The 267,741-nt window shown below is 44.3% G+C and overlaps 4 protein-coding genes, 4 long non-coding RNA genes and 1 pseudogene across 13 annotated transcripts; 6 read left to right on the forward strand and 3 right to left on the reverse strand.

Annotated features, from left to right (window-relative positions):
* Window positions 1–1,783: 1,783 nt before the first annotated feature.
* Window positions 1,784–21,490, reverse strand: LOC121562449 (annotated as a pseudogene).
* Window positions 21,491–42,252: 20,762 nt separating this feature from the next.
* On the forward strand, window positions 42,253–43,180 carry LOC123481695. Its single transcript, XR_006657234.1, has 3 exons — window positions 42,253–42,379; window positions 42,797–42,840; window positions 43,080–43,180. It is a non-coding gene; the product is annotated as an uncharacterized LOC123481695 (long non-coding RNA).
* Window positions 43,181–43,341: 161 nt separating this feature from the next.
* LOC121532091 lies at window positions 43,342–46,036 on the forward strand. Its single transcript, XM_045206454.1, has 12 exons — window positions 43,342–43,379; window positions 43,500–43,598; window positions 43,766–43,843; window positions 43,962–44,042; window positions 44,156–44,242; window positions 44,441–44,518; window positions 44,636–44,722; window positions 44,804–44,902; window positions 45,037–45,141; window positions 45,392–45,495; window positions 45,799–45,868; window positions 45,983–46,036. The coding sequence occupies exons 1-12, from the start codon at window positions 43,344–43,346 to the stop codon at window positions 46,034–46,036; spliced, it is 978 nt and encodes a 325-aa protein (XP_045062389.1). The 5' UTR covers window positions 43,342–43,343.
* On the forward strand, window positions 45,433–46,026 carry LOC123481696. The gene is made up of 4 exons (XR_006657235.1): window positions 45,433–45,495; window positions 45,618–45,665; window positions 45,788–45,868; window positions 45,983–46,026. It is a non-coding gene; the product is annotated as an uncharacterized LOC123481696 (long non-coding RNA).
* Window positions 46,037–66,571: 20,535 nt separating the features above from the next.
* Window positions 66,572–231,257, forward strand: LOC121563190 (nectin-3-like). 6 transcript variants are annotated; one of them, XM_045206639.1, is made up of 10 exons: window positions 66,572–66,691; window positions 66,988–67,069; window positions 68,195–68,542; window positions 73,762–74,067; window positions 74,461–74,563; window positions 74,785–74,933; window positions 75,452–75,554; window positions 75,681–75,723; window positions 75,824–75,901; window positions 230,248–231,257. In XM_045206639.1, exons 2-9 carry the CDS (start codon window positions 67,015–67,017, stop codon window positions 75,857–75,859), a joined length of 1,143 nt encoding a protein of 380 aa, XP_045062574.1. In that variant the 5' UTR covers window positions 66,572–66,691; window positions 66,988–67,014; the 3' UTR covers window positions 75,860–75,901; window positions 230,248–231,257. The 6 variants fall into 6 exon arrangements, with proteins under 6 accessions (XP_045062574.1, XP_045062573.1, XP_041731114.2 ...); XM_045206638.1 differs by lacking the exons at window positions 74,785–74,933; window positions 75,452–75,554; window positions 75,681–75,723; window positions 75,824–75,901 and adding exons at window positions 228,959–229,113; window positions 229,700–229,802; window positions 229,917–229,959; window positions 230,060–230,137; XM_041875180.2 differs by lacking the exon at window positions 230,248–231,257 and adding an exon at window positions 76,029–76,379.
* On the reverse strand, window positions 134,254–142,573 carry LOC121537070 (nectin-3). Its single transcript, XM_045206643.1, has 10 exons — window positions 142,241–142,573; window positions 140,981–141,053; window positions 139,756–140,103; window positions 137,681–137,986; window positions 136,400–136,502; window positions 135,690–135,844; window positions 135,023–135,125; window positions 134,866–134,908; window positions 134,688–134,765; window positions 134,254–134,574 (listed from the first exon to the last, which is right to left on the reverse strand). Exons 2-9 carry the CDS (start codon window positions 141,033–141,035, stop codon window positions 134,730–134,732), a joined length of 1,149 nt encoding a protein of 382 aa, XP_045062578.1. The 5' UTR covers window positions 141,036–141,053; window positions 142,241–142,573; the 3' UTR covers window positions 134,254–134,574; window positions 134,688–134,729.
* Window positions 141,475–147,469, forward strand: LOC123481747. Its single transcript, XR_006657254.1, has 3 exons — window positions 141,475–141,854; window positions 144,962–145,095; window positions 146,814–147,469. It is a non-coding gene; the product is annotated as an uncharacterized LOC123481747 (long non-coding RNA).
* On the reverse strand, window positions 175,482–199,994 carry LOC123481746 (nectin-3-like). The gene is made up of 10 exons (XM_045206644.1): window positions 199,740–199,994; window positions 199,365–199,437; window positions 194,950–195,297; window positions 194,348–194,653; window positions 180,653–180,752; window positions 176,864–177,018; window positions 176,641–176,743; window positions 176,501–176,529; window positions 176,230–176,288; window positions 175,482–175,917 (listed from the first exon to the last, which is right to left on the reverse strand). Exons 2-9 carry the CDS (start codon window positions 199,417–199,419, stop codon window positions 176,263–176,265), a joined length of 1,122 nt encoding a protein of 373 aa, XP_045062579.1. The 5' UTR covers window positions 199,420–199,437; window positions 199,740–199,994; the 3' UTR covers window positions 175,482–175,917; window positions 176,230–176,262.
* A 5,926-nt stretch (window positions 231,258–237,183) lies between the features above and the next one.
* LOC123481748 lies at window positions 237,184–240,067 on the forward strand. Its single transcript, XR_006657255.1, has 2 exons — window positions 237,184–237,472; window positions 239,163–240,067. It is a non-coding gene; the product is annotated as an uncharacterized LOC123481748 (long non-coding RNA).
* Window positions 240,068–267,741: the final 27,674 nt, after the last annotated feature.

A 267,741-nucleotide genomic window follows, 5' to 3' on the forward strand; every position in this document is an offset into this window, starting at 1 on the left:
AGTGCTTATGGTTTTGCCAAAAGAGTGATTGATTCAATCAGTGGGTTCAGGCAACTGAGCATTTGGTTCAGACAATAGGGTTTAGTGTTTTAGCAATTGAGAAAAACTGTAAACATTATCTGTCAATCGTAAACAAATGTTACATCATGTGTAGGGGAGAGTGGGGTAAGTTGAGCCATTTTTTACATTCAGCATTACTCTGTCCAGGGAAATATAGTATTCTTTCAAAAATATACAGTATCTGTCACGACTTCCTCCGAGGCTGCCCCTCTCCTTGTTCGGGCAGGCTTCGGCGTTTGTCGTCACCGGCCTTCTAGCCACTGCCGCTCCTCATCTCATCATTCCATTTGTTTTGTCTTGTTTATTACACACACCTGGTTCATATCCCCTCATTAGTACCTGTATAAGTGTTCCCTCTGCCCCCTTGTCTTTGTGTGTGATTGTTTATTGTGGAGGAGAGAGAAGCTCGGTGGAGCTCCATATATTTTGTATCGCCGGGAATATTCCCTGTGTGCCTTGTATTTTCCACTGCCCCTGTTTTGCGCACTGGAGTGTTTTTACTAGGGGTGTAACGATCCATCTACTACATCGATGTATCGATTTATATTCCTATGATCCAACTACATCGATCTGTGCTCGGCGAGTTGGCCTTTTGGACAACATATATCGATCTAACATCGTTTTAAAATGTAATACATCGATTGTATCGATACTAGGAAATAACCCATTGGATTTAAGCACGTCAGACTTTATATGGATGTTTTTTCTTAGCACTTTTAATGATAAAGGCTTTAAACATTACTCGATTCACTCTGCCTATCCGTGACGTCATCGCGCCAGCAGCAGCGCAAAGGCGCCAAGACAACAAAGCATAGCATGGCGGATGACAGAGGAGAAGCCGACGAGCGAGAAATTATCAAGCCACCATTGCGGTCCTTACAAGAAACAGGAATCTAGGAAACTTCACCTGCACTGTCCAGTATCCAGGTATTTATTTCAGTCACACTGGTTGAATTTTTGGCTAAAAGGTTACTGAATCGATTTCAAGTCACTGAATCGTTTCGGATCGTATCGTTCTAAATGAACCAATATCGTCCTTGAATCGTATCGACAACCACGAATCGTGATACAAATCGAATCGTTGTTAAAACGAATCGTTACACCCCTAGTAGTAGGTGCCAGGCACATGCGGTTTGAGTGTGTCAAGGACTGCAACGCTGCTGGGTTGTTCACCCTCAACTGTTTCCCCGTGTGTATCAAGAATGGCCCAAGGACATCCAGCCAACTTGAGACAACTGTGGGACGCATTGGAGTCAACATGGGCCAGCATCCCTGTGGAACGCTCGACACCTTGTAGAGTCCATGCCCAGACAAAGTAGCTATAACCCTAGCATTAGAAGTTATTGGCTGCATTCACACAGGCAGCCCAATTCTGATATTTTTTCACTAATTGGTCTTTTGACCAATCACATCAGAGCTGATCAGTCAAAAGACCAACTAGTGAAAATACTAGAATTGGGCTGCCCGTCTCAACACAGCCATAGTGGCATCAGCGCTGCAAATTATTAGTATTCATAATATTTATTAAAAATCGCCAGTTGATTACAATAGCCCATAGCACGTTGAGCGTCATTCCATATTAAACTGCTGAACTAACAATAGTCGAGGCTAGTCTATCCTTTATGGGAAACTGTATAAATCTACTGCAACACAAACTACTAGTCTGAATGAATGTCTATATATGTAATATTTATCAAAATGTTAAAAACCAAGAAAAGTTAAAAACTAAACAATTTCTGATTTATTGAATGAGTCATGCATTTAGTCTCGACATGATAAAAGGTCAGTCTCTGTACCACGTGAATGAAAAGTGAAACAGAATTAGAACGCTTCTTAAGTGTTAGTGTTTTGATACAATGTAAAGTGGACAATATTTCTTCCCCTGTACATTCTAAATGTCTTTAGTATCAAGGTCAAGGCACTCCATATCAACCATAGTTAATTTACTGGAATAAATGCTTTGCTTGGTGTGAACCAATTCCGTCTAAAACCATGTCTCTTTCAGGAAGGCACAATGTTCAGAACTTTGAAGGCAAAAATCATACATATAGAGCAGACATCACTTTCGATTTGAAACAAGTGTGATCTATACAATACATTTCTATCTGGAGCAGTCTGAACATTGTTCTGCACTGAATATACCCCTTGGCCTCAGGGCCATCTGAATGGACAAGCATTTATCTGGTGTGACACTGGACGAAGACAAAAATTCTGCTTCTCCATGGTTCTGAATGGGGAGACATCAAAATCAACACCCAGGTTTGACTGACAGAACCCGCTCCAGCAAAGATAAATGCACTTTAGTTATTTATATAATCTTACAGAATAATGTTTGGGTTGGAATGAATGAAGGGAAAGGCAATGAAGTAGTATTTAGAGAAAAGTAAGCAGGAGTGTTAAACTGATAAAAGCACTTCCTGGGTACATGACCTGTACACCCTTGTCCCAACTGTTGCATTGATAAAAGTTGTACCTCCCGTACACCAAGGCATCTGTTTGCTCACAGGAATGACTGCATTTTGGAGAGACAAGTTGTCCGTTTTTCTACACACAAAAGCCCCCCACCAACGACTTAGCTTTCAAACATAAGACATGAGCAGATAATAAGTTATTCAAGCATGTAGCTCTTGAAACCGCTCTCTTCAATACTGAATACATGCTTGTGTTTGAGACTGCAAAAAAAAAGAAGTAATATTTTAAAAATTCACATAAATCAAGGAAGTTGACTTGTGATAGCGAGCTCATACTGTTCAAAACAAGGAGAAATAAAACAGTCCAACAGACAGAGGAATGAGAGAAACACTCCCATTATTTACATAATCTGCTCAAGGACAACCCTCTCTCTGGATTGGCCCGAGTTATTCACAGGAATGCATCCGAGAGCCAACCAGAGGAACGTCTGAGCATTCTTTAAATATGCAACCTAAGTTAACATAACATACAATAATAATGTGTTAATATACACATTTCGTTAGAGATTAAAGACTAACATTAGTGGAACAGCAATGTTGAGTTTTTGCATAAATCCATTGTAATGGTTTTGTAAATTTAACCACAGGTAGCCATTTTGGTTCAACATAACTGTCATCAAGTGCATGAGGCTCATTACTACATTAATGTTCCTTCAAGTATGGTGGTTTACAGAGTGAAACTAGAAAATATCTACATGATGCATGTTGGTATGACACAGTCGGCATATTCAAATGGTAAAATGTCCTGCCCTTTCCTGATGGTTTCACATACTAGACAGACTGTTGCATGGTGCTTATTCAGTAAGGACAAGAGTCCCTAGAGAATTGAACTGTGACGATAGAGAACAGTCTCTTTTCTATTCATTGCATTTCTATCTATAACACTAAGTGCGTTACAGATGTGCTCTACTGAATGAGCCCCAGTTGTCCAAAACCCAGATTGAAATGAAACTGCACCTGCTATTAAGGATGGGAACAAAAACACATACAACCAGCAGCTTTGCTGCATGCTTGGACCCCTAATAAGAGATTAGTTGGTCCTAGTTCAATTTTCCAGTTCAAGTTTAAACATCGTTCAAAACACATAAAAACCTTGGATTAAGGAGTTGTTTTCCAGACAGATAACACTCATACACCAATGGTTGTTATAGTCCTTTTTCCCCTCTCTTCGGGTTGGCTCATTCTTGATAACCACAGAACTTTCAGAGAACAAAGAAAATGTCCATTAGAAACCCTCAGCAATTGATATGTCTTGTGCTTTCGTTGTCGTTACATAGTGGTTTCTCAACTTCTCAAAGTCAATTTTGCTCTAAGAACAAAAATAAGTACATATATTCTATATGTACTGCTTTGTGATGCTCTTGCACAATTGATCTACAGTTATTCATTTTTCATCCATTCTGAGAAAAGTCTTCTTGGCTCCTCTGAATATAGACCACTACCACATTGCCCCTCCCCCTTTTACCTTCTCCGATATTGATACTTATCCTTTTCGTGTGTGATTTGAACTGTGCGTTATGCCTCGTTTTAGAACAGTCAATGCGGTAAATGTCATATGGATAGGAGGACAAGAGGGAGAGGAGGTGCGGACTCCCCCTCCACAAGGCCAAAACAAGGAGGGGGTAAACAGTGGTCCGTCTAAGACAAAGAACATACCGAGTTTGCAAACAGGTCCTGTAGCACTAGTCTATACACAAGTCCATTTTCCTAAATGTGCTGCTATGGCAAGCACACATGCGTGAGTCCATATGCACATGTTCACCACCATCTTTATATGTATGTTTGCTTGCTCTCCCATGTGGTTGTCCCATGTAGTAGAGTTTGGTGTCGAACTGTTCACATGATGCCGTTGGTGAAGTACTGGAAGCCGTCGTAAAGCTTGGTGGTGATGGAGCGCATGGAGCCATCCACCATCTGCTCCACCAGCACCTGTAGCTGCTCCTCCGTCAGGCTCATGTGGAAACGTTCCTTCAGGTAGCGGATGGTGCTGGAGCCATGGAAGCAGGGTAGGTGAGAGCCTGGTGGGGGAGGAGAGAGGGGAGACCCAGGGAGAGGGAGTCAGAGGAGTTGCAATCCCAAGACCACAGAGAAACCGGGCAGATAGATAATGTTTATGGAAAAACACCACAACACACTGGTCATGCTAATATACCGTTTTAGCTAACAGTACCTTGCTGCATGATCTCCACTATTTGGACCACCTTCTCCATGTGTTTGCGAGCAGCTATCAGGCCCTGGAGCATCAGCATCTTGTAGTAGTTGAACATGTCTCCATCCAGGCCTCCCATCACCTGAGAGAACCACAGACAACAGAGGTTAGTCTTTACACATAAAAAACCAACAGGTTATGCAGGCTACTTCAGCTAACCAGCAAACTCGCTAATAGCATCTTTGAACACTAACAAATGTATGCATTTATGCAGTGAACATTTTGTGAGGTTTCTAGCTAGATTGTATGATCAATTCCACAGTGTTCTCCAGTTTACACTTATATGACAATGCAAATTCGCATGCAGTATAATTCATTTGACTCACATCCACAAATTCGCTGGTGAGCTTAAAAGCGGAGGTCTCAAAGCCCAGGTTCCTGGGCGAGCTGGACAGGATGAAGCCAAAGTCAATGTGGATTATGTGGCCCTCCGAGTCCAGGAGGATGTTTCCATTGTGTCTGGAGAAAGACAGAAAGGAGATGAGGGATAGGGGAACTGAGTAAAGGGTATAGGAATAGAGGAGAGGGTGGGATGTGGTAGTTGATATCAGACCACAAAAACTGTGTTTACACAGGCAGCCCAATTCTGACCTTCTGCCCAATTATTGGCAAAAGATCAGAATTGTGCAGCCTGTGTAAATGTAGCCAAACAGGCTCAAAGACAAAGGAAGCTAAGAGGGGAAATGGAACATGTGAGTAATGTAACGAGTGAAACTGAAGAGGGGTGAAAAGGGAGGGCTGCCCACCTGTCTTTAACCTGCAGCAGGTAGCAGATGAGACTGTAGCCGGCGCAGCTCTCCACAAAGTTGCACTGGGCGGTGAGGAAGGCCTCGGTGGTGTAGCTGCCGTGCTCCTGCAGGAAGTAGTCCAGCAGAGACAGCTGGCTCTGCTTCCTCACCTGGAGCACAGAAACAGCATTTTGTATGAAATAGCAACAGACACAGTATTCCATTAGAAAAAGCTACAGACACGGCATTCCATTAGAATTAGCAACTGACACGAAATTACTTAGATTATCAAAATCTTTCATCCCAAGAGGTACTGGATTACATAGCTAAACAACTCGGCTTGAAGTTATTGTTAGGCAACTTTGTCATGAGATTTCAAGTGCACAATTGGGTCCATCTCATTTTCTCTGCTCACCTGGTGCAGAGAGACAGCGTTCAGCACGGGCTCGATCATCCCGCTGTCCGATGACATCACCAGGATCTTATAGGGCTTGATCCACAGGGGGACGTGCTCCTGCTCCCAGATGGACTGGAGAGGAAAGGGGAGTAGTGGAGCGAATTAGTGATTGAATGAATGCTAATAAGAATAAATAATTCAGAGCATTTCTGTGGAATGGGACTCTACTGTGGAGAGTCAAGTACCTGTAGCTGGCTGAGCACCTGGAAGGCCAGTAGCTCTTGCCTCAGGTCGTCCCCACACTTCACGATGACCGACAGCAGCCGCCAGTTTGGCAGGTGACCGTAAGGGGAGCCCTCCCTTATCCGCCTGAGGGATGGAGAGAGCGGAAAGAAATAGTGAGACACAGCAAATGACTTTACAATGCCACAATGTGTTGTCTTCGCTGCACTAAGTGGGACAGACATGTATCCTCGGGTGGGGGATTGTGTATGCCCATCCATTTTGTCTCTTCTAGTAATTACACTGCTCAAAAAAATAAAGGGAACACTTAAACAACACAATGTAACTCCAAGTCAATCACACTTCTGTGAAATCAAACTGTCCACTTAGGAAGCAACACTGATCGACAATATATTTCACATGCTGTTGTGCAAATGGAATAGACAACAGGTGGAAATTATAGGCAATTAGCAAGACACCCCCAATAAAGGAGTGGTTCTGCAGGTGGTGACCACAGACCACTTCTCAGTTCCTATGCTTCCTGGCTGATGTTTTGGTAGTATGAGACGGAGTCTACAACCCACACAAGTGGCTCAGGTAGTGCAGCTCATCCAGGATGGCACATCAATGCGAGCTGCGGCAAGAAGGTTTGCTGTGTCTGTCAGCGTAGTGTCCAGAGCATGGAGGCGCTACCAGGAGACAGGCCAGTACATCAGGAGACGTGGAGGAGGCCGTAGGAGGGCAACAACCCAGCAGCAGGACCGCTACCTCCGCCTTTGTGCAAGGAGGAGCCGGAGGAGCACTGCCAGAGCCCTGCAAAATGACCTCCAGCAGGCCACAAATGTGCATGTGTCTGCTCAAACGGTCAGAAACAGACTCCATGAGGGTGGTATGAGGGCCCGACGTCCACAGGTGGGGGTTGTGCTTACAGCCCAACACCGTGCAGGACGTTTGGCATTTGCCAGAGAACACCAAGATTGGCAAATTCGCCACTGGCGCCCTGTGCTCTTCACAGATGAAAGCAGGTTCACACTGAGCACGTGACAGAGTCTGGAGACGCCGTGGAGAACGTTCTGCTGCCTGCAACATCCTCCAGCATGACCGGTTTGGCGGTGGGTCAGTCATGGTGTGGGGTGGCATTTCTTTGGGGGCCGCACAGCCCTCCATGTGCTCGCCAGAGGTAGCCTGACTGCCATTAGGTACCGAGATGAGATCCTCAGACCCCTTGTGAGACCATATGCTGGCCCTGGGTTCCTCCTAATGCAAGACAATGCTAGACCTCATGTGGCTGGAGTGTGTCAGCAGTTCCTGCAAGAGGAAGGCATTAATGCTATGGACTGGCCCGCCCGTTCCCCAGACCTGAATCCAATTGAGCACATCTGGGACATCATGTCTCGCTCCATCCACCAACGCCACGTTGCACCACAGACTGTCCAGGAGTTGGCGGATGCTTTAGTCCAGGTCTGGGAGGAGATCCCTCAGGAGACCATCCGCCACCTCATCAGGAGCATGCCCAGGCGTTGTAGGGAGGGCATACAGGCACGTGGAGGCCACACACACACACACACACTACTGAGCCTCATTTTGACTTGTTTTAAGGACATTACATCAAAGATGGATCAGCCTGTAGTGTGGTTTTCCACTTTAATTTTGAGGGTGACTCCAAATCCAGACCTCCATGGGTTGATACATTTGATTTCCATTGATAATTTTTGTGTGATTTTGTTGTCAGCACATTCAACTATGTAAAGAAAAAAGTATTTAATAAGATTATTTCATTCATTCAGATCTAGGATGTGTTATTTTAGTGTTCCCTTTATTTTTTTGAGCAGTGTATATTTCTATGTACCAATCACCCACCTGACTTTCTCCTGCCAGGGCTCCTTGAGCGCCACAGCGGACGGGTCCTCCGGATCTTTCCGGAACGTTGTGGGGGTGTGGGCCAGGTTCTCTGATAGACGTCGCCTAAGACAAAAGAAACACGCGGTTGTAAAACAGCTATCCAGACCAAAACTCTATAACAAGAAAGTCTTAAAGACAAACTACAAGCTAGCAGGGCAATTCTGTCAGGCAGTGACCCTGTACCTGATGTCGCCAGCGGCGATGAAGACAGGCTCCTTGCTCTCCATGCTGGTGATGCTGTCCACAGAGAACTGGGAGATGTTGTCACTGCTACTGGTGTGGCCTTCTGGGAGCTGGAACCATAGAAGGACCCCAGAGTTAAAAGTACATTCAAATCTGATTCACCTCCTCCTTCCCCAACAACCTAGTCATCAAAATGTGACTTAAAGTCAGACGGTGCCACCATGTTGTCACACTCTGGCTCCGGGACTTGTATTTTGAGTCAGGGTGTGTTCGTTTTGTTGGGTTTTGGGTAGGTTATGTTGTGTTATTGGGTGTGTTTGGTTTTGTTGGTTTTGATTAGTCATGTGACTCCCAATCGGAGGTAACGAGTGTCAGCTGTCGGCTCGTTATCTCTGATTGGGAGCCATATTTAAACTGTGTGTTTTCACCTTGTGTTTGTGGGTTTTTGTTCCGTGTTCAGTCTTTGTACTGTTGGACTTCACGTTTCGTCGTTGTTTATTGTTTTTCGTGTTGCACTTTATTAATAAAGTCATGTTCACTTCAAACGCTGCGCTTTGGTCTACTCCCTTTGAAGACGGCCGTGACAGAAAAACCCACCATAAAAGGACCAAGCAGCGTGTCAAGCGGCAACAGGATCCACCTACACAGGATTTATATCCACCCATAAAGGATTAATGGACATGGGAGGAGATTCTGGATGGTAAGGGGCCTTGGGCACAACCGGGAGAATATCGCCGTCCTCGTGAAGAGCTGGAGGCAGCTAAAGCCGAGAGGCGGCGATATGAGGAGGCAGCACGGAGGCAAGGCTGGAAGCCCGAGAGTACTACCCAAGAATTTCTTGGGGAGGAAGCGCCGGGTAAGGAGAGAACGCTGGTGGATGTCCTCCTCGGCTGGGGACATATTACGCAGGAGGAGGCCGTCCGGTACCGGAGGGCGATGAAGGGGGAGAACCTGGCAGGAGAGGAGCAACGGCATCAGCAGGGCCATCGTCGGAAGGACGAGAGGCAACCCCAAAAAAATTTGGGGGGCACATGGCTTGGCGCCTGGGCAGCAGGAGGCTGCCACAGGGAGATGTGGAGAGAAGGCTATCGGATTACGGGAGCCATTGGCGAGTAGAGGGAGGGAAGTTGTTGTGGCACGGCGTGAGAGACTGAGGTGTGTTACCAGTCCGGTCCGGCCCGTTCCTGATCCCCAGTTAAGGCCAGTGGTGTGTGTTCCCGGTACGGACCGGCCTGTTCTTACTCCACGCACCAGGTCCACGATGTGCGTCACCAGCCCAGCCCGGCCTGTTCCTGCTCCACGCACGAATCCTACGGGGTGCGTCACCAGTCCAGCCCGGCCTGTTCCTGCTCCACGCACGAAGCCTACGGGGTGCGTCGCCAGCCCAGCCCGGCCTGTTGCTGCTCCCCGCACTAGCCCTGAGATGCGTGTCCTCAGCCCGGGACCACCAGTTCCGGCCCCACGCATCAGGCCTACAGTGCGTCTCAGCCGGCCAGAGTCTGCCGTCTGCCCAACGGGCGCCTGAACTGCCCGTCTGCCCAACGGCGCCTGAACTGCCCGTCTGCCCAACGGGCGCCTGAACTGCCCGTCTGCCCAACGGCGCCTGAACTGCCCGTCTGCCCAACGGGCGCCTGAACTGCCCGTCTGCCCAACGGCGCCTGAACTGCCCGTCTGCCCAACGGCGCTTGAACTGCCCGTCTGCCCAACGGCGCTAAAGCCGCCCGTCTGTACTGAGCCTGCAAAGCCGCCCGTCTGCCATGAGCCTTCAGAGCCGTCCGCCAGACCGGAGCCGCTAGAGCCTTCCGCCAGACAGGAGCCGCTAGAGCCTTCCGCCAGACAGGATCAGCCAGAGCCTTCCGCCAGACAGGATCAGCCAGAGCCTTCCGCCAGACAGGATCAGCCAGAGCCTTCCGCCAGACAGGATCAGCCAGAGCCTTCCGCCAGACAGGATCAGCCAGAGCCTTCCGCCAGACAGGATCAGCCAGAGCCTTCCGCCAGCCATGAGCAGCCAGATCCGTCAGCCAGCCATGAGCAGCCAGATCCGTCAGCCAGCCATGAGCAGCCAGATCCGTCAGCCAGCCATGAGCAGCCAGATCCGTCAGCCAGCCATGAGCAGCCAGATCCGTCAGCCAGCCATGAGCAGCCAGATCCGTCAGCCAGCCACGAGCAGCCAGATCCGTCAGCCAGCCATGAGCAGCCAGATCCGTCAGCCAGCCATGAGCAGCCAGATCCGCCAGAGCCGTCCAGCCAGGATCCGCCAGAGCCGTCCAGCCAGGATCCGCCAGAGCCGTCCAGCCAGGATCCGCCAGAGCCGTCCAGCCAGGATCCGCCAGAGCCGTCCAGCCAGGATCCGCCAGAGCCGTCCAGCCAGGATCCGCCAGAGCCGTCCAGCCAGGATCCGCCAGAGCCGTCCAGCCAGGATCCGCCAGAGCCGTCTAGCCAGGATCCGCCAGAGCCGTCCAGCCAGGATCCGCCAGAGCCGTCCAGCCAGGATCCGCCAGAGCCGTCCAGCAAGGATCCGCCAGAGCCGTCCAGCCAGGATCCGCCAGAGCCGTCTAGCCAGGATCTGCCAGGAGCCGTCCAGCCAGGATCCGCCAGCCAGCCAGGATCCGCCAGAGCCAGCCAGCCAGGATCCGCCATTCAGTCCGGTGCTGCCCCTTAGCCTGGTGCTGCCTCTTATCCTGGTGCTGCCCCTTAGTCCGGTGCTACCCCTTAGTCCGGTGCTGCCCCTTAATCCAGGTGGGTTAAATTGGAGGGTGGTCATTTGGAGGAGGCTACGAGAGTGGGTAGTGACTATAGTGGGGTGGTGGTCAAGCCCGAGCCGGAGCCGCCTCCGAGGAGCAACACCCACCCAGCCCTCCCCTATTGTGGGGTTGTGAGGCGCGGTCGCAGTCCGCGCCTTTAGGGGGTACTGTCACACTCTGGCTCCGGGACTTGTATTTTGAGTCAGGGTGTGTTCGTTTTGTTGGGTTTTGGGTAGGTTATGTTGTGTTATTGGGTGTGTTTGGTTTTGTTGGTTTTGATTAGTCATGTGACTCCCAATCGGAGGTAACGAGTGTCAGCTGTCGGCTCGTTATCTCTGATTGGGAGCCATATTTAAACTGTGTGTTTTCACCTTGTGTTTGTGGGTTTTTGTTCCGTGTTCAGTCTTTGTACTGTTGGACTTCACGTTTCGTCGTTGTTTATTGTTTTTCGTGTTGCACTTTATTAATAAAGTCATGTTCACTTCAAACGCTGCGCTTTGGTCTACTCCCTTTGAAGACGGCCGTGACACATGTGGTTGCCATGGGTACCCACCTCCACTCCCAACTTGCCGATGTCATCCACGGCCCAGGCCTCGTCGTCGTTGTCGTAGTTGGGCACGGTGGAGAAACTGCCGGCGCGTTGCTCGGCTGTGATGCCAACGCACTCCGGGAGGAGGTTGTCCACAGAGCGGGCGCTGCGGATGCATGTCTCCGGGATGCGCAGGGGAATGCCGGACGTCTCGACCTCTCGCACTCCAGCACCTCCACGTAGATGATGTATGGGGCCTGAGAGGAAGGGGAGAATGAAGAGGTCACTGGAGTTCTAGACCTATTTTTGTAAGGTACATTTATGCAGGAAGTCCCATTGACAAAGAGCATTGGGGCCCACTCCATCTAAACTCCAGGCTCCTCAGGAAATAAATAAACTAACAAATGAGTTAACTAATTAATCGTGTCAAACTACTAGGCATTCTGGTCACCTTGTTTTTGGAGCCTGTTGTGTGTGTGTACCTCCTTATACATGTGTTTTACAACAAGTTGCCTCACCTTATCTTTGGAGTTGAGCACCACGGCCTGTGTGTGGGGAATGCGCACCACGTGGTGGTCGAAGGCTGCAGTGGGCAGCCAGACGCGGGCTGGCAGCTTGTGGTTGAGCTGTGACAGCTCTGAGATGAGCTGCCAGGTCTTCTGCTCCTTGGTGGGCAGCGTGGCCAGCCGCTTTCCGATGCCCATCAGAGACTTGATGAACTCCCTCTGCAGCGTCAGGCGCAACGGCTACAGAGAGGAGGAGCGAGGTTAGGAGGAGGAGAGCTGGTTAGAATCTAGATCAAGACAGATGTCTTTTTGTGTTCTGAAGACATTTACAACAAGCTACAGCAAATAACAAGTTGCACATCTTTTTTTTAGGGTCCTTCCTTGAATGACTGCACACACAAAAAAAAAAGAGCCTGAGAAAGGAGGGAGGAAGATGGGTATGATGGGAATTGAAAGAAGGATGTTTTAGGAGCGGAATCTGAAGAGAAAACCAAGGGGAGGTATAAGACTAAGAATGCATGGGCACAGGGAGAAAGAAGCAAATAAATTAAATTCTGTCAACCCATTGCAGTACCACATACTAGCACCAGAGATCAGTACCACAATGGTTAAAATGAGAGACTTGAGCGAAACCCAGATACCAGACAAGCTCTTGGGCCTTGGAGATGTTTAGTCAACTTATGGTGTCCAATATCTTCATATTTAAAGTATGAGCAATATTCAATACCATTATAGTAGGTCAAAGTACAAATCTAGGAAGTCCTTTGTTCTACAGTCCACCATTAAGGCTACTTTGAAATTAGATAACATCTCAATCATAAGGTTACTATATAAAAAAAGTACTTACATTTTGTTTTGTTATGGAAACAAGTTCCAATTAAGTAGGCTAACATATGGGACAGTTAACATTTTTGTTAAAATACTTATCACACAAGAAAAAAAGGTTAATTTGTTAGTTCTTAGTTAAAGGTAGACTCAGTGAAATGTATGTTGCCACGAGCAGCACAGGAGATATTGAGATGAGCGAGATAAAATACTTTGCTCACACAGTCGCACTGTTACAGCATGGTAGCCAAGGGACCAAAACAGCGGAGAAGTTGAGCCTCACACTTCAATGCTCTTAGTTGTTGTGGAAATTGACCCACTATGCTGTTTACTTTCTGCATCTACGTCATCCCACTGAGTCTACCTTTAATACCAGGTAGGCCAATTCTTGCCACATGAACTACTGCCAGTGGCGTATTTGTTGCTTAGGACTACCATGTAAAATGTGTAAACGTGTGTAATTATGACTGACTTTGACTGACTCTCCTTCAGTAAAGGTTACTCCAGGTGTCTTTACATTTAGCTGAGTCTCCCCATTCCAAAACTCCCAGAAGCATTTTTCAAAAACATGAAGCAAGTTATCCGATTACAGAGAGAAAAACAACCCAAGGGGTTGAGACCATTGCACTACATGCCAATGTCCATACTTTTATACCACAAAGAAATCATGCCCAATGCATACATGTGCTAGTTGGTGTGGACATTGAAACAGAGCCTAGAGGTGGCGTTGACACACAGATTAGGGCTAGGGCTGTTGCGGTGACCTTATTACCGCCAGTCACGAGTCGTGACCGCAGTTAAATTCCTGTTGGTAAAGGTACTCCCAATCCAAAACTGCGCAAATGAACGGTGCTGATGGATAGCCTACCAAACTTGCTAATGGCCTGGAACTCAGTGCTCTATTGTCCCTCTAATTACATCATGATTTAATTTGAATAATCTGAATGATGAGGACAAATAATTATGGGAGTTACAGTTCCTGTTCCGAAATGGACACGGGAAAGCCCCGGACCCAATATGCATACATTTTTTAAAACTCTCCCGAAAGGACAACTGGTCTGATCCGAGTGAGGGAAGCAGCAGAAAAGCCAATTGTTTTGCTACTTTATTCAACCGGACCCATGGGAGGGGAGAGAGCGAGAGCGAGGCTGTTAGGGAGTGGAGGCCGTTCGGTGTGTGTGTGAATGTATGAGTAAGCACCATGAGCCTGAGAGAGAGACCGCAACCACTGTTAACTTCTTGCTAGTTATTTATCATCCAATCCGATTATTCAGTACCTGTCTTGACTGTATCAAACTGAGAGAAGCTAGCTAACTCGGCTAATTGAGCCTAGCCATAACATTACTGCGCTTTTCACCGTCCTACCGTTAGCCTACACATAACTCCACTCAGACTATAGCGTAAATAGCAATTACTTCCAGAGTGGACAGGACGTTCTGTTGAGGAAGGGTCCCCGAGTGTTACTGGGACTGATTTCCCTATTCAAAACAACTGATTCTGGACCCATGCTTAACGAGGCAAAATAATTGGTGTTCCAAGCGGCTGGGTAACACTTCCCAAAATGTAATTCATAGATTTGAAAAGGTAGAGTGGATATCTGCTCTATCATATAGAGTCGAGTCCTGTTAGGGCTGGCACAATTACCGTATATATTTTTTTACCTTTATTTAACTAGGCAAGTCAGTTAAGAACATATTCTTATTTACAATGACGGCCTACACCAGCCAAACCCAGACGACGCTGGGCCAATTCTGCGCCGCCCTATGGGACTCCCAATCACGGCAAGTTGTGATACAGCCTGGAATCGAACCAGGGGGTCTGTAGTGACGCCTCAAGCACTGAGATGCAGTGCCTTAGACCACTGCGCCACTCGGTTATGGATGAAGCCGGCACGAAAATAAAATAACCCGTCTTTTTTTGTGGAACAACTGTTCATGGACTCAACAACATGATGAAACTTTGCTCCTTGCTGAAACAAGCAAGGTGTTGTAGCAAACAAGTCTTCTGCTCTATTGCACTCCATTGTAAAGTGCAAGGGTGACAATATACACTACATTACCAAAAGTATGTAGACACCTGCTTGTCAAATATCTCATTACAAAATCGTGGGCATGTTGGAAGATGTTGGAACATTGCTGCGGGTACTTGCTTCTACTCAACCACAAGAGCATTCGTGAGGTCGGGCACTGATGTTGGGCGATTAGGCCTGGCTCGCAGTCAGCGTGCCAATTCATCCCAAAGGTGTTCGATGGGGTTGAGGACAGGGCTCTGTGCAGGCCAGTCAAGTTCTTCCACACCGATCTCAACAAACCATTTCTGTACGGACCTCGCTTTGTGCACAGGGGCATTGTCATGCTGAAACAGGAAAGGGCCTTCCCCAAACTGTTGCCACAAAGTTGGAAGCACAGAATCGTCTAGAATGTCATTGTATGCTGTAGCGTTAAGCTTTCCCTTCACTGGAACTAAAGGGCTTAGCCCGAACCATGAAAAACAGCCCCAGACCATTATTCATCCTCCACCAAACTTTACAGTTGGCACTATGCATTTGGGCAGGTAGCGTTCTCCTGGCATCCGCCAAACCTAGATTAGTCCATCGGACTGCCAAATGGTGAAGCATGATTCATCACTCCAGAGAACGCGTTTCCACTGCTCCAGAGTCCAATGGCGGTGAGCTTTACACCACTCCAGCCGACACTTGGCATTGCGTATGGTGATCTTAGGCATGTGTGCAGCTGCTCGGCCATGGAAACCCACTTCACGTTGCTTCCAGAGGCAGTTTGGAACCCGAAGACAGACGATTTTTATGCGCCATGCGCTTCAGCACTCGCCGGTCTCGTTCGGTGAGCTTGTGTGGCCTACCACTTTGCGGCTGAGCCGTTGTTGCTCCTAGACGTTTCCACTTCACAATAACAGTACTTACAGTTTACCGGGGAAGCTCTAGCAGGGCAGGAATTTGACAAACTGACTTGTTGGAAAGGTGGCATCCTATGACGGTGCCACGTTGAAAGTCACGGAGCTCTTCAGTAAGGTCATTCTACTGCCATGGTTTGTCTATGGAGATCACATGGCTGTGCTCGATTTTATACACCTGTCAGCAACAGGTGTGGCTGAAATAGCCAAATCCACTAATTTGAAGGGGTGTCCACATACTTTTGTCTATATTGTGTATTTGACCGCAACTGGATCCAAATAACTGAAAATGTAATTCTCATGCTGATTAGATTTTCAAATATGTAATGCATTTCAGGAGTCTAGCCTAAAATGAGCAATTAGCTGTAGGATACTTTCCGGAATGTACCTGTATAGACAGTAACTGCTCACCCAATAGACATGTAACCAAAGTACACGTTGCTGATGACAACTGCCTTGGGGATGGAGTCGACAGGGAGACAGAGCCGGAGGCTTGGGTTACCTGCAGAACACAACAAGGTGTGGCAGAAATGCATTTTCTCTGTGTGCATGTACGTCAGCAGTAGAGCAGACTTCCTTTGCACTTGTTGTCCAGGTGATTGTTGAACACAGGGCGACGTGTTAGAATACCATTTTGTAAGGGCGGAGCTAAAATCGGGTGACAACGCATAGCTCCTCTGTACTAGCCTATCTGATAAGGAAGTCAGTCTAAAGACCTACAACTGATTTTACAGCAGTCAAATCAATGTTGAGGCATTTGCCTGCCACCGAACGTCTTTATGTTCAAGTGAATAATGCTGGGCCCGACATTGATGCTTGACCGAACGGATAAGTAAAAAATAATAATAAATCACGCCAAAAATCACAAAAATCAAACAATTATGCTACCCCAATCAGAATTTTATCAAAGTGTCCTCTGTTATTGTAGGCCTACAGGCACGAGTGGTCTTTCAATCATGCAGTCGCAAGATGTGTTTTTGAGATCAAAGCGAGACTAGCTCCATGTGAACATGTTGATATTGATTGCTAGTTAGTGAGCTATTTACCCAGTTATAGCCAATTTTTGGTCAGCAATGAAAATCTTGGAAAAGTCATGGTGTGTCCATCACCTGCATGTGTTCAAGTGGGCAGTTGCCAGAGGAGAGAGAGGGTGAGAGACATTGCGCAGCAGGTAAAATAATGATTTCGCCTATAGACTAACTATATAGCCATTTCAAAACATAGTGAGTGGCTGGTTCTCGCTAGTTAACTATTAGCATGTATTAATGTCATTGTCATGTCAGATGTCCTATATCCAGATAAACTTTCCACCGGCACTCACGTATAACCGCAAATGGCCGACATGCAGTTGATACAGGTGTGTTGATGAAACCAATATTGCATACTCCGGTTGTAAAACAGTCTCTCAAACGCTCAGAATTTGCTAGGATTCTCCTCTATTCAATACTGGCCATGTAATTCTGACATATATATACACACATATATATACACACACACACACACACACACACACACTACTGTTCAAAAGTTTGGGGTCACTTAGAAATGTCCTTGTTTTCAAAAGAAAAGCAATTTTTTTGTCCATTAAAATAACATCAAATTGATCAGAAATACAGTGTAATACACGCTTTCTATTCTGGTTAGAGCGCTGTTCTGTGAAGGGAGTAGTACACAGCGTTGTACAAGATCTTCAGTTTCTTGGCATTTCTCGCATGGAATAGCCTTCATTTCTCAGAACAAGAATAGACTGACGAGTTTCAGAAGAAAGTTGTTTGTTTATGGCCATTTTGAGCCTGTAATCGAACCCACAATTGCTGATGCTCCAGATACTCAACTAGTCTCAAGAAGGCCAGTTTTATTGCTCCTTTAACCCTCCCGTTGTCCTAGGGTCAAAATGACCCGCCACTGTGTTGAACCAACTTTATTTAATTTTTATATTTTTGGGATCATTTGTGAGAAGGAGGCAGTGAGACTTTAAAGAAAGTATCACTGCCTCCTTCTAACAAATGATCCAAAAAATATAAAAATTAAATAAAGTTTGTTCAACACAGTGGCGGGTCATTTTGACCCTAGGACAACGGGAGGGTTAAAATCAGCACAACAGTTTTCAGCTGTGCTAACATAATTGCAAAAGGGTTTTCTAATGATCAATTAGCCTTTTAAAATGATAAACTTGGATTAGCAAACACAACGTGCCATTGGAACACAGGACAGATGGATGCTGATAATTGGCCTCTGTACGCCTATGTAGATATTCCATTAAAAATCTGCCGTTTCCAGCTACAACATTAACAATGTCTACACTGTATTTCTGATCAATTTGATGTTATTTTAAAAATGGACAAAGAAAATGCTTTTCTTTCAAAAACAAGGACATTTCTAAGTGACCCCAAACTTTTGAACGGTAGTGTATATAGAAACAGAAATAATTTGTGTAAAGCGACAGCTGCATCTGTAGTTAAACCCCTCATGTATGTTTACATTGAATCCCACTCTGGGGGGAAAATGGTGCTATCTGAATCCACCACAGTGCCCCAGCCCGGCGGCTATGTTGCCAAGACGACGCGAGGTGGGCAGGAAGAGGGAAGTAGTGAGGCGGAGAGGGCATACCTGGGCACTGACAGCTGAGCCCAGACTGTAAACAAAAAGGGCTGTAATGCAACACCCACCCAATCTGCACTGCGGGGGTGATCCCACTCACATTACAGCGCGGCTCAAAATTGTGGACATATTTCACAGCATTCTTCTTCCTCTTCACTGTGATTGGTGCCTCTTGGTTTTTCCCTCACTGTTGCAATCCAGCCAGAGGCCAAGTAAAAAGATCAAAACAAAATTAGTCAGGTCAGTCCTTAGGCCAATAACCAGGACTAACAAGATGGCGTGTGAAGCCTTATCAATAAGGACTATCAGTACAGTATTTATTATCAAAGCTAAATGGACTGCTTGGCATCCAACTAGTGATCACTGTGTACTAATACCACAGAGTTTCTAAACCCAGAGGCGCAACACGCGAGACTTCCCATAATGCTTGCGAAGCAGACTCAGCAGACCAGACCAGGGTTTGGTAAGTCAATGGGAGAAGTGAAAAATCTATTCTTAGTTGTTAAGTTTCTCGAAATCTAAATGCAACACATAGATTCAAGCTAGGCTTAAGTAGCGGAAACTGTCATTACTACAACCTCATGAAAGTGACAGGTTTTTATTTTCAACAAAAACAACTTTATATCAAAGTTTTTGTCAAATAAAAACCTGTCACTTTCATGAGGTTGTAGTAATGACAGTTTCCGCTACTTAAGCCTAGCTTGAATCTATGTGCCTTTGATTTGACGGCCTGCACGACCGTTAAACCCGACAATGTGTTTCTGCACATGAGCTTAGCTAGCTAACGTTGCCAAAACATCACCTACAAGCGTGATCGGGGATTTCTATTGGAGAAGCAGTTTCTGCCCATCTTTGCTAATACATCCTAAAGAGCAAAGTCAATAAAGCGAAGTGCCCTTGAACTCCTTTGGGCTGTTGGTTGCGTTCTGTGGATTGTTAATGTGCTCCACCTGCCCTACAGGATTCTTCACAGCACAGACACAGATTAAACAGGGATCACTGGCCACAACAACATCAGCAGGGAGGTTTGATGCAGGCATACGTGGGGAAGGGAGGGGAGGAAAACAGAGTGAGGGAGAGCGAAAGAGAAGGAGAGGAGATTAGCTGAGAGAGGGATGGGTAGAGGATTTTTAAAAAGGATGACAAAAACAGGCACAAAAAACAGAATAGAGAGAGGTGAGAGAGAGACTAGAGGTGAGAGGAAACATTGGTAGTAGGGAGAAAATGCATAACACAGCAAGATGCCTGGGAGAGTCCAAGAAAGCGTTGAACGAGGGGAGAGGGACCATCTTTCTGCTATAGTTCAGGACCTTGTCCCATCTAAAACTACCCAATTTGATTTCTCATAAAATAACTGATCCCCTGATGAGAGAGAGAGAGGACTGACAGAAGGTTGCAAGCCAGACAATCAGTGAGACCGAGAGAAAGGCCAGACAAGAGGAAGCAGAAAACTTCCACAAGAACCATATCGCTCGTCAACACTGACACAAATCCTGCCCCAACACAAACATGCTCACAATAGCATCTGCTAAACAATCCAATGTCTGCAATGATAGAAAGTGACCAATTTTTTCACCAAGCTCTCCATTCGAGAGGGACCCACCCTCAACCTCACTCTGACACCAGCTGCAGAGCAATCTGGCTGAGAAGTCCAGCCAAAAAGGAGAGGGAGGAGACTGCACGCCCAAAACAATAGGGAGGGAACTCTGGAGATGTGGGACAGATGCTACCTAACCCCACCCCCTTCTTTATTAGTTAGACTGAGGGTAGTCTGGCTAGACCATAGAAAGAGCTGGAATAACGCTCCTCAATGTCCAAAACTCGTACTCCTGGGCTCCCAAAGAATGTTCAATTTTGACAGAACAGTTTTTGCACAAGTAATATTATTGTGAGACATGGAAGACGAGCCTGCAAGTCGCAAGCAAACGCTGCACCTGCGAATAATAAAAAGTATTGCTGACTCAGCACACTCCAGCATGGCTGATCCAAGTTTCCCTTGCTGAATCCCACAGTGTTATGTAGGACAACCATTTACTACTGACACACAGATGGAGAAAAACTTGGTATTCAGCTTACTCAGGGTTTACTGTGCTTTATCATCCATAGGGACTATAAAAGAGAACATGTATGCAACAGGCCTACTATTAAAGATTAAAAACATACAAAGACATTCTATACTCTACAACTCTGATACCACTCTCCCTTCCCTCTTTTTGTATATTTACATTTACATTTTAGTCATTTAGCAGACGCTCTTATCCAGAGCGACTTACAGTTAGCGCATACATTATTTTATCGAACCCACAACCCTGGCGTTGCAAACGCCATGCTCTACCAACTGAGCTACATCCCCTGCTGGCCATTCCCTCCCCTACCCTGGACCAATTGTGCGCCGCCCCATGGGTCTCCCGGTCGCGGCCAGCTACGACAGAGCCTGGATTTGAACCAGGATCTCTAGTGGCACAGCTAGCACTGCGATGCAGTGCCTTAGACCACTGCGCCACTCGGGAGAATTTGTATTTGTATGACAAAATATGTTAAAGGTACTCACCTCATCGTAGCCGCTTTCCACCTTGGGGTTGCTGGCTGTTCTCCTGAGGCTACTCCCCAGGCTTGTGCAATGCGTGGCGTCCGACTTGGATCGCTGATGTGTACGCTTGGAAGGCGAGAGGTAGGCATCGGCAGGGATGATTTGGCTGTCGGGGGCCGGGGGCGGCTCCACGGTGTGCCGCTGGTGGTGTCGAATGTGGGCAACGTCCCGCAGCCCAGGGCTGGCGTCCGCAGCACCGGCGGGACCCACACCTTTAGAAGCTGAGTGGGGCTTTAGTTCGTCTGAGAGGATTAGCTTGCGCAGCTTGGTGCCGCGCGAGTGGCGCTGGGTAGAGATGTGCATGTCGGAGGAGTAGGCGCCGAGCAGCCATGCCGTCTGCAGGGAGAAGGCAATGCTCTGGCGGCAGCGGTGCACCACGTAGGGCCGGATGGCGTCGCCCATATCCTCGTCCATATAGGAGATGCAAAAAAGTTTGGTTAAAATTAGAGCTAAAGTTAAAGATGACTATATGGGAGTAAGAGAAGAAGAGTCCCATTTAAAGGTGCAATGCAGCTGTTTTATCTCAATTTAAAATCGTTTCTGGGTAACAATTAAGTACCTTACTGTGATTTATTTTAAATTAAAATGGTCAAAAAGAAACTAATAGCTTCTTAGCAAAGAGACATTTCTCAAGCAAGAATGTTGATAGGACTGTCTGGGAGTGGTGTGAGTGGGGAGGGGAAAACTAGCTGTTATTGACAGCGGTTTGGAGGTGTGATGTCACCAGGCAGGCCAACATTTCGTCTCACCACCATAGAATGACATTTCAGGCGTCTTTTAAAATGGCTCTTACACTAAAAACGGCATTGTAATCTTTCAGAATTTCACTGTTATTCCAACCTCAGTGTGGAATATATATAAAACACAGGAAAATCATGTTGACTACACTAAGGTTTTTAAGCAAACCTGGGACTTGAACCAACTATGAGAAGTCGGCATTTGATTTACAGTACTTACGAACAAAGGTCAGTTCAGGCGGTTACTGCAGTTTTGCGAAGGTCGGATATACAGGCCCTTTTGAAGTAGCTTCAGGGGGAGGGAATTTCAGCAACACACTACAGTACTAGACCACACCTTGAAGTCTTAATCGTCGCCACTTCTTGCTTTGTATTTAATTTGTCATGTCAGTAAAGGAAAATCTAAACAAACTCATGGTGTCCAATGACTAATTTGTCTGGTGAATGTCATTCATTATTTCACAATTGACTCATTCAACCAATATGTAATGATACTGTACACAGCTGGTTTTATATCTGTTGTTTTTACCTGCCAAGCTCCATTTTCTAATTCTTGTGGAAACGTTTTTGAATGTTCTTAAAGGGTTACAGTGGAACCGGACACTAAAATGGAAGTTACTCACGCATACAAACACACATATTTATTTTCCACTTGTTGCAGGACCATTGCAGTTTTTCCAAAACCAATCATAGGTTTTTTCTTCCCTTGCAGCCTCTTCTCTTCTGGCTGCCTTTGTGTTCTTTGGTTTCCACCTTTCTCATATCTTCCTTTGTCTTGAGGTCCTCCTGTTTCTTCTAGTCAGCTTTAATCCGTTTCTGTGTAAGTTTGTCCCACTCGTTCTCACTCTTAAAAGCAGACAGATACTTGTTTCTGACTACCTTGACCCATTTCTCCTTTTTTTTTTTTTTTTTTTTTTTTCCGGGGGGATGGATCAGCTTAATATTGCAGATAGATTGTATCTTCTATCAATGTAATTGTCTGCATCACTTCCAATCCCCCATGTTTTTATTTTATTTTTTATATATATATTCCCCTTTATTACTTTTCAACCCCACCATCCTTTCCCTACTTGGAGTAAATTAGTGAACAACAACGCCCAGGCCTCTACTTCCGGTCTATACTTACTATCTACACCTTATGGACAGAGTTAATTTTACAATAATTCTATATCTATATATATATATATATATATATATATATATTTATTTTTTTGCTCCTGAACTTCTTCTACTCTCAACCTCTCCGATCATTTTCATGATGTCCATCCGGTTTGCTTCTAAATGCCATATCTTTCTAACTGTGCTCTTTCCCAAAAGCTCCCAACATACAACCTATATACTTATTATGGACACAGTATGCTTACATTATTAGCTATCTTTGTTATTATTTGTTGTTATTTGTTATTAGTCCCATCCTTCAACTCTATTCAATACCTCCCATCTATCTCTTAACACCATCCATATAGGATTTCTATTTGCCATATATATTTCAACCATACTGTGATGTTTTACAAAAGTTCTGAACCTTTCTATTCTCATTGCTTCTACAGATTGTGAATTAAAAATAAACATTTTTGCTAAAAGTATTATTATATTATTGATTGATTGACTATGACTTTTCAGATCACCCAGTAATGCTATCTGCAAGGTTAGTTCCAGGTAAATATTGCAATCCTTTAGCCATTCCTGGACCTGTGTCCAAAAACAAGCTACAAATGGACAGAACCAAAACAAATGATCTAATGATTCTATCTCTTCACAGCAAAATCTGCAGAGCTGGGAAGATTGTATCCCCCATATAAATAACATTCTATTGGTAGCAAGAATTTTATATAATAATTTAAATTGAAAGATTCTAATTTTTGAATCCGGTGTCGTTTTGCGTGTCAGTTCATAAACACTATGCCATGGGATCGGTACGTCAAAGATCTCTTCCCAACTATTTTGCAATCTATATGGGACTGCTGTCAATCCTTTGGTCCTTAAGTGAAACTGATATACTTTTTTATTTATCACAGTTTTCCTTAACCAATTATGTTCTTTAATGCAAGGCCGACAGACAAGTTCCTTACTTTCTCCCCCTTCAACTTTCCTCTTCCACTTTTGCGGTAAGGCTGCAATTATTTGGTTGTAATTTTGGGTAGAGCAGACATTTCCATATGTTTTTGTTAGCTGCATGTGCGACATAACTCCACCAGTCCTACCGATGATATCATTTACGAAGATTATACCTTTTTTAAACATTCTGTCAAAAAATAAAGGTTTTTTGTCAATTAGTATATTTGAATTTAACCACAATATTTGTTGCATTATTTGTTCTGTCGTTTCTGGAGGATTAAATTGAAATTGCAACCAACTTTCTATGGCTTGTTTTAGAAATAGTGACATTTGGGAGATCTTTTATGAAATCCTTCTGGGCCTTCTTAAACTTCATATCTTTGTGATGCCTCTTTTGTCCCAACTTCTTGTTCTTCTCCTACTTCTGTCTCTCATTTTCCATCTTTTTCTGCTCCATCTTTGATGGCTCTTTCCATGACAGACCAGGGGAAAGCTATTATCCTATTGATGTCACTTGTTAAATCCACTTCAAATCAGCGTAGATGAAGGGGAGGAGAGGTTAAAGCCTGGAGACATGGATTGTGTATGTGTGCCATTCAGAGGGTCAATGGGCAAGACAAAATATTTAAGTGCCTTTGAACGGGGTATGGTACAATGATACGTTCTCATACTTACAGCTATACATACTCACACTTTCATACTCACATTCACACACGAACCCCACCTTCAACAGGTCTGATCACATACAAGGCCCCTGGATAGGCAATCGAGTAGGCTACTTCCTTACATCAAACTAGATGTAGCTCCGGCGCTGATGATGTGCTCTGGCATTTGCAGGACAGAGCGTACTCACCAATTCTTTCCCTCTCACTGTTTATTCTCTTCCCCTGTCCCCCTTGCGCCTTATCGCTCTATATTTGTATCTGTTTATGCAACCTATCTTCCTTGGCCATGCATGTATGTGATAGAGACAGAGATACTAATACTTTATGGGAATTAACCCTGTTCTTAGAATCAGCACTGTAGAACATAGCGTGTATAATAAGTATAGTGTTAATTGCAGTGTAGCCTAGGTTGCCTCTGGCTATGAATGTTTCTGTACTTGTATCAGTACATTTTTGGCTAATAACATAGACCTAACAATTATTGTAAATGTGTGTTTACCTTGTGTTATAATAACCTATTTTCAATTTAAATGATAGGACTGACTGAAAAGCTGACTTCCTCCATTATAGGCTCCTGGTTGTAATTATTACATGTGTAAGCCCACAACAGCATTGCTGTTAGATAGCTTCATTTATTTAGTTAGCTATACGAAATTAATAATAGCCTAAAACTTATATTAGCTGTATGGCTAGCTTTATTCAAAATAGCAGAACATACCTGCCAGGCGACAAGTCAGCTCTCCCGCGCTGCCTCTCTTTACGCGAAAATCGTCATGCAGACTTGTGCCCTCATGGAGATTCCGTGCAGTGGATAATTAATACTGAGGTATTAATTTGTGATACTTCACTAGGCTAAAACAAGGTTTACTCGTTCATTCGTGTCGGTCAACCACTGAAAACATAAATGTGTCAAACTTTGTCTGCCTCTTCTTATCCATTTGGTGGAATTTCAACCATGCTCCGTCTTCTCTGCTTCCCACCCCTCCTCGTGCACTTCTCCAATCCTTCCTCTCAGTCTCACAACAAGAGGATAATGCTAGTGTCTCGTTTCCCCTAGCAACCAGTTGCTATAGGAATATTCCTTAGTAATTCAAAGTGTTGATGATGATGATGAAGAGTCCAGATGTATGACCACGATAGTTAGATTAGGCTAGTTATTCAATCAAACACATTTATTTTACAATTATAGACCCCTAACCTAGGAAGAAATGTGTCTATTATAAACGTCTGTGTGCAGTTACAGGTAGCATACTCCAAAAACTAGAGAAAATTCGACAAAAATATATTAAATCCACCTTTTGCACAGTCCTCGGCATTTTAGCTGTGCACATCTCACATTTCCCAACACCGTTGCAGTAACTAGTCGTTTCTATGCGAAGCGGCTGCGGCCGCTTGTAGAAGTAGCCTTAATGACAGCACTTCCCACAGTGCGACCAAAAGAAAGATCTACACATATGCAAGAGGTATTTATCGCTCAATACAAAAAGTGGATTTAATATTTTTCTGAATATTCTCTGTTTTTTGGAGTTCCACCTGCAACTGCACACAGATGTTCATAAGAGACACGTTTCTTCCGAATCGAGAACAAAGAAAGTATCGCCAAGGTTTGTAAAAAAAATATCCTGATTATGGTAAACAGCAGCCTATGCAAGATCTCAGATGAGCTTTAGCTCTGCCACTGAGGTTCGTGTTTACATGGCTATCTAGCAGTAATGTTAGAGGCTTTGATTCAGTTAGTGTGACGATCCCGGCTGTCTGAGTCGGGTCCTGTCTGGTGACTAGTGTTCCTGCTCGTAATCTCCAGTTTCCCGAGGGTTCGGGAACGCTCCGGGGAGCGCTCTGGTTTTCCGCACCTGCATCCCATCAGCAATCTGCACACCTGGTCCTGATCATCACCCTTCTTAGGCTCTGGCCCAACATCCAGTTCCTGCCGGATCGTTAGCCATGAACAGTATGTTTGTCAGCGTATCAGTCTCTGAGCCAGTAGTGTTAGTTTTGTTGTTTTGCACCTTTTTGACTTGCTGTGTACTGACCTCCGTTTTGTTCTGTCTGCAGTCTCTCACCCGGAACCTTCACCCAACCTCTGCCTGATGGTCGGCGGCTGCCGAGCCAGTACCGGACCAACCACTGCACCCTCAACAACCCATCCACGCCACCCGCTCTGTTCCCTGGATTATTCAGCCTCACTCGGAATCTATTAATAAACACTCACCTTTGTCTCAACGTACCTTGTCCTGGTCTGCTTCTGGGTTCTGGCTTAGTTAACCGTGACAGAACGATCCGGCCAGTAATGAACCCAGCGGACCTGGACTCTGTTCGCCATGCTATTACCCAGCAGGAGAAGATGTTGGGCCATCATAGCACGGTACTACAGGAGATCGCGTTGTCAGTTCGGAACCTTTCTACCGGTCTGACGGAGGTCCAGAACCAACGCAAGTGTCCGGTGGAGGATCCACTACCGGTTTCACCCATCTCGCCTGCCGCTTCTGAAGCTGTGTCCATCCGTGAGCCCAAGGTTCCGACGCCGGATAAGTATGAGGGAGAGCTGGGAAGATGCCGTTCCTTCCTTATGCAGTGTGGACTAGTGTTCGATCTACAGCCCTACTCTTATGCCACAGACAAGGCTAGGATAGCCTTTGTGATTGAGTTGCTGCGTGGTCGAGCGCTGGAGTGGGCTTCAGCCGTTTGGGAACGACAGGATCCCTGCATGGCTTCATACCAGGGGTTCACGGCCGAGATGAGGAAGCTCTTCGACCATTCCGTCCGAGGGAGGGACGCAGCTAGGCGCCTGTTTTCGCTTCGCCAAGGAACTCGCAGCGTGGCCGACTTCGTGATCGAGTTCAAGACGTTGGCTGTGGAGAGTGGGTGGAACGAGGAGTCTCTGCAAGTGGCCTTTTACCAGGGTCTGTCGGAGCAGCTCAAGGATGAGTTGATCTCCTATCCGGAGCCTAGTGACCTGGACAGCTTGGTAGCTTTGTCTATTCGGGTGGATAATCGAGTCCGAGAGCGAAGGAGGGAGAAGCAATGGGGTCCGTCCAATCGATCAGCTTCTCAGTTCCCAGTCGGGTCGGGTGGTGGACCAGAACACGTCGATCATTCTCCACCACAATGGATTAGTGGAGAGGTCCTCTCTCCCGATTCTGAACCCATGCAAGTGGGGCGGCACGGGTTAACCAAGGAGGAGCGTCAACATAGACGTAAGACCAACTGCTGCCTCTACTGTGGTAGCTCGGGACATTACATCTCCACTTGTTCCCGGCGGTCGTCAAACTGCCCGGCTCGCTAAAGTTGGGAGGACTTTTAGCGAGCCAGTTTCAACCTCTCAGTACCTCTGTCAGACCCCGTTTCCCGGCTACCCTTGTGAACAGGAATCAGAGCTTAGCGCTTAACGCTTTTATCGATTCAGGTGCCGATGGAAGCTTTCTTGATGCCGAAGTTGGTGGAACAGCTGGGGCTTTCCAAGGAGCAATTGCCGGAAGCCATTGAAGCGACCACTCTGAACGGCAGTAGTCTGGCACGTATCACGATGAGGACTGAACCGGTTAAGATGCGGTTGTCGGGGAATCATTCTGAGATGATTTCATTCTTCATTCTGCCGTCTTCCCATGTTCCTCTGGTCCTTGGATACCCCTGGCTGAAGGAACACAACCCCACGTTCGATTGGGTGACGGGCAAGGTAACGAGTTGGAGCCTTGATTGTCATGCTAACTGTCTCAAGACTGCCTGCCCCCATTCGGTTCCCAGTCAGGTGATTGAGGCTAAACCCCCAGATTTGTCCCTGGTTCCCGAGACATATCACGATTTGGGGGAAGTTTTCAGTAAGCAGAAGGCTCTGTCACTCCCTCCCCACCGACCATATGATTGTGCCATCAACCTGGTCCCTGGAGCTGTCTACCCCAAGGGAAGGTTATACAGTATCTCCCGACCTGAACGTGAGGCGTTGGAGACCTACATCAAGGAGTCCCTAGCTGCTGGTCTCGTTCGTCCCTCGTCATCACCCCCTGGGGGCAGGATTCTTCTTTGTGGGTAAGAAGGATGGCTCTCTTCGACCGTGTATTGATTATCGGGGGTTGAATGACATCACGGTCAAGAACAAGTATCCCCTGCCCTTGATGAGTTCTGCCTTCGACTCCTTACAGGGTGCTACGGTGTTCACCAAGCTAGACCTACGCAATGCGTATCACCTGGTCCGGATCAGAGAGGGGGACGAGTGGTTGACGGGTTTCAATACACCGATGGGTCACTTGAGTATCAGGTGATGCCGTTTGGACTGACCAATGCTCCAGCGGTATTCCAGAGTATGGTGAACGACGTCCTGAGAGATATGATCGGTCTCTTTGTGTTTGTTTACCTGGATGACATTCTGATCTTCTCGAAGGAACCTTCCGACCACGTCCAGCATGTCCGGCAGGTTCTGCAGCGATTGTTGGAGAATCGCCTGTTTGTGAAGGCCGAGAAGTGCGAGTTTCACGCCCACACGACATCCTTTCTCGGGTACATCATCTCCAGGGGAGAGATTAGGATGGACCAGGAGAAGGTTAGAGCGGTTCTGGAATGGGCCCAGCCCGGTACGAGATTGCAGCTCCAGAGATTTTTGGGGTTTGCGAATTTCTACCGCAGATTCATCCGGGATTACAGCCGTGTGGCCGCTCCGTTAACTGCCTTGACTTCCAGCATCAGGACCTTCAAGTGGAATCCGGAGGCGGATCGAGCGTTTCTGGATTTGAAGAGGCGATTCACCAACGCACCGATTCTCTCTCAACCGGACACGGCCCGTCAGTTCGTCGTTGAAGTGGACGCGTCTGATGTGGGAGTTGGCGCCATCCTGTCGCAGCGATGCTCCACGGACAGTAAACTCCATCCCTGCGCCTACTACTCTGTCGCCTTTCGCCTGCGGAGAGGAATTACGATGTGGGTAACCGGGAGCTTCTCGCGGTGAAACTTGCCTTGGAGGAGTGGCGCCACTGGTTGGAGGGCGGAGCAACCGTTTATTGTCTGGACTGACCACAAGAATCTTGCTTACGTGCAATCGGCTAAACGTCTCAACTCCCGTCAGGCCAGGTGGGCGTTGTTTTTCGGACGATTCAAGTTTGCCCTGACGTTCCGACCTGGATCTAAGAACGGCAAGGCGGACGCCTTGTCCCGGATGTTCTCCAAGACGGAGGAGAGTGGGTCCAAGACCGAGACAATCCTCCCCCGGAACTGCGTCGTGGGAGCAGTTATGTGGAAGATTGAGGAGGAGGTGCTGGCGGCCCTTCGGACTCAGCCCGGTCCCGGTAACGGTCCACCCGGTCGGTTGTTTGTGCCTGAGTCGGTTCGTCCTGCTGTCCTCAAATGGTCCCACGCCAGCAAGATGGCTTGTCACCCTGGCGTGGCTCGGACAATGGCGTTTCTTCGCAGACGTTTTGGTGGCCTGCCATGGCCGAGGATACTCGGGGTTTTGTTGCTGCCTGTCCAGTGTGTGCGCAGAATAAGAGTACCAATCGGCCCAGCTCTGGACTACTTCACCCCCTTCCTATTCCCCCGCGACCATGGTCGCATCTGGCCCTGGACTTCGTCACGGGGTTGCCCGCTTCTGAGGGGAACACGGTCGTTCTGACTATCGTGGACAGATTCAGCAAGTTCGCCCACTTTGTGCCAATTGCCAAGCTTCCCTCTGCCTCGGAGACGTCCGAGATCCTGGTTAGGGAGGTTTTCAGGGTCCACGGTTTGCCCAGTGATATCGTTTCCGACCGTGGCCCTCAGTTTACCTCTGCTGTCTGGAAGTCCTTCTGTTTGGCCATTGGAGCTACTGTCAGTCTCACATCTGGTTTTCACCCCCAATCCAATGGTCAGGCGGAGAGAGCCAACCAGAAGATGGAATCAACGCTACGCTGTCTGGTCTCTTCCAACCCCACCTCCTGGGTCTCTCAGTTGCCTTGGGTTGAGTATGCCCACAATACTCTTCCTACATCTGCCACTGGGATGTCTCCCTTCCAGTGCCTGTATGGCTACCAACCTCCCCCTGTTTCCTTCTCAGGAGAAGGAGCTCTCAGTGCCTTCTGTTCAGGCCCATATTCGGGCGTTGCCACCGGACCTGGCATCGGGCCAGAAAGGCACTCCTTAGAGTTTCGGACCGGTATCAGCTCCAGGCGAATCGTCGCCGGATTCCCGCTCCCACCTATACCATCGGAGATAGGGTTTGGTTGGCCACACGGGATCTTCCGTTACGGACTGAGTCTAGGAAGTTGTTACCGAAGTTCATTGGTCCGTTTGTGGTGGAGAAGGTGATCAATCCAGTGGCAGTTCGACTCAAACTACCGAGGACGCTCAGAGTCCATCCCACCTTTCATGTCTCCTGCCTCAAGCCTGTCTTCCTCAGTCCTCTGTTGCCTCCTCCGCCTTCTCCTCCTCCTCCTCGGATGATCGGAGGTGGTCCTGCCTACACGGTGCGTCGCATCATGGATTCCAGACGGCGGGGCCGGGGTTTCCAGTATCTCGTGGACTGGGAGGGGTATGGCCCTGAAGAGAGGAGTTGGATTCCGCGGCGACAGGTCCTAGATGCAGACCTCATCAGTGACTTCTACCGCCTCCATCCTGGCGCTCCGGGGAGTCCGCCCGGTGGCGTTCGTCGGAGGGGGGGTACTGTGACGATCCCGGCTGTCTGAGTCGGGTCCTGTCTGGTGACTAGTGTTCCTGCTCGTAATCTCCAGTTTCCCGAGGGTTCGGGAACGCTCCGGGGAGCGCTCTGGTTTTCCGCACCTGCATCCCATCAGCAATCTGCACACCTGGTCCTGATCATCACCCTTCTTAGGCTCTGGCCCAACATCCAGTTCCTGCCGGATCGTTAGCCATGAACAGTATGTTTGTCAGCGTATCAGTCTCTGAGCCAGTAGTGTTAGTTTTGTTGTTTTGCACCTTTTTGACTTGCTGTGTACTGACCTCCGTTTTGTTCTGTCTGCAGTCTCTCACCCGGAACCTTCACCCAACCTCTGCCTGATGGTCGGCGGCTGCCGAGCCAGTACCGGACCAACCACTGCACCCTCAACAACCCATCCACGCCACCCGCTCTGTTCCCTGGATTATTCAGCCTCACTCGGAATCTATTAATAAACACTCACCTTTGTCTCAACGTACCTTGTCCTGGTCTGCTTCTGGGTTCTGGCTTAGTTAACCGTGACAGTTAGTCTACTGGGAGGAGAAGATTTGTCTTTCCCCAGGATACCCTTGCTTGTGGAGATAATGCTAGCAACCGAATGCTTTAATAAAGGATGAAGGTATAGTAGACCCAAGTAGCCTATTGTAAACTGTAACACATCTCACAATTAGAGTAACATGCAATTTTATCATTGGGGACATCACACTTTGTGCTATAGAGTATAGACTGTTGGGTTTAACAACATTTCCAAAACTCCATACCTGATCATAGGCTTTTGTTTTGAAATGTGTATGCCAGTAATGTTAATTTTATCACCAGCACTTTTGGAACCATAGCACCACTGTAGCTATATAATCCAACCACCTTGACTGATGACTGTCAATTCCTGCTGGAAGTTTCTAACTTTCACAGACTAACCAACCTTTTCTAACTTTCACAGACTGACCAAACATTTTTCACAAACATTTTTAGAGTAAGATTGTTGGTCATGAAGATGTCCCTTTCCTAAAATATTGTAGCAAACAAGGGGCGGGGAAGCGAACCCAGGTTACATGCGTGAAAGGCACACACCCTACGCATCGCTCCAACAGATTTAACCCACTTGGTCAGAATTGTAATGTGGCTCACTGTATTAGCGAGGATCACTACACCGTTTCGACCACTTTGACCACCAATATGCAGCCTACAGTTTTTTAGAGAGACAATAGATTTGTGGGAGTCCTTCGTAATTAAAACACTAACCAGCCGTAACATACGCATTCGATTTCTATTGTCTGCCATTTTCTTTTAGCCTCTGATTACTTTTATCTCCTAATGAAGATTTGTGTTGGTGTACTGGTTTTCCTCAACAGCCACCCTCTTTGGATGTATTATTGTTGCCGGCTGTACAGCCAGAGCTTGTGTGCTCGCCCAGGGTTTCAGTTTTAGTCTATTTTAGGATTAGGGTTATGTCATGAAACGTGGGCTACTAGGCCTACATTATAAATATGACACAATCAGCATTTCACTTTGGATATGAATAATCCAAATTATCAATCAGTTATCAAAACGCTCAGATATAACCACCAGGGCAGGAGGGCGAAGAGATGAGAAGAGTAGGCTATCTCAGCTGATTTATGCAGGAGATTTAAAATAATAATGTAAAACATATCTGTAGGCTTTTGTCGTAGTAAATATATATAATGTTATAGCTTGGTCTGACTAAAATCTTGTGCATGACCCATCTTGTGTTGGGCCTTTGTATTTAATACAATGCACAAAGACTTCTATCTTGTCGGCCTTATCAGCAGGTGGCTATGGACAACACCCACGCCATAGGTCTCTCAGTTCTCCCAACTCACGACTTCTTGCTCTGAGGACATACACACACACACCCCCACACACACACACATATACACACACACACACACACACACACACACATCATCATTGTTAAACATACACACACATACACACACACACACACACACACACACATACACACACGCACACACACACACACATCATCATTGTTAAGCACACACACACACAAAAACCCCCTTCTCTTAGGCTGAACATCTGAAGACAGAGAACCCGACTCAGAGCCAATGCAATGGAGGTGACCTCGACCAACTCATCAGGACCAATCAGAAGATCAGAACTACTAGAATCAACCTACTTTATTTTATTGTATAAAATGTCAGCACACAATGTTTAGGGGCTCGCTCTCAGATATCTCCCTACGAGGTTGACGAACGGGTCCGTGCACGCGATTTACAGATATCTTTACCTCTGAATAAACTGCCTTATATTATACAATTATCCACCTTGTCCGAAAGTCTCTACTTGGTCTCCGTTCTCCAGTAAACTTGTGATCATCAACAAAATTGGTAGCAGAGGATGGTTTTCTAACTCTGAATTCGGTCCATAAAAGTTGATAGAGACAGGAGACAAGTAAGAGACGGATCTGAAAGGACGGGTGACCTGTCCGCAGGAGCAGCCGGGAATCCAGCTCGCCTCAGGAAACTGATCTAAACCGACGTCAATACAAAGGTAAGCAGAACCTGTTAAAACAAAATCTGCATATTGTATTGTAGGATAAACCAAATTATATGATCAGTAGTACTGGGCGTGAGTATGGATTACTGTAAAATTTATAACATATCTATTATGACTCAAAAGGCACATATGTAAAGATATCTGAATTCTTTAGGTTTTTACTGTTGAAATGTGACTCTCTAGGGGAGGAGTCTAGTTACAGAGGTTGTGGTTCACGAGAGACGGACCCTTTTATTTTTTACTGTTGATATCTGAAATCTTAGGTTTTTACTGTTGAAATGTGACTCTAAGAGAAGAAGTCTAGTTACAGTGGTTTTATTTTCTGTTGAAATGCGGCTTTCTAGTGAGGAGCCTATTACAGAGGTTTTGGTCCACAAGCGATGGACCCCTTTTATTTGATCCACAAGAGAAGGATCTGGTGACTTGATAAAAAGATTCAGATAGTCGGGTTGAGTTAATTCCGTGAGAATCCAAGTCCAGAAAAGGTTCTCCCGACTAGACGCCAGTTGAATGGTTTAAACGACTGGGAGTCTCCTTGAGGAGAATCAAAAAAAATAAAAATAAAAATACAAGTTCAGATAGTCGGGCAATTGGTTGACGTGGCACTCAACTATATGTACTGTGAGGAACTTAAACTGAATTCGTGTGTTGATGCTGATATGTAATGAAAATGTAATTGTTGAAATGATAACCTGAATGTTGTGTAAGATTGGCCGTTTCATGAGACTAACTAGTGGATAACTTTTAAGAGGACCACCGAGTCCTATTTTGCCTGTTATGTAGCCAGCTGCGTAAAAGCTGACTTGAACTTTTTCCCTCTTGTGGTGTTGGTATTTTCATAATTCCTAAAATTAAATTGATAATTATTTTGGAAGCGCTCGAGTTTGTTAATATATTGTTCCAAAAGGGCGATTCTGATACCTTTTGGGAAAATATATAATAACTCGAATAACTGAAAAACAATAATAACTTTTGCTAAATAATTCCTAAAATTAAATTGATAATTATTTTGGGAGCGCTTGAGTTTGTTAATATATTGTTCCAAAAGGGCGGTTCTGATACCTTTTGGGAAAATATATAATAATTCGAATAATTGAAAAACAATAATACCTTTTGCAAAATAATTCCTAATAATAAAGTATTGAACATTTTTTGTGTACGAGGGTGGGACATCAGAGATAAATCTCAGTCAGCGCCAAGAATACATTGCTGGATTCGGCCAGTGACGGGCTAAGAGCACCAAGATAGTAAAAAAAACTGTATAACCATGGCAACCACTACCGTCCCAAAACTCAAGTTTAATGAATATCTAGATCAAAAAATACAGGATAGAGCGGGAGTGGTGCCGAATGGTTTTTAATTCGATCTAAAAGTTGGTGCGAGAGGAAAAGGCAAATCATCGATCTAAAAACAGACGGAAGAGTGACCTGAAAATCCTGGAGAAATCAACTATTCGTCTTGGCTCAGGAAACCTGATCAGAGCGCGCTCTTCTAAAAAGGTATGCAGAGCCTGTTAAAACGAAATCTTGCATATTGTATTATAGACCAATACCAAATTATGATCAGTAGTACTGAGCGTGAGTATGAATACTTGTTAAATAATTTTCCATCCTAATGAATTAAGGCATACATGAGATATCTGGTACTGTGTTTTATACTAAGGAATTAAGGAATAAGGAATAAGGAATAAGGAATAAAGATAAACGTATCCAGAATGTGTCGAACTACGGATTGACGCATTGGTGGATAAGATTTGACCCACAACTAGATTCCTAAAGGGACCCAGTTTGAACTGAGACCTTTTGCATAAATCCTATTAGGGGAGGTCCTACCCTATAGGTTGCGAGGAGGTAGAAGTTTAACTGTGGCAGAGTTCTAGACATTAGGTGGAGGGAGAGGTATGGTTTTGAGGGACGTCTGGACGCAGATAAACTCGAATCCATGCTTAAAACAGATACATAAGGTGTGTAAAGGAGAAATGAGCAGTGAGAGAGAAAGAGAGAGTTGCGAGGGGAGGGGCTGGAGAGAGCGAAAGTGTGGCTTTTGGAGCGAGGGAAAGACTGGAGTTGGCTGGGAACACCACGGGGTGATTATTTGAGAGGTGCCTGTGGGTTTCTGACGAGGGATGAGATGGGTGAGAAAGTAGAGAATATTTACATTTGCATTTTTGGTGATTTGGCAGACGCTCTTGTCCAGAGCGACTTGCAGGAGCGATTGGGGTTGAGTGCCTTGCTCGAGGGCACATCGGCAGATTTTTCGCCTGGTCGGCTCGGGGATTGGAACCGGCGACCTCTCGGTTCTTGGCGCGGCGCTACTGATCACTAAGCTGCCTGCCGCCCCATATGAGTTTAAGGTTGTGGCGTTGTTTGATCATGTGATAAGGTTTAATTTGTAATCGGACCATAACTAAAGTGGTTGTAGAAGTAATGTATAGGTAGGGGAGAGCCAATAGGGGGCTCCATTGAACTATTATGGTTTATTTGGCATTTCAATGGCATAAGGTGAAATCTGTATGCATGAGGGGAATTCGATTATGTATTATTATAGTATTATGGACACTCCGTAATAAATAAACTGAACCAAACAAGACGTTACTACAGCAATAGAGAATAGTTAATGTTGTTACGTTAGTTCTTAAACCCGATGATAGAGGAAAATGCAGAACGCTGTTAGAGTGTGTTTTATTTAGGCTACTAGGGTGTTTGAGACGGAAGGGCTGGCTAGACGGGGGTGATGACGTGGCTGGATGTGCGACGTGAAAGTATTTACTTTGTGAGAATCGTAGATGGTGTGGAGTGACTGGCGATGTCCCTGGTTCGAACACAGGTAGGGACAGTAGACAAAGCTTTCGCAGTGGGGCTATATACCTAGATTACTATGTGGATGTGAAAGGTTGAATTAGATAGCTTAAATAGAAGTATTCTAGAAAAGTCTATGAAAATATGTTATAAGGTTACCATGCGCTCTCCCCGAAGGAGCAAGGGGAGGGTGAGAGACAGTACAGTTCAGATGGTAGGAACATTATTAAATGTATGCTAATCAACGATAGCAAGTATTTGTTTTATTAATTAGGGCATAATCAGAGAGAACAGTTAAATAAATTGAATAGCGAACTGAAATGGTTTAGCGGGAAAATATAAATGTTTGGTACATGTAGCAGAGTTAGGGTAATCAATTAAATAATAATTGTATACTCGAGGAATTTTGAGTGGTTTTATAGATTAGTTATGAGGAATTAGATTGATACAAACAATTATTGATGGGTTAAGACTGGGGATAACCAGGAGAAAGAGATTAGCTCATCTCGTTGGAATGTTGCCAAGGGCTAGGGGAGCAGTAGTGAAGTTAGGCCGTATTTAGGTCATAAAAGTGAGCTACCAAATTAAGGCCTGGCTATTTGTGGTTGTTTTTCAAATTGGGTTTTCAAATAAAAAACAACACACCTAGTATGATGTTTATAAAGCCTTGTTTCAATTTTGGGGGGTTTTCAGCAGGTCAAGGGTTATAGGTCTTAAAGGTGCACACAGTGAATTTTATGGATTTTTTAGGTTTTGGCTGAGTTTGGGGTATATATGATTTCTTATGAGAATGAATGTCATGAGGACTTAATGAACACTTGGGATAACTAACATTTATGAAATATTTAGAATAATGGTAATTGTTTAGTATACTATGGGATTAAACAGTTCGTTAAATGATTTCAATGGCCTCTGAACTCTGTTTTAACATTCTGGTGTTAATTAATCATCCACACTAGTACATTCTAAAGGCATGAGAGGAAGACTTTAAGATAGTTTATTTTACTAAGTTGAGGGTAATTTATAGTACTGTGAAAATTGTGAAGAAGATTATAATTTGGTAATAATATATTTGATTTGAACCATAAATAACAGAAGAGAGAGTGGAGGAATGGCAATTGGATAATGAAATACCAATATTAACTAAAGTGATTGTTTAGGTAGGTGGTAATATTGACACATGGCCAAATCATGTGTCAAAGAGGGGGATGGTTGGATTAAATATTAAATATATACGAAGGAGAGGACAAAATACTTTATTAAATATATACGAAGGAGAGGACAAAATACTTTAAAAAAAAACAAACATGTATGATAGTTTATTAACCACACCTGTATGTCAGAGGTTTTGTGCCCCACAGGTGAACTAAAGGAGAAGGTGACCCACTCTATCTAACCAGGAGACTGAATCAGGCCTGGCGGGAAGGGCCCTACCAAGTACTGCCTTTGCCAGCAGAATAGCTGAGAGATCCATCTGGGTGCATGTCACACACTGTACAAAACCAGCTACACCTGACGAACAAACACAGAGTTAGGAGAAAGATCCGATCACCACTATGGTTCGGGGGTTGCCTCCTTAACGAAGATTCCCTTACCCTGTCTGATCATCCCTGTGTGAGTTCGATAGAAGGTAAAGCAATGGGTTGGCCTCTGGCATCTGACATGTTCTCAGGGCAAGGGTGGGGATTCACAGGTCTCCCGACCGGTAGGTAGCTGTCTGATTGTGGGGGCCATATTCCTAACACACACGGACCCTCCTGTTTCAGCCAGAAGTGGTAGTTAACCTAACACAAGTTGAAAAGGCATAGGAGACAGCTAGACGTAGGGAAAGGGGAAATTCTAGAGTAAACCTCTCTGAGGGAGGTAGTGAGACCGGGGCTGTGATAAAGATAGTGCAAAACTATGGACCTGGAGGAAGTAGTACAGGTGGAAACGGGGTATAGAAATCTTAACCTGTGGTTGGAATGGATTCAGTATACGGGAAAAAAACTATGTCTAAAGAGGACTGTTTTGCCTGTAGGACAGCCAAACCAGGGATAACAACTACTCCGTTCCCCTTGACAGGCTTTAACTCTCTGTCAGGTTTTTCCTCCATGCAAGCCACCTGGGAATGTGGTGAAAGAGTCTTATGGTAACTTGCACTATCTGTTTCCCCCGATAACAAAGTCATCCCGACCTGGGTTGCCTCAGTTTGAAGTCACAGGGGATTCTTATTATTGTTTTTCTAGGACTAGTAAGGATAGGATACAGGGTAGGGCATCTTAGCTCCTGCTCCCACACAGAGAATGTCACACCTAAAGAGACCATGACTAAATCTCTCCTCTTTGTTGCAGCAAGAGGATTATAGGAGCCAAAACCAGGCCCGTGCTGACATCTGATGGATGTGTGGTGATAACTGATTGTGAACTCACCTACATACGCAAACAATCAAACGTGTCAGAGATTGGTGAGTTGTCACATAGAAAGTAGGACCTCCTCCCGGGATCCTTTGATGAAAGGATATATATTGATGGGATCCACAATCAGATCGCAGCTGGGTTTGAATCAAGTATTTTCTGGTGGTCAAACAATTAATAAAAATGTAGATTGGATAAATTATATTTAATATAACCAGCAAAAGATGTATTAACCACACTCGTGATGCAATAAAGGGATTAGCTGAGCAGACAGCGGCAACTAGCTTAATGACATGGCAGAATAGAATAGCTTTAGATATGCTTTTGGCTGAGCGGGACGGGGTTTGTGTTCTGTTTGGATATATGTGCTGTACTTTCATCTCCAACAATATAGCACCGGACGGGCCCGTGACCAAAGCGCTTGAGTGACCATCACCACGCTGGCGAACGAACTGGTTGAGAACTCTGGTATTGATAGCTCCATAAACGGTTGGTTTGATAACGTATTTGGTAAATGGAAAACTATTGTTGTGACTATTCTGGGTGAAGTTATGGCCTCTATGGGTATACTTGTTCTTTGTGGATGTTGCCTTATTTCCTGGCTGAGTGACTGGTTTGGTGAGTACTCTTCTATGGTGGTTACTGGATTTCTGACCCTAGTAATTGTGTTTTTGCTGTTAATGTGTTGTGCTGCTTGCATCGTCCCTTGTCTCAGGAGGTCAGTGGTAGGAGTGGTGCAGGCGTCAGGTATGATGCTGTTGTTACCGGCCCAGGATGATGCAGGTGACTCTGCTACTGACTCTGAGACCAAGCTGGATGATCCATGTTTTGCCTAGTAAAATACATACACGCATTTATTTTCAGTTCTTGCTCATTTATTACCTTACGTTTTTACTAACCACTGTGATTGTTTATTCTTCCTGATGTGAAGGTAAAGGATTCCTGGGTGGCTGGTAGCCAACTCAGTACATGTTAGGTGTAGGGGAGGAATAGAGGGTTAAAATTATTATTTTTATTTTCTATTAACATTAAATGTTGTGATTTAATTTCCATATCCTGTTATTCTTAAGGGTGATTATACTCTGTTTAGAGTGACACCATAAAATTGTTGGGTTTTATTTTTTTGGATCTGTATGTGATGAATAGCTTGGAAGGAATGCATTAATGAGGAGCACTGTACTGATATGGATTGTTTCACATAACAGGCTGATAAGAACACTCTCTCTTTGTTGTCTGTGAAACTGTCCTTGAACATGGGTACATGGAGTACAGTTTTTGGGGGCTCGTCCTTTTGGGTGCTGACTGTTGTACTATTAATAAAAACGTCGATAGAATTAACTGCATACATTAATGTTAAAATTAGGCAATTGGACACAACAAGGTTTTGAGGCGGTGCATGGCCAGTTGGCTGCAACCTCTCTCATGGCTTTCCAAAATCGTATTGCTGTCGACATGCTCCTGGCTGAAAAAGGAGGAGTATGTGCTATGTTTGGTGAACAATGTTGTACCTTTATTCCCAACAATACAGCCACAGATGGCAGTTTGATAATTGCCCTGGAAGGGTTACGAACTCTTAATGGTAAGATGAAGAGCCACTCAGGGGTGGACACTTCAATGTGGGACTCTTGGATGGATGCGTTTGGTAAATATAAAACGCTTGTTTCTTCTATACTTGTATCCATCTCAATTTTGCTGCAATTCTAGTGCTTTGTGGATGCTGTTGCATTCCATGCATACGGACGCTGACAACCAGGATTATAACCACCGCTATTGATCCACATCCTGCAGATAACGGTCAGATGTTTCCTTTGCTTGCTATTGACGATGCTGACCAAGGATATCTGGATGATGAATAGCATTTAAGCCTTTGTCACGTCTCTTGTGAGACGTGAAGAGGGGGAATTAAAACTTTATCTTCTGATAAAGTTTTCCCTATTTTGCCAATTGCAGCATTTAAGCTTTTTGTCACGTCTCTTGTGAGACGTGAAGAGGGGGAATGTAAAACTTTATCTTCTGATAAAGTTTTCCCTATTTTGCCAATTACACTGTTAGCTTGTGTCACGTCTTAAGTTTTCCTTCTTTACTGTTACTTGGTCACGTCTCTGGGGAGACGTGAAGAGAGGGATTTGTCGTAGTAAATATATATAATGTTATAGCTTGGTCTGACTAAAATCTTGTGCATGACCCATCTTGTGTTGGGCCTTTGTATTTAATACAATGCACAAAGACTTCTATCTTGTCGGCCTTATCAGCAGGTGGCTATGGACAACACCCACGCCATAGGTCTCTCAGTTCTCCCAACTCACGACTTCTTGCTCTGAGGACATACACACACACACCCCCACACACACACACATATACACACACACACACACACACACATCATCATTGTTAAACATACACACACATACACACACACACACACACACACACATACACACACGCACACACACACACACACATCATCATTGTTAAACATACACACACATACACACACACACACACACACACACACACATATACACACACACACACACACACATCATCATTGTTAAACATACACACACATACACACACACACACACACACACACACACACACATACACACACGCACACACACACACACATCATCATTGTTAAGCACACACACACAAAAACCCCCTTCTCTTAGGGCTGAACATCTGAAGACAGAGAACCCGACTCAGAGCCAATGCAATGGAGGTGACCTCGACCAACTCATCAGGACCAATCAGAAGATCAGAACTACTAGAATCAACCTACTTTATTTTATTGTATAAAATGTCAGCACACAATGTTTAGGGGCTCGCTCTCAGATATCTCCCTACGAGGTTGACGAACGGGTCCGTGCACGCGATTTACAGATATCTTTACCTCTGAATAAACTGCCTTATATTATACAATTATCCACCTTGTCCGAAAGTCTCTACTTGGTCTCCGTTCTCCAGTAAACTTGTGATCATCAACACTTTTTAGTAACTATTTGAATGATGTTTTAGTCCAATGCATGTTGGTTGAACGCTTTGACACCTTGAACGTGAAAGTGAGTGGTTCAGTGAGTGTCTCCGCCTAGAACATCACAGAGCTGATGAACGCAGCAACGTTCTTTTTCAGAACCATGGCGAGCGCATTGTGACGCTGTCCCTTCTACTCCTACTCAGAGCCATAGATACAGTATTTTCTAAATGGTTATACTCCTACTGTTCTCTAAACAATGGTTTCATAGTTTACAATTGTATAAACTCCCAAATCATGCTCAAAATTCAATTTAATTGATGTCACTGTTGAGTGTTTTTTAATCTGTTTGATAAACATGTTTGTCCCATTGTGACATAGCCAACCATGACTTATGGAAGAATTTGACGTATTAATGGTCCCTATAAAACCCTGTAATTCTAAGAAATAATTGTCAGATGGTTTTGAACTCAGTCAAAATCACTGCAGTATGTAGAGCGATAATGAGTAGGTCTATGTTCAGTCGTTTGTTGACAGCGACCCCGCTGAGATTCCTACGCGAGAGGCCGCTTCTGAGTGCAGCTGGCCTGTTGTTTGCGACCGGTTCGGCAGTCTACTTTTATAGCAAATATTACGGTATCGGTGAGGATGCACTGGCCACCGTGGAGAGCGTGGACCGTGTTGTCACGGTTGAGGAGGGTAAGTTTACATATTTGACAATGTCTAAATAGTAATAGTCCCAAATGCCACCCAATACCCTATTTCTTATTTTGACCAGGACCCATAGTTCTATGGTTAAAAGGCGCTGGTCAAAAGTAGTGCACTAAATAGGGAATAGGGTGTCATTTAGGTAGCAATCATGGTGATTACATTTTTTACAGTGTAGCCCTAGATTAACAACAACAAACAAACTTGCTCCTTTGAAACCAAACCTTTGCTTTAGGTTTAATTGAACATGTTGGTACATTATGCAGACACATAAATACATTTGATGTCATACAATATAAAACACAAGTAAATATATGATCAGCCTAACTACATGGACAGCTGTCTGGTGTCTTGTAGCTAGTATTTCTTAAACTTAGAGAAAACAATCCTTTATTGTTTTTCATAAAGATAATGAGCCCACCCTGGACCAGGAGGACCCAGTCCTTGTTCAGGTAAGAATGCTGCAGGCCTATCAATAGCTTGGGTGCCAGTCTTTCTGCTCTCTTGCCAATTCCATCGTGGCAATATGATATTGGCATCACAATCCCATAAGGAGTGGACAGAGAGCTGAAACAGACTGGCACCCAGGCTATAACAATACTGCTTCATTAGCAGGATTGGTTCAATAACAATCTGTCATTCAAACTGTCATTTTACTGACTCATAAATTGATCCTGATTTTCTTCCTTAGTATGTGGTTGAGGAGGTTGGGCACCGGCCCTGTCTGGCTTTAATCCCTTGGTCTGGACCTCTGTGGGTTCCCAGCTCTGTAAGTCCATCCATTCTGATACTCTTTGGTCTTCTCTCTGGTCTTAAAACTGGTTTATGTACTTTAAACATAAACATGATGTTTTCTGAAGAACAATATGGAAATACATTTCTGTAAACATATTCCCTATTTTTGTAATAGTCTGTAACACTGCAGCCAACTTATTACCTTACCCATGCTGGACGGATGCTGGTGAGAGAGCTGGCAGTGTTAAACACACAGGTAACAATGCAGATTATTGGACAAAGCTCATTTTATCTAATTGGCAGGATTACCTTCAGTATCTACTATGGTAGTGGGATACTTTGATGCCCTTAAAACTGTTCCCTCATTTTCTTACAGATTTGCAAGATTGAGCAGCACATTTTCATCTCTCGTGCTGGCATGATGGTATTGGATGAACTGTCCTCTCAGCTTGAAGAGGTAGCCATTCATCTGCAGGTACTTCAGACATGTTCTTAACATTTATATCTCAGACCTGTGTATTTCAACTATTATCATTGCAGTGGCCTCCTCTTGCAATCTTCCCTATGCCAATATTTTACTCCTATACAGTACCAGTCTATCATTCAAACTGACTCTTAAATTGATCCTGTCTTGTTCCTTAGTACGTGGATGAGGAGGTTCGACAGCAGCCCTGTCTGGCTTTAATCCCTTGGTCTGGACCTCTGTGGGTTTCAAACGCTGTAAGTCCATCCATTCTGATACTCTCTGGTCTTTAGGGGGGCTTAAACATAAACATAACTTTTTCTAAAAGAAACTTCTGGAAATACATTTCTGTAAACATATTCCCTTTTTTTATAGCCTGTCAAACTGCAGCCAATTTATTATCTTACACACGCTGGGAGGATGCTGGTGAGAGAGATGGCAATGTTAAACACACAGGTAACCATTCAGATTATTAACCATTACTCATCTGATCTAATAGGGATAATTACCTTCAGTATCCACTAGTAGAATAGTTTGATATCTTTAAAGCTGTTCCCTCATTTTCTCAGATTTTCACAATGGAGCAGCCCATTATCATCAGTTTCACTCCTGCTAGGAGGATGGTATGGGAGGAACTGTCCTCTCAAAATGAACAGGTAACCATTCATAGGCAGGTACCTCAGATGTTTCCTTAACCTTTGAACACAGACATGTGTATTTCAACTGCCAATTGTCTTAGAATCTATCATGCAGTGGCCTCTCTTGCGATCCTCCCTATTCCAGTCTGTCAGTCCTATAGGCTACCTGTCTATCATTCAAACTGACTCTTAATTTAATCCTGTCTTGTTCCTTAGTATGTGGATGAGGAGGTTGGGCACCGGTCCTGTCTGGCTTTAATCCCTTGGTCTGGACCCTTGTGTGTTCCTATCTTTGTGAGTCTATCCATTCTGATACTCTCTGGTCTTTAGAGGATATTAAAGATTAACATCAAGTCACTAGTTTTCTATAAAACCACATAATGAAAAAAACATATTCCCTTGTCTTCATAGCCTGTCTTCTCCAAGGCCAAACCAGTCTACTACCTCACTCGTGCTGGGAGAATGCTGGTAACAGAGCTTGCAGTGTTAAACACACAGGTAACCAAACACATTATTAACCAAAGCTCATCTGATCTTATAGGGAGAATTTACTTTACCCTGTTCCCTTTTTTTTCACAGACTTCCAAATTGGTTATTGAGGAGCCTACCATTCACCTCACTGAAGCTGGGAGGCTAGTGCTTGACGAACTGTCAGCACCTTCAGATAGCCATTCACAGGTAGTCAATCACATTATTAGACAGTCATAGCTGATTAGTAATAGTACACATTACCATGTCCTCTATCTCCACAATTGTGTGTCTTATTAATCACAGAGCAATCTCTATAATTAGGGGATGTCTTTGTTTTTCAGCCAAATAGGGAAGACTCTGGTTTTCCCTATGAGAAGTTGCAGCTGGTTGGGAACTGGGGTTCGTTTCATTTCCATTACTGGAAGATCCATTATGGACGAATGCAGGTACTTCAGACATATTCTTAACATTTATGAACACACCTGTGTATTTGAACTCCCAATTGTCTCTGGGTTTTCTTTTGTATGTCTGTCCCTAATTGAAACCTAGGGGAAACTTGTCGTACGAACATCATGTGGGCTCTATATCACTGCCAGGGATTATACTCAGAACTGAAATCGCCTGCCAAATGTTATAGACATCTACAGCTAACATATAGAGAGAGGTCTGGAGACTGAAGGAGTTTTTTCTTTATAGCAAAATGAAGAGGACATGCATCACCTGTGCATTGTGAGGGGAGTGGAGAGGAGAAGCAGCTGTGGTGGAGCAGAGTCATCCAGGAAAAAATCCTGGACCCATGGGTGAGAGATTCTCAACTGGTCTTTCGTCTCAAATGCACCTGATTTGTGTCAAATGACGCACATGCTATAGGTCTACTTATATTTCCTGGATGAAATGTAATGTTTCTCTGTCTCTTTTAAAGGGTCTCGTCCAGGTGGTCCTCACCAACAAGAAGCTGATTGGTATTAAGGTACAGTCAGGCAATTTTTCACAGAAAAAATGTAAAGTGGCAAATGTCCATTTACCTATTTGAATAAATACATGTTGACAGAAAATGAAATTACACGTTCTAATCTCTTGCCTCATTTTTAGTTCCTTGGTAGAAGGATCCATGGACTCATGTCCGGCCTTGTCAAGAGGAGGTCTGAGTTCACCTATTATGAGGATGCCCAGGTACACCCCGTTGTTTCTCTGTGTTATGATTTATTTCAGTGTTTGGTTGAGGGGTTTTCAATATGGTGGTTTTCAGTGTTGGGCTGACAGTGTCACATGTTGTGTGTTAAACAGCAGGTGGATATCTCCACCACAGTGGAGGGGTACCAGGAGAGGGGGATGAGATGATGGCATATCAGTTCTCCACCTCTGACATCATCACCACCCCTCATGAGCCGTCCTCTGGCTCCTCTCACCAGTTCCCCCAGAATTCTCCGCCTCCCCCTTTCCCTTCCGATTCCCCTCCCAGTCCCCCTCCACCTTACCACTCCACCCAGGACCAGGACCAGGACCAGACCCCTGACAGCACTCCTCAGGTAAAACTCTTTCTACAGTCAATAATTCTTATTTCATTTGTACTTGTGTGTACAGGTGTGTGTCATTGTTTTGGTATCGATAGGTTTGTGTTGTCTGTCAAGGGTCAAGTTGTTAGGTCAAGATGAAAGTATTGTTATGATGTCACTGAATGTTTTGTCTGCTTCAGTTGATGTTGCAGGTGAAATGCAGTTTAGCAGAGTTTAAGTTAATGTGATGTCTGTTTTAGGAGTTTGAGGAGGAGTTTGTGGAGGAGCAAAATAATGCTGCAGATGTGCCCCAGTTGCGGTGGGTTCGCTTTCATGTGTTCATCTATAGTAAAAACCTTTGCTTTGAAATAATCTGCCCAATATTGTAGTTATACAGATGTAGGATCTTAAAGGAAAATAATCCTGCAGCAACAGGATACATTTTTCGTTAGGGCAAATCGAGTCTAAAATTTCAAAGTGGAAATTACAAACTTGAAAATTCCAAATACGCTACAAGTTTGCATTTCCTGCCGTGCAGGAAAATTCTCAGCAACAAAAGAGTGATCAAATTAAGATCCTACATTGGTATGGACTTTCTGAATCCTGCAGTTATAATATAGGCTAACATAAAATTATTTCTTAATTTCATGGCACTGATGTTTTAGCTTCTTAGGTTGAACATTTGTTATTGAACATTTCTATTTACAGGCGTTACTTTGAAAACCAAGGGACAACCAACTTCTCTCTGAGGCTGGCCGCTATCAGACGTGCTATGGAGGTGAGAAAATGTGAATTTAGCACCTTTTGTATTTCACTTCATGAACATTTCTGGACTATTTGTAAATGTACTGTCTTGTTCTCACAGGCTCTGACATCCTCAGACAGTACCTCCCTCAATTACCTCACCCACGCTGGGAGGATGGTGTTGAGTGGACTATCCGAGCTCAACCAGCAGGTAACCAATTACATAATTGTGCAACGTTCATCAGACCAGATATATAGTTCCCACTGGGCACAGATGTCATTTCAACGTCTCGTTTTGATTTACATTTGGTTGAGTTGTCAACTAATGTGAATTCAATGTGAAAAAAACAAAAAAATTAACGTAATTGGATTTAGGTTAAAAGACGAAATTCCCTTACGTTGATGACTTCTTTCAAATCCAATCAGTTTCCCACTTTGATTCAACATCATCACATTGACATTTTTTATTGATACAACATTGATTCAACCAGTTCTTGCACAGTGGGTTACCTTTAGGCAACAGTGATTCATAGGGTTTAGTTGAAAAGTTTCAACGTCATACTAGCCAAACAATCGGAGGCCCTTTGAATTACAGACCTGAATCTTTGAGTTTATGATCTAAGTTTTAAGGAATTTTATGATTGTTTTGTTTTGAGGATGTGAGGCAGTTTCAGCAGGCCTACGACCTACTGGTGAACTTCATTAATGAGCCAGCAAACAGGGGAGCGACTAGAGCAGGAGATGGCTCTCGTAGGAGTAGGTCTACATGCAAGCTTGAGCGTTAGCTGCAGGCACCGTCTTCTCATCTAACATCTACTCAATGAGACTTTCTAAAGTGCTTATCAATGAAGATTATGTAATTATCCTATTTGTTTGACTTCAGATCGACCGCATCAACTTCGCAGATGTTTTTTATGAATTCGTTCTACTAAGCCTTCTAGAAGGAAAGACATCTCTTCCTATATCTGTAAGTGGCCCTAAGAATGGAACATCCTGTTGTTTATCTATGCTATACACACTGTTGTCATATCAGATCTGTAGACACTCACTCATGTCCCCTGTTCCTTCTCCAGGAGCCTGGTAACTTCCTTTATCTGCTCCTGCAAGTCATAATGAGGATTGACCCTCCTGGAGGAGTCTGGACAGAGGCTGCTGAGAACTTCTACCTCCTCGTTAAGGTACATTTGTGTGTGTCTTCTCTCTCTCTCTCTCTCTCTCTCTCTCTCTCTCTCTCTCTCTCTCTCTCTCAATAATAGTTGATGATTTGTCTGTTGTCAACAGGGCCAGATGAAGGCATGGCTACAATCCATCTTCAACCTCAATGAGTCAATCTATGAAAGCCCAGAGAGGCTCTCGGGGGAGGTGATGCGGAATCTAGAAATACAGGTTGAGTTCCTGCTGTCCAGCCTGGATTAAGGTTCCCAAACTGAGCTGAGGGCCCCATCACAAAATAAAGTGTTTTGCATTTACAGTTTTTCTCGATTGCTAAGACACATTTCTTGAAAGCTGATCTCCTTTTCTCTTAACTGTGAACACAAAACCCAATTTTCAAGCTACATTCACAAAACCTCAGACTCTTCTTGCAAAACCAAACTTTCACCTCAAAACAGTTCAATCTGTGCTCAAAACTGAACTATGTTGTCAAATCGTGCCCCGAGTCAATCAAAATAAAAAACACTACTGAACAGTCACTAAACACTACGTAGAAAAATAGAAAACACAATGCGCAGGACATGAAGCTGGAGAAATAAATGTTTATTGTTCACTGTAGGCTAAATGTATGTTGCAAAACAAAAAAAAACTTGTACAAAAAGACAAAACAGAAATCTTGTGCATTTACATGTAGCACTTGTAAAAACAAACAGAAATATTATGTGTTTGCCACTTGTGTACAGTACAGTTTTTTCCAACTGCTTACACACAAAATCTTTTCATGTCACACGATTTTTGAAACCTCTCACTCAAAGTGCAAAACTTCACACAAAATCTCCAAAACCATAAGCTATTTCTCAGCCTTTGACTCAGTTGTCAATTGCATAAAACACTTTTTTCAAAACACTACACACAATTCTCTACCTAAAACACAAAAATCTAACAGGAAGTGACTTGCTTTCCTTTTCCAAACACAACCAATCAAAATGCTACACTTATTCACCAGGTCAAACACACTCTCCTCACATGTTCAAACACTAATTGCTTAACTGATCACTAACCAATCACTGCTTTACTGTAGTATAGGACTGTTTTGAACAATGGATGCCAACAATGGACAGAGAGCAAGAGGAGTAGGAGGGAGAGGCAGGGGACAACAACGAGGACAAATTCAAAGACGAATAGTTGGAAGAGGAGGAGGAGGAGGAAGAGGAAGAGGAAGAGGAAGAGGAAGAGGAAGAGGAAGAGGAAGAGGAAGAAGAGGACGAGGACGAGGGCAAAGAAGAGAAGGAAGGAGAGCCATCTCTGATGATATTAGGGCAACACTTGTTGATTATGTGATCAACCACGGTTTGACCATGAGAGAGGCTGGACTGAGAGTCCAGCCCAACTTGAGTCGATTTACAGTGGCGTCCATAATTCGAACCTTCAGAAATGAGAACAGGTATGCAACTATCTAATGACTATTTTAGCATTAAAGTAATGTACTGTAAAATACGTATGACTGCAGAGGGCATAAACATTTGTAACTCTAAGCCATCCATTTACTGCACTGCATTGAATGAATGAGGTTGGTTATCATGCTGTACTACATTTTTGTGTACATTGTTTACAGTTCCTATGCTGAACACATACTGTGTTTGAATTTTGTACAGAGTGGAAAGGCAAAGACATTATGAAGGACGAGGAAGCTTGTTTACAGATGTACAGGAGACTGCAATTATAAATATGGTTTTGGCCAACAATGCAATTAGGATTTGAGAGATAAGAGAACATATCTTGAATAATGACACCATATTTAACAACATCAATGCTGTAAGCCTGTCGACCATACAACACATCCTCCAACGGCACCAAGTGACGATGAAACAACTTTACAAGGTGCCATTTGAGAGAAACTCTGACAGAGTCAAGAATCTGCGAAAAACGGGGTCCTCCATCACAATGCCATACTGGGTCCGTACAACACCGGCCATATGCTCACTTTTCTGGACGCAATTTACACAATGCTTGTCCCTGATCCAGATCAGGAGCCTGCTAGATTTGTGGTTATATGGGACAATGTTAGTTTTCACCGGGCTGTTCTGGTCCAAAACTGGTTTGCCACCCATCCACAATTTGTAGTTTTGTACCCCCCCCCCCATATTCACCTTTTCTAAATCCCATAGAGGAATTCTTCTCAGCCTGGCGCTGGAAAGTGTATGATCGCCAACCCCTATGCCCGCATGCCGCTTCTCCAGGCAATGGAGGACGCATGTGGGGACATAGAGGTTGCCTCTGTCCAAGGTTGGATACGCCGTGCTAGGAGATACTTCCCTCGATGTTTGGCAAGAGAAAACGTATCTTGTGATGTGGACGAAGTATTGTGGCCAGACCCAGCCCGGAGAAGAGATGAAGCGTAGCTTAGCACTGGTGACTGCCCCCCCCTACCAATTCCTGGACTGCCCCCCCGGGACCCCACACACACAATTGTGTTCTTTACTGTATTGTAAAGAATATACTTTTGGTTTACATATGTTTATGGTTTTGTTGTATGCTACTGTATACAACAGTAATGTTTGGCCTAATAAATATTTTCTGTTTCTACATTGCATTGGTGTTTACAGTGTACTTGTTACCCCTCTCAGTAGATTACTTTCACTGTAGAACATTGTATTGAAATGTAGATATAAGCCTATGAAAGACCAAAGAGCTTTAGATTTAGAACAACAGTGTTTACATGGTATATCCAAAAATTTACTATTATGAAAGAAGTGTATGCCATTTAATGCAAATGCTTCATTCTGACATGTGTTTATGGCATTTTGAATGCAGTGTTACATTTTGAAGGACATGTGAGGCATTTTGCATTTTGTGTGTGCAGTTTTGGGAATTGTGTGTAGAGTTTTGAAAAAAGGAGACATCGTTTTGAAAACGTGTGTAAGCAGTTGGAAAAAACTGTAAGCCCATGTAAAAATAAAGTACAAAAATATACAAATAAGTGCATTACTCAGCCACAGCATCATGTCTCCGTACTGGGTCAGGCCACAGGACTTCATCCACATCACAGGCCACATTTTGTCTGGCCAGGCAATGGGGGAAAAAACCCCTGGCATGCCGTATCCAGGCTTGGCATGCCTCCACACCTATGTCACCACAGGCAAGTCCCATGGCTTGCAGGAGATTTACCCTGGTGTAAGGTTGGCGTTCATATACCTTCCACCGCCATGAGGAGAAGAATTCCTCAATGGGGTTTAGGAAAGGGGAGTACGGTGGAAGGCAAAGATTGATAAAACCTTGGTTCATATTGTACCACTCTCTAACCTGGAGGGCTCTGTGAAAACTCACATTGTCCCAAACAACAACATAGATGGGATGCTCATCCTGCTGCCCTAACAAAGCATCTCGCCTGTGATTGAGGAAAATGAGGAGCGGGTGAGTGTTGTAGGGCCCCAGGTTGGCATGATGGTGGACAACCCCATGATTGCTGATGGCAGCACATAATGTGACATTGCCACCACGCTGCCCAGGAACACCAACAATGGCCCGATGGCCAATCACATTACGGCCTCTCCTTCTCCTTTTGGTGAGATTAAACCCAGCTTCATCCATGTAGATGTATTGATGGGGTCTTTCCATTGCATCCAGTTGAAAAACCCTCTGTAGAAATAGATATAGTTTTGTAAGTGATACGGAAAAAGTGATTTAGGCAACTACAGTAAATCACTACTTAGAGTAATCAACATTGAATGTGTCTGGATATATGCCAACCTGTACATACTGGAATCTTTGCTCTTTGACTCTGTCTGAGTTGCGATCAAAGGGCACTCTGTATAGCTGTTTCATGCGCAGTCTGTTGCGCTTGAGGACACGATCAACAGTAGAGAGGCTGACACTGTTGATACCCTCAAAATGTAAATGGTCCTCAATGATCTTCTGCTGAATTTCGCTCAGTTTAATGGCATTGTTCTCACGGACCATATCAACAATTAGGGTCTCTTGGTGTGGGGAGAACATACCTGTCCTCCCACCCCCATGTGGCAGTCTTTCAATTCTACAAAAAGAGAACATGGAGTTACAAAAAATATACATGGAATACTAGGCCTACAAACAGTTAGACCAACCCTCCATTACAATACTACAGTACATTGGTACAGTGAAGTACTGAAACATATATTTACTTACAGGATACTTTGGTACTGTATATAGTATGTCATACAGTAATTGCTGTTAACATTTACATACTGTACTATAATGTCAAAAAAAGGTAATTACCTGTTCTCTTCTCTAAATCTTCGGATTATGGTGGACACAGTGAATCTACTGATGTTTGGTTGTACCCTTTGTCCAGCCTCCCTCATGCTCATACCATGGACAAGAACATGGTCAATCACAGTAGCTCTGATTTCATCAGATATTACTGTTCTTTGTCTTCGCTGACCACCTCGACCACCTCGACCTCCTCTCACACGAACTCTTCCTCTCAGATTTCTATCCATTGTAGGGCCTCACAAACCAGTGCTCTCTGAACTGGCTTACTGTATATGTTCCCTCACATCATTAGCCACAAGTGTGATCAATTTTGAGTTGTTGTGTTCAAGTGGTGACACCTGTGCTTTAATTGTGTTTGACTTTTGTCACCTGTGCTCACCATTATGCAGCACGGGTGCATCACAATGAAAATGTGTTGGCAAGTTATGTCTAAACAGGTGAAAAGTGCTTATGGTTTTGCCAAAAGAGTGATTGATTCAATCAGTGGGTTCAGGCAACTGAGCATTTGGTTCAGACAATAGGGTTTAGTGTTTTAGCAATTGAGAAAAACTGTAATTTAACTCTTGTTTGCTAAAATGCCTGCAAAAACCTGTTGTGAACAGTGCACATATTTCTTTGTAGGCTACTTTATAATTACAACGGTGTGTGAGTGTGAGAGAGTGAGAGTGAGAGTGAGAGTGAGAGAGAGAGAGAGAGAGAGAGAGAGAGAGAGAGAGAGAGAGAGAGAGAGAGAGAGAGAGAGAGAGAGAGAGAGAGAGAGAGAGAGAGAGAGAGAGAGAGAGAGAGAGAGAGAGAGAGAGAGAGACGAAAATGAAAGCAAGCTTGAAAAAGCACTGGCAAATTCTCTTCAAGGAACCCCTATTGGTGGTCTAAAAGCGTGGCCGAACATTGGGGACAGCTCCGTGAGATCTGAGCTCACTCAGACACTCTTGGCATTCCAAATGGGAATTTCATGTGCACAGGGAAACAGCACCATGAAAACATCCTTCTTCAGATACCCACACACAGGTTGAAAAATCCCTGTTAGGGCTGTCATCTCATGCAAGACAAAGTAATCTATCTCATCACCTGTCCATGTGAGAAAGCCTACGTAGGACAAATGAAAAGACAATTAAAACAACGCATAGCTGAATACTGCAGCTCAATCAGGTGTAAGAACACTGACTACACAGTAGCAGCCAGTGGTGGAAAAAGTACTAAATTGTCATACTTAAGTAAAAGTAAATACTACACATCAAATTCCTTATATTACGCAAACCTGACGGCACAATTTGTTTGGGGATTTTTTTTCAGACAGATGGGGCACACTCCAACACTGACATAATTTACAAATGCAGTATTTGTATTTAGTGATTCCGCCAGATCAGTGGCAGTAGTGATGACAACGTGTTATATTGATAGGTGTGAATTGGACCATATTGCTGTCCTGCCTGACCATTCAAAATGTAATGAGTACTTTTGCGTGTCAGGGAAAATGTATGGGAGTAAAAAGTGCATATTTTCTTTAGGAATGTAGTGGAATAAAAGTAAAAGTTGTCAAAAATATAAATAGTACAGGTATCCCCAAAAAATGACTTAAGTAGTACTTTAAAGTATTTTTTTTACTTTGACCTCAGGCCTTTTTATGAACACGTCCCCTTTTTTTATGAACAAGTCTGCTAAATGAGCATATTCTTTCAGCAGCTTATCAGCGTGCACCCAATGTGTTCCCTTTGTTTATGATGCTTGTTATGCATTATGTTTGAACCAAAAGATTGCATGTAACAAATATGAAATGAAAAGGAAACAATGAAATATGTACAGTTGAAGTCGGAAGTTTACATACACTTAGGTTGGAGTCATTAAAACTCGTTTTTCAACCACTCCACAAATTTATTTTTAACAAACTATAGTTTTGGCAAGTCGCTTTAGAAGCTTCTGATAGGCTAATTGACATCATTTGAGTCAATTGGAGGTGTACCTGTGGATGTATTTCAAGGCCTACCTTCAAACTCAGTGTCGCTTTGCTTGATATCATGGGAAAATCAAAATAAATCAGCCAAGACCTCAGAAAAAAATTTGTAGACCTCCACAAGTCTGGTTCATCCCTGTGAGCAATTTCCAAACGCCTGAAGGTACCACGTTCATCTGTACAACCAATAGTACGCAAGTATAAACACCATGGGACCACGCAGCCGTCATACCGCTCAGGAAGGAGACACGTTCTGTCTCCTAGAGATGAATGTACTTTGGTGCGAAAAGTGCAAATCAATCCCAGAACAACAGCAAAGGACCTTGTGAAGATGCTGGAGGAAAAGGTTACAAAAGTATTTATATCCACAATAAAACAAGTCCTATATCGACATAACCTGAAAGGCCACTCAGCAAGGAAGAAGCCACTGCTCCAAAACCACCATAAAAAAGCCAGACTACGGTTTGCAACTGCACATGGGGACAAAGATCGTACTTTTTGGAGAAATGTCCTCTGGTCTGATGAAACAAAAATAGAGCTGTTTGGCCATAATAACCATCGTTATGTTTGGAGGAAAAAGGGGGTGGCTTGCAAGCCGAAGAACACCATCCCAACCGTGAAGCACGGGGGTGGCAGCATCATGCTGGGGGGGTGCTTTGCTGCAGGAGGAACTGGTGTACTTCACAAAATAGATGGCATCATGAGGAAGGAAAATGATGTGGATATATTGAAGCAACATTTTTACATTTACAGTCATTTAGCAGACGCTCTTATCCAGAGCGACTTACAAGAGCAATCAGGGTTAAGTGCCTTGCTCAAGGGCACATCGACAGATTTTTCACCTAGTCAGCTCGGGGATTAGAACCAGCAACCTTTCGGTTACGGGCACAACGCTCTTACCCACTAAGCTACCTGCCGCCAACATCTCAAGACATCAGTCAGGAAGTTCCAGCTTGGTTGCAAATGGGACTTCCAAATGGACAATGACCCCAAGCATACTTCCACAGTTGTGGCAAAATGGCTTAAGGACAACAAATTCAATGTATTGGAGTGGCCATCACAAAGCCCTGACCTCAATCCTGTAGAAAATGTGTGGGCAGAACTGAAAAAGCATGTGCGAGCAAGGAGGCCTACAAACCTGACTCAGTTACACCAGCTCTGTCAGGAGGAATGGGCCAAAATTCACCCAACTTATTGTGGGAAGCTTGTGGAAGGCTACCCGAAACATTTGTCCCAAGTTAAACAATTTAAAGGCAATGCTACCAAATACTAATTGAGTGTATGTAAACTTCTGACCCACTGGGAATGTGATGAAAGAAATAAAAGCTGAAATAAATCATTTTCTCTACTATTATTCTGACATTTCACATTCTTAAAATAAAGTGGTGATCCTAACTGACCTAAGACAGGGAATTTTTACTAGGATTAAATGTCAGGAATTGTGAAAAACTGAGTATAAATGTATTTGGCTAAGGTGTATGTAAACTTCCAACTTCAACTGAATATGAAATGAAATAATAATGAATGTTGATGTTAATACAATCTATACAATATCTAATTATGTTGCAATATGATAGTGAAAACAATAACCTAATATATTCAACATGCTGTAAACGATTGTCTTTTAACAGTTTAACTTTTCATCCTCATCACCCTAATTACTATTACACACCCCTCACTATTGTCATTGGTTGCACTAATTGCATTGTTTGTCTATATAACCTGGTTCAAGCATTCATGACATTACCCTGAAGAAGGCACAGTGATGCCGAAACGTTGGTGGTTTACCCAATAAATTACTGGGAGCTTATCTATAACCTATAGTTTACTTGCCGTTAGTCAGCACCTCTAACAACTTTTTGCAGTGTGCGCCAGATCATGCTTTTCACTACCTTAATATGTGTGTAAAATAATACTGTTTTCAGATTTTTAATTAATAGATTTTAGGTATGAAAATTAGTTTTTTAGCAAAAAGCTATATATCCATTGTTAAGCTGGAATGGAATGTTTGTATCCTGTATATTGATGATCACAACTGTGATATGTGGTTGTCTCATCTAGCTATCTTAAGATGAATGCATTTCCTGTAAGTCGCTCTGGATAAGAGCATCTGCTATGACACGTCATTTGTACCAGAGCATGAGAGACAGATACACCTCTGTACTATATAGCCAGAAGGTGGTGCTCAGGGTTAAGGGCTGGTGAGCCTGTTGTGGGAAAGGATTTTCATAGTGTCTGGAAAGCATAGGGCCTAACGCTTGTTAACAGCAAAACAACACAGCCACGTGATGAAGTCTAGGGATTAGGCTTTTATCTAGGAATTAAATGAAATATACAGTATCTCAAGTCACAAGTTGTTCCTAGATGGCGGTGGCATCCCTGCGGGCTTGGCTGAACTCCTTACGCTGCGTGCACACAGGTGCTCAAACACAGGTGGAAACAGTGAGAGGCAGAAACACGCAAGTGCGATTTTCTCAGTTTTGTCAGTGGAAGTAATGTGGCTAGCTACTTTCCTTGAGAAAACAGGGGAGTTTAATATGGTACGATCATGGATATTGTGGGCACGGTCGAGTGGAAAAAGGCTACAGAGACAAGTGGGAACCACAGGAACTTCTGTTATGAGTATGGGAACTTCCTTCCTCTACCTAAGCTGCAGAAAACCGTATTCCGTTCACGCTGTGAGGAATGGAAGAGGAAAGAGAGGAAGGCATTTTTCATTTTCATTTCCTGGTCTTTCTGGGGTAGCGTTAAGTGTGGAGGTGGAGCAATTGAAGGGGAAGATTCCCGGTGTTTGTGACGCCCGCCGTTTGGTGCTACGCAAACCTGGTGGTGAGCATGGGGAAGCAGAATAGTCACTGTCTGTCCTTTTGAGTTTTGACAAAGTCATGTTAGGACATATCAGTTATCCTGTTAGAGATTTTGTGCCGAACCCACTGCGGTGTTTCAGGTGCCACGTGTATGGTCATTTTGCAGCAGTGTGTAGGAGGGCGATTCCAAGATGTGTTAAGTGTGAAGGAGGGCATGGGACAGAGGAATATGTATTTTCGGAGGAAAAAGTTGTGTGTGTCAACTGTAGGGGTGCCCATGTTGCTAGGGATCAGGAGTGTCCGGTGCGAGAGAGGCAGGTTTAGGTGGCCAGGGTCAGAGTAGTACAGAAGGTGTCTTATACTGAGGCGGTGAAAAATGTAGAGGAGGATGGATCAAGGGTGAGGAATCCTGAGAGGATCTCTGTGAGTAATATATCTGTTTTTGAGCGGCAGGGACTGGGAGACTAGTCAGGATCGAGGCAAAGATGAACGGAGCAAAGTACAGAGAGATCCTTGATGAAAATCTGCTCCAGAGCACTCAGGACCACAGACTGGGGCAAAGGTTCACCTTCCAACAGGACAATGACCCTAAGCACAGAGCCAAGACAACGCAGGAGTGGCTTCGGGACAAGTCTCTGAATGTCCTTGAGTGGCCCAGCCAGAGCTCGGACTTGAACCCGATCTAACATCTCTGGAGAGACCTGAAAATAGCTGTGCAGCAACGCTCCCCATCCAACCTGACAGAGCTTGAGAGGATCTGCAGAGAAGAAGGGGAGAAACTCCCCAAATATAGGTGTGCCAAGCTTGTAGCGTCATACCCAAGAAGACTCGAGGCTGTAATTGTTCCCAAAGGTGCTTCAACAAAGTACTGAGTAAAGGGTCTGAATAATTATGTAAATGTGATATTTCCATTTTTTTCTTTGTATTAAATTAGCATTAAGATGACAGGTTGTTAATAGGCTACATTGAGGGAAAAAAGTATTTGATCCCCTGCTGATTTTGTATGTTTGCCCAATACTTTCAGGTATTTGAAAAGGAAATAATCTCCCAAATATCACTATTTCTAAAACAAGCCATAGAAATTGGTTGCAATTTCAATTTAATCCTCCAGAAATGACAGAACAAATATTGCAATAAATATTGTGGTTAAACTCAAATATACTAATTGATAAAAAAACGTTCTTTTTTTAGAAAATTAAAAAAAAAGGTATAATCTTCGTAAATGTTATTATCGGTAGGAATGGTGGAGTGACATGCAGCTAACCAAAACATATAGAAATGTCTGCTCTACCCAAAATTACAACCAAATAATTGCAGCATTACCGCAAAAATGGAAGAGGAAAGTGGAAGGTGGAAAACCTAAGGAACTTGTCTTTCGGCCTTGCATTAAAGAACATAATTGGTTAAAGAAAATTGTGATAAATAAAAAAGTTTACCAGTTTCATATAAGGACCAAAAGATTAAAGGGAAATATATAGTGGGGGAAAAAAGTATTTAGTCAGCCACCAATTGTGCAAGTTCTCCCACTTAAAAAGATGAGAGAGGACTGTAATTTTCATCATAGGTACACGTCAACTATGACAGACAAAGACACCTGTCCACAACCTCAAACAGTCACACTCCAAACTCCACTATGCCAATACCAAAGAGCTGTCAAAGGACACCAGAAACAAAATTGTAGACATGCACCAGGCTGGGAAGACTGAATCTGCAATAGGTAAGCAGCTTGGTTTGAAGAAATCAACTGTGGGAGCAATTATTAGGAAATGGAAGACATACAAGACCACTGATAATCTCCCTCGATCTGGGGCTCCACGCAAGATCTCACCCCGTGGGGTCAAAATGATCACAAGAACGGTGGGCAAAAATCCCAGAACCACACGGGGGGACCTAGTGAATGACCTGCAGAGAGCTGGGACCAAAGTAACAAAGCCTACCATCAGTAACACACTACGCCGCCAGGGACTCAAATCCTGCAGTGCCAGACGTGTCCCCCTGCTTAAGCCAGTACATGTCCAGGCCCGTCTGAAGTTTGCTAGAGTGCATTTGGATGATCCAGAAGAGGATTGGGAGAATGTCATATGGTCAGATGAAACCAAAATATAACTTTTTTGGTAAAAACGCAACTCGTCGTGTTTGGAGGACAAAGAATGCTGAGTTGCATCCAAAGAACACCATACCTACTGTGAAGCATGGGGGTGGAAACATCATGCTTTGGGGCTGTTTTTCTGCAAAGGGACCAGGACGACTGATCCGTGTAAAGGAAAGAATGAATGGGGCCATGTATCGTGAGATTGTGAGTGAAAACCTCCTTCCATCAGCAAGGGCATTGAAGATGAAACGTGGCTGGGTCTTTCAGCATGACAATGATCCCAAACACACCGCCCGGGCAATGAATGAGTGGCTTCGTAAGAAGCATTTCAAGGTCCTGGAGTGGCCTAGCCAGTCTCCAGATCTCAACCCCATAGAAAATCTTTGGAGGGAGTTGAAAGTCCGTGTTGCCCAGCGACAGCCCCAAAACATCACTGCTCTAGAGGAGATCTGCATGGAGGAATGGGCCAAAATACCAGCAACAGTGTGTGAAAACCTTGTGAAGACTTACAGAAAACGTTTGACCTGTGTCATTGCCAACAAAGGGTATATAACAAAGTATTGAGAAACTTTTGTTATTGATACTTATTTTCCACCTTAATTTGCAAATAAATTCATTCAAAATCCTACAATGTGACTTTCTGGATTTTTTTTCTTCTCATTTTGTCTGTCATAGTTGACGTGTACCTATGATGAAAATTACAGGCCTCTCTCATCTTTTTAAGTGGGAGAACTTGCACAATTGGTGGCTGACTAAATACTTTTTTCCCCACTGTATATTTTTAAAGGATATGTATGTATGTATATGTGTATGTATGTGTATATGTATGTATATATATATATGAATATATGCGAGAAAAAAACAACATATTGGGGATTGGAAGTGATGCAGACAATTACATTGATGGAAGTTACAATCTATCAGCAATATTAAAGCTGATCTACCCCCTAAAAAAAAAAAAAATGAAATGATCAGTCTATCATTTTAATGGTAGGTTTATTTGAACAGTGAGAGACAGAATAACAACAAAAAAATCCAGAAAAACGCATGACAAAAATGTTATAAATTGCATTTTAATGAGGGAAATAAGTATTTGACCCCCTCTCAATCAGAAAGATTTCTGGCTCCCAGGTATCTTTTATACAGGTAACAAGCTGAGATTAGGAGCACACTCTTAAAGGGAGTGCTCCTAATCTCAGCTTGTTACCTGTATAAAAGACACCTGTCCACAGAAGCAATCAATCAATCAGATTCCAAACTCTCCACCATGGCCAAGACCAAAGAGCTCTTCAATGATGTCAGGGACAAGATTGTAGACCTACACAAGGCTGGAATGGGCTACAAGACCATCGCCAAGCAGCTTGGTGAGAAGGTGACAACAGTTGGTGCGATTATTCGCAAATGGAAGAAACACAAAAGCACTGTCAATCTCCCTCAGCCTGGGGCTCCATGCAAGATCTCACCTCGTGGAGTTGCAATGATCATGAGAATGGTGAGGAATCAGCCCAGAACTACACGGGAGGATCTTGTCAATGATCTCAAGGCAGCTGGGACCATAGTCACCAAGAAAACTATTGGAAACACACTACGCCGTGAAGGACTGAAATCCTGCAGTGCCCGCAAGGTCCCCCTGCTCAAGAAAGCACATATACAGGCCCGTCTGAAGTTTGCCAATGAGCATCTGAATGATTCAGAGGAGAACTGGGTGAAAGTGTTGTGGTCAGATGAGACCAAAATCGAGGTCTTTGGCATCAACTCAACTCGCCGTGTTTGGAGGAGGAGGAATGCTGCCTATGACCCCAAGAACACCATCCCCACCGTCAAACATGGAGGTGGAAACATTATGCTTTGGGGGTGTTTTTCTGCTAAGGGGACAGGACAACTTCACCGCATCAAAGGGACGATGGACGGGGCCATGTACCGTCAAATCTTGGGTGAGAACCTCCTTCCCTCAGCCAGGGCATTGAAAATGGGTCGTGGATGGGTATTCCAGCATGACAATGACCCAAAACACACAGACAAGGCAACAAAGGAGTGGCTCAAGAAGAAGCACATTAAAGGTCCTGGAGTGGCATAGCCAGTCTCCAGACCTTAATCCCATAGAAAATCTGTGGAGGGAGCTGAAGGTTCGAGTTGCCAAACGTCAGCCTGGAAACCTTAATGACTTGGAGAAGATCTGCAAAGAGGAGTGGGACAAAATCCCTCCTGAGATGTGTGCAAACCTGGTGGCCAACTACAAGAAACGTCTGACCTCTGTGATTGCCAACAAGGGTTTTGCCACCAAGTACCAAGTCATGTTTTGCAGAGGGGTCAAATACTTATTTCCCTCATTAAAATGCAAATCAATTTATAACATTTTTGACATGCGTTTTTTGTTGTTATTCTGTCTCTCACTGTTCAAATAAACCTACCATTAAAATTATAGATTTATCATGTCTTTGTCAGTGGACAAACGTACAAAATCAGCAGGGGATCAAATACTTTTTTCCCTCACTGTATATATACTTTACTTTTATCTTGTATTCTCACTGAACTGGTGGAGCAGCAGGGAATTCAAGTAGTTACCAATCAATAGGATGTGAGTTCAAATACTACGTGAGGTATTGTCCCAATAAATTAGCACTCAACATTATACTGTCCTTTTACAGCAAAAACACCTTAATTTAGCAGTAAAAACATATTTTATATCTACTGTATTTTCACAGGAACCAGTACCCGGGAGTGTACCTAACAGTGCAGTTACCTTAAAACAACGGTATCAAAGATTACAGTAAGAGTAGTTGTTATAGTAAAATGAGTACAGTAGCATTATTGGTACCGTAATCAATTACAGTAACACTACTGGATAACAATTACAATTACAGTAACATACTGTACCTTTTTTTACAGTACCTTTTCTTTGTACAGGTAACTGGTAAGTCCCCGTAAAAACAACAGGCAATGTTTACAGTGAAGGAACATTGTCTTCTCTTAATCAGCACTCTCTCCTCTCTTCACTCTCTCCTCTCTTCACTCTCTCCTCTCTTCACTCTCTCCTCTCTTCACTCTCTTCTCTCTTCTACTCTTCTTTTGTCTCACATATTTTTTACGCCCCCTTTCCTCTCCTCTTTTCACCTCTCCTCTCATCTATATCTTATATACTGTATTTTCTCTTCACTCCTCTCTTCTCTCCCCTACAGGAGAGCAATGCCCAGTCTGATGGTCACACTGCCCGAAGAGCACAACGCCAGCAGAGTCAATACTTCAAAAGACTCAACTCAGTCTATGGACAGGACTAATTACACAACGTAATCCAAAATAGTTAGTTAACATGCCAAAAAAGAGCCAGGTATCATAGTGAAAGAAAGCAACAGAACACCACATTTGATGCTTTACAGTTTACAAGACTCAACTTCTTAGTAAACGTGTTACAACAATACCACAACATTTACAGTTCATTGTATTTGCCTTCACTGTAGTTCTGCAGTTAATAACTAGTGGGTTTCCTGATAGCGGTTTAAGAACTTTTATATTGAATATTAGGTTTCCTCTCATCAATAGCTATTGAAACAAGTACAGTACCAGTCAAATGTTTGGACACTGTCACGCCCTGGCCTATAGAACTCTAGCTAGTTTGGTCAGGGTGTGAATTTCTAGGTTTGTATTTCTATGTTTGGCCGGGTGTGGTTCCCAATCAGAGGCAGCTGTCGCTCGTTGTCTCTGATTGGGGATCATACTTAGGCAGCCAGTTTTCCTGCCTGTGTTGTGGGTTTTTGTTGTGTTCCTGTTTTAGGCTTGTGTGTTAGCCTTTGGACCGTCACGGTTAAGTTTTGTTATTTTGGTTACTGTGTCGTGTGTTTATTCTTTAATAAACATGTACGCCTTTCACGCTGCACCTTGGTCCTGTTATGTGGGCAGCTTGTCTCTCCCTTTTCTGTTTCCCTTCCTCCTTGTTTTGTCCCCTCTTTTTCTGTTGTATCTGTATGTGTGTTTGTCCCCTTTATGTGGGTGTGTCTGGAGTGGATCAGGGGGCGTGCTCAGGATCTGCCTCTCCTGTGCAGCTGCGGGTTGTTTCCAGTGATTCCTGCCTACGCAGCTGCATCCTATTCTCTCATCAACCTGCACTACTTATTCCTGGGCATGGCTCTCCACCGGCGCCAGATCGTTGTTCTTACCAGAGCGGTAACTTGGCTCACCAGTAAAGTTATTTTGTCTTTGTCTTCAGCCTGGCTCTCCACTCTCCTTAACCTGTCGTTTGTTTTGTCTTTAGTTTCGGACATATCTCCCAACCTGCCTGCCTTCCTGCCTGTCGGTCTGCCTGCCTGCCTGCCTGCCTGCCTGCCTGCCTGCCTCAGCCTCTCCTTCCTCCGGAGCCGACTAGCCCACTCTGTTCCTTTACTTCAGTTGTTTTTGGACTAAGACAATTTTAACTTTGATTAAATATTTTTGTTTCTTCCACTCCCTTTGTCGTGTTGTTTCTCTGAGTGCTGGGTTGAACCATAGCCTAACAGGTCCGTCCCGTTCCTTAACGTACGTGACAGAAAAACCCACCACCAATGGACCAAGCAGCGTGCCCAGGAGGAGCAGAGAGGATGGACCTGGCGGGAGAAAAGAGAGGAATCTGGCAAGGCAGATGGAGGCCCTGAAAGGGATCAGGGTGGAGAGAGCCCCAATAAAAAAAATGTGGGGGGCTAAAAGGGTGGTCGGGGAGCGACAGAGAGGAGCCTCAACCACTGCACTCGTGGCGGCTCAAGGAGGTCCTCACTGGAGGAGGACGGGGCGCGGAGTGTAAAGGACGGAGACACTCATAGACCTCCAGCGCCGGTTCCCAGTCCGGTACGCCCCGTACCTGCTCTCCGCACCAAGCCAGTGGTGCGTGTTCCCAGTCTGGCCCGGCCTGTTCCTGCTCCTCGCACCAAGCCAGTGGTGCCCGTCGCCAGTCCGGCCCGGCCTGTTCCTGCTCCTCGCACCAAGCCAGTGGTGCGCGTCGCCAGTCTGGCCCGGCCTGTTCCTGCTCCTCGCACCAAGCCAGTGGTGCGTGTCGCCAGTCCGGCCCGGTCTGTTCCTGCTCCTCGCACCAAGCCAGTGGTGCGCGTCGCCAGTCCGGCCCGGCCTGTTCCTGCTCCTCGTACCAAGCCAGTGGGGTGCGTCGCCAGTCCGGCACGGCCCGTGCCCGTTCCACCGGTGCCTGGTTCGGCACCAGTCAGCGGCTCCTCTCCAGAGCCAGAGCAGTCCGCTCCACCGGTGCCTGATACAGCTCCGGTCAGCGGCTCCAAGCTGGAGCCAGAGCAGTCCGCTCCACCGGTGCCCAGTCCAGCTCCGGTCAGCGGCTCCACTCCGGAGCCGCCACTGAGGCTGGAAGCCCACCCGGACCCTCCCCTATTCAGTCAGGTTTGTGCGGTCGGAGTCCACACCTTTGGGGGGGTACTGTCACGCCCTGGCTTATAGAACTCTAGCTAGTTTGGTCAGGGTGTGAATTTCTAGGTTTGTATTTCTATGTTTGGCCGGGTGTGGTTCCCAATCAGAGGCAGCGGTCGCTCGTTGTCTCTGATTGGGGATCATACTTAGGCAGTCAGTTTTCCTGCCTGTGTTGTGGGTTTTTGTTGTGTTCCTGTTTTAGGCTTGTGTGTTAGCCTTTGGACCGTCACGGTTATGTTTTGTTATTTTGGTTACTGTGTTGTGTGTTTATTCTTTAATAAACATGTACGCCTTTCACGCTGCACCTTGGTCCGTCCCGTTCCTTAATGCACGTGACAGACACACCTACTCATTCAAAGGTTTTTCTTTATTTTTACTATTTTCTACATTTTAGAATAATAGTGAAGAGATCAAAACTATGAAATAACACATATGGAATCATGTAGTAACCAAAAAAGTGTTAAACAAATCAAAATGTATTTTATATTCTTCAAATTAGCCACCCTTTGCCTTGATGACAGCTTTGCACACTCTTGGCATTCTCTCAACCAATTTGAATGAAAACGAGTCGTCTCTCGTTGATTGCCAACAAATACTTTATTGACGAATCCCTACTGTTGACCAATCACCGATGAAGTAGTGTAGACTTCGGCTACCGACTCCGGCTTGCCTCCCCAAAAAAATGTGTGTGCTCAAACAGACGAATAAACGCTTAGCGAAGTCCAAAACGAACAAAAACGTCCAAAATGTCCTCATAATATATGCACAAACTCTTCCGAACTGTTTTGGCTGGTGGTTGGAAGAGCGCACTTGTTTGAAATGTAAAAGCATCGCGGTAGCTATTGATATAGAAGAACATCAAGATGAAGCAGCTGCTTTACAAGTGGGATGCACTGTTGAGTGCTACATCCCGAGGGGTTTGTGCGGATTGTACGGAGATTGTGACAACTGGTTAAATGGCGTCGAATGGGGGCAAGAGATGTGAGTTGTTTTGCTCACAAGAAAAGGGAGTGATTACTGTGTTAGCGGTAAATGTGAAAGTTGACCAACTGAAGGGGAAGATTGTGATTGTGATTGTGAAGCTCGTCGTTTGGTGCGACGCAGAGTGGTGAAACAGAAGAGTCATTATCTGTTCATTTGAGTTTTGATGTTGAGTCTTTGCTCGACAAAGTGATGTTAGGATATACTGTATAAGTTATCCTGTAGGAGCTTTTGTGCTGAATACATTACGTTGTTAGTGTCAAACTTATGCGCATGTGGCAGCAGTTTGTAAGAGGGAGGTTCCTAGGTCTGAGAAGTGTGCAGAAGGGCATGAGACAAAGGAATGTGTAGCATTGGGGAAAGTAGTGGTATGTGTTAATTTTAGGGGTGCCCATGGGGCTGGTGATCAGAAATGTCTGGTGCGAGAGATGCAGGTTGAGGTTTCCAGGGTTAGAGTAGTGCAGAAGTTGTCATATGCTGAGGCAGTGAAAAAATAGGAAGATGGGTCAAGGGGTAGGGATCCTGAAAGTAGTGGTGTGAGTAGTAGATCCGTACTAGTACAGAGGGATAGGCCAACAAGTGATATATGTTTCAGTAAGATTGGATTTATAGCAATGGTTATCATCTGTACTGCAGGGATGGAATGTAGGTCGCAGAAAATGGATGTTGTAGTGGCAGCTGCAGAGAGGTATTTGGGTGTTCGAGACTTGACGTCAGAAGAGCTACAGGGTGTGTTAAGTGGTAGTGTCCCATCCTTTCAGGCTATTGGCCTGATGTAGGACTAAATATATTTTAATAGTGCAGTAGGATAGTGTTTTTATTTTTTATTTAAGTGAGTGTAGGGTTAGATGGTAGGGTATTTGTCTATTTTTCAAACAAAGTATAAAGGAGTTATACTCCAGTCTAGTAGGTGGCGGTAATGCAACATTTATTGAATAACAACTGCTGTAAAACTAATCGAAGAAGAATAACTGTTTTTTTTATTTTTTTGGGCTGGAAAGCAGCCTGACATCTTTATTGAAAATGCGTTTTTCTGCAGGAGCAGCAGGACATTATTCTGGCAGCACAAACGGCAAAATAATAATGTTTTGGCTACTTCAGCAGAGGAACTTACATTCATCACAGGTTAGTGGCCTATTACATTTACAGATTCATCTGTTTTATTCCATTATTACTGACCAATGTAGGACTGTTTGTTTATTTTTGTTATAAGGTGTAGGCTACTGCAAGATGTGCGTTGTCTCTATCTGAGTAATGATTGCAGACCAGTGCTTGAATAATTTGCATTGCATTCAACATATTTTTACATTTGAAATAACTTAGCCTACATAACTGTCGTACATAAACAATGAATAGGTCCTCATTATTACAAAACGTCAAACTGAAAATGTAATATAATGCTATAATTACATTTCCCCTAGTGATCTTAGCAATGAGAAGAGCAAAGCATGTTACCGAAGCTGTGCTGTGTGATTCTACTCATCATCCAGAGGGACACAGAAAGTAGGTTTTCAATTGATGTTATAAAATGTCATACTTTCGAGTGCATTTTTTTTCCTTTTTATTTTTCTTATTGACACAAGGCAAGGCAATAACAACCACCAAACACACAATCCCACTGTTAAATTGTCGTCCTTGTCCTAGGGTACAGTAAGGCACACATATCAGCTCAGTATGTTTACTACGTTTTTAACTCAGTATGTTTACTATGTTTTTAACTCAGTATGTTTACTATGTGTTTAACTCAGTATGTTTACTATGTTTTTAACTCAGTATGTTTACTATGTTTTTAACTCAGTATGTTTTGAGACATGCTGAGCATGCGCAAGTATCTGGGAATGTATTGATTATCTTACTCTTGAATAAGTGTAGGGATAGATTCAAGGCTTTTGGCTTATTATTCTAAGAACATATTCTAATAACATAGCTTCAGCCTAGACTGGACCCAGATCATGTGCTTTAGCGATCTCCTCTGACTATGTCACGGTTTCGGCCGAGGCTGCCTCTCTCCCTTGTTCGGGCAGGCTTCGGCGTTCGTTGTCTCCGGAATACTAGCTGCCACCGTTGTATGTTTCATGTTCGTTTGCTTTTGTCTGTTTGTTGTCACACCTGTTCTCGTTTAGCCTAATTAGTGTTCTATAAGTTTCTCGTTGTGTTTGTCTAGTGTTGTGTGTTATTGATTTTGGTCTGTCGTGTGTAGGGCTTCATTCTTGTATTTCGCTCGGTTGAGCTTCCCTCCACTGCGTTGGAGTATTACGCACCTGTTTTGTGCGCTTTTGTTTTGTGCGCCTTCGTGCGTATTTCGCCTTCGGGCAAGAGTTGTCCTATTTCCGTGTTTGGCGATTACTAAAGTCTGTTGGACTATCCGTCGGTGTCCTGCGTTTGATTCCACCACTGCACCCACCTACAGCACGCGTTGACAGACTATGGCTGCACAAATGGGTTTTGGGTCAAATATTGAGCAATTGGCACATTTTTGTTGTTGTTGCAATATCCACATTTCAGCATCAATTGGATGTCATATTTCATAATATGTGTTTAGGTAACATCTCTGTTTATTAGAGTTCATAAGCATCTATTCTACAGGTATCTTTTGGACTGTTTTTTTGGCTTGTGTTTTCTCTTCAGGTACACAGGTGATTGGTGGAAGCAGGACTGTGGTACAGGGGGAGGATGTGGACTTATCCTGCAGACTGATAGAGTCAACCGAGGACCTCGAACAGATAACATGGCAGAAAAGTACTTTGGAAGAAACACAGAACCATAATTTTATGCTGATTTATCCGAATGGGGTTACTAAGTTTATTGCACTGAATGGATTGACAGGTAGAGTCCAGTTTATTGGGAACCCATCAGAAAACCTTGGATCTATTCGAATAACAGCTGCTAGACTGTTGGATGAAGGCACCTTCACATGTATATTCAGTGTTTTCCCCAGTGGAGCATACTATACAGAGATACCTCTGACTGTGATTGGTAAGAACTCTTTCTTCACTCTTTGTATCACTGTTTCTACATTTGACAGTGTAGAAAGACTGTTTGTGATAATCAACACTAGACAGCAAAAAAGTTGGTAGGTTATTATTATTTTTAAAGATTTTATTTTATATTTTATAAACAATACAAAACATACACATACAAATGACTACATCATACAAACATCAACTATATCACACCCGCCCAGACCCACTAGCCCCCACCCCAATCTCCAGCGGCCGCAACGCTTTCTGCCACATGGCCTCAAACGGCACAATTTTGTTTCTCTCCGTCGCACACTGTCTTTCAATTTTTTAATATTAAAGCATTTGACCTTTCCATTGTGTGAAAGACGGAGGATTGGCTTATCTCCAGCTTTTGAGTATATGTTTTGTTTAAAGATTATTGATGAGAAGAGTATTGTCCAACCCATCAGGTATCTCATTGCACCCTCATATGTCATGTCTTGAAATATACAGACAGACAAATTAATAGTACATTTACATTGCAATACTTCTGACATCCATCTTTCCAACTCCGCCCATAACTTTTGAATTGTGTAACATTCCCAGAAGGCATGAATGATTGAGTCATTAGTAGTTTGACACTTCAGACATGACTGCCGTTGTGCGGTAGAATTTGTGAATTTTGTGTCTTGTATGTAAATTCTAAACATTAATTTATTCTGGATTAAGCGTACATTTTCGTTAACTGTAATCTCGTTAGTTATGTTCCAACATTCCCTCCATCTTGTGCCAATATCAGTTCTTTTTAAATCTGTGATGTGGTGATGTTGAAGGAGTCAGGCACAGGATGGTCAATCACAGAATAACAGGCTTTATTCCGCAAATACAGAGTTACGCAGAAATGCGTCAAAAACACTCCAGTGCGCAAAACAGGCACACTGGAAAATACAAGGCACACAGGGACATATCCCAGCAATACAAAATACACGGAGCTCCACCGAGCTTCACTATCCTCCACAATAAACAATCACACACAAAGACAAGGGGGCAGAGGGAACACCACAGTGGGGGAAAAAAGTATTTAGTCAGCCACCAATTGTGCAAGTTCTCCCACTTAAAAAGATGAGAGAGGCCTGTAATTTTCATCATAGGTACACGTCAACTATGACAGACAAATTGAGAGAAAAAATCCAGAAAATCACATTGTAGGATTTTTAATGAATTTATTTGCAAATTATGGTGGAAAATAAGTATTTGGTCACCTACAAACAAGCAAGATTTCTGGCTCTCACAGACCTGTAACTTCTTCTTTAAGAGGCTCCTCTGTCCTCCACTCGTTACCTGTATTAATGGCACCTGTTTGAACTTGTTATCAGTATAAAAGACACCTGTCCACAACCTCAAACAGTCACACTCCAAACTCCACTATGGCCAAGACCAAAGAGCTGTCAAAGGACACCAGAAACAAAATTGTAGACCTGCACCAGGCTGGGAAGACTGAATCTGCAATAGGTAAGCAGCATGGTTTGAAGAAATCAACTGTGGGAGCAATTATTAGGAAATGGAAGACATACAAGACCACTGATAATCTGTCTCGATCTGGGGCTCCACGCAAGATCTCACCCCGTGGGGTCAAAATGATCACAAGAACGGTGAGCAAAAATCCCAGAACCACACGGGGGGACCTAGTGAATGACCTGCAGAGAGCTGGGACCAAAGTAACAAAGCCTACCATCAGTAACACACTACGCCGCCAGGGACTCAAATCCTGCAGTGCCAGACGTGTCCCCCTGCTTAAGCCAGTACATGTCCAGGCCCGTCTGAAGTTTGCTAGAGTGCATTTGGATGATCCAGAAGAGGATTGGGAGAATGTCATATGGTCAGATGAAACCAAAATATAACTTTTTGGTAAAAACTCAACTCGTCGTGTTTGGAGGACAAAGAATGCTGAGTTGTATCCAAAGAACACCATACCTACTGTGAAGCATGGGGGTGGAAACATCATGCTTTGGGGCTGTTTTTCTGCAAAGGGACCAGGACGACTGATCCGTGTAAAGGAAAGAATGAATGGGGCCATGTATCGTGAGATTTTGAGTGAAAACCTCCTTCCATCAGCAAGGGCATTGAAGATGAAACGTGGCTGGGTCTTTCAGCATGACAATGATCCCAAACACACCGCCCGGGCAACGAAGGAGTGGCTTCGTAAGAAGCATGTCAAGGTCCTGGAGTGGCCTAGCCAGTCTCCAGAGCTCAACCCCATAGAAAATCTTTGGAGGGAGTTGAAAGTCCGTGTTGCCCAGCGACAGCCCCAAAACATCACTGCTCTAGAGGAGATCTGCATGGAGGAATGGGCCAAAATACCAGCAACAGTGTGTGAAAACCTTGTGAAGACTTACAGAAAACGTTTGACCTGTGTCATTGCCAACAAAGGGTATATAACAAAGTATTGAGAAACTTTTGTTATTGACCAAATACTTATTTTCCACCATAATTTGCAAATAAATTCATTAAAAATCCTACAATGTGATTTTCTGGAATTTTTCTCATTTTGTCTGTCATAGTTGACGTGTACCTATGATGAAAATTACAGGCCTCTCTCATCTTTTTAAGTGGGAGAACTTGCACAATTGGTGGCTGACTAAATAATTTTTTTCCCCACTGTATGCAGGTACTGATGAGGGGATATGAACCAGGTGTGTGTAATAAGCAAGACAAAACCAATGGAATGATGAGATGAGGAGCGGCAGTGGCTAGAAGGCCGGTGACGACGACCGCCAAAGCCTGCCCGAACAAGGAGAAGAGGCAGCTTCGGAGGAAGTTGTGACAAAATCTTCCAATAGTTTATATTGTCAGTTGTATAGGCTCTCTGCACGTTTCGTAAAGCTTACCTATCATATGAATATCCTTTTCTGACTCATAGGATTCCCTCAAAATTGCTCTGATGTCCAAAAGATTTCTAACTGAAATGTTGTGATATATAGCTTTTAAGTTGCATGTATTTGAAAATATCTACATTGGTCAACACAAAATTGCTTTTTAAAGCTGTCATGGAAATAAATGTATTTCCTATTACCAAGTCATTTACGGTTTCTATGCCTTTAGTTTTCCATGTGGGGCAATTTATCGATGAATTCTGAAAAGTTATCGAAGGATTGTTCCATAAGTTTGTGTTTCTGAAAAGCTATCCAAGCATTGTTCCATAAGGTTGTGTTTCTAGGGAGAGATATTGGTTCTTGTAAAATACATCTCATTTTCTTCCATATCGTTATAGTATTCTTAACTATGAAGTTGTTAATGTTCTTAGCTTTATCCTTTGCAAATAGACATGTAAAAAGTTTCTGGGGATGAACATGAACGTCTTCAATATGTACCCATTGTTTCTCTTAAGTGCATTTAACTATATGTTGCAAGTAAAAGCCTTGGGTAGTGAGCTGATACAATTCCATGTCTGGAAGGTTGAAACCACCCTCAGATTTAGGAAGATGTAAAACGTTCCTTTTTTATTCTATGAATAGTATTTGCCCATATATAGTCTGTTATTCCATTATTATTCTTTTAAAAAGTTATAACACATTCATAAATGGCAAAAAAGACAGTCAAATAATTAATTATAAGGAATAAGGTTTTGAAGTGTTTGTCCTATATCTAGGAGATATAAGAAAGCTCAGTAAATATATTTGTATTTGTTAATACTTTCTGAAGGAACTGTATATATATTTGTTCTGGTGTAGAGTAAAACACTCAAAACCACTCCCATCATTATCATATTTCTCAGCATGCTTTATTGGAGGTAGATTTAAAAAAATAGTTTGTTTCAATATCTGTGTTTTTGCATGTCCAGTGATTAGTATATTTATGCTACACAAAGATAAATAACATACATGTATTTCCCCAAACTAATCCAATCTGTTACTAGTTGAATTTATTGCACCCATTACTGAGAAAGTTGTTCCAGTTTAGATGATTTAGGTAGTCTAATTTATCAGTCTTACCTACCCTGGCTGTCATTCTGAATGCAGGTTGCGGGTGACTAAAAGTTCAAATTGTTTTATATCCTCAGTGGCTGGATTCCAATAGCAATTACACATCACTTACCAAGCCAGCATAATGTGAATTGCAGGCCTGATGTGGCCTGTAAACCAGGAGTTTCATTTTTAGGGTAGAACTAGGCCCTCAAATAAAGGCCTTATGATATATACTGTATGTAATGCATTGTCATAAAGAGTTTAATTTTAAAGGCTAATAAGGTTGGTCGAACCGTTCATAGAGGGTTCTAGGAAGATTCCTTCAAAGATATAAGGGTTCTCGGGCGGCAGGTAGCCTAACGGTTAGAGCATTGGGCCATAACCGAAAAGGTCACTGGTTCGAATACCTGAGCCGACAAGGTGAAAAATCTGTTGATTTGCGCTTGAGCAAGACACTTAACCCTAATTTGCTCCAGTGGTGCTGTACTACTATGGATGACCCTGTAAAACTGCACCTATCTGGTGTCTGTGACAGTACATGGAAGCAGCCTTCTATTGAAGCAGTTTGAGGGTTTGAAGAGGGTTCTACCTAGCACCAAAAAGGATTCCACTATGGGGACAACCCAAAGAAACCTATATGGTTCTATTTAGCTCCTTTTTTTTTCTAAGAGTGTATCCTGTTACTCAAGCTGTAACCAGGAGAGCACAGGCATCAATAGTTTCCCTAATGGTGGAACATATGTTGGAATATATACAGCATCCCTTAACGGCATAATCACTGGGCTGTGAAGGCTTTTCAATGGAACTGCTGAAAATGAAAAACAGCTTTTGTGATGTGTGAAACCTAATACCTCAGGTGCAGGTACCGATCATCAGGGTGAGCTAAAACCTGTTAAAACCGGATTTGCCCAAACCTCCAATACAGTAAATGTGTAGCTACTAATTATGTATATTGCAATTGGCCAGATAGAAAACATGGTAGGGTTTGTTGGTCATGTAACATGAGCATTTGGATAAGTTTCACATGACAGGCTGTGTGTGTTTTGGTTGTTTTTCACATATAGTTCCACGTTTGTAATTACATTGTAGTTATTTAGCAGACACACTTATCCAGAACGACTTACAGTTAGTGAGTGCATACATTTTTATACTGGTCCCCCGTGGGAATCAAACCCACAACCCTGGCGTTGCAAGCGCCATGCTCTACCACCTGAGCTACATGGGAAACACAATAATGAGTGACTTGTTCATGTTTTCTGTTCTCTGTTTGTTTGTTTTCTGGTCATAGTTCCTCCAGTAGTGAGTGTGACAGTTGATGTTCCTCCTGTCATTGGGGAGAATGAGGTTGTCTTGGCAACCTGCGTGGCTGCTGGTGCCAAGCCACAGGCAGAAGTGAAGTGGAAGACAGGTACATTCGGCAGTTTGTTGAGGACGGTGACTAACTCCACCAAGCATGCCAACGGAACCACCACTGTACTCAGCCACCTGCTCGGGGTGCCAACCAGAGCAGCCAATCAGCAGCAGGTCCAGTGTGTGGTCAACCAGTCTGCCCTGACAACAGAAAGTAGCTACAACTACACCATAAACATCCACTGTAAGTATATACTCCACTACCACTGTCCTACACTATAGACAGACACTGTAAATATATTCTACTACTACTGTCCTACACTATAGACAGACACTGTAAATATATTCTACTACTACTGTCCTACACTATAGACAGACACTGTAAATATATTCTACTACTACTGTCCTACACTATAGACAGACACTGTAAATATATTCTACTACTACTGTCCTACACTATAGACATCCACTGTAAATATACAGTCTCTCTCTCTCTCTCTCTCTCTCTCTCTCTCTCTCTCTCTCTCTCTCTCTCTCTCTCTCTCTCTCTCTCTCTCTCTCTCTCTCTCTCTCTCTCTCTCTCTCTCTCTCTCTCTCTCTCTCTCTCTCTCTATCTCTATCTCTCTATCTCTCATAGATCCACCTCAGTCAGTGAACATCACCCTTAGTGAGGCCTCTAAAGCCACAGTCTTACTATGTGTAGCAGACGGCAACCCACAACCCAACTACACCTGGAGCAGGTACTCACTCCTATGTAAACTAGTTCAAAGCAGTTTAAATGCAAATGTTAGGTACACTTGTTTAAACATATGAGACATATATTAGCTTGAAGCTTCAGTATGTTCATAAATAATGTTGGTAGTCAAGTCATGCTTTTGCCTATCTCTCTCTCACACACACACACACACACACACATACACACACACACACACACTCAGCCCTTCTCTTCTCTCTCCCCCAGAGTGGGCCGGCCTGGGTCTTCAGTGAGAGCAGAGGGAGACATACTGCACCTCCTCAGTCTCAGCTCTGAGCTGAATGGTCTCTATGTCTGTGAGGCCTCCAACCCCTACGGACGAGCAACTGGCTCCCTCTATGTACACACATCCTCTGGTGAGAAGCACCTGAGAGAGACACACACACACACACTATTCATGCTGGTTGCTTAACTGGTTGCTTATACTGTTTTATAAGTTGCTTATAATTGTTATATGATTGATTGATTTATTGAATACTTTATTGTTCCATAGGGAAATTTGTCTGGCAACAATACAGGCATTCCTGGCATACACATAAAACACATATATGAGGTTATGAGAAATGTGATGTAGCATGGATAACAAAGTTGAGCCAGATGCTCACTTATCTTTCACTGCATGTGTTAGTATCAGACTTATGTCCTCATTCCTCTTTCTACAGGAAGGTACTGTATAACAACTAACTAAAATGGTAATGATACACACTTATCTCTTACTGCATATGTACATGTTTTATTACTTAGTTTTATCTCTTTGCTTTCTGCAGGAAAGTGTTTGCATCAGAGCCATGATGCTTGTTAGGTCAACACAATTATATGTAATTGTAAATACAGACTGTTTCCTATATTAACTGTATCCCCTCTCTCCTCATAGAGACCTCTGCTGCCTGTTGGGTTCTACTCATTGTCATTCTATGTCTGATTGTTACTGCGGCTGCACTCGTATGGTACTGGAGGAAATACGGACAGTTTCCTTGGTAATATCATCCACTGTGATATCATGAACTGAATTTTGTTTTGTGAAAAAAATGCATTTGCATTAGATGATCATATATTGATTTGGCTCAATTTCATATTATATTTTGTTCTGGACGATATCTCAGGAATTCAATCATGGCCAATCACCAGTTCCAGGCACCCCCACAGGTATGTGACTATGTAAAAGTCCACCATTGTTGCGTGATTAACCTATCGCATCAGCCACTTTTTGCTATGTAATAATACTGTTATAATGTCTGATGACAAGGTTGAGGAAGATGAACCTGGGACGTCTGGGTTCTAACACTCCAAACCAGGAAGGCGGATCAGGAAGAAGTATCGTGATGTAAGGAAAACCATTTTTTTGTTGTTCTTGAAATATTTGTTTTAAATTATTCAAAAAAATATTGTTTGTGCTATTGTCTATTCATGAGGTATATTTATTGTGCTATTTTAATGAAATCGCCGGACAGGCTGAGAACGGATGCCAGAAGAATCTCAGACATGCACTGGGTGTGGGAAGAATTCCAGTCTGCACATTCTCCAATGTTCTAATCATTTGCAAAGAACAGCACATTCTCCGACCATCTAATGAACAGAGAGCCTCCGCATTATTCTCTGTGACATTAGAAACCTCGGCTCCTCCTCCACCACAGCTTTACACAGTTCTGGTCCTCGTTTCAGTTTTCTGTTCCCCTCTCGTGGACTCCGCCTTGTCATTGTGTAGGGGCTTTGTTGCTTCAGTGGGAACAACAACTCTCCTGTATGTATACAGTACCAGTCAAAAGTTTGGACACACCTACTCATTCAAAGATTTTTCTTAATTTTTACTATTTTGTACATTGTAGAATAGTAGTGAAGACATCAAAACCCATGAAACATATGGAACATATGTAGTAACCAAAAAAGTACTAAAAAAATCTAATTGTATTTTAAATTTTAGATTCTTCAAAGTAGCCACCCTTTGCCTTGATGACAGCTTTGCACACTCTTGGCATTCTCTCATCCATCCTCACCTGGAATGCTTTTCCAACAGTCTTGAAGGAGTTCCCACATATGCTGAGCACTTGTTGGCTGCTTTTCCTTCACTCTGAGGTCCAACTCATCCCAAACCATCTCAATTGGTTAGAGGTCGGGTGATTATGGAGGCCAGGTCATCTGATGCAGCACTCCATCACTCTCCTTCTTGGTAAAATAGCCCTTACACATCCTGGAGGTCCTGTTGAAAAACAAATGATAGTCCCACTAAGCCCAAACCAGATGGGATGGCATATCGCTGCAGAATGCTGTGGTAGCCATGCTGGTTAAGTGTGACTTGAATTCCAAATAAATCACGGACAGTTTCACCAGCAAAGCACCCCCGCACATTTGACTGGTACTGTATATCTGTCCAAATTATGAAAGACAAGAACTGTACTTTTGAATTCCGTAAAGTCAGTGTGGAAGAGGTGAAAAAATGATTGTTGTCTGTCAACAATGACAAGCCACCGGTGTCTGACAATCTGTATGGAAATGTACTGAGGATAATAGCGGATCATATTGCCACTACTAATTGCCACATCTTCAATTTAAGCATACTAGAATCTGTGTGCCCTCAGGCCTGGAGGGAAGCTAAAGTCATTTCGCTATCCAATAATAGTAAAGCCCACTTTACTGGCTCAAATAGCCGACCAATCAGCCTGTTACCAACCCTTAGTAAACTTCTGGGAAAATTTTGTTTTTTCACAGTAAACAAATTGACAACAGACTTTCAGCACGCTTATAGGGAAGGACATTCAACAAGCACAGCACTTACACTAATGACTGATGATTGGCTGAGAGAAATTGATGATACAATTATTGTGGGGGCTGTCTTGTTAAACTTCAGTGCAGCTTTTGACATTATCGATCACAGTCTGCGGCTGGATAAACTGAGGTGTTTGGCTTTACACCCCCTGCTATAATGTGGATAAATAGTTACTTGTCTAACAGAACACAGAGGGTGTTCTTTAATAGAAGCCTCTTAAACATAATCAAGGTAGAATCAGGAATTCCCCAGGATAGCTGTTTAGGCCCCTTACTTTTTTCAATCTTTACTAACGACATGCCACTGGCTTTAAGTGTGTCTATGTATGCGGATGACTCAACACTATACACGTCTGCTACTACAGCAACTGAAATTACTGTAACACTCAACAAAGAGCTGCAGTTAGTTTCGGAATGGGTTGGAAGTAATAAGTTAGTCCTAAATATTCCTAAACTAAAAGCATTGTTTTTGTGACAAATCATTCACTAAACCCTAAACCTCAACTACATCTCGTAATGAATAATGTGGAAATTGAGCAAGTTGAGGTGACTAAACTGCTTGGATAACCCTGGATTGCAATCTGTCATGGTCAAAACATATTGATACAACAGTAGCTAAGATGGGGAGAAGTCTGTCCAAAATAAAGTGCAGCTCAGCCTTCTTAACTACACGATCAACAAGGCAGGCTCTAGTTTTGTTGCACCTAGACTACTGTTCAGTCGTGTGGTCAGGTGCCACAAAGAGGGACTTAGGAAAATTGCAGTTGGCTCAGAACAGGGCAGCACGGCTGGCCCTTAAAAGTACATGGAGAGCTAACATTAATGACATGCATATCAATCAATCAACAGGAATAATTTTCACAGAGCGAGAGTTGTAGCTAAAATGGCGGCGCGGTGGGGAGCAGGCGAGGAGATTTTAGCTGCCTGCAACATGGAATTTTTCTCTACAAATACACTAGACAAGGTAAAGTACAGTGATTTGATACTGTGTTGTATATTTGGTATCATGCGTGTATTCGTGCTGTATGTGAATGTCTCGTGTGCTGGGAATGATGCGCTGGAAAAGTGACACGTGGTTACAGCCACACAGCACAGAACAATCATGGCATGACTGATTATTAGCAGCCGGTTGGCGAATAGCTATTACACCTAGTCCCTTGATAAGTAGAGCGAATATTTGTGTTTTCATGGGTGTTTATGTTATAACCGCTGTAGTAACTAGGTAGCATCCAAACAGTATGTGAAGTAGCCGGCTGGCTAACTAACGCATTGCTAGCCCGGATGTGTAGCTAGCAAGGTAGACAACGTGTTTCTTGGCTTTTAAATGTGTTGAACTGAGTCTTTTGGATTTCATTGTTTACTAACTACTTCGGTCAAACGAAAGTTAATTATTGTATAGTGTAGTAATCCAATGGCCATTCTTGAATGTACAAATATAGCACACGTAAAACCACTTGGACGAGTAAGTAACTAGTTACTGTAGCAATAAGTAGGGAGTTGTCCAGTTTGTTTGGCCGAGATGACAGCTAGTTGGATGTCTGTAAAACATTGTGAAAAGTCAATGTCAGTTATAACATCATATAACCAAATGTGTTGATTTTAATGAACGTTTAATATCCATCTATATGCGTCATGTTGACGGATGTTTGGGCCTGTGCCTCTTCAAATTCAGTCTCGAGTTGGAGTCATTCACACGTGGTTCTAAATGCATGACGTCGTAAACCTTTCAATTAAACTGCATTATCGTTATTGCCAGTATTATTACTAGCTAGTAATAATGTGTCATATACAAAATTGCCACTACCGGTAATGTTATTTTACAGTTGGCTGCGGGTAACTCGAGCTTCATGTGTTGAAATGAGAAAAAAAAGTAAAGTGTAAAGTGGTTATAAGGTGAATGCACCAATTTGTAAGTCGCTCTGGATAAGAACGTCTGCTAAATGACGTAAATGTAATGTAAATGTAATCTCAAATGGCTCAAATTGGAAGAGAGATTGACTTCATCACTAGTTGCTTTTGTAAGAGGTGTTGACAAGCTGAATGTCTCTTTAAAATACTAGCACACAGCTCGGACACCCATGCATACCCCACAAGACATGCCACCAGAGGTCTCTTCACAGTCCCCAAGTCCAGACCAGACTATAAGAGGCGCACAGTACTACATAGAGGCGTGACTAAAATGGAATTCTATTCCACATTAGGTAACTTATGCAAGCAGTAGAATCAGATTTTAAAAACAGGTAAGAATACACCTTATGGAACAACGGCGACTGTGAAGAGAAACACACAAAGGTACAGACACATGCATATTCATACATTGTGATATTGTTCTATGGTGGTGTTAAACATTTTGTATTGTAGACACGTAGTGGTGTAATAATCTTATATGATGTACTGTTTTATATTTTGTTTTATATGTAATGTAAGTGTTTTTATATGTTTGGACCCCAGGAAGAGTGCAGCAGCTAATGGGGATCCCTAATAAATACAAATACAAATACTATACTGATTGGGGCATGCATTTCATTCTTCAGTGAAATGAAAAATATTTCAATATCTGTAGTGACCAGGCACTGTAGTTACCAGTAGCTGTTAGATCTCTCTAGTGGAAGTCAAGGAAAAACATATTTTGGTTACAATAACCAAACTGGCATTAAAGAAAAATAATTGTGGATTCATATTGAGAATTTATGAAGTTTTGAATGCTTTTATTTGTGGTATGATTGCTAGTTAGCCTATTGCAGATTTGGACAAATTATCCACCTACTACTATTGTCACTATGAATGGTGGATAGAGGGCAGGATAAACAGTTAGACTGGTAGACTATATTGACCTGTGGTATAGTAAAAGTTTGTACAAGGAAAAGTGTAGTGCATAAGGGAAGTGCAAAAACACCTTGATATAGGGGAGGCGCATGCAAGGAGATTAGGAAATGTGTCTAGAATGGATGAAATTATCTAGTAAAACCTTCAAAAGAGTGAATGTAAACCAGGGAAAAAACGCACTACCCTCCCCTGTGCCCAATAAAAAACCACACAACCCTCCCCAAAGATTTATTTTCCATTTTTGACAACCCTCCACCCCAGTAAATTTCGATCTGTCCCTACGTTTCTAACGTAGATGTTCATCTATGTTATATGAAATGGCTCACATCAGGTGTGTCTTTTTGAATTTTTTGACAAATGTTTATAAAAGGTGTATAACATTATAATAATAATAATATGCCATTTAGCAGACGCTTTTATCCAAAGCGACTTACAGTCATGCGTGCATACATTTTTGTGTATGGGTGGTCCCGGGGATCGAACCCACTACCTTGGCGTTACAAGCGCCGTGCGCTACCAGCTGAGCTACAGAGGACCACATTGTCTGCTTCATGACAGTAGTTGCATGTTCAATAATATGACACAAAGGGCTTGCTATTGTCGCATGTTTTTATGTTGGTCATGTAATTGTACTGTTTAAAAACGAATTTAACAATTTATTAACCAGTTAATGGGGGTTGGTTAGTTAGCAGCAAAATGTACCGAGATGTGTAGCCTAGTTACTCCCCAACCCTGTAAAAACATCAGTTGTTATCTATATTTCCAGTCGTACAACTACTTTTCCTTCTTTCTCCTTCTCTAAAAATAAAATGATTAACTGAGGAATGATACAGCTGAATAGCTTCACAGCCATAGAGCCGTGTGGGTTGGGTTAAAGCACTCAATTTTCAGCCATTCCCATAAGGATCATGCTTTGGTACTTTTCAGTGTAATAGGATAGCAATCAAGTTAGGAGTCTGGGCAGAGGCAAGATTCTGAATTTGATGTAGAGGACGTAAACAGTAACTCCTCTTTTTATTATTACAATGTCTGATGTACTGTGTTTTTCTTCTGATATTTTGTAAAAAAAATACTGAACTGAGGAATGACACAGATGAATGCTTCACAGCCATAAAGCCATGTGGGTTGGGTTGAAGCACTCCAATTTCACCCATTCCCATAAGGATCATGCCTGGGTACTTTTCAGTGTAATAGGATAGCAATCAAGTTAGGAGTCTGGGCAGAGGCAGTGTTCTGAATCTGATGTAGATGGCGGAGGATGTAAACAGTAACTTCTTTGAGGGGAGGAATAATTTTTTTGTTATTACAATGTCTGATGTACTGTATTTTTCTTGTGACATTTTGTAAAAGCTTCCTCAGCCTCTCAGTTTCACGCCTCTGTCACTGGTTGCACATCCCATAGAGGGAAACCCCCCATCTCCATGAAACAGAGCCAAATGGGTGGTCAAACGTCTTGGCTAGGGCTGTGGTGGTCATGAAATTTTGTCAGCCCATGATTGTCATGCAAATAACTGCCGTTCTCACTGTAATTGACCGTAATTAACATAAACACGTTTAGCATCTCCTGGCTTCCACGCATAGCCTACAAGCCACTGATGCAGACCCTTGGAACATCTACATATTCAAAGTCTAATAAATCAATTTAATATAGCCTACACCATCACAATAAATCCATTATTTAATTTACACAGGTCTAAAGAAACATTATATGAAGTAAATGTAGCCTATTTCAGAAGAACAGAATAGCATATTCTGAGTTGTCCTTATGTTACGCCCTGATCTGGCTATGCCATATGACTGTGGGCTACACTAGTTCATTTAGCAGACAAGATTTGCTTAGCATTCCGTGGTATTATTTTATATTATTTTAAAATATGAAGAACACAATTGAACATAAAATATAAAGGATATTTTCCCCAAATGATTTCTGAGGGAGTGTGTACATTTTTTTTCTCGTCATTTAGCAGACGTTCTTATCCAGAGCGACATACAGGAGCAATTAGGGTTAAGTGCCTTGCTCAAGGGCACATCGACAGATTTTTCACCTAGTCGGCTCGGGGATTAGAACCAGCGACCTTTCGGTTACTGGCACAATGCTCTTAACCACTAAGCTCACCCATCTAGACACAACACCCCATAATGACAAAGTGAAAATATGTTACATTTTTTGTGTGAAATGTGTTGAAAATGAAATACAGAAATATCTAATTGACATAAGTCAATACATGTTAAGATGTTTAATTTTGGAATCAATTACCACTGTGAGTCTTTCTGGGTAAGTATCTAAGAACTTTGCAAACCTGGATTGTACAATATTTATTATTGTTAAAACTCTTCAAGCTTGGTCAAGTTGTTTGTTGATCATTGCTAGACAACATTTTTTAAGTCTTGCCATAGATTTTCAAGCCGATTTAAGTCAAAACTGTAACTAGGCCATTCAGGAATATTCAATGTTGTCTTGGTAAGCAACTCCAGTGAATAATTGGCCTTGTGTTTTAGGTTATTGTCCTGCTGCAAGGGGAATTTGTCTACCACTGTCTGTTGGAAAGCAGACTGAACCAGGTTTTCCTCTAGGATTTTGCCTGTGCTTAGCTCTATTCCATATCTTTTTATCCCAAAAGATTCCATAGTCCTTGTCGAAGAGAAGCATACCCATAACATAATGCAGCCACCAGCATACTTGAAAATATGAAGAGTGGTACTCAGTAATGTGTTGTGTTGGATTTTGCAACATTTATTTTGCAACATTTCTTGCAAACAGGATGCATGTTTTGGAATATTTTTTATTCTGTACAGGCTTCCTTCTTTTCACTATGTTATTTAGGTTGGTATTGTGGAGTAACTACAATGTTGTTGATCCATCCTCAGTTTTCTCCTATCACAGCCATTAAACTCTGTAACTGTATTAAAGTCACCATTGGCCTCATGGTGAAATCCCTGAGCAGTTTCCTTCCTCTCCGGCAACTGAGTTAGGAAGGATGCCTGTATCTTTTTAGTAACTGAGTGTATTGATACACCATCCAAAGTGTAATAACTTCACCATGCACAATGTCTGCTTTTTAAAATGTTTACCCATCTACCAATAGGTGCCCTTCTTTGCGAGGCATTGGAAAACCTCCCTTATCTTTGTGGTGGAATCTGTATTTGAAATTCACTGCTTGACTGAGAGACTTAAGACTTCACAGATAATTGTATGTATGGGGTACAGAGATGAGGTAGTCATTCAAAAATAATGTTAACCACTATTAATGCACACAGAGTGAGTCTGTGCAACCTATTGTTAAACTTGTTAAACAGATTTTCACTCCTGAACTTCTTGAGGCTAGACATAACAAAGGGGTTGAATACTTATTGACTCAAGACACTTTAGCTTTTCATTTTTAATGAAATTGTAAAATTTTCTAAAAACATTATTCCACTTTGACAATATGGAGTATTGTGTGTAGGCCAGTGACACAACATCTCAATTTAATCAATTTTAAATTCAGGCTGTAACACAACTAAATGTGGATGAAGTCAACAAAAATCTTGCTAATACAGGACTAGCACAGTGCACTAATTCTGTGAGAAAAATATTTTTATTGTTTTGTTTGTTTTGTTTTATTAATATATTTTGATTATTTTTCAGGGGGTGCTGCAGCACCCTCAGCACCCCTACTTTCCGTGGCTATGATAGTAGGCCTAGTGTCACGGATTCGGCCGAGGCTGCTCCTCCTCCTTGCTCGGGCAGGCTTTGGCGTTCGTCGTCCCCGGAGTACTAGCTGCCACCGTTGAATGTTATCGATGTTTGTTTGGTTTTGTCTTCCTTGTACACCTGTTTCCATTTAGTGTTCATTATGTCCCCTATAAGTTTCTCGTTTTGTTTGTAGTTAGTTGTGTGTAATTGTACGCCTGTCTGTTGGGGTTTGTTGTTTTTTTGCATTCTCGTGTTCAAGAGTAGTTTCGCACTGTTTGCGCATCTCTTGTATTTAGTGTTTTACGCACGGTCTGCGACCAGGCCATTAGCGACTGGCAGTTAGCAAGTTTGGTAGGCTACTAATGACCATCAGCGGCATCAGAGCGCAGTTTTGGAGAAGCCTAGTTACCGTTACTAAACGGTCACGTGGAATGTGACTGCGCTCATGACTCGTGACCACCGGTGTGGTGGTAATACGGTGACAATAACAGCCCTAATCATGGCTCTATCTCAACTTGTCTGTCCCTGATTCCTTACATCCTCTCTCCTCGCCTCCTTCTCAACAGTATTGGAAGAGAAGGTACATGGTCCCTCCCCTCTGACCTTCTAGTCCAAAGGGTTATGAGAAGGAGGCGAGGAGAGTATATGTCAGTAATGGTTATACATAAAGTTAGCCTTGTGGGATATGTTTCCTTCTGATGCTCATGTGATCTTGTTGTTCCAATCACACCAGAAATAACAGAAAAAAATAGACCCGTGAGAAAGAGAACCTTAAATGAATGACAATGAGTGATGAATACAGGTTGAATAAAACAATTACAAAAAAATAGCTATTATTTACATACTACACACTTAACACGTTAAATAGTCACTACAGATAATTAATTATTTATTTTCACTGAAGAATTAAATGCATGCCCCGCTTAGTATAGTACAGGTTTAATTAGCCTCTAGCCAATCAGCATGTGTCAGCAGTGTGAACAGTTGGTGGTTCTGGAGGTAATTAATCTACCCGTCTACAGAAGCCCATAACTTCCATCAGGCAGACAGAGCTGAGCCTCAAAGGCCTCACATCAAACAGCATATCCCTGTGTGTTCCTAATTCCAAAGTTGAAATGCAAGGTTACAGTGCACTAACCAAAGCACGGCCTTGAATAAACTTTGAACAATGCATGACATGATGCAAAAAGCATCTTTCTAAGCTGCATTCTAACTACTAATGTATTGAAAAGACCTGCATTCTACTAACTATCTACAGTACACTAATGCTAGGCTAAAACCCAAATAAATATAGGGTTCAAAAGGGATAGGGTTAAGGTGTGGATCATAAGGCAGCTGTTAGTGGAGCTTCTGTTCCCAGTTGATCACTAGCCACACCCTTGGTTTCATGGTTCCTCTTGTAACTGCTCCCTGTACCAAGACTGCATTGACTTCATAATATGAAGGAATGCATTATGGAGCAGCTGCAAGAAGTGCCATCAGCCAGGGATATGTCTAGTTATTACTGACAAGCTTCTCCATGTAGTACATATTATTTAGCTTATACCTGGGTTCCCTTTACAACACATACATACTTACATACATACATTTACATTTTAGTCATTTAGCAGACGCTCTTATCCAGAGCGACTTACAGGAGCAATTAGGGTTAAGTGCCTTGCTCAAGGGCACATTTACGTCATTTAGCAGACGCTCTTATCCAGAGCGACTCACCAATTGGTGCGTTCACCCTATAGCCAGTGGGATAACCACTTTACAATATTTTTTGGGGGGGTAGAAGGATTACTTTATCCTATCCCAGGTATTCCTTACAGAGGTGGGGTTTCAAATGTCTCCGGAAGGTGGTGAGTGACTCCGCTGTCCTGGCGTCGTGAGGGAGCTTGTTCCACCATTGGGGTGCCAGAGCAGCGAACAGTTTTGACTGGGCTGAGCGGGAACTATGCTTCCGCAGAGGAAGGGGAGCCAGCAGGCCAGAGGTGGATGAACGCAATGCCCTCGTTTGGGTGTAGGGACTGATCAGAGCCCGAAGGTACAGAGGTGCCGTTCCCCTCACTGCTCCATAGGCAAGCACCATGGTCTTGTAGCGGATGCGGGCTTCAACTGGAAGCCAGTGGAGTGTGCGGAGGAGGGGGGTGACGTGAGAGAACTTGGGAAGGTTGAACACCAGACGGGCTGCGGCATTCTGGATGAGTTGTAGGGGTTTAATGGCACAGGCAGGGAGGCCAGCCAACAGCGAGTTGCAGTAGTCCAGACGGGAGATGACAAGTGCCTGGATTAGGACCTGTGCCGCTTCCTGTGTAAGGCAGGGTCGTACTCTCCGAATGTTGTAGAGCATGAACCGCAGGAGCGGGTCACCGCCTTGATGTTGGCGGAGAACGACAGGGTGTTGTCCAGGGTCACGCCTAGGCTCTTCGCACTCTGGGAGGAGGACACAGCGGAGTTGTCAACCGTGATGGCGAGATCATGGAACGGGCAGTCCTTCCCCGGGAGGAAGAGCAGCTCCGTCTTGCCAGGGTTCAGCTTGAGGTGGTGATCCGTCATCCATACTGATATGTCTGCCAGACATGCAGAGATGCGATTCGCCACCTGGTTATCAGAAGGGGGAAAGGAGAAGATTAGTTGTGTATCGTCAGCGTACAGAAGGGGAGCAACTCTCGCTCTCTTGAAGACGGAAGGGACATGGCCAGCTGTCAAGGATGAGTTGATCAGCGAGGTGAGTTAGGGGAGAAGGTCACCGGAGATGGTCTGGAGAAGAGAGGAGGGGATGGGGTCAAGCGGGCAGGTTGTTGGGCGGCCTGCAGTCACAAGTCGCAGGATTTTATCTGGAGAGAGAGGGGAGAAAGAAGTCAAAGCATAGGGTAGGGCAGTGTGAGTAGGACCAGCAGTGTCATTAGACTTAACAAACGAGGATCGAATGTCGTCAACCTTCTTTTCAAAGTGGTTGACGAAGGGGGGATTCAGCAGGGAGGATAATGTGGCAAAGAGCTTCCTAGGGTTAGAGGCAGATGCTTGGAATTTAGAGTGGTAGAAAGTGGCCTTAGCAGCAGAAACAGATGAAGAAAATGTATAGAGGAGGGAGTGAAAAGATTCCAGATCGGCAGGGAGTTTAGTTTTCTTCCATTTCCGCTCCGCTGCCCGGAGCTCTGTTCTGTGAGCTCGCAATGAGTCATCAAGCCACGGAGCTGGAGGGGAGGACCGAGCCGGCCGGGAGGATAGGGGACACAGAGAGTCAAAGGATGCAGAAAGGGAGGAGAGGAGGGTTGAGGAGGCAGAATCAGGAGATTGGAGGGAGAAGGATTGAGCAGAGGGAAGAGATGATAGGATGGAAGAGGAGAGAGTAGTGGGAGAGAGAGAGCGAAGGTTGCGGCGGCGCATTACCATCTGTGTAGGGGCAGAGTGAGTAGTGTGGGAGGAGAGCGAGAGAGAAAAGGAAACAGAGTAGTGGTCGGAGACATGGAGGGGAGTTGCAGTGAGATTAGTAGAAGAGCAGCATCTAGTAAAGATGAGGTCAAGCGTATTGCCTGCCTTGTGAGTAGGAGGGGACGGTGAGAGGGTGAGGTCAAAAGAGGAGAGGAGTAGAAAGAAGGAGGCAGAGAGAAATGAGTCAAATGTGGACATAGGGAGGTTGAAATCCCCCAAAACTGTGAGGGGTGAGCCATCCTCAGGAAAGGAACTTATCAAGGCGTCAAGCTCATTGATGAACTCTCCAAGGGAACCTGGAGGGCGATAGATGACAAGGATATTAAGCTTAAATGGGCTAGTGACTGTGACAGCATGGAATTCAAATGAGGAGATAGACAGATGGGTTAGGGGAAAAATTGAGAATGTCCACTTGGGAGAGATGAGGATTCCTGTGCCACCACCCCTCTGACCAGATGCTCTCGGGGTATGCGAGAACACATGGTCAGACGAGGAGAGAGCAGTAGGAGTAGCAGTGTTTTCAGTGGTAATCCATGTTTCCGTCAGCGCCAGGAAGTCGAGGGACTGGAGATTAGCATAGGCTGGGATGAAGTCAGCTTTGTTGGCAGCAGAACGGCAGTTCCAGAGGCTGCCTGAGACCTGGAACTCCAGGTGTGGGGTGCGTGCAGGGACCACCAGGTTAGAGAGGCAGCAGCCACGCGGTGTGGGGCGTTTGTGTAGCCTGTGCAGAGAGGAGAGAACAGGGATAGGCAGAGGCATAGTTGACAGGCTGTAGCAAATGGCTACAATAATGCAGAGGAGATCGGAATGAAATGAACTAAACATCTGGGAGAGTAGAGAGCAGGGCCTCCCTCACCAAAAACTTCTACCTCAGAAACTATAATTGTTTCACTGAACCACCCGAACAAAAACTCTACCAACTTCCACCTTTAGAAATCAGAATTGTTGTGAACCACAGCGGTTCAATGTTTAAAGGAATAGACTCAACCCACTTTATTCAGCTAGCTAACTATGACACCATAGCTAACTAGCATGCTAGCATCCAAAAACACACAGTTTAGCACCAACACTTGGTCACAACAAACCACCAATAGTGTGTTAACACACTAAGCAGATAATTCGTGTCCGTGTCTGTTGGCTAGCTAGCAATGGCCACTGTGTTGACCTTGTTTGAAGAACGGCTAGCTAGCTAGCTTCGTGCTACCCCCGGCACCGCCGAACAACAATGCCAACCCACAGTAACTACCCACAACAGCCCACGATGCCTAGCTATGACGCCATAGCTAACTAGCATGCTAGCATCATATAACACACAGTTTAGCACCAATACTTGGTTACAACAAACTACCAAGAGTGTGTTAACACACTAAACAGATAATTCATGTCCGTGTCTAGTTCCTTTCGTAACGCAGCAAAAATTAAACGTTGGCTAGCTAGCACATTAACATTGGAAACAACTCTCCACCGTTGCACTAAACAGATAATTACCAACAAACGTTACCAGTAGCTACCCGCTAGCTAGCTAGCATACCAAGAGTGTGTTAACACACAAAACAGATAATTCATGTCCGTGTCTAGTTCCTTTCATAACGCAGCAAAAAAATTAAACGTTGGCTAGCTAGCACATTAGCTAGCACATTAACATTGGAAACCACTCTCCACCATTGCACTAAACAGATAATAACCAATAAACGTTACCAGTAGCTACCCGCTAGCTAGCTAGCCTCGTGCTTCGCCGGGCTCCGCCGTAACAATACTTAAACAATACGTAGACAATACTTACCTACAATAATTGCCAACGGAAACCTACAATAACTACCTAAATAAACTACCTACCTACGATCTAAATACATGGTTTAAGATTTACTCAACACCATATGAGAAGCCAAGCTTACCTCCTGCTAGAGAAAACACAACCTCTCCCGACGAAGTCAGCTCCAGAATATGTACATACATACATACATACATACATACATACATACATACATACATACATACATACATACATACATACATACATACATACATACATACAGTGCATTCGGAAAGAATTCAGAACCCTTGACTTTTTACAGCTTTATTCTAAAATGGCTAAAAAAAATTATTTCCTTATCAATCTACATTTAACATTTAGTCATTTAGCAGACACTCTTATCCAGAGCGACTTACAGTTAGTGAGTGCACACAATACCCCATAATGACAAAGCAAAAACAGGTTTTTAGAAATATTTGCAAATGTATTAAAAATAAAAAACATGAATACCTTATTTATAGAAGTATTCAGACCCTTTGCTATGAGACTCGAAATTGATCTCAGGTGCATCCTGTTTCCATTGATCATACTTGAGATGTTTCTACAACTTGATTGGAGTCCACGTGTGGTAAATTTAATTGATTGGACATGAGTTGGAAAGGCACACACCTGTCTATATAAGGTCCCACAGTTAATAGTGTATGTCAGAGCAAAAACCAAGTAATGATGTCGAAGGAATTGTCCGTAGAGCTCCGAGACAGGATTGTGTCGAGGCACAGCCCTGGGGAAGGGTACCAAAAAATGTCTGCATCATTGAAGCAGTGGCGACCCATCATTCAGGGAAGGTGGGGTAAAGCCCCACATTTGTAGCAATTTTTTTGGGCTTGCCTGTTTTGCATGTTATTTTGGCATTACTACGTGTCACATATCAGTTTGTAAACAATGTAAAAAAATAATAATAATCATTGAGTTAATAAAGCCTCATACAAACATGGTCTCTTTTTTGCTTTCTTGAGTAAGGCAGCTCCAACATGGATGTGTTTCAGCCTAGCTCAGTGCTTTCTGTGGTGGTGGGGCAGCCAGGGGTTGGTAATGTTCTCTAGTTGAGCCGTGATTGGCTCAGAGTTCTGTCACTCATGGGGACACTACATCACCGCCAAGTCTAAGGGTAGAGCTCGAAAATTCAAGCCCCTTGGGTGCTGCCATAGAGTTCCATTAGAAGTGCCTATCCAAGAAGGCTTAAGGTCATTTGCCACAGATAAAATGACGTCAAATCACGTTATATCTACAGTAGCTTTGATTGGACTGATCATGTCAACATCATACTTTCAAAATCTTAGCTTGTAGTCATCATCACGAATCAACTCCACAATCTACTGGCAAAACCTTGTTAATCCTTGTCATGTGAATATAAATAATTAAGATAAATTATAAATAAAACGTATCGGTGCTAATCGGCCATTGGACATATACATTACACAACAAGTTGGAAATCTGACTTCAGTGAGTTCAAGATAACTGGGAACTCGGGAAAAAACGAGCTCCGACTGGGAAAATACATTTTGAACGGTCATCCAACTCGGAATTGTAAATCGGGAACTCTGGCCTCTTTCTAGAGCTATGACCTGAAGATCACTGACGTCATCATGATTCAACCTTGTTTTTTCAGAGTTCCCAGTTGTCTTGAAAGCACCATAAATCCAGAGAATGCCAGACTTTGATGACAAAGTTTAATGACAACATTTGCCCACGAAGGACAGCCACGCCACCTTCCTGTTCAAGTGAGCACAGCACAACAAGGTGAGTCCAAAAGTATATTGTATGCTGCTGCATAAATTATGTAATATGCCAGGGAGATATGTATACTGTAGCTAAGAAAGTAATACTAAGTATATGTTGTGTAGTAAGCTGTTAGTAGCACATTTGCCTCACCCTAATAATTTGGTATATTTTCCCCTCTTAATTTTGCCTACTGTTCTGACTTGGTGGTGCACATGTAGCCTATAGCCTATTTTAGAGAAATGTAATCATCGAATATTGTAAGAGCTTTCATTGTCAGCTTATATGCCCCCTTTATTTATCCTACGGTTCTGACTTGGTAAACAGGGAGAACACTGTAAGACGGCCCATGTTCTGAATTCTGTCGCTGTACATTTAAAAAGTGCTAAACAAATAGTTATATTGACTACGTCCTTCCTAGTTGGCTCATTAATGTCTTTATCGAAGTTATGGATTGTCTCTTATCCGCTTGTCGTCCCCTTATGCCATAGTTTGTACATCTCAATTGTCAGTAGAAACCACATTTGTTTAAGCAAGTTAGCCATGTTTTTTTTTAAGGCAGTAAATGAGACTGAATGATCTGTTTCGCTGCCAGACAAGGCTCCACTGATAGCGAGGTGTAGCGGTGGTAAGGTGTTGGGACTGCTGTTGGGACTCTGCTGTTGGGACAGCTTTATGTATGCCCTAACAGTTTGTGGGCATCGTTTGTCACCATTATAGTGCAATGAATGTATTGTTTACTGTTGTGTTGTGTTGTGTTGTGTAGTGGCTTTGCTGGAATGCATCCCTCATTATTATTTTTCTTTGCCACACCAAGATTTATAAGCTAAAATCGCCACTGCATTGAAGATCCCCAAGAACACAGTGGCCTCCATCATTCTTAAGTGGAAGAAGTTTGGAACCACCAACACGCTTCCTAGAGCTGGCCGCCCGGTCAAACTGAGCAATCGGGGGAGAAGGGCCTTGGTCAGGGAGGTGACCAAGAACCCGATATTTATTCTTACAGAGTTCCAGATTTTCTCATTGGATGTGGTTGAGAAGCTTCCAGAAGAACAACCATCTCTGCAGAACTCCACCAATCAGGCCTTTATGGTAGAGTGGCCAGACAGAAACAAGTCCACAGTAAAAGGCACATTTTTAAAATCTGATTTTAAATATATATATATATTTTAAGTAGAATAGAGTTCCCTGTAGCCATGGCTTTATGTAGTACTGTGTGCCTCCCATAGTCTGTTCTTGACGTGGGGATTGTGAAGAGACCTTGGTGGCATGTCTTGTGAGGTATGCAAGGGTGTCCGAGCTGTGTGCTAGTAGTTTAAACAGACACCTCAGTGCATTCAGCATGCCAACACTTCTTACAAAAACAAGTAGTGATGAAGTCAATCTCTCCTCCACTTTGAGCCATGAGAGATTTACATGCATATTATAAATGTTAGCTCTCTGTGTACATTTAATGGCCAGCTGTGCTGCCCTGTTCTGAGCCAATTGTATTTGTCCAAGGTCCCTCTTCGTGGCAGCTGACCACACGACTAAACAGTAGTCCAGGTGTGAGAAAAGTAGGGCCTGTAGGACCTGCCTTGTTGATAGTGTTAAAAAGGCAGAGCAGCACTTTATTATAGACATACTTCTCCCCATCCTAGCTACTGCTGTATCAATATGTTTTGACCACGACAGTTTACAATCCAGGGTTACTCCAAGCAATTTAGTCTCCTCAACTTGCTCAATTTCCACATTATTCATTACAAGATTTAGTTGAGGTTTAGGGTTTAGTAAATGATTTGTCCCAAATACAGTGCTTTAATTTTTTGAAATATTTAGGACTAACTTATTCCTTGCCACCCATTCTGAAACTAACTGCAGCTCTTTGTTGTTCCGTAGCCTCCAACTGCTCTTAAACACAAGTAAAACTAAATGCATGCTCTTCAATCGAACGCTGCTGGCACCCGCCCACCTGACTAGAATCACTGCTCTCGACGGGTCTGACCTAGAGTATGTGGACAACTACAAATACCTATGTGTCTGGTTAAACTTTATTTTGCTAATTTGCACCCCACTATCTCTATTTTCACATTCACTATTCTCTTGTACATCTATCATTCCAGTGTTAATACTAATTGTAATTATTTTGCACTATGGCCTATTTATTGCCTTACCTCCATAACTTGCTACATTTGCACACACTGTATATATATTTTCTGTTGTATTTTTTGCCTTTATGTTTTGTTTTACCCCATATGTAACTCTGTGTTGTTGTTTTTATCGCACTGCTTTGCTTTATCTTGGCCAGGTCGCAGTTGTAAATGAGAACTTGTTCTCAACTGGCTTACCTGGTTAAATAAAGGTTAAATAAAATAAAATAAATAAATAAAAAGTGTTGCTATCATTTCAGTCACTGTGGTAGCTGACGTGTATAGTGTTGTCATCCACATACATAAACACACTGGCTTGACTCAAAGCCAGTGGCATGTCATTAGTAAAGATTGGAAAAAGTAAGCGGCCTAGACAGTTGCCCTGGGGAATTCCTGATTCTACCTGGATTATGTTGGAGAGGCTTCCATTAAAGAACACCCTCTGTGTTCTGTTAGACAGGTACTCTGTATCCACAATATAGCAGGGGGTGTAAAGCCATAACACATATGTTTTTCCAGCAACAGACTATGATCGATAATGTCAAAAGCCGCACTGAAGTTTAACAAAACAGCCCCCACAATAATTGTATCATCAATTTCTCTGTATAAGTGCTGTGCTTGTTGAATGTCCTTACCTATAAGCGTGCTGAAAGTCTGTTGTCAATTTGTTTACTGTGAAATAGCATTTTATCTGGTCAAACACCATTTTTCCCAAAAGTTTACTAAGGGTTGGGAACAGGCTGATTGGTCGGCTATTTGAGCCAGTTAAGGAGGCTTTACTATTCTTAGGTATGGGAATAACTTTTGCTTCCCTCCAGGCCTGAGGGCACACACTTTCTAGTAGGCTTAAATTGAAGATATGGCAAATAGGAGTGGCAAATCGTCCGCTATTATCCTCAGTAATTTTCCATCCAAGTTGTCAGACCCCGTCGGCTTGTCATTGTTGATCGACAATAATAATTATTTCACCACTTCCACACTTACTTTACGGAATACAAAAGTACAATGCTTGTCTTTCATAATTTGGTCAGATATACTTGGATGTGTAGTGTCAGTGTTTGTTGCCGGCATGTCATGCCTAAATTTGCTAATCTTGCCAATGAAAAATTATTTAAAGTAATTGGCAATATCAGTGGGTTTTGTGATGAATGAGCCATCTGATTCAATGAATGATGGAGCGGAGTTTACCTTTTTGTCCAAAATTTCATTTAAGGTGCTCCAAAGCTTTTTACTATAATTCTTTATGTCATTTAACTTTGTTTCATAGTGTAGTTTCTTCTTCTTTTTATTCAGTTCAGTCCCATGATTTCTCAATTTGCAGTACGTTTGCCAATCGGTTGTACAGCCAGACCTATTTGCCATCTCTTTTGCCTCATCCCTCTCAACCATCCAATTTTTCAATTCCTCATCAATCCACAACGAACGTAACAGTTTTTACAGTCATTTTCTTAATGGGTGCATGCTTATTAGTAACTGGAATAAGCAATTTCATAAATGTGTCAAGTGCAGCGTCTGGTTGCTCATCATTACACACCACAGACCAACAAATATTCTTCACATCAACAGCATAGGAATCACTACAGAACTTAATGTATGACCTCTTATACACAATATTAGGCCCAGCCTTTGGAACTTTGGTTTGATTCAGGTTTAATGTGATTGAGCAAAAATAATAGCTAACTGTTAGGACTTTTGGCCTCAGCACTGTTGTTATCACCTCCACCCCGCGCCTCCCCTCTCTCTCTCACCCACACCTCCACCCCGCGCCTCCCCTCTCTCTCTCACCCACACCTCCACCCCGCGCCTCCCCTCTCTCTCTCATCCCCACCTCCTCCCCGCGCCTCCCCTCTCTCTCACCCCCCACCTCCACCCCGTGCCTCCCTCTCTCTCTCACCCCCACCTCCACCCCGCACCTCCCCTCTCTCTCTCTCAACCCCACCTCCACCCCGCGCCTCCTCTCTCTCATCCCCACCTCCACCCCTCCCCTCTCTCTCTCTCTCTCTCTCACCCCCACCTCCACTCCGCGCCTCCCTCTCTCTCTCTCTCTCTCTCTCACCCCCACCTCCACCCCGTGCCTCCCCGCTCTCTCTCACCCCTACCTCTACCCCGTGCCTCCCCTCTCTCTCTCACCCCCACCTCCACCCCGTGCCTCCCTTCGCTCCCTCTCTCACTGCTGTCCTCTTTCTGTTTACTCTGCCTCATTTTCTCTCAGTCTTGTGGGTTCATGTTCACAGTGTTGTGCAACTTCAGTTGCTAGGCAATTTTCATAAATCACCTCCTCAATGCATTCTAGCTGCACCTGAGAAAACAACAAAAGTGAATGACACTATGGAAAGATGGAACATAAAGATAGCCTGGTAATTGACCTTTAGTTTCAGTTGGCCCCAGGCTAATAAAATACCACACCTGACGAACGGAGACCTACGGACAAACAGATCACCGACCATTTCGAATAACACCGTACCTTCTCCGCTATGCAATCCGGTTTCCGAGCTGGTCATGGGTGCACTTCAGCCACGCTCAAGGTCCTAAACGATATTATAACCGCGATTGATAATAGACAGTACTGTGCAGCCGTCTTCATCGACCTGGCCAAGGCTTTCGACTCTGTCAATCACTGCATTCTTATTGGCAGACTAAATAGCCTTGGTTTCTCAAATGACTGCCTCGCCTGGTTCACCAACTACTTCTCAGATAGAGTTCAGCGTGTCAAATCGGAGGGCCTGTTGTCTGGACCTATGGCAGTCTCTATGGGGGTGCCACAGGGTTCAATTCTTGGGCCGACACTTTTCTCCGTGTATATCAATGATGTCGCTCTTGCTGCTGGTGACTCTCAGATCCACCTCTACGCAGACGACACCATTTTGTATACATCTGGCCCTTCATTGGACACTGTGTTAACAAACCTCCAAACGAGCTTCAATGCCATACAACACTCCTTCAGTAGCCTCCAACTGCTCTTAAACACTAGTAAAACTAAATGCATGCTTTTCAATCGAACGCTGCTGGCACCCGCCCACCCAACTAGAATCACCACTCTCGACGGGTCTGACCTAGAGTATGTGGACAACTACAAATACCTAGATGTCTGGTTAGACTCTAAACTCAAAATCCAGACTCACATAAAGAATCTCCAATCCAAAGTTAAATCTAGAATCCGCTTCCTATTTCGCAACAAAGCATCCTTCACTCATGCTGCCAAACATGCCCTCGTAAAACTGACTATCCTACCGATCCTTGACTTCGGCGATGTCATTTACAAAATAGCCTCCAACACTCTACTCAGCAAATTGGATGTAGTCTATCATAGTGCCATCCGTTTTGTCTCCAAAGCCCCATAGACTACCCACCACTGTGACCTGTACGCTCTTGTTGGCTGGTCCTCACTACATGTCCGTCGTCAAACCCACTGGCTCCAGGCCATCTATAAATCACTGCTAGGCAAATCCCCGCCTTATCTTAGCTCATTGGTCACCATAGCAGCACCCACCCGTAGTCTGCGCTCCAGCAGGTATATCTCACTGGTCATTCCCAAAGCCAACACCTCCTTTGGCCGCCATTCCTTCCGGTTCTCTGCTGCCAATGACTGGAACGAATTGCAAAAATCTCTGAAGCTGGAGACTCTTATCTCCCTCAATAACTTTAAGCATCAGTTGTCAGAGCACCTTACCGATCACTGCACCTGTACACAGCCCATCTGAAATTAGCCCACCCAACTACCTCATCCCTATATTGTTATTTATTTTGCTCTTTTGCACCCCAGTATCTCTATTTGCACATAATCTCTTGCACATCTAGCATTCCAGTGTTAATACTATTGTAATTATTTTGCACTATAGCCTATTTATTGCCTTACCTCCATAACTTGCTACATTTGCACACACTGTATATATATTTTCTGTTGTATTTTTGACTTTATGTTTTTTACCCCATATGTAACTCTGTGTTGTTTTTATTGCACTGCTTTGCTTTATCTTGGCCAGGTCGCAGTTGTAAATGAGAACCTGTTCTCAACTGGCTTACCTGGTTAAATAAAGGTGAAATAAATAAATAAAAATAAACGGACGCCTTTCCCAACCCATTTCACAGTCAAAGGCCAATTATGTAAAAGCTCATGTAATTTGTAATTTTAGTAACATTATATTGACCTACCATTTTTATAGTCAGTGTGTGACCTCTGCCATATTGTCACGCCCTGACATTGAGATCTCTAGTTGGGTTGGTCAGGGTGTGAAATCTAATACTGCTGGGCCGGGACCAGATGTCAGCCCCTCTCCAGGGTCGAAGGCTCCCACACCAGGGTCCAGACAGGGCTTGGTGCATTGTGGGAGGACTGAGAGGGGGAGCATCGTGCCGGGGTCCAGACTGGACCGGGCGTGCAAAGGGGAGGCAGGGTGGGAGAAGAGTTTACTGCCTACGTCACGTCCGAAGCCGGAGCCGCCACCGAGGCTAGATGCCCACCCGGACCCTCTCCTAATGAGTCAGGGGGGGGGTACTGTCACGCCCTGACATTGAGATCTCTAGTTGGGTTGGTCAGGGTGTGAAATGTAATTTATGTATTTCTATGTTGGCCGGGTGTGGTTCCCAATCAGAGGCAGCTGTTGGTCATTGTCTCTGATTGGGGATCATACTTAAGCAGCCATGTTGCCTACCTTAGGTGTGGGATCTTGTTTCTGTTTGGCTTGTTTGATGTTTAGCCTCTTGAACTTCACGTTCTGTTGGATTTTGTTATTTTGTCTGTGTTTATTAAAATAAACGACTATGTACGCATACCACGCTGCACCTTAGTCCGATCCTTTACACAACGAACGTGACACATATTCAGTATGTAAAGAGCGGGAAAAACAAACAGGGAGAGAAGAATGTTATTTCACTCTCAAGTACAGTAGGCTAATTTAATCTTAGGTCTTTTTAATGTAGAAGAATATAACACATTAGATCTGGTAAAAGATAATACAAACAAAAAAATATGCTTTTTCTATAAACAAATGTGTTCCATCATATTTGAAATGCAAGAGTGCAAGTATGTATGTACAAAAATGTATGCACTCACTAACTGTAAGTCACTCTGGATAAGAGCGTCTGCTAAATGACTAAAATGTAAATGTAAGAGAAAGGCCACAATATAATATTGCAGCAGTGTGTGTACAAAGTTTCACATTGATCCAGTGAAGCATTCCAATACTGGACTATTTTGTATAAAGTCTGCCCAAATGTGCTGAATTTGTCAATTGATACATTTTCAAGTACATAACTATAGAGAACATACAAAAATGACATGGTAATTCAAAATGTAAGTTTACACACTCCCAGGAATGTCATATATGATGGATATTTAGCTTATACACTAACTTTCACACATCTAGATGGCCAGGTGGGGTGGGTGTGGAGCCAGAGACAGCAGGAGTTCAAACTGTAGAACCCAGTTCCTACATGTGAATATAAAAATTGATTTTAGCAAACAAAACTATGCTACATTTTATCTCTGGGACCCTTAGGATGACAAATCAGAGCAATATTACTGAATGTAAGTACATTTTTTACCTTCAGAGGTGAATGTATCAAACCAGTTGCCTTAAATGTTTTGTTGTTATGCACTCTCCTCAAACAATAGCATGGTCTTTTTTTTAGCTGTAATAGCTACTGTAAATTGGACAGTGCAGTTAGATTAACAAGAATGTAAGCTTTCTGCCCATATAAGATATATCTATGTCCTGTTACTTACAACAGTCATGTTAATCACATTAGCACACGTTAGCATTTTTTAGGGGGTAGATCAGCTTTAATATGGCAGATAGATTGCTACTTCCATCAATGTAATTGTCTGCATCACTTCCAATCCTCCATATGTTTTTTTGCTTTTGCATATATATATATATGTTTCCACCCCCATGCTTCACAGTAGGTATGGTGTTCTTTGGATGCAACTCAGCATTCTTTGTCCTCCAAACATGACGAGTTGAGTTTTTACCAAAAAGTTCTATTTTGGTTTCATCTGACCATATGACATTCTCCCAATCCTCTTCTGGATCATCCAAATGCACTCTAGCAATCTTCAGACGGGCGTGGACATGTACTGGCTTAAGCAGGGGGACACGTCTGGCACTGCATGATTTGAGTCCCTGGCGGCGTAGTGTGTTACTGATGGTAGGCTTTGTTACTTTGGTCCCAGCTCTCTGCAGGTCATTCACTAGGTCCCCCCGTGTGGTTCTGGGATTTTTGCTCACTGTTCTTGTGATCATTTTGACCCCACAGGGTGAGATCTTGCGTGGAGCCCCAGATCGAGGGAGATTATCAGTGGTCTTGTATGTCTTCCATTTCCTAATAATTGCTCCCACAGTTGATTTCTTCAAACCAAGCTGCTTACCTATTGCAGATTCAGTCTTCCCAGCCTGGTGCAGGTCTACAATTTTGTTTCTGGTGTCCTTTGACAGCTCTTTGGTCTTGGCCATAGTGGAGTTTGGAGTGTGACTGTTTGAGGTTGTGGACAGGTGTCTTTTATACTGATAAGAAGTTCAAACAGGTGCCATTAATACAGGTAACGAGTGGAGGACAGAGGAGCCTCTTAAAGAAGAAGTTACAGGTCTGTGAGAGCCAGAAATCTTGCTTGTTTGTAGGTGACCAAATACTTATTTTCCACCATAATTTGCAAATAAATTCATTAAATATCCTACAATGTGATTTTCTGGATTTTTCTTCTCTCAATTTGTCTGTCATAGTTGACGTGTACCTATGATGAAAATTACAGGCCTCTCTCATCTTTTTAAGTGGGAGAACTTGCACAATTGGTGGCTGACTAAATACTTTTTTCCCCCACTGTATATATATACAGTGGGGAGAACAAGTATTTGATACACTGCCGATTTTGCAGGTTTTCCTACTTACAAAGCATGTAGAGGTCTGTCATTTTTATCATAGGTACACTTCAACTGTGAGAGACGGAATCTAAAACAAAAATCCAGAAAATCACATTGTATGATTTTTAAGTAATTAATTTGCATTTTATTGCATGACATAAGTATTTGATACATCAGAAAAGCAGAACTTAATATTTGGTACAGATACCTTTGTTTGCAATTACAGAGATCAACTCGTAGGTCTTGACCAGGTTTGCACACACTGCAGCAGGAATTTTGGCCCACTCCTCCATACAGACCTTCCCCAGATCCATCAGGTTTCGGGGCTGTCGCTGGGCAATACGGACTTTCAGCTCCCTCCAAAGATTTTCTATTGGGTTCAGGTCTGGAGACTGGCTAGGCCATTCCAGGACCTTGAGATGCTTCTTACGGAGCCACTCCTTAGTTGCCCTGGCTGTGTGTTTCGGGTCGTTGTCATGCTGGAAGACCCAGCCACGACCCATCTTCAATGCTCTTACTGAGGGAAGGAGGTTGTTGGCCAAGATCTCGCGATACATGGCCCCATCCATCCTCCCCTCAATACGGTGCAGTCGTCCTTTCCCCTTTGCAGAAAAGCATCCCCAAAGAATGATGTTTCCACCTCCATGCTTCACGGTTGGGATGGTGTTCTTGGGGTTGTACTCATCCTTCTTCTTCCTCCAAACACGGCGAGTGGAGTTTAGACCAAAAAGCTCTATTTTTGTCTCATCAGACCACATGACCTTCTCCCATTCCTCCTCTGGATCATCCAGATGGTCAATGGCAAACTTCAGACGGGCCTGGACATGCGCTGGCTTGAGCAGGGGGACCTTGCGTGCGCTGCAGGATTTTAATCCATGACGGCGTAGTGTGTTACTAATGGTTTTCTTTGAGACTGTGGTCCCAGCTCTCTTCAGGTCATTGACTAGGTCCTGCCGTGTAGTTCTGGGCTGATCCCTCACCTTCCTCATGATCATTGATGCCCCACGAGGTGAGATAAAAAAAAGAAAAGAAAAAAGAGAGTGAGATCTTGCATGGAGCCCCAGACCGAGGGTGATTGACCGTCATCTTGAACTTCTTCCATTTTCTAATAATTGCGCCAACAGTTGTTGCCTTCTCACCAAGCTGCTTGCCTATTGCCCTGTAGCCCATCCCAGCCTTGTGCAGGTCTACAATTGTATCCCTGATGTCCTTACACAGCTCTCTGGTCTTGGCCATTGTGGAGAAGTTGGAGTCTGTTTGATTGAGTGTGTGGACAGGTGTCTTTTATACAGGTAACGAGTTCAAACAGGTGCAGTTAATACAGGTAATGAGTGTAGAAAAGGAGGGCTTCTTAAAGAAAAACTAACAGGTCTGTGAGAGCCGGAATTCTTACTGGTTGGTAGGTGATCAAATACTTATGTCATGCAATAAAATGCAAATTAATTACTTAAAAATCATACAATGTGATATTCTGCATTTTTGTTTTAGATTCCGTCTCTCACAGTTTAAGTGTACCTATGATAAAAATTACAGACCTCTACATGCTTTGTAAGTAGGAAAACCTGCAAAATCGGCAGTGTATCAAATACTTGTTCTCCCCACTGTATATATATATATGTACATATACATATACATCTCTGGAAAAAATTAAGAGACCAATGCAAAATTATCAGTTTTTCTGGTTTTACGATTTATAGGTTTGTGTTTGGGTAAAAATAACATTTTTGTTTTATTCTATAAACTACTGACAACATTTCTCCCAAATTCCAAATTAAAATATTGTCATTTAGAGCATTTATTTGCAGAAAATGACAACTGGTCAAAATAACAAAAAAGATGCAATGTTGTCAGAACTCGAATAATGCAAAGAAAAGAAGTTTGTTTTGGTTCTGTCCATTTGTAGCTTGTTTTTGGACACAGGTCCAGAAATGACTAAAGGATTGCAATATTTACCTGGAGCTAACCTTGCAGATAGCATTACTGGGTGATCTGAAAAGTCATAGTCAATCAATCAATAATATATTAATACTTTTAGCAAAAATGTTTATTTTTAATTCACAATCTGTAGAAGCAATGAGAATAGAAAGGTTCAGAACTTTTGTAAAACATCACAGTACGGTTGAAATATATATGGCAAATAGAAATCCTATATGGATGGTGTTAAGAGATAGATGGGAATTATTGAATAGAGTTGAAGGATGGGACTAATAACAAATAACAACAAATAATAACAAAGATAGCTAATAATGTAAGCATACTGTGTCCATAATAAATATATAGGTTGTATGTTGGGAGCTTTTGGGAAATAGCACAGTTAGAAAGATATGGCATATAGAAGCAAACCGGATGGACATCATGAAAATGATCGGAGAGGTTGAGAGTAGAAGTAGTTCAGGAGCAAAAATAAATAAATAAAAATAAATAAAAAATTATATATATATATATATATATATATATATATATATATATATATATATTAGAATTCTTGTAAAACTAACTCAGTCCATAAGGTGTAGATAGTAAGTATAGACCGGAAGTAGAGGCCTGGGCATTGTTGTTCACTAATTTACTCCAAGTAGGGAAAGGATGGTGGGGTTGAAAAGTATATATATATATATATATATAAAAAAACATGGGGGATTGGAAGTGATGCAGACAATTACATTGATAGAAGATACAATCTATCTGCAATATTAAGCTGATCCATCCCCCCCAAAAAAAAAGAAAAAAAGAAAAGGAAAAAAAGAAAGAAAAAATAAGTTCATGTTCATTTTTCAACAACACAATACTAATGTTTTAACTTAGGAAGAGTTCAGAAATCAATATTTGATGGAATAACCCTGATTTTCAATCACAGCTTTCGTGCGTCTTGGCATGCTCTCCACCAGTCTTTCACATTGATGTTGGGTGACTTTATGCCACTCCTGGCACAAAAATTCAAGCAGCTCTGCTTTGTTTGATGGCTTGTGACCATCCATCTTCCTCTTGATCACATTCCAGAACTTTTGAATGGGGTTCAGGTCTGGAGATTGGGCTGGCCATGACAGGGTCTTGATCTGGTGGTCTTCCATCCACACCTTGATTGACCTGGCTGTGTGGCATGGCGCATTGTCCTGCTGAAAAAAACCAATCCTCAGAGTTGGGGAACAATGTCAGAGCAAAAGGAAGCAAGTTTTCTTCCAGGACAACCTTGAACATGGCTTGATTCATGCGTCCTTCACAAAGACAAATCTGCCCGATTCCAGCCTTGCTGAAGCACCCCCAGATCATCACCGATCCTCCACCAAATTTCACAGTGGGTGCGAGACACTGTGGCTTGTAGGCCTCTCCAGATCTCTGTCTAACCATTAGACGACCAGGTGTTGGGCAAAGCTGAAAATTGGACTTATCAGAGAAGATGACCTTACTCCAGTCCTCAACGGTCCAATCCTTATGGTATTTTGCAAACCTCAGCCTGGCTCTTCTTTGCTTCTCATTGATGAAGGTCTTTTTTCTAGCTTTGCACAACTTCAGCCCTGCCCCTAGGAGCCTGTTCCGAACCGTCCTTGCCGTGCACTTCACCCCAGCTGCCGTTTGCCATTCTTTTTGTAGGTCACTTGATTTACATTTACATTTACGTCATTTAGCAGACGCTCTTATCCAGAGCAACTTACAAATTCGTGCATTCAACTTATGATAGCCAGTGGGACAACCACCCCATTTTTTTTTAAATAACTTTTTTTAATGGGGGAGTGGGGGAGGGGGGGTAGAAGGATTACTTGTATACTATTCCAGGTATTCCTTAAAGAGGTAGGGTTTCAAGTGTCTCCAGAAGGTGGTCAGTGACTCCGCTGTCCTTGATGTCATTCTACGGTTGTTGAGTGATATTCGAATGAGTTGGCGGTCATCCTGGTCAGTAGAGAGTTGTTTTTGCCCTCTGCCGGTCTATAGCTTTGTTGTCCCCAATGTCTGCTGCTTGAACTTGTTCTTATGAACTGCCATCATTGAAATTTTAAGGATAGAAGCAGCCTGACGCTCACTGTATCCCTCTGCCAGTAAAGCCAGAATTTAACCCTTCTTTTCCTCACTCAAAACATTACTTTTCAACTCTTTTGGCATGGTCAACAAAAAAAATGTCAGTAGTTATTTTTTGATTAATATTACTTTTGAGGTACTATTAGCACTGTTTTTGCCATCCAGCTGGTCCTATTGCAAGAGGATAGTGATGACCACAGCAGTGTTTTTTATACTTTTCCTCGTTAAATAAGGTTTGGTTCAGGTGATCACCTAATCAGTACCTAATTCAGTAGAATGAGGTGTGCCTGTGTTGGAATTCAACAGACACTGGAATGGAATGGCTGTCATACATGTAGAGATGATGATTTAAGAAAAATTTGCAGTGGTCTCTTAATTTTTTCCAGAGCTTTATATATATATATATATATATATATATATATATATATATATATACAGTGGGGAAAAAAAGTATTTAGTCAGCCACCAATTGTGCAAGTTCTCCCACTTAAAAATATGAGAGAGGCCTGTAATTTTCATCATAGGTACACGTCAACTATGACAGAGAAAATGAGGAAAAAAAATCCAGAAAATCACATTGTAGGATTTTTAATGAATTTATTTGCAAATTATGGTGGAAAATAAGTATTTGGTCAATAACAAAAGTTTCTTAATACTTTGTTATATACCCTTTGTTGGCAATGGCACAGGTCAAACGTTTTCTGTAAGTCTTCACAAGGTTTTCACACACTGTTGCTGGTATTTTGGCCCATTCCTCCATGCAGATCTCCTCTAGAGCAGTGATGTTTTGGGGCTGTCGCTGGGCAATACGGACTTTCAACTCCCGCCAAAGATTTTCTATGGGGTTGAGATCTGGAGACTGGCTAGGCCACTCCAGGACCTTGAAATGCTTCTTACGAAGCCACTCCTTCGTTGCCCGGGCGGTGTGTTTGGGATCATTGTCATGCTGAAAGACCCAGCCACGTTTCATCTTCAATGCCCTTGCTGATGGAAGGAGGTTTTCACTCAAAATCTCATGATACATGGCCCCATTCATTCTTTCCTTTACACGGATCAGTCGTCCTGGTCCCTTTGCAGAAAAACAGCCCCAAAGCATGATGTTTCCACCCCCATGCTTCACAGTAGGTATGGTGTTCTTTGGATGCAATTCAGCATTCTTTGTCCTCCAAACACGACGAGTTGAGTTTTTACCAAAAAGTTATATTTTGGTTTCATCTGACATTCTCCCAATCCTCTTCTGGATCATCCAAATGCACTCTAGCAAACTTCAGACGGGCCTGGACATGTACTGGCTTAAGCAGGGGGACACGTCTGTACTGCAGGATTTGAGTCCCTGGCAGCGTAGTGTGTTACTGATGGTAGGCTTTGTTACTTTGGTCCCAGCTCTCTGCAGGTCATTCACTAGGTCCCCCCCGTGTGGTTCTGGGATTTTTGCTCACCGTTCTTGTGATCATTTTGACCCCACAGGGTGAGATCTTCCGTGGAGCCCCAGATCGAGGGAGATTATCAGTGGTCTTGTATGTCTTCCATTTCCTAATAATTGCTCCCACAGTTGATTTCTTCAAACCAAGCTGCTTACCTATTGCAGATTCAGTCTTCCCAGCCTGGTGCAGGTCTACAATTTTGTTTCTGGTGTCCTTTGACAGCTCTTTGGTCTTGGCCATAGTGGAGTTTGGAGTGTGACTGTTTGAGGTTGTGGACAGGTGTCTTTTATACTGATAAGAAGTTCAAACAGGTGCCATTAATACAGGTAACGAGTGGAGGACAGAGGAGCCTCTTAAAGAAGAAGTTACAGGTCTGTGAGAGCCAGAAATCTTGCTTGTTTGTAGGTGACCAAATACTTATTTTCCACCATAATTTGCAAATAAATTCATTAAAAATCCTACAATGTGATTTTCTGGATTTTTTTTCCTCATTTTGTCTGTCATAGTTGACGTGTACCTATGATGAAAATTACAGGCCTCTCTCATCTTTTTAAGTGGGAGAACTTGCACAATTGGTGGCTGACTAAATACTTTTTTTCCCCACTGTATACAGTTGAAGTCGGAGGTTTACATACACCTTAGTCAAATACATTTCAACTCAGTTTTTCACAATTCCTGACATTTAATCCTAATAAAGATTCCCGGTCTTAGGTCAGATAGGATCACCACTTTATTTTAAGAATGTGAAATGTCAGAATAATAGTAGAGAGAATGATTTATTTCAGCTTTTATTGATTTCATCACATTCCCAGTGGGTCAGAAGTTTTCATACACTCAATTAGTATTTGGTAGCATTGCCTTTAAATTGTTTAACTTGGGTCAAACGTTTTGGGTAGCCTTCCACAAGCTTCCCACAATAAGTTGGGTGAATTTTGGCCCATTCCTCCTGACAGAGCTGGTGTAAATGAGTTTTGTGGGCCTCCTTGCTCGCACACGCTTTTTCAGTTCTGCCCACAAATGTTCTATTGGATTGAGGTCAGGGCTTTGTGATGGCCACTCCAATACCTTGACTTTGTTGTCCTTAAGCCGTTTTGCCACAACTTTGGAAGTATACTTGGGGTCATTGTCCATTTGGAAGACCATTTGCGACCAAGCTTTAACTTCCTGACTGATGTCTTGAGATGTTGCTTCAATATATCCACATAATTTCCCTTCCTCATGATGCCATCTATTTTGTGAAGTGCATCAGTCCCTCCTGCAGCAAAGCACCCCCACAGCATGATGCTGCCACCCCCGTGCTTCACGGTTGGGATGGTGTTCTTCGGCTTGCAAGCAACACCCTTTTTCCTCCAAACATAACGATGGTCATTATGGCCAAACAGTTCTATTTTTGTTTCATCAGACCAGAGGACATTTATCCAAAAAGTACGATCTTTGTCCCCATGTGCAGTTGCAAACCGTAGTCTGTCTTTTTTATGGCGGTTTTGGAGCAGTGGGTTCTTCCTTGCTGAGCGGCCTTTCAGGTTATGTTGATATAGGACTCGTTTTACTGTGGCTATAGATACTTTTGTACCTGTTTCCTCCAGCATCTTCACAAGGTCCTTTGCTGTTGTTCTGGGATTGATTTGCACTTTTCACACCAAAGTATGTTCATCTCTAGGTGTAACGAGTGTCAGTGTAATGCGGTGGATCGGAGTCAGGCGCAGGACACAGAACTCGAAGAAACGTACTTTACTGAAAATGAGTAAAGAAAACAACACAGAAATACCTCCACACAGGAAGGAAATAACCCGCTCACCAACGACACATGAAATGAAAAACAACCACGCACAAAACACATTGGGAGCCACTGGGTTAAATAGGGAAGGCGTGATACAATAATGGGCAACAGGTGTATGACAACATTAGACAACAGGTGCAACATAAAAACATAGAACATAGATCGGCAGTAGCTAGTATTCCGGTGACGACGAATGCCGCAGCCTGCCCGAGCAAGGAAGTGGGGCAGCCTCGGCAGAATCCGTGACAGTACTGGCAATACGACCTCAGAAACCTACCCACCTCCTGGTTGACTCTCTCCACCTGCCCGTTACTTTCGGGGTGAAACCCTGAGGTCAGGCTGACTGAGACTCCCAGACGTTCCATGAATGCCCTCCAAACCCTCGAGGTGAACTGGGAACCCCGATCAGACACTATATCCTCAGGTATCCCATAGTGCCGGAAGACGTGTGTAAATAGGGCCTCAGCAGTCTGTAGGGCCGTAGGGAGACCGGCCAGAGGAATGAGGCAGCAGGACTTAGAAAACCGATCCACAACGACCAGGATCGTGGTATTCCCTTGTGGGGGAGGAAGATCCGTCACGAAATCCACCGATAGGTGGGACCACGGTCGTTGTGGAACGGGTAGGGGTTGCAATTTCCCTCTGGGCAGGTGTCTAGGAGCCTTACACTGGGCGCACACCGAGCAAGAGGAAACATAAACCCTCACGTCCTTAGCTAAGGTGGGCCACCAGTACTTCCCACTAAGACAATGCACTGTCCGACCGATACCAGGATGACCAGAGGAGGGTGATGTGTGAGCCCAATAGATCAACCGATCGCGGACCTCCAGCGGGACGTACACACTGGGGAGGAGTGGGTTCGTTACGCAACGCTCGCTCGATGTCCGTGTCCACCTCCCACACCACCGGTGCCACCAGACACAACGCCGGAAGTATGGGAGTGGGCTCCACGGAACTCTCCTTCGTGTCATACAGTCGGGACAGAGCATCTGCCTTAGCGTTCTGGGAACCTGGCCTGTACAAAATGGTGAAACAAAAACGGGTGAGAAACATTGACCACCTTGCCTGACGAGGGTTTAATCTCTTCACCGCCCGGATGTACTCCAGATTGCGGTGGTCAGTCAAAATGAGAAAAGGGTGGTTAGCCCCCTTAAGCCAATGTCTCCACGCTTTCAGGGCTTAGACCACGGCCAACAGCTCTCCTACATCATAGTTGCGCTCCGCCGGACTGAGCTTCTTAGAAAATAACGCACAGGGGCGAAGCTTGGGTGGTGTGCCCGAGTGCTGGGAAGGTACAGCACCTATCCCAGCCTCCGATGCGTCCACCTCAACCATGAAGGCCAAGGAGGGATCCGGATGAGCCAGCACTGGAGCCGAGGTAAACAGGTTCTTCAGATGATTGAACACCCTGTCCGCCTCAGCTGACCACCGCAGACGCACCGGTCCCCCCTTCAGCAACGAGGTAATGGGAGCCGCTACCTGACCAAAGCCCCGGATAAACCTCCGGTAGTAATTGGCAAATCCCAAAAATTGCTGCATCTCCTTCACCGTGGTTGGAGTCGGCCAATTACGCACGGCCGAAATGCGGTCACTTTCCATTTTCACCCCAGATGTGGATATGTGGTACCCTAGGAAGGAGATGGTCTCCTGAAAGAACAGGCATTTCTCCGCCTTGGTATACAGGTCATGCTTCAACAGTCGTCCAAGTACTTTACGCACCAGGGACACATGCTCGGCCCGTGTAGCAGAGTATATGAGAATGTTGTCAATATACACCACTACACCCTGTCCGTGCAGATCCCTGAAAATCTCATCGACAAAGGCTTGGAAGACTGATGGAGCATTCATCAACCCGTATGGCATGACGAGGTACTCATAGTGTCCTGAGGTAGTGCTGAAAGCCATCTTCCACTCATCTCCCTCCCGAATACGCACCAGATTGTACTCGCTCCTGAGATCCAATTTTGTGAAGAAGTGCGCCCCGTGCAGTGTTTCCGTTATACATGCTATCAGAGGTAAGGGATAGCTGTACTTGACAGTGATCTGATTAAGCCCACGGTAATCAATGCACGGGCGTAACCCACCATCCTTCTTCTTGACGAAAAAGAAACTTGAGGAAACAGGTGAAGTGGAAGGCCGAATGTATCCCTGTCTCAGAGATTTGGAGACATATGTTTCCATAGCCGCCTTCTCCACCTGTGACAGAGGATACACGTGACTCCGGGGAAGTGCAGCGCCTACCTAGAGATTTATCGCACAATCCCCCGGACGATGGGGTGGTAATTTAGTCGCTCTCTTCTTAATGAAGGCGAGAGCCAAATCGGCATACTCAGAAGGAATGTGCACTGTGGAGACCTGGTTTGGACTCTCCACCGTAGTAGCCCCCAAGGAAACCCCTACACACCTCCCTGAGCACTGACTGGACCATCCCTTGAGAGCCCTCTGTTGCCAGGACATAGAGGGATCATGAGTGGTTAACCAGGGAAGTCCCAACACCACAGGATACGCAGGAGAATCAATCAGATAGAGACTAATCCTCTCCTCATGACCCCCCAGCGTCCTCATTAAGAGTGGTGCGGTAACCTCCCTGATTAGACCTGACCCTAGCGGGCGACTATCTAATGCGTGAACAGGGAAGGGCGCATCAACACGAACAGTAGGAATCCTTAACCTATCAGAATATTGACAATCAATAAAATTCCCAGCTGCGCCTGAATCTACTAAAACTCTGGAAACACAACCTCTATACACAACTGACCAACAGGGAGCTCTGGGTGAGTTGGGTGCCTACTCACCTGAGATGGTCGACCATTGCTCTGCTTACTGCCTCGACTCCCTGGGGTCCCTCCCCAGCACCGACCCGCAGTGTGTCCTCTGCGGCCACAGTTGGTGCAGGGGACGGCCCCTCTCCTGGTCTCCCTAAGCGCAGCACCTCCGAGCTCCATGGGGGTAGAGTCGGAGGTGCTGGGGGATGGAATGAATGGGCCCTGATCAGAAATTCCGCGGGTCTCCAACAGGTTATCCAGCCTGATGGACATCTCCACCAGTTGGTCCAGGTTGAGATTGGTATATCTGCAGGCCAGTTCCTGCCAAACGTCCTCTCTTAGGCTGCACCTATAGTGGTCGATCAGGGCCCTCTCATTCCATCCGGCGCTGGCTGCCAACGCCCTGAACTCCAGCGCAAAATCCTGGGCGCTCCTCCTCTCCTGTCGTAGGTGGAACAGACGCTCGCCTGCCGCTCTCCCCTCCGCTGGATGAGGAATACCGCCTGGAAGTGGAGGGTTATATCCTCGTAGCGGACTGATGCAGCATAAATTCCTCCCCACTCGGCGTTGGCCCACTCGAGCGCCTTCCCCGACAGACAGGAGATGATGGCGGACACGCTCTCGTATCCCGAGGGCGCCGGGTGAATGGTTGCCAGATAGAGCTCTACCTGGAGAAGAAAACCCTGACACCCGGTTGGTGTACCGTCATATGCCCTCGGGAGCGAGAGCCGAATTCCACTGGACCCAGGTGGAGAAGGGGTGGACTGTGGTATGGGTGGTAGAGTGGTTGGAGGAGGTGTGGGAAGGCCACCTCTCTCCCAACGGTCCATAGTATTCATAGTATACTTGCGTACTATTGTTTGTACAGATGAACGTGGTACCTTCAGGCGTTTGGAAATTGCTCCCAAGGATGAACCAGACTTGTGAAGGTCTACAATTGAGGTCTACAATCTGAGGTCTTGGCTGATTTCTTTAGATTTTCCCATGATGTCAAGCAAAGAGGCACTGAGTTTGAAGGTAGGTCTTGAAATATATCCATAGGTACACCTCCAATTGACTCAAATGATGTCAATTAGCCTATCAGAAGCTTCTAAAGCCATGACATTATTTTCTGGAATTTTCCAAGATGTTTATATGCACAGTCAACTTAGTGTATGTAAACTTCGGACCCACTGGAATTGTGATACAGTCAATTATAAGTGAAATAATCTGTCTGTAAACAATTATTGTTAAAATTACTTGTGTCATGTACAAAGTAGATGTCCTAATCGGCTTGCAAAAACTATAGTTTGTTAACAATAAATGTGTGGAGTGGTTGAAAAACGAGTTTTAATGATTCCAACCTAAGTGTAACTTCCAACTTCAACTGTATATACATACATACACATTGTGATGTCACGAGAGGCTACACAGCTTTCAGCGGGATTGCTCAAGTAGTGCAAGGAGACCAGGTTCAACCAAAACAAGGATTTTATTAAAGGTCTTGGGAAACTAACGAAAGTATAACACAATTCTGTTCTCTGGTGGCTCTTTAAGGGTTAACAGTTCAGGGATGTCTCTTCCACATCCAAAATCATAACTCTCCCTCGCTCAAATAACTTTTCCCCAGTCTTACTGTATTCCACGTTGCAGCTAGTGGCCAACCCAGCAAAACGTCCTTCCAAATGTCCCACACGTATTTCCACAGGTGCATATATCCAAAGGTGAGTATTTCCCAAAGGTAAGTATCTCCAAATCCTTATATTCCTCATGGAAGTGGACGTGCAGCACTCTTGTCCTCCAGAGAGCCCAGCTTGGAGACCGTGTCTCTTCCCTTCAACAAACCTTCAGCTCATCAGCTCCTGATTGGTTTCAGCTGCGTGGGAAGATTGGCCATAGAGGGGTGGAGTTCCCGACCATACCAGCAGATGGAGCCATAGCTGTCTGGGTTTGCAGCCACCTCAGGGGGATGTAACGTCCCTCCAGGACACAGCCTCTCGTGACATCACAACATACATATACACATACATACATATATATACATATCCTTAAAAAAATACATTTCCCTTTATTACTATCCAACCCCACCACCCCTTCCCTAATTGGAGTAAACTAGTGAACAACAACGCTTAGGCCTCTACTTCCAGCTTATACATAATATATACATTTTATGGACACAGTCAATTTTACAATAATTATATTTTGTTTGTTTTTACTCCTGAACTTCCTCTACCCTCAACCTCTCCGATCTTCTTCATGATGTCCATCCGGTTTGCTTCTATATGCCATATCCTTCCAACTGTGCTCTTTCACAAAAGCTCTCAACCTATAACCTATATACTTATTATGGACACAGTATGCTTTACATTAGTTATCTTGTTGTTATTAGTTGTTGTTAGTTGTTATTAGTCCCATCCTTCAGCACACATGTTAATTGTAATGCATTCCAGGTGACTACCTCATGAAGCTGGTTGAGAGAATGCCAAGGGTGTGCAAAGCTGTCATCAAGGCAAAGGGTGGCTTTTTGAAGAATCTCAAATATAAAATATATTTTGATTAGTTTAACACTTTTTTGGTTACTACATGATTCCATATGTGTTATTTCATAGTTTTGATGTCTTCACTATTATTCTACAATGTAAATAGTTGTAAAAATAAAGAAAAACCCTTGAATGAGTAGGTGTGTCCAAATGTTTGTGTCACGGTTTCGGCCGAGGCTGCTCCTCCTCCTTGCTCGGGCAGGTTTCGGCGGTCGTCGTCCCCGGAGTACTAGCTGCCACCGTTGTATGTTTCATGTTCGTTTGGTTTTGTCTTGATGTTGTACACCTGTTTCTAGTTAGTGCTCATTAGTGTCCTATTTAGTTCTCGTTGTGTGTGTCAGGTGTTGTGTGTGATTACGCTTCTGTTTGGTGTTCTGTGCTACGTGTTTCCCTCCGTTGTTTTGGAGAGGTTTTCGCACATGTTAGTGCGCCTTTTGTTTGACGCCTGTGTGCGCCTTTATTTCGCCTCCGGGCCTGTTGTGCTCGTGTACTACGTGAATATTTCACTAAAGTCTTTTGGACTTAGTTTCTGCGTCCTGCGCTTGATTCCTGCACCACACCCACCTTCAGCACCCGTGACAGAATCACACACCATATATAATGGAATCAGCAGGAGCAACAACCACACCTGAGTCGCTGGAGGAGCATATCCGCGGCCAGGATGACCAGATTCGACAACTGGGGACCGCTCTACAGGATGTCATCAACACCCTGCACCAATGGGAGTCCAGAGGGGTACCCACACCTCCACCTACCTTGCCAACCCCATCGGCCAGTCCACCAGTCCCAGGTCCGGAACCCAGTGGGATTCGGCTCTCGCTCCCGAGGGCGTATGACGGCACAGCTGCCGGGTGTCAGGGGTTCCTCCTGCAGGTGGAGCTCTACCTGGCCACTGTACACCCGGTGCCCTCAGGACACGAGAGCGTTTCCGCCCTCATCTCCTGTCTCACGGGCAAGGCGTTGGAATGGGTCAACGCCGAGTGGAGGAGGATGGACGCCACCACCATCTCCTACGCGGAGTTCTCCCGTCGCTTCAAGGCCGTGTTCGACCATCCACCTGAGGGCAAAGCGGCGGGGGAGCGGCTATTCTACCTGAGACAGGGGAGGAGGAGCGCACAGGCGTTCGCTCTGGAGTTCCGGACTCTTGCAGCAGACGCAGGGTGGAATGAACGGGCCCTCATCGACCATTTTCGATGTAGCCTACGGGAGGACGTTCAACGTGAGTTGGCCTGCAGGGATACCAATTTCACCTTCGACCGGTTGGTCGACATGTCCATCTGTCTGGACACCCTGCTGGCCACCCGTGGACGTCCCGAGTGGGGTGCGTCCATTCCACCCTCCAGCACCTCCGAGCCGAGCCCTATGGAGCTCGGGGGTGCTGGCGCTAGAGAAAGGAGGAGGAGGAGCCCGAGGGGGCCTGTCCCCTGCACCAATTGCGGTAGTGGAGGGCACACTGCGGCCAGGTGCTGGGGAGGGTTTCCAGAGGGAGGAGACGACAGGCCACGCACTGGGGAGCCTTCCCAGGTGAGTAGACGCCCCACTTACCCAGAGCTCTCTGTTGTGCACTTTTGTATACCTGTTCGTTTTCCACAGGTTGCACCTCATTCCCAGCATAAGGCGCTAGTAGATTCAGGCGCAGCTGGGATTTTTGTTGATCGGAAGTTTTGTTTAGATTTAGGGATTCCTCTCCTGCCTGTTGACAAGCCTTTTCCCGTTCATGCTTTAGATAGCCGCCCGTTGGGGTCGGGGTTGATTAGGGATGTCACAGCGCCACTTAGGATGTGCGCGCAGGGGGGTCATGAGGAGACTATACAGCTATATCTGATCGACTCTCCTGCGTACCCAGTGGTGCTGGGAATTCCCTGGTTAAGTACCCATAACCCTGCCATTTCGTGGCAACAGAGAGCTCTCAATGGGTGGTCTGCTCAGTGTGAGGGGCGATGTCTGGGTGTTTCCGTGGGGGCGACTTCGGTGGAAAGTCCAAACCAAGTGCCCGCACTGCACATTCCGCCTGAATATGGGGATTTGGCTATCGTGTTTAGTAAAGCTAGGGCGACGCAGTTGCCTCCTCATAGACAGGGGGATTGTGCGATTGATCTCCAGGCAGGAGCAGCGCTCCCACGGAGCCACGTGTATCCTTTGTCTCAAGAGGAGAGAAAAGCTATGGAGACTTACATAGCCGAATCTTTGAGACAGGGATACATACGGCCCTCCACTTCTCCAGCGTCCTCGAGCTTCTTTTTTGTGAAGAAAAAAGATGGAGGGTTGCGCCCGTGCATTGATTACCGTGGTCTCAATCAGATTACTGTGAAATACAGTTATCCACTCCCTCTGATTGCGACCATGACGGAGTCATTGCACGGAGCGCGGTTTTTCACAAAACTGGATCTCAGGAGCGCGTTTAACTTGGTGCGCATTAGGGAGGGCGACGAATGGAAAACAGCGTTTAGTACCACTTCGGGTCATTTCGAGTATCTCGTCATGCCATGCGGGTTGATGAATGCTCCATCAGTCTTCCAATCCTTCGTGGATGAGATTTTCCGGGATATGCAGGGGCAAGGGGTGGTCGTGTACATTGATGACATTCTAGTGTACTCGCCTACCCGAGCCGAGCATGTAGCCCTGGTGCGTACTGTATTGAGGAGGCTGTTGGAGCACGACCTGTATGTCAAGGCAGAGAAATGTCTGTTTTTCCAGGAGTCGGTCTCCTTTTTGGGTTATCGGTTGTCCGCGTCAGGGGTGAGAATGGAGGTGGACCGTGTGTCAGCTGTGCGTAATTAGCAAACCCCAACCACTGTCAAAGAGGTGCAGCAGTTCTTGGGCTTTGCGAATTACTACCGGAGGTTTATCCGGGGTTTTGGACAGGTGGCAGCTCCCATCACGTCCTTTCTGAAAGGGGGTCCGGTGCGCCTGCAGTGGTCAGCTGAGGCGGACAGGGCCTTTGGGAGACTGAAGGACCTGTTTACGTCGGCTCCGTTGCTGGCGCATCCGGATCCCGCCTTACCCTTTCAGGTCGAGGTGGACGTGTCGGAGGCCGGTATAGGGGCCGTACTCTCTCAACGGTCCGGCACGCCACCTAAACTCGAAATTATGACGTCGGGGACAGGGAGCTGTTAGCTGTAGTTCAGGCCCTTAAGGTGTGGAGGCATTGGCTTGAGGTGGCTCAACACCCTTTTCCTCATTTTGACTGACCATCGGAACCTGGAGTACATCCGGGCAGCGAGGAGACTGAACCCTCGCCAGGCTCGATGGAGTATGTTTCTCGCCAGGTTCGTATTTAAAATCACGTACATCACTGGGTCCCAGAATGGTAAGGCAGATGCGCTGTCCCGGCGGTATGACACGGAGGAGAGGTCCGTTGAGCCTACTCCCATACTACCGGCGTCTTGTCTTGTGGCACCGGTTGTGTGGGAGGTCGATGCTGAAATCGAGCGGGCGTTGCGTGCCGACCCTAGCCCTCCACAGTGTCCTGTGGGTCGGAAGTACGTTCCGCTCGAGGTTCGGGATCGACTCATTTACTGGGCTCACACGTCACCCTCCTCTGGACATCCGGGTATTGGCCGGACAGTGCATTGTCTTAGCACTAAATACTGGTGGCCCACGTTAGCCAGGGATGTGAGGGTTTATGTCTCCTCCTGCTCGGTGTGCGCCCAGTGTAAGGCGCCCAGACACCTGCCCAGGGGTAAGTTACAACCCCTGCCCGTTCCACAACGACCATGGTCCCACCTCTCAGTGGATTTTGTGACAGACCTTCCCCCCTCGCAGGGGAATACCACCATCCTGGTCGTTGTGGACCGGTTCTCTAAGGCCTGTCGCCTTCTCCCTATGTCGGGTCTTCCTACTGCCCTACAGACCGCAGAGGCACTATTTACCCACGTCTTCCGGCATTACGGGGTACCCGAGGATATAGTGTCTGATCGAGGCCCCCAGTTTACATCCCGAGTCTGGAGAGCGTTCATGGAGCGTTTGGGGGTCTCGGTGAGCGTTACCTCGGGGTACCACCCGGAGAGCAATGGGCAGGTAGAACGAGTAAACCAGGATGTGGGTAGGTTTCTGAGGTCGTATTGCCAGGACCGGCTGGGGGAGTGGGCTCGGTATATTCCCTGGGCCGAGATGGCCCAGAACTCTCTCCGCCACTCCTCTACCAACCTAACCCCCTTCCAATGTGTGTTAGGTTACCAGCCGGTTCTGGCGCCTTGGCAGCAGAGCCAGACCGAGGCCCCTGCGGTGGATGATTGGATGAGGCGCTCGGAGGAGACGTGGAACGCTGCACACGTCCACCTGCAGCGGGCCATCCGTCGACACAAGGCGAGTGCCAATCTCCACCGCAGTGAGGGGCCGGTGTACGCACCTGGAGATCGAGTCTGGCTCTCCACCAGAAACCTGCCCCTCCGCCTGCCCTGCCGGAAGCTGGGTCGGCGGTTTGTGGGGCCTTTTAAAGTCCTGAGAAGACTGAACGAGGTGTGTTATAGGTTACATCTTCCTATTGAATATAAGAATATTAACCCCTCGTTCCATGTGTCTCTTCTCAGGCCGGTGGTAGCTGGTCCACTCCAAGAAGGTGAGATAGGAGAGACTCCTCCGCCCCCACTGGACATCGAGGGGGCTCCGGCGTACACCGTTCGGTCCATCTTGGACTCAAGACGCCGGATGGGGGGTCTCCAGTATCTCGTGGAGTAGGAGGGGTACGGCCCGGAGGAGCGGTGCTGGGTGCCGCGGAGGGACATCCTAGACCCGTCTCTCCTGTCGGAGTTCCACCGGGGGCATCCCACGCGCCCTGCTCCGCGTCCTCCTGATCGTCCCCGAGGCCGGGGTCGGCGCACGGCTGGAGCCGCGCGTCAAGGGGGGGGTACTGTCATGGTTTCGGCCGAGGCTGCTCCTCCTCCTTGCTCGGGCAGGTTTCGGCGGTCGTCATCCCCGGAGTACTAGCTGCCACCGTTGTATGTTTCATGTTCGTTTGGTTTTGTCTTGATGTTGTACACCTGTTTCTAGTTAGTGCTCATTAGTGTCCTATTTAGTTCTCGTTGTGTGTATCAGGTGTTGTGTGTGATTACGCTTCTGTTTGGTGTTCTGTGCTACGTGTTTCCCTCCGTTGTTTTGGAGAGGTTTTCGCACATGTTAGTGCGCCTTTTGTTTGACGCCTGTGTGCGCCTTTATTTCGCCTCCGGGCCTGTTGTGCTCGTGTACTACGTGAATATTTCACTAAAGTCTTTTGGACTTAGTTTCTGCGTCCTGCGCTTGATTCCTGCACCACACCCACCTTCAGCACCCGTGACAGTTTGACTGGTAGTGTATGTGCAAGTGTGTTTCTGTGGTTGTGTGAGTGGTGGGGATGGAGAAGAATAGTGACATATTTGTTATGTATCAAGGAAATTAAGATAATGTGAAATTGACAGTGTTCAATGCTAGAATAGAGGGACATATAGAACTGTAGTGACCTCTGAACTCTCCATTAATTAATGGAATGGAATTGATGAGAGCATGTTCCAAAAGGCTTGATGACTCATTGTGAGCTCACAGAACAGGGCTCCGGGCAGCCGAGCGGAAATGGAGGAAAACTAGACTCCCTGCGGACCTGGCATCTGTTCACTCCCTCCTCTCTACATTTTCTTCATCTGTTTCTGCTGCTAAGGCCACTTTCTACCACTCTAAATTCCAAGCATCTGCCTCTAACCCTAGGAAGCTCTTTGCCACCTTCTCCTCCCTGCTGAATCCCCCCCTCCCCCCTCTCTGTTGGGAGGTTGACGACATCTGATCCTCGTTTGTTAAGTCAAATGACACTGCTGGTCCTGCTCACACTGCCCTACCCTATGCTTTGACTTCTTTCTCCCCTCTCTCTCCAGATAAAATCTTGCGACTTGTGACGGCCGGCCGCCCAACAACCTGCCCGCTTGACCCTATCCCCTCCTCTCTTCTCCAGACCATCTCCGGTGACCTTCTCCCCTTACCTCACCTCCCTGATCAACTCATCCTTGACCGCTGGCTATGTCCCTTCCATCTTCAAGAGAGCGAGAGTTGCACCCCTTCTCAAAAAACCAACACTCGATCCCTCTGATGTCAACAACTACAGACCAGTATCCCTTCTTTCTTTTCTCTCCAAAACTATTGAGCGTGCCGTCTTTAGCCAACTCTCTTGCTATCTCTCTCAGAATGACCTTCTTGATCCAAACCAGTCAGGTTTCAAGTCTGGTCATTCAACTGAGACTGCTCTTCTCTGTGTCACGGAGGCTCTCCGCACTGCTAAAGCTAACTCTCTCTCGTCTGCTCTTGTCCTTCTAGACCTGTTTGCTGCCTTTGATACTGTGAACCATCAGATCCTCCTCTCCACCCTCTCCGAGCTGGGCATCTCCGGCGCGGCTCACTCTTGGATTGCGTCCTACCTGACCGGTCGCTCCTACCAAGTGGCGTGGCGAGAAGCTGTCTCCGCACCACGTGCTCTCACCACTGGTGTTCCCCAGGGCTCAGTTCTAGGCCCTCTCCTATTCTCGCTATACACCAAGTCACTTGGCTCTGTCAAATCCTCACATGGCCTCTCCTTTCATTGCTACGCAGACGACACACAACTCATCTTCTCCTTTCCCCCTTCTGATAACCAGGTGGCGAATCGCATCTCTGCATGTCTGGCAGACATATCAGTATGGATGACGGATCACCACCTCAAGCTGAACCTTGGCAAGACGGAGCTGCTCTTCCTCCCGGGGAAGGACTGCCCGTTCCATGATCTCGCCATCATGGTTGACAACTCTGTTGTGTCCTCCTCCCAGAGTGCAAAGAGCCTTGGTGTGACCCTGGACAACACCCTGTCGTTCTCCGCTAACATCAAGGCGGTGACCCGATCCTGTAGGTTTATGCTCTACAACATTCGTAGAGTACGACCCTGCCTTACACAGGAAGCGGCACAGGTCCTAATCCAGGCACTTGTCATCTCCCGTCTGGATTACTGCAACTTGCTGTTGGCTGGGCTCCCTGCCTGTGCCATTAAACCCCTACAACTCATCCAGAATGCCGCAGCCCGTCTGGTGTTCAACCTTCTCATATTTCTGAACAGCTAAAATAAAAACTTGGTGGTGATTACAAAAAACATACCAAAAACATATACATTGAGTGTACAAAACATTAGGAATATAACATAGACTTGCCAGTTGAATCCAGGTAAAATCTATGATCCCTTAATGGTGTCACTTGTTAAATCCACTTCAATCAGTGTAGATGAAGGGGAGGAGACAGGTTAAATAAGGATTTTAAAGCCTTAAGAAAATTGAGACATGGATTGTTTATATGTGCCATTCAGAGGGTGAATATGCAAGACAAAATATTTAAGTGCCTTTGAACGGGGTATGGTAGTAGGTGCCAGGCGCACCGGTTTGAGTATGTCAAGAACTGCAACGCTGCTGGGTTTTTCACGCTCAACAGTTTCCCATTTGTACCCAAAGGACATACAGACAACTTGACACAACTGTGGGAAGTATTGGAGTAAACATGGCCCAGCATCTCTGTGGAACGCTTTCGACACCTTTTAGAGTCCATGCACTGACGATTTGAGGCTGTTCTGAGGAAGGTGTTTCTAATGTTTTGTACACTCAGTGTAACTCAGCTTGAAAATCTGTGGCAAGACTTGAAAATGTCTGTCTAGGAATGATCAACAACCAACTTGATAGAGCCTTAAATATTTTTTTAAAGAAGTGTGCAAAGCTCTTAGAGACTTACCCAGAAAGATTCACAGCTGCAATCGCTGCCAAAGGTGATTCTAACATGTATTGTCTCCAGTGGAGTCTCCTCAGAAGAGGAAGGTGAGGAAAATGTGTTTGCCTGGTCACAGACAGCTGATGTGTTGTGCATTGAAGTCCACTAGCGAAGGGAAAAGTGAGAGGAGGAGAGTTCGTAGATGTGAGAAGGAATATGACAAGCTGTTTGTATGTGGCTATGAAAGTGAACTGTTTGGGTGTGATCAGGGATGTATGTATTCATACCTCCGATTTTGTTGAAAAACGTTTCTTAAACGGAAGCAAACGGAATGAAACGGGCATAAACATACCTGAATTTGTCTAATAGAAACTCTCGTTTGCAACTGTTGGACTAATGATTACACCCTAGATCAGCTAGATGCAGGGAAGAGTGTGCAAGGAGGATTTGAATGTGTCACTGTCTGTCCATGTGTCACTGTCTGTCACTTCAAATCTTTCTCTCAACCTGTGTGAATCTATGTTGTAAACTTTCATTCATAGGCTAGGATGTAGCAACCTCATGATGGGTATAGGTATAATTTGAGTATCATGTAGTATAATAATAATAATATAATATGCCATTTAGCAGGCGCTTTTATCCAAAGCGACTTACAGTCATGCGTGCATACTTTTTTTTTGTGTATCCTAAACCAATCAATGTTACATTTAACTGGGTGAATGGATAATGAATGACAGTCATCCAATATGCTGTAATAGAAATAAGTCCCATGCTCATTTAAAAAAATTGTCGTCCCACATCTTAAACGGCACCGACCACCACTGATTGACTCAGGGGTGTGAATACTTATGTAAATTAGATATTTATGAATTTCATTTTCAATAAATGTATAAAATGTTTTCATTTGTCATTATAGGTATTGTATGTAGATTGATGAGATTTTTTTTTAAGCCATTTTGAATTCAGGCTGTAAGTCAAGGGGTATGAATACTTTCTGAAGGCAATGTATGTCAGATATTCCAGTGAGTTCACATCATTAGAAGAATAGATTATCCTCTTTTCTACTGTAGGTATGTAATTTAAAACGTGTTTATTCTGTTTTTGCTAGGTAGGGGGGGAGGCAGGGGCCCCAAATGCATAACTATTGGGCCCTGCCTTGATTGGGTAACTGATTAATAAACAAATTAAAATAACCTGCATAATAAATAAATGTGACTGGTCAATTGTATGAGTCGGGTGCTGGGCCCAAGCACGTAGGGCCCCCCCAAAAATGTAAATACAAATGTATTTGTTTTGTATTATAATTGTTTTATCCAACCACAGGAGCACGCTCTCAATGTTCAAAATACTCCACATAGCATCATTTAGCCACAGAGGATGAATAGTTTCCAAAAGAAATACATGTGGATTCAGTTTTATCACAAGCACATACATGTAACTGTCAAATTTAATGAAACACCTACAGTGGGGAAAAAAAGTATTTAGTCAGCCACCAATTGTGCAAGTTCTCCCACTTAAAAAGATGAGAGAGGCCTGTAATTTTCATCATAGGTACACGTCAATTATGACAGACAAATTGAGAAAGAAAAATCCAGAAAATCACATTGTAGGATTTTTTATGAATTTATTTGCAAATTATGGTGGAAAATAAGTATTTGGTCACCTACAAACAAGCAAGATTTCTGGCTCTCACAGACCTGTAACTTCTTCTTTAAGAGGCTCCTCTGTCCTCCACTCGTTACCCGTATTAATGGCACCTGTTTGAACTTGTTATCAGTATAAAATACACCTGTCCACAACCTCAAACAGTCACACTCCAAACTCCACTATGGCCAAGACCAAAGAGTTGTCAAAGGACACCAGAAACAATATTGTAGACCTGCACCAGGCTGGGAAGACTGAATCTGCAATAGGTAAGCAGCTTGGTTTGAAGAAATCAACTGTGGGAGCAATTATTAGGAAATGGAAGACATAGAAGACCACTGATAATCTCCCTCGATCTGGGGCTCCACGCAAGATCTCACCCTGCGGGGTCAAAATGATCACAAGAACGGTGAGCAAAAATGCCAGAACCACACGGGGGGACCTAGTGAATGACCTGCAGAGAGCTGGGACCAAAGTAACAAAGCCTACCATCAGTAACACACTACGCCGCCAGGGACTCAAATCCTGCAGTGCCAGACGTGTCCCCCTGCTTAAGCCAGTACATGTCCAGGCCCGTCTGAAGTTTGCTAGAGTGCATTTGGATGATCCAGAAGAGGATTGGGAGAATGTCAGATGAAACCAAAATAGAACTTTTTGGTAAAAACTCAACTCGTCGTGTTTGGAGGACAAAGAATGCTGAGTTGCATCCAAAGAACACCATACCTACTGTGAAGCATGGGGGTGGAAACATCATGCTTTGGGGCTGTTTTTCTGCAAAGGGACCAGGACGACTGATCCATGTAAAGGAAAGAATGAATGGGGCCATGTATCCTGAGATTTTGAGTGAAAACCTCCTTCCATCAGCAAGGGCATTGAAGATGAAACGTGGCTGGGTCTTTCAGCATGACAATGATCCCAAACACACCGCCCGGGCAGAGAAGGAGTGGCTTCGTAAGAAGCATTTCAAGGTCCTGGAGTGGCCTAGCCAGTCTCCAGATCTCAACCCCATAGAAAATCTTTGGAGGGAGTTGAAAGTCTGTGTTGCCCAGCGACAGCCCCTAAACATCACTGCTCTAGAGGAGATCTGCATGGAGGAATGGGCCAAAATACCAGCAACAGTGTGTGAAAACCTTGTGAAGACTTACAGAAAACGTTTGACCTGTGTCATTGCCAACAAAGGGTATATAACAAAGTATTGAGAAACTTTTGTTATTGACCAAATACTTATTTTCCACCATAATTTGCAAATAAATTCATAAAAAATCCTACAATGTGATTTTCTGGAGAAAAAAAATCTCATTTTGTCAGTCATAGTTGACGTGTACCTATGATAAAAATTACAGGCCTCTATCATCTTTTTACGTGGGAGAACTTGCACAATTGGTGGCTGACTAAATACTTTTTTCCCCACTGTACATAGAGTGTCTTAAAAGGGTTATAGGCCACCACGAGCTGCCAGAACAGCTTCAATACGACTTGGCATAGATTCTACAAGTGGACCTAAACCATGCCAGGAAATGCACCCCAAACCATAACATATACTTTGTATCCCTCATTTACTCAAGTGTTTCCTTAATTTTGGCAGTTACCAGTATGCCTACAGTTGGGATGGCCACAGTTTGGGCAGCATGTGCACCAAATATACAGCTTGTTGCATTGTGGCCATAGACATATAACCCATTAAAGGGTTTTGGATCCTCTTACCCTGGCAATTTGTCTGTTAAACTCATGGGTACACTATCAATGGCTGCCAGTCCTGAATTGATTGGGAACTCCAGGCCTATGATTTCTTAATCCGGCCCTGATTGTGTGTAGTTGTGGGAACTGTTGCAGTGGTCAGCATCACTGTGGTGACCTTGTTCAGAGACTGCAAAGTTAATGGCTTACTCTTTACACACACAACCTCGATTACTCATTGAGTCTACAACTTAATTCACATTACCTAAACTCAGCAGGAGATCGTTTTTTGTGTTGTCTTAGTGCTTCAGAATTATAAAAACACACAAATTAGATTAGCCTACTGTACTTCTTGAGAATGAATACTCAAGACAGTCCTGAAATAACATTCTCTCTCCCTGTTGGTTTTCCCTGCTCTTTGCATACTGGTAACTAACCTCCTACAACCATCCGGAAACATTCTGTTTCGGTGCGCAGTGGTAATCATTCTGGTAATTGCGAGGCGAAGAGATGGCAGTTAAAATGGTAGGTCAATATAATTTTACTGAAGTTACAAATTGCATGAGCTTTTACATGTACTTACTTACTTAGTCCTCTTCGTCCCAGTGGGATATAAGACTGCAACAATCTTCTGCCACTGAAGTCTGTAGTTGTTGTGCTATCAGCCTGGGTGATTTTGCGCTCAGCAGTTTATCTATGGCCAGCCTTCTCTCATCTATTTTCTTCCATGTATCATGTGTTAACTCCCGAGTGGCGCAGTGGTCTAAGGCACTGCATCGCAGTGCTAGCTGTGCCACTAGAGATCCTGGTTTGAATCCAGGCTCTGCTGTAGCCGGCCACCAATGGGATGGCGCACAATTGGCCCAGCGTTGTCCAGGGTAGGGGAGGGAATGGCCAGCAGGGAGGTAGCTCAGTTGGTAGAGCATGGCGTTTGCAATGCCAGGGTTGTGGGTTCGCTTCCCACGGGGGGGCAGTATGAAAATAAAAAAAAGAATAATGTATGCACTAACTGTAAGTCGCTCTGGATAAGAGCGTCTGGTAAATGTAAATGTTAACCCCTTCTTCTTTCTAAAGACAATAACTTTCTTTGGTGTTTCTGTGTGTGTATTCTTGATGTTACTCCACATGGTTTCAACTGTGCCCTGGTCTTCTTCTTCTGCATTGGCTCGATTCTAAAAGCTTTCTTTATTTCAGGAGATGTGAGCTTGTTGATGTTAAAGACTTTCTGCCTTTGCTGTATGGTGTGTGTGGCTCGCAGCTTCAGCCTCACCTGGGCTATTAGCAGGTAGTGGTCACTGTTGCCCCACGGTGGACCTTGACATACTGCAGAGACCCTTGCCATTTATTTTTGATAATGATGTGGTTGATTTGGTTGATGGTGTGACCATCTGGGGATCTCCATATTATCTTATGGATGTCTTTGTGAGGGAAGAGTGTGCCACCAATCACACAGCTGTTATTGAGGCAGAAGTCAACAAGCCTTTAACCGTTGTTATTGATGATACCACAGCCGTGTTTCCACATATCCTGTTCACAGTCTGAGTTATTGGCTCCAACCTTGGCATTCAAACCTCCCGTTATCACGATCACATCGTGTTGTGGGACCTTGGATACTGCTTGTTGTAGCTGCTCCTCTGCCTTGTTGGTGGGGGCATAGCATTGCAGGATGGGTTCCCATTCCAAGAGTGATTTGGCAGCTGTTCTACTGATAATGAGGGCTACATCACTAGAGTGGGACTCATCCTTTCCTGAATAGAGTATTGTTGAGCCATCGCTTGTCACCTTGCGTCCAGAACCAGTCCACTTGCTTTTGCTTACACACAGGATGTCCACGTTGTACCTGTCCATCTCTCTGATAACTTGAGCTGCATTTGAAGTTTTAAACATGGTGGGGACGTTCCATGCTCCAAGACAGACTGTAGTTTTTGTGCCTAGAAAACTCCTCATTGAGCTCATGATTTCCCGGGTAGGCCTTTCATCTGAAGCCGTTATAGTGCCTATGGATTGGCTGAAGTTTCCTTTTGGGTCCCTTGTTGTTGTAGTTTTCAAAGTTGTTGCAGTTTCTTTAACAATGTGTGTTTTTACGGGATGGGGTTGTTAGCCTCACACCCAACCCCCAACCTGGAGGGCCAGGTGTTGTGTTTAGTCTGGCCTCTCACCTGGAACCAGCCCGGCATGGTTGAACCTGCCTGGGGCCAAAACCCCACCGGTATAGCTTTCAGGATCACTGAAACATGCAAGCTTCCCCACAAATGCCAAGGAAACAGCACTCAGGGAAGAGCTTTTACATGTAATTACCTTTTACTGTGTAATGGTTTGGCACAGACGTCTGTAGGTCTCTTGTTGGTCAGGAGTGGCATTTCATTAGCCTGGGGCCAACTAAAACCAATGTTGCCTTGAAGGAATTCCACAGTCTGCTCTTTATGTTCCATCTCTCTATAATGTCATTCACTTTTGTCGTTTTTTTAGGTGCAGCAGGAATGCAAAGAGGAGTTGATTGATGAAAACTGTCTAGCAACGGATGCTGAATAACACTGTCAACATGGACCCACAACACTGAGAGAAAAGGAGGCAGAGTAAACAGGAGGAGAACAGAGAGGGCGACTGAGGCGTGGAGGTGTGGGTGAGAGAATGCACAGCACTTCTATTTCAGGCATTGACCACCTGATAACAACAGTGCGGAGTTGATGGAAATATATGGACGTCATTTGTACCAGAGCATGAGAGACAGATACACCTCTGTACTATATAGGCAGAAGGTGGTGCTCAGGGTTAAGGGCTGGCAAGCCTGCTGTGGACTAGTATTTCCATAGAAGATGGAAAGCTAAGGCTAGTTTACAGAAAAACAACAAGCCCATGGGATTTTATTTATGGATCAAATGCAATACATCTCAGTTGTTTCTAGATAGCAGTGTCCCTGCTTTATTTTTCTATTCAGAAGAACATTAAAAGAATGTATCCACCCAGTTGATGTGTGTCCAGGCCCTGAAATATATATAAAGCAATAAGGTCGGGTAGCTGGGTGTAAGGAACTAGATCTACATAGTAACATGTCTATTATGAATAACAACATGAGTAAAGGACAACTACAGTAATGTGTACATATATAGAGAAACATGCACACTGCAGAATGACATCTCAAGGCCGCTGGTCACACCATGATGGGAGAAAGATGACGTGGTATAGAGAGGCCTGGGAAAGAGTTGGTGCATGTGTTAAACTCTTAAATAAACATTGTTTATCAATACACGTGCATATAGAAAATTGTTACATTTCCTGCACTTGGTAAATAGATCACCATTCAATAAAACATAAACTGTTATCATTAATTACAGTATTCACAGCAGTACAACTGCTCTTGCCTTCTCTCTCCTTTGTGTACTAAGAAAGTAGTGAGCAGAGGGACACAGCTGAACGCTTCACAGCCATAAAGCCATGTGAATGAGTTAGAGGCATTCACATGCTCTACTGATCTCTGCCGTTACCATAGGGATGACGTCACGGGACTTTCCATCACAGCCACTAGTCCATATTAGATTACATGGGTTCAGTTCTCAGAGTAACAGCATAATACTCAAGTTAGGAACCTGGCCAGAGGCTTAGCTACTAGAATTCAGTTAGGAATCTGGTGTAGAGGGCAGAGGCTTGTAAACAGTGACTTCTTTGAGGAAAAGAAGAGAGCTTCAATGTCTGTTCTCTGATATCTCTTTCTCTTGTTAGTTCTTTTTACTGTTTTATGTTTGGTTTTTCATCAATCTCTCTGTATCACCCCTCTGTCACTGGTTACACATCCCAAAGGGAAACCCCCCCATCTCCGGGGAACAGAGTCATGTGAGGGAGTCATGTTTTTGCTGTATATGCACTGTACTGTTGAATTCAATGTGTTTTTTTTTGTATTTACTGCTGATCCTTCTTGGCCAGGTCTCCCTTTTCTGACCTCAATGGGTCTTCCTAGTTAAATAAAGGTTAAATAATTTTTTTATAAATCTAGCAATTCTTTACATACTGCACAAAACACTTAAATATAATAATAATAACATATAATAATAACAACAATAACAACAACAATAATAATAATAATATATAATAATAATAACATATAATAATAATAATAATGACAATACAATAATAATAGGTCACTATAACAGACTCAAACTTCTGCATGATATTTAACAGTTTACAGTATGATCAAAAGCACTGAAACTAAAGTGTTGTTAAAAATATATATTCTCAGGAAGGAAACAACTGCTAATCGTCTAACAGATGTTCTCTGATGCAAGTTTGGGGATTGCAACAAAACTGGGGTTTTCCCTAACTTCACCCCCCTTAGAGTGGTCTAACAGCTACTGTTCACTACAGCGCCTGGTCACCACAGATATTGAATTATTTTTCATTTCACTGATGAACGAAATGCATGCCCCACTCAGTATAGTATAGGTTTAATAAGCATCCAACCAATCAGCATGTGTGAATAACACCAACACAAAGAAATGTACGGACTAGTACTGTACACACACACCAACCACTACCACCCCTAAACCCACACACCTGTCTCTTCTTGTTGATAAAAAGGCAGGTGTGCATACTAGGTTAATCTTTAGGAATGTTTTAACTTGATAAGATGTCATGTATTTTGGAAGATGGGGTTGGGAGGAAATTGAGGCTAACACAGTTGATGGTTCTGGAGGGAATGAATCTGCCTTGAACCCCCATGTGGTCTATAAGAGCCACTCCCATATCATCAATCAAGCAGACAGAGCACAGCCACAAAGACCCCACAGGCAACAGCTTGTCCCTGTGTTTCTAGTTCCAAGGCTGAAATCAAATCAAATAAAATGTTATTTGTCACATGCGCCGAATACAACCGGTGTAGACCTTACAGTGAAATCCTTACTTACAAGCCCTTAACCAACAATGCAGTTTTAAGAAAAATAAGTGAAGTAAAAAATAAAATAACAAACAATTAAAGAGCAGCAGTAAAATAACAGTAGCGATGCTATATACAGGGGGTACCAGTACAGGGTGTACTAACCTGTGTGGGGGCACAGGTTAGTCAATACAAGGACTTTACAGTGCACTAACCAAAGCAAGGCCTTGAGTAAACGTTGAACATGGCATGACATAAGTCTCTTTCTAACCTGCATTCTAACTATTAATTTAGTGAAAAGATTAACATTGTAACTAGACCTGCTTTGTAACTCATAATGTAGTGAAAATACCTGCATTCTAACTACTAACTACCTACAGTAACTACTGGTGGACAAAAATGCAATGCTACACTAATGCTAGGCTAAAACAACAAATATCATAGGGTTAATCAGGGATAGGGTTAATGCGTGGATAGGGCTGTGGCAGTCATCAGCCGGTGATTGTCAAGCAAATAACTGCCGGTCTCACGGTTATTGACAGTAATTGACCGTGAATTAACATAAACACATTTAGCATCTCCTGGCGTCCACACATAGCCTACAAGACACTGATGCAGACCTTTGGAACATCTACATTTTAAAAAGTCAAATAAATCCATGTAATATAGCCTACACCTTCACAATAAATACATTATTTATTTTAGACAGGTCTAAAGAAACATGATATGTAGAAAATGTAGTCTATTACAGAAGAAGAGAATAGCATACTCTGAGTTGTCCTTATGTTAGGTCCTGATCTGGCTATGCCATATGGCTATGGGCTACACTAGTTCATTTAGCAGACAAGATTTGCTTAGAATTTCATGGCAATATTTTATAGTATTTTATAGTATGAAGAATAAAATTGAACAAACCTGAATAAAATAGAAAGGATATTTTCTCCAAACAATTTGAGGGAGTGTGCACATGTTGCTATTCTGTGTTGAGCAGTTAACAAAGAAACAGGTCCTCCTATATGCTTAATTTAGAGTTATCTATGTACATTTCATTGTGATACAAACGTTGGGCTATATGTTATGATTTTTAATTCATTCTAAGACTGCATGATGCGACTCTAATGAAGATTTTTTTTAAAGTCGCATGAAAGGCATGAGCTCTGCTTAGTTTTTTGTGCAGGCTGTACACACTTCATCTGTCTCTCATTGACATTTTGACAAGCACTTGATAATGCTTCAAATTTCCCAGCGGCATCCCCTTTGTGTGGCCGTAATGCCCCCTAAAAAAATCCATGCCTTTTGCAGCCAGTGGCCTTTGTGCCCTTAGGCTGAATATAATAATTGTAATTCCCTTCTCCCTGCATGCTGCGTGCTCCGAAGCGCCTCTCACTCACATGGCTCTCTCAAATAGCTCAATTCATATTAGCCAATGCCCGTCACGTAATCGGGTCTTTCTCACAAGCTACAAGTGAAGACAGACACATCGGGGACGCAACTGTACGCATCCTTATTCAATTCCGAGGCGCATATTGAAGATATTGGAAGAACTGTCCACATGTACTTTTCGTCAGCCAACAAGATGAGTAGGCCTAATGAACAGCAAAAGCACTAGCCTATGTCATTCTACAGTCATGGTCAAACGTTTTGAGAATGACACAAATACTAATTTTCACAAAGTCTGCTGCCTCAGTTTTGATGATATCCTCCTGAATGTCATGAAGAGTGATCAGATGAATTGCAATTAATTGCAAAGTCCCTCTTCGCCATGAAAATTAACTTAACCCCCCAAAAAATATTTCCACTGCATTTCAGCCCTGCCACAAAAGGACCAGCTGCCATCATGTCAGTGATTCTCTCGTTAACACAGGTGAGAGTGTTGACGAAGACAAAGCTGGAGATCACTTTGTCATGCTGATTGAGTTAGAATAACATAATGGAAGCTTCAAAAGGAGGGTGGTGCTTGAAATCATTGTTCTTCCTCTGTTAATCATGGTTACCTGCAAGGAAACACATGCCGTCATCATTGCTTTACACAAAAAGGGCTTTACAGGCAAGGATATTGCTGCTAGTAAGATTGCACCTAAATCAACCATTTATCAGATCATCAAGAACTTCAAGGAGAGAGGTTCAATTGTTGTGAAGAAGGCATCAGGGCGCCCAAGAAAGTCCAGCAAGTGCCAGGACAGTCTCCTAAAGTTGATTCTGCTGCGGGATCAGGGCACCACCAGTGCAGAGCTTGCTCAGGAATGGCAGCAGGCATATGTGAATGCATCTGCACGCACAGTGAGGCAATGACTTTTGGAGGATGGCCTGGTGTCAAGAAGGGCAGCAAAGAAGCCACTTCTCTCCAGGAAAAACATCAGGGACAGACTGATATTCTGCAAAAGGTAGCGGGATTGGACTGCTGAGGACTGTGGTAAAGTAATTTTCTCTGATGAATCCCCTTTCCGATTGTTTGGGGCATCCGGAAAATACCTTGTCCGGAGAAGACAAGGTGAGCGCTACCATCAGTCCTGTGTCATGCCAACAGTAAAGCGTCCTGAGACCATTCATGTGTGGGGTTGCTTCTCAGCCAAGGGAATGGGCTCACTCACAATTTTGCCTAAGAACACAGCCATGAATAAAGAATGGTAACTTCGAGAGCAACTTCTCCCAACCATCCAAGAACAGTTTGGTGACGAACAATTCCTTTTCCAGCATGATGGAGCACCTTGCCATAAGGCAAAAGTGATAACTAAGTGGCTCGGGGAACAAAACATCGACATTTTGGGTCCTTGGCCAGGAAACCCCTAAGACCTTAATCCCATTGAGAACTTGTGGTCGATCCTCAAGGGGCGGGTGGACAAACAAAAACACACAAATTCTGACAAACTCCAAGCATTGATTATGCAAAAATGGGCCTCCATCAGTCAGGATGTGGCCCAGAAGTTAATTGACAGCATGCAAGGGCAGATTGCAGAGGTCTTGAAAAAGAAGGGTCAACACTGCAAATATTGACTCTTTGCATAAACTTAATGTAATTGTCAATAAAAGCCTTTGACACTTGCTTGTAATTATACTTCAGTATACCATAGTAACATCTGACAAAAATATCTCATAACACTGAAGCAGCGAACTTTGTGAAGACCAATACTTGTGTCATTCTTAAAACTTTTGACCACGACTGTACTATCCCCCATAGCACAACAGTTTACATATTTTTTTCTGTGTGAGAAATAAATATTCCAAACATATTCTGGGACATTTGTGGGATGCGATAGAGACCAAAGTAATACAACCACTAGCATCAAAACAACTTTTTACGCAATGAGGCTGTGGTAACAGATCAGAACGTTTACCTTAAAATGTTTATAAATTATTAGGCTATTTCTTCACATTATCAGCGAAGCAATGAGCACACAGCAGAAGGCTATAAGCGCAAATGTTCCATTAGCGGGAAAATACCATTATCAAAAGTGACCGCAAATGCGGTTATGCATGTATTGCTTTTATTATAAAGATGCATTTTTATGGTGAAAATTATCTTCCCCAAACTTCAAACTCACGCGCTGCCTATGTATGCCAGTTAGGCTCTACACCCATTATAAAAGCTGATTAATGTGCTTAATTTTAAGAAGTTATTTGGCCACTTTAGTTGTGATACAAACCCTATCAAAACATATAGGCGTATGTGCTAGGCTACATGATTTGTGGGACTATGATTTGAAAAAGTCGCAAAAAAAGATATGTATTGTTTCTTGCCTTACACTGGGCATAATTCACAAGTGATAATATATAATTCACAAGTGATAGGCTAATATTGTCACCAAACAGACTATTCTTGATTTAATCTTGTCTTTACATATACTCCTGCTGTAAAGAGAAGCAATGTACTTAATATTAGGAAAGTTGATACATAAATATAGTAGGTCTAGCCTATAGAAAGCTGATGGGATCCTCCTCTTTTTAATGGAGGTCATCACTCTGTTTTCTCACACAATTGAATAGACTATTGAAATGTTGTGCGACATGAGCTCATGAGCTATCATTAAGTGTTTGATTGCATTTTAGATTACATTTGCATTGATGTCAGAGTGATTAGAGGGACAATAGAGTGCTGCGTACCAGGCAATTAGCAGGTTTGGTAAGCTACTAATGACCATCAGCAGCATCAGAGCTTGGAGAAGCCTAATTACCGTGACTAAACAGTCAAGTGGAATTTGACTGCCTTCATGATTCGTGACCGCCGGTGTGGCGGTAATATCATCACCATAACAGCCCTATGCGTGGATCATAAGGCAGCTGTTAGTGAAGCTTCTGTTCCCAGTGGATCACTAGCCACACCGTTGATTTCCTGGTTCCTCTTATAACTGCTGCCTGTAACAAGACTGCATTAGGCTGCATAATATGAAGGAATGCATTTTGGAGCAACTACAAGTAACACCAACAGCCAGGGTTTTGCTAGTCATTACTGACAAGACACATATTATTTAGATTATACCTGGCCTCCCTTTAGATGGCTTCTACATACACCATACATACATACATACATACAGTGGGGGAAAAAAGTATTTAGTCAGCCACCAATTGTGCAAGTTCTCCCACTTAAAAAGATGAGAGAGGCCTGTAATTTTCATCATAGGTACACGTCAACTATGACAGACAAAAATGTTTTTCCAGAAGATCACATTGTAGGATTTTTAATGAATTTATTTGCAAATTATGGTGGAAAATAAGTATTTGGTCAATAACAAAAGTTTCTCAATACTTTGTTATATACCCTTTGTTGGCAATGACACAGGTCAAACGTTTTCTGTAAGTCTTCACAAGGTTTTCACACACTGTTGCTGGTATTTTGGCCCATTCCTCCATGCAGATCTCCTCTAGAGCAGTGATGTTTTGGGGCTGTTGCTGGGCAACACGGACTTTCAACTCCCTCCAAAGATTTTCTATGGGGTTGAGATCTGGAGACTGGCTAGGCCACTCCAGGACCTTGAAATGCTTCTTACGAAGCCACTCCTTCATTGCCCGGGCAGTGTGTTTGGGATCATTGTCATGCTGAAAGACCCAGCCACGTTTCATCTTCAATGCCCTTGCTGATGGAAGGAGGTTTTCACTCAAAATCTCACGATACATGGCCCCATTCATTCTTTCCTTTACACGGATCAGTCGTCCTGGTCCCTTTGCAGAAAAACAGCCCCAAAGCATGATGTTTCCACCCCCATGCTTCACAGTAGGTATGGTGTTCTTTGGATGCAACTCAGCATTCTTTGTCCTCCAAACACGACGAGTTGAGTTTTTACCAAAAAGTTATATTTTGGTTTCATCTGACCATATGATATTCTCCCAATCCTCTTCTGGATCATCCAAATGTACTCTAGCAAACTTCAGACGGGCCTGGACATGTACTGGCTTAAGCAGGGGGACATGTCTGGCACTGCAGGATTTGAGTCCCTGGCGGCGTAGTGTGTTACTGATGGTAGGCTTTGTTACTTTGGTCCCAGCTCTCTGCAGGTCATTCACTAGGTCCCCCCGTGTGGTTCTGGGATTTTTCCTCACCGTTCTTGTGATCATTTTGACCCCACGGGGTGAGATCTTGCGTGGAGCCCCAGATCGAGGGAGATTATCAGTGGTCTTGTATGTCTTCCATTTCCTAATAATTGCTCCCACAGTTGATCTCTTCAAACCAAGCTGCTTACCTATTGCAGATTCAGTCTTCCCAGCCTGGTGCACTTCTACAATTTTGTTTCTGGTGTCCTTTGACAGCTCTTTGGTCTTGGCCATAGTGGAGTTTGGAGTGTGACTGTTTGAGGTTGTGGACAGGTGTCTTTTATACTGATAACAAGTTCAAACAGGTGCCATTAATACAGGTAACGAGTGGAGGACAGAGGAGCCTCTTAAAGAAGAAGTTACAGGTCTGTGAGAGCCAGAAATCTTGCTTGTTTGTAGGTGACCAAGTACTTATTTTCCACCATAATTTGCAAATAAATTCATTAAAAATCCTACAATGTGATTTTCTGGATTTTTTCTCTCAATTTGTCTGTCATAGTTGACGTGTACCTATGATGAAAATTACAGGCCTCTCATCTTTTTAAGTGGGAGAACTTGCACAATTGGTGGCTGACTAAATACTTTTTTTCCCCACTGTACATACATACATACATACATACATAGATACAGTTGTTGTTCCCACTGAAGAAACAAAGCCCCTCCACCATGACAAGGCTGAGTCCACGAGAGAAGCTGTGGTGGAGGAGGGGCCGAGCCGAGGTTTCTAATGTCACAGTGAATACTGCTAGGGTCTCTGTTCATTAGATGGTTGGAGAATGTGCCTCTTCTTTGCAAATGGTTAGAACAATGGAGAATGTGTGGACTGGAAATCTTCCCACACCCATTGCATGTCTGAGATTCTTCTGGCATCCGCTCTCAGCCTGTCCGGCGATTTCTTTAAAATAGAACAATAAATATACCTGATGAATAGACAATAGCTCCAACAAAATATATTTTTTGTAATATTTAAAAATATTTTTAAAATAAATCATAATGTGTGTTCCTTACATCACGATACTTCTTCCTGATCCGCCTTCCTGGTTTGGAGTGTTAGAACCCAGACGTCCCAGGTTCATCTTCCTCATCCTTGTCATCAGACATTATAACAGTACTATTACATAGCAAAAAGTGGCTGATGTGATAGGGTAATCACGCAACAATGGTGAACTTTAACATAGTCACATACCTGTGGGGGTGCCTGGAACTGGTGATTGGCCATGATTGAATTCCTTGGATATCGTCCAGAAAAAAATATCATATGAATTTGAGCCAATCATCAAGTGAAAATGAAATGTTTTCATAATGCAAAATGATGTTCATAATATTACAGTAGTTGATATTACCAAGGACACTGTCCGTATTTCCTCCTGTACCATACGAGTGCAGCTGCAGTAACAATCAGACATAGAATGACAATGAGTAGAAACCAACAGGCAGCAGAGGTCTCTATGAGGAGAGAGGGGATACAGTTAATATAGGAAACAGTCTGTATTTACAATTACATATAATTGTGTTGACCTAACAAGCATCATGGCTCTGATGCAAACACTTTCCTGCAGAAAGCAAAGAGATAATACTAAGTAATAAGACATGTACATATGCAGTAAGAGATAAGTGTGTATCATGACCATCTTAGTTAGTGGTTATACAGTACCTTCCTGTAGAAAGGGGAATGAGGACATAAGTCTGATACTAACACATGCAGTGAAAGATAAGTGAGCATCTGCCTCAACATTGTTATCCATGCTACATCACATTTCTCATAACCTCATATATGTGTTTTATGTGTATGCCAGTAATGCCTGTATTGTTGCCAGACAAATTTCCCTACGGGATAATAAAGTATTCAGTAAAGTACTCAATCAAGCAAGCAAGCAATCAACCAATCGCATAACAATTATATGCAACTTATAAAACAGTATAAGCTATCAGTTAAGCAACCAGTATGAATACTGTGTGTGTGTGTGTGTGTGTGTGTGTGTGTGTGTGTCTCTCTCAGGTGCTTCTCACCAGAGGATGTGTGTACATAGAGGGAGCCAGTTGCTCGTCCGTAGGGGTTGGAGGCCTCACAGATATAGAGACCATTCAGCTCAGAGCTGAGACTGAGGAGGTGCAGTATGTCTCCCTCTGCTCTCACTGAAGACACAGGCCATGGCTGGACCACTCTGGAAGAGAGAGAGAGGAGAAGAGGGGCTGAGTGTGTGACTGTGTATGTGTGTGTGTCTGTGTGTGTGTGGACGTGTTTAACTATACCTGTGTTGGTCCCCACAAGGTCAAATGCTATTTCTAGTGGGTTTAGGGTTAAGGTTAGAATTAGTGTTAGGGTTAGAATTAGGTTTAGGGTTAGGAGATTGGGTTAGTTTTAGTGTTAGGGTTAGGAGCTTGGGTTAGGTTTAGGGTTAGTTTTTTTGGTTAATGTTAGGGTTAGGGTACGGGTTAATGTTAGGTTTAGGGAAGATAGGATCTTGAATGTGACTGAATTGTATGTCCCCACATGGTTAGATGCGCAATACTTTGTGTGTGTGTGTTTGTTCGCGTGTGTGCGCGCGCGTGTGTGTGTGAAAGACAAATGCATGATTTGACTGCCAGCAAAATTCAAAAACTGTCCTTTAGACATGAACAAACTGAAGCTTCAAGCTAATTTAGATATCACGTCTTAACAAGTTTACCTAACATTTACATTTAAACTGGATTGAACTAGTTTACATATGAGTGAGTACCTGCTCCAGGTGTAGTTGGGTTGTGGGTTGCCGTCTGCTAGACATAGTAAGACTGTGGCTTTAGAGGCCACACTAAGGGTGATGTTCACTGACTGAGGTGGATCTATGAGTGAGTGAGAGAGTGAGAGTGAGTGAGAGAGTGAGTGAGAGAGTGAGTGAGAGTGAGAGTGAGAGTGAGAGTGAGAGTGAGAGTGAGAGAGAGATAGGAAGTCAGTGACTTAGCAGTGTGGAGCCAGGACAACATCTCCCTCAACATCAATTAGACCAAGGTGCTGATCGTGGACTATGGGAGAAAGAGGGGAGAGCACGCCTCCATCCACATTGACGGGGCTGTTGTGGAGCGGGTCGAGACCTTTAAGTTATTTGGTGTCCACATCAGTAAGGACTTAACATGGTCCACACTCACCCACACAGCCCTGTAGAGAATGGGTCTTCAGATCCTCAAAGAATTATACAGCTGCACCATCGAAAACATATTTTCTGAGTGCATCACCGCCTGGTATGGCAATTGCATCGCCCTTGACCAAAAAGCGCTACAAAGGGTGGAACTAATAGGTGTTAATAAAAGGTGGAACTAATAGGTGTTATTCAAAGGGTTCTCCTATGGGGACAGCCGAAAAAACATATTTGGTTCTAGGATAGCACGTTATTATCTAAGAGTGTATAGACAGACAGGGACTGTTTAGAGGGACTACTAGGCTATAGCCAGTGAAGACAGTGAGAGTCTATACTTACAGTGGATGTCTATGGTCTGTGACAGTGATAGTGGAATTTACATTTACAGTGGATACCGACAGTGTAGGACAGTAGTAGTGGAGTATATACTTACAGTGTCTGTCTATAGTGTAGGACAGTAGTAGTTTAGTATATATTTACAGTGTCTGTCTATAGTGTAGGACAGTAGTAGTAGAATGTATTTACAGTGTCTGTCTATAGTGTAGGACAGTAGTAGTAGAATATATTTACAGTGGATGTCTACAGTGTAGGACAGTAGTAGTAGAATATATTTACAGTGTCTGTCTATAGTGTAGGACAGTGGTAGTATAATATATTTACAGTGTCTGTCTATAGTGTAGGACAGTAGTAGTAGAATATATTTACAGTGGATGTCTATTGTGTAGGACAGTAGTATTAGAATATATTTACAGTGTCTGTCTATAGTGTAGGACAGTGGTAGTATAATATATTTACAGTGTCTGTCTATAGTGTAGGACAGTAGTAGTAGAATATATTTACAGTGTCTGTTTATAGTGTAGGACAGTGGTAGTAGAAGACACTTACAATGGATGTTTATGGTGTAGTTGTAGCTCCTTTCTGTTGCCAGGGCAGACTGGTTGACCACACACTGGACCTGCTGCTGATTGGCTGCTCTGGTTGACACCCCGAGCAGGTGGCTGAGTACTGTGGTAGTTCCATTGGCGTGCTGGGTGGAGTTTGTCATTGTCCTCAACAAACTGCCGAATGTACCTGAAATCCACTTCACTTCTGCCTGTGGCTTGGCACCAGCAGCCACACAGGTTGCCAAGACAACCTCATTCTCCCCAATGACAGGAGGAACATCAACTGTCACACTCACTACTGGAGGAACTATGACCAGAAAACAAACAAACAGAGAACAGAAAACATGAACAAGTCACTCATTATTTTGTTTCCCATGTAGCTCAGTTGGTAGAGCATGGCACTTGCAACGCCAGGGTTGTGGGTTTGATTCCCACGGGGGACCAGTATAAAAATGTATGCACTCACTAACAGTAAGTCGTTCTGGATAAGTGCGTCTGCTAAATAACTACAATGTAATTATAAATGTGGAACTATATGTGAAAAACAACCAAAACACACACAGCCTGTCATGTGAAACTTATCCAAATGCTCATGTTACATGACCAACAAACCCTACCATGTTTTCTATCTGGCCAATTGCAATATACATCATTAGTAGCTACACATTTACTGTATTGGAGGTTTGGGCAAATCCGGTTTTAACAGGTTTTAGCTCACCCTGATGATCGGTACCTGCACCTGAGGTATTAGGTTTCACACATCACAAAAGCTGTTTTTCATTTTCAGCAGTTCCATTGAAAAGCCTTCACAGCCCAGTGATTATGCCGTTAAGGGATGCTGTATATATTCCAAATGTGGAACTATACATAAAAAAACAACCAAAACACACACAGCCCGTCATGTGAAACTTATCCAAATGCTCATGGTACATGACCAAACTTGAAATAAACCATGTTCTCTATCTGGCCAATTGCAATATACATTATTAGTAGCTACACATTGACTGTATTGGAGGTTTGGGCAAATCCGGTTTTAACAGGTTTTAGCTCACCCTGATGAGAGGCTCACCACCTAGAACCTAGAACCCTCTATGCAAGGTTCTTCCATAGAATTAGGAATTAGAATATGATCTCTATGGGTTCCTGATAGATTCCCCTGTAAATGGTTCTGCCTAGAACCCTCTATAAATAATAACATATATTTTTTAATGTTTTATTGCCACATAAACAAGATAATTGCAGTGAAATGTGTTGTTTTACAGGGTCAGCCATAGTAGTACAGCACCCCTGAAGCAAATTAGGGTTAAGTGCCCATTTTTTTTATTTCTAAGACATTCTAAGGTTGGTACTGCCACAACCCTACCCCCAACCCCATCAAAGTTGCCCATCCCTGCTCTACTCAGAATAAATTATACAATCACACTCAATTCTTCGTTATTAACACCAACTCCTGAATCAACACTAGAAATGTTACACTGAAAAATCCACACTGCTGGTTCACTCATACTTCAATCTATTCTCCCACTCCCTGCTCAATACAATTACAAAATATCATTTATGTCAGTATTGTATTTGTAAAATGATTAAGGGAATCATTGCACAAATCATATGCACAAATATTCTCATATACTGTAGGTACAGTTTTAAACATATTTAAACATTTATCAGATTACTGGAACTCCTGATGTTAAAGTTTAAACAATTAGATAAACACTAATGCTCATGCACTATTTAAAAGTAAGAAAAAAATTACAATAAAGATTTCTATGTAGAAACCTTCTTGCCTTTCAAAGAATCAGCAAATAACAATTTCTTCCAAAAACAGATCTTAGGATAAAAAAAGGTTATAGGTCGAATCGTATCCCTCTGGAAAGAACCCCTTTGGCACCCTTTTCTCTAAATGTAGAGAAGATGGATGTTCCTTGGCAAAGTAAAACCTGTAGATGAGGGCTCTGCTCTTGCTTAAATAATGAACCTTCCAACTATTTAGCTTTCTAGTATTGATTATCACAAACAGTCTTTCTACACTGTCAAAAGAAGAAACAGTGATACAAAGAGTGAAGGAAGAGTTCTTACCAAGCACAGTCAGAGGAATCTCTGTATTGTATGCTCCACTGGGGAAAATACTGAATATACATGTGAAGGTGCCTTCATCCAACAGTCTGACAGCTGTTATTCTAATAGATCCAAGGTTTTCTGATGGGTTTCCAATAAACTGGACTCTACCTTTCAATCCATTTGGTGCAATAAAGTTAGTAACCCCATTGGGATAAATCAGCAGAAAATTATGGTTCTGTGTTTTTTCCAAAGTACTTTTCTGCCATGTTATCTGTTCGAGGTCCTCGGTTGTCTCTATCAGTCTGCAGGATAAGTCCACATCCTCCCCCTGTACCACAGTCTTGCGTCCTCCAATCACCTGTATAGCTGGAGAGAAAACACAAGCCAAAAACACTGTCCAAAAGATACCTGTAGAATAGATGCTTATGAACTCTAATAAACAGAGATGTTACCTAAACACACCGATAAGACCATGATTTGTATTTAGCTGTACTTATGAACTATGATATCCTATTGATATTGAATTGTGGTTATTGCAATAACAAATGTGCCAATTTCTCAATATTTGACACAATGCACATTTGGGCAGCCATAGTCAGAGGAGATGGCTAAAGCACATACTGATCTGGGTCCAGTCTAGTCTGAAACCACTTAGTGAATATGTTATTAGAATAATAAGCCAAAAGCCCTGACTCTATCCCTACACTTATTCTAGAGTAAGATATTCAATACATTCCCAGATACTTGGGCATGCTCAGCATGTCTCAAAACATACTGAGTTAAAAACATAGTAAACATACTGAGTTAAACACATAGTAAACATACTGAGTTAAAAACATAGTAAACATACTGAGTTAAAAACATAGTAAACATACTGAGTTAAAAACATAGTAAACATACTGAGTTAAACACATAGTAAACATACTGAGTTAAAAACATAGTAAACATACTGAGTTAAAAACATAGTAAACATACTGAGTTAAAAACATAGTAAACATACTGAGTTAAAAACATAGTAAACATACTGAGTTAAAAACATAGTAAACATACTGAGTTAAAAACATAGTAAACATACTGAGCTGATGTGTGTGCCTTATTGTACCCTAAAAGGACCAGGACTACAATTTAATGGTGGGATTGTGTGTTTGGTGGGTGTTATTTTCTGCCTGGTATTAATAAGAAAAAAGTGACAAAAACATGAGCGTAATAATATGACATTTGATGACTTCAATTGAAAACCTACTTTCTGTGTCCTTCTGGATGATGAGTAGAATCACACAGCACAGCTTCTGTAACATGCTTTGCTCTTCTCATTGCTAGGGTCATAGGGGAAATGTAATTATGGAATTGTATTACATTTTGAGATTGCCGTTTGTAATAATGAGGACCTATTCATTGTTTATGCAAAACAGTTATGTAGGCTATCTCAAATGTAAAATAATGTTGAATGCAATGCAATTTATTCGAGCAATGGTCTGCAATCACCACTCTTTGATGGAGACTATGCACATCTTGCAAAGTAGCTGTTCGGATTTCCGGTATTTAGCCCTCCGAAAAGGCTCACCAGGAAGCACACAATGTCATGACTCGTGTTTTGTCCTTAATTTTATTTTAAATCAAATGACCACAGGGCATAAACCTGAATTACAACAAACAAATAATGACCATATATTACTCAAATATATAATGTAAATATTATTCAAATAATATAATCATAATGTAAATAATGAAAATCAAATAAGCCTACAACACCATCAAAAATGTGGCAAATCTGGTTTAAAACAGCATTGGCTACATCACCCAGAATGCCTAGTGCCAGAGGAGCATGCGCACAGCGACTCCGCCGTTGCCACGGATGCTGCCACAGGACACAGAACCATGCCACGTCCAAAGGACCCACCCACACATGCAACACAATGCGGCGCTCCACCATGGATCACCGAACCAAACCACCGCTATCACCACCGCCACCAGAAACCAGCAGAGTGCTCCGAACAATCAGCACAACGCAAATGGCTGACAATGATAGCCTAATGCTATACAGCATCTGTTTAGCTGAGCTACCGCACCCAGCGAGCTACAAGTTACTCTCCGCCAACTAACACCGACACAGTGAGGTAAACGTTCAGTGCTCAAACATATAAGTGACTTAAACATTAATGCTAGACTGTGAGTAGTTCGCAGTTACATACCAACGGGCTGTGTGCTCCTGATGATTGTCTGCGGTGAAATGATTACCAGGTGCCATAATTTAAGTCTCTAGTGAAGCTGTGCATGCGCACATAACATAACATATCCGAGCGTCTAAGAAACTTAAAGAATTGAACACATCAGACCCATTTGCTTCTCTTTTATCTATTTATATATTTTTTTTCTTTTCCTGAGTGAGCTAGAAGTCTCAACAGTAGCCTACACCTTATTACAAAAATAAACCAACAGTTCTATATTGGTCAGTAGTATTGAAACCAAACAGATGAATCTGTAAATGTAATAGGCCACTAACCTGTGATGAATGTAAGTTCCTCTGCTGAAGTAGCTGAGACATTTGTTTTTTGCTGTTTGTGCTGACAGACAAATGTCCTGCTGCTCCTGTAGGAAACAGTTATTGAGTAAGCCACAGCAGCTATTGCAACATGGGGTGGATCATGGATGAGACAGTCTAGTCTCCACCCCACTCGTAGAATCCTGGCTTTTCATAAGCTGTGGACTACCTCTTCGAAAGCCAATACCACTACTGGTTATGAAACATACCCATAGGCCTCATTACAAACAAGAATGATGGGACACAATTATTTTTGTCTTTAAGAAAAACAAAGTTAAATACAACAACAGGCCAGATTCTGTATGACTTGGGACCCCTCTCTCTGATGAAACACTATATATACAATAGTATGTGGACACCCCTTCAAATGAGTGGATTCGGCTATTTCAGCAACACCCATTGCTGACAGGTGTATAAAATCGAGCACACAGCCATGCAATCTCCATAGACAAACATTTGCACTAGAATGGCCTTACTGAAGAGCTCAGTGACTTTCAACGTGGCACCGTCATAGGATGCCACCTTTGCAACAATTCAGTTTGTCAAATTTCTGCCCTGCTAGAGCTGCCGCGGTCATCTGTAAGTGCTGTTATTGTGAAGTGGAAACATCTAGGAGCAACAACGGCTCAACTGTGAATTGGTAGGCCACACAAGCTCACAGAACGGAACCACCGAGTGCTGAAAATTGTCTGTCCTCGGTTGCAACACTCACCATCGAGTTCCAAACTACCTCTGGACGCAACGTCAGCACAATAAATGTTCGTCGGGAGCTTCGTGAAATGGGTTTCCATGGCCGAGCAGCCACACACAAGCCTAAGATCACCATGCACAATGCCAAGTGTCGGCTGGTGCGGTGTAAAGCTCGCCACAATTGGACTCTGGAGCAGTGGAAAGGAGGTATAATGGTCTGGGGCTGTTTTTCATTGTTCGGGCTAGGCCCCTTAGTTCCACTGAAAGGAAATCTTAACACTACAGCATACAATGACATTCTAGACCATTCTGTGCATCCAACTTTGTGGCAACAGTTTAGGGAAGACCCTTTCCTGTATCAGCATGACAATGCTCCATCCACAAAGCGAGGTCCATACTGAAATGGTTTGTTATGATCGGTTTGGAAGAACTTGACTGGCCTGCAGAACCCCTTTGGGATGAATTGGAACGCCAACTGCGAGCCAGGCCTAATTGCCCAACATCAGTGCCCGACCTCACTAATGCTCTTGTGGCTGAATGGAAGAAAGTCCCCGCAGCAATGTTCCAACATCTAGCGGATAGCCTTCCCAGAAGAATGGAGGCTGTTATATCAGCAAAGTGGTACCAACTCCATATTAATGCCCATGATTTTGGAATGAGATGTTCGACAAGCAGATGTCCACATACTTTTTGTCATGTAGTGTATCATACAGAATGAGTGATCGACATCCACAAATGAATGCATACCATATGAAACGTAACATATCATACTAAATGGAGTGTCTCGCATTTACATATAGAATAATACGAAATGCTCTGAACTAGGAAACTCTGTAATGTCGGACTTGCTATCTGGTTGAATATGGCACGTGCATATGCAGGAACCTCTCTTTATACTTCTATTGGTACATTTAGAAGTTTGGACAGGAGTGAGGTGGGCGCGCTCCAGTACAGTAGGTGGCGTTAATGCACAATAACGTTGGATGCCATCTGGCGATAAACCCCACAGAAGAAGGGGCGGGGGCGACAACGGTAGCAAACTAGCCATACGCCTGTAGACAGTCTTCTTTGCCCCTGCTTGTCAGGCACTGTTTTCCTGCTGTTCTGTTAACGATGGTTAGTGCAGATGTTCAGCAGGCAGGAGTGAAGCACACTTTGTCCTACAGTAGCTTAGCCAGCTAGTCCTAAGGACACGGTGTCGCTAACTATCAAGCTAGCCAATACACGGTGTCGCTTTAGCCGGGAGGCAGGGACAACCAGTGTATTTTTAAATATATATTTATTCACAAAATTAGTGCAGTGGGCCTTTAATAATCCTGTATTAGCAGACCGATATAGATGTCTGCAGCGCCAGCATGGGGGAAAAGATGTCAAGCATTGTCCCAATAAATCAATAAAGTTGCCTTGTATAACCAGACTGGCTGTTATAGTAATCATCTCATCATACAGCTTACAACCAAAAGGCTATAATCATGCAGAAACAGGCCAGGGCTATCATGTTTTATGTGAGGATGCAGAGCCCACTGCCAGGTAGTACCAACTCCACGATTCTGTAAGAGGCTCACAACAACAGGTTTTGAAACCTCTTACCCTGGCAATTTGACAATTAAACTCATGGGTACACTTGCAATGGCTGCCAGTCCTGACTTGATTGGGAACACCAGGCCTATGATTTCTTAATCCGGCCCTGATTGTGTGTAGTTGTGGGAACTGTTGCAGTGGTCAGCATCACTGTGGTGACCTTGTTCAGAGACTGCAAAGTTAATGGTTTACTCTTTACACACACAACCTCGATTTCTCGTTGAGTCTACAACTTCATTCACATTACCTAAACTCAGCAGGAGATACCGTTTTTTTGTGATGTGTTGATGCTTCGAAAATACAAAAAAAGAATACAAAAACTCACCTAAGATTAGATATACTCAAGAATACTTAAAGACTGTTCTGAAATAACATTCTTCTCTCCCTGTTGGTTTTCCCTGCTCTTTGCAGACTGTATATTGCACAGGTAACTAACCTCCTACAACCATCCGGAAGTCTCGCGAGGTTACATTCTGTTACGATGCGCAGCGGTAATCTTTCTGGTAATTGCGGGGCTTAGAGACAGAACCCTGGCAGTAAAAATGGTAGGTCAATATAATTGTACTGAAATTACAAATTGCATGAGCTTTTACATGTACTTACTTACTTAGTCCTCTTCATCCCGGTGGGACTGCAACAATCTTCTGCCACTGAAGTCTATAGTTGTTGTGCTATCAGCCTGGGTGATTTTGCGCTCAGCAGTTTATCTATGGCCAGCCTTCTCTCATCTATTTTCTTCAATGTATCATGTGTTAACCACTTCTTACCCTTCTTCTTTCTAAAGACAATAACTTTCTTTGGTGTTTCTGTGTGTGTATTCTTGATGTTACTCCACATGGTTTCAACTGTGCCCTGGTCTTCTTCCTCTGCATTGGCTAATGGACTGAAGCGATTTCCTAGCTCGGTGCTAAAAGCTTTCTTTATTTTAGGAGATGTGAGCTTGTTGATGTCAAAGACTTTCTGCCCTTGCTTTATGGTGTGGCTCGCAGCTTCAGCCTCACCTGGGCTATTAGCAGGTAGTGGTTGCTGTTGCCCCTCGGTGGACCTTGACATACTGCAGAGACCTTTGCCATTTATTTTTGATAATGATGTGGTTGATTTGGTTGATGGTGTGACCGTCTGGGGATCTCCATGTTATCTTATGGATGTCTTTGTGAGGGATGCGTGTGACACCAAGCACACAGCTGTTATTGATGCAAAAGTCGACAAGCCTTTAACCGTTGTTATTGATGATACCACAGCCGTCTTTCCACATATCCTGTTCACAGTCTGAGTTATCGGCTCCAACCTTGGCATTCAAACCTCCCGTTATCATGATCACATCGTGTTGTGGGACCTTGGATACTGCTTGTTGTAGCTGCTCCTACCAGTCATCCTTGTCCACCTCCTCTGCCTTGTTGGTGGGGGCATAGCATTGCAGGATGGTGAACTTGCAGTACATGGAGTCAAATCTTGCTCAATGATGGGTTCCCATTCCAAGAGTGATTTGGGAGCTGTTCTACTGATAATGAGGGCTACAACACTAGAGTGGGAATCATCCTTTCCTGAATAGAGTATTGTTGAGCCATCGCTTGTCACCTTGCGTCCAGAACCAGTCCACTTGTGTACGCTTTCACAGGATGTCCACGTTGTACCTGTCCATCTCTCTGATAACTTGAGCTGCGTTTGAAGTTTCTAACATGGTGGGGACGTTCCATGCTCCAAGACGGACTGTAGTTTTGGTCCCTGGAAAACTCCTCATCGAGCTCCTGATTTCCCGGGTAGGCCTTTCATCTGAAGCCATCATAGTGTCAATGGATTGGTTGGAGTTTCCTTTTGGGTCCCTTGTTGTTGTAGTTTTCAAAGTTGTTGCAGTTTCTGTAACAATGTGTCTTTTTATGGGCTGGGGTTGTTAGCCCCACACCCAACCCCCAACCTGGAGGGCCTGGTGCTGTGTTTAGTCTGGCCTCTCACCTGGAAACTGCCCGGCATGGTTGAACCTGCCTGGGGCCAAAACCCCACCGGTATAGCTTTCAGGATCACTGAAACACGCAAGCTTCCCCACAAACAACAAGGAAACAGCACTCAGGGAAGAGCTTTTACATGTAATTACCTTTGACTGTGTAATGGTTTGGGACAGGCATCTGCAGGTCTCTTGTTGGTCAGGAGTGGCATTTCATTATCCTGGGGCCAACTAAAACCAATGTTGCCTTGAAGGAATTCCACAGTCTGCTCTTTATGTTCCATCTCTCTATAATGCCATTCGCTTTTGTCGTTTTCTTAGGTGCAGCAGGAATGCAAAGAGGAGTTGATTTATGAAAACTGTCTAGCAACGGATGCTGAACAACACTGTCAACATGGACCCACAACACTGAGAGAAAAGGAGGCAGAGTAAACAGGAGGAGGACAGAGGGCGACTGAGGGGTGGAGGTGTGGGTGAGAGAATGTACAGCACTTCTATTTCAGGCGTTGACCACCTGATAACAACAGTGCTGAGTTGATGGAAATATATGGACGTCATTTGTACCAGAGCATGAGCAACAGATACACCTCTGTACTATATAGGCAGAAGGTGGTACTCAGGGTTAATGGCTGGCGAGCCTGTTGTGGGCTAGTATTTGCATAGAAGATGGAAATCTAAGGCTTGTTTACAGAAAACAACAAGCCCATGGGTTTTTATCTATGGATCAAATGCAATATATCTCAGAAAGTCACACGTTGTTTCTAGATAACTGTGGCGTCCCTGCCATATTTTTCTATTCAGAAGAACATTCAAATAATGTATCCACCCAGTTGATGTGTGTCCAGGCCCTGAAATAGATATAAAGCAATAAGGTCTGGTAGCTGGGTGTAAGGAACTAGATCTACACTTCCAGTCAAAAGTTTGGACACACCTACACATTCAAGTGTTTTTCTTTATTTTTACTCTTTTCTACATTGTAGAATAATAGTGAAGACATCAAAACCATGAAATAACACATATGGAATCATTTAGTAACCAAAAAAGTATTAAACAAATAACATTTATTTTGTATTTGAGATTCTTCAAATAGCTACCCTTTGCCTTGATGACAGCTTTGCACACTCTTGGCATTCTCTCAACCAGCTTCATGAGATGGTCACGTGGAACGCATTTCAATTAACATTGTTGCCTTCAATAAAAGTTAATTTGTGGAATTTATTTCTGTCTTAATGTGTTTTAGCTAATCAGTTGTTTTGTGACAAGGTAGGGGGTGTATACAGAAGATAGCCCTATTTGGTAAAAGACCAAATCCATATTATGGCAAGAACAGCTAAATAAGCAAAAGGAAACGATAGTCCTTCATTACTTTAAGAGATGAAGGTCAGTTAATACGGAAGATGTCAAGAAAGTTTCTTCAAGTGCAGTTGCAAAAACCATCAAGCGCTATGATGAAACTGGCTCTCATGAGGACCGCCACAGGAATGGAAGACCCAGAGTTACCTCTGTTGCAGAGGATAAGTTCATTAGAGTTACCAGCCTCAGAAATTGCAGCCCAAATAAATACAGAGTTCAAGTAACAGACATATCTCAACACCAACTGTTCAGAACGGACTGTGTGAATCAGGCCTTCATGGTCGAATTGCTGCAAAGAAACCACTAATAGGAGACTATCTCTTTTTGTATTAGTTATTTTTATTGGTTTTTGTTAGGTTTTTCATAAATCTCTCTGTATCACCCGTCTGTCACTGGTTACACATCCCAGGGGGAAACCTCCCATCTCTAGGGAACAGAGTCATGTGAGGGACACCGTGAAGTGGATGATCAAACATTAGCAGGCTAATAACAGTACATGCTGCATGTCCCCTTTCTCTGGCCTCTCAGTGATGGCTGCCTAAAAATAAAGCTGGCCTTGTGGGCTGAGTGCCTTCTGATGCTCATGTGATCTTGTTGTTCCAAACACACCAGAAATAACTGAAAAAAATTGACCAGTGAGAAAGAAAACTCTAAATGAATGATGATGAGTGATGAATACAGCCCACATGCTGTAGAATAAATGTACTCATTCATTCAGGACAAAAGGACTTTCTGTCTGCCCTCTGTTATTCAATAGCACTGAGGTTCAACACACAAACACATCATCATACCCAAGGCCTACTGTATCCATAAACCCTATCCTCCTATCCATTTATCAGTATGTTTCTCTTGACTTTCTCTCCCATGCTGGCTTTATAGATAAGCGTGCTACCAAGAGTTGTGTAACCTTACATGAGCTGTTTATAGGTACAGTGGCTTGCGAAAGTATTCACCCCCCTTCGCATTTTTCCTATTTTGTTGCCTTACAACCTGGAATTAAAATGGATTTTTTGGGGGTTTGTATCATTTGATTTACATAACATGCCTACCACTTTGAAGATGCAAAATATTTGTTATTCTGAAACAAACAAGAAATAAGACAAAAAAACTGAAAACTTGAGCGTGCATAACTATTCTTTGTTGCCTCTGATTAATGCCCTCCTTGCCTGGTCTGTGAGTTTTGGTGGGCGGCCCTCTCTTGGCAGGTTTGTTGTGGTGCCATATTCTTTCAATTTTTTAATAATGGATTTAATGGTGCTCCGTGGGATGTTCAAAGGTTCAGATATTTTTTTATAACCCAACCCTGATCTGTACTTCACAACTTTGTCCATTACATGTATGAAGAGCTCCTTGGTCTTCATGGTGCCGCTTGCTTGGTGGTGCCCCTTGCTTAGTGGTGTTGCAGACTCTGGGGTCTTTCAGAACAGGTGTATATATACACTAGATCATGTGACAGATCATGTGATACTTAGATTGCACACAGGTGGACTTTATTAACTAATGATGTGTGTTCTGAAGGTAATTGGTTGCACCAGATCTTATTTAGGGGCTTCTTAGCAATGGGGGTGAATACATATGCACGTACCACTTTTCCGTTATTAATTTTTTTGAAAATTCCATTACGTGAAATCCAAATAAAAATCCATTTAAATTACAGGTTGTAATGCAACAAAATAGGAAAAACGTCAAGGGGGATGAATACTTTAGCAAGGCACTGTATGTTTATTTTTTTTATAGCTGGCCTTCTTGGCCAGGTCTCCCTTTTCTGGCCTCAATGGGACTTCTTTGTTAAATAAAATAGCAGTTATTTACATTCTGTACACAACATGTTTAATGTGTCACTAAAACAGACTCAAACTTCTGAATGATATTTAACAGTTTACAATATGTTCAAAAGCACTGAAACTAAAGAGTAGTTAAAACATATCTTATCAGGAATGACACACCTACTAACCTAACAGCCATTCTAACTGTCATTCTTAATCTCTGATGCCAGTTTGCTGATCATAACCAAATTGGGGTTATCTAACTGCTAATGTTCACTACAGTGCCTGGTCACTACAGATATTGAATTCACTTTAATTTCACTGAAGAACTAAATACATTCCCCAATCACAACAGTATAGGTTTAATCAGTATGTGTGAATAAAACCAACACAAAGAAATTTAGACTAGTACTGTACACACACACCAACCACTACCACTACCACCCCAAAACCCACACATCTGTCTGTCATTGTTGATCAAAAAAAGGCAGACTAGGTTCGTCTTTACAGTGCATTCGGAAAATAATTCAGACCCCTTGACTTTTTCCACATTTTGTTATGTTACAGATTTATTCTGAAATGGATTAAATAAATAACAATTATCATCAATCTACACCCCATAATGAGAAAGCAAAAAGTATTTTTTGACATTTTTGCAAATGTATATACATATATATGTTTTAAAATACCTTATTTACATAAGTATTCAGACCCTTTGCCATGAGACCAATTGATCATCCTTGAAATATTTTTACAACTTGATTGGAGTCCACCTGTGGTAAATTCAATTGATTGGACTTGATTTGGAAAGGCACACAACTGTCTATTTAAGGTCCCACAGTTGACAGTGCATGTCAAATCAAATTGTATTTGCCACATGCGCCAAATACAACAGGTGTAGACATTACAGTGAAATGTTTACTTACAAGCCCTTAACCAACAATGCCATTCTTAAAAAAATAAAAATAAATTAAAAAAGTGATAAGTAAAAATAGATAAGTAAGGGGGGGGGGGGCAGTACAAATAGTCCGGGTAGCCATGATTAGCTGTTCAGGAGTCTTATGGCTTGGGGGTAGAAGCTGTTAAGAAGCCTTTTGGACCTAGACTTGGCGCTCCGGAACCGCTTGCCGTGCAGTAGCAGAGAGAACAGTCTATGACTAGGGCGGCTGGAGTCTTTGACAATTTTTAGGGCCTTCCTCTGACACCGCCTGGTATAGAGGTCCTGGATAGCAGGAAGCTTGGCCCCAGTGATGTACTGGGCCGTACGCACTACCCTCTGTTGTGACTTGCGGTCGGAGGCCGAGCAGTTGCCATACCAGGCGGTGATGCAACCAGTCAGAATGCCCTCGATGGTGCAGGTGTATAACTTTTTGAGGATCTGAGGACCCATGCCAAATCTCTTCAGTCTCCTAAGGGGGAATAGGCTTTGCCCAAATTTAACAGAACATGTGAAACAATATATTTTTTAATGTGTCACGTGCATACAATACAACATTGCCAAGGTGACACCACTTAAACCTGGTAATTTCCCCTCACCTAGTGGCCCATTTACACACAGTGCAATGGATTTTATTTATATGACTGAGAGAAAGGAGAGAAAGCACTATTGTTTAGCTCCTGAGTGGCGCAGTGGTCTAAGGCACTGCATCGCAGTGCTAACTGTGCCACTAGAGATCCTGGTTCGAATCCAGGCTCTGTCGCAGCCGGCCGCGACCGGGAGACTCATGGGCGGCGCACAATTGGCCCAGCGTCGTCGAGGGAATGGCCGGCAGGGATGTAGCTCAGTTAATAGAGCATGGCGTTTGCAACGCCAGGGTTGTGGGTTCGATTCCCATGGGGGGCCAGTATAAAAAAAATAAAAAAATAAAAAGATTTATTCACTAACTGTAAGTCGCTCTGGATAAGAGTGTCTGCTAAATGACAAAAATGTAAATGTAATGTAAATGTTTAGTAATAATTGACTGATTCACAAGATGGGTAGAGGCATTTCCTACTACCCACTGTGATGCCAAAACAGTAGCTAAAATTCTGGTAAAGGAAATATTCCCTAGATTCGGAATCCCAGAAACTCTGTCTACAGAAAATGGCACCAATTCCACTGGAGATGTCATAGCCCAAATTGCCCTTGTGCTGGGGATAGATCAGATGAAAATGCGGATTAGCCCCAATAGAGGCACTGGGTATAGCCCTCATGAGATGTTAACAGGCCGTCCCATGAATGTCCCATCTCATAGGCCCATGACTGACAAACAGACTGACCTGACTAGACTGGAATATAGACTGGATATATGAAGGAACTAACTTCTACTGTTAGGTCTGTATTCTCACTCTAGGAAAGCCCAGGAGGTGCCAGACAGAGAGGACAGAGACGAATTAGAAAATACCGTGAGCCACATCCACTGGGCCATGAATGTGCTGTGTTATGTATAATAATCTGTGCTCTGCTTGCTTCCTCAGTCTCGGGGGTAGAAATACAGAACAACCAATTGAAGTCAACCAATTCCTGGGTTAATATGCTGCAGGGCATGGGTAGGAGGGCAACACCAAATGGGTCCAAAATAATGATGTTCCCAAAACTTTCTCTTCCAGGAGAATGGGGGTTTCATTAGCTCTCTTTGGAATGTTTCCCGAGTCTGTGGGCTGGGGAGAGCAGTTAGTGAAATTCGGCTGTTTTATAAGTATACGAGTATCCGGATTAGTCTGTAGAAGGGGTGCCCAATTAATTAAGGCCTGGCCATTTTTGTTTGTTTTTACCATATGGTTTGCAAATAACCACACACAACACACTTGTTATGAATATTTGTTAGGGGTGTTAATACGTGTTTGACTTACTGAGTGGACTATTTCATTTGGTTTAGTGGGTTTTCACGGGTTAGTGCCGAGGTATCTTAAAGGGGCACACATATAGAATTTTTGGACGTTTTAATTTTCTGAGTGAGTTTTAAACACATGGGATTTATTTTGATAAGAACTGTACTGAAGACTTACTGTACACCTGGGATACGACATTTATGAAATGTTTGACTGTTATTAATGATGAGTCTGCTATAGAATAAAACACTTGTTTGAAGGGTTTGAATGACCTCTGTCATGACTTTCTAGTGTGGTTTGATCACCCTCACTGGAAAGCCGAGACACATTGGATGAGGAATTTAAGGTCATTTGTAATACTGATAATTATGAAGAAGTTTATAGTTCATAGCCATATTTGTGATTCGGACCATTTACATTTACATTTTAGTCATTTAGCAGACGCTCTTATCCAGAGTGACTTACAGTTAGTGAGTGCATACATTTTCATACTGGCCCCCCGTGGGAAAAGAACCCACAACCCTGGCGTTGCAAGCGCCATGCTCTACCAACTGAGCTACAGGGGACTACATGACAAGGACAGAGAGAGAGCGCTAGCCCTGAATGAGGGAAATCTGTCGCTAGTCAATTTTACTATTCCTTGAAATACCTTATGGGATACAATTAAGTTAAGATGTTATCAAGGGTTGTCATTCTAATTTAATTTGTTATTTTGATTTAACAGGCAGTGTTGTTTAGTTTTTTGGGCGCATGAATCACGATGTGAGTCATGTGTCCAAAGGGGTAATTACTGGTCGCCTGGGGCCTTTTGGTGAATACATAAATTGTATTAAGAATATGAGCAGTAGTAATTAATGGGTTATGGGTTCAATGGAATGTTTTATGTGCAAATGTATTTGTGGCCGGAGACAAAGTACAAATGGGTGCCTGTCTCTGAAACTAGTGGACTGCAGCAGGCTGCAAGAATGTGCACTTCCTAACATCAAGGCTTCTCCAGAAAGATAAGAAAACATGGTACAGTAGCGCACTGTGTCTCACTTAACAATGTTCTTAGGACTCTCTTCCCACGGTTGAAGGCTTCTCTGCCCAACCTAGCAGGAGAATCTGAGCAATGTCTGCACCCTGGAGACTTTGTGGCGGTAGAAGACTACAGAAGAAAGAGCTGGAAAGACCCTAGGTGGAGAGGCCTGTACCAGGTGTTGCTGACATAAGTAGCAGAGAGAGATACCTGGATCCATGTGTTCCACTGTAGGAGAGTTCCAACCCCAGAAGAGGAAGATGGCCCTGCCACTGCATAGCATTGTTTTATTTTCTCTCTGTCCATGTGTCTTTGCAGCAGTGACTTTAAGCTTCCCTATTGGTGCGCTGCCAGAAGGACAGACTCAACAGACCGATGTTGATAAATTTAGAAAGACTCTGCCTGAGCCCGAGACCCTAGTGACGGAAGAAGGTCCTGAGCCAAAGGGAACCGACGCCGGCCCGGAGTAGTGGCCCAGAAGTAGATGGTCATCGTATAAGGCAGGGGTGTCAAACTCATTTTAGCTCAGGGGCCACATGGAGGAAAATCTATTCCCAAGTGGGCCGGACCGGTAAAGTCATGGTATATATAACTTAAAAACAACAACTTCAGATTGTTTTCTTTGTTTTAATACTATCAACATAAAACATAAACCTGGAGCCTGAGGACAGTGTGTCCAAAATAGTACAAGCACAACATCACTATTAATCATAAAACACCTCAAGTTTATTTGAAAATTCTAAAGAAAAAGAACACACAAACACACAATGCCTCAGTGATTCACAGAACTGTTTCACAGATCACAGAACTATATCAGGGTGTCATTTCTCAGGCAGAAATGTAGATACAAATAATGAAATCCTGTTCCCCAAACAAGTGCAAGAACCACAGAGTCAAGAATAGGTTAAATATACAAATAAAATAAAATAAATTAAAAACAATAGCACATCAACATAAAAACATATAAACATAAAGCTGGAGCCTGAGGACAGTGTGTTCAAAAGCACAACATCACTATTAATCATAAAACACCTCAAGCTATTTGAAATTCTGAGGACAAACAACACACAAACACACAATGCCTCAGTGATTCACAGAAGTATATCACAGATCACAGAACTATATCAGGGTGTCTCATGCAGCACTTTAAGTGGGGTTGCATAGTTTATTTGACTCCTGATACCTGGCATCTTTTAGCTTTCACCAGCGCATCAATATCAGGCGTCACATCCTGAGTGGCAGCCAACTTCAGGATGTGATTCAAGTGCTTGTGCGTGAGCCTTGAGCGCAGCTTTGTTTTATTTATGCTCATTACAGAGAACTTGCTCACAAAGATATGCGGTTCCAAACATGCACAACAGTTTTGCAGCGAGGGCTGTCAAGTTGGGGTAACCTGGCAAGAGATTCTGATAAAATGTGTCCAAGCCAGCTGCGGCAAATTTGCCCTTCAAATCCGAGTCACACTGCAAGTATATTATTTCAAGTTGGATGCTGACGGGCAGATCAGAGGGATTCACGGTTAATGGCGAACAAAAAACGTTGAAGTCTTTCTCCAGTTCACCAAAAATCTGAAAGCGTTGCTCAAACTCCCTTAACAGTCCCGTTATTTTATCTTTGAACCGCTTCATGTCTGCCACATGTTGGGTCGCGCACACATTTTTCAGACAGGGGAAGTGAGCTGCATCACCACCGGCGAGTTGCGTCTCCCACAATGACAGCTTCAACTTGAAAGAACGTATGCTGTCATAATACTGCGTGGCAACTTTGTTGCACCCTTGCAGCTGTTTGTTCAAGTTATTCAGGTGCTCTGTAACATCCACCATAAATGCATGGTCCTGCATCCATTCTGCGGAATGAAATTCTAATACTGGTTTGCCCTTTTCTTCCATGAACTGTTCAATTTCTTCTCGTAAATCAAAGAAACGCCTCAGCACAGCACCTCGGCTTAACCATCTTACCTCAGTGTGGTATGGCAGGCCATAGATGTGGTCTTTCTCTCTGAGAAGGCTGTCAAACTGACGTTGATTCAGGCTTCTGGATCGGATGAAATTAACAGTTTGGATAATATAATAATAATAATATAATATAATAATATAATAATATAATAAAAATAATAACCACCTTCATGACGTTATCCATCTTTAATGACTTGCAACACAAAGCCTCCTCGTGCAAAATACAGTGAAAAGTCCAAAAATCACGTCCTCCATTTGCAGATTGCACTTTCTCTCTGAACTTTGTCACAACGCCTGCTTTTTTCCCGATCATTGAGGGCGCACCATCTGTAGCCAGGCTGACAGCGCGGGACCAGTCCACTCCGACCCTGTCCAGCGCGCTGACGAGTGCAGTGAAAATATCAGCTGCTGTCGTTGTATCTGTCATCGGCACCAACTCCACGAACTCCTCGGTGACGGTCAATGTGTCATCAACTCTGCGGATGAAAATGGCCAGTTGTGCAACATCTGTAATGTCTGGCTGTCTGGCTGTCCAAATCCACTGAAAGATCGGAAATCCTGTCTGCAACTGTGTTTCTTGTCAGGCTGATATTTGCAAAAGCCTGGTGCTTTTCAGGGCACACAATCTCCGCTGCCTTCATCATGCATGTTTTTACAAATTCACCCTCACTAAATGGTTTTGAAGCCACTGCGATTTCATTAGCAATGAGGTAGCTAGCTTTCACTGCAGCGTCACTGATGTCTCGGCTGTGAGTAAACACAGACTGCTGTTTCTTCAGACCCACCAACAGTTCATTCACCTTCTCTCTTCTCCGCTGTCCTTGAAAGTTGTCATATTTGTCGGCATGAAGACTCACATAGTGGCGACGAAGGTTATATTCTTTCAGCACTGCAACATGCTGTGAACACACCAAACATACAGCTTTCCCATTCAATTCCGTGAATAAATAGAAGGATGACAATTTTTCTTGGAACACTCTGCACTCTGCGTCCACTTTTCTCTTTTTTTGACAGCGACATATTGGGGCAATGAGGGTGCCAAAGCACATAATGTTAAAAGTAGAAGCCGTAATAAATATCGTGGGCAAAACAAAGTAGCTCATCCGGACTGGCTGCACTTGCTTGACCTATTTGCTCTGCCCCGGTATAAACAGTTTGCTTGCTTAACACAATTGCTATTGCACCATCCAGTGGACACAACTGGAACAGCAGTTTCTTTTATTGAAAAATTGCAGCTCATTTTTATACTTTACAAAATCATCTCGCGGGCCGGATTAAACCCGTTTGCGGGCCTGATCCGGCCCGCGGGCCGGACGTTTGACACCCCTGGTATAAGGAGTCCTGAGCGAAAGGAACCAACGCTGGCCCGCAGTAGAGGCCCAGAAGTAGATGGTCATCGTCGAAAGAGAGCCCTGCTGGGCCCTCACAACAATGAGGACAATTTGTTCTTATCTAGAGCAGAAATGGTTGTTAATCTTACATCTGGACAAAAAGAGTGCTGGGTGTGTGGGTTGGGGCCGGTTAAGATAGGAGCAGGTTTACCGCTTGTGGGAGTTCCCATAGGGGTACATCTGAATATGCAAATAGACTTACCATTCTTAGTGGAGATACCATGTAACCCTGACCCCATGACGTTCTCTGTATTACACAACCACACAGGCCCACCATCGTTTGCTAGGCCAGATAATACCGGGTTTGGAGGGTGGATCATGCAACTGTGTCTGACCGTTGTTTTAGTGTCACGCCCTGACTCATGTTGGCCGGTGTGGTTCCCAATCAGAGGCAGCTGTCGCTCGTTGTCTCTGATTGGGGATCATACTTAGGCAGCCTATTGGCACTCGTTAGTTGTGGGATCTTGTTCCGTGTTTAGGCTTGTTTTGTGTTCAGCCTTTGGACTTCACGTTTCGTTGGTTTGTTGTTTTGTCGTGTGTTTATTCGTTGTGAAATAAACATGTATGCATATCACGCTGCGCCTTGGTCTGACCCGTCCTTAAACTAACGTGACAGAAGATCCCACCAAACAAGGACCAAGCAGCATGCCCAGAAGGAGCAAACGCCTGGGACTCAACAGGAGGTAACCTTAGTAGATGTCCTCCTCGGTTGGGGGAGAATTACAGAGGAGGAGGCCGTCCGTTATCGGGAAGCGATGAAAGAGAGTGTAGCCGATAGAGGATCCTGGGTGAAGGAGGAAGCCCGGGCAGGAGAGGAGAGACGGCGCCAACAGTGCCGACAACGGAGACCAGAGAGGCAACCCCAAGAACATTTTGGGGGGGCACACAGGGTGGACGACGAGGCAGCAGGAGGCCGTGAAAGGGCGGATCTGCAGGTTAAGGGAGAAGGAAAGAGTGGAGGCACGGAGAGAGGAGCTGGTTAGGCAGCAGAAGGAGCGGGGGTTAATAAAGAAACCCAGTCCTGCTCCTCACACCAAGCCAGTGGTGCGTGTCGACAGTCCGGCCCGGCCCGTTCCTGCTCCTCGCACCAAGCCAGTGGTGCGTGTGTGCGTGTTCCCAGTCCGGCCCGGCCTGTTCCTGCTCCTCGCACCAAGCCAGTAGTGCGTGTTCCCAGTCCGGCCCGGCCCGTTCCTGCTCCTCGCACCAAGCCAGTGGTGCGTGTTCCCAGTCCGGCCCGGCCTGTTCCTGCTCCTCGCACCAAGCCAGTGGTGCGTGTCGCCAGTCCGGTCCGGCCTGTTCCTGCTCCTCGCACCAAGCCAATGGTGCGTGTTCCCAGTCCGGCCCGGCCTGTTCCTGCTCCTCGCACCCAGCCAGTGGTGTGGGTTCCCAGTCCGGCCCGGCCTGTTCCTGCTCTCGCACCAAGCCAGTGGTGCGTGTCGCCAGTCCGGCCCGGCCTGTTCCTGCTCCTCGCACCAAGCCAGGGGTGCGTGTTCCCAGTCCGGCCCGGCCTGTTCCTGCTCCTCGCACCAAGTCAGTGGTGCGTGTCGCCAGTCCGGTCCGGCCCGGCCTGTTCCTGCTCCTCGCACCAGAACAGTGGTGCGTGTTCCCATTCCGGCCTGTTCCTGCTCCTAGCACCAAGCCAGTGGTGCGTGTTCCCAGTCCAGCCCGGCCTGTTCCTGCTCCTCGCACCAAGCCAGTGGTGTGTGTCGCCAGTGGTGCGTGTTCCCAGTCCGGCCCGGCCTGTTCCTGCTCCTCGCACCAAGCCAGTGGTGCGTGTCGCCAGTCCGGTCCGGCCCGGCCTGTTCCTGCTCCTCGCACCAGAACAGTGGTGCGTGTTCCCATTCCGGCCTGTTCCTGCTCCTAGCACCAAGCCAGTGGTGCGTGTTCCCAGTCCAGCCCGGCCTGTTCCTGCTCCTCGCACCAAGCCAGTGGTGTGTGTCGCCAGTCTGGCCCGGCCCGTTCCTGCTCCTTGCACCAAGCCAGTGGTGCGTGTTCCCAGTCCGGCCTGTTCCTGCTCCTAGCACCAAGCCAGTGGTGCGTGTCGCCAGTCCGGCCCGGCCCGTTCCTGCTCCTCGCACCAAGCCAGTGGTACGTGTTCCCAGTCCTGGCCGGCCTGTTCCTGCTCCTCGCACCAAGCCAGTGTTGTGTGTCGCCAGTCCGGCCCGGCCCATTCCTGCTCCTCGCACCAAGCCAGTGGTGCGTGTTCCCAGTCCAGCCCGGCCTGTTCCTGCTCCTAACACCAAGCCAGTGGTGTGTGTCGCCAGTCCGGTCCGGCCTGTTCCTGCTCCTCGCACCAAGCCAATGGTGCGTGTTCCCAGTCCGGCCCGGCCTGTTCCTGCTCCTCGCACCAAGCCAGTGGTGGGTGTCGCCAGTCCGGCCCGGCCTGTTCCTGCTCCTCGCACCAAGCCAGTGGTGCGTGTTCCCAGTCCGGCCAGGCCTGTTCCTGCTCCTCGCACCAAGTCAGTGGTGCGTGTCGCCAGTCCGGTCCGGCCCGGCCTGTTCCTGCTCCTCGCACCAGAACAGTGGTGCGTGTTCCCATTCCGGCCTGTTCCTGCTCCTAGCACCAAGCCAGTGGTGCGTGTTCCCAGTCCAGCCCGGCCTGTTCCTGCTCCTCGCACCAAGCCAGTGGTGTGTGTCGCCAGTGGTGCGTGTTCCCAGTCCGGCCCGGCCTGTTCCTGCTCCTCGCACCAAGCCAGTGGTGCGTGTCGCCAGTCCGGTCCGGCCCGGCCTGTTCCTGCTCCTCGCACCAGAACAGTGGTGCGTGTTCCCATTCCGGCCTGTTCCTGCTCCTAGCACCAAGCCAGTGGTGCGTGTTCCCAGTCCAGCCCGGCCTGTTCCTGCTCCTCGCACCAAGCCAGTGGTGTGTGTCGCCAGTCTGGCCCGGCCCGTTCCTGCTCCTTGCACCAAGCCAGTGGTGCGTGTTCCCAGTCCGGCCTGTTCCTGCTCCTAGCACCAAGCCAGTGGTGCGTGTCGCCAGTCCGGCCCGGCCCGTTCCTGCTCCTCGCACCAAGCCAGTGGTACGTGTTCCCAGTCCTGGCCGGCCTGTTCCTGCTCCTCGCACCAAGCCAGTGTTGTGTGTCGCCAGTCCGGCCCGGCCCATTCCTGCTCCTCGCACCAAGCCAGTGGTGCGTGTTCCCAGTCCAGCCCGGCCTGTTCCTGCTCCTAACACCAAGCCAGTGGTGTGTGTCGCCAGTCCGGCCCGTGCCCGTTCCTGGTCCTCGCACCAAGCCAGTGGTGCGTGTTCCCAGTCCGGCCCGGCCTGTTCCTGCTCCTCGCACCAAGCCGGTGGTGCGTGTCGCCAGTCCGGCCCGGCCCGTTCCTGCTCCTCGCACCAAGCCAGTGGTGCGTGTTCCTAGTCCGGCCCGGCCTGTTCCTGCTCCTCGCACCAAGCCAGTGGTGCGTGTTCCCAGTTCGGCCCGGCCTGTTCCTGCTCCTCGCACCAAGCTCGGTGAGTGCGTGTCGCCAGTCTGGCCCGGCCCGTTCCTGCTCCTCGCACTCAAGCCAGTGGTGCGTGTTCCCAGTCCGGCCCGGCCTGTTCCTGCTCCTCGCACCAAGCCGGTGGTGCGTGTCGCCAGTCCGGCCCGGCCCGTTCCTGCTCCTCGCACCAGGCCAGTGGTGCGTGTTCCCAGTCCGGCCCGGCCTGTTCCTGCTCCTCGCACCAAGCCAGTAGTGCGTGTTCCCAGTCCGGCCCGGCCCGTTCCTGCTCCTCGCACTCAAGCCAGTGGTACGTGTTCCCAGTCCGGCCCGGCCTGTTCCTGCTCCTCGCACCAAGCCAGTGGTGCGTGTCGCCAGTCCGGTCCGGCCTGTTCCTGCTCCTCGCACCAAGCCAATGGTGCGTGTTCCCAGTCCGGCCCGGCCTGTTCCTGCTCCTCGCACCCAGCCAGTGGTGTGGGTTCCCAGTCCGGCCCGGCCTGTTCCTGCTCCTCGCACCAAGCCAGTGGTGCGTGTCGCCAGTCCGGCCCGTCCTGTTCCTGCTCCTCGCACCAAGCCAGTGGTGCGTGTTCCCAGTCCGGCCCGGCCTGTTCCTGCTCCTCGCACCAAGTCAGTGGTGCGTGTCGCCAGTCCGGTCCGGCCCGGCCTGTTCCTGCTCCTCGCACCAGAACAGTGGTGCGTGTTCCCATTCCGGCCTGTTCCTGCTCCTAGCACCAAGCCAGTGGTGCGTGTTCCCAGTCCAGCCCGGCCTGTTCCTGCTCCTCGCACCAAGCCAGTGGTGTGTGTCGCCAGTGGTGCTTGTTCCCAGTCCGGCCCGGCCTGTTCCTGCTCCTCGCACCAAGCCAGTGGTGCGTGTCGCCAGTCCGGTCCGGCCCGGCCTGTTCCTGCTCCTCGCACCAGAACAGTGGTGCGTGTTCCCATTCCGGCCTGTTCCTGCTCCTAGCACCAAGCCAGTGGTGCGTGTTCCCAGTCCAGCCCGGCCTGTTCCTGCTCCTCGCACCAAGCCAGTGGTGTGTGTCGCCAGTCTGGCCCGGCCCGTTCCTGCTCCTTGCACCAAGCCAGTGGTGCGTGTTCCCAGTCCGGCCTGTTCCTGCTCCTAGCACCAAGCCAGTGGTGCGTGTCGCCAGTCCGGCCCGTGCCCGTTCCTACTCCTCGCACCAAGCCAGTGGTGCGTGTTCCCAGTCCGGCCCGGCCTGTTCCTGCTCCTCGCACCAAGCCGGTGGTGCGTGTCGCCAGTCCGGCCCGGCCCGTTCCTGCTCCTCGCACCAAGCCAGTGGTGCGTGTTCCCAGTCCGGCCCGGCCTGTTCCTGCTCCTCGCACCAAGCCAGTGGTGCGTGTTCCCAGTTCGGCCCGGCCTGTTCCTGCTCCTCGCACCAAGCCGGTGGTGCGTGTCGCCAGTCTGGCCCGGCCCGTTCCTGCTCCTCGCACCAAGCCAGTGGTGCGTGTTCCCAGTCCGGCCCGGCCTGTTCCTGCTCCTCGCACCAAGCCGGTGGTGCGTGTCGCCAGTCCGGCCCGGCCCGTTCCTGCTCCTCGCACCAAGCCAGTGGTGCGTGTTCCCAGTCCGGCCCGGCCTGTTCCTGCTCCTCGCACCAAGCCAGTGGTGCGTGTTCCCAGTCCGGCCCGGCCTGTTCCTGCTCCTCGCACCAAGCCGGTGGTGCGTGTCGCCAGTCCGGCCCGGCCCGTTCCTGCTCCTCGCACCAAGCCAGTGGTGCGTGTTCCCAGTCCGGCCCGGCCTGTTCCCACTCCTCGCACCAAGCCAGTGGTGCGTGTCGCCAGTCCGGCCCGGCCCGTGCCCGTTCCACCGGTGCCTGATTAGGCACCGGTCAGCTGCTCCACTCCGGAGGCAGAGCAGTCCGCTCCACCGGTGCCTGATCCAGCTCCGGTCAGCAGCTCCACTCCGGAGGCAGAGCAGTCCGCTCCACCGGTGCCTGATCCAGCTCCGGTCAGCAGCTCCACTCCGGAGCCAGAGCAGTCCGCTCCACCGGTGCCCAGTCCAGCTCCGGTCAGCGGCTCCAGTCCGGAGCCTGAGCGGTCCGCTCCACCGGCGCCCGGTCCAGCTCCGGTCAGCGGTTCCAGTCCAGACCCAGACGTCAGCCCCTCTCCAGGTTCGGGGTCTCCCACACCAGGGTCCAGACAGGGCTTGGTACTTCGTGGGAGGAAGGGGAGGGGAAGCAGCGCGCCGAGGTCCAGACCAGACCAGGGGCGCAACAGGGAGTCGGAGAGTATGTGGTCGTCATGCCCGGAGCCGGATCCGCCTCCGAGGCGGAATGCCCACCCGGCCCCTACCCTGTTAGGTAAAGGTTGTGCGGGGGTACTGTCACGCCCTGACTCAGGGGACTCTTATATGTTGAGTCAGGGTGTGAATATTCTATGTTCTGTTTTCTATGTTTCTATCTAGTATGTGTGGATCTATGTTGGCCGGTGTGGTTCCCAATCAGAGGCAGCTGTCGCTCGTTGTCTCTGATTGGGGATCATACTTAGGCAGCCTATTGGCACTCGTTAGTTGTGGGATCTTGTTCCGTGTTTAGGCTCGTTTTGTGTTCAGCCTTTGGACTTCACGTTTCGTTGGTTTGTTGTTTTGTCGTGTGTTTATTCGTTGTGAAATAAAAATGTATTTATATCACGCTGCGCCTTGGTCTGACCCGTCCGTAAACGAACGTGACATTTAGACATTGTATTGATTTTGCTGCTCATCCTTTGCTGTAATATGTGTTTAAAACTGGTAACAAAAGCAAGGTCAAATGTAATGTTAAATGTTGCCAATACCCAGGGCCAGAATGCAGGTTGCGAAGGATTAGCTGAGCTACCCTTTACTGCTGAAGACTGTGATGTTAGAAAATACTGGTTGACTTACACCTTTGGGGAAATACTGGCTGTTACCAATCCTTCTGCCCCTGTTTTTACTCCTAATTGGTGTTTGTGTTTTGTGTTGTATGGGAAAATGTATAATTAACAAATTTGTCCTTGGCCTTATGGTCCTCCACAAAGATCAACAGGTTGAGTTGAATTACTATGTTGAGACCTCTGGGCCTGTTTTGGTCCCTTCTGCCCACCTCTATGGGGACTCTATGGGGATTTAGTTGAGACTAGAAGTCTCAAAGAGGGGAATGATGGGGAATATATAATCTATTATGCTGTGAGAGAAAGATCACGTATTTACCTGATTTGTTTAATATTAATAGTTAACAATTAATATGCTTAACTGCGACCCAATCCTGTAACATCGTGGTGTACATATGTACACATCTGTTCCACCATAAGGGAAACTATTGATGCCTGGGCTCTCCTGGTTACAGCTTGAGTAACAGGATACCCTCTTTTTTTTAAAGGTGCTAAACAGAACCATATAGGGTTCTTTGGGTTGTCCCCATAGGGGAATCTTTTTTGGTGCTAGGTAGAAGCCTCTATGTAGGCTGCTTCCATATACTGTAACATGTACTGTCACATACTGTCACATATACCAGACACATGAAAAATATATGTTATTTATCTTTGTGTAGCATAAGATTAATATACTAATCACTGGACATGCAAAAACACACATTTGAAACAAACAATTACAAAAAATCTAACTTCAATAGAGCATGCTGAGAAATATGATAATGATGGGAGTGGTTTTGAGTGTTTTACTCTACACCAGAACAAATATATATACAGTGCCTTCAGAAAGTATTAACAAATCAAAATATATTTCCTGAGCTTTCTTATATCTCCTAAATATAGGACAGACAGTTCAAAACCTTATTCCTTATGATGTATTTTTTGACTGTCTGTTTTGTCATTCATTAATGTGTTATACAATGCGTTTCTATGGTCTATAGTAGTAAAGGCACAGATCATATGCACAAATATTCCCCGTATACTGTAGGTACAGTTTAAAACATTATCTATCTTTTAAAATGTATCAGATTACTAGCACTCCTGATGTTAAAGTAAAAAAAAATAAAAAAAATAAGAAAGTCTTATTCAAATTCAGAATGGTTCTTTGTCCCTTCTTGCCATCCAAAGAATAAAGTAATTTATTTTATTTAACCTTAACTAGGCAAGTCAGTTAAGAACAAATTCTTATTTACAATGACTGCCTACACCGGCCAAACCCGGACGACACTGGGCCAATTGTGCGCTAACCTACGGGACTCCCAATCACGGCCGGTTGTGATACAGCCTGGAATCGAACAAGGGGGTCTGTAGTGATGCCTCAAGCACTGAGATGCAGTGCCTTAGACCGCTGCACCACTCGGGAGCCCTTTCTTCTAAAAACGGATCTTATGATAAAAAAGGTTATAGGTAGAATCCTATCTCTCTGGAAAAAAATAGTGAACTTACCTCTTTAGAATGGAATGGCTGTCAAAGTTTTTGTATTTATTTTCGGTAATACCAGTTACCCCACCGAAGATATTCTTCAAAAAAGTATACTCAGTCATAACACACTTTATATGGGCAAATACAATTCATAGAATAAAAAGGAAAGTTTTACATATTCCTAAGTCTGAAGGTGGTTTTAACCTTCCAGACTTGGAATTGTATCAGCTCAATACCCAAGACTTTTACTTGTGACATACAGTACCAGTCAAAAGTTTGGACACACCTACTCATTTCTTAATTTTGACTATTTTCTACATTGTAGAATAATAGTGAAGACATCAAAACTATTAAATAACACATATGGAATCATGTAGTAACCAAAAAGTTGTTAAACAAATCAAAATATATTTCAGATTTTAGATTCTTTAAAGTAGCCACCCTTTGCCTTGATGACAGCTTTGCACACTCTTGTCATTCTCTCAACCACCTTCATGAGGAATGCTTTTCCAACAGTCTTGAAGGAGTTCCCACATATGCTGAGCAATTGTTGGCTGCTTTTACTCCACTCTTCGGTCCAACTCATACCAAACCATCTCAATTGGGTTAAGGTTGGGTGATTGTGGAGGCCAGGTAATCTGATGCAGCACTGCATCACTCTCCTTCTTGGTCAACTAGCTTACACAGCATGGAGGTGTGTTTTGGGTTATTGTCCTGTTGAAAAACAAATGATAGTCCCACTAAGCGCAAACCAGATAGGATGGCGTATCGCTGTGCACATCGCTGCCAAATGATATGGTAGCCATGCTGGTTAAGTGTGCCGTGAATTCTAAATGAATCACCGACAGTGTCACCAGCCAAGCACCCCCACACCACCACACCTCCTCCTCCATGCTTCACGGTGGAAACCACACATGCAGAGAACATCCGTTCACGTACTCTGCATCAAACAAAGACATGGCGGGTGGGACCAAAAATCTCAAATTTGGACTCATCAGACCAAAGGACATATTTCCATCGGTCTAATGTCCATTGCTCGTGTTTCTTGGCCCAAGCAATTATCTTCTTCTTATTGGTGTCCTTTAGTAGCAGTCCTCATGAGAGCCAGTTTCATCATAGCGCTTGATGGTTTTTGTGACTGCACTTGAAGAACGTTTCAAAGTTCTTGACATTTTCCGTATTGACTGACCTTCATGTTTAAAGTAATGATCAACTGTCATTTCTCTTTGCTTATTTGAGCTTTTCTTGCCATAATATGGACTTAGTCTTTTACCAAATAGGGCTATCTTCTGTATACATTGTCACAACACAACTGATTGGCTAAAAAACAATTAAGAAGGAAAGAAATTCCACAAATTAACTTTTAAGAAGGCACTCCTGTTCATTGAAATGCATTCCAGGTGACTACCTAATGAAGCTGGTTGAGTGAATGCCAAGAGTGTGCAGAACTGTCATCAAGGAAAAGGCTGGCTACTTTGAAGAAACTCAAATATAAAATATATTTTGATTTCTTTAACACCATTTTGATTACTACATGATTCCATATTTATTATTTCATAGTTTTGATGTCTTCTGTGTGCTATAGTTGATGTTTATATGATGTAGTTGTTTTTATGTATATGTTTTGTATTGTTTAGAAAATATAAAATATAAAATAAAACTTTTTAGCTGTCAAGTTTTGATTATCACACACAGTCTTTATAGACTTTCAAAAGTAGAAACAGTGATACAAAGAGTGAAGGAAGAGTTCTTACCAAGCACAGTCAGAGGAATCTCTTTATTGTATGCTCCACTGGGGAAAACACTGAAGATACATGTGAAGGTGCCTTCATCCAACAGTCTGACAGCTGTTATTCGAATATATCCAAGGTTTTCTAATGGGTTCCCAATAAACTGGACTCTACCTTAAAATCATTTCGGTGCAAAGATCTCTGGAGGGCAAACCAGAGTCCTACATCCTCAACTCAATTATCGAGGAAAGCAACACGTAAATACATGCTGCATTTCCAATCAGAATGAGCGATTATTAGAGTGCATAAATATTATGATTACTGTGAGCGTTGTTTCCAAAGTACCTACGATAGTTTGAATCTCTGTCTCTCCCTTCGATTCTGACCCCTCCACTACCCAAGCATTCATGCTAATGTTAGTCCAGTCCAGCTAGGGACCTGTTTTCATTGTATTACGTTAGTAATTAATAACCTATGTGTGTTTGTATTGTGTTATTATTTAGTTAGTTAGCAAATAAATAATTAAGCCAATTAGTGTATTGCTGATTAATCAATAAGGAAAGGGTTCTTGCAGGTTCAAGGATTATGCGACGTTCAGAATGAGACTGATAAGAGGTAATTATTTAATAAGTGACTGTTATCGATATATAACATATATACAGTGGGGGAAAAAAGTATTTAGTCAGCCACCGATTGTGCAAGTTCTCCCACTTAAAAAGATGAGAGAGGCCTGTAATTTTCATCATAGGTACACGTCAACTATGACAGACAAATTGAGAAAAAAAATTCCAGAAAATCCCATTGTAAGATTTTTAATGAATTTATTTGCAAATTATGGTGGAAAATAAGTATTTGGTCACCTACAAACAAGCAAGATTTCTGGCTCTCACAGACCTGTAACTTCTTCTTTAAGAGGCTCCTCTGTCCTCCACTCGTTACCTGTATTAATGGCACCTGTTTGAACTTGTTATCAGTATAAAAGACACCTGTCCACAACCTCAAACAGTCACACTCCAAACTCCACAATGGCCAAGACCAAAGAGCTGTCAAAGGACACCAAAAACAAAATTGTAGACCTGCACCAGGCTGGGAAGACTGAATCTGCAATAGGTAAGCAGCTTGGTTTGAAGAAATCAACTGTGGGAGCAATTATTAGGAAATGGAAGACATACAAGACCACTGATAATCTCCCTCGATCTGGGGCTCCACGCAAGGTCTCACCCCGTGGGGTCAAAATGATCACAAGAACGGTGAGCAAAAATCCCAGAACCACACGGGGGGACCTAGTGAATGACCTGCAGAGAGCTGGGACCAAAGTAACAAAGCCTACCATCAGTAACACACTACGCCGCCAGGGACTCAAATCCTGCAGTGCGAGACGTGTCCCCCTGCTTAAGCCAGTACATGTCCAGGCCCGTCTGAAGTGCATTTGGATGATCCAGAAGAGGACTGGGAGAATGTCATATGGTCAGATGAAACCAAAATATAACTTTTTGGTAAAAACTCAACTCGTCATGTTTGGAGGACAAAGAATGCTGAGTTGCATCCAAAGAACACCATACCTACTGTGAAGCATGGGGTTGGAAACATCATGCTTTGGGGCTGTTTTTCTGCAAAGGGACCAGGACGACTGATCCGTGTAAAGGAAAGAATGAATGGGGCCATGTATCGTGAGATTTTGAGTGAAACCCTCCTTCCATCAGCAAGGGCATTGAAGATGAAACGTGGCTGGGTCTTTCAGCATGACAATGATCCCAAACACACCGCCCGGGCAACGAAGGAGTGGCTTCGTAAGAAGCATTTCAAGGTCCTGGAGTGGCCTAGCCAGTCTCCAGATCTCAACCCCATAGAAAATCTTTGGAGGGAGTTGAAAGTCTGTGTTGCCCAGCGACAGCCCCAAAACATCACTGCTCTAGAGGAGATCTGCATGGAGGAATGGGCCAAAATACCAGCAACAGTGTGTGAAAACCTTGTGAAGACTTACAGAAAACGTTTGACCTGTGTCATTGCCAACAAAGGGTATATAACAAAGTATTGAGAAACTTTTGTTATTGACCAAATACTTATTTTCCACCATCATATGCCAATAAATTCATAAAAAATCCTACAATGTGATTTTCTGGATTTTTTTTTCTCATTTTGTCTGTCATAGTTGACGTGTACCTATGATGAAAATTACAGGCCTCTCTCATCTTTTTCAGTGGGAGAACTTGCACAATTGGTGGCTGACTAAATACTTTTTTTCCCCACTGTACAGTTGAAGTCGGAAGTTTACATACACTTAGGTTGGAGTCATTAAAACTTGTTTTTCAACCACTCCACAAATTTCTTGTTAACAAACTATAGTTTTGGCAAGTCGGTAAGGACATCTACTTTGTACATGACACAAGTAGTTTTTCCAACAATTGTTTACAGACAGATTATTTCACTTATAATTCACTGTATCACAATTCCAGTTGGTCAGAAGTTTACATACACTAAGTTGACTGTGCCTTTAAACAGCTTGGAAAATTCCAGAAAATGATGTCATGGCTTTAGAAGCTTCTGACAGGCTAATTGACATCATTTGAGTCAATTGGAGGTGTACCTGTGGATGTATTTCAAGGCCTACCTTCAAACTCAGTGCCTCTTTGCTTGACATCATGGGAAAATCAAAATAAATCAGCAAAGAACTTAGAAAAAATGTCTGGTTCATACTTGGGAGCAATTTCCAAATGCCTGAAGGTACCACGTTCATCTGTACAAACAATAGTACGCAAGTATAAACACCATGGGACCACACAGCCATCATACCGCTCAAGAAGGAGACGTGTTCTGTCTCCTAGAGATGAACGTACTTTGGTGCGAAAAGTGCAAATCAATCCCAGAACAACAGCAAAGGACCTTGTGAAGATGCTGGAGGGAACAGGTACAAAAGTATCCATATCCATAGTAAATCGAGTCCTATATCGACATAACCTGAAAGGCCGCTCAGCAAGGAAGAAGACACTGCTCCAAAACCGCCATAAAAAAGCCAGACTACGGTTTGCAACTGCACATGGGGACTGGTGCACTTCACAAAATAGATGGCATCATCTACCCTGTGGATTTTTTTTTACATCAACCTTTAGCAAGGCACTTAATACATCGTAGACATTAAATGGTTGAAATTAAAATATAGTATGTGAGTCTGTTTAGTGCATCATTCTCTACAATCTGTTCTGAGGTGACTAAAGGACTCCCTCTAGTGGAATGATATACATTTTCAGAGACTATACTTTCAAACAGGTGGCCAGCTGAAGCAAAATGGTTATTAAAAGCACTACACATTTCCTTTTTGTCTACTATGGGATCAGAGACTGTCAAAACTTGCAGGGGGCAATGAGGGGGTGGAGTTTTGTTTCAAAGATTTGACCACTTTCCAGAAATTAGCTGGATTACCACCACTCTCCAATACACAATTCAAGAAATATGTTGATTTTGCTTTTCTAACCAGAGATAGACATATATTTGTCAAATGTCTGAAGGACTGTCAATCAGACGTCTAGCCTTAGCCCAAGTTACATACATTTTTTTATTCATGTGTGAACCAAGGAATATATTTGTCTTTTATCCTTAGCCTTTTGTACACCACATGTTTATCTGCAACGGTGTTAAACATGGAAATAAAATAATTAAGGGCCTGATACGGGTCAGTGATAGTTGACGCAACCCACAAGTCACACCAGCTCAGACAAAACTTTTTGCTCATTAAAATTCCTATTATTTAGCTTTGTAATAATGCATGTGCAAGATTTAGGTAACTTAACATCTCTTAAACTCTGTAACTGTTTAAAAGTCAGCATTGGCCTCATGGTGAAATACCTGAGGTACCCTTCTTTACTAAGCATTTGAAAAACCTCCCTGGTCTTTATAGTTGAATCTGTGTTTGAAATTCACTGCTCAAGTGAGGGACATTAAAAATTGTTGTATGTGTGGGGTACAGAGATTAGGTAGTCATTCAAAAATCATGTTAAACACTTTTATTGCACACAGAGTGAGTCCATGCAATTTATTATGTGACTTGTGAAGCCCATTTGTACTCCTGAACTTATTTAGGCTTGCCATAACAAAGGGGTTGAATACTTATTGACTGATGACATTTCAGCTGTTCATTTTTTATTAATTTGTAAAAATGAAATAAACGTTGACATTATGGGGTATTTTGTGTAGATCAGTGACACAAACTCTTTCTCAAAAACCTAGAGTGTCGAATACAAATGAATTGGTTGGAGTGTTTCCATTATCCATTTAGGCACATTGCGCATTAATAAATTGGTGACAGCCTGTATGCCCTCCCACCTCTCCGTTTCATGTCTGATAGCAAACAAAAGCCAGCATGGATAGAATGCAAGAATTGACTAATACGGTATTTGTATCCAGCCAACCAGAAAATGAATGCGAAGCAATTCAGGCATTCCTGAAAGTCAAAACAATCCTTGTCCTGCAAAGAAACATAATTTTTATAGTTGAACATTTGATTTAGCAAGTGGTAGGCATTTAGATTTTGGAGTGGAGCTTTATAGTTACTTGATGAGACTGATGACATCACGTGCCCCGCGTACCTTCAAAATTATTTGGCAAACATCATTTATTAGAAAAACACCTTTTTCATAATCAGTTGTTGCAATAAAGAAAGTTAGACAAAAGAAAAATCCACCCCTGTCAAATGGATTAAAATGTTGTTGATCTTTAGAAAATTTATCCTACAGCTGCCGTTTCCATTACACATGTCACAATGTTTTTTTGTTGCAACATTGCTTTTGTCGAATAAACCTGGGTCAAAGGAAACTTGCCTAATTGTAAAACTCACTCACCAGTTGCCACAGCTGTCACTCCATTTCTATGTCCAACACATCCAACATATAAGCATTTCTAAGAGTGTCAAGATGCTGTGTATATTATTGGTATAATTAGCAAATAATTATTCAACACACAATAAATAATAATAGATAAGAAAAAATGTAATTAATGAATAATGGAAATAATAAACCATAGAAATGTGAGAACTAATGTTCACACAGCCACAGCCACACCTGTCTCTTCTTGTTGATAAAAAAGGCAGTTAGGCAGACCAGGTTAATCTTTAAGCATGTTTCAGCTTGATAAGAGTTAACATATTTTGTGGGAGGGTGTTGGGAGGAAGTTGAGGCTGGAGCTGTTCTGGAGGGAGTCAATCTACCATCAAACCCCCATGTGGTCTATAGGAGCCCCTCCCATAACATCAGGCAGACAGAGAAGAGCCACAAAGACCAGGCAACAGCTTTTCCCTGTGTGTTCCTAGTTCCAAGGCTGAAATACAAGGACTAACCAAAGCAAGGCCTTTTGTCAGCTTTGAACGAGGCATGACAAAACAATGCAAACTATTTCTACATTATACCACAGCATTGTTGAATACTCGTTTCTGTTTGGTTAGAAGGGCATTCTAGAATGGACATTCAAATCAGATAACGGGACAGTTGGGGCACCTTGCAATCATGAGGCAATATGTGCATACACATGCAGACCGTACTTGCTATAAAGTTACAGAAAGCTAAACTAACAAATACACAAACTAAAATTGGATACATTGTAGCTAGCTAGCATTGATTTGTTTTAGCAGAGACATCTTTTTTTTTGGAGCTTCTGAGGACCTAAAGTGGTGAATGATGAAGATGAATTTGCCGCTAAAGCTGTCAAATCCTCCGACATTTACAGTGGGGAGAACAAGTATTTGATACACTGCCGATTTTGCAGGTTTTCCTACTTACAAAGCAGGTAGAGGTCTGTAATTTTTATCATAGGTACATTTCAACTGTGAGAGACGGAATCTAAAACAAAAATCCAGAAAATCACATTGTATGATTTTTAAGTAATTAATTTGCATTTTATTGCATGACATAAGTATTTGATACATCAGAAAAGCAGAACTTAATATTTGGTACAGAAACCTTTGTTTGCAATTACAGAGATCATATGTTTCCTGTAGGTCTTGACCAGGTTTGCACACACTGCAGCAGGGATTTTGGCCCACTACTCCATACAGACCTTCTCCAGATCCTTCAGGTTTCGGGGCTGTAGCTGGGCAATACGGACTTTCAGCTCCCTCCAAAGATTTTCTATTGGGTTCAGGTCTGGAGACTGGCTAGGCCACTCCAGGACCTTGAGATGCTTCTTACGGAGCCACTCCTTAGTTGCCCTGGCTGTGTGTTTCGGGTCGTTGTCATGCTGGAAGACCCAGCCACGACCCATCTTCAATGCTCATACTGAGGGAAGGAGGTTGTTGGCCAAGATCTCGCGATACATGGCCCCATCCATCCTCCCCTCAATACGGTCCTGTCCCCTTTGCAGAAAAGCATCCCCAAAGAATGATGTTTCCACCTCCATGCTTCACGGTTGGGATGGTGTTCTTGAGGTTGTACTCATCCTTCTTCTTCCTCCAAACACGGCGAGTGGAGTTTAGACCAAAAAGCTCTATTTTTTTCTAGAATATAATATCTATTGTTTACAGGACACTCATTCAACAATTCTAGATGAAGTTGCTTTGAAAAAGGAATGGGGGGGGGCAAAATATACTTCTCCCATGGGCAAAGAAATTCAAAAGGGGTGATGATATTAATTTATAGTAATTTCGATCCGAATGTGCAAATTGTCCAAATAGATACGCAAGGTAGATGGATTATTTATATGGCTCATTAACATTTACGGACCAAATAATGATGATCCACATTTCTTTTACAATATATATAATAAATTATCAACCCTGCAAGCAATTCAAGACAATATTATTATGGTGGGGGATTATAATACTGTTTTAAATAGCTCAATGGACCGTAAAGGAAATCACACCACAAATAATCACCTACATGCTCATAAGGAAATCGTGAATGTCATGGATACATTAGAACTAGTAGATATATGGAGGCTTAAATATCCTGATCTAGTGAGATATACATGGGGGAGACTCAGTCAAGCTAGTCGTCTTGACTACTTTCTTATCTCATTCTCGTTGGCACCAAAAGTTTAAAAAGTGTTGATAGGGGACAGAATGCGGTCGGACCATCATATAATTGGCATATACATTAGTCTTACTGAATTTCCACGTGGGCGAGGATATTGGAAATTTAATCAAAGCCTATTGGATGAACATTTATTTTTAACTATGACAAAGGAATTTATAACTGACTTTTTCTGACATAACATAGGTACAGCAAATCCCCTTATTGTATGGGACACCTTTAAATGTGCCTTTAGAGGCCATGCAATTCAGTATTCATCTCGAAAACAAAAGCAATTTAGGTCAAAAAAGTTTATACTAACAAAAGAAATAGAAAGTCTAACAGAACAGATAGATGGCAATAAAAATAAATTAAAAAAACTGGATGGAATATGGGGAAAAATGCACCAAATTCTTTTTTTATCTTCAACATAGGAATGCTACCAAAAATAATTTAATGAAACTGGTTACAATTGACGGAGGAACCCATGATTCACCAAATGATATTTTGAAGGAGGAAACAAGGTACTTTAAGCATACAGTGGGGGAAAAAAGTATTTAGTCAGCCACCAAATGTGCATGTTCTCCCACTTAAAAACATGAGAAAGGCCTGTAATTTTCATCATAGGTACACATCAACTATGACAGACAAATTGAAAAAAACAAATCCAGAAAATCACATTGTAGGATTTTTAATGAATTTATTTGCAAATTATGGTGGAAAATAAGTATTTGGTCACCTACAAACAAGCAAGATATCTGGCTCTCACAGACCTGTAACTTCTTCTTTAAGAGGCTCCTCTGTCCTCCACTCGTTACCTGTATTAATGGCACCTGTTTGAACTTGTTATCAGTATAAAAGACACCTGTCCACAACCTCAAACAGTCACACTCCAAACTCCACTATGGCCAAGACCAAAGAGTTGTCAAAGGACACCAGAAACAAAATTGTAGACCTGCACCAGGCTGGGAAGACTGAATCTGCAATAGGTAAGCAGCTTGGTTTGAAGAAATCAACTGTGGGAGCAATTATTAGGAAATGGAAGACATACAAGACCACTGATAATCTCCCTCGATCTGGGGCTCCACGCAAGATCTCACCCCGTGGGGTCAAAATGATCACAAGAACGGTGAGCAAAAATCCCAGAACCACACCTAGTGAATGACCTGCAGAGAGCTGGGACCAAAGTAACAAAGCCTACCATCAGTAACACACTACGCCGCCAGGGACTCAAATCCTGCAGTGCCAGACGTGTCCCCCTGCTTAAGCCAGTACATGTCCAGGCCCGTCTGAAGTTTGCTAGAGTGCATTTGGATGATCCAGAAGAGGACTGGGAGAATGTCATATGGTCAGATGAAACCAAAATATAACTTTTTGGTAAAAACTCAACTCGTCGTGTTTGGAGGACAAAGAATGCTGAGTTGCATCCAAAGAACACCATACCTACTGTGAAGCATGGGCGTGGAAACATCATGCTTTGGGGCTGTTTTTCTGCAAAGGGACCAGGACGACTGATCCGTGTAAAAGAAAGAATGAATGGGCCCATGTATCGTGAGATTTTGAGTGAAAACCTCCTTCCATCTGCAAGGGCATTGAAGATGAAACGTGGCTGGGTCTTTCATTATTACAATGATCCCAAACACACCGCCCGGGCAACGAAGGAGTGGCTTCGTAAGAAGCATTTCAAGGTCCTGGAGTGGCCTAGCCAGTCTCCAGATCTCAACCCCATAGAAAATCTTTGGAGGGAGTTGAAAGTCCGTGTTGCCCAGCGACAGCCCCAAAACATCACTGCTCTAGAGGAGATCTGCATGGAGGAATGGGCCAAAATACCAGCAACAGTGTGTGAAAACCTTGTGAAGACTTACAGAAAACGTTTGACCTGTGTCATTGCCAACAAAGGGTATATAACAAAGTATTGAGAAACTTTTGTTATTGACCAAATACTTATTTTCCACCATAATTTGCAAATAAATTCATTAAAAATCCTACAATGTGATTTCTGGATTTTTTTTTCTCATTTTGTCTGTCATAGTTGACGTGTACCTATGATGAAAATTACAGGCCTCTCTCATATTTTTAAGTGGGAGAACTTGCACAATTGGTGGCTGACTAAATACTTTTTTTCCCCACTGTATTTTTAAAAAACATGGGGGATTGGAAGTGATGCAGACAATTACATTGATGGAAGTTACAATCTATCTGTAATATTAAGCTGATCTACCCCCCCCAAAAAAAAAGTCATCCAATGCACACAACCACAGACACATTTCTAAATCAAGGACATGTAATTTCCCTCTATCCAGGACATGCTGTGCAAATCAAAATCACATCTTAAAGCGCTATCTGGAAACCCACTATACAATTGAACACTGGCGTATGTTATTAACCGCAGAAATACAGTGAAGGTAAATACAATGAACCTTAAATGTTGTTGTACTGTTGTAACACGTTTAATAAGAAAACATAACGTTTAATCTTGTGAAGGATCAAATGTGGTGTTTTATTGCTTTCTTTCACAATACTTGGCTCATGTGGCATGTTAAATACTAACTGCTTTGGATTACGTTGTGTGATTAGTACTGGCAATAGCCTGAGTTGAGTCTTTCAAAGTATTGACTACACTGGCGCTGTGCTCTTCGAGCAGTGTGACCATGAGACTGGGCGTTGCTCTACTGTAGTGGAGAGAAGAGAGGAGAGGAAAAAAGAAGATAAGAAGAAAAAAAAATGATTTGAGACAAAAAAAGAGTAGAAGAGAGGAGAGTTGAAGAGAGCAGACAGTGCTGATAAGAGAAGTCAATGGTGACTTGTTTAAGAAAAGGTTGAGGCTGCGTGACCTGTGTTCGACCTGCTTTTATTGCGTAAATTAACACATGCGCAGAACATCAGGAGTTTTAGACACTGAAAAGGTGTCCTGGGGGCGGAACAAACACAGTTCAGGCAGCCACTCTATTTAGAGAAATGATCAAGTACTTTAAGCTACTGACCTCTACTAGCCTTTCACTATGACTTCTGTCTCCTCACTCCGTCCGGCGATTTATTAGAGCTAACAAAATAAATAGACCTTATGAATAGATAATAGCTCAAACATCCCGAAATGTAATAAGAGGATATGGTTAGGAGTGTTAAATAGCCGATACATCCCCTTCATCTTCCTCAACCTTATCATTAGACATTATAAAATTATTATTACATAGCAAAAAGTATCTGAGATAGGTTAGTCACAGAACAATGGTGGACTATGACATAGTCACATACCCGTGATGGTGCCTGGAACTGGTGAACGCCTGGAATATAGTCCAGAAAAAGAAAACGTGGATTTGAAAGCAAAATCAATGTATGATCATTCAATACAAATAAATGTTTTTCAGTGCTTGAGTTTTAGAAAGTGAAGTTACCAAGGAAACTGTCCGTATTTCCACCAGTACCATACGAGTGCAGCAGCAGCAACAATCAGATATAGAATGACAACGAGTAGAACCCAACAGGCAGCAGAGGTCTCTGTGAGGAGAGAGGGGATACAGACACAGTTAATATAAGCAATCAGTTTAGCAACACAGTGTGTGTGTGAGAGAGAATATGTCTGAATATATGTGTGTGTCTCTCTCAGGTGCTTCTCACCAGAGGATGCGTGTACATAGAGGGAGCCAGTTGCTCGTCCGTAGGGGTTGGAGGCCTCACAGACATAGAGACCATTCAGCTCAGAGCTGAGACTGAGGAGGTGCAGTATGTCTCCCTCTGCTCTCACTGAAGACCCAGGCCATGGCTTGCCCACTCTGGGGAGGGAGTGGAGGAGAATGTATGAGAGTGTGTGTGTTTGTATGTGTGTGTGTGTGTGTGAGTTCAGTATGGTTGTGTGCATGAATGATCATGTGTATGGATGTGTTCATACTACTACCTCTATCTTCAACACCTACAAGGCCTGTGAAACCAGTTAAGCAGACAGGCAAAGGCATGATATGCCAGCATAATTCAACAACTGTCCTTCAGATATGAACATACTGAAGCTTCAAGCTCATTTATATTGCATGTCTTAACAACTACAGCTAACATTTGCATTTAAACTGGCTTGAGGGGAAATCAATTTGAATTCAATCACTTTTTGACTGCATCCCTTTGATTCAAACAAAACTTTCCATACATGTTTGCCCATGGTAAAAGTAGTCAGAAAATGACTTTTTGGACCTGAATGTATTCAAGAGCTTGTTGAATACATGCGCCGACGAAGATGGCGGCCTCGCGACTAGCTCTTAGGAAACTTTGCAGTATTTTGTTTTTTTTATGAATAATTTTTTACATTATTAGCTCAGAAAGGGTTTTATATCATTACATACAGCCGGGAAAAACTATTGGATATCAGAGCGGCGGTAACTCACCAGCATTACGACCAGGAATACGACTTTCCCGAAGCAGATTCTTTGTTTGCTCTCCACAGGGCAATTGAACTGATTCCAGCGGCTGACCCAAAACATTGCCAGCGGAGGAGAGGCACTCGGAGTCGCCTGCTAGTTTGACTTAGGAGGCGCGCACACCACCCACCGCTTCCAAGTATACTACTCGCTAAAGTTCAGTCTCTGGTTAACAAGGTCGACGAACACCGGGCAAGGATTTCTCTCTAGAGAGACATCAAGGCCTGTAACATACTTTTTTTCACGGAAACATGGCTCTCTGGGGATATTCTGTCGAAATCGGTCCAGCCAGATGGGTTCTCAGTTCATCGTGCAGACAGGAATAAATATCTCTCCGGGAAGCAGAAGGGCAGAGGTGTGTGTTTCATGATTAACGACTCATGGTATAATTGTAGTAACATACAGGAACTCAAGTCCTTTTGTTCACCCGACCTAGAATACCTCACAATCAAATGCCGACCGTATTATCTCCCAAGAGAATTTTCTTTGGTTATAGTCACGGCCGTGTATATCCCCCCTCAAGCCGATACCACGACGGCCCTTAAAGAACTTCACTGGACTTTATGCAAACTGGAAACCACATATCCTGAGGCTGCATTTATTGTAGCCACGGATTTTAACAAAGCAAATTTGAGGACTAGGCTGCCGAAGTTCTATAAACATATCGACTGTTGTACTCGCGCTGCTAAAATCCTCTACCATTGCTATTCGAACTTTTGGGATGGTTATAAGGCCCTTCCCCGCCCATGTGGCAGGGTCTACAGACAATCACGGACTACAAAAGGAAAAGCATGTTAACCCCCGCAAGGCTGCCGGCATCCCTAGCCGCGTCCTCAGAGCTTGCGCAGACCAGCTGGCTGGTGTGTTTACGGACATATTCAATCTCTCCCTTTCCCAGTGTGCTGTTCCCACATGCTTCAAGATGGCCACCATTGTTCCTGTACCCAAGAAAGCAAAGGTAACTGAACTAAATGACTATCGCCCTGTAGCACTCACCTCTGTCATCATGAAGTGCTTTGAGAGTCAAGGATCATATCACCTCTACCTTACCTGTCACCCTAGACCCACTTCAATTTGCTTACCGCCCCAATAGATCCACAGACGATGCAATCGCCATCACACTGCACACTGCCCTATCCCATCTGGACAAGAGGAATACCTAGAATGCTGCTCATTGACAATAGCTCAGCATTCAACACCATAGCACCCTCCAAGCTCATCATTAAGCTCGAGGCCCTGGGTCTGAACCCCGCCCTGTGCAACTGGGTCCTGGACTTCCTGACGGGCCGCCCCCAGGTGGTGAAGGTAGGAAACAACATCTCCACTTCGCTGATCCTCAACACTGGGGCCCCACAAGGGTGCGTGCTCAGCCCCCTCCTGTACTCCCTGTTCACCCATGACTGCGTGGCCAAGCACACCTCCAACTCAATCATCAAGTTTGCAGACGACACAACAGTAGTAGGCTTGATTACCAACAATGGCGAGACCACCTACAGGGAGGTGGTGAGGGCTCTGGGGAGTGTGGTGCCAGGAAAATAACCTCTCACTCAACGTCAACAAAACAAAGGAGATGATCGTGGACTTCAGGAAACAGCAGAGGGTGCACCCCCCTATCCACATTGACGGGACCGCAGTGGAGAAGGTGGAAAGTTCCTTGGCGTACACATCACTGACAAACTGAAATGGTCCACCCACGCAGACAGTGTGGTGAAGAAGGCACAACAGAGCCTCTTCAACCTCAGGAGGCTGAAGAAATATAGGCTTGGAACCTAAAACCCTCACAAACTTTTACAGATGCAGAATTGAGAGTACGGCAACTGCACCGGCCGCAACCGCAGGGCTCTCCAGAGGGTGGTGCGGTCTGCCGAACGCATTACCGGGGGCAAACTACCCGCCCTCCAAGACACCTACAGCACCTGATGTCACAGGAAGACCAAAAAGATCATCAAGGACATCAACCACCCGAGCCACTGCCTGTTCACCCCACTATCATCCAGAAGGTGAGGTCAGTACAGGTGCAGGAAAGCTGGGACAGAGAGAATGAAAAACAGCTTCTATCTCAAGGCCATCAGACTGTTAAATTGCCATCACTAGCACATTAGAGGAGGATGCTGCTGCCTATTTAAATCACTGGCCACTTTAAGAAATGGGACACTAGTCACTTTAATAATGTTTACATATCTTGCACTACTCATCTCATATGTATATACTGTATTCTATTCTATAATATTCTACTGTATCTTAGTCCATGCCGCTCTGTCATTGCTTGTCCGTATATGTATCTATTCTTAAATTCCATTCCTTACTAGATTTGTGTGTATTGGGTATATGTTGTGAAATTGTTAGATATTACTTGTTAGATATTACTGCACTGTCGGAGCTAGAAGCACAAGCATTTCGCTATACCCGCAATAACATCTGCTAAACACGTGTATGTGATAAATAACATTTGATTTGATTTGTCTCAACCGATGGCAGACAACACAAAAATCTCACATATTGTAAAATAGGGTATAAGCTACAACATATTTTTTAGACGTTTAAGGTTTTCAAGAAATTACAAAATAGTTTGAAAACCCTGTTTGTAGACATTTAAATGATATCAATTTAAACTATTTATCTTTTACAATGATGAAGACATGGATGTCAGTATGGTGGAAAATGCAAAATAGGTCTACTTTGAGCACCTTTATCTCCTGAATGTTTTGGCATTCGAATCCAAAAAGTAACTTTCTGAGCACTTCTACAATGGGCAAATACTTTATGTATGGAAGTCCTCTGTAGCTCAGCTGGTAGAGCACGGCGCTTGTAACGCCAAGGTAGTTGGTTCGATCCCCGGGACAACCCATACACAAAAATGTAGACACGCATGACCGTAAGTCGCTTTGGATGAAAGCTAAATGGCAAATTATTATAAGGTTTTGTTCAAATCAAAAGTGGTACTGTCAAAGTGATTGAAATCAAATGGATTGATTGAACTAGTTTACATAGAAGTGTATACCTGCTCCAGGTGTAGTTGGGTTGTGGGTTGCCATCTGCTACACATAGGACTGAGGTTTGAGAGGTCTCATTAAGGGTAATGTTCACTGCCTGAGGTGGATCTAAGAGAGACAGAGAGAGAGAAAAAAAGAGAGAGAGAGACAGACAGACAGAGACAGTGAGAGAGAGAGTGAAAGAGAGACAGAGAGGTGGTTAGAGTTACTGTAGATATAGAATGTAAATAGACCTACACACCCATACCAAGACAGATATATGACACACATTACAATTACAATACAGTCTCTGAGCAGTGGACAGGAGTGGAACGATTAGTTACCGGAGTGTAACTCCAGTTCTATGAGTGGAGCGGAGCCCCATAGGGGAGCTCTGCTCCTATTGGTTTACCCACTGCCCTAAGGCAGCATCAGCCTGAGACAAAATTATGCACACACCTGCAGCCAATAGGAGTACAGGTGTCCCTATAAGAGGGGATGCCTCCCCTCAATCAGCCTCCCGAGATATTTATCTTCAGCGAGACTAGAGAGGGTCGGCAGGGCCTTAAGTCCTATGGGGCTCCGCTCCACTCATAGAACTGGAGTTACACTCCGGTAACTAATCGTTCTATATCGTGGAGCTCCGCCCCATAGGGGAGCTCTTCTCCTATTGGTTTAAGGCGGAGCGTAGCGCTCCCAAAATGTACTCCCCTGCCGAGCCCAACACTTCCCATCAAAATGAAAAGGTCAGGCCTAGCAATGGCTGCAACCAATTCCCGCAGTACTGTAACCACTGTACCCATACAGGCGTCACAATATACCGCGTCATCGGTTAAAGACCCGCCCCACCTAGTCCAATGGCAACACCAATGACTAGTGGGCAGATCACCAGAATACAGGCCATACTAATCTGAACTAGCAGATAGATGGTACCTCAGTATCCTGTTACAATACTACCAACCACTAATGGAATGACACAAAGTGTCACTCTACATTGTGTACACGGTAGGCCGCCTCACTCAATCAATGGACCCCAGAGATTAGTGGGCAGATCCCAGAACATGATTCATACTAATCTGAACAAGCAGATAGATGACGTCACATTCTGTCCAATTGTCATGACCGGTCTAATAGTATCGTAACCCATGTTACTACTATTATCCCTCATCATCCCGCCTCACTCCAGTGAAACACTGGTTGGCAGATCAATACATGACCTCTACTGTACTGAACCTGTCAGTCAGGAGTCATGCCAAAAATATGTCCTTCTATCGGAAGCGGACCTGATAGAGACCCTGTCTCCACAGTCCTGCATTCCTCTCCTCCTAGCTCAAAGTCTCCCTTCAGCCACGCTGAGTACAGACTGAGCCAAAGAGTTAGAAGACATATCCAAGAGATAGAAACGGATAAATGGAGACGGTGTTGACCATGACGCCGCTCTACATATATCCTCTACCCCTGTTCCTCTGAAAAGGGCAGTAGAAGCTGCTACTCCACGAGTGGAGTGAGCTCTGATACCCTGAGGCAACTGTCGCCCTGCTGCCTCATAAGCTGTCTCAATGCTCTCACAGAGCCAATGAGACAGACGCTGTTTCGAAAGTGGTCTACCTAGTGCAGCCGCACCATGACACACAAACAGCTGAGGCGATGACCTAATCGCTGCTGTGCGCTCAACGTAACACGCCAAGGCGCGTACTGGGCACAGGCGATGGAGCCTTTCTTCACTCCTCTCTCTATGAGGAGGAGGAGAAAAAGCCCACAGCTCCACGGTCTGTGATTTATATGAACTCCTAATATCCTTCGGCACAAATGCCGGGTTAGGACGTAACACCGCTCTGCTCAGATCGCCATTAATGGCCAGGCAGTCGGGTCTCGTCGAAAGAGCACACAAATCACTAACACGCTTAGCCGTAGTCAAAGCGAGCAACAGCGCTGTCTTCAAAGACAGCATCTTGAGGGGTATTTGATTCAATGGCTCGAACGGCGACTTACATAGCGCTTCGAGTACCAAAGCCAAATCCCACTGAGGAAGCGTGGCTCTAGGTGTTGGCCTAAGCCGCCGCGTTCCTAATAGGAAACGTTTCACTAGAGGGTGGCTAAAGACATTGTCTCTGCCAAACCCCTCTTGACAAGCTGAAATCGCCGCTGCAAACACCTTAATGGTGGCGGGCGATCGCTGCTTGTCAAACATAAGCTGTAGGAAAGAGAGAATACTCTCAACCTGACAGCTCATGGGGTCTACACCTTGTGTGACACACCATTGTGAAAACACGTTCCATCTACTGGCGTACATCTTAGAAGTGGAACTGGCACGTGAACCCTGTATGGTCCTGATCACCGCATCAGATAACCCACGGCGCTCTAGCCTGTCCCTCTCAGCAGCCATGCCTTCAGTGGTTGGCCGATAATGGGCAACCGCCCTATCGTGCCCCCCGCCTGAGACAACACGTCCCGTCGATGTGGAATTGGCCAAGGTGGCGCAATCAACATCTGACTCATCTCCGCAAACCAAGGAGCCCCTGGGCGATCGGGGGCTACCAGTATCACTGACAGCCCTCCTGATCTCACCCTGGCTAACAGTGGGAGAATGCAGGACAGCGGAGGGAATGCATACAGAAGAACTCTCGGCCACGGGTGATGCACAAAGGCGTCTCTTCCTAGTGGCGGTTCTTCCTGTTCCATTAGAGAGAACCATAGGGGACATTGCGCGTTCACACGTGATGCGAATAGATCCACCTCGGCTCTCCCGAACTGTTCCCAAATTTGGAGAACAATGTCCGGATGCAGACACCACTCGTCGTCTCGAGGACCCCCTCTTGACATGAGGTCTGCTCCTACGTTCAAGTAGCCCGGAATGTGTGCTGCTCTCAATGAGCGAAGGTGCTCGTGAGCCCACAGCCACAATTCCTCTGCCGCCCGATGGAGAGCAGGAGACCTGACTCCTCCCTGGCGATTTATGTGGGCTACTGTGGTCCGGTTGTCTGACCAGACCAGCACATCGCGACCCCGAAGGGTAGACGCGAAGTGGGTCAAAACCAGTCAAACCGTTTCCAACTCCAAGAGGTTGATGTGGCGACTCGAAGGAGGCCACACACCTCCTATCGCTTGGGTCTGACATGTCCCTCCCCATCCCGTCAGAGACGCATCTGTGAACACTGGAATGTAAGAGGACACTTTGCCTATCGGGACTCCGTGCGTGAGAACGCGCAGGTTTCTCCAATAGTTCAGATCTGCACTGAGTGAGAGGGGAACCACCACCAACCGATGACGTTGACGCAACGGGTCTAGTCTCAGTTGGGCGAACCATCGCTGCATCCTGCGCATGTGCAGGAGTCCCAGCGGAACCACAGAGTGGGCTGACGACATGAGACCCAAGAGTGACATGATTGACAGCGCCGTCACCGTGTGATTCGGACGACACTTCCTCAGGGCTAGCAACAAGGCTACCCTTCGGGGGTCCGAAATTCGAGCCCTCATCATTACAGTGTCTAGCTGTATCCCCAGGTAGACAATCTGATGACTGGGCCAGGGCGTCCTCTTTTTCCAATTCACAGCGAACCCCAGACGTGTGAGATGAATCACTGTCTGTGTTGTGTGAGTGATCGCCAGCTCTGCTGACGGGGCGAGAACCAGTAGGTCGTCTAGGTAGGCTAGTAGCCGTATTCCCTGACGACGCAACGGTTCCAATGCCGCCTCCACACACTTGGAAAACGTGGGAGGTGCCAGGGCGTACCCAAATGGCATCCTCGTGTATTCGTACGCCACCCCTTGAAAGGCGAATCGCAGAAACTTCCTGTGACGCGGCTGTACCGGCACATGAAAGTACGCGTCCTTTAGGTCTATGCTCGTACAAAAGTCTCCTTTCTGGACACATTCCAGCAGACGTTGTGTCGTTAGCATTCGAAAGGGCCGTTTGGTTACGCTCTCGTTGAGAATGCGTATATCCAATATTGGCCTCATTCCCCCCATCTTTTTTGGCACTAGGAAGTAGGGCGAATATAGCCCCTTGTTCCTTTGCTCCTGGGGAACCACTGTGACCGCCTCCTTCGCCAAAAGTTCCGTAATCTCTGAAACCAGAGCGGCCACTTTTTCGGGCGTTTTCATCACCGTCTCCACCACTCCCCTGAATGGGGGTGGGATCCGGTGGAATTGGAGAGCATAACCCTTCTGCAACGTCTGTTGTAGCCAGCGTGAGAGGGTGCAGCTTCGCTGCCACTGCCAGCAATACAGAGAAAGCGGCCGAGCGCGTAGCTGTAGTATATTCAGTAGGAAGGACCTGTATTCCTCTATGGCCCTTGCCGCCGCTGTTCTCCAACACTGCGGTGGTGGAACAGCCCAAGGCGGGCCTCCCAAGAAAGGGAGAGGAAACATTAGTGTGTTCTGAACCAAAAGGGGGAGCAGGAACGTCAGTTAAACCCGTAACCGTCGTATTCCTGCCCTCCGTGAACGCAGCATAGGTCTGAATTGCACTGACCGAGGCCACAGCCTGCGACAGGGCACCATCCCCAGCAAGCGATTGCGTCATCGTAGGTGACTGCAAACCGCTATTAGAGCCACTCACTACAATACTCCTCGAAGTCTGTAATATGAGGTCTCTATGAGGTAACACAAGGCGGCGCCTTGATACCGTCTTACCCTTCACCTTCTGTGTGTGTTCAACTCTGCACCTCTGGTGGGCTGAACTACGCTCAGTGTGGTGAGTATTAGCGCGTTCAGAAAGAAGTGGGGGCGCCGATACACTGGGCACCTTCGTGACCGTGGTAATCGGGCCCTCCGTGAACGCAGCATGGGTCTGAATCGCACTAACCGAGACCTTAGTCTGCGATAGTGCGCCATCCCCAAATAGCGACTGCGTCATCATGTCAGAGTCTGACAGAGACTGCCGTCTACTATGTGAAGCACTTCTCATACCTGAAGTGTTATGTGAACCTACTCTGAATGCCTGTTCAGCAACGCACCCTTGGTGGGCTGAACGGCGCTTAGAGTGGTAAGGGAGAGAGGGTGAGATTTGAACGCTCTCTGACGTATTATGGAAAAGGGGCTCTTTTTTGACAAAGTCAGGTGGAGCCAACTCTTTATTAAACACATCAACAAAAGCATTTACATCATCACCCATCCCTTCAACCGAAGGGTGGGGGGGGAACAGTGGTCACGTTCAAGGATGGCGTGTCCTCCATTCGCTCCCCCGCGTCCCGTCATGTGCGCCTCCTCTTGTGGCCTCCCTTAGGGGCCCAGGTCGGTGCTCTCACCACCTCCCTCGCCGGCTGCAATGGGGCCACCGTGGCTGCTGGGGGGGCTGGGCCCGCTCTCCTGCCTCCTGTGGCCGCCGACTGATGCCGGATACGCCGCCTCGCTGTAGATCCCTGTCAACTCTGGGGGGCGGAAGTGGATGGTTTACGAGACGGTGCTGGGCCTAACCTCCCTGCCAGTGGCAGGTGTCTGGCCAGCTGCTTCTTTTCCTCGTCCAGTTTGGAAAACCTCTCAGTCGCCTCTTTGACGGCGACTCCAAAGAGCCCGTCGTCAGAGAGGGGGGCGTTCAACAGGGATGTTCTGTCTGCTTCCTTCATGGTTGTCAGTGACAACCAGAGGTGTCGCTCCGCGACCACCGAGGTGGCCATGGACCTCCCCGAGCAGACGGCCGATGCCTGTGTTAGGTGTAGGATGGCGCCAGAAATTCTAGACGCCTCCTCCACCTCCTCTGGCTCCAGCTCTGTCTTACCCGTGGTTAAACGGGACAGAGCGGCTGCCAAGAGGGCAATGTTGTTAGCTGCTGCTACAGCTTGGACTCCCAAATTGAAGGACTTCTCTAAGATGGCAACGTGGCTTTCTTGGAAGAGGGCCAGGGACTCGAACCCGGTACGAGATACGCCGCCATGGCGCTCTCTAACCTGGGGATTCCCTTAGCTTGGCCCTGGAACCTTCCCTCCACTCTAGTGAATGGGAGGTACGTTTTAGCCGGCGAACGCGCCGCTAAAGGTGCCTCCCATGAGCCCTCGACGTATTTCGCCAATGAAGGCATGGCAGGAGCTAAAGGCTCTGCCGCTCTTCTTGGCCTGGAATAGGGGCTGCCCTCCATTAAGTCAACCTCCGGTGCGGAGGGAATAGGGGGCAGCGGTATTTCCAGCCGTCTAGCAGCTCTCTCAATGAGACCTGGAAAGTCCGTTCTCAGAGACGCTGCGGTGAAGGACAGGGCTTCTGACTTCTCAGAGCCCGTGTCGTCATCACCATAGGAACTACAAGCCCTCTCTCTAACCAAAGGAAAGGGGGGCTTGAATGTATGAGGGACGGGGTCTGACTGTTCCATTGGAATGTCAGCCTCCTCCTCATAGTCCCTATCATCCCCTGAGTCTGCACCGTCTGATGACGCCTCTGAAGCAGAGGCTAGTATCGACAACACGTCCTCTAGGGGGATATCCTCCCTAAAAAACGCCCAACGCTGCTTCCTCTCCTTTTTAGAAAGGAGGGCGCAGGAGGCGCAGTTAGGGGGACTGCAGACGCCCTCTTTGGCATGCTGGGACCCTAGACACACAAAACATAAGTCGTGGGTGTCGCCGGCCGCCATGGAGGAGCATCTGCATTGAGCTTTGAAAATAGCTTTTGGTGGTGGAAAATCTACTGGTGTGCTCATTTTAGGACGACGTCGATGACTGGAAATTCGACAGCGTTCTCGTCCTGAGTCTTCTCTTCGTCTCTTCTTGGCTTCGTCAGTCTAGTCCAGTCGCTGAAGATAAAGGGAGGCTGATTGAGGGGAGGCATCCCCTCTTATAGGGACACCTGTACTCCTATTGGCTGCAGGTGTGTGCATAATTTTGTCTCAGGCTGATGCTGCCTTAGGGCAGTGAGTAAACCAATAGGAGCAGAGCTCCCCTATGGGGCGGAGCTCCACGATATAGAACTGTAATCCACAGATGAGGCAACACTCAGAATTCAGTCGTTTGTGAACCTGATCTTCTGTCGTTTCAGCTCGATAGTTTAGTTTCAGGACAGGAGTAGTACAATGAAAGTATTGTAAAGTTCCATACCACTCTGTGCCTCAAATCAAATCAAATTGTATTTGTCACATGCGCCGAATACAACAGGTGTAGACCTTACTGTGAAATACTTACTTACAAGCCCTTAACCAACAATGCAATTCTAGAACGAGTTAAGAAAATATTTACTAAATAAACTAAAGTAAAAAATAAAAAGTGACTATGCAAAGATAATAAACAGTGAGTAGCAGCAGTGTAAAAACAAAGGGGGGGGGGGCTCAATGTAAATAGTCCAGGTGGCCATTTGATTAATTGTTCAGCAGTCTTATGGCTTTGGGGTAGAAGCTGTTAAGGAGCCTTTTGGTCCTAGACCGAGAGTGTGATCACACAGTCGTCCGGAACAGCTGGCGCTTTCATGCATGCTTCATTGTTGCTTGCCTCAAAGCGACCTTAAAAGGCATTTAGCTCGTCTGGTAGGCTCGCGTCACTGGGCAGCTCGCGGCTGGGTTTCCCTTTGTAGTCCGTAATAGTTTTCAAGCCCTGCCACATCCGACGAGCGTCAGAGCCGGTGGAATAGGATTCAATCTTAGTCCTGTATTGACGCTTTGCCTGTTTGATGGTTCGTCTGAGGGCGTAGCGGGATTTCTTATAAGCGTCCGGATTAGTGTCCCACTCCTTGAAAGCGGCAGCTGTAGCCTTTAGCTCGATGCGGATGTTGCCTGTACTTCATGGCTTCTGGTTGGGATTTTGTACGTACGGTCACTGTGGGGACGACGTCATCGATGCACTTATTGATGAAGCCGGTGACTGAGGTGGTATACGGGGGTTTCTTCGGATGGGGCCACAGTGTCTCCGGACCGCTCCTGTCTCAGCCTCCAGTATTTATGCTGCAGTAGTTTATGTGTCGGGGGGCTGGGGTTAGTTGGTTATACCTGGAGTACTTCTCCTGTCTTATCCAGTGTCCTGTGTGAATTTAAGTATGCTCTCTCTAATTCTCTCGTTCTCTCTTTCTCTCTGAGAACCTGAGCCCTAGGACCATACGTCAGGACTACCGGGCATGATGACACCTTGCTGTCCCCAGTCCGCCTGGCCTTGCTGCTATTCCAGTTTCAACTGTTCTGCCTGCGGCTCACGAAACCCCTACCTGTCCCAGACCTGCTGTTTTCAACTCTAAATGATCGGCTATGAAAAGCCAACTGAGAGACCTGAGCCCTAGGACCATACGTCGGGACTACCGGCCGTGGTGACTCCTTGCTGTCCCCAGTCCGCCTGGCCTTGCTGCTATTCCAGTTTAAACTGTTCTGCCTGCGGTTATGGAACCCCTACCTGTCCCAGACCTGCTGTTTTAAACTCTAATGATCGGCTATGAAAAGCCAACTGAGATTTATTCCTGATTATTATTTGACCATGCTTGTCACTTATGAACATTTTTGAACATCTTGGCATGGTTCTGTTATAATCTCCACCCGGCACAGCCAGAAGAGGACTGGCCACCCCTCATAGCCTGGTTCCTCTCTAGGTTTCTTCCTAGGTTTTGCCTTTCTAGGGAGTTTTTCCTAGCCACCGTGCTTCTACACCTGCATTACTAGCTGTTTGGGGTTTTAGGCTGGGTTTCTGTACAGCACTTCGAGATATTAGCTGATGTAAGAAGGGCTATATAAAATAAAATTGAAATTGAAAATTGAAATATACTCCTCAATGCCATTGGATGAATCCCGGAACATATTCCAGTCTGTGCTAAGAAAACAGTCCTGTAGCGTAGCATCAGCGTCATCTGACCACTTCCGTATTGAGCGAGTCACTGGTACTTCCAGCTTTGGTTTTTGCTTGAAGCAGGAATCAGGAGGATAGAATTACGGTCAGATTTGCCAAATGGAGAGCGAGGGAGAGCTTTGTACACGTCTCTGTGTGTGGAGTAAAGGTGGTCTAGAGTCAGTGGTTCCCAATCTTTTTTTCCTTGGAGCCCCCCCTACTTGTATCTAAGAAAAGCTGACCCCCCCAAAAAAACATTTTAAAAATAATAAAATAATAAAGTGATGAATTCCTAATCTTTGTTGGCAAAAACATCAATTATAGTTTTTCTTTCCTTTTCTCTTTGGTTTGTCCTGGTTACCTTTGTGTATAATCAACTGTAGGCATATACACACACATTGTTACCAAAATAATAATAATGATTCATTATCAGTGTAATAAGTGATTAACAGCACCTATATAGCTCTGTCCTATATCTCCCTCAGACCAATCCTATATAGCTCTGTCCTAGATCTCCCTCAGACCAATCCTATATAGCTCTGTCCTAGATCTCCCTCAGACCAATCCTATATAGCTCTGTCCTAGATCTCCCTCAGACCAATCCTATATAGCTCTGTCCTAGATCTCCCTCAGACCAATCCTATATAGCTCTGTCCTAGATCTCCCTCAGACCAATCCTATATAGCTCTGTCCTAGATCTCCCTCAGACCAATCCTATATAGCTCTGTCCTAGATCTCCCTCAGACCAATCCTATATAGCTCTGTCCTAGATCTCCCTCAGACCAATCCTATATAGCTCTGTCCTAGATCTCCCTCAGACCAATCCTATATAGCTCTGTCCTAGATCTCCCTCAGACCAATCCTATATAGCTCTGTCCTAGATCTCCCTCAGACCAATCCTATATAGCTCTGTCCTAGATCTCCCTCAGACCAATCCTATATAGCTCTGTCCTAGATCTCCCTCAGACCAATCCTATATAGCTCTGTCCTAGATCTCCCTCAGACCAATCCTATATAGCTCTGTCCTAGATCTCCCTCAGACCAATCCTATATAGCTCTGTCCTAGATCTCCCTCAGACCAATTCACTGAAACGGGGCAGTTTGTTGCATACACACATGCACATCATGTGAACACTGGTTTTGACACAGCTATAATGTAGTGTTATAAAAATAACAATAAGTAACAATAACAGACAGTACGTTACAATAACTTGTTCCTTCCTTAAAAAACTAATGGCCACCTTGGGCCTGCATAACTCTGACCAGGGATGGGATGTAATATAATATAATATAATAATAATAATAATAATAATATAATAATAATAATAATAATAATAATAATAATAATAATAATAATAATATAATAATATGCCATTTAGCAGACGCTTTTATCCAAAGCCACTTACAGTCATGTGTACATACATTTTTATGTATGGGTGGTCCCAGGGATCGAACCCACTACCCTGGCGTTACAAGCGCCATGCTCTACCAATTGAGTTACAGAGGACCACAATGTCAGGTGTCAGGTGTGATGCTAGTGACAGCCAGCCTAAAGTCCTGGTGGACATCGAGCCTGTTACAGGCTTTTGATTTTATTGTTACAAGCGCGCTGAAGGCCGTCTCAGACAGGTACGTAGTGCTGAATGGTAGAATAACCCTTGTAGCTGCTTGTTTGGCCAGTCTGGGTGCAACAGCGTGTCCTTTGACAATCCAAAACTGTTTGTATCCGTTCTCGTGGAAATATTTATTTGACATAGAATCGGCTTGGTCAGCAAGCTCATCTTCACAGCCGAGGTATTCCACATCCTCGAGACCGCAAATATAAGGGTCCATCACCCACGATTCCTTTGATAAGTATTCGTCAACATCGGCAAAACTGGATTTAATTTCTTCCCGCAGCATGTTCATGTGCCTGGTAAATGCAGTGCGTAAAGACACAGGCACAGTGCCACCAGACTGTTTCATCAGCAGTGGAAATTGTTGTAGCTCCCCTTTGGATATTTTTCCAACTCTGTACTCAAGTTTCCGCACAAAAGCGTCGAGAGAGTCTTTGCACTGCATGACGTTTGATTCAGGACCCTGCATCCGCTTGTTTGTCTCATTGTAGAGAGTGAATGTATCTGCTAGGTATGCCCTTTTGATCCAAAACGCATCAGTCAGCTGTTCGCACAGTGGTCGATTGTGATCTTGCAAGAATTCCTTAATTTTTTCCTGCAGTTCCATAAAACGCACAAGCACTTGTCCATGTGACAACCAGCGTACCTCTGTGTGTAACAGCAGTGTTTGATGCGCTTCATCCTCACACAGCTGGGCAAACAGTCTCTCGTTAGTAGGGCAAGCCTTAATAAAGTTTACAACTTTAACAACTGTTGCCAGGGTGTTACTAAGGTCTTCCGAACGTTTTTTACTGGCCAATGCTTGGCGATGTAGCATGCAGTGGAAAATTGTGCACCCCGGGGCTTTTTCCTTCAATCGGCTGTTAAATCCCTTGTTTTTGCCCATCAACGCTGCAGCCCCATCATTGCAGCATGCAACAATATTCTCGTAGGGCAGATTGTTGGATGAGAGATATGAGTCCATAGCTATAAAAATATCTTGGCCTGTTGTTGTTGTGGCTAGATTGGTAGACATAATAATGTCTTGTTTCAAGACATCACCGTCAATATATTGCACATAAACGATGAGCACGGATTCGTCTGACACTGTTGTTGTTTCATTCAACTGAATGGCAAAGGGAACATTCCTAAGCTTCTCGTGCAGCTGGTTTTGACAATCTCCAGCCATTTTATCAATTCTGTCTTTCTCAATTCTGTCTTTGACAGTGTTGTCAGAGAGTGGGACGATTCTCACTTTATCCACCACCTGTGGGCCACACAGCCTCTCTACAATTTTCAGGCAGGCGGGTTTGATTAGCTGCTCTCCAATTTTGTGCGGCTTTTTAGCCTTGCCAATTAATAGCGAACACACAAATGACGCCTCCGTGGCTCTGTGTAAATCACTGCCTGCTCTTTCAAATGCTTTTCTGATGTCTGTGGATCTTTTTGATAGTGCCAACTGCTTCTTCCTCTCAAAAAAATCCTGACCTTCACCAATAGTCTCCTGGTGTTTTGTTTCCTGGTGTCGTTCCATTTTGCTTGGCTTCATGCTGTCATTAGCTAGCTTCTCACCACAAATGACAGATTCTGGCCGAGTCCTGTCCTGTCCTTCAATAAAACAGAAGTTAGAATAACTCTCGAGATATAGCCTTACTTTATTTTTTGATGATGAGTCATCAGCAATTGTTTTATTCATTAAATAGTGATGCTCTGACTGCAGGAAAAACGAGCTGCTAGCTGAAACTGATTGAGCGCAGGTCATTGATGTGCACACTTTTTTGGGGGGAATTATACTTTTACATTTCTCTGCCATTATTATTATTTTTTTGATTGGCCTTGGCATTGCAACCATTTGATTTTTAATAACATTTTAAAATGTATTCATTTTACAATTAAATTATAGTGGAACATTTTATGCACGTTTGACCTCAAAGCAAATGAGATCACGCGCCCCCCCTGTGAACTCTGGTGCCCCCCTAAGGGGGGCGCAGAAACCAGGTTCGGAACCACTGGTCTAGAGTTTTTTTTCTCTCTGGTTGCACATGTGACATGCTGGTAGAAGTGAGGTAAAACTGATTTAAATTTGCCTACATTAAAGTCCCCGGCCACTAGGACCTCCGCTTCTGGATGAGCATTTTCTTGTTTGGTTATGGCCTTATACAGCTCGTTGAGTGCGGTCTTAGTGCCAGCATCGGTTTGTGGTGGTAAATAGACGGCTACGAATAATATAGATGAGAACTCTCTTGGCGAGCAATACCTCAAGACTTCTTTAATATTAGACATCGCGCACCAGCTGTTATTGACAAATAGACACACACCCCCACCCCTCGTCTTACCAGACGTAGCTTCTCTGTCCTGCCGATGCACAGAACCTCCAGCCAGCTATATATTATCCGTGTCGTCGCCACAACTCGGTGAAACATAATATATGACAGTTTTTAATGTCCCGTTGGTAGGATAGTCTTAATCGTAGATCATCAATTTTATTTTCCAATGATTGCACATTGGCCGATAGAACGGATGGTAGCGGTTTACTAACTCAACTACGAATTCTCTGAAGGCAGCCCGACCTCCGCCCCCTTTTTCTCAATCTTTTCTTCACGCAATGACGGGGATTTGGGCCTGATTTCTAGAATGTTGGACCCGTTAAAGAAAAAATCTTCCTCCAGTTCGAGTTGAGTAAACGCTGTTCTGATGTCCAGAAGCTCTTTTCGGTCATAACATTTTACATTTTAGTCATTTAGCAGACGCTCTTATCCAGAGCAACTTACAGTTAGTGAGTGCATACATTTTCGTACTGGCCCCCCGTGGGAAACTAACCCACAACTCTAGCGTTGCCAACGCCATGCTCTACCAACTGAGCTACAGGGAACTACATAAGAGACGGTAGCAGCAACATTATGTACAAAATAAGTTACAAACAACGTGAAAAAACGAACAAGATAGCACAGTTGGTTAGGAGCCCGTAAAACAGCAGCCACCCCCTCCGGCGCCATTTCCACGACTATATTTAAGCTAAAGACAATAACAGTTGTTACAAGCTAAATCAAGGGACAGGCATAGCAGTGGACAGGGAAGAAGCCGCAGAACAGGCTCCACAGGTAGAGTAGGGGCCTACTATAGACATACAGAGACTGGTTAGAGGGACTATTAGGCTACAGGCAGTGAGACTATATACGTACAGTGGATGACTATTGTCTGTGACAGTGATAGAGGAATATACTTTCAGTGGATGTCGATAGCGTATGACAGTGGTAGTAGAATACACTTACAGTGGATGTCTATGGTATAGGACAGTGGTAGTAGAATATACTTACAGTGGATGTTTATAGTGTAGGACAGTGGTAGTAGAATATACTTACAGTGGATGTTTTTGTGTAGGACAGTGGTAGTAGAATATACTTACAGTGGATGTCTATGGTGTAGTTGTAGGTCTTCTCTGTTGCCAGGGCAGACTGGTTGACCACACACTGGACCTGCTCGTGATTGGCTGCTCTGGTTGGCACCCCGAGCAGGTGGCTGAGTACTGTGGTGGTTCTGTTGACGTGCTGGGTGGAGTTGGTCACCGTCCTCAACAAACTGCTGAATGCACCCGTGTTCCACCTCATCTCCGCCTGTGGCTTGGCACCAGCAGCCACACAGGTTGCCAAGACAATGTCATTTTCCTCAATTACAAGAGGAACATTGACTGTCACACTCACCACTGGAGGAACTTAGAAAGAAAACAAACCAACAAATTGAGAAAAGAAGACATGCCACTAATTCTAAATGTGGAACTATACATTCACAGCCCAGTGATAATACCGTTAAGGGAGAGGGATGTTTATGAAAAGTGGTGTATATATTCCCAAGTTATTTAGCACTGGACCATTAGGGGAAATATGTATTGAGACTTGATGTGCTCTCCTTGTCACAACTTCGGCATTAAGAGGTTAAAAAAAATCCAGGCTAAATGTGTAGATGAGATTGACAATACACACAGTATTTCTACACACTCATAGTTCTTACCAACCACAGTCAGAGGTATCTCTATATTGTATGCTCCACTGGGGAAAACACTGAAGATACATGTGAAGGTGCCTTCATCCAACAGTCTGACAGCTGTTATTCTAATAGATCCAAGGTTTTCTGATGGGTTTCCAATAAACTGGACTCTACCTGTCAATCCATTTGGTGCATCAAAGTCAGTAAAACCATTTGGATAAATCTGCATACAATTATGTTTCTGTTTTTCTTCCCAAGTACTTTTCTGCCATGTTATGTGTTTGAGCTCCTTGGTTGTCTCTATCAGTCTGCAGGATAAGTCCACACCCTCCCCCTGTACCACAGTCCTGCGTCCCCCAATCAACTGTGTACCTGAAGAGAAACACAAGCCAAAAACACAGTCCAAAAGATACCTGTAGAATAGATGCTTATGAAGTCTAATAAACAGAGATGTTATCAAAACACACAGACAATACCATTATTTGTATTAGCTGTGCTTAGGAACTATGATATCCTATTGATGCTGAAATGTGGTTATTGCAAAAAGAAATGTGCCAATTGCTCAGTATTTGACCCGATGCCCATTTCGGCGATGGCTAAAGCACATACTGATCTGGGTCCAGTCTAGTCTGAAACTACTTAGTGAATATGTTATTAGAATAAGAAGCCAAAAGCCCTGACACAATTATTACACTTACTCAAGAGTAAGATATTCAATACATTCCCAGATACTTGGGCATGCTCAGCATATCTCAAAACTACTGAGTTAAAAACATAGTAAACATACTGAGTTAAAAACATAGTAAACATACTGAGCTAAAAACATAGTAAACATACTGAGTTAAAAACACAGTGAACATACTGAGTTAAAAACATAGTAAACATACTGAGTTAAAAACATAGTAAACATACTGAGTTAAAAACATAGTAAACATACTGAGTTAAAAACATAGTAAACATACTGAGTTAAAAACATAGTAAACATACTGAGTTAAAAACATAGTAAAAATACTGAGTTAAAAACATAGTAAACATACTGAGCTGATGTGTGTGCCTTATTGTTGTCACGATCGTCTTGAAAATGAGCAGACCAATGCGCAGCGTTGCGAGTGAACATGATGACTTTATTAATTAAAGCAACCACGGAAAAACAACAAAAGACGATAGTGAAGTCCAACAGACAAAATACTGAACCTGGAACAATAACCCACAAAACAAAGGAGAAAACACACAGAATATATATGGCTCCCAATCAGAGATAACGAGCCGACAGCTGACACTCGTTACCTCCGATTGGGAGTCATAGACCAATCACCATAGACACAAACAAAATGAAACTCACCCATCCCCAACACCACCAAATGAAATACACCCAAACAAATGAAAGTGAACAACCCTGGCTCAAATATCAAAGTCCATGGAGCCAGAGTGTCACAGTACCCCCCCCTAAAGGTGCGAACTCCGGGCGCACCAACATCAGGACTAGGGAGGGTCTGGGTGGGCGTCTGTCCACGGTGGCGGCTCTGGCCCCGGTCGTGATCCCCACCCCACCACAGTCACAACCTGCTTCGGTAGCCTCCTCCCAATGACCACCCTCCAACTAACCCCACCTGGACTAAGGGGCAACACCGGACTAAGTGGCAGCATCGGCCTAAGGGGCAGCACCGGGATAAGGGGCAGCACCGGGATAAGGGGCAGCACCGGGCTAAGGGACAGCACCGGGCTAAGGGGCAGCACCGGGCTAAGGGGCAGCACCGGACTAAGGGGCAGCACCGGCCTAAGGGGCAGCACCGGACTAAGGGGCAGCACCGGGCTAAGGGGCAGCACCGGGCTAAGGAGCAGCACCGGGCTAAGGGGCAGTACCGGACTAAGGGGCAGTACCGGACTAAGGGGCAGTACCGGACTAAGGGGCAGTACCAGGCTGAATGGCGGATACTGGCTGGACGGCTCTGGTGGCTCCCGGCTGGTCGGCTCTGGCGGATCCCGGCTGGACGGTTCTGGCGGATCCCGGCTGGACGGCTCTGGCGGATCCCGGCTGGACGGCTCTGGCGGATCCCGGCTGGACGGCTCTGGCGGATCCCGGCTGGACGGCTCTGGCGGATCCCGGCTGGACGGCTCTGGCGGGTCCCGGCTGGGACGGCTCTGGCGGGTCCCGGCTGGACGGCACTGGCGGGTCCCGGCTGGACGGCTCTGGCGGGTCCCGGCTGGACGGCTCTGGCGGATCCCGGCTGGACGGCTCTGGCGGATCCCGGCTGGACGGCTCTGGCGGATCCCGGCTGGACGGCTCTGGCGGATCCCGGCTGGACGGCTCTGGCGGATCCCGGCTGGACGGCTCTGGCGGATCCCGGCTGGACGGCTCTGGCGGATCCCGGCTGGACGGCTCTGGCGGGTCCCGGCTGGACGGGCTCTGGCGGGTCCCGGCTGGACGGCTCTGGCGGATCCCGGCTGGACGGCTCTGGCGGATCCCGGCTGGACGGCTCTGGCGGATCCCGGCTGGACGGCTCTGGCGGATCCCGGCTGGACGGCTCTGGCGGATCCCGGCTGGACGGCTCTGGCGGATCCCGGCTGGACGGCTCTGGCGGATCCCGGCTGGACGGCTCTGGCGGATCCCGGCTGGGACGGCTCTGGCGGATCCCGGCTGGACGGCTCTGGCGGATCCCGGCTGGACGGCTCTGGCGGATCCCGGCTGGCTGGCTCTGGCGGATCCTGGCTGGACGGCTCTGGCGGATCCTGGCTGGACGGCTCTGGCGGATCCTGGCTGGACGGCTCATGGCTGGCTAACGGATCTGGCTGCTCATGGCTGGCTGACGGATCTGGCTGCTCATGGCTGGCTGACGGATCTGGCTGCTCGCGGCTGGCTGACGGATCTGGCTGCTCACGGCTAGCTGACGGATCTGGCTGCTCGCGGCTGGCTGACGGATCTGGCTGCTCATGGCTGGCTGACGGGTCTGGCTGCTCATGGCTGGCTGACGGATCTGGCTGCTCGTGGCTGGCTGACGGATCTGGCTGCTCATGGCTGGCTGACGGATCTGGCTGCTCATGGCTGACTGACGGATCTGGCTGCTCATGGCTGGCTGACGGATCTGGCTGCTCATGGCTGGCTGATGGTGCTGGCTGGGCGGCTAGCGGTGGAGGCGGACCCCAGCCTCGGATTGCAGTCATCACCTCCAGCAGGGCGGCTCCCATCCGCATGAGCCGCTCCTGCCCGTCACGAACCCGAGCCTCCAGTCCAGCATAGGCTGCGTCGGCTCCTGCTGATTCCATAGCAGGTGTATGATTCTGTCTGGCGGAAGGCTCTAGCGGCTCCCGGTCTGGCGGACGGCTCTGAAGGAACAGGCCGGGCTGGGCTGGTGACGCACCCCGTAGGATACGTGCTTGGAGCAGGAACAGGCCGGTCCGTACCGGGAACACACACCACTGGCCTTAACTGGGGATCAGGAACGGGCCGGACCGGACTGGTAACACACTTCAGTCTCTCATGCCGTGCCACAACAACTTCCCTCCCTCTACTCGCCAATGGCTCCCGTAATCCGATAGCCTTCTCTCCAGCTCTCCCTGTGGCAGCCTCCTGCTGCCCAGGCGCCAAGCCATGTGCCCCCCCAAAAATTTTTGGGGAGTAACCACGGGCTTCCAGCCTCGACTCCGCGCTTCCTCTTCATACCACCTCCTCTCGGCTGCAGCTGCCTCCAGCTCTTCACGAGGGCGGTGATATTCCTCCTCATACCACCTCCTCTCGGCTGCAGCTGCCTCCAGCTCTTCACGAGGGCGGTGATATTCCTCCGGTTGTGCCCAAGGACCCTTTCCAGCCCGTATCTCCTCCCATGTCCATGAATCTTTTGGAGGCGTCCATACATCCTGTGTAGGTAGGTCCTGTTGCCGCTTGTTACGCCGCTTGGTCCTCTTGTGGTGGGTTATTCTGTCACGATCGTCTTGAAAATGAGCAGACCAATGCGCAGCGTTGCGAGTGAACATGATGACTTTATTAATTAAAGCAACCACGGAAAAACAACAAAAGACGATAGTGAAGTCCAACAGACAAAATACTGAACCTGGAACAATAACCCACAAAACAAAGGAGAAAACACACAGAATATATATGGCTCCCAATCAGAGATAACGAGCCGACAGCTGACACTCGTTACCTCCGATTGGGAGTCATAGACCAATCACCATAGACACAAACAAAATGAAACTCACCCATCCCCAACACCACCAAATGAAATACACCCAAACAAATGAAAGTGAACAACCCTGGCTCAAATATCAAAGTCCATGGAGCCAGAGTGTCACAATTGTACCCTAAAAGGACCAGGACTACAATTTAATGGTGGGATTGTGTGTTTGGTGGGTGTTATTTTCTGCCTAGTATTAATAAGAAAAAAGTGACAAAAACATGAGCGCAATAATATGACATTTGATGACGTCAATTGAAAACCTACTTTCTGTGTCCCTCTGGATGATGAGTAGAATCACACAGCACAGCTTCTGTAACATGCTTTGCTCTTCTCATTGCTAGGGTCATAGGGGAAATGTAATTATGGAATTGTATTACATTTTGAGATTGCCGTTTGTAATAATGAGGACCTATTCATTGTTTATGCAAAACAGTTATGTAGGCTATCTCAAATGTAAAATAATGTTGAATGCAATGCAATTTATTCGAGCAATGGTCTGCAATCACCACTCTTTGATGGAGACTATGCACATCTTGCAAAGTAGCCTACACCTTATTACAAAAATAAACCAACAGTTCTATATTGGTCAGTAGTATTGAAACCAAACAGATGAATCTGTAAATTTAATAGGCCACTAACCTGTGATGAATGTAAGTTCCTCTGCTGAAGTAGCTGAGACATTTGTTTTTTGCTGTTTGTGCTGACAGACAAATGTCCTGCTGCTCCTGTAGGAAACAGTTATTGAGTAAGCCACAGCAGCTATTGCAACATGGGGTGGATCATGGATGAGACAGTCTAGTCTCCACCCCACTCGTAGAATCCTGGCTTTTCATAAGCTGTGGACTACCTCTTCGAAAGCCAATACCACTACTGGTTATGAAACATACCCATAGGCCTCATTACAAACAAGAACGATGGGACACAATTATTTTTTTCTTTAAGAAAAACAAAGTGAAATACAACAACAGGCCAGATTCTGTATGACTTGGGACCCCTCTCTCTGATGAAACACTATATATACAATAGTATGTGGACACCCCTTCAAATGAGTGGATTAGGCTATTTCAGCAACACCCATTGCTGACAGGTGTGTAAAATCGAGCACACAGCCATGCAATCTCATAGACAAACATTGGCACTAGAATGGCCTTACTGAAGAGCTCAGTGACTTTCAACGTGGCACCGTCATAGGATGCCACCTTTGCCACAATTCAGTTTGTAAAATTTCTGTCCTGCTGGAGCTGCACCTGTCAACTGTAAGTGCTGTTATTGTGAAGTGGAAACATCTAGGAGCAACAACGGCTCAGCCGTGAAGTGGTAGGCCACACAAGCTCACAGAACGGAACCGCAGAGTGCTGAAAATCGTCTGTCCTCAGTTAAAACACTCACTATCGAGTTCCACATTGCCTCTGGAAGCAACTTCAGCACAATAACTGTTAGTCTGGAGCTTCATAAAGTGGGTTTCAATGGCCGAGCAGCCACACACAAGCCTAAGATCACCATGCGCAATGCCAAGTGTCGACTTGTGTGGTGTAAAGCTTGCCGCCAATGGACTCTGGAGCAGTGGAAACACGTTCCCTGGAGTGATGAATCACCCTTCACCATCTGGCAGTCTGACAGACAAATCTGGGTTTGGCGGATGCCAGGAGAATGCTACCTGCCCCAATGCATAGTGCCAACTGTAAAATTTGGTGTAGGAGGAATAATGGTCTGGGGCTGTTTTTCATCGTTCGGGCTAGGCCCCTTAGTTCCACTGAAGGGAAATCTTAACGCTACAGCATACAATGACATTCTAGACGATTCTGTGCATCCAACTTTGTGGCAACAGTTTGGGGAAGGCCTTTCCTGTTTCAGCATGACAATACTCCATCCACAAAGCGAGGTCCATACAGAAATGGTTTGTTGAGATCGGTGTGGAAGACCTTGACTGGCCTGCAGAGAGCCCTGACCTCAACCCCATCGAACACCTTTGGGATGAATTGGAATGCCGACTGCGAGCCAGGCCTAATCGCCCAACATCAGTGCCGGACCTCACTAATGCTCTTGTGGCTGAATGGAAGAAAGTCCCTGCAGCAATGTTCCAACATCTAGTGGAAAGCCTTCCCAGAATAATGGAGTCTGTTATAGCAGCAAAATGGTACCAACTCCATATTAATGCCCATGATTTTGGAATTAGATGTTCGACGAGCAGGTGTCCACATACTTTTTGTCATGTAGTGTATCATACGAAATGAGTGATCGACGTCCACAAATGAATGCATACCATATGAAACGTAATATATCATACTAAATGGAGTGTCTCGCATTTACATACAGAATAATACGAAATGCTCTGAACTAGGAAACTCTGTAATGTCAGACTTGCTATCTGGTTGAATATGGCACGTGCATCTGCAGAAACCTCTTTTGACGCATTTCTGTTAACGATGGTTAGTGCAGATGTTCAGCAGGCAGGAGTGAAGCACACTTTGTGCTACAGTAGCTTAGCCAGCTAGTCCTAAAGACACGGTGTCGCTAACTATCAAGCTAGCTAATACACGGTGTCACTTAAGCCGGGAGGCAGGGACAACCAGTGGACAGTGTCCTTCGTCCCCGCCTGTCTTGCACTGTTTTCCCGCAGTTCTGTTAATGCCGGTGAGGGCAGGCGATAAACTCCAATAATATTTGTATTTCCCTTTTGACCCACATTAAATAGTGTCACACAAGCATGAAGATGTCGGGGGGAGAAAGATTACGATAACAACCAGTCTGGTTATACAAGGCAACTTTACTGATTTATTGGGACATGGCTTGACATCTTTTCCCCCATGCTGGCGCTGCAGACTGCTATATCTGTCCACTTATACAGGAATATTAAAGTCCCACTGCACTACTTTTGTGAAAAATAAATATATATATAAAAAAAGTATATATTTTGTAATATATTTTTTCAATATATCTCATCATACAGCTTACAACCAAAAGGCTATCATGTTTTATGTGAGGATGCATAGCCCACTGCCAGGTAGTACCAACTCCAGGATTCTGTAAGAGGCTCACAACAATATTATGTAGCTAGCTATTTACAGAGCCACTGACATTGTGAGTGATGTCAAACCAATATTAGGAGTGATGTTAGATATACTGTTTGCTGCTTTGGTTTGCTGTGACTGTAGGGGGAGTTCATCCTCTAACCCCTGCCAAGAGATTTCTTAGACCTGTCTTTTCAACATCAGTGCAGCATGAGGTATATTATTTCTGTCCTGCTATGCAAAACAATCAACAAGTGCTGCATCCATAGTCATGGAAAGTAGGAGTGCTGAGGGTCCTGCATCACCCCCGATACAAAAATAAAATAGATAGTAATTATTAAATACAATTATAATAATAACTCACAAACTTAGTGAACTAGGCCTTTATTGCTGCTGTATGAGCAGAGAAAAAAGTACTCACTCCCCCACACACAGTCTTGACCTTCCCCAGGTCCACCCCCTCCACATGGATGGACCAAGAGGATATCTGGGGCAGGCTGGGAATCCATTTGTTAGTAGAATACGGGGAGAAGACCACTCCATCCTACCCTCCCCAAACCATGACACCTTTGCCTCCAACCCCAAATCCCTCTCCAACGTTTCTGGACCATATTATCTAGATGTTTTGTCTGTGAATATAAAATGACAAAACAACAGTTATTTACAGTTAGGCAAATTCTTACCACATCTTTAAGAACACATTGTACTCATCTCACAAGGGAGACTTGAGACAACTGTAATAATACGACACTGTCCATCTCTCTCTCTACTCTCAACACAGGACCTTGATGGAGGATGAAAATATCAAAGTTAGTCGACCTTTCTTAAAAGGAATCTTCACCATATTCTTTACACAAGCCTATTGTCTTTACATAAGTGAGGGAAGTGTACAATGCAAATAAGTCATATATTATAACGGTATTCGTTCACTGTACCTCCAATATATTGTGTTATTACACTTAGAGAGAAGGGTTGGAAAAGGTGGCCATAGCATAGCTATGGTCATGACCATAGTTATGTAGCCTGGGTCATTAAGAGTTGTGTTTTGGCCGAACATAGTTGTTTGTGCCTGTTGCATTTAAAAGTTTGATGACCTTTCTAGTGTGCATTGTTTTACAGGAGGATCTCTCAACCAAACAGTATCTTACTTAATCTACACTGCTAAGTCTCCTCTACTTTTTAGTCACACATGTAGAGCTAGCTAGAGCACATGTGATTTAGGCCTTTAATAACATTCTTGCATGATCTAAAACACCATCTAATTATTACTAAAAGTTCAGAAATCAGGAGCACAGGTCTTTAAAATGCACAGTCTGCATTGAAGTGTGTGGTTGTTACCTGTTAATTGCTGATCTTTGATCGATCTGTGCGCTATTTTCTGTCTCCAGCAGTGCCAGTGTGCACATGAGAAAATATTGCACGGGGAGGGGCATCAATCTGACCTGTTTTCAGACCATTACAGGGTTGACTCTATTATATCAACTGACTGATTTTACAAGCATTGCAATGATGAAGCCTTACATGTGTCTTTCTATTGAAACTAAAATCAATAAATAAGAAGTCAGACCAACGGGAGGCAGAAGTATTCCTCAATTACCCTTTTTATAAAAGTATTTCACAAAAGGACATTTTATAACCATGTCATTTGGCAGTCACTTTCATTCAAAGCAACGTACAACTGAAAGTTGCAATATGATGATGTAACAGTGTGATTGTTCCTTGTATGACCTAATATTTACTCTTGTTTTTATTTCATCTCATTTCAGAAAGGGGGTGAAATGGGACAGTGTCACCCACAGCTGCACAGGTAATGGAGTAGAAGACTGTGGGCCCTCCTGATGGACACACAGGACATGCTTCTTCCTGGATAAGATCTGTTAGAAGCTCAGTAGCCAGGTGACAGCATGGAGGTGGACGGGGCAGAGCCGGACCAAGCCCAGAACCTCGGCACCATCATGAAGGACTGCAAGTACAGAGCTTAACCCAACTTGGCCCACCTGCACAACATGTGAAAAAAACATTCAGTGGAGAATGTGGACTAAAGACACAACTGCAGTTTTAGCCCAGGACAGGGAGCTTCAGTGGGTCCTGCTGATGGGCAAACAGGACATCCCGGAGGAGGAGGAACGGTACAGGGACGAGGGAGTAGTCGATTTCCGGCGCTCAGGTGGAGCTGGATGAAGCCGCTGGTCTCTCTCTAAATCAGAAGCCACCCTTGGAACCTCAAGCACTATCCAGTATTGTGTACTGTATTCTATTATTTTGACCTTACAGAGAGGCCCACCCACTTTCTGATACAATACACAATGGTGAGTTCTAAAATTATCACCAGTAATGAATCTAAAGGCACAATGGAAAACAGCATCTAGAGGTTTAAGTGTGGAAGCTGCTGCGTACATGTATATTATATCCTCGTAATCTAAAACGGAGAAAAGTGGCCCGGACAACTTCCTTTCTATTATCAAAAGACAGACATGCTCTATTTCTGTAAAATGATCCAATTTTGATCTTCAAATCTTTACCAGCTCAGTAATGTGTGTATTTAAACGCCAATTTATAATCTAGCCAGATACCAAGATATTTATGAATGAATGTTCAAATTGTGTTCCATTAAGGCTAGTAATTTCAAGGTCACTTAAGTCTAAGTTATGGGACCTAGAAAATAGCATGTACAGTTGAAGTCGGAAGTTTACATATACTTCGGTTGGAATAATTAAAACTCGTTTTTTAACCACTCCACAAATTTCTTGTTAACAAACTATAGTTTTGGCAAGTCGGTTAGGAAATCTACTTTGTGCATGCACAAGTAATTTTTCCAACAATTGATTACAGACAGATTATTTCACTTATAATTCACTGTATCACAATTCCAGTGGGTCAGAATTGTTGTCACTAAGTTGACTGTGCCTTTAAACAGCTTGGAAAATTCCAGAAAATGATGTCATGACTTTAGAAGCTTCTGATAGGCTAATTGACATCATTTGAGTCAATTGGAGGTGTACCTGTGGATGTATTTCAAGGCCTACCTTCAAACTCAGTGCCTCTTTGCTTGATATCATGGGGAAATCAAAAGAAATCAGCCAAGACCTCAGAAAACAAATTGTAGACCTCCACAAGTCTGGTTCATCCTTGGGAGCAATTTCCATACGCCTGAAGGTATCACGTTCATCTGTACAAACAATAGTACGCAAGTATAAACACCATGGGACCACGCAGCCGTCATACCGCTCAGGAAGGAGACGCGTTCTGTCTCCTAGAGATGAACGTACTTTGGTGCAAAAAGTGCAAATCAATCCCAGAACAACAGCAAAGGACCTTGTGAAGATGCTGGAGGAAACGGGTACAAAAGTATCTATATCCACAGTAAAACAAGTCCTATATCGACATAACCTGAATGGCCGCTCAGCAAGGAAGAAGCCACTGCTCCAAAACCGCCATAAAAAAGCCAGACTACGGTTTACAACTGCACATGGGGACAAAGATCGTACTTTTTGGAGAAATGTCCTCTGGTCTGATGAAACAAAAATAGAACTGTTTGGCCTTAATTACAAATCGTTATGTTTGGAGGAAAAAGGGGGCGTTGCCAGCCAAAGAACACCATCCCAACCGTGAAGCACAGGGGTGGCAGCATCATGCTGTGGGGGTGTTTTGCTGCTGGAGGGACTGGTGCACGTCACAAAATAGATGGCATCATGAGGAAGGAAAATTATGTGGATATATTGAAGCAACATCTCAAGACATCAGTCAGGAAGTTAAAGCTTGGTCGCAAATGGGTCTTCCAAATGGACAATGACCCCAAGCATACTTCCAAAGTTGTGGCAAAATGGCTTAAGGACAACAAAGTCAAGATATTGGAGTGGCCATCACAAAGCCCTGACCTCAATCCTATAGAACATTTGTGGGCAGAAAAAGCGTGTGCGAGCAAGTAGGCCTACAAACCTGACTCAGTTACACCAGCTCTGTCAGGAGGAATGGGCCAGAATTCACCCAATGTATTGTGGGAAGCTTGTGGAAGGCTACCCGAAACGTTTGACCCAAGTTAAACAATTTAAAGGCAATGCTACCAAATACTAATTGAGTGTATGAAAACTTCTGACCACTGGGAATGTGATGAAAGAAATAAAAGCTGAAATAAATCATTCTCTCTACTATTATTCTGACATTTCACATTCTTAAAATAAAGTGGTGATCCTAACTGACCTAAGACAGGGAATGTTTACTAGGATTAAATGTCAGGAATTGTGAAAAACTGAGTTTAAATGTATTTGGCTAAGGTGTATGTAAACTTCCGACTTCAACTGTATTTTGTTTTGTTTGCATTAAGTACTAACTTAAGATCCAAGAGTGACTTCTGTAGCGCATGGAAATCAGAATGGAGATGTGAAAAGGCTTGGTTTACAGATGGTGCAACAGAGTACAATACTGTATCATCAGCATAAAAATGTATATTAAACATTTTCCCAGTATTTCCAATGTAATTTATATACAGCTTAAACAATAGTGGCCCCAGAATTGAACCCTTGGGTATCCCTTTTATGCACTTCAAGATTTCAGATTAGACCCCTTCTGTCACAATAGCCTGAGTTCCATTACTGAGATGGTCTGAGACCACATACAGGCATCAATGCCCAAGCCTATTGAGGACAACTTATAAAATAGAATAATCAAATGTGTCAAAAGCCTTTGACAAGTCTACAAACAAGAAAGCATAATTCATTTTGGCATCTAAAGCATTGACAATATAATTTATAACTAATGTGGTTGCAGTATTTGTACTATTTTCACGACTTCCTCCGAAGCTGCCTCCTCTCCTTGTTCGGGCAGGCTTCGGCGTTCGTCGTCACCGGCCTTCTAGCCTCTGCCGCTCCTCATCTCATCATTCCATTTGTTTTGTCTTGTTTGTTACACACACCTGGTTTCAATTCCCCTCATCAGTACCTGTATAAGTGTTCCCTCTGCCCCCTTGTCTTTGTGTGTGATTGTTTATTGTGGAGGTTAGCTCGGTGGAGCTCCATGTATTTAGTATCGCCAGGATATTTCACCCGTGTGCCTTGTTGTTTACCAGTGCGCCTGATTACACACTGGTGTGTTTAACGCATTGCTGCGCACCGCTGTACCTTCGGAATAAACCCTTTTATTCTGTGATTTACCCTCTTGCGCCTGACTCCATTCAAATCACCACCCCACAACTGTGCCCTGGTCTAAACCCCCGATTCATGTATACTGAACAAAAATATAAATGCAACATGTAAAGTGTTGGTCCTAAGTTTCATGAGCTGAAATAAAAGATCCCAGAAATGTTCCATATGCATAAAAATCTTATTTCTCTCAAATCATTTACACATTTGTTTACATCCTTGTTAGTGAGCATTTCTCCTTTGCCAAGATAATCCATCCACCTGACAGATGTGGCACATCAAGAAGCTGATTAAACAGCATGATCATTACACAGGTGCACCTTGTGCTGGGGACAATAAAAGGCCACCCTAAAATGTGCAGTTTTGTCACACAACACAATGCCACAGATGTCTCAAGTTGAGGGAGTGTGCAATTGGAATGCTGACTGCAGGAATGTCCACCAGAGCTGTTGCCAGATCATTTAATCTTAATTTCTCTACCATAAACCACCTCCAATGTCATTTTAGAGAATTTGGCAGTATGTCCAACCGGCCTCACAACTGCAGACCACGTGCAACCACGCCAGCCCAGGACCTCCATATCCGGCTTCTTCACCTGCGGGATCGTCTGAGACCAACCACCCGGACAGCTGATCAAAATGTGGGTTTGCACAACCGAAGAATTTCTGCACAAACTGTCAGAAACCGTCTCAGGGAAGCTCATCTGCGTGCTAGTCTTCCTCACCAGGGTCTTGACCTGACTGCAGTCTGGCATCGTAACCGACTTCAGTGGCAAATGCTCCCCTTTGATGGTCACTGGCATGCTGGAGAAGTGTGCTCGTCACAGATGAAAATCGTTTTCAACTGTACCGGGCAGATGGCAGACAGCCTGTATGGCGCCGTGTGGGCGAGCGGTTTGCTGATGTCAACGTTGTGAACAGAATGCACCATGGTGGTGGTGGGGTTATGGTATGGGCAGGCTACGGACTATGAACACAATTGCATTTTATCAATGGCAATTTGAATTCACAGAGATACCGTGACGAGATCCTGAGGCCCATTGTCGTGTCATTCATCTGCTGCCATCACCTCATGTTTCTGCATGATAATGCGTGGCCCCATGTCGCAAGGATCTGTACAAAATTCCTGGAAGCTGAAAATGTCCCAGTTCTTCCATGGCCTGCATACTCACCAGACGTCACCCATTGAGCATGTTTGGGATGCTTTGGATCGACGTGTACGATAGTGTGTTCCAGTTCCTGCCAATATCCAGCAACTTCGCACAGCACATTGAAGAGGAGAGGGACAACATTCCACAGGCCACAATCAACAGCCTGATCAACTCTATGTGAAGGAGATGTGTGGTGCTGCATAAGGCAAATGGTGGTCACACCAGATACTGACTGGTTTTCTGATCCACGCACCTACCTTTTTTTTAAGGCATCTTTGACCAACAGAGAATGGCGCCGGAGGGGATGGCTGCCGTTTTATGGACTCTTAACCAACCATGCTATTTTGTTTGTTTTTTCGCATTGTTTGGAACTTATTTTGTACATAATGTTGCTGCTACCGTCTCTTATGACCGAAAAGAGCTTCTGGACATCAGAACAGCGATTACTCACCTTGAACTGGACAAATCATTTTTCTTTAATGAGTCGGACGAGAGGGATTTGCTACAGACACCCGACAGGGCCCTCATCCCCGTCATTCGCAGTAGAAAGAAAAGGAGATATCGCGGAAGGAGATCGGGGTGCCTGGTAAGGCGCCGGCGACAAGTGGCTAATCTGCCTCTGCCATCGATATATTGGCCAACGTACAATCGCTTAATAAAGTAGACAAACTACAAGCACGTATATCCTACCAACGGGACATTAAAAACTGTAATATCTTAGGTTTCAACGAGTCGTGGCTGAACGATGACATGAATAACATACAGCTGGAGGGTTATACACTGTATCGGCAGGATAGAACAGCAGCCTCTGGTAAGACAAGGGGTATATTTGTAAACAACAGCTGGTGCACGATATCTAAGGAAGTCTCGAGGTTCTGCTCGCCTGAGGTAGAGTATCTCATGATACGCTGTAGACCACACTATTTAACAAGAGATTTTTCATGTATATTCTTCGTAGCTGTCTATTTACCACCACAAACCGATGCTGGCACTAAGACTGCACTCAATGAACTGTATATGGCCGTAAGCAAACAGGAAAACGCTCATCCAGAGGCGGTTCTCCTAGTGGCCGGGGACTTTAATGCAGGGAAATGTACATCCGTTTTACCTCATTTCTACCAGCATGTTAAATGTGCAACCAGAGGGAAAAAACTCTAGACCACCTTTACTCCACACACAGAGACGCATACAAAGCTCTCCCTCACCCTCCATTTGGCAAATCTGAGCAGAATTCTATCCTCCTGATTCCTGCTTACAAGCAAAAACTAAAGCAGGAAGCACAAGTGACTCGGTGGTCAGATGAAGCAGACGCTAAGCTACAGGACTGTTTTGCTAGCACAGACTGGAATATGTTCAGAGATTCTTCCGATGGCATTGAGGAGTACACCACATAAGTCACTGGCTTCATCAATAAGTGCATCAATGATGTCGTCCCCACAGTGACTGTACGTATATACCCCAACCAGAAGCCGTGGATTACAAGAAAACATCTGCACTGAGCTAAAGGGTAGAGCTGCCGCTTTCAAGGAGCGGGACTCTAACCCGGAAGCTTCTAAGAAATCCCGCTATGCCCTCCGACGAACCATCAAACAGGCAAAGCGTCAATATAGGACTAAGATCGAATCGTACTACACCGGCGCCGACACTCGTTGGATGTGGCAGGGCTTGCAAACTATTACAGACTACAAAGGGAAGCACTGCCGTGAGCTGCCCAGTGACACGAGCCTACCAGACGAGCTAAATTACTTCTATGCAAGTAACACTGAAACATGCATGAGAGCATCAGCTGTTCCGGACGACTGTGTGATCACACTCGCCGTAGCAGATGTGAGTAAGACCTTTAAACAGGTCAACATTCACAAGGCCGCAGGGCCAGACGGACTACCAGGATGTGTATGCCGAGCATGCGCTGACCAACTGGCAAGTGTCTTCACTGACATTTTCAACCTCTCCCTGTCTGAGTCTATAATACCAACATGTTTCAAGCAGACCCTGTGCCCAAGAACACTAACGTAACCTGCCTAAATTACTACCAACCTGTATTTCTCACTTCTGTAGCCATGAAGTGCTTTGAAAGGCTGGTCATGGCTCACATCAACACCATCATCCCAGAAATCCTAGACCCACTCCAAGTTGCATACCGCCCCAACAGATCCACAGATGATGCAATCTCTATTGCGCTCCACACTTCCCTTTCACACCTGGACAAAAGGAACACCTATGTGAGAATGTTATTAATTGACTACAGCTCAGCGTTCAAGACCATAGTGCCCTCAAAGCTCATCACTAAGCTAACGACCCATGGACTAAACACCTCCCTCTGCAACTGGATCCTGGACTTCCTGACGGGCCGCCCCCCAGGTGGTAAGGGTAGGTAACAACACATCCGCCACGCTGATCCTCAACACGGGGGCCCCTGAGGGGTGAGTGCTCAGTCCCCTCCTGTACTCCCTGTTCATTCATGACTGCATGGCCAGGCATGACTCCAACACCATCATTAAGTTTGCAGATGACACAAGAGTGGTAGGCCTGATCACCGACAATGACGAGACAGCCTATAGGGAGGAGGTAAGAGACCTGGCCATGTGGTGCCTGGACAACAACCTCTCCCTCAACGTGATCAAGACAAAGGAGATGATTGTGGACTACAGGAAAAAGAAGAGGACTGAGCACGCCCCCATTCTCATCAACAGGGCTGTAGTGGAGCAGGTTGAGAGCTTCAAGTTCCTTCGTGTCCACATCACCAACAAACTAACATGGTCTAAGCACACCAAGACAGTCGTGAAGAGGGCACGACAAAACGTATTCCCCCTAAGGAGACTGAGAAGATTTGGCATGGGTCCTCAGATCCTCAAAAGGTTCTACAGCTGCACCATCGAGAGCATCCTGACTGGTTGCATCACTGCCTGGTATGGCAACTGCTCGGCCTCCGACCGCAAGGCACTACAGAGGGTAGTGCGTACGGCCCAGTACATCACTGGGGCCAAGCTTCCTGCCGTCCAGGACCTCTATACCAGGCGGTGTCAGAGGAAGGCCCTAAAAATTGTTAAAGACTCCAGTTACCCTAGTCATAGACTGTTCTCTCTGCTACCGCACGGCAAGCGGTACCGGAGCGCCAAGTCTAGGGCCAAGAGGCTTCTAAACAGCTTGTACCCCCAAGCCATAAGACTCCTAAACATCTAATCAAATGGCTACCCAGACTATTTGCATTACCCCCCCCTGCTGCTACTCTCTGTTTATTATCTATGCATAGTCACTTTAATAACTCTACCTACATGTACATATTACCTCAATTACCTCGACTAACCGGTGCCCCCGCACATTGAATCGGTACCGGTACCCCCTGTATATAGCCTCGCTATTGTTATTTTACTGCTTCTCTTTTAATTATTTGTTACTTTTATTTCTTATTATTATTGTATTTAATGTTTTGGGGATATTTTTGGGGTATTCTTTATTAAAACTGCATTGTTGGTTAAGGGCTTGTAAGTAAGCATTTCACTGTAAGTTCTACATCTGTTGTATTCGGCGCATGTAACAAATACAATTTCATTTGAATTGAGATACATATCTGCATTCCAGTCATGTGAAATCCATAGATTAGGGCCTAATGAATTTATTTCAATTGACTGATTTCCTTATATGAACTGTAACTCAGTAAAATCTTTGAAATTGTTGCATGTTGCGCTTATATTTTAGTGTATTCAGAATACAATTCTCAGATAAAAAGGAAAGAAGTTGTACATTTACCAAAGATTCAAGAATCTTAACTAGATAAGAAAGCCTAGAAATGGGATGTACACTTAAACAGACTCGGCTCCTCTACTACCATTTTCCGAATCGTTCTGCAAATTTCCCCTATCAGCATTAAGCCCAATCTCAGATGTTTGTATTTATTTTATTTAACCCTTATTTGACCAGGTAAATTGACAGAGAACACATTGTCATTTACAGCAACGACCTGGGGAATTGTTACGGGGAGAGGAAGGGGGATGAATGAGCCAGGCATAGACAGTAGGCATAGAAGTTATTTCAAAGATATAGCCCGCTGAAATAAAATGATAATTGAATGCAACAATGATAGCATTTTTGTCTGTAATGGGGCCAGAGTCTAAGTGAATTTGTTGGGGCAGAGAAGAGGAGGTGCTACCCTCCAGAGATTTGACAGTTTTATAGAACTTAGACAGATTCCCTTTACAATCAGACAGTTTACATAGTACTCAGACTTGGCCTTTCTAATCAGTATTACACATAGCTTCTTCAGCTGCCAAAAAGACTGCCAATCTGGGCCTAGGTCTGTTTTTTACTGGCTGCTGGCCCAGTTGATGGAGTTTGACATTTAACATCACAGCCATAATGGACTGAGAAGCTGGGCCATGACAAGCACAATAAGTAGTCTAGACCAGGGTTTTCCAACCTTGGTCCTGGGACCCCCCTGGGTAAACGTTTTGTTTTTTGACCTAGCACTACACTGCTGATTCAAATAACCAACTCATCATCAAGCTTTGATTATTTGAATCAGCTGTGTAGTGCTAGGACAAAAACCAAAACATGCACCCAGGACCGAGTTTGGGGAAACCCTGGTCTAGACTGCAAATCAGTCACACTCTAGAAATGATCTAATTTTCATTGCAAACATTAGATATCAATAATATCATTATGGCGCAGCGTGGGCAAAGTGGGATTGATAGCGTGGGTTAGTCAATCTTGGATCTTCTCTGCTCAATTGAGGGCGCAGTGGTTTAAGGCACTGCATCGCAGTGCTAACTGTGCCACTAGAGATCCTGGTTCGAATCCAGGCTCTGTCGTGACCGGCCGCGACCGGGAGACTCATGGGCGGCGCACAATTGGCCCAGCATCGTCCAGGGTAGGGGAGGGAATGGCCGGCAGGGATATAGCTCAGTTGATAGAGCATGGCGTTTGTAACGCCAGGGTTGTGGGTTCGATTCCCACGGGGGGCCAGTATATATATATTTTTTAATGTAATCACTAACTGTAAGTCGCTCTGGATAAGAGCGTCTGCTAAATGACTAAAATGTAAGTGTAAATGTTTGGGAGTGTCGCGTGGTGACGTCAGCTCCACCGTTGTCAGCCGGGTAGCTCTATGCTAGAGGCAAGGAATCCGCAGCAGCAGTGTCTTTGGAGCTCTGGCATCGGGTGGCCTGGAACACACAAGTGAAATTGGATAAAACGGCATTCGATTAACAACGTTCAGCTGCCACACTCAAGCTAAAGAAGGAATTAGAAAAGTCAATCCCTGTTTGAGTGAGTAAAACATATGTTTAAGAAGGTACCAGAAGGTGCAGTGAAATGTATTGTTTTACAAGGTCAGCCATGCCCACTGTGCACACATTGGTTGAATCAACGTTGTTTCCACGTAATTTCAATGAAATTACCTTGAACCAACATGGAATAGACGTTGTGCCCAGTAGCTAGAAGTACGGCGCCCCTAGAACAAATGTGTTGCAAACTAAGTATCAGTCGGTCTATCTATCTATCCGCATTTCTGATTATCCATTGATCTCATCCATTTTGTCTTGATGGCTGAGTCGCAAGTGAAATGCCAAAAAACATAAACAAATGGTTAGGACCAATGAGAGTAGAACTACTGTGTTCGAACGTCACATACACGACCATACAGTGAGGGGAAAAAAGTATTTGATCCCCTGCTGATTTACCACCCCAAAATACCCCACCACAACATCTGTTTGCGCCTCTACCGGATGGAAACTACAAGTAGAAAGGCTGGGCTCAATGCAATGCCACTTACAAATGTAGATCCTTCAAACACCCGCAAACAGGGGAAACAGATCCCAATCGAGGTGTTATCACGTGCTCCACTAAGGCAGTTATTTATCTTATAAAATTGTGGGTAAAACGAAGCGCGAATTAAAAGTAAGAATCTCTGAGCATCGTAAAACCATCAGGTGCAAAAACTCGACGTACCCATTTGCTGCCTAACCACGATTTCGTTATATCGGCATCGAACATGTCACCCTCCCTAGGAGAGGGTGACCTTGACAATTTATTGTTAAAACCTGAGGCTGCCTGGATCTTTAATTTAAAGCCCCTTGCTCCCTTCGGCCTCAACGTAGACTTTGAACTGAAGCCATTATTGTGATTTTCCTATTAATTGTAAATGTTTTTAGGCCTATGTAGCCAAATGGTATCTATGATCGTATGTTATCCATTCATGCTTTTTATATGTTCTATTTATATCTGTAAATTAACCAGTGTTATCAAGCCACACCCTGCCAATTGACGTGGTGTAGCTTATCAATGGCATATTTATGATGCTAATAATTCAATTCATTATGACAACAAATAGTCTATGCATGCCAACAGGGGCATCTGGCACCCCAAAAATCTGAGGGGGCACAAAGTACAGTACTTGAGGATGGCTGGGCATACCTCTTGAGCCGTCTGTATCCCCCTGACTGGTGGTCTATTTTTTAGTAACGAAATATGCTTTTCTACAAGTCTGGGTAAAATATTTAAAGAAATGCAGTGTTTCCCCCTATATGCATTTAGCAGCGGCACACAGCAACAAAAAAACAAAAAAAATGTGTGCACAACGTTGGAGAGAAATAAGCTTTCTGTGTGTATGGAACATTTCTGGGATCTTTTATTTCAGCTCATGAAACATGGGACCAACACTTTACATGTTTATATTACATACATTTTCGTAAATTTAAATTACTAAAATCAGATATACAGTATGTAGAAAAGATAATGGAGCAATATATTTTTTAAATAAGATGATCTTTGAGAACTAACAATCACCAAAATAATTACTAGACAGTCAGGGAGCCCCCATTGATGTTGTTATATGAGTCACTCAGATAGCATAAGAACAGTGCATAAGCCTTGGCAAAATGTGTATAATTGAAGAGAATTTGCTTTAAAACTATAAAATGTTCTCTCTGCCCAATGGCAATGTGTAGAATTTTAAAAACCCTAGGAGACACACTGGAATGAGAGTCTATTCAGTACATTTAGTTATTGCTTGCTTTTCTAAAGTCTACCAACCTTGCCAGCAGACATGCAAGTTACGAGTAGCTAGCTTGTCTAACTATTTTAACTTGATTGATAGACTGAAATGGTTTGTTGTTAGCTAGTTATGAGATTGAGAACGTATCTGGGCTAGCTAAAGCCAACTTCATATATTGCTAGGTGGCTAGTAGTATAACAGAAACAATAATACAACCTTTAAATGACCTTTTGGGGGGGGGAGGGGGACAAATCTGAGGGGGCACGTTCCCCTGGGCTCTGCATGCCAAACAGCTCAATTGCAAATCGCTTAATTGCATTTAGGCCTTCATTGCAGGCAAATTATCAACAACATCAATAGTCTAGCACTTTTAATGAAAATCAACAAAGTGTGGATTTTTCTCAATCCTCCCCTGATTCAGAATATGTAATTTTCATAGTCATTGCATGCTTTGTTTAAGAGCTATTGACGAGAGAAAACCGAATATCCAATATAAAACTAATTTTACCTCAGTATATAGGCCTGCTTCTAATAACAAAAAACTCATGAATCTGCCACTCAGCGGTAATATTAGGCTATGAAGGTACAAAATGAGCAGGATTAGATCAAGGATTCATGAACAGAATTGATCAAAATAATGAAAATAACATTTCAGCACTATCTCTGGAAGGCGCCCCTGACACGGGGCAATTTTGTCTATCACTTTGTCCACATCAATATTGTTGGTAATGTCACTTTCAACTAAAAGAAGAACAAGGCAAGAGAGGCGCTCCTCGGTCATCGTCGAATGCATGCAGCTACGTTTCAATCAACTTCAGGCGGCTGAAAGTCCACTCTGCCTGCACACTCTGCCTGATGTATAATAATAGAGTTAGCCTAAAGACAACATTAAATTGACAATAGTCAGATGGGTGAGAATATTATCAATTATTATAATGTATATGAAGGATCTGCTGAACAGGCAGCTTGGAATTGACACAGAGTCACAAGCAGGTAAGACATTTTGATGTCTATACACTGAACAAAAATAAACACAGTATGTAAAGCGTTGGTCCCATGTTCATGAGGTGAAGTAAAATATACCAGAAATTTACCATGAGCACAAAAAGCTTATTTCTCTCAAATTTTGTCCACTAATTTGTTTACATCCCTGTTAGTGAGCATTTCTCATTTGCCAAGATAATCCATCCACCTGACCAGTGTGGCATATCAAGAAGCTGATTAAACAGCATAATCATTACACAGGTGCAGCTTGTGGTGTGGACAATAAAAGGACACTCTAAAATGTGCAGTTTTGTCATACAACACATTGCCACAGATGTCTCAAGTGTTTAGGGAGCGTGCAATTGGCATGCTGACTGCAGGAATGTCCACCAGAACTGTTGCCAGAGAATTGAATGTTGATTTCTCTACCATAAGCTGCCTTCAACATAGTTTCAGTGAATTTGGCAGTACGTCCAACAAACCTCACAACCGCAGACCATGTGTAACCACCACTACATCCGGCTTCGTCACCTGTGGGATCGTCTGAGACCAGCCACCCGGACAGCTGATGAAAAAACTGTGGGTTTGCACAACCGAAAAAGTTCTGCACAAACTGTTAGAAACCATTTCAGGGAAGCTCATCGGAGTGCTCGTCGTCCTCACCAGGGTCAGGTGACCTGACTGCAGTTCGGAGTCGTAACTGACTTCAGTGGGCAAATGCTCATCTTTGATGGCCACTGGCACGCTGGAGAAGTGTGCTCTTCACGGATGAATCCGGTTTCAAATGTACCGGGCAGATGGCAGAGAGCGTGTATGGTGTTGTGTAGGTGAGCGGTTTACTGATGTCAATGTTGTGAACAGAGTGCCCCATGATGACGGTGGGGTTATGGTATGGGCAGGCATAAGCTACCGACAACAAACACAATTACATTTTATCGATTGCAATTTGAATGCACAGAGATACCGTGACGAGATCCTGAGGCCCATTGTCTTGCCATTCATCCGCCGCCATCACCTCATGTTTCAGCGTGATAATTCACAGCCCCATGTCGCAAGGATCTGTACACAATTCCTGGAAGCTATGAAAATATCCCAGTTCTTCCACAGCCTGCATACTCACCAAACATGTCACTCATTGAGCATGTTTGGGATGCTCTGGATCGAAGTGTACGACAGCGTGTTCCAGTTCCTGCCAATATCCAGCAACTTCGCACAGCCATTGAAGAGGAGTGGGACAACATTCCACAGGCTACAATCAGCAGCCTGATCAAGAAGGACATGTCGCGCTGCGTGAGGCAAATGGTGCTCACACCAGATACTGACTAGTTTTCTGATCCACACCCCTACCTTTTTCTTAAGGTATCTTTGACCAACAGATACATACAGTGGGGAAAAAAAGTATTTAGTCAGCCACCAATTGTGCAAGTTCTCCCACTTAAAAAGATGAGAGAGGCCTGTAATTTTCATCATAGGTACACGTCAACTATGACAGACAAATTGAGGAAAACAATTCCAGAAAATCACATTGTAGGATTTTTTATGAATTTATTTGCAAATTATGGTGGAAAATAAGTATTTGGTCACCTACAAACAAGCAAGATTTCTGGCTCTCACAGACCTGTAACTTCTTCTTTAAGAGGCTCCTCTGTCCTCCACTCGTTACCTGTATTAATGGCACCTGTTTGAACTTGTTATCAGTATAAAAGACACCTGCCCACAAGCTCAAACAGTCACACTCCAAACTCCACTATGGCCAAGACCAAAGAGCTGTCAAAGGACACCAGAAACAAAATTGTAGACCTGCACCAGGCTGGGAAGACTGAATCTGCAATAGGTAAGCAGCTTGGTTTGAAGAAATCAACTGTGGGAGCAATTATTAGGAAATGGAAGGCATACAAGACCACTGATAATCTCCCTCGATCTGGGGCTCCACGAAAGATCTCACCCCGTGGGGTCAAAATGATCACAAGACCGGTGAGCAAAATTCCCAGAACCACACGGGGGGACCTAGTGAATGACCTGCAGAGAGCTGGGACCAAAGTAACAAAGCCTACCATCAGTAACACACTACGCCGCCAGGGACTTAAATCCTGCAGTGCCAGACGTGTCCCCCTGCTTAAGCCAGTACATGTCCAGGCCCGTGCTAGAGTGCATTTGGATGATCCAGAAGAGGATTGGGAGAATGTCATATGGTCAGATGAAACCAAAATATAACTTTTTGGTAAAAACTCAACTCGTCGTGTTTGGAGGACAAAGAATGCTGAGTTGCATCCAAAGAACACCATACCTACTTTGAAGCATGGGGGTGGAAACATCATGCTTTGGGGCTGTTTTTCTGCAAGGGACCAGGACGACTGATTCGTGTAAAGGAAAGAATGAATGGGGCCATGTATCGTGAGATTTTGAGTGAAAACCTCCTTCCATCAGCAAGGGCATTGAAGATGAAACGTGGCTGGGTCTTTCAGTATGACAATGATCCCAAACACACCGCCCGGGCAACGAAGGAGTGGCTTCGTAAGAAGCATTTCAAGGTCCTGGAATGGCCTAGCCAGTCTCCAGATCTCAACCCCATAGAAAATCTTTGGAGGGAGTTGAAAGTCCGTGTTGCCCAGCGACAGCCCCAAAACATCACTGCTCTAGAGGAGATCTGCATGGAGGAATGGGCCAAAATACCAGCAACAGTGTGTGAAAACCTTGTGAAGACTTACAGAAAACGTTTGACCTGTGTCATTGCCAACAAAGGGTATATAACAAAGTATTGAGAAACTTTTGTTATTGACCAAATACTTATTTTCCACCATAATTTGCAAATAAATTCATAAAAAATCATACAATGTGATTTTCTGGATTTTTTTTCCTCATTTTGTCTGTCATAGTTGACGTGTACCTATGAGGAAAATTACAGGCCTCTCTCATCTTTTTAAGTGGGAGAACTTGCACAATTGGTGGCTGACTAAATACTTTTTTTCCCCACTGTATCTGTATTCCAGTCATGTGAAATCCTTAGATTAGGTTCTAATGCATTTATTTCAATTGATGGGGGGGATTATTAAAAATTATCTTTGAAGAGGTAGGGTTTCAGTTGCTTTCGGAAGATGGGCAGAGAGACTCTGCTGTCCTAGCTTCATGGGAAAGCTGGTTCCACCATTGGGGTGTCAGGACAGAGAAGAGCTTGGACTGGGCTGAGCGGGAGGGCCAAGAGACCAGAGGTGGCAGAATGGAGTGCTCGGGTTGGGGTGTAGGTGTTGAGTATGCCTGAAGGTAGGGAGGGGCGTTTACTGTTGCTTCTCCATAGGCAAGCACCATGGTCTTGTAATGTATGCCAGCTTCGACTGGAAGCCAGTGGAGTGTGCGGAGGAGCTGAGTGACATGGGAGAACTAGGGAAGGTTGAGAACCAGGTGGGCTGCAGCGTTCTGGATAAGTTGCAGGGGTTTGATGGCACAAGTGGGGAGCCCAGCCAAAAACACCATCAAATACAGTCCATTTCTTTTTAAATACCTTGATATTTTATTTTGCCCATGATGGCCAGCCCTAGCTTAGAGCCTCTGTGACACAGAGAAGAGTAGTCTCTGTTGAGTGACCAGTATTGAAGCCTGACTGTTAGGGTCAAGGAGATCGTTCTGAGAGAGATAACGAGACAGCACGCTCAAGTGTTTTGGAAAGGAAGGATACAGGTCTATAGTTTGATGTCGGGTGAGTCGACTGCTGGTTTATTGAGGAGGGGAGCAACTCAGACCATTTTGAAGTTATAGGGGACGCAGCTAGTGGTCAGGGATGAATTTATTAGGAATGGGAGAAGGTCTCCAGAGATGTTCTGGAGAAGGGAGGATGGGGTCGAGCAGGCAGTTGTTGGGAGGCCAGACCTCACTAGTCACAGGATTGAATCTGGAGAAAGAGGTCAAGGCGTAGGGTAGTTCTGTGTGAGTGGGACCAGTGGACACAATAGGCTGAGTGAATGAGTAGCAGATGTCGATAACCTTCTTTTCAAAGTGGTTGACAAAGCCGTCCGCAGAGAGTGAGGAGAAGGTGGAAAATAGTTTTCTAGGGTTAGAGGCAGAAGCTTGACATTTAGAGTAATATAAAGTGGCTTTAGCAGTGGATACAGAGGAAGATAATGTAGAGAGGAGGGAGTGAAAGAATGATAGGTCCTCCAGAAGTTTAGTTTTCCTACATTTTTGCTCAGCTGCCTGCAGCCATTTTCTGTAAGCTCGCAATGATTCACTCAGCCACGGAGCAGGAAGGAAGATCCGGCCGGGAGGAAAGGGGACAATGCGAGTCATAGGATGTGGAAATGGAGGAGAGTAGGGTCGAAGAGGCAGAATTAGGAGGGTGAAGGATTTAGCAGAAGGGAGAGATGATGGGATAGTAGAGGAGAGAGTAGCGAGAGACAGAGAGTGAAGATTGCGATGGCGCTTGACCATCTGGGTAGGGGGCTGAGTGGCTAGGGGTTGGAGGAAAGGGGAGACAGAAAAGGAAACAAAATATTCTGAAGGGCAGCATAGGCTGAAATTAACTCAGTGTTCTTGACCTCAGATCGGCAGTTCCAAATGCTGCCAGAAACCTGGAATTCCACATGAAAGACATTAACTTGAGGGAGAGGAGCGAACAGGTATAGAAAACACAGTTGCCAAAGCTACAAAAGAGCAAATTGAGATAATCAGAAAATAACTAGGTAAGATACTCAAGTGAGAGTGTGGTGTGAAACCTTCCTTGAAGAACTCTGCAGAACCGTCTTTGTTTCGGCGATGGTCTTAGTTTTGCCGATTATTGACACGACTGCCGCTTACACGGCTTTCGCCGAGAAACCAGGGAGACTGAAGTACTAACACTAATTGCCTAGCCGAGGTGGAGAGCATTCCTCCTGTAGTAATTGCTGATTGCCTAGGAGAGGAGAAACCACTCCCCCTCCAATACAGCCACTGATTACCAAAACAAGTCACAAATTTCCCTGCCCCTTGATCCTGGTTGATGTGTCAACAATCATCTGCAAGTTATGAGCAGTCAGTAATTCACACACCAAGTAGGATACTGGAAAGACAGGCAGCACTTAAAGTAGATGGCCCTAGCTAGCTAGCATGATTCTATGCTCCCTGCACTTGCAACACTCAAAACACAGTCATATTTAAACTCAAAATATGCTATTCTGTTCTTTTGAAAGGCATTTTCTTAAATTCATAATGTTCCTTAAGACCTGCCCTTAATGAATGAATAATGAAAGATCTTTGTGATGGTGTTTATTTAATGGATTTTAACACTTGAATTGTGGTGTTTTAGTATTTTTGTTTGTTTGTACAGTGAGGGGAAAAAAGTATTTAATCCCCTGCTGATTTTGTATGTTTGCCCACTGACAAAGACATGATCAGTCTATAATTTTAATGGTAGGTTTATTTGAACAGTGAGAGACAGAATAACAACAACAAAAATCCAGAAAAACGCATGTCAAAAATGTTATAAATTGATTTGCATTTTATTGAGGGAAATAAGTATTTGACCCCTCTGCAAAACATGACTTAGTACTTGGTGGCAAAACCCTTGTTGGCAATCACAGAGGTCAGATGTTTCTTGTAGTTGGCCACCAGGTTTGCACACATCTCAGGAGGGATTTTGTTCCACTCCTCTTTGCAGATCTTCTCCAAGTCATTAAGGTTTCAAGGCTGACGTTTGGCAACTCGAACCTTCAGCTCCCTCCATAGATTTTCTATGGGATTAAGGTCTGGTGACTGGCTAGGCCACTACAGGAGCTTAATGTGCTACTTCTTGAGCCACTCCTTTGTTGTCTTGACCGTGTGTTTTGGGTCATTGTCATGCTGGAATACCCATCCAAGACCCATTTTCAATGCCCTGGCTGAGGGAAGGTTCTCACCCTAGATTTGACGGTACATGGCCCCGTCCATCGTCCCTTTGATGCAGTGAAGTTGTCCCCTTAGCAGAACCCCCCCCCCCCAAAGCATAATGTTTCCACCTCCAGGTTTGACGGTGGGGATGGTGTTCTTGAGGTCATAGGCAGCATTCCTCCTCCTCCTCCACACACGGCGAGTTGAGTTGATGCCAAAGAGCTCAATTTTGGCCTCATCTGACCACAACACTTTCACCCAGTTCTCCTCTGAATCATTCAGATGTTCATTGGCAAACTTCAGACGGCCCTGTATATGTGCTTTCTTGAACAGGGGGACCTTGCGGGCGCTGCAGGATTTCAGTCCTTCACGGCGTAGTGTGTTACCAATTGTTTTCTTGGTGACTATGGTCCCAGCTGCCTTGAGATCATTGACAAGATCCTCCTGTGTAGTTCTGGGCTGATTCCGCACCGTTCTCATGATTATTGCAACTCCACGAGGTGAGATCTTGCATGGAGCCCCAGGCCGAGGAAGATGGACAGTCTTTTGTGTTTCTTTTCATTTGCGAATAATCGCACCAACTGTTGTCACCTTCTCACCAAGCTGCTTGGCAATGGTCTTGTAGCCCATTCCAGCCTTGTGTAGGTCTACAATCTTGTCCCTGACATCCTTGGAGAGCTGTTTGGTCTTGGCCATGGTGGAGAGTTTGGAATCTGATTGATTTATTGCCTTTAAGAGTGTGCTCCTAATCTCAGCTCATTACCTGTATAAAAGACACCTTGGAGCCAGAAATCTTTCTGATTGAGAGGGGTCAAATACTTATTTCCCTCATTAAAATGCAAATCAATTTATAACATTTTTGACATGCGTTTTTCTGGATTTTTTTGTTGTTATTCTGTCTCACTGTTCAAATAAACCTACCATTAAAATTATAGACTGATCATTTCTTTGTCAGTGGGCAAACGTAAAAAATCAGCAGGGGATCAAATACTTTTTTTTCTCACTGTACATATAGCCTACAATTACATAAACGAATGAAAATGCTATTGGGTTCTTGTCACGCCCTGACCTATGGAACTCTTGTTTGTTGAGTCAGGGTGTGAATCTCTATTTGAGATCTATGTTAGTCTATTTCTATGTTGCAGATCTAGGTTGATCTTTCTATGTTTGGCCGGGTGTGATTCCCAATCAGAGGCAGCTGTCGCTCGTTGTCTCTGATTGGGGATCATACTTAACTGGCCTGGTTGCCTACCTTAGTTGTGGGATCTTGTTCCTGTTAGGCTTGTATGTGTATAGCCCTTTGAACTTCATGTTACGTTGTTTCTGGTTTTGTCGTATGTTTATTGAGGTAATAAACATGTACGCTTTTCACGCTGCACCTTGGTCCGACCCATCTCTCAACGATCGTGACAGTTCTTCGACATGAGCCTACATTTTCTTTCATATTCTGTTATCTAAGATCTTCATGAACACAACTAAATTATATATTTTTTTGCGGTAGCATATATGAAATGTATTTATTAGACCATTAAGAATGTTGACATAAGACTCGTCATTGGCTCGAAGGGGGCTCTGTCGAGGCCAGGCTGTTCTGGTGTTAAACAAATGCAGATATAAATCACTTATCAGTGCCAAAATACATATATTCTAAACTAAATATAGCAATCAACAACAAATTAATAGTATAATTGTGTTCTGCTTGTAACAATTTATTTCAATTATATGACAAGTTATTGGCTGCCATGGGTGCACACCGCCCCTAAGCCTAGTGAGTTACTACTGTGCTTTAAACATTGTAGCCTATTACATTCTGGGACATTTAACAGCATAACTATTTTACATTCTGGGACATTTAACAGCATAACTATTTTAAATTCTGGGACATTTAACAGCATAACTATTTTACATTCTGGGACATTTAACAGCATAACTATTTTACATTCTGGGACATTTAACAGCATAACTATTTTACATTCTGGGACATTTAACAGGATAACCATTTTACATTCTGGGACATTTAACAGCATAACCATTTTACATTCTGGGACATTTTAACAGCATAACTATTTTACATTCTGGGACATTTAACATCATAACTATTGATTTCAGGTTCTATTGCCCCCATGAAATGAAATAGCCATTTATTTGATAAATAACATAACTTATTATTATTTTACAAATCACCAATCTTGAAATGTAATTATATCATTACATTTCCCCTAGTGACTAATGAGAAGAGTAAAGCATGTTACGGAAGCTGTGCTGTGTGATTCTACTCATCATCCAGAGGGATACAGAAAGTAGGTTTCCAATTGATGTCATCAAATCTCATACTATTGACCTCATGTTTTTTAGTGTTTATAATTGTTATATTGACACAAGGCAGGCAATAACACACACCAAACACATACTCCCACCATTTTATTGAATTCCTTTGCCTTTTTATGATATATACAGGCATCTTTTTGATAGTTTTTTTGACCCAGTGTTTTCTTTCCAGGTACACAGGTGATTGGTGGATGTAGGACTGTGGTACAGGGGGAGGATGTGGACTTATCCTGCAGACTGATAGAGACAACCGAGGACCTCGAACAGATAACATGGCAGAAAAGTACTTTGGAAGAAACACAGAAACATAATTTTCTGCTGATTTATTCCAATGGGGTTACTAACTTTATTGCACCAAATGGATTGAAAGGTAGAGTCCAGTTTATTGGAAACCCATCAGAAAACCTTGGATCTATTAGAATAACAGCTGTCAGACTGTTGGATGAAGGCACCTTCACATGTATCTTCAGTGTTTTCCCCAGTGGAGCATACAATTATTATTATTATTATTATTACAATACAGATATTCCTCTGACTGTGCTTGGTAAGAACTCTTCCTTCACTCTTTGTATCACTGTTTCTACTTTTGACAGTGTAGAAAGACTGTTTGTGATAATCAATACTAGAAAGCTAAATAGTTGGAAGGTTCATTATTTAAGCAAGAGCAGAGCCCTCATCTACAGGTTTTACTTTGCCAAGGAACATCCATCTTCTCTACATTTAGAAAAAAGGGTGCCAAAGGGGTTCTTTCCAGAGGGATACGATTCGACCTATAACCTTTTTTTATCCTAAGATCTGTTTTTGGAAGAAATTGTTATTTGCTGATTCTTTGAAAGGCAAGAAGGTTTCTACATAGAAATCTTTATTGTAATGTTTTTCTTACTTTTAAATAGTGCATGAGCATTAGTGTTTATCTAATTGTTTAAACTTTAACATCAGGAGTTCCAGTAATCTGATAAATGTTTAAATATGTTTAAAACTGTACCTACAGTATATGATAATATTTGTGCATATGGTTTGTGCAATGATTCCCTTAATCATTTTACAAATACAATACTGACATAAATGATATTTTGTAATTGTATTGAGCAGGGAGTGGGAGAATAGATTGAAGTATGAGTGAACCAGCAGTGTGGATTTTTCAGTGTAACATTTCTAGTGTTGATTCAGGAGTTGGTGTTAATAACGAGAATTGAGTGTGATTGTATAATTTATTCTGTGTAGTTCAGGGATGGGCAACTTTGATGGGGTTGGGGGTAGGGTTGTGGCAGTACCAACCTTAGAATGTCTTAGAAATAAAAAAATGGGCACTTAACCCTAATTTGCTTCAGGGGTGCTGTACTACTATGGCTGACCCTGTAAAACAACACATTTCACTGCAATTATCTTGTTTATGTGGCAATAAAACATTTAAAAATATATGTTATTATTTATAGAGGGTTCTAGGCAGAACCATTTACAGGGGAATCTATCAGGAACCCATAGAGATCATATTCTAATTCCTAATTCTATGGAAGAACCTTGCATAGAGGGTTCTAGGTTCTAGGTGGTGAGCCTCTCATCAGGGTGAGCTAAAACCTGTTAAAACTGGATTTGCCCAAACCTCCAGTACAGTCAATGTGTAGCTACTAATAATGTATATTGCAATTGGCCAGATAGAGAACATGGTTTATTTCAAGTTTGGTCATGTACCATGAGCATTTGGATAAGTTTCACATGACGGGCTGTGTGTGTTTTGGTTGTTTTTTTATGTATAGTTCCACATTTGGAATATATACAGCATCCCTTAACGGCATAATCACTGTGCTGTGAAGGCTTTTCAATGGAACTGCTGAAAATGAAAAACAGCTTTTGTGATGTGTGAAACCTAATACCTCAGGTGCAGGTACCGATCATCAGGGTGAGCTAAAACCTGTTAAAACCGGATTTGCCCAAACCTCCAATATAGTAAATGTGTAGCTACTAATGATGTATATTGCAATTGGCCAGATAGAAAACATGGTAGGGTTTGTTGGTCATGTAACATGAGCATTTGGATAAGTTTCACATGACAGGCTGTGTGTGTTTTGGTTGTTTTTCACATATAGTTCCACATTTATAATTACATTGTAGTTATTTAGCAGACGCACTTATCCAGAACGACTTACAGTTAGTGAGTGCATACATTTTTATACTGGTCTCCCGTGGGAATCAAACCCACAACCCTGGCGTTGCAAGTGCCATGCTCTACCAACTGAGCTACATGGGAAACACAATAATGAGTGACTTGTTCATGTTTTCTGTTCTCTGTTTGTTTGTTTTCTGGTCATAGTTCCTCCAGTAGTGAGTGTGACAGTTGATGTTCCTCCTGTCATTGGGGAGAATGAGGTTGTCTTGGCAACCTGTGTGGCTGCTGGTGCCAAGCCACAGGCAGAAGTGAAGTGGATTTCAGGTACATTCGGCAGTTTGTTGAGGACAATGACAAACTCCACCCAGCACGCCAATGGAACTACCACAGTACTCAGCCACCTGCTCGGGGTGCCAACCAGAGCAGCCAATCAGCAGCAGGTCCAGTGTGTGGTCAACCAGTCTGCCCTGGCAACAGAAAGGAGCTACAACTACACCATAAACATCCATTGTAAGTGTCTTCTACTACCACTGTCCTACACTATAAACAGACACTGTAAATATATTCTACTACTACTGTCCTACACTATAGACAGACACTGTAAATATATTATACTACCACTGTCCTACACTATAGACAGACACTGTAAATATATTCTAATACTACTGTCCTACACAATAGACAGACACTGTAAATATATTCTAATACTACTGTCCTACACAATAGACAGACACTGTAAATATATTATACTACCACTGTCCTACACTATAGACAGACACTGTAAGTATATACTCCACTACTACTGTCCTACACTATCGGTATCCACTGTAAATGTAAATTCCACTATCACTGTCACAGACCATAGACATCCACTGTAAGTATAGACTCTCACTGTCTTCACTGGCTATAGCCTAGTAGTCCCTCTAAACAGTCCCTGTCTGTCTATACACTCTTAGATAATAACGTGCTATCCTAGAACCAAATATGTTTTTTCGGCTGTCCCCATAGGAGAACCCTTTGAATAACACCTATTAGTTCCACCTTTTATTAACACCTATTAGTTCCACCCTTTGTAGCGCTTTTTGGTCAAGGGCGATGCAATTGCCATACCAGGCGGTGATGCACTCAGAAAATATGTTTTCGATGGTGCAGCTGTATAATTCTTTGAGGATCTGAAGACCCATTCTCTACAGGGCTGTGTGGGTGAGTGTGGACCATGTTAAGTCCTTACTGATGTGGACACTAAATAACTTAAAGGTCTCGACCCGCTCCACAACAGCCCCGTCAATGTGGATGGAGGCGTGCTCTCCCCTCTTTCTCCCATAGTCCACGATCAGCACCTTGGTCTAATTGATGTTGAGGGAGATGTTGTCCTGGCTCCACACTGCTAAGTCACTGACTTCCTAGCTGACTCTCTCTCTCTCTCTCTCTCTCTCTCTCTCTCTCTCTCTCTCTCTCTCTCTCTCTCTCTCTCTCTCTCTCTCTCTCATTCATATATATATATATATATATATAATCTCTCATAGATCCACCTCAGTCAGTGAACATCACCCTTAGTGAGGCCTCTAAAGCCACAGTCTTACTATGTCTAGCAGACGGCAACCCACAACCCAACTACACCTGGAGCAGGTACTCACTCATATGTAAACTAGTTCAATCCAGTTTAAATGTAAATGTTAGGTACACTTGTTAAGACGTGATATCTAAATTAGCTTGAAGCTTCAGTATGTTCATGTCTAAAGGACAGTTTTTGAATTTTGCTGGCAGTCAAATCATGCATTTGTCTTTCACACACACACACACACATACACACACACGCGCGCACCCGCGCGCACACACGCGAACAAACACACACACACAAAGGGGACATACAATTCAGTCACATTCAAGATCCTATCTTCCCTAACCCCTAACCCTAACCCTAAACCTAACATTAACCCGTACCCTTACCCTAACCCTAACATTATCCAAAAAAACTAACCTTAACCCTAACCCTAAACCTAACCCAAGCTCCTAACCCTAACACTAAAACTAACCCAATCTCCTAACCCTAACCCTAAACCTAATTCTAACCCTAACACTAATTCTAACCTTAACCCTAAACCCACTAGAAATAGCATTTGACCTTGTGGGGACCAACACAGGTATAGTTAAACACGTCCACACACACACACACACACACACACACACACACACACACACACACACACACACACACACAGACACACACATACACACACATACACAGTCACACACATACACACACATACACAGTCACACACTCAGCCCCTCTTCTCCTCTCTCTCTCTTCCAGAGTGGTCCAGCCATGGCCTGTGTCTTCAGTGAGAGCAGAGGGAGACATACTGCACCTCCTCAGTCTCAACTCTGAGCTGAATGGTCTCTATATCTGTGAGGCCTCCAACCCCTACGGACGAGCAACTGGCTCCCTCTATGTACACACATCCTCTGGTGAGAAGCACCTGAGAGAGACACACACACACACACACACACACACACACACACATTATTCATACTGGTTGCTTAACTGGTTGCTTATACTGTTTTATAAGTTGCATATAATTGTTATTTGATTGATTGATTGATTGATTGGTTGATTGGTTGATTGCTTGCTTGCTTGATTGAGTACTTTACTGAATACTTTATTGTCCCGTAGGGAAATTTGTCTGGCAACAATACAGGCATTACTGGCATACACATAAAACACATATATGAGGTTATGAGAAATGTGATGTAGCATGGATAACAATGTTGAGGCAGATGCTCACTTATCTTACACTGCATGTGTTAGTATCAGACTTATGTCCTCATTCCCCTTTCTACAGGAAGGTACTGTATAACCACTAACTAAGATGGTCATGATACACACTTATCTCTTACTGCATATGTACATGTCTTATTACTTAGTATTTTCTCTTTGCTTTCTGCAGGAAAGTGTTTGCATCAGAGCCATGATGCTTGTTAGGTCAACACAATTATATGTAATTGTAAATACAGACTGTTTCCTATATTAACTGTATCCCCTCTCTCCTCATAGAGACCTCTGCTGCCTGTTGGGTTCTACTCATTGTCATTCTTTGTCTGATTGTTACTGCGGCTGCACTCGTATGGTACAGGAGGAAATACGGACAGTGTCCTTGGTAATATCAACTACTGTAATATTATGAACATCATTTTGCATTATGAAAACATTTCATTTTCACTTGATGATTGGCTCAAATTCATATGATATTTTTTTCTGGACGATATCCAAGGAATTCAATCATGGCCAATCACCAGTTCCAGGCACCCCCACAGGTATGTGACTATGTTAAAGTTCACCATTGTTGCGTGATTACCCTATCACATCAGCCACTTTTTGCTATGTAATAGTACTGTTATAATGTCTGATGACAAGGTTGAGGAAGATGAACCTGGGACGTCTGGGTTCTAACACTCCAAACCAGAAAGGTGGATAAGGACGAAGTATCATGATGTAAGGAACACACATTATGATTTTTATTTTTATTTTGAAATATTACAAAAAATATATTTTGTTGGAGCTATTGTCTATTCATGAGGTATATTTATTGTTCTATTTTAAAGAAATCGCCGGACAGGCTGAGAGCGGATGCCAGAAGAATCTCAGACATGCAATGGGTGTGGGAAGATTTCCAGTCTGCACATTCTCCATTGTTCTAACCATTTGCAAAGAAGAGGCACATTCTCCAACCATCTAATGAACAGAGACCCTAGCAGTATTCACTGTGACATTAGAAACCTCGGCTCGGCCCCTCCTCCACCACAGCTTCTCTCGTGGACTCCGCCTTGTCATGGTGGAGGGGCTTTGTTCCTTCAGCGGTAACAACAACTGTATGTATGTATGTATGTATGTATGTATGTATGTATGGTGTATGTAGAAGCCATCTAAAGGGAGGCCAGGTATAATCTAAATAATATGTACACATTGAGAATCTTGACAGTAATGACTAGCAAAACCCTGGCTGTTGGTGTTACTTGTAGCTGCTCCAAAATGCATTCCTTCATATTATGCAGCCTAATGCAGTCTTGGTACAGGCAGCAGTTATAAGAGGAACCAGGAAATCAAGGGTGTGGCTAGTGATCCACTGGGAACAGAAGCTCCACTAACAGCTGCCTTATGATCCACGCATAGGGCTGTTATGGTGATGATATTACCGCCACACCGGCGGTCACGAATCATGAAGGCAGTCAAATTCCACTTGACTGTTTAGTCACGGTAATTAGGCTTCTCCAAGCTCTGATGCTGCTGATGGTCATTAGTAGCTTACCAAAGTTGCTAATTGCCTGGTACGCAGCACTCTATTGTCCCTCTAATCACTCTGACATCAATGCAAATGTAATCTAAAATGCAATCAAACACTTAATGATAGCTCATGAGCTCATGTCGCACAACATTTCAATAGTCTATTCAATTGCGTGAGAAAACAGAGTGATGACCTCCATTAAAAAGAGGAGGATCCCATCAGATTTCTATAGGCTAGACCTACTATATTTATGTATCAACTTTCCTAATATTAAGTACATTGCTTCTCTTTACAGCAGGAGTATATGTAAAGACAAGATTAAATCAGGAATAGTCTGTTTGGTGACAATATTAGCCTATGACTTGTGAATTATATATTATCACTTGTGAATTATGCCCAGTGTAAGGCAAGAAACAATGCATATCTTTTTTTGCGACTTTTTCAAATCATAGTCCCACAAATCATGTAGCCTAGCACATAGGCCTATATGTTTTGATAGGGTTTGTATCACAACTAAAGTGGCCAAATAACTTCTTAAAATTAAGCACATTAATCAGCTTTTATAATGGGTGTAGAGCCTAACTGGCATACATAGGCAGCGCGTGAGTTTGAAGTTTGGGGAAGATAATTTTCACCATAAAAATGCATCTTTATAATAAAAGCAATACATGCATAACCGCATTTGCGGTCACTTTTGATAATGGTATTTTCCCGCTAATGGAACATTTGCGCTTATAGCCTTCTGCTGTGTGCTCATTGCTTCGCTGATAATGTGAAGAAATAGCCTAATAATTTATAAACATTTTAAGATAAACGTTCTGATCTGTTACCACAGCCTCATTGCGTAAAAAGTTGTTTTGATGCTAGTGGTTGTATTACTTTGGCCTCTATCGCATCCCACAAATGTCCCAGAATATGTTTGGAATATTTATTTCCCACACATAAAAAAATATGTAAACTGTTGTGCTATGGGGGATAGTACAGTCGTGGTCAAAAGTTTTAAGAATGACACAAGTATTGGTCTTCACAAAGTTCGCTGCTTCAGTGTTATGAGATATTTTTGTCAGATGTTACTATGGTATACTGAAGTATAATTACAAGCAAGTGTCAAAGGCTTTTATTGACAATTACATTAAGTTTATGCAAAGAGTCAATATTTGCAGTGTTGACCCTTCTTTTTCAAGACCTCTGCAATCTGCCCTGGCATGCTGTCAATTAACTTCTGGGCCACATCCTGACTGATGGAGGCCCATTTTTGCATAATCAATGCTTGGAGTTTGTCAGAATTTGTGTGTTTTTGTTTGTCCACCCGCCCCTTGAGGATCGACCACAAGTTCTCAATGGGATTAAGGTCTTAGGGGTTTCCTGGCCAAGGACCCAAAATGTCGATGTTTTGTTCCCCGAGCCACTTAGTTATCACTTTTGCCTTATGACAAGGTGCTCCATCATGCTGGAAAAGGAATTGTTCGTCACCAAACTGTTCTTGGATGGTTGGGAGAAGTTGCTCTCGAAGTTACCATTCTTTATTCATGGCTGTGTTCTTAGGCAAAATTGTGAGTGAGCCCATTCCCTTGGCTGAGAAGCAACCCCACACATGAATGGTCTCAGGACGCTTTACTGTTGGCATGACACAGGACTGATGGTAGCGCTCACCTTGTCTTCTCCGGACAAGGTATTTTCCGGATGCCCTAAACAATCGGAAAGGGGATTCATCAGAGAAAATTACTTTACCACAGTCCTCAGCAGTCCAATCCCTCTACCTTTTGCAGAATATCAGTCTGTCCCTGATGTTTTTCCTGGAGAGAAGTGGCTTCTTTGCTGCCCTTCTTGACACCAGGCCATCCTCCAAAACTCATTGCCTCACTGTGCGTGCAGATGCATTCACATATGCCTGCTGCCATTCCTGAGCAAGCTCTGCACTGGTGGTGCCCCGATCCCGCAGCAGAATCAACTTTAGGAGACTGTCCTGGCACTTGCTGGACTTTCTTGGGCGCCCTGATGCCTTCTTCACAACAATTGAACCTCTCTCCTTGAAGTTCTTGATGATCTGATAAATGGTTGATTTAGGTGCAATCTTACTAGCAGCAATATCCTTGCCTGTGAAGCCCTTGTTGTGCAAAGCAATGATGACGGCATGTGTTTCCTTGCAGGTAACCATGATTAACAGAGGAAGAACAATGATTTCAAGCACCACCCTCCTTTTGAAGCTTCCATTATGTTATTCTAACTCAATCAGCATGACAAAGTGATCTCCAGCTTTGTCTTCATCAACACTCTCACCTGTGTTAACGAGAGAATCACTGACATGATGGCAGCTGGTCCTTTTGTGGCAGGGCTGAAATGCAGTGGAAATATTTGGGGGGGGGGTTAAGTTAATTTTCATGGCGAAGAGGGACTTTGCAATTAATTGCAATTCATCTGATCACTCTTCATGACATTCAGGAGGATATCATCAAAACTGAGGCAGCAGACTTTGTGAAAATTAGTATTTGTGTCATTCTCAAAACTTTTGACCATGACTGTAGAATGACATAGGCTAGTGCTTTTACTGTTCATTAGGCCTACTCATCTTGTTGGCTGACGAAAAGTACATGTGGACAGTTCTTCCAATATCTTCAATATGCTCCTCGGAATTGAATAAGGATGCGCACAGTTGCGTCCCCGATGTGTCTGTCTTCACTTGTAGCCTGTGAGAAAGACCCGATTACGTGACGGGCATTGGCTAATAAGAATTGAGCTATTTGAGAGAGCCATGTGAGTGAGAGGCGCTTCGGAGCACGCAGCATGCAGGGAGAAGGGAATTACAATTATTATATTCAGCCTAAGGGCACAAAGGCCACTGGCTGCAAAAGGCATGGATTTTTTTAGGGGGCATTACGGCCACACAAAGGGGATGCCGCTGGGAAATTTGAAGCATTATCAAGTGCTTGTCAAAATGTCAATGAGAGACAGATGAAGTGTGTACAGCCTGCACAAAAAACTAAGCAGAGCTCATGCCTTTCATGCGACTTTAAAAAAAATCTTCATTAGAGTCGCATCATGCAGTCTTAGAATGAATTAAAAATCATAACATATAGCCCAACGTTTGTATCACAATGAAATGTACATAGATAACTCTAAATTAAGCATATAGGAGGACCTGTTTCTTTGTTAACTGCTCAACACAGAATAGCAACATGTGCACACTCCCTCAAATCGTTTGGAGAAAATATCCTTTCTATTTTATTCAGGTTTGTTCAATTTTGTTCTTCATACTATAAAATACTATAAAATATTGCCATGAAATTCTAAGCAAATCTTGTCTGCTAAATGAACTAGTGTAGCCCATAGCCATATGGCATAGGCAGATCAGGACCTAACATAAGGACAACTCAGAGTATGCTATTCTCTTCTTCTGTAATAGACTACATTTTCTACATATCATGTTTCTTTAGACCTGTCTAAAATAAATAATGTATTTATTGTGAAGGTGTAGGCTATATTACATGGATTTATTTGACTTTTTAAAATGTAGATGTTCCAAAGGTCTGTATCAGTGTCTTGTAGGCTATGTGTGGACGCCAGGAGATGCTAAATGTGTTTATGTTAATTCACGGTCAATTGCTGTCAATAACCGTGAGACCGGCAGTTATTTGCTTGACAATCACCGGCTGATGACTGCCACAGCCCTATCCACGCATTAACCCTATCCCTGATTAACCCTACGATATTTGTTGTTTTAGCCTAGCATTAGTGTAGCATTGCATTTTTTGTCCACCAGTAGTTACTGTAGGTAGTTAGTAGTTAGAATGCAGGTATTTTCACTACATTATGAGTTACAAAGCAGGTCTAGTTACAATGTTAATCTTTTCACTAAATTAATAGTTAGAATGCAGGTTAGAAAGAGACTGTTATGTCATGCCATGTTCAACGTTTACTCAAGGACTTGCTTTGGTTAGTGCACTGTAAAGTCCTTGTACTGATTAACCTGTGCCCCCGCACATTGACTCTGTACTGGTACCCCCTGTATATAGCATCGCTACTGTTATTTTACTGCTGCTCTTTAATTGTTTGTTATTTTATTTTTTACTTCACTTATTTTTCTTAAAACTGCATTGTTGGTTAAGGGCTTGTAAGTAAGGATTTCACTGTAAGGTCTACACCGGTTGTATTCGGCGCATGTGACAAATAACATTTTATTTGATTTGATTTCAGCCTTGGAACTAGAAACACAGGGACAAGCTGTTTCCTGTGGGGTCTTTGTGGCTGTGCTCTGTCTGCTTGATAGATGATATGGGAGTGGCTCTTATAGACCACATGGGGATTCAAGGCAGATTCATTCCCTCCAGAACCATCAACTGTGTTAGCCTCAATTTCCTCCCAACCCCATCTTCCAAAATACATGAAATCTTATCAAGTTAAAACATTCCTAAAGATTAACCTAGTATGCACACCTGCCTTTTTATCAACAAGAAGAGACAGGTGTGTGGGTTTAGGGGTGGTAGTGGTTGGTGTGTGTGTACAGTACTAGTCCGTACATTTCTTTGTGTTGGTGTTATTCACACATGCTGATTGGTTGGATGCTTATTAAACCTATACTATACTGAGTGGGGCATGCATTTCGTTCTTCAGTGAAATGAAAAATGATTCAATATCTGTGGTGACCAGGCGCTGTAGTGAACAGTAGCTGTTAGACCACTCTAGGGGAAGGAAGTCAGGGAAAACCCCAGTTTTGTTGCAATCCCCAAACTTGCATCAGAGAACGTCTGTTAGACGATTAGCAATTGTTTCCTGAGAATATATTTTTTAACAACACTTTAATTTCAGTGCTTTTGATCATACTGTAAACTGTTAAATATCATGCCGGAGTCTGTTATAGTGACCTATTATTATAGTATTATTGTATTATCATTATTATTATTATTATTATTATTATTATTATTATTATTATTTATATTATTATTATATATTATTGTTATTATATTTAAGTGTTGTGTGCGGTATGTAAAGAATTGCTAGATTTATAATATTTGTATTTAACCTTTATTTAACTAGGAAGTCCCATTGAGGCCAGAAAAGGGAGCCTCATTCACATGGCTTTATGGCTGTGAAGTGTTCAGCTGTGTCCCTCTGCTCACTACTTTCTTAGTACACAAAGGAGAGAGAAGGCAAGAGCAGTTGTACTGCTGTGAATGCTGTAAATAATGGTAACAGTTGATGTTTTATTGAATGGTGATCTATTTACCAAGTGCAGGAAATGTAAAAATTTTCTATTTGCACGTGTATTGAAAAACAATGTTTATTTAAGAGTTTAACACATGCACCAACTCTTTCCCAGCCCTCTCTATACCACGTCGTCTTTCTCCCATCATGGTGTGACCAGCGGCCTTGAGATGTCATTCTGCAGTGTGCGTGTTTCTCTATATATGTACACATTACTGTAGTTGTCCTTTACTCATGTTGTTATTGATAATAGACATGTTATTATGTAGATCTAGTTCCTTACACCCAGCTACCAGGTCTTCTTATTGCTTTATGTCTATTTCAGGGCCTGGACACACATCAACTGGGTGGATACATTATTTGAATGTTCTTCTGAATAAAAAAAAACACCTTCCTCAGAACAGCCTCAATTCGTCGGTGCATGGACTCTAAAAGGTGTCGAATGTGTTCCACAGAGATGCTGGGCCATGTTTACTCCAATGCTTCCCACAGTTGTGTCAAGTTGTCTGGATGTCCTTTGGGTACAAATGGGAAACTGTTGTAAACATAGGCTAGGATGTAGCAACCTCATGATGGGTATAGGGAAAATTTGAGTATCATGTAGTATAATAATAATAATAATAATAATATAATATGCCATTTAGCAGACACTTTTATCCAAAGCGACTTACAGTCATGCATACTTTTTTGTGTGTATCCTAAACCAATCAATGTTACATTTAACTGGGTGAATGGATAATGAATGACAGTCATCCAATATGTTGTAATAGAAACAAGTCCATGCTCATAAAAAAAAATATCGTCCTCCCTCATCATAAACGGCACCGACCGCCACTGATTGACTCAGGGGTGTGAATGCTTATGTAAATTAGATATTTATGTATTTCATTTTTCCCAAAAAGTATAAAATGTTATTATAGGTATTGTATGTAGATGCGTGAGAAAAAAATTATTGAAGCCATTTTGAATTCAGGCTGTAACACAACAACATTTGGAATAAGTCAAGGGGTATGAATACTTTCTGAAGTAGGTATGTCATTTAAAATGTGTTTATTCTGTTTTTGCTAGCAATATTCATAAAAACATTAACAAATATATTTACACGGACCCCTGCGTACCTAGGGTTCCCCCTGCTGTACAGCACCCCCATGTAGTTCATATGGAATCCACAAGAGGTCCCTACCTCACAGGTTAGGATCCACTATTCCAGGACCTAGGGTCCATTTCAGTGGTTTTAAGTAGCTTCCTCTCCCATTCTTCTGCTTTGGTCTAAGAACACAAGACGGATGAATGCAATATGCCTAATGGGAGTGTTCTTTCACCTGTCCTACCTGGCTGTTAAGGTGAGTCCATTGAGGTGGATAATAGTGTGTGCAAGGGCGGATTAATGCAGGGTTTTAACGGGGCTGAAGCCCCTGGGCCCAGGTCATGGGGGGCCCAAGAGGCAGCAAATAAATAAAAATAAATAAAATAGAAAAGTAATATTATTTATGTAGTATATATTTAGTTTTTTTTTTTACCAACGACAGGAGGACTCAGGAGCCCGCTCTCAATGAGTGTTTACAGCCTGCTTCTGCTCTGCTAATCATCAGATGGGGGGAGGTAGGGGGCCCAAATGCGTAACTAGGGGCCCCTGCCTTGATTGGGTAATTGATTAATAAACAAATTAAAATAAACTGCATAAATAAATGTGACTGGTCAATTGTATGAGTTAGGGGCTGGGCCCAAGCACGTCGGGGGGCCCAACAAATATAAATACATTTTTTGTATTATAATGTTTTTATCCTACCACAGGAGCCCGCTCTCAATGTTCAAAATACACCAAAGAGCATAATTTAGCCACAGAGGATAAATAGTTTCAAAAAATGTAAGGCTACACCTACATAGAGTGTCTTAAAAGGGTGTTAGGCCACCACGAGCTGCCAGAACAGCTTCAATGCGTGGACCTAAACCATGCCAGAAAAATTCACCCTACACCATAACATACCGTTGTTATTGATGGTACCACAGCCGTGTTTTCACATAGCCTGTTCACAGTCTGTGTTATCGGCTCCAACGTTGGCATTCAAATCTCCCATTATCATGATCACGTCGTGTTGTCGGACCTTGGATACTGCTTTTTGTAGCTGCTCCTACCAGTCATCCTTGTCCGCCTCCTCTTGCCTCGTTGGTGGGGTCATAGCATTGCAGGATGGTGAACTTGCAGTACATGGAGTCAAATCTTGCTCAATGATGGGTTCCCATTCCAAGAGTGATTTGGGAGTTGTTCTACTGATAATGAGGGCTACAACACTAGAGTGGGAATCATCCTTTCCTGAATAGAGTATTGTTGAGCCATCGCTTGCCACCTTGCGTACAGAACCAGTCCACTTGCGTTCGCTTACACACAGGATGTCCACGTTGTACCTGCCCATCTCTATGATAACTTGAACTGCTTTTGAAGTTTCAAACATGGTGGGGACATTCCATGCTTCAAGACGGACTGTAGTTTTGGTGCCTAGATAACTCCTCATCGAGCTCCTGATTTCCTGGGTAGGTCTTTCATCTGAAGCCGTCATAGTGCCTATAGATTTTCTGGAGTTTCCTTTTGGGTCCCTTGTTGTTGTAGTTTTCAAAGTTGTTGCAGTTTCTGTAACAATGTGTCTTTTTATGGGCTGGGGTTGTTAGCCCCACACCCAACCCCCAACCTGGAGGGCCTGGTGCTGTGTTAAGTCTGGCCTCTCACCTGGAAACTGCCCGGCATGGTTGAACCTGCCTGGGGCCAAAACCACACCGGTATAGCTTTCAGGATCACTGAAACACGCAAGCTTCCCCACAAACAACAAGGAAAACAGCACTCAGGGAAGAGCTTTTACATGTAATGACCTTTTACTGTGTAATGGTTTGACACAGGCATCTGTAGGTCTTTGTTGGTCAGGTGTGTCATTTCATTAGCCTGGGGACAACTAAAACAATGTTGACATAAAGGAATTCCCCAGTCTAAATTTATGTTCCATCTCCATATAATGACATTCACTTTTGTCGTTTTCTTAGGTGCAGCAGGAATGCAATGAGGAGGTGATTTATGAAAACTGTCTAGCAACGGATGCTGAACAACACTGTCAACATGGACACACAACACTGAGAGAAAAGGAGGCAGAGTAAACTGGAGGAGAACAGAAAGGGCGACTGAGGGGTGGAGGTGTGGGTGAGAGAATGCACAGCACTTCTATTTCAGGCATTGACCACCTGATAACAACAGCGCCGAGGTGATGGAAATATATGGACGTCATTTGTACCAGAGCATGAGCAACAGATACACCTCTGTACTATATAGCCAGAAGGTGGTGCTCAGGGTTAAGGGCTGGTGAGCCTGTTGTGGGCTAGGATTTGCAGAGAAGATGGAAAGCTAAAGCATGTTTACAGAAAAACAACAAGGCCATTGGATGTTATCCATGGATCAAATGCAATATATCTCAGAAATTCACACGTTGTTTCTAGATAGCAGCGGCGTCCCTGCTTTATTTTTTGATTCAGAAGAACATTAAAATAATCTATCCACCCAGTTGATATGTGTCCAGGCCCTGAAATAGATATAAAGCAATAAGAAGGCTTGGTTGTTGGGTGTAAGAAACTATATCTACATAGTAACAGCAACAACAACAACAAAAATGTCCTCATGAAAATCATGTCTATAATGAATAACAGCATTAGTGAAGGAGAACTACAGTAATGTGTACATATATAGAGAAACATGCATACTGCAGAATGACAACTCAAGGCCAGTGGTCACACCATGATGGGAGAAAGAAGAAGATGTAGAGACGCCTGGGGAAGAGTTAGTGCATGTGTCAAACTGTTAAATAAACGCTGTTTGTGAATACACGTGCAAATAGAAAATTGTTACATTTCCTGCACTTGGTAAATAGATCACCATTAAATAAAAACATAAACTCTTATCATTATTTACAGTATTCACAGCAGTACAACTGCTCTTGCCTTCTCTCTCCTTTGTGTACTAAGAAAGTAGTGAGCAGAGGGACACAGCTGAACGCTTCACAGCCATAAAGCCATGTGAATGAGTTAGAGGCATTTCCATGCTCTACTGATCTCTGCCGTTTCCATAGGGATGACGTCACGGGACTTTCCATCACAGCCACTAGTCCATATTAGATTACATGGGTTCAGTTCTCAGAGTAACAGCATAATAATCAAGTTAGGAACCTGGCCAGAGGCTTAGCTACTAGAATTCAGTTAGGAATCTGGTGTAGAGGGCAGAGGCTTGTAAACAGTGACTTCTTTGAGAGAAATAAGACAGCTTCAACGTCTGTTATCTGCACTCTTTTTAGTTTGTAGGGGGAAGTTTGGTGTTTGGTTTTATTTAGCTCACTCGTCCCTCATTTCCATATTCTGTCAACACATGTTAATTTCAGGACTGAACGTGAGACATAAACGGCACAATAGTGTTTTATGATGATGGGTATTTTTGATATAGCTATTTATTTGTTTGCTGTGTATTCTCTGTACTGTTGAATTCTATGTGTTTATTTTTTTATAGCTGGCCTTCTTGGCCAGGTTTCCCTTTTCTGGCCTCAATGGGACTTCCTTGTTAAACAAAAGTCAGTATGTGTGAATAAAACCAACACAAAGAAATGTACAAACTAGTACTGTAGACACACACCAACCACTACCACTCCTCAACCCACACACGTCTCTTCTTGTTGATAAAAAGGCAGGTGTTAATACTAGGTTCATTTTTATGAATGTTTTAACTTGATAAGAGTTAACATATTTTGGAAGATGGGTTAGGGAGAAAGTTGAGGCTAAAACTTGATGGTTCTGGAGGGAAGTAATTTCATGACTGAACGTGAGACACAAACGGCACAATAGTGTTTTATAATGATGGGTAATTGTTGTTATAGCTATTTATGTTTTTGCACTGTACTGTTGAATTATATGTGGTACTTTTTTATAGCTGGCCTTCTTGGCCAGGTCTCCCTTTTATGACCTCAATGGGACTTCCTGGTTAAATAAAAGTTATAAAAAATAGCAATTATATACATTCTGCACACAACATGTTTAATAGGTCACTAAAACCGACTCAAACTTCTGATTGATATTTAACATTACAATATGTTCAAAAGCACTGACACTAAAGAGTAGTTTAAAAAAATACCTTATCAGGAATGAAACACCTCCTAACCTAACAGCCATTCTAACTGTCATTCTTTATCTCTGATGCCAGTTTGCTGATCGTAACCAAACTGTGGTTATCTAACTGCCACTGTTCACTACAGTGATTGGTCTCTACAGATATTGAATCCACTTTCATTTCACTGAAGAACGAAATGCATTCCCCGCTCACTTTACCATAGGTTGAATTAGCATCCAAGCAATTATGTCACGGTTTCGGCCGAGGCTGCTCCTCCTCCTTGCTCGGGCAGGCTTCGGCGTTCGTCGTCCCCGGAGTACTAGCTGCCACCGTTGTATGTTATCGATGTTTGTTTGGTTTTGTCTTCCTTGTACACCTGTTTCCTTTTAGTGTTCATTATGTCCCCTATAAGTTTCTCGTTTTGTTTGTCGTGAGTGGTGTGTAATTGTTCCGCCTGTCATTAGGTGCCGTTGATTTTTGCTCCAATGTTTTTGAGTACAGACGCACTATTTGCATGTTCTGTTTGTATTTTGATGTTTTGCGCACTGTTGCGTAATCGCTCGCCTCCGGGTTAGTTGAGGCCCGTTACTTTGTATTTGTCGTCTAGTAAAGTCTGTTGGACGAAGCTTCTGTGTCCTGCGCCTGACTCCTACAACATATCCACATCAGCCGCTGACAGAAGATCCCACCAAAACTGGACCAAGCAGCGTGTCCAGGAGCCAACGCCAGAGGTAACTCTAGCGGATATCCACCTCGACTGGGTCAAGCAGCGTGTCCAGGAGCAAACGCCAGAGGTAACTCTAGTGGATATCCACCTCGACTGGGTCAAGCAGTGTGAGGAGGAGAGAGGTTGGACCTGGGAGCAGAGGATGGAGAGTCTGGTGAGAGCCATGGAGGCCATATCCACGGGGGAGAGACAAGCCCAATATATTTTTAGGGGGGGGCTCACACCGTGGACGACGGGGCTGCTGGAGGCAGATAAGGGGCGAGTTAGTGGACGAGGAGAGAAGGCCAACGGGTTACGGGAGCCATTGGCGAGTAGAGGGAAGGAAAATGTAGAGGCACGGCGAGAGGTACTGAGGTGTGTTGCCAGTCCGGTCCGGCCCGTTCCTGATCCCCCGGGTAAGGCCAGTGGTGTGTGTTCCCAGTGCGGTCCGGCCTGTTCCTGATCCCCGGGTAAGGCCAGTGGTGTGTGTTCCCAGTGCGGTCCGGCCTGTTCCTGCCTCTCGCACCAAGCCTACGGTGCACGTCGCCAGCCCGGCCCGGCCTGTTCCTGCTCCCCGCACCAAGCCAATGGTGCGCGTCGCCAGCCCGGCCCGGCCTGTTCCTGCTCCCCGCACCAAGCCAATGGTGCGCGTCGCCAGCCCGGCCCGGCCTGTTCCTGCTCCCCGCACCAAGCCAATGGTGCGCGTCGCCAGCCCGGCCCGGCCTGTTCCTGCTCCCCGCACCAAGCCAATGGTGCGCGTCGCTAGCCCGGCCCGGCCTGTTCCTGCTCCCCGCATCAAGCCTGTGGTGTGCATCGTCAGCCCGGTCCGGCCCGTTCCTGCTCCCCGCACTAAGCCTGTGGTGCGCTTCGTCAGCCCGGTTCGGCCCGTCCCTGCTCCCCGCACCAAGCCTGTGGTGCGCGTCGTCAGCCCGGTCCGGCTCGTTCCTGCTCCCCGCACCAAGCCTGTGGTGCGCATCGTCAGTCCGGCACAGCCCGTGCCTGGGTCACCGGTCCCTGGTCAGTTACCGGTCAGCTGCTCCACATCGGAGCTTAAGCAATCCGCTCCACCGATGTCCGGTCCAGCTCCAGCCAGCGGGGCCAGACCGGACCAGGGGCGCTACGGGGGGATTCTTGGAGGGTGGTGGTCAAGCCCGGAGCCGGAACCGCCTCCGAGGAGGAATGCCCACCCGGCCCTCCCCTGTTCGGTTTATGTTTGGCGCGGTCGCAGTCCGCGCCTTTGGGGGGGGTACTGTCACGCCCTGGCTCTGGGACTCTGTTATGTTGAGCCAGGGTGTGTAGTTTCTATGTATTTGTGTTCTAGGTTCATTATCTAGCTCATGTGTTTCTGTGTTGGCCGGGGTGGTTCTCAATCAGAGGCAACGAGTGTCAGCTGTTGCTTGTTGTCTCTGATTGGGACCATACTTAGGCAGCCTGTTTTCCACAGTGTTTTGTGGGATCTTGTTCTGTGTATGTTTAGTGTCTGTTACCTAGGACTTCACGTATCGTTTGGTTGTTTTGTTTCGTGTGGTGAATCAAATGAAAAGTATGTTCACTCATCACGCTGCGCATTGGTCCACTTCCTCCAACGATCGTGACAAATTAGCATGTGTGATAAAGAAATGTAGACTAGTACTGTACACATACACCACCCACAGACACACCTGTGTCTCATTGTTGATTTAAAAAAGGCAGGTGTGCAGACTAGCTTCGTCTTTACAGTGCATTTGGAAAATATTCAGACCCCTTGACATGTTCAAAATTTTGTTGTGTTACAGCCTGAATTTAATATGGATAACATTTCGATTTTGTGTCACTGGCCTACACAAAATACAGTGAGGGAAAAAAGTATTTGATCCCCTGCTGATTTTGTATGTTTGCCCACTGACAAAGACATGATCAGTCTATAATTTTAATGGTAGGTTTATTTGAACAGTGAGAGACAGAATAACAACAAAAAAATCCAGAAAAACGCATGTCAAAAATGTTATAAATTGATTTGCATTTTAATGAGGGAAATACGTATTTGACCCCTCTGCAAAACATGACTGAGTACTTGGTGGCAAAACCCTTGTTGGCAATCACAGAGGTTAGACGTTTCTTGTAGTTGGTGTAGTGTCTGAAGGTCTATGATTTTGCTGACATTTGCAAATGGTGTAATAGATTAACTTTACTCTGCTTTGCTGAAACATCTGGAAAGCATTACTACATAGGCTTCTTGGAATAGAGGACATTTGGAGATATGTGGAGGCCAGGGATTGGTCTGTCAAAAACCACCCATCTTATGTTACATAGGATAAATACCATGTTTTGAACAAAGGACGGGGAGAAATAACATATCAGTGATTGGGTCGGGTTATTCTCCAGATATCTGCAGATGTCTGTAAATTGATACTGTGATCTTTGATACAATAAACCTTTATAATCAAAGTACAGCGTCAGAGGAATTCTTATCATCACAGCATATTCAGCATCGTTGTCTCGGACACCACATTGGCCACCAGGTTTGCACACATCTCAGGAGGGATTTTGTCCCACTCCTCTTTGCAGATCTTCTCCAAGTCATAAAGGTTTCGAGCCTGACGTTTGGCAACTCGAAACTTCAGCTCCCTCCACAGATTTTCTATGGGATTAAGGTCTGGAGACTGGCTAGGCCACTCCAGGACCTTTATGTGCTTCTTCTTGAGCCACTCCTTTGTTGCCTTGGCCGTGTGTTTTGGGTCATTGCCATGCTGGAATACCCATCCACGACCCATTTTCAATGCTCTGGCTGAGGGAAGGAGGTTCTCACTCAAGATTTGACGGTACATGGCCCCGTCCATCGTCCCTTTGATGCGGTGAAGTTGTCCTGTCCCCTTAGCAGAAAAACACCCCCAAAGCATAATGTTTCCACCTCCATGTTCAAATCTAATCAAATCAAAATGTATTGGTCACATGCGCCGAATACAACAGGTGCAGACATTACAGTGAAATGCTTACTTACAGCCCTTAACCAACAGTGCATTTATTTTTTACAAAAAAAGTAAAAATAAAACAACAACAAAAAAAGTGTTGAGAAAAAAAGAGTAGAAGTAAAATAAAATAACAGTAGGGAGGCTATATATACAGGGGGGTACCGGTGCAGAGTCAATGTGCGGGGGCACCGGCTAGTTGAGATAGTTGAAGTAATATGTACATGTGGGTAGAGTACCATGTTTGACGGTGGGGATGGTGTTCTTGGGGTCATAGGCAGCATTCCTCCTCCTCCAAACATGGCGAGTTGAGTTGATGCCAAAGACATCGATTTTGGTCTCATCTGACCACAACACTTTCACCCAGTTCTCCTCTGAATCATTCATTGGCAAACTTCAGATGGGCCTGTATATGTGCTTTCTTGAGCAGGGGGGACCTTGCGGGCGCTGCAGGATTTCAGTCCCTCACGGCGTAGTGTGTTACCAATTGTTTTCTTGGTGACTATGGTCCCAGCTGCCTTGAGATCATTGACAAGATCCTCCCGTGTAGTTCTGGGCTGATTCCTCACCGTTCTCATGATCATTGCAACTCCACGAGATGAGAACTTGCATGGAGCCCCAGGCCGAGGGAGATTGACAGTTATTTTCTGGTGACACTGTCAGTGATTTATTTAGAATTACATTTACATTTACATTTTTGTCATTTCAAGGCACACTTAACCGGCAGCATTTTGCAGCGATACACCATCCCATCTGGTTTGTGCTTAGTGGGAATATAATTTATTTTTCAACAGGACAATGACCCAAAACACACCTCCAGGCTGTGTAAGGGCTATTTGACCAAGAAGGACAGTGATGCAGTGTTGCATCAGATGACCTGGCCTCCACAATTCCCGACCTTAACCCAATTGAGATGGTTTGGGATGAGTTGGACCGCAGAGTGAAGGAAAAGCAGCCAACAAGTGCTCAGCATATGTGGGAACTCCTTCAAGACTGATGGAAAAGCATTCCTCATGAAGCTGGTTGAGAGAATGCCAAGAGTGTGTAAAGCTGTCAAGGCAAAGGGTGGCTACTTTGAAGAATGTCAAATATAAAATATATTTTGATTTGTTTAGCACTTTTTTGGTTACTACATGATTCCATATGTGTTATTTCATAGTTTTGACGTCTTCACTATTATTCTACAATGTAGAAAATAGTAAAAATAAAGAAATGAGTAGGTGTGTCCAAACTTTTGACTGGTACTGTATGTCACAAGTAAAAGCCTTGGGTAGTGAGCTGATACAATTCCAAGTCTGGAAGGTTAAAACCACCCTCAGACTTAGGAAGATGTAAAACTTTCTTTTTTATTTTATGAATTGTATTTGCTCATATAAAGTGTGTTATGACCGAGTATACTTTTTAAAAGAATATCTTCGGTGGGTTAATTGGTATTACTGAAAATAAATGCATTAACTTTGACAGCCATTCCACTCTAAAGAGGTAAGTTCATTATTCAAGTGAAGCAAAAGTCAGAGACCTCATCTACAGGTTTTGCCTTGCCATGGAAAATCCATCTTATCTACACTTAGAAAAGATAGTTCCAAAGTTTTTTTTTCCCAGAAGGATAGGATTCTACCTATAAAAATGTTCTATCCGAAGAACCGTTTTTTGAAGAAAGGGTTCTTACATTATTATTTGGAAGGCAAGAAGGACTCCTTGGAAGGCAAGAAAGGACATAGAACCCTTCTGAATTTGAATGACTTTTTATTTCTTTAACATTTTTTACTTTAACATCAGGAGTTCCAGTAATCTGATACATTTTAAAATATAGATAATGCTTGAAACTGTACCTACAGTATACGGGGAATATTTGTGCATATGATCTGTGCCTTTACTACCATAGCCCATAGAAACACATTGAATAACACATTCATCAATGACAAAACAGACAGTCAAAAAATAAATCATAAGGAATACGGTTTTGAACTGTCTGTTCTATTTCTAGAAGATAAAACACTCAAAACCACTCCCATCATTATGATATTTCTCAGCATGTGTCACACTCTGATCTGTTTCACCTGTCTTTGTGATTGTCTCCACCCCCTCCAGGTGTCGCCCATCTTCCCCATTATCCCCAGTGTATTTATACCTGTGTTCTCTGTTTGGCTGTTGCCAGTTTGTTTTGTTTGTCAAGCCTACCAGCGGTTTTCCCCTTGCGCCTGGCTTTTCTAAAGTTCCTGTTTTCTAGTTTTCCTGGTTTTGACCATTCTGCCTGCCCTGAGCCTGCCTTCCGTCCTGTACCTTTTCCCTGTCACGGTTCCCTCAGACAGAACCCAGAAGCAGACCAGGACAAGGAGAGTTGAACGAAGGTGAGGGTTTATTACAGATTCAAAAAAAGGTGCAGAATAATCCAGGGACAGAGCGGGCGGCGTGGATGAGTTGTTGAGGGTGCAGTTGTTGGTCCAGTGATGGCTCGGCAGCCGCCGACCATCAGGCAGAGGTAGGGTGAAGGTTCCGGACGAGTGACTGCAGATGGGACAAAAACGGAGGTAAGTAAACAATAAACCAACAAGGTACAAAACAACAAAACTAACGCTAGACGCTCTAGGACTGATACTCTGACAAAACCTACTGTTCATGGCTAACGATCCGGCAGGAACTGGATGTTCGGCCAGAGCCTAAGAAGGGTGATGATCAGGACCAGGTGTGCAGATTGCTGATGGGATGCAGGTGCGGAAAACAAGAGCGCTCCCGGAGCGTTCCCGAACCCTCGGGAAACTGGAGATTACGAACAGGAACACTAGTCACCAGACAGGACCCGACTCAGACAGCCGGGATCGTTACAGTACCCCCTCCGAAGACGCCACCGGGCGGACTCCCGGAGCGCCAGGATGGAGGCGGTAGAAGTCACTGATGAGGTCCGCATCTAGGACCTGTCGCCGCGGAATCCAACTCCTCTCCTCAGGGCCATACCCCTCCCAGTCCACGAGATACTGGAAACCCCGGCCCCGCCGTCTGGAATCCATGATGCGACGCACCGTGTAGGCAGGACCACCTCCGATCATCCGAGGAGGAGGAGGAGGAGGCGGAGGAGGCAACAGAGGACTGAGGAAGACAGGCTTGAGGCAGGAGACATGAAAGGTGGGATGGACTCTGAGCGTCCTCGGTAGTTTGAGTCGAACTGCCACTGGATTGATCACCTTCTCCACCACAAACGGACCAATGAACTTCGGTAACAACTTCCTAGACTCAGTCCGTAACGGAAGATCCCGTGTGGCCAACCAAACCCTATCTCCGATGGTATAGGTGGGAGCGGGGATCCGGCGACGATTCGCCTGGAGCTGATACCGGTCCGAAACTCTAAGGAGTGCCTTTCTGGCCCGATGCCAGGTCCGGTGGCAACGACGAATATGGGCCTGAACAGAAGGCACTGAGAGCTCCTTCTCCTGAGAAGGAAACAGGGGAGGTTGGTAGCCATACAGGCACTGGAAGGGAGACATCCCAGTGGCAGATGTAGGAAGAGTATTGTGGGCATACTCAACCCAAGGCAACTGAGAGACCCAGGAGGTGGGGTTGGAAGAGACCAGACAGCGTAGCGTGGATTCCATCTTCTGGTTGGCTCTCTCCGCCTGACCATTGGATTGGGGGTGAAAACCAGATGTGAGACTGACTGTAGCTCCAATGGCCAAACAGAAGGACTTCCAGACAGCAGAGGTAAACTGAGGGCCACGGTCGGAAACGATATCACTGGGCAAACCGTGGACCCTGAAAACCTCCCTAACCAGGATCTCGGACGTCTCCGAGGCAGAGGGAAGCTTGGCAATTGGCACAAAGTGGGCGAACTTGCTGAATCTGTCCACGATAGTCAGAACGACCGTGTTCCCCTCAGAAGCGGGCAACCCAGTGACGAAGTCCAGGGCCAGATGCGACCATGGTCGCGGGGAATAGGAAGGGGGGTGAAGTAGTCCAGAGCTGGACCGATTGGTACTCTTATTCTGCGCACACACTGGACAGGCAGCAACAAACCCCGAGTATCCTCGGCCATGGCAGGCCACCAAAAACGTCTGCGAAGAAACGCCATTGTCCGAGCCACGCCAGGGTGACAAGCCATCTTGCTGGCGTGGGACCATTTGAGGACAGCAGGACGAACCGACTCAGGCACAAACAACCGACCGGGTGGACCGTTACCGGGACCGGGCTGAGTCCGAAGGGCCGCCCAGCACCTCCTCCTCAATCTTCCACATAACTGCTCCCACGACGCAGTTCCGGGGGAGAATTGTCTCGGTCTTGGACCCACTCTCCTCCGTCTTGGAGAACATCCGGGACAAGGCGTCCGCCTTGCCGTTCTTAGATCCAGGTCGGAACGTCAGGAAAAACTTGAATCGTCCGAAAAACAACGCCCACCTGGCCTGGCGGGAGTTGAGACGTTTAGCCGATTGCACGTAAGCAAGATTCTTGTGGTCAGTCCAGACAATAAACGGTTGCTCCGCCCCCTCCAACCAGTGGCGCCACTCCTCCAAGGCAAGTTTCACCGCGAGAAGCTCCCGGTTACCCACATCGTAATTCCTCTCCGCAGGCGAAAGGCGACGAGTAGTAGGCGCAGGGATGGAGTTTACTGTCCGTGGAGCATCGCTGCGACAGGATGGCGCCAACTCCCACATCAGACGCGTCCACTTCAACGACGAACTGACGGCCCGTGTCCGGTTGAGAGAGAATCGGTGCGTTGGTGAATCGCCTCTTCAAATCCAGAAACGCGTACGATCCGCCTCCGGATTCCACTTGAAGGTCCTGATACTGGAAGTCAAGGCAGTTAATGGAGCGGCCACACGGCTGTAATCCCGGATGAATCTGCGGTAGAAATTCGCAAACCCCAAAAATCTCTGGAGCTGCAATCTCGTATCGGGCTGGGCCCATTCCAGAACCGCTCTAACCTTCTCCTGGTCCATCCTAATCTCTCCCCTGGAGATGATGTACCCGAGAAAGGATGTCGTGTGGGCGTGAAACTCGCACTTCTCGGCCTTCACGAACAGGCGATTCTCCAACAATCGCTGCAGAACCTGCCGGACATGCTGGACGTGGTCGGAAGGTTCCTTCGAGAAGATCAGAATGTCATCCAGGTAAACAAACACAAAGAGACCGATCATATCTCTCAGGACGCCGTTCACCATACTCTGGAATACCGCTGGAGCATTGGTCAGTCCAACCGGCATCACCTGATACTCGAAGTGACCCATCGGTGTATTGAAACCCCGTCAACCACTCGTCCCCCTCTCTGATCCGGACCAGGTGATACGCATTGCGTAGGTCTAGCTTGGTGAACACCGTAGCACCCTGTAAGGAGTCGAAGGCAGAACTCATCAAGGGCAGGGGATACTTGTTCTTGACCGTGATGTCATTCAACCCCCGATAATCAATACACGGTCGAAGAGAGCCATCCTTCTTACCCACAAAGAAGAATCCTGCCCCCAGGGGGTGATGACGAGGGACGAACGAGACCAGCAGCTAGGGACTCCTTGATGTAGGTCTCCAACGCCTCACGTTCAGGTCGGGAGATACTGTATAACCTTCCCTTGGGGTAGACAGCTCCAGGGACCAGGTTGATGGCACAATCATATGGTCGGTGGGGAGGGAGTGACAGAGCCTTCTGCTTACTGAAAACTTCCCCCAAATCGTGATATGTCTCGGGGAACCAGGGACAAATCTGGGGGTTTAGCCTCAATCACCTGACTGGGAACCGAATGGGGGCAGGCAGTCTTGAGACAGTTAGCATGACAATCAAGGCTCCAACTCGTTACCTTGCCCGTCACCCAATCGAACGTGGGATTGTGTTCCTTCAGCCAGGGGTATCCAAGGACCAGAGGAACATGGGAAGACGGCAGAATGAAGAATGAAATCATCTCAGAATGATTCCCCGACAACCGCATCTTAACCGGTTCAGTCCTCATCGTGATACGTGCCAGACTACTGCCGTTCAGAGTGGTCGCTTCAATGGCTTCCGGCAATTGCTCCTTGGAAAGCCCCAGCTGTTCCACCAACTCGGCATCAAGAAAGCTTCCATCGGCACCTGAATCGATAAAAGCGTTAAGCGCTAAGCTCTGATTCCTGTTCACAAGGGTAGCCGGGAAACGGGTCTGACAGAGGTACTGAGAGGTTGAAACTGGCTCGCTAAGAGTCCTCCCAACTTTAGCGAGCCGGGCAGTTTGACGACCGCCGGGAACAAGTGGAGATGTAATGTCCCGGCGACCACAGTAGAGGCAGCAGTTGGTCTTACGTCTATGTTGACGCTCCTCCTTGGTTAACCCGTGCCGCCCCACTTGCATGGGTTCAGAATCGGGAGAGAGGTCCTCTCCACTAATCCTTTGTGGTGGAGAATGATCGACGTGTTCTGGTCCACCACCCGACCCGACTGGGAACTGAGAAGCTGATCGATTGGACGGACCCCATTGCTTCTCCCTCCTTCGCTCTCGGACTCGATTATCCACCCGAATAGACAAGGCTACCAAGCTGTCCAGGTCACTAGGCTCCGGATAGGAGATCAACTCATCCTTAAGCTGCTCCGACAGACCCTGGTAAAGGCCGCTTGCAAAGACTCCTCGTTCCACCCACTCTCCACAGCCAACGTCTTGAACTCGATCACGAAGTCGGCCACGCTGCGAGTTCCTTGGTGAAGAGAAAACAGGCGCCTAGCTGCGTCCCTCCCTCGGACGGAATGGTCGAAGAGCTTCCTCATCTCGGCCGTGAACCCCTGGTATGAAGCCATGCAGGGATCCTGTCGTTCCCAAACGGCTGAAGCCCACTCCAGCGCTCGACCACGCAGCAACTCAATCACAAAGGCTATCCTAGCCTTGTCTGTGGCATAAGAGTAGGGCTGTAGATCGAACACTAATCCACACTGCATAAGGAAGGAACGGCATCTTCCCAGCTCCCCCTCATATTTATCCGGCGTCGGAACCTTGGGCTCACGGAGGGACACAACTTCAGAAGCGGCAGGCGAGATGGGTGAAACCGGTAGTGGGTCCTCCACCGGACACTGGCGTTGGTTCTGGACCTCCGTCAGACCGGAAGAAAGGTTCCGAACTGACAACGCGATCTCCTGTAGTACCGTGCTATGATGGCCCAACATCTTCTCCTGCTGGGTAATGGCATGGCGAACAGAGTCCAGGTCCGCTGGGTTCATTACTGGCCGGATCGTTCTGTCACGGTTCCCTCAGACAGAACCCAGAAGCAGACCAGGACAAGGAGAGTTGAACGAAGGTGAGGGTTTATTACAGATTCAAAAAAAGGTGCAGAATAATCCAGGGACAGAGCGGGCGGCGTGGATGAGTTGTTGAGGGTGCAGTTGTTGGTCCAGTGATGGCTCGGCAGCCGCCGACCATCAGGCAGAGGTAGGGTGAAGGTTCCGGACGAGTGACTGCAGATGGGACAAAAACGGAGGTAAGTAAACAATAAACCAACAAGGTACAAAACAACAAAACTAACGCTAGACGCTCTAGGACTGATACTCTGACAAAACCTACTGTTCATGGCTAACGATCCGGCAGGAACTGGATGTTCGGCCAGAGCCTAAGAAGGGTGATGATCAGGACCAGGTGTGCAGATTGCTGATGGGATGCAGGTGCGGAAAACAAGAGCGCTCCCCGGAGCGTTCCCGAACCCTCGGGAAACTGGAGATTACGAACAGGAACACTAGTCACCAGACAGGACCCGACTCAGACAGCCGGGATCGTTACATTCCCACCGCACTGGATTATTGACCTCTGCCTGCCCTTGACCTGTCATTTTGCCTGCCCCCTGTTCTAGTAATAAACTTTTGTTACTTCGATACTGTCTGCATCTGGGTCTTCCCTAAAACGTGATAGCATGCTCTATTTGAGTTTTTTTTGTAATTGTTTAAATATCTGTCCAGTGATTAGTATATTAATCTTATACTACATAAAGATAAATAACATATTTTTCATGTATCTGGTGTATGTGAGAGTACATGTGACAGTACATGGAAGCAGCCTTCTATGGAAGCAGTCAACATAGAGGGTTCTAGGTGGAACCCTCTTCAAGGGAGTTCTACCAAGCACCAAAAAAGATTCCCCTATGTGGACAACCCAAAGAACCCTATATCGTTCTATTTAGCACCTTTTTTTTCTAAGTGTATCCTGTTACTCCGGCTGTAACCAGGACAGCACAGGCATCAATAGTTTCCCTAATGGTGGAACAGACGTTGGAATATACAGAATACACCACTGTATCCTGCCTTCCTTAACAGCATAATCACTGGGCTGTGAAGGCTTTTCAGTGGAACTGCTGAAAATGAAAAACAGCTTTTGTGATGTGTGAAACCTAATACCTCAGGTGCAGGTACCGATCATCAGGGTGAGCTAAAACCTGTTAAAACCGGATTTGCCCAAACCTCCAATACAGTAAATGTGTAGCTACTAATAATGTATACTGCAATTGGCCAGATAGATAACATGATATGGTTTATTTAAAGTTTGTTGGTCATGTACCATGAGCATTTGGATATGTTTCAAATGATGGGCTGCATGTTTTTGGTTGTTTTTTCATGTATAGTTCCATATTTATAATTAGTGACATGTTCATGTTTTCTATTCTGTTTGTTTGTTTTCTGGTCATAATTCCTCCAGTGGTGAGTGTGACATTTGATGGTCCTCCTGTCATTGGGGAGAATTAGGTTTTCTTGACAACCTGTGTGGCTGCTGGTGCGAAGCCACAGGCAGAAGTGAAGTGTAAGTCAGGTGCATTCGGCAGTTTGTTGAGGACGGTGACTAACTCCACCAAGCATGCCAACGGAACCCACACAGTACTCAGCCACCTGCTTGGGGTGCCAACCAGAGAAGCCAATCAGCAGCAGGTCCAGTGTGTGGTCAAGCACGTCAGGGGGCCCAAAAAATATAAATACAAATGTATTTTTTTTGTATTATAATTGTTTTATCCAACCACAGGAGCCCGCTCTCAATGTTCAAAATACACCAAAGAGCATCATTTAGCCACAGAGGATAAATAGTTTCTAAAAAAATTAATGTTGATTACATTTTATCACAAGCACATACATGTAACTGCCAAATTTAAGTAAACGCCTATATAGAATGTCTTAAAGGGTGTTAGGTCACCACGAGCTGCCAGAACAGCTTCAATGTGCCTTGGCATAGATTCTACAAGTGGACCTAAACCATGCCAGGAAATGTCACGCTACACCATAACATATACTTTGTATCCCTCATTTACTCAAGTGTTTCCTTTATTTTGGTAGTTACCAGTATGCCTACAGTTGGGATGGCCACAGTTTGGGCAGCATGTGCACCAAATATACAGCTTGTTGCATCGTGGTCATAGACATATAACCCATTGAAGGGTTTTGGAACCTCTTACCCTGGCAATTTGACTGTTAAACTCATGCGCACACTAGCAATGGCTGCCAGTCCTGACTTGATTGGGAACCCCAGGCCTATGATTTCTTAATCCGGCCCTGATTGTGTGTTGTCGTGGGAACTGTTGCAGTGGTCAGCATCACTGTGGTGACCTTGTTCAGAGACTGCAAAGTTAATGGTTTACTCTTTACACACACAACCTCGATTACTCATTGAGTCTACAACTTCATTCACATTACCTAAACTCAGCAGGAGATCGTTTTTTGTGTTGTCTTAGTGCTTCAGAAATATAAAAACACACAAATTAGATTAGCCTACTGTACTTCTTGAGAATGAATACTCAAGACAGTCCTGAAATAACATTCTCTCTCCCTGTTGGTTTTCCCTGCTCTTTGCATACTGGTAACTAACCTCCTACAACCATCCGGAAACATTCTGTGTCGGTGCGCAGTGGTAATCATTCTGGTAATTGCGAGGCTAAGAGATGGCAGTTAAAATGGTAGGTCGATATAATTTTACTGAAGTTACAAATTGCATGAGCTTTTACATGTACTTACTTACTTAGTCATCTTCGTCCCAGTGGGATATAAGACTGCAACAATCTTCTGCCACTGAAGTCTGTAGTTGTTGTGCTATCAGCCTGGGTGATTTTGCGCTCAGCAGTTTATCTATGGCCAGCCTTCTCTCATCTATTTTCTTCCATGTATCATGTGTTAACCACTTCTTACCCTTCTTCTTTCTAAAGACAATAACTTTCTTTGGTGTTTCTGTTTGTGCATTCTTGATGTTACTCCACGTGGTTTCAACTGTGCCCTGGTCTTCTTCTTCTGCATTGGCTAATGGACTGAAGCGATTTCCTAGCTTGATGCTAAAAGTTTTCTTTATATCAAGAGATGTGAGCTTGTTGATGTCAAAGACTTTCTGCCCTTGCTTTATGGTGTGTGTGGCTTGCAGCTTCAGCCTCACCTGGGATATTAGAAGGTAGTGGTCACTGTTGTCCCACGGTGGACCTTGACATACTGCAGAGACCCTTGCCATTTATTTTTGATAATGATGAGGTTGATTTGGTTGATGGTGTGACCATCTGGGGATCGCCATATTATCTTATGGATGCTTTGTTAGGGAAGAGTGTGCCACCAAACACACAGCTTTATTGAGAGAGAAGTCGACAAGCCTTTCACCATTGTTATTGATGGTACCACAGCCGTGTTGCCACATAGCCTGTTCACAGTCTGTGTTATCGGCTCCAACGTTGGCATTCAAATCTCCCGTTATCATGATCACATCGTGTTGTGGGACCTTGGATACTGCTTGTTGTAGCTGCTCCTACCAGTCATCCTTGTCCACCTCCTCTTGCCTCGTTGGTGGGGGCATAGCATTGCAGGATGGTGAACTTGCAGTACATGGAGTCAAATCTTGCTCAATGATGGGTTCCCATTCCAAGAGTGATTTGGCAGTTGTTCTACTGATAATGAGGGCTACATCACTAGAGTGGGAATCATCCTTTCCTGAATAGAGTATTGTTGAGCCATCGCTTGTCACCTTGCGTCCAGAACCAGTCCACTTGCTTTTGCTTACACACAGGATGTCCACGTTGTACCTGTCCATCTCTCTGATAACTTGAGCTGCGTCTGATGTTTTAAACATGGTGGGGACGTTCCACGCTCCAAGACGGACTGACCCTTTTTTTGCCTAGTGTCACGCCCTGGCTCTGGGGACTCTTAAATGTTGAGCCAGGGTGTGTAGTTTCTATGTTATGTTTTCTATGTTTAGTTTCTAGATCGTTTAGATCTATGTTGGCCAGGGTGGTTCCCAATCAGAGGCAGCTGTAGCTCGTTGTCTCTGATTGGGGACCATACTTTAAGTAGCCTGTTTGCACTAGTGGGTTGTGGGATCTTGTTCTGTATAGGTTTGTTGTGTGTAACCTTAAGACTTCACATATCGTTTGTTTGTTGTTTTGTCGTGTTTGCACAGTTATAATAAACATGTATGCTTATCACGCTGCGCCTTGGTCCTTCTCGTTAAGTAACGATCGTGACACCTAGAAAACTCATTGACCTCATTATATCCCGGGTAGGCCTTTCATCTGAAGCCGTTATAGTGCCTATGGATTGGCTGAAGTTTCCTTTTGGGTCCCTTATTGTTGTAGTTTCAAAGTTGTTGCAGTTTCTTTAACAATGTTTTTTTACGGGCTGGAGTTGTTAGCCCCACACCCAACCCCCAACCTGGAGGGCCAGGTGCTGTGTTTAGTCTGGCCTCTCACCTTGAACCTGCCTGGGGCCAAAACCCCACCTGTATAACTTTCAGGATCACTGAAACACGCAAGCTTCCCCACAAATGCCAAGGAAACAGCACTCAGGGAAGAGCGTTTACATGCAATTACCTTTTACTGTGTAATGGTTTGGCACAGACGTCTGCAGGTCTTTGTTGGTCAGGAGTGGCATTTCATTAGCCTGGGGCCAACTAAAACCAATGTTGACCTGAAGGAATTCCACAGTCTGCTCTTTATGTTCCATCTCTCTATAATGTAATTTACTTTTGTCGTTTTCTTAGATGCAGCAGGAATGCAAAGAGGAGGTGTTTTATAAAAACTGTCTAGCAACGGATGCTGCACAACACTGTCAACATGGACCCACAACACTGAGAGAAAAGGAGGCAGAGTAAACAGGAGGAGGACAGAGGGCGACTGAGGGGTGGAGGTGTGGGTGAGAGAATGCACAGCACTTCTATTTCAGGCATTGACCACCTGATAACAACAGTGCTGAGTTGATGGAAATATATGGACGTCATTTGTACCAGAGCATGAGCAACAGATACACCTCTGTACTATATAGGCAGAAGGTGGTGCTCAGGGTTAAGGGCTGGTGAGCCTGCTGTGGGCTAGGATTTGCAGAGAAGATGAAAAGCTAAGGCTTGTTTACAGAAAAACAACAAGCCCATGGGATTTTATTTATGTATCAAATGCAATATATCTCAGTTGTTTCTAGATAGCAGTGTCCCTGCCTTATTTTTTTATTCAGAAGAACATTCAAATAATGTATCCACCCAGTTGATGTGTGTCCAGGCCCTGAAATAGACATAAAGCAATAAGAAGACCTTGTAGTTGGGTGTAAGGAACTAGATCTACATAATAACATGTATATTATGAATAACAACATGAGTAAAGGACAACTACAGTAATGTGTACATATATAGAGAAACACGCACACTGCAGAATGACATCTCAAGGCCGCTGGTCACACCATGATGGGAGAAAGACGACGTGGTATAGAGAGGGCTGGGCAAGAGTTGGTGCATGTGTTAAACTCTTAAATAAACATTGTTTTTCAATACACGTGCAAATAGAAAATTGTTACATTTCCTGCACTTGGTAAATAGATCACCATTAAATAAAAACATAAACTGTTATCATTATTTACAGTATTCACAGCAGTACAACTGCTCTTGCCTTCTCTCTCCTTTGTGTTCTAAGAAAGTAGTGAGCAGAGGGACACAGCTGAACGCTTCACAGCCATAAAGCCATGTGAATGAGTTAGAGGCATTCACATGCTCTACTGATCTCTGCCGTTTCCATAGGGATGACGTCACGGGACTTTCCATCACAGCCACTAGTCCATATTAGATTACATGGGTTCAGTTCTCAGAGTAACAGCATAATAATCAAGTTAGGAACCTGGCCAGAGGCTTAGCTACTAGAATTCAGTTAGGAATCTGGTGTAGAGGGCAGAGGCTTGTAAACAGTGACTTATTTGAGAGAAAAAGACAGCTTCAACGTCTGTTATCTGCACTCTTTTAGTTTGTAGGGGGAAGTTTGGTGTTTGGTTTTATTTAGCTCACTCATCTCTCATTTCCCTTTTCTGGCCTCAATAGGACTTCCTTGTTAAACAAAAGTCAGTATGTGTGAATAAAACCAACACAAAGAAATGTACAAACTAGTACTGTAGACACACACCAACCACTACCACTCCTCAACCCACACACGTCTCTTCTTGTTGATAAAAAGGCAGGTGTTAATACTAGGTTCATTTTTATGAATGTTTTAACATAAAGCCATGTGAATGAGGCTCCCTTTTCTGGCCTCAATGGGACTTCCTAGTTAAATAAAGGTTAAATACAAATATTATAAATCTAGCAATTCTTTACATACTGCACACAACACTTAAATATAATAATTATATATAATAATAATAATAATAATAATAATAACAATAATGACAATGATAATGATAATACAATAATACTATAATAATAGGTCACTATAACAGACTCCGGCATGATATTTAACAGTTTACAGTATGATCAAAAGCACTGAAACTAAAGTGTTGTTAAAAAATATATTCTCAGGAAGGAAACAACTGCTAATCGTCTAACAGACGTTCTCTGATGCAAGTTTGGGGATTGCAACAAAACTGGGGTTTTCCCTAACTTCCCTCCCCCCCTAGAGTGGTCTAACAGCTACTGTTCACTACAGCGCCTGGTCACCACAGATATTTAATTATTTTTCATTTCACTGATGAACGAAATGCATGCCCCACTCAGTATAGTATAGGTTTAATAAGCATCCAACCAATCAGTATGTGTGAATAACACCAACACAAAGAAATGTACGAACTAGTACTGTACACACACACCAACCACTACCACCCCTAAACCCACACACCTGTCTCTTCTTGTTGATAAAAAGGCAGGTGTGCATACTAGGTTAATCTTTAGGAATGTTTTAACTTGATAAGATTTCATGTATTTTGGAAGATGGGGGTTGGGAGGAAATTGAGGCTAACACAGTTGATGGTTCTGGAGGGAATGAATCTGTCTTGAATCTCCATGTGGTCTATAAGAGCCACTCCCATATCATCTATCAAGCAGACAGAGCACAGCCACAAAGACCCCACAGGAAACAGCTTGTCCCTGTGTGTTTCTAGTTCCAAGGCTGAAATCAAAACAGATCTAATTTTATTTGTCACATGCGCCAAATACAACCGGTTTAGACCTTACAGTGAAATCCTTACTTATAAGCCCTTAACCAACAATGCAGTTTTAAGAAAAATAAGTGAAGTAAAAAATAAAATAACAAACAATTAAAGAGCAGCAGTAAAATAACAGTAGCGATGCTATATACAAGGGGTACCAGTACAGGGGGTACTAACCTGTGCGGGGGCACAGGTTAGTCAATACAAGGACTTAACAGTTCACTAACCAAAGCAAGGCCTTGAGTAAACGTTGAACATGGCATGACATAACAGTCTCTTTCTAACCTGCATTCTAACTATTAATTTAGTGAAAATATTAACATTGTAACTAGACCTGCATTGTAACTACTAATGTAGTGAAAATACCTGCATTGTAACTACTAATGTAGTGAAAATACCTGCATTCTAACTACTAATGTAGTGAAAATACCTGCATTCTAACTACCTACAGTAACTACTGGTGGACAAAAAATGCAATGCTACACTAATGCTAGGCTAAAACAACAAATATCGTAGGGTCAATCAGGGATAGGGTTAATGCGTGGATAGGGCTGTGGCAGTCATCAGCCGGTGATTGTCAAGCAAATAACTGCCGGTCTCACGGTTATTGACAGTAATTGACCGTGAATTAACATAAACACATTTAGCATCTCCTGGCTTATACACATAGCCTACAAGACACTGATGCAGACCTTTGGAACATCTACATTTTAAAAAGTCAAATAAATCCATGTAATATAGCCTACACCTTCACAATAAATACATTATTTATTTTAGACGGGTCTAAAGAATCCTGATATGTAGAAAATGTAGTCTATTACAGAAGAAGAGAATAGCATACTCTGAGTTGTCCTTATGTTAGGTCCTGATCTGGCTATGCCATATGGCTGTGGGCTACACTAGTTCATTTAGCAGACAAGATTTGATTAGAATTTCATGGCAATATTTTATAGTATTTTATAGTATGAAGAATAACATTGAACAAAACCTGAATAAAATAGAAAGGATATTTTCTCCAAACAATTTGAGGGAGTGTGCACATGTTGCTATTCTGTGTTGAGCAGTTAACAAAGAAACAGGTCCTCCTATATGCTTAATTTAGAGTTATCTATGTTCATTGTGATACAAACGTTGGGCTATATGTTATGATTTTTAATTCATTCTAAGACTGCATGATGCGACTCTAATGAAGATTTTTTTTAAGTCGCATGAAAGGCATGAGCTCTGCTTAGTTTTTTGTGCAGGCTGTACACACTTCAACAGTCTCTCATTGACATTTTGACAAGCACTTGATAATGCTTCAAATTTCCCAGCGGCATCCCCTTTGTGTGGCCGTAATGCCCCCTAAAAAAAATCCATACCTTTGCAGCCAGTGGCCTTTGTGCCCTTAGGCTGAATATAATAATTGTAATTCCCTTCTCCCTGCATGCTGCATGCTCCGAAGCGCCTCTCACTACATGGCTCTCTCAAATAGCTCAATTCTTATTAGCCAATGCCCGTCACATAATTGGGTCTTTCTCACAGGCTACAAGTGAAGACAGACACATCGGGGATGCAACTGTGCGCATCCTTATCCAATTCCGAGGCGCATATTGAAGATATTGGAAGAACTGTCCACATGTACTTTTCGTCAGCCAACAAGATGAGTAGGCCTAATGAACAGTAAAAGCACTAGCCTATGTCAATCTACAGTCATGGTCAAAAGTTTTGAGAATGACACAAATACTAATTTTCACAAAGTCTGCTGCCTCAGTTTTGATGATATGTCACGATCGTCTAGAACAGATGAAGAGGACCAAGGCGCAGCGTTGCAGGCAAACATACTCATTTATTGAGCGAAACACGAACAAAACAACAAAAGACGGAAACGTGACAGTACACGGTATAACACAACCAACTTGAAACAAGAACCCACAAAACACAAAGGAAAACCGACAGTTTAAATATGGCTCCCAATCAGAGACAACCAGCAAACAGCTGACCCTCGTTGCCTCTGATTGGGAGTCACTCAGGCCAACCTAGACATAGAACAACTAGACACTCAAAACACAACACATAAACACACGGAATCTACACACCCTGACTCAACATATAAAGTCCCCAGAGCCAGAGTGTGACAGTACCCCCCGCCCAAAGGCGCGGACTGCGACCGCGCCTCAACAAAAACCGCAAACAGGGGAGGGCTGGGTGGGCATTCCTCCTCGGAGGCGGCCCGGCTCGGGCTTGACCACCACCCCTCCATAATCCTCCCGTAGCGCCCTGGTCCGGTCTGACCCCGCTGACTGGATCAGGACTGGACATCGACGGAGCGGATTGCTTAAGCTCCGTTGTGGAGCAGCTGACCAGTACCTGATCAGGCACCGGACTGACGACGCCGCACCCCTGGCTTGGCGCGTGAGGCAGGAACGGACTGGACCTGGCTGATGATGCGCACCCCAGGCTTGATGCGTGGAGCCGAACGGCCTCACCGGACTGACGACGCACACCACTGGCCTGGTGTGGAGCGCAGGAGCCGGGCCGGACAGGGCTGACGAAACGCACCACAGACTTGGTGCGGGGAGCAGGAATGGGCCGGACTGGGCTGGCGACGCCACCACAGACTTGGTGCGGAGAGCAGGAACAGGCCGGACAGGGCTGACGCAAACGCACCACAGACTTTGTGCGGGGAGCAGGAACAGGCCGGACAGGGCTGACGCGCACCATAGGCTCGGTGCGGGGAGCAGGAACAGGCCGGGCCGGGCTGACGACACGCACCACAGGCTCGATGCGAGGAACAGGAACAGGCCGGACCGTACTGGGGACACACACCACTGGCTCTACGCAGGGATCAGGAATGGGCCGGACCGGACTGGTAACACACCCCAGTACCTCTCGCCGTGCCTCCACATTTTCCCTCTCCTCTGTGACCAGTGGCCCCCTTAACCTGGCGGCCTCCTCTGCACACCCGCTGGACCGCTCCATCGCAGCCTCTTGCTGCCCCGTCGTCCACGTCGTGAGCCCCCCCCTAAAAATGTTCTGGGGTTCTCTCCTCCCCGTGGGCCAGGCCTCTATATTTCTCGCCCAACTCTCACTCCTCTGCTTCCAACTCCCGCTATTCAGCTCCTCAATGGGCTTGACCCAGTCGAGGCTCTTCCTCCATTGTTCCCACGTCCACTCTCTCTGCTCCTCCTCGGCTTGACCCAGTCGAGGCTGCCACGGAGATCTGCTAGGGATCTCCCTGGCGATGGCTCCTCGACTGGCTGCTTGGTCCAGTTTTGGTGGGTTCTTCTGTCAAAATCGTCTAGAACAGATGAAGAGGACCAAGGCGCAGCGTTGCAGGCAAGCATACTCATTTATTGAGCGAAACGCTGAACAAAACAACAAAAGACGGAAACGTGACAGTACACGGTATAACACAACCAACTTGAAACAAGAACCCACAAAACACAAAGGAAAACCGACAGTTTAAATATGGCTCCCAATCAGAGACAACCAGCAAACAGCTGACCCTCGTTGCCTCTGATTGGGAGTCACTCAGGCCAACCTAGACATAGAACAACTAGACACTCAAAACACAACACATAAACACACGGAATCTACACACCCTGACTCAACATATAAAGTCCCCAGAGCCAGAGTGTGACATGATATCCTCCTGAATATCATGAAGAGTGATCAGATGAATTGCAATTAATTGCAAAGTCCCTCTTCGCCATGAAAATTAACTTAATCCCCCCAAAATATTTCCACTGCATTTCAGCCCTGCCACAAAAGGACCAGCTGCCATAATGTCAGTGATTCTCTCGTTAACACAGGTGAGAGTGTTGACGAAGACAAAGCTGGAGATCACTTTGTCATGCTGATTGAGTTAATGGAAGCTTCAAAAGGAGGGTGGTGCTTGAAATCATTGTTCTTCCTCTGTTAATCATGGTTACCTGCAAGGAAACACATGCCGTCATCATGGCTTTGCACAAAAAAGGGCTTCACAGGCAAGGATGTTGCTGCTAGTAAGATTGCACCCAAATCAACCATTTATTAGAACATCAAGAACTTCCAAGGAGAGAGGTTCAATTGTTGTGAAGAAGGCATCAGGGCGCCCAAGAAAGCCCAGCAAGTGCCAGGACAGTCTCCTAAAGTTGATTCTGCTGTGGGATCGGGGCACCACCAGTGCAGAGCTTGCTCAGGAATGGCAGCAGGCATATGTGAATGCATCTGCACGCACAGTGAGGCAAAGACTTTTGGAGGATGGCCTGGTGTCAAGAAGGGCAGCAAAGAAGCCACTTCTCTCCAGGAAAAACATCAGGGACAGACTGATATTCTGCAAAAGGTAGAGGGATTGGACTGCTGAGGACTGTGGTAAAGTAATTTTCTCTGATGAATCCCCTTTCCGATTGTTTGGGGCATCCGGAAACATCTTGTCCAGAGAAGACAAGGTGAGCGCCACCATCAGTCCTGTGTCATGCCAACAGTAAAGCGTCCTGAGACCATTCATGTGTGGGGTTGCTTCTCAGCCAAGGGAATGGGCTCACTCACAATTTTGCCTAAGAACACAGCCATGAATAAAGAATGGTAACTTGAGAGCAACTTCTCCCAACCATCCAAGAACAGTTTGGTGACGAACAATTCATTTTCCAGCATGATGGAGCACCTTGCCATAAGGCAAAAGTGATAACTAAGTGGCTCGGGAACAAAACATCGACATTTTGGGTCCTTGGCCAGGAAACCCCAAGACCTTAATCCCATTGAGAACTTGTGGTCGATCCTCAAGGGGCGGGTGGAGAAACAAAAACACACAAATTCTGACAAACTCCAATCATTGATTATGCAAAAATGGGCCTCCATCAGTCAGGATGTGGCCCAGAAGTTAATTGACAGCATGCCAGGGCGGATTGCAGAGGTCTTGAAAAAGAAGGGTCAACACTGCAAATATCGACTCTTTGCATAAACTTAATGTAATTGTCAATAAAAGCCTTTGACACTTGCTTGTAATTATACTTCAGTATACCATAGTAACATCTGACAAAAATATCTCATAACACTGAAGCAGCGAACTTTGTGAAGACCAATACTTGTGTCATTCTTAAAACTTTTGACCTCGACTGTACTATCCCCCATAGCACAACAGTTTACATATTTTTTTTCTTTGTGAGAAATAAATATTCCAAACATATTCTGGGACATTTGTGGAATGCGATAGAGGCCAAAGTAATACAACCACTAGCATCAAAACAACTTTTTACGCAATGAGGCTGTGGTAACAGATCAGAACATTTACCTTAAAATGTTTATAAATTATTAGGCTATTTCTTCACATTATCAGCGAAGCAATGAGCACACAGCAGAAGGCTATAAGCGCAAATGTTCCATTAGCGGGAAAATACCATTATCAAAAGTGATCGCAAATGCGGTTATGCATTTATTGCTTTTATTATAAAGATGCATTTTTATGGTGAAAATTATCTTCTCCAAACTTCAAACTCACGCGCTGCCTATGTATGCCAGTTAGGCTCTACACCCATTATAAAAGCTGATTAATGTGCTTAATTTTAAGAAGTTATTTGGCCACTTTAGTTGTGATACAAACCCTATCAAATCACATAGGCCTATGTGCTAGGCTACATGATTTGTGGGACTATGATTTGAAAAAAGTCACAAAAAAAGATATGCATTGTTTCTTGCCTTACACTGGGCATAATTCACAAGTGATAATATATAATTCACAAGTGATAGGCTAATATTGTCACCAAACAGACTATTCCTGATTTAATCTTGTCTTTACATATACTCCTGCTGTAAAGAGAAGCAATGTACTTAATATTAGGAAAGTTGATACATAAATATAGTAGGTCTAGCCTATAGAAAGCAGATGGGATCCTCCTCTTTTTTAATGGAGGTCATCACTCTGTTTTCTCACGCAATTGAATAGACTATTGAAATGTTGTGCGACATGAGCTCATGGGCTCTCATTAAGTGTTTGATTGCATTTGCATTGATGTCAGAGTGATTAGAGGGACAATAGAGTGCTGCGTACCAGGCAGTTAGCAAGTTTGGTAAGCTACTAATGACCATCAGCAGCATCAGAGCTTGGAGAAGCCTAATTACCGTGACTAAACAGTCAAGTGGAATTTGACTGCCTTCATGATTCGTGACCGCCAGTGTGGCAGTAATATCATCACCATAACAGCCCTATGCGTGGATCATAAGGCAGCTGTTAGTGAAGCTTCTATTCCCAGTGGATCACTAGCCACACCCTTGATTTCCTGGTTCCTCGTATAACTGCTGCCTGTACCAAGACTGCATTAGGCTGCATAATATGAAGGAATGCATTTTGGAGCAGCTACAAGTAACACCAACAGCCAGGGTTTTGCTAGTCATTACTGACAAGATTCTCCATTTGTACATATTATATAGATTATACCTGGCCTCCCCTTTTAGTTGGCTTCAACATACAACACATACATACATACCTACTGTGAAGCATGGGGGTGAAAACATCATGCTTTGGGCTGTTTTTCTGCAAAGGGACCAGGACGACCGATCCGTGTAAAGGAAAGAATGAATGGGGCCATGTATCGTGGGGGAAAAAAGTATTTAGTCAGCCACCAATTGTGCATGTTCTCCCACTTAAAAAGATAAGAGAGGCCTGTAATTTTCATCATAGGTACACGTCAACTATGACAGACAAATTGAGAAAAAATCCAGAAAATCACATTGTAGGATTTTTTAATGAATTTATTTGCAAATTATGGTGGAAAATAAGTATTTGGTCACCTACAAACAAGCAAGATTTCTGGCTCTCACAGACCTGTAACTTCTTCTTTTAAGAGGCTCCTCTGTCCTCCACTCGTTACCTGTATTAATGGCACCTGTTTGAACTTGTTATCAGTATAAAATACACTGTCCACAACCTCAAACAGTCACACTCCAAACTCCACTATGGCCAAGACCAAAGAGCTGTCAAAGGACACCAGAAACAAAATTGTAGACCTGCACCAGGCTGGGAAGACTGAATTTGCAATAGGTAAGCAGCTTGGTTTGAATAAATCAACTGTGGGAGCAATTATTAGGAAATGGAAGACATACCAGACCACTGATAATCTCCCCTCGATCTGGGGGCTCCACGCAAGATCTCACCCCGTGGGGTCAAAATGATCACAAGAACGGTGAGCAAAAATCCCAGAAACCACACGGGGGGGACCTAGTGAATGACCTGCAGAGAGCTGGGACCAAAGTAACAAAGCCTACCATCAGTAACACACTCACGCCGCCAGGGACTCAAATCCTGCAGTGCCAGACGTGTCCCCCCTGCTTAAGACAGTACAAGTCCAGGCCCGTCTGAAGTTTGCTAGAGTGCATTTGGATGATCCAGAAGAGGATTGGGAGAATGTCATTTGGTCAGATGAAACCAAAATATAACTTTTTGGTAAAAACTCAACTCATCGTGTTTGGAGGACAAAGAATGCTGAGTCGCATCCAAAGAACACCATATCTACTGTGAAGCATGGGGGTGGAAACATCATGCTTTGGGCTGTTTTTCTGCAAAGGGACCAGGATGACCGATCCGTAAAGGAAAGAAATGAATGGGGCCATGTATCGTGAGATTTTGAGTGAAACCCTCCTTCCATCAGCAAGGGCATTGAAGATGAAATGTGGCTGGGTCTTTCAGCATGACAATGATCCCAAACACACCGCCCGGGCAACGAAGGAGTGGCTTCGTAAGAAGCATTTCAAGGTCCTGGAGTGGCCTAGCTAGTCTCCAGATCTCAACTCCATAGAAAATATTTGGAGGGAGTTGAAAGTCTGTGTTGCCCAGCGACAGCCCCAACACATCACTGCTCTAGAGGAGATCTGCATGGAGGAATGGGCCAAAATACCAGCAACAGTGTGTGAAAACCTTGTGAAGACTTACAGAAAACGTTTGACCTGTGTCATTGCCAACAAAGGGTATATAACAAAGTATTGAGAAACTTTTATTATTGACCAAATACTTATTTTCCACCATAATTTGCAAATAAATTCATTAAAAATCCTACAATGTGATTTTCTGGATTTTTTTTTCTCATTTTGTCTGTCATAGTTGACGTGTACCTATGATGAAAATTACAGGCCTCTCTCATATTTTTAAGTGGGAGAACTTGCACAATTGGTGGCTGACTAAATACTTTTTTTCCCCACTGTACATACAGGAGAGTTGTTGTTCCCGCTGAAGAAACAAAGCCCCTCCACCATGACAAGGCGGTCCACGAGAGAAGCTGTGGTGGAGGAGGGGCCGAGCCGAAGTTTCTAATGTCACAGTGAATACTGCTAGGGTCTCTGTTCATTAGATGGTTGGAGAATGTGCCTCTTCTTTGCAAATGGTTAGAACAATGGAGAATGTGCAGACTGGAAATCTCCCCACACCCATTGCATGTCTGAGATTCTTCTGGCATCCGCTCTCAGCCTGTACAGCGATTTCTTTAAAATAGAACAATAAATATACCTCATGAATAGACAATAGCTCCAACAAAATATAT

This window comes from Coregonus clupeaformis, chromosome 23 (genome assembly GCF_020615455.1).
Source record: "Coregonus clupeaformis isolate EN_2021a chromosome 23, ASM2061545v1, whole genome shotgun sequence".
In the NCBI taxonomy this organism is placed as follows: Eukaryota; Metazoa; Chordata; class Actinopteri; order Salmoniformes; family Salmonidae; genus Coregonus; species Coregonus clupeaformis.

What these genes read in the sequence shown, in the direction of transcription:
- LOC123481746 (XM_045206644.1), bottom strand. Translation starts at nt 199,419, where the DNA reads ATGTTACAGAAGCTGTGCTGTGTGATTCTACTCATCATCCAGAGGGAC. An exon ending in CATCCAGAGGGACACAGAAA is followed by an intron (nt 195,298 to 199,364) that starts GTAGGTTTTCAA and finishes GTTTCTCTTCAG; the next exon opens with GTACACAGTTGATTGGGGGA. An exon ending in AAATACGGACAGTTTCCTTG is followed by an intron (nt 176,530 to 176,640) that starts GTAACTTCACTT and finishes ACTATATTCCAG; the next exon opens with GCGTTCACCAGTTCCAGGCA.
- LOC121532091 (XM_045206454.1), top strand. Translation starts at nt 43,344, where the DNA reads ATGCTGGTGAGAGAGCTGGCAGTGTTAAACACACAG. An exon ending in CTCTGTGGGTTTCAAACGCT is followed by an intron (nt 43,844 to 43,961) that starts GTAAGTCCATCC and finishes CTTTTTTTATAG; the next exon opens with CCTGTCAAACTGCAGCCAAT. An exon ending in TTGCAGTGTTAAACACACAG is followed by an intron (nt 44,723 to 44,803) that starts GTAACCAAACAC and finishes TTTTTTTCACAG; the next exon opens with ACTTCCAAATTGGTTATTGA.
- LOC121563190 (XM_045206636.1), top strand. Translation starts at nt 224,455, where the DNA reads ATGTTACGGAAGCTGTGCTGTGTGATTCTACTCATCATCCAGAGGGAT. An exon ending in CTACACCATAAACATCCATT is followed by an intron (nt 227,155 to 228,170) that starts GTAAGTGTCTTC and finishes AATCTCTCATAG; the next exon opens with ATCCACCTCAGTCAGTGAAC. An exon ending in CCCAACTACACCTGGAGCAG is followed by an intron (nt 228,274 to 228,958) that starts GTACTCACTCAT and finishes TCTCTCTTCCAG; the next exon opens with AGTGGTCCAGCCATGGCCTG.
- LOC121537070 (XM_045206643.1), bottom strand. Translation starts at nt 141,035, where the DNA reads ATGTTACAGAAGCTGTGCTGTGTGATTCTACTCATCATCCAGAAGGAC. An exon ending in CCCAACTACACCTGGAGCAG is followed by an intron (nt 135,845 to 136,399) that starts GTACTCACTCAT and finishes TCTCTCTTCCAG; the next exon opens with AGTGGTCCAGCCATGGCCTG. An exon ending in AGTTCCAGGCACCCCCACAG is followed by an intron (nt 134,766 to 134,865) that starts GTATGTGACTAT and finishes TCTGATGACAAG; the next exon opens with GATGAGGAAGATGAACCTGG.